This window comes from Chiloscyllium punctatum, chromosome 2 (assembly GCF_047496795.1).
Source record: "Chiloscyllium punctatum isolate Juve2018m chromosome 2, sChiPun1.3, whole genome shotgun sequence".
NCBI classification, from domain to species: domain Eukaryota; kingdom Metazoa; phylum Chordata; class Chondrichthyes; order Orectolobiformes; family Hemiscylliidae; genus Chiloscyllium; species Chiloscyllium punctatum.
In genome coordinates this window covers 12,231,828-12,520,185 of record NC_092740.1, presented here as the reverse complement: position 1 = coordinate 12,520,185, position 288,358 = coordinate 12,231,828, and the positions used below count along the sequence as shown (strand labels likewise).

The 288,358-nt window shown below is 47.1% G+C and overlaps 2 protein-coding genes across 4 annotated transcripts; one reads left to right on the top strand and one right to left on the bottom strand.

Moving 5' to 3' along the window:
- Nucleotides 1–72,260: 72,260 nt before the first annotated feature.
- Nucleotides 72,261–203,248, bottom strand: tmem8b (transmembrane protein 8B). The gene is made up of 13 exons (XM_072593570.1): nt 202,964–203,248; nt 158,593–158,782; nt 154,596–154,803; nt 152,266–152,399; nt 133,070–133,338; nt 97,701–98,098; nt 93,098–93,194; nt 92,065–92,188; nt 87,174–87,316; nt 85,482–85,660; nt 82,976–83,122; nt 76,707–76,823; nt 72,261–72,913 (listed from the first exon to the last, which is right to left on the bottom strand). The coding sequence occupies exons 1-13, from the start codon at nt 203,043–203,045 to the stop codon at nt 72,563–72,565; spliced, it is 2,439 nt and encodes an 812-aa protein (XP_072449671.1). The 5' UTR covers nt 203,046–203,248; the 3' UTR covers nt 72,261–72,562.
- Nucleotides 203,249–240,672: 37,424 nt separating this feature from the next.
- Nucleotides 240,673–283,509, top strand: nim1ka (NIM1 serine/threonine protein kinase a). Of its 3 annotated transcripts, none has more exons than XM_072593565.1 (5): nt 240,673–240,825; nt 254,765–254,914; nt 270,143–271,851; nt 274,595–274,863; nt 282,661–283,509. In XM_072593565.1, the coding sequence occupies exons 3-5, from the start codon at nt 271,563–271,565 to the stop codon at nt 283,402–283,404; spliced, it is 1,302 nt and encodes a 433-aa protein (XP_072449666.1). In that variant the 5' UTR covers nt 240,673–240,825; nt 254,765–254,914; nt 270,143–271,562; the 3' UTR covers nt 283,405–283,509. The 3 variants fall into 3 exon arrangements, with proteins under 3 accessions (XP_072449666.1, XP_072449669.1, XP_072449667.1); XM_072593568.1 differs by lacking the exon at nt 254,765–254,914 and adding an exon at nt 246,389–246,589; XM_072593566.1 differs by lacking the exon at nt 254,765–254,914.
- The last annotated feature ends 4,849 nt before the right edge of the window (nt 283,510–288,358 follow it).

The window sequence follows — 288,358 nt, the reverse complement described above, 5'->3', positions numbered from 1 at the left end:
TCATCAGGAATACCTGGTATTCCTGATGAAGGACTGCTCCTCGGATGCTGCCTGAACTGCTGTGCTTTTCCAGCACCACTAATCCAGAATCCAAGAGCACTAAACATCTTCTTAACCATCCTGCCTACCTGTGACACAACTTTGAAAGAACTATGTACCTGAACCTCTCGGTCTCTCTGTTCAACAACACTGCCCAGGGTACTAGCTTTAACTGTATAAGTCTTGTCCTAGTTTGTTTTACAAAAATGTAATACCTTGCACTTATCCAAACTAGATTCCATCTGCCACTCCTCAGCCCATTGGCCCAATTGATCAAGATCCCTTTGTAATTATAGATAACATTCTTCACACCAAGTTTAGTTTAATCTGCAAAATTCCTACCCATGCCTCCTTCATTCTCATCCAAATCCTCAGAACAACTCTGAAGAAGTGTCACTGGATTCGAAACATTAACTCTGTTTTTCTTTCAATAGATGTTGCCAGATTTGCTGAGTCTCCTCAGCAATTTCTGTTTTTGTGACTTTGCAAATATATTTCAAGAGCCTATTCCCAGTGCCCATTTCAATGTGTACATAAATAGATAAGGAATGGGACACAACTGGAGGAACTGGGTAAGAAGTAACTCATCGATTCATTCTACATTCATTCCTACATTGCAATAGTGACTGCAGTTAAGAAGTTCTTCATTGACTGTAAAGTGTTTTGGGACAATATCAAAGGTGCTATGTAAATGCAATTTCTTTCACGTACTGCAGACACAGTATCAACTGGGATATATGTTTATTAACTCACAATGATTGTTTCAATGTAGTGATGTAAACATAAAAAGTTAATGAATTGTGTTTGATGTAACAAAAACTATCTCTATCCAACTTAAATATTTTAAAATAAATAATCCAACTAATTAACACATTTTCACACTTCAGTCTCAGAATTAATGTGTTCTCTCAACATTGGCTCTAAGTGATTAATGCATGCTACAAATTTGGCCCCAAGGTGATTTATAAATTTTCCCAATCCAATCTGGAAGCGATTAATGAATTCTCTCAATCCATTCACAAAATGATTCAAGAATTCTCTCAAGACAATCACTAAACAGTTAAATAAATCTCCCAATTTAATTAATAAATAACGAATGAATTCCCTGCAAAAAAAAGTGGACTGGATTGGGAAATTCATTAATGATTTATTGATCAGATTGGGAGACGTCATTAGTTCTTCACAGATTAAATTGCGGGAATTCATTGATCAGTCACGTCTTCAATTGTAATCCCAATTCAATATGTGAATGATTAATGAACTCTCCCAAAATAAAATCAGTAAACAGTCGAATAATTTCTGCAATCCAATCACTGAACAATTAATGAATTCTTCCAATTTGTCAATGCTAAATGAATTCCCATATCCATCCTTGAATGTCTGCTGAAATCTCCCAATCTGATCATGAAATGAAAGAATTCCCTCAATTTAATGAATAATCAATCAATTTCATCAATGCAATCCGTAAATAGTTAATTAAATCTCTCAATCTACTCAGTTATTTATTTATGAATTTGTTAATTTCAGTTAGTAATTGATTAAGTAATTCTCCCAATAATATCAGTAAATTATTAATGAATCCTCCTAGTCTAATCCTTAATGATTAATGAATTCTCAGAATCGAATTAGTGAATGATTAATGAATTATTCTAATCTGACTTGAAATGAATTAATGAATTAACTGAATTCAGTCAGTTTGGACAGAATCTTGTGTTCCCAAAGGGACCTGGAGGAAAGGTCACTTAGTTAGATCTTTCCCAAGTCCCTGTATATTTTTGCCTCAGGTGTTATGTTCTGCGTGGAAGCCTGTGTTTGACCACTAACTGAAGTCTCTAAGTGGCCAGTTAAGAAGATGTTAGGGGCTCCAATCCTTTGTCGGTGAGATTAACCCAGCAGTGGGTGGGCCTATCACCTTTGGCCTTCACAACTGGTTAACCTTTTGGGGCAGCAGGTTGCCTGAGAGGAGGTTGGTTAGACAGGCCAGGCCTGTGTCCTCTCGAGTTTAGAAGAGTCAGAGATGACTTAATTGAAACATACAAGATCGTGAGGGAACTTGGCTGAGCGGATCATCATAGATTCCTACAGTGTGGAAACAGGCCATTTCACCCAACAAGTCCACACTGAGCCTCTGAAGAGAAACCCACCCAGACCCATTCCTCTATTGTATTGCTCTACATTTCCCCTGTCAAATGCACTTAACCTACACGTTCCTAACACTATGAGCAATAGCGAGTTTTGAGAAGATTTGTAGCTCAGGTTGAGGTTTTGGATGTAGCTTTGCTCGCTGAGCTGCAAGGTTCATTTCCAGATGTTTCGTTACCCTACTAGGTAACATCTTCAGTGGGCCTCAGGCGAAGCAATGCTGAAAATTCCTGCTTCTATTTATATGTTTGGGTTCTTTGGGTTGGTGATGTCATTTCCTGTGGTGATGTTATTTCCTGTGGTGAAGTCACTTCCTGTCCCTTTTCTCAGGGGGTGATAGATGGGGTCTAACTCGATGTGTTTGTTAATAGAGTTCCGGTTGGAATGCCATGCTTCTAGGAATTCTTGTGCATGTCTCTGTTTGGCTTGTCCTAAGATGGATGTATTGTCCCAGTCAAAGTGGTGTCCTACCTCATCTGTATGTAAGGATACTATTGAGAGAGGGTCATGTCATTTTGTGGCTAGTTGGTGTTCATGTATCCTGGTGGCTAGTTTTCTGCCTGTTTGTCCAATGTAGTGTTTGTTACAGTCCTTGCACAGTATTTTGTAAATGACATTAGTTTTGTTTGTTGTCTGTATAGAGTCTTTCAAGTTCATTAGCTGCTGTTTTAGTGTGTTGGCAGGTTTGTGGGCTACCATGATGCCAAGGGGTCTGAGTAGTCTCACACACATAAACACACACACACACAGACATACTCTAAAATAAAACATGGACAGAACAAAAATTGAAGAAACAGTTCCATAGAATTTGTTCACAAGATCTCTTGGTATTGGATCTTGCTGATCCAAAGGTTTCTCCTTGTCCATATCTTATTCTGGATCCACTGGTTTGCAAAAGGCACAGGGTGGCTGGTTCACTTATGAAAGATCTCTAACTTTCCAATTCAAGGTCACAGTTTGCACTAACTGCTGAAGGAAAGATAAACTGGTGATCCTCTGATTTGAAGTGGCTTACTGCAGAGAACTGAGAGAGAGTTTCTGACTGCTGCAGACCTGCTGGTTTCTTTCCTGAGCTGAACCAGCTTCTCTCTGTCTCACTGACAGTCCAAGCTGTTCAGCTCCCTGACAACCAATCATCTTGCTGTTGTCAAGCAGAGCATCATTGTCATTGATGTTTGGTCCAAAGTCGACAATCCAATCAGCTTCACCTGGAAACAATCAGCTCCAGTTTGTCTGCACAGATACACAGAGTTCACAATGTGTACCAAATTGTTCACTTTCAAAGCATGCAGTCATCCTTGAAAATCCCTGGATTTAATAAAGTTCAAAAGTCCATTGGTTTTAAAAAACACAAAAATAAAAAGACCACTAGTCACCAGATTTACCAATTGAACTTTCACCAGAATTTGAACCCGTACTTCAGATCCTGCCTCTGGATTACAACCCAATGACCACGATGTCCCCATTGGTGTCAGCGTGCCTTGCTCTAAGATTCCCAATCCAGCTCTCCCGCTAGCTGATGAAATACCTACCCCCTCCACAAGGTCCTGACCTCATGATTGCACAAATTAAATTGGATTCCGTACAGTGTGGCAACAGGCCCTTCAGCCCAACAAGTCCACACTGACCCTCCGAAGAGTAACCCACCCAGACCCATTTCCCTCTGACTAATACACACGTAACATTATGGGTAATGTAGCATGGCCAATTCACCTAACCTGCACATCTTTGGAATGTGGGAGGAAACCGGAGCACCCGGAGGAAACCCACGTAGACACAGGGAGAACGTGCAAACTCCACACAGACAGGCACCAGAGGCTGGAATCGAACCTGGGTCCCTGGCGCTGTGAGGCAGCAGTGCTAACCATTGAGCCACCGTGCTGCCCCAGGTTCTCCCACATCCCCTCTAAAAGGTGAGTGAATTCTTTCAATCCAATCTCTAAAACATTTAATGTGTTCTCCCAATCCAGTTAGTAAATAATTGATGAATTCTCCCAATCCAGGCAGTGAATAATTAATGGAGTCAACCAATCTAGCCTCTGAATAATTAATACATTTTCCAAATGCAATCACCAAATGATTTATGAAATTTCCCAGCCTGCTCTTGAAAAGATGAATGGATTCTTAAAACCCGTTCGCTGAAGATTTAATGAATTCATCCAATTCAGTTTCTAAATGCTTGATAAATACTCCCAATCCAGTTGGTAAATAATTAATTAACTCCTTATTTCATACGTGTCGTCTGTAAATTAAACCACGTGACAGTAATCTGTAAATAATAATGATATTGTTGATTTACAAATTCTCCTGAACTTTCTGCAGGAATACTCATTCAACTGGTGTCTATGGCCTTGCCTCTGTTGATAGCACTCTTCATCCTGAAATCCTGAGAAATTCAAGTCCCACAGTTGGCTCCTGACACTAAACAGGGAGGATATGCTTTATTGAAGATACATTGCACTGAGAGCACACTGCCCTGAGGGTATGCTGCACTGAGATAATGCTGCACTGAGAGCACGTTGCACTGAGGATACACTGCATTGAGGATACACTGCACTGAGGGTACCCTGCATTGAGGGTACACTGCACTGAGGGTATGCTGCACAGAGGGTATGCTAGATAAAAACAATGACTGCAGATGCTGGAAACCATATTCTGGATTAGTGGTTCAGGCAGCGTCCGAAGAGCAGTAAAATCAACGTTTCGGGCAGAAGCCTTTCATCAAGAATACAGTATTACTGATGAAGGGCTTTTGCCCAAAACGTCGATTCTACTGCTCCTCGGATGCTGCCTGAACGGAGGGCACGCTGCACTGAGGGTACAATGCACTGAGGGTACACTGCACTGAGGGTACACTGCACTGAGGTTATGCTGCACTGAGGGTACAATGCACTGAGGGTACACTGCACTGAGGGTACACTGCACTGAGGTTATGCTGCACTGAGAGTACACTGCACTGAGGGCACGCTGCACTGAGGGTACACTGCACTGAGGTTATGCTGCACTGAGAGTACACTGCACTGAGGGCACGCTGCACTGAGGGTAAACTGCACTGAGGTTATGCTGCACTGAGAGTACACTGCACTGAGGGCACGCTGCACTGAGGGTACAATGCACTGAGGGTACACTGCACTGAGGGTACGCTGCACTGAGAGTACACTGCACTGAGGTTATACTGCACTGAGGGTACACTGCACTGAGGGTACGCTGCACTGAGGGTACACTGCACTGAGGTTATGCTGCACTGAGGGTACACTGCACTGAGGGTACGCTGAGGGTATGCTGTACTGAAGGTGCGCTGCATTCAGGGTACTCTGAACTGAGGGCATGCTGCACTGAGGGCACACTGCACCAAGGGTACGCTGCACTGAGGGTACGCTGGACTGAGGGTACTGTGCACAGAGGATACGCTGCACTGAGGGTACAGTGCACAGAGGGTATGCTGCTCTGAGGGTGCACTGCACTGTGGGCACGCTGCACTGAGGTGCTGGAAGAGCACAGCAGTTCAGGCAGCATCCAATGAGCAGCGAAATCGACGTTTCGGGCAAAAGCCCTTCATGGGCTTTTGTCCGAAATGTCGATTTCGCTGCTCGTTGGATGCTGCCTGAACTGCTGTGCTCTTCCAGCACCACTAATCCAGTATTTGGTTTTCAGCATCTGCAGTCATTGTTTTTACCCTGCACTGAAAGTATGCTGCACCAAAGGTACATTGCACTGAGGGCAGACTGCACAGTGGGTACACTGCAGAGAGGGGACGCTGAACTGAGGGCACACTTCACTGAGGGTATGCTGCACTGAGGGTACACTGCACTGAGGGTATGCTGCACTGAGGGTACACTGCACTGAGGGTACATTGCACTGTGGGCACACTTCACAGAGGGTACGCTGCACTGAGGGTACACTGCACTGAGGGTACTTGGCACTGAGGGTACACTGCATTGAGGGTATGCTGCACTGAGGGTTCATTACACTGAGAGCATGCTGCACTGAGGGCACACTGCAAAGAGGATAAGCTGCACTGAGGGTACACTGTACTGAGGGTATGCAGTACGGAGAGCACACTGCATTGCAAGTATGCTGCACCAGGGGTACACTGCACTGAGGGTATGCTGCACCAGGGGTACACTGCACTGAGGGCACACTGCACAGCGGGTACACTGCAGCGAGGGGACGTAGAACCGAGGGAACACTTCACAGAGGGTATGCTGCACTGAGGGTACATTGCACTGTGGGCACACTTCACAGAGGGCACGCTGCACTCAGGGTGCACTGCACTGTGGGTACGCTGCACTGAGAGTACGCTGTACTGAGGGCAGACTGCACTGTGTGTACACTGCACTGAGATTATGCTGCACTGAGGGCACACTGCACTAAGAGTACACTGTTCTGAAGGTATGCTGTACTGAGGGCACACTGCACTGAGGGTACACTGCACTGAGATTATGCTGCACTGAGGGTACACTACACTGAGGGTACACTACACTGAGGGTATGCTGCACTGAGGGTATCGTGCACTGAGAGCATGCTGCACTGAGGGTACACTGCACTGAGGGTATGCTACACTGAGGGTACATTGAACTGTGGGTACACTGCACTGAGGATGCGCTGCACAGAGGGCACGCTACACTGAGGGCACACTGCACTGAGGGTACACTGCACTGAGGGTACGCTGCACTGAGGGTTCACTGCACTGAGAGTACACTGTTTTGAGGGTACGCTGCTCTGAGGGCACACTGCACTGAGGGTACACTACACTGAGGGTACACTACACTGAGGGTACACTGCACTGAGGGTTCACTGCACTGAGGGTATGCTGCTCTGAGGGCACACTGCACTGAAGGTACACTACACTGAGGGTACACTGCACTGAGGGTTCACTGCACTGAGGGTATGCTTCACTGAATGCATGCTGCACCAAGGGTACCCTGCACTGAGGGAACACTGCACTGAGAGCATGCTGTGCTGAGAGCACACTGCAAAGAGGATACGCTGCACTGAGGGCACACTGTACTGAGGGTACACTGCACTGAAGGTGCACTGCACTGAGTGTACCCTGCACTGAGGGTACACTGCACTGAGGGTACGCTGCGCTGAGGGTACACTGCACTGAGGGTAAGCTGCACTGAGGGTACGCTGCACTGAGAGCACGCTGCACTGAGAGCAGACTGCACTGTGTGTACACTGCACTGAGGGTACATTGCACTGTGGGCACACCTCACAGAGGGCAGTGTACACTGCAAAGCCCTTTGCCCGAAATGTCGATTTCGCTGCTCGATGGATGCTGCCTGAACTGCTGTGCTCTTCCAGCACCACTAATCCAGTATTTGGTTTTCAGCATCTGCAGTCATTGTTTTTACCCTGCACTGAAAGTATGCTGCACCAAAGTACATTGCGCTGAGGGCAGACTGCACAGTGGGTACACTGCAGAGAGGGGACGCTGAACTGAGGGCACACTTCACTGAGGGTATGCTGCACTGAGGGTACACTGCACTGAGGGTACATTGCACTGTGGGCACACCACAGAGGGTACGCTGCACTGAGGGTACACTGCACTGAGGGTACTTGGCACTGAGGGTATGCTGCACTGAGGGTACACTGCACTGAGGGTACATTGCACTGTGGGCACACTTCACAGAGGGTACGCTGCACTGAGGGTACACTGCACTGAGGGTACTTGGCACTGTGGGTACTTGGCACTGAGGGTATGCTGCACTGAGGGTTCATTACACTGAGAGCATGCTGCACTGAGGGCACACTGCAAAGAGGATAAGCTGCACTGAGGGTACACTGTACTGAGGGTATGCAGTACGGAGAGCACACTGCATTGCAAGTATGCTGCACCAAGGGTACACTGCATTGAGGGTATGCTGCACCAGGGGTACACTGCACTGAGGGCACACTGCACAGCGGGTACACTGCAGCGAGGGGACGTAGAACCGAGGGAACACTTCACAGAGGGTATGCTGCACTGAGGGTACACTGCACTGAGGGTATGCTGCACTGAGGGTACATTGAACTGTGGGTACACTGCACTGAGGATGCGCTGCACAGAGGGCACGCTATACTGAGGGCACACTGCACTGAGGGTACACTGCACTGAGGGTACGCTGCACTGAGGGTTCACTGCACTGAGAGTACACTGTTTTGAGGGTACGCTGCTCTGAGGGCACACTGCACTGAGGGTACACTACACTGAGGGTATGCTGCACTGAGGGTTCACTGCACTGAGAGTACACTGTTTTGAGGGTACGCTGCTCTGAGGGCACACTGCACTGAGGGTACACTGCACTGAGGGTACGCTGCACTGAGGGTTCACTGCACTGAGAGTACACTGTTTTGAGGGTACGCTGCTCTGAGGGCACACTGCACTAAGAGTACACTGTTCTGAAGGTATGCTGTACTGAGGGCATACTGCACTGAGGGTACACTGCACTGAGATTATACTGCACTGAGGGTATACTGCACTGAGGGTATGCTGCACTGGGGGGTACACTGCACTGAGGGTATGGCTGCACCAAAGGTACATTGCGCTGAGGGCACACTGCACAGCGGGTACACTGCAGAGAGGGGATGCCAAACCGAGGGCACACTTCACAGAGGGTATGCTGCACTGAGGGTACATTGCACTGTGGGCACACTTCACAGAGGGTATGCTGCACTGTGGGTACACCGCACTGAGGGTACACTGCACTGAGGGTTCACTGTACTGAGAGTACACTGTTTTAAGGGTACGCTGCATTGAGGGCGCACTGCACTGAGGGTACACTGCACTGAGGGCACGCTGCACTGCGGGCACACTACACTGAGGGTACACTGCACTGAGGGTAAGCTGCACTGAGGGTACGCTGCACTGAGAGCACGCTGCACTGAGGGCAGACTGCACTGTGTGTACATTGCACTGAGGGTACATTGCACTGTGGGCACACTTCACAAAGGGCAGTGTACACTGCAAAGCCCTTTGCCCGAAATGTCGATTTCGCTGCTCGATGGATGCTGCCTGAACTGCTGTGCTCTTCCAGCACCACTAATCCAGTATTTGGTTTTCAGCATCTGCAGTCATTGTTTTTACCCTGCACTGAAAGTATGCTGCACCAAAGGTACATTGCACTGAGGGCAGACTGCACAGTGGGTACACTGCAGAGAGGGGACGCTGAACTGAGGGCACACTTCACTGAGGGTATGCTGCACTGAGGGTACACTGCACTGAGGGTACATTGCACTGTGGGCACACTTCACAGAGGGTATGCTGCACTGAGGGTACACTGCACTGAGGGTACTTGGCACTGAGGGTATGCTGCACTGAGGGTACACTGCACTGAGGGTACACTGCACTGAGGGTACATTGCACTGTGGGCACACTTCACAGAGGGTACGCTGCACTGAGGGTACACTGCACTGAGGGTACTTGGCACTGAGGGTATGCTGCACTGAGGGTACACTGCACTGAGGGTACACTGCACTGAGGGTATGCTGCACTGAGGGTTCATTACACTGAGAGCATGCTGCACTGAGGGCACACTGCAAAGAGGATAAGCTGCACTGAGGGTACACTGTACTGAGGGTATGCTGTACGGAGAGCACACTGCATTGCAAGTATGCTGCACCAAGGGTACACTGCACTGAGGGTATGCTGCACCAGGGGTACACTGCACTGAGGGCACACTGCACAGCGGGTACACTGCAGAGAGGGGACGCCAAACCGAGGGCACACTTCACAGAGGGTATGCTGCACTGAGGGTACATTGCACTGTGGGCACACTTCACAGAGGGTATGCTGCACTGAGGGTACACCACACTGAGGGTACAATGCACTGAGGGTACGCCGCACTCAGGGTACACTGCACTGAGGGTTCACTCTACTGAGAGTACACTGTTTTAAGGGTGCACTGCACTGAGGGCACACTACACTGAGGGCACACTACACTGAGGGCACACTACACTGAGGGTACACTGCACTGTGGGTATGCTGCACTGAGAGTACGCTGCGCTGAGGGCAGACTGCACTGTGTGTACACTGCATGTGATAATGCTGCACTGAGGGTATGCTGCACGAAGAGTACACTGTTCTGAAGGTACGCTGTACTGAGGGCACACTGCACTGAGGGTACACTGCACTGAGATTATGCTGTACTGAGGGCACACTGCACTAAGAGTACACTGTTCTGAAGATATGCTGTACTGAGGGCACACTGCACTGTGGGTACAGTGCACTGAGATTATGCTGCACTGAGGGTATACTGCATTGAGGGTATGCTGCACTGGGGGTACACTGCACTGAGGGTATGGCTGCACCAAAGGTGCATTTGCGCTGAGGGCACACTGCACAGCGGGTACACTGCAGAGAGGGGACGCCAAACCGAGGGCACACTTCACGGAGGGTATGCTGCACTGAGGGTACATTGCACTGTGGGCACACTTCACAGAGGGTATGCTGCACTGAGGGTACACCACACTGAGGGTACACCGCACTGAGGGTACACTGCACTGAGGGTTCACTGTACTGAGAGTACACTGTTTTTAGGGTACGCTGCACTGAGGGCACACTGCACTGAGGGCACACTGCACTGAGGGTACACTGCACTGAGGGTACACTGCACTGAGGGCACACTGCACTGAGGGTACACTGCACTGAGGGCATGCTGCACTGAGGGCACACTGCACTGAGGGTACACTGCACTCAGGGTACACTGCACTGAGAGCACACTGCACTTAGAGTATGCTGCACCACGTGTACACTGCACTGAGGATACGCTTCATTGAGAGGATGCTGCACCAAGGGTACGCTGCACTCAGTGTACGCTGCACTGAGGGTACGCTGCACTGAAGGCACGCTGCACTGAGGGTATGCTGCACAGTGGGTATGCTGCACTGAGGGTGCACTGCACTGAGGGTACGCTGCACTGAGGGTATACTGCACTGATGGCACACTGCACTGAGGGTACGCTGCACTGAAAATAGCAGTTCAGGCAGCATCCAACAAGCAGTGCTCGATGGATGCTGCCTGAACTGCTGTGCTCTTCCAGCACCACTAATCCAGTATTTGCTTTCAAGCATCTGCAGTCATTGTTTTTACCTGCATTGAAAATATGCTGCACTGAGGGTACACTGCACAGTGTGTATGCTGCACTGAGGGTATGCTGCACTGAGGGTATGCTGCACTGAGTGTATGCTGCACTGAGTGTACGCTGCACTGAGGGTACACTGCACTGAGGGCATCCTGCACTGAGGGTACACTGCACTGAGGGTATCCTGCACTGAGGGTACACCGCACTGAGAGCATGCTGCACTGAGGGCACACTGCAAAGAGGATACGCTGCACCGAGGGTACACTGCACTGAGGGTACATTGCGCTGTGGGCACACTTCGCAGAGGGTACGCTGCACTGAGGGTACACTGCACTGAGGGTACTTGGCACTGAGGGTACTTGGCACTGAGGGTATGCTGCACTGAGGGTACACTGCACTGAGGGTACATTGCACTGTGGACACACTTCACAGAAGGTACGCTGCACTGAGGGTACTTAGCACTGAGGGTATGCTGCACTGAGGGTACACTGCACTGAGGGTACACTGCACTGAGGGTATGCTGCACTGAGGGTTCATTACACTGAGAGCATGCTGCACTGAGGGCACACTGCAAAGAGGATAAGCTGCACTGAGGGTACACTGTACTGAGGGTATGCAGTACGGAGAGCACACTGCATTGCAAGTATGCTGCACCAAGGGTACACTGCATTGAGGGTATGCTGCACCAGGGGTACACTGCACCGAGGGCACACTGCACAGCGGGTACACTGCAGCGAGGGGACGCCGAACCGAGGGCGCACTTCACAGAGGGTATGCTGCACTGAGGGTACATTGCACTGTGGGCACACTTCACAGAGGGTATGCTGCACTGAGGGAACACCACACTGAGGGTACAACGCACTGAGGGCACGCCGCACTCAGGGTACACTGCACTGAGGGTTCACTGTACTGAGAGTACACTGTTTTAAGGGTGCACTGCACTGAGGGCACACTACACTGAGGGCACACTACACTGAGGGCACACTACACTGAGGGTACACTGCACTGTGGGTACGCTGCACTGAGGGTACGCTGCGCTGAGGGCAGACTGCACTGTGTGTACACTGCATGTGATAATGCTGCACTGAGGGTATGCTGCACGAAGAGTACACTGTTCTGAAGGTACGCTGTACTGAGGGCACACTGCACTGAGGGTACACTGCACTGAGATTATGCTGTACTGAGGGCACACTGCACTAAGAGTACACTGTTCTGAAGGTATGCTGTACTGAGGGCACACTGCACTGAGGGTACACTGCACTGAGATTATGCTGTACTGAAAGCACACTGCACTGAGGGTACACTGCACTGAGGGTATGCTGCACTGAGGGTTCATTACACTGAGAGCATGCTGCACTGAGGGCACACTGCAAAGAGGATAAGCTGCACTGAGGGTACACTGTACTGAGGGTATGCTGTACGGAGAGCACACTGCATTGCAAGTATGCTGCACCAAGGGTACACTGCACTGAGGGTATGCTGCACCAGGGGTACACTGCACTGAGGGCACACTGCACAGCGGGTACACTGCAGAGAGGGGACGCCAAACCGAGGGCACACTTCACAGAGGGTATGCTGCACTGAGGGTACATTGCACTGTGGGCACACTTCACAGAGGGTATGCTGCACTGAGGGTACACCACACTGAGGGTACACCACACTGAGGGTACAACGCACTGAGGGTACGCCGCACTCAGGGTACACTGCACTGAGGGTTCACTCTACTGAGAGTACACTGTTTTAAGGGTGCACTGCACTGAGGGCACACTACACTGAGGGCACACTACACTGAGGGCACACTACACTGAGGGTACACTGCACTGTGGGTATGCTGCACTGAGAGTACGCTGCGCTGAGGGCAGACTGCACTGTGTGTACACTGCATGTGATAATGCTGCACTGAGGGTATGCTGCACGAAGAGTACACTGTTCTGAAGGTATGCTGTACTGAGGGCACACTGCACTGAGGGTACACTGCACTGAGATTATGCTGTACTGAGGGCACACTGCACTAAGAGTACACTGTTCTGAAGATATGCTGTACTGAGGGCACACTGCACTGTGGGTACACTGCACTGAGATTATGCTGCACTGAGGGTATACTGCATTGAGGGTTTGCTGCACTGGGGGTACACTGCACTGAGGGTATGGCTGCACCAAAGGTGCATTTGCGCTGAGGGCACACTGCACAGCGGGTACACTGCAGAGAGGGGACGCCAAACCGAGGACACACTTCACAGAGGGTATGCTGCACTGAGGGTACATTGCACTGTGGGCACACTTCACAGAGGGTATGCTGCACTGAGGGTACACCACACTGAGGGTACAACGCACTGAGGGCACGCCGCACTCAGGGTACACTGCACTGAGGGTTCATTGTACTGAGAGTACACTGTTTTAAGGGTGCACTGCACTGAGGGCACACTACACTGAGGGCACACTACACTGAGGGTACACTGCACTGTGGGTACGCTGCACTGAGGGTACGCTGCGCTGAGGGCAGACTGCACTGTGTGTACACTGCACTGAGATTATGCTGCACTGAGGGCACACTGCACTAAGAGTACACTGTTCTGAAGGTATGCTGTACTGAGGGCACACTGCACTGTGGGTACATTGCACTGAGGGTATACTGCACTGAGGGTATACTGCACTGAGGGTATGCTGCACTGGGGGTACACTGCACTGAGGGTATGGCTGCACCAAAGGTGCATTGCGCTGAGGGCACACTGCACAGCGGCTACACTGCAGAGAGGGGAGGCCAAACCGAGGGCACACTTCACAGAGGGTATGCTGAACTGAGGGTACAGCACACTGAGGGTACACCACACTGTGGGTACGCTGCACTGAGGGCACACTGCACTGAGGGTACACTGCACTGAGGGTACACTGCACTGAGGGCACACTGCACTGAGGGTACACTGCACTGAGGGCATGCTGCACTGAGGGCACACTGCACTGAGGGTACACTGCACTCAGGGTACACTGCACTGAGAGCACACTGCACTTAGAGTATGCTGCACCACGTGTACACTGCACTGAGGATACGCTTCATTGAGAGGATGCTGCACCAAGGGTATGCTGCACTCAGTGTACGCTGCACTGAGGGTACGCTGCACTGAAGGCACGCTGCACTGAGGGTATGCTGCACAGTGGGTATGCTGCACTGAGGGTGCACTGCACTGAGGGTACGCTGCACTGAGGGTATACTGCACTGATGGCACACTGCACTGAGGGTACGCTGCACTGAAAATAGCAGTTCAGGCAGCATCCAACAAGCAGTGCTCGATGGATGCTGCCTGAACTGCTGTGCTCTTCCAGCACCACTAATCCAGTATTTGCTTTCCAGCATCTGCAGTCATTGTTTTTACCTGCATTGAAAATATGCTGCACTGAGGGTACACTGCACAGTGTGTATGCTGCACCGAGGGTATGCTGCACTGAGGATATGCTGCACTGAGTGTATGCTGCACTGAGTGTACGCTGCACTGAGGGTACACTGCACAGTAGTAATGCTGCACTGAGGGAACGTTGCACTGAGGGTACACTGCACAGTAGGTATGCTGCACTGTGGGTACGCTGCACTGAGGGTATCCTGCACTGAGGGTACACTGCACTGAGGGTATCCTGCACTGAGGGTACACCGCACTGAGGGTATCCTGCACTGAGGGTACACCGCACTGAGAGCATGCTGCACTGAGGGCACACTGCAAAGAGGATACGCTGCACTGAGGGTACACTGCACTGAGGGTACATTGCGCTGTGGGCACACTTCACAGAGGGTACACTGCACTGAGGGTACTTGGCACTGAGGGTATGCTGCACTGAGGGTACACTGCACTGAGGGTACATTGCACTGTGGACACACTTCACAGAGGGTACGCTGCACTGAGGGTAGTTAGCACTGAGGGTATGCTGCACTGAGGGTACACTGCACTGAGGGTACACTGCACTGAGGGTACACTGCACTGAGGGTATGCTGCACTGAGGGTTCATTACACTGAGAGCATGCTGCACTGAGGGCACACCGCAAAGAGGATAAGCTGCACTGAGGGTACACTGTACTGAGGGTACGCTGTACGGAGAGCACACTGCATTGCAAGTATGCTGCACCAAGGGTACACTGCATTGAGGGTATGCTGCACCAGGGGTACACTGCATTGAGGGTATGCTGCACCAGGGGTACACTGCACCGAGGGCACACTGCACAGCGGGTACACTGCAGCGAGGGGACGCCGAACCGAGGGCGCACTTCACAGAGGGTATGCTGCACTGAGGGTACATTGCACTGTGGGCACACTTCACAGAGGGTATGCCGCACTGAGGGTACACCACACTGAGGGTACAACGCACTGAGGGCACGCCGCACTCAGGGTACACTGTACTGAGGGTTCACTGTACTGAGAGTACACTGTTTTAAGGGTGCACTGCACTGAGGGCACACTACACTGAGGGCACACTACACTGAGGGTACACTGCACTGTGGGTACGCTGCACTGAGGGTACGCTGCGCTGAGGGCAGACTGCACTGTGTGTACACTGCATGTGATAATGCTGCACTGAGGGTATGCTGCACTAAGAGTACACTGTTCTGAAGGTATGCTGTACTGAGGGCACACTGCACTGAGGGTACACTGCACTGAGATTATGCTGCACTGAGGGCACACTGCACTAAGAGTACACTGTTCTGAAGGTATGCTGTACTGAGGGCACACTGCACTGTGGGTACACTGCACTGAGATTATGCTGCACTGAGGGTATACTGCACTGAGGGTATGCTGCACTGGGGGTACACTGCACTGAGGGTATAGCTGCACCAAAGGTACATTGCGCTGAGGGCACACTGCACAGCGGGTACACTGCAGAGAGGGGACGCCAAAGCGAGGGCACACTTCACAGAGGGTATGCTGCACTGAGGGTACATTGCACTGTGGGCACACTTCACAGAGGGTATGCTGAACTGAGGGTACACCACACTGAGGGTACACCGCACTGAGGGTACACTGCACTGAGGGTTCACTGTACTGAGAGTACACTGTTTTAACGGTACGCTGCACTGAGGGCACACTGCACTGAGGGTAAACTGCACTGACAGTATTCTGCGCTGAGAGTACACTGCACTGAGGGTACGCCGCACTGAGGGTGCGCTGCACTGAGAGCATGCTGCACTGAGGGCACACTGCACTAAGAGTACACTGTTCTGAAGATATGCTGTACTGAGGGCACACTGCACTGTGGGTACACTGCATTGAGATTATGCTGCACTGAGGGTATACTGCATTGAGGGTTTGCTGCACTGGGGGTACACTGCACTGAGGGTATGGCTGCACCAAAGGTGCATTTGCACTGAGGGCACACTGCACAGCGGGTACACTGCAGAGAGGGGACGCCAAACCGAGGACACACTTCACAGAGGGTATGCTGCACTGAGGGTACATTGCACTGTGGGCACACTTCACAGAGGGTATGCTGCACTGAGGGTACACCACACTGAGGGTACAACGCACTGAGGGCACGCCGCACTCAGGGTACACTGCACTGAGGGTTCATTGTACTGAGAGTACACTGTTTTAAGGGTGCACTGCACTGAGGGCACACTACACTGAGGGCACACTACACTGAGGGTACACTGCACTGTGGGTACGCTGCACTGAGGGTACGCTGCGCTGAGGGCAGACTGCACTGTGTGTACACTGCACTGAGATTATGCTGCACTGAGGGCACACTGCACTAAGAGTACACTGTTCTGAAGGTATGCTGTACTGAGGGCACACTGCACTGTGGGTACATTGCACTGAGGGTATACTGCACTGAGGGTATACTGCACTGAGGGTATGCTGCACTGGGGGTACACTGCACTGAGGGTATGGCTGCACCAAAGGTGCATTGCGCTGAGGGCACACTGCACAGCGGCTACACTGCAGAGAGGGGAGGCCAAACCAAGGGCACACTTCACAGAGGGTATGCTGAACTGAGGGTACAGCACACTGAGGGTACACCACACTGTGGGTACGCTGCACTGAGGGCACACTGCACTGAGGGTACACTGCACTGAGGGTACACTGCACTGAGGGCACACTGCACTGAGGGTACACTGCACTGAGGGCATGCTGCACTGAGGGTATACTGCACTGAGGGTATGCTGCACTGAGGGTACACTGCACAGTGTGTATGCTGCACCGAGGGTATGCTGCACTGAGGATATGCTGCACTGAGTGTATGCTGCACTGAGTGTACGCTGCACTGAGGGTACACTGCACAGTAGTAATGCTGCACTGAGGGAACGTTGCACTGAGGGTACACTGCACAGTAGGTATGCTGCACTGTGGGTACGCTGCACTGAGGGTATCCTGCACTGAGGGTACACTGCACTGAGGGTATCCTGCACTGAGGGTACACCGCACTGAGAGCATGCTGCACTGAGGGCACACTGCAAAGAGGATACGCTGCACTGAGGGTACACTGCACTGAGGGTACATTGCGCTGTGGGCACACTTCACAGAGGGTACACTGCACTGAGGGTACTTGGCACTGAGGGTATGCTGCACTGAGGGTACACTGCACTGAGGGTACATTGCACTGTGGACACACTTCACAGAGGGTACGCTGCACTGAGGGTAGTTAGCACTGAGGGTATGCTGCACTGAGGGTACACTGCACTGAGGGTACACTGCACTGAGGGTACACTGCACTGAGGGTATGCTGCACTGAGGGTTCATTACACTGAGAGCATGCTGCACTGAGGGCACACCGCAAAGAGGATAAGCTGCACTGAGGGTACACTGTACTGAGGGTACGCTGTACGGAGAGCACACTGCATTGCAAGTATGCTGCACCAAGGGTACACTGCATTGAGGGTATGCTGCACCAGGGGTACACTGCATTGAGGGTATGCTGCACCAGGGGTACACTGCACCGAGGGCACACTGCACAGCGGGTACACTGCAGCGAGGGGACGCCGAACCGAGGGCGCACTTCACAGAGGGTATGCTGCACTGAGGGTACATTGCACTGTGGGCACACTTCACAGAGGGTATGCCGCACTGAGGGTACACCACACTGAGGGTACAACGCACTGAGGGCACGCCGCACTCAGGGTACACTGTACTGAGGGTTCACTGTACTGAGAGTACACTGTTTTAAGGGTGCACTGCACTGAGGGCACACTACACTGAGGGCACACTACACTGAGGGTACACTGCACTGTGGGTACGCTGCACTGAGGGTACGCTGCGCTGAGGGCAGACTGCACTGTGTGTACACTGCATGTGATAATGCTGCACTGAGGGTATGCTGCACTAAGAGTACACTGTTCTGAAGGTATGCTGTACTGAGGGCACACTGCACTGAGGGTACACTGCACTGAGATTATGCTGCACTGAGGGCACACTGCACTAAGAGTACACTGTTCTGAAGGTATGCTGTACTGAGGGCACACTGCACTGTGGGTACACTGCACTGAGATTATGCTGCACTGAGGGTATACTGCACTGAGGGTATGCTGCACTGGGGGTACACTGCACTGAGGGTATAGCTGCACCAAAGGTACATTGCGCTGAGGGCACACTGCACAGCGGGTACACTGCAGAGAGGGGACGCCAAAGCGAGGGCACACTTCACAGAGGGTATGCTGCACTGAGGGTACATTGCACTGTGGGCACACTTCACAGAGGGTATGCTGAACTGAGGGTACACCACACTGAGGGTACACCGCACTGAGGGTACACTGCACTGAGGGTTCACTGTACTGAGAGTACACTGTTTTAAGGGTACGCTGCACTGAGGGCACACTGCACTGAGGGTAAACTGCACTGACAGTATTCTGCGCTGAGAGTACACTGCACTGAGGGTACGCCGCACTGAGGGTGCGCTGCACTGAGAGCATGCTGCACTGAGGGCACACTGCACTAAGAGTACACTGTTCTGAAGGTATGCTGTACTGAGGGCACACTGCACTGTGGGTACACTGCACTGAGATTATGCTGCACTGAGGGTATAGTGCACTGAGGGTATGCTGCACTGGGGGTATGCTGCACTGGGGGTACACTGCACTGAGGGTATAGCTGCACCAAAGGTACATTGCGCTGAGGGCACACTGCACAGCGGGTACACTGCAGAGAGGGGACGCCAAAGCGAGGGCACACTTCACAGAGGGTATGCTGAACTGAGGGTACATTGCACTGTGGGCACACTTCACAGAGGGTATGCTGAACTGAGGGTACACCACACTGAGGGTACACCGCACTGAGGGTACACTGCACTGAGGGTTCACTGTACTGAGAGTACACTGTTTTAAGGGTACGCTGCACTGAGGGCACACTGCACTGAGGGTAAACTGCACTGAGGGCACACTGCACTGAGGGTACACTGCACTCAGGGGACACTGCACTTGAGGGTTCACTGTACTGAGAGTACACTGTTTTAAGGGAACGCTGCACTGAGGGCACACTGCACTGAGGGTAAACTGCACTGACAGTATTCTGCGCTGAGAGTACACTGCACTGAGGGTACGCCGCACTGAGGGTGCGCTGCACTGAGAGCATGCTGCGCTGAGGTACGCTGCACTGAGGGAACACTGTACTGAGGGTACCCTGCACTAAGAGCACACTGCACTTAGAGTATGCTGCACCACGTGTACACTGCACTGAGGATACGCTTCATTGAGAGGATGCTGCACCAAGGGTATGCTGCACTCAGTGTACGCTGCACTGAGGGTACGCTGCACTGAAGGCACACTGCACTGAGGGTATGCTGCACAGTGGGTATGCTGCACTGAGGGTGCACTGCACTGAGGGTACGCTGCACTGAGGGTATACTGCACTGATGGCACACTGCACTGAGGGTACGCTGCACTGAAAATAGCAGTTCAGGCAGCATCCAACAAGCAGTGCTCGATGGATGCTGCCTGAACTGCTGTGCTCTTCCAGCACCACTAATCCAGTATTTGCTTTCCAGCATCTGCAGTCATTGTTTTTACCTGCATTGAAAATATGCTGCACTGAGGGTACACTGCACAGTGTGTATGCTGCACCGAGGGTATGCTGCACTGAGGGTATGCTGCACTGAGTGTATGCTGCACTGAGTGTATGCTGCACTGAGTGTACGCTGCACTGAGGGTACACTGCACAGTAGTAATACTGCACTGAGGGAACGTTGCACTGAGGGTATCCTGCACAGTAGGTATGCTGCACTGTGGGTACGCTGCACTGAGGGTATCCTGCACTGAGGGTACACTGCACTGAGGGTATCCTGCACTGAGGGTACACCGCACTGAGAGCATTCTGCACTGAGGGTACACCGCACTGAGAGCATGCTGCGCTGAGGTACGCTGCACTGAGGGAACACTGTACTGAGGGTACCCTGTACTAAGAGCACACTGCACTTAGAGTATGCTGCACCACGTGTACACTGCACTGAGGATACGCTTCATTGAGAGGATGCTGCACCAAGGGTATGCTGCACTCAGTGTACGCTGCACTGAGGGTACGCTGCACTGAAGGCACGCTGCACTGAGGGTATGCTGCACAGTGGGTATGCTGCACTGAGGGTGCACTGCACTGAGGGTACGCTGCACTGAAAATAGCAGTTCAGGCAGAATCCAACAAGCAGTGCTCGATGGATGCTGCCTGAACTGCTGTGCTCTTCCAGCACCACTAATCCAGTATTTGCTTTCCAGCATCTGCAGTCATTGTTTTTACCTGCATTGAAAATATGCTGCACTGAGGGTACACTGCACAGTGTGTATGCTGCACCGAGGGTATGCTGCACTGAGGGTATGCTGCACTGAGTGTATGCTGCACTGAGTGTATGCTGCACTGAGTGTACGCTGCACTGAGGGTACACTGCACAGTAGGTATGCTGCACTGTGGGTACGCTGCACTGAGGGTATCCTGCACTGAGGGTACACTGCACTGAGGGTATCCTGCACTGAGGGTACACCGCACTGAGAGCATGCTGCACTGAGGGCACACTGCAAAGAGGATACGCTGCACCGAGGGTACACTGCACTGAGGGTACATTGCGCTGTGGGCACACTTCACAGAGGGTACGCTGCACTGAGGGTACACTGCACTGAGGGTACTTGGCACTGAGGGTATGCTGCACTGAGGGTACACTGCACTGAGGGTACATTGCACTGTGGACACACTTCACAGAGGGTACGCTGCACTGACAGTACTTAGCACTGAGGGTATGCTGCACTGAGGGTACAGTGCACTGAGGGTACACTGCACTGAGAGTTCATTACACTGAGAGCATGCTGCACTGAGGGCACACTGCAAAGAGGATAAGCTGCACTGAGGGTACACTGTACTGAGGGTATGCAGTATGGAGAGCACACTGCATTGCAAGTATGCTGCACCAAGGGTACACTGCATTGAGGGTATGCTGCACCAAGGGTACACTGCATTGAGGGCACACTGCACAGCGGGTACACTGCAGCGAGGGGACGCCGAACCGAGGGCGCACTTCACAGAGGGTATGCTGCACTGAGGGTACATTGCACTGTGGGCACACTTCACAGAGGGTATGCTGCACTGAGGGTACACCACACTGAGGGTACAACGCACTGAGGGCACGCCGCACTCAGGGTACACTGCACTGAGGGTTCACTGTACTGAGAGTACACTGTTTTAAGTGTGCACTGCACTGAGGGCACACTACACTGAGGGCACACTACACTGAGGGCACACTACACTGAGGGTACACTGCACTGTGGGTACGCTGCACTGAGGGTACGCTGCGCTGAGGGCAGACTGCACTGTGTGTACACTGCATGTGATAATGCTGCACTGAGGGTATGCTGCACTAAGAGTACACTGTTCTGAAGGTATGCTGTACTGAGGGCACACTGCACTGAGGGTACACTGCACTGAGATTATGCTGCACTGAGGGCACACTGCACTAAGAGTACACTGTTCTGAAGGTATGCTGTACTGAGGGCACACTGCACTGAGGGTACACTGCACTGAGATTATGCTGCACTGAGGGCACACTGCACTAAGAGTACACTGTTCTGAAGGTATGCTGCACTGAGGGTACACTGCACTGAGGGTACACTGCACTGAGATTATGCTGCACTGGGGGTACACTGCACTGAGGGTATGGCTGCACCAAAGGTACATTGCGCTGAGGGCACACTGCACAGCGGGTACAATGCAGAGAGGGGACGCCAAACCGAGGGCACACTTCACAGAGGGTATGCTGCACTGAGGGTACATTGCACTGTGGGCACACTTCACAGAGGGTATGCTGAACTGAGGGTACACCACACTGAGGGTACACCGCACTGAGGGTACACTGCACTGAGGGTTCACTGTACTGAGAGTACACTGTTTTAAGGGTACGCTGCACTGAGGGCACACTGCACTGAGGGTACACTGCACTGAGGGCACACTGCACTGATGGTTCACTGTACTGAGAGTACACTGTTTTAAGGGTACGCTGCACTGAGGGCACACTGCACTGAGGGCACACTGCACTGAGGGTACACTGCACTGAGGGCACACTGCACTGAGGGTACACTGTACTAGGAGTACACTGTTTTAAGGGTACGCTGCACTGAGGGTACACTGCACAGTAGTAATGCTGCACTGAGGGAACGTTGCACTGAGGGTACACTGCACAGTAGGTATGCTGCACTGTGGGTACGCTGCACTGAGGGTATCCTGCACTGAGGGTACACTGCACTGAGAGCATGCTGCACTGAGGGCACACTGCAAAGAGGATACGCTGCACCGAGGGTACACTGCACTGAGGGTACATTGCGCTGTGGGCACACTTCACAGAGGGTACGCTGCACTGAGGGTACACTGCACTGAGGGTACTTGGCACTGAGGGTATGCTGCACTGAGGGTACACTGCACTGAGGGTACATTGCACTGTGGACACACCTCACAGAGGGTACGCTGCACTGAGGGTACTTAGCACTGAGGGTATGCTGCACTGAGGGTACACTGCACTGAGGGTACACTGCACTGAGGGTATGCTGCACTGAGGGTTCATTACACTGAGAGCATGCTGCACTGAGGGCACACTGCAAAGAGGATAAGCTGCACTGAGGGTACACTGTACTGAGGGTATGCTGTACGGAGAGCACACTGCATTGCAAGTATGCTGCACCAAGGGTACACTGCATTGAGGGTATGCTGCACCAGGGGTACACTGCACCGAGGGCACACTGCACAGCGGGTACACTGCAGCGAGGGGACGCCGAACCGAGGGCGCACTTCACAGAGGGTATGCTGCACTGAGGGTACATTGCACTGTGGGCACACTTCACAGAGGGTATGCTGCACTGAGGGTACACCACACTGAGGGTACAACGCACTGAGGGCACGCCGCACTCAGGGTACACTGCACTGAGGGTTCACTGTACTGAGAGTACACTGTTTTAAGGGTGCACTGCACTGAGGGCACACTACACTGAGGGCACACTACACTGAGGGCACACTACACTGAGGGTACACTGCACTGTGGGTACGCTGCACTGAGGGTACGCTGCGCTGAGGGCAGACTGCACTGTGTGTACACTGCATGTGATAATGCTGCACTGAGGGTATGCTGCACTAAGAGTACACTGTTCTGAAGGTATGCTGTACTGAGGGCACACTGCACTGAGGGTACACTGCACTGAGATTATGCTGTACTGAGGGCACACTGCACTAAGAGTACACTGTTCTGAAGGTATGCTGTACTGAGGGCACACTGCACTGTGGGTACACTGCACTGAGATTATGCTGCACTGAGGGTATACTGCACTGAGGGTATGCTGTACTGGGGGTACACTGCACTGAGGGTATGGCTGCACCAAAGGTACATTGCGCTGAGGGCACACTGCACAGCGGGTACACTGCAGAGAGGGGACGCCAAAGCGAGGGCACACTTCACAGAGGGTATGCTGCACTGAGGGTACATTGCACTGTGGGCACACTTCACAGAGGGTATGCTGAACTGAGGGTACACCACACTGAGGGTACACCGCACTGAGGGTACACCGCACTGAGGGTTTACTGTACTGAGAGTACACTGATTTAAGGGTACGCTGCACTGAGGGCACACTGCACTGAGGGTACACTGCACTCAGGGTACACTGCACTGAGGGTTCACTGTACTGAGAGTACACTGTTTTAACGGTACGCTGCACTGAGGGCACACTGCACTGAGGGTAAACTGCACTGACAGTATTCTGCGCTGAGAGTACACTGCACTGAGGGTACGCCGCACTGAGGGTGCGCTGCACTGAGAGCATGCTGTGCTGAGGTACGCTGCACTGAGGGAACACTGTACTGAGGGTACCCTGCACTAAGAGCACACTGCACTTAGAGTATGCTGCACCACGTGTACACTGCACTGAGGATACGCTTCATTGAGAGGATGCTGCACCAAGGGTATGCTGCACTCAGTGTACGCTGCACTGAGGGTACGCTGCACTGAAGGCACGCTGCACTGAGGGTATGCTGCACAGTGGGTATGCTGCACTGAGGGTGCACTGCACTGAGGGTACGCTGCACTGAGGGTATACTGCACTGATGGCACACTGCACTGAGGGTACGCTGCACTGAAAATAGCAGTTCAGGCAGCATCCAACAAGCAGTGCTCGATGGATGCTGCCTGAACTGCTGTGCTCTTCCAGCACCACTAATCCAGTATTTGCTTTCCAGCATCTGCAGTCATTGTTTTTACCTGCATTGAAAATATGCTGCACTGAGGGTACACTGCACAGTGTGTATGCTGCACCGAGGGTATGCTGCACTGAGGGTATGCTGCACTGAGTGTATGCTGCACTGAGTGTATGCTGCACTGAGTGTACGCTGCACTGAGGGTACACTGCACAGTAGTAATGCTGCACTGAGGGAACGTTGCACTGAGGGTATCCTGCACAGTAGGTATGCTGCACTGAGGGAACGTTGCACTGAGGGTATCCTGCACAGTAGGTATGCTGCACTGTGGGTACGCTGCACTGAGGGTATCCTGCACTGAGGGTACACTGCACTGAGGGTATCCTGCACTGAGGGTACACCGCACTGAGAGCATCCTGCACTGAGGGTACACCGCACTGAGAGCATGCTGCGCTGAGGTACGCTGCACTGAGGGAACACTGTACTGAGGGTACCCTGCACTAAGAGCACACTGCACTTAAAGTATGCTGCACCACGTGTACACTGCACTGAGGATACGCTTCATTGAGAGGATGCTGCACCAAGGGTATGCTGCACTCAGTGTACGCTGCACTGAGGGTACGCTGCACTGAAGGCACGCTGCACTGAGGGTATGCTGCACAGTGGGTATGCTGCACTGAGGGTGCACTGCACTGAGGGTACGCTGCACTGAGGGTATACTGCACTGATGGCACACTGCACTGATGGCACACTGCACTGAGGGTACGCTGCACTGAAAATAGCAGTTCAGGCAGCATCCAACAAGCAGTGCTCGATGGATGCTGCCTGAACTGCTGTGCTCTTCCAGCACCACTAATCCAGTATTTGCTTTCCAGCATCTGCAGTCATTGTTTTTACCTGCATTGAAAATATGCTGCACTGAGGGTACACTGCACAGTGTGTATGCTGCACCGAGGGTATGCTGCACTGAGGGTATGCTGCACTGAGTGTATGCTGCACTGAGTGTATGCTGCACTGAGTGTACGCTGCACTGAGGGTACACTGCACAGTAGGTATGCTGCACTGTGGGTACGCTGCACTGAGGGTATCCTGCACTGAGGGTACACTGCACTGAGGGTATCCTGCACTGAGGGTACACCGCACTGAGAGCATGCTGCACTGAGGGCACACTGCAAAGAGGATACGCTGCACCGAGGGTACACTGCACTGAGGGTACATTGCGCTGTGGGCACACTTCACAGAGGGTACGCTGCACTGAGGGTACACTGCACTGAGGGTATTTGGCACTGAGGGTATGCTGCACTGAGGGTACACTGCACTGAGGGTACATTGCACTGTGGACACACTTCACAGAGGGTACGCTGCACTGGGGGTACTTAGCACTGAGGGTATACTGCACTGAGGGTACACTGCACTGAGGGTACACTGCACTGAGGGTTCATTACACTGAGAGCATGCTGCACTGAGGGCACACTGCAAAGAGGATAAGCTGCACTGAGGGTACACTGTACTGAGGGTATGCAGTACGGAGAGCACACTGCATTGCAACTATGCTGCACCAAGGGTACACTGCATTGAGGGTATGCTGCACCAAGGGTACACTGCATTGAGGGCACACTGCACAGCGGGTACACTGCAGCGAGGGGACGCCGAACCAAGGGCGCACTTCACAGAGGGTATGCTGCACTGAGGGTACATTGCACTGTGGGCACACTTCACAGAGGGTATGCTGCACTGAGGGTACACCACACTGAGGGTACAACGCACTGAGGGCACGCCGCACTCAGGGTACACTGCACTGAGGGTTCACTGTACTGAGAGTACACTGTTTTAAGGGTGCACTGCACTGAGGGCACACTACACTGAGGGCACACTACACAGAGGGTACACTGCACTGTGGGTACGCTGCACTGAGGGTACGCTGCGCTGAGGGCAGACTGCACTGTGTGTACACTGCATGTGATAATGCTGCACTGAGGGTATGCTGCACTAAGAGTACACTGTTCTGAAGGTATGCTGTACTGAGGGCACACTGCACTGAGGGTACACTGCACTGAGATTATGCTGCACTGAGGGCACACTGCACTAAGAGTACACTGTTCTGAAGGTACGCTGCACTGAGGGTACACTGCACTGAGGGTACACTGCACTGAGATTATGCTGCACTGGGGGTACACTGCACTGAGGGTATGGCTGCACCAAAGGTACATTGCGCTGAGGGCACACTGCACAGCGGGTACACTGCAGAGAGGGGACGCCAAACCGAGGGCACACTTCACAGAGGGTATGCTGCACTGAGGATACATTGCACTGTGGGCACACTTCACAGAGGGTATGCTGCACTGAGGGTACACCACACTGAGGGTACACCGCACTGAGGGTACACTGCACTGAGGGTACACTGCACTGAGGGCACACTTCACAGAGGGTATGCTGCACTGAGGATACATTGCACTGTGGGCACACTTCACAGAGGGTATGCTGCACTGAGAGTACACCACACTGAGGGTACACCACACTGAGGGTACACCGCACTGAGGGTACACTGCACTGAGGGTTCACTGTACTGAGAGTACACTGTTTTAAGGGTACGCTGCACTGAGGGCACACTGCACTGAGGGTACACTGCACTGAGGGCACACTGCACTGAGGGTACACTGTACTGAGAGTACACTGTTTTAAGGGCACACTGCACTGAGGGTAAACTGCACTGACAATATTCTGTGCTGAGAGTACACTGCACTGAGGGTACGCCGCACTGAGGGTGCGCTGCACTGAGGGTGCGCTGCACTGAGAGCATGCTGCGCTGAGGTACGCTGCACTGAGGGAACACTGTACTGAGGGTACCCTGCACTAAGAGCACACTGCACTTAGAGTATGCTGCACCACGTGTACACTGCACTGAGGATACACTTCATTGAGAGGATGCTGCACCAAGGGTATGCTGCACTCAGTGTACGCTGCACTGAGGGTACGCTGCACTGAAGGCACGCTGCACTGAGGGTATGCTGCACAGTGGGTATGCTGCACTGAGGGTGCACTGCACTGAGGGTACGCTGCACTGAGGGTATACTGCACTGATGGCACACTGCACTGAGGGTACGCTGCACTGAAAATAGCAGTTCAGGCAGCATCCAACAAGCAGTGCTCGATGGATGCTGCCTGAACTGCTGTGCTCTTCCAGCACCACTAATCCAGTATTTGCTTTCCAGCATCTGCAGTCATTGTTTTTACCTGCATTGAAAATATGCTGCACTGAGGGCACACTGCACAGTGTGTATGCTGCACCGAGGGTATGCTGCACTGAGGGTATGCTGCACTGAGTGTATGCTGCACTGAGTGTATGCTGCACTGAGTGTACGCTGCACTGAGGGTACACTGCACAGTAGTAATGCTGCACTGAGGGAACGTTGCACTGAGGGTACACTGCACAGTAGGTATGCTGCACTGTGGGTACGCTGCACTGAGGGTATCCTGCACTGAGGGTACACTGCACTGAGGGTATCCTGCACTGAGGGTACACCGCACTGAGAGCATGCTGCACTGAGGGCACACTGCAAAGAGGATACGCTGCACCGAGGGTACACTGCACTGAGGGTACATTGCGCTGTGGGCACACTTCACAGAGGGCACGCTGCACTGAGGGTACACTGCACTGAGGGTACTTGGCACTGAGGGTATGCTGCACTGAGGGTACATTGCACTGTGGGCACACTTCACAGAGGGTATGCTGAACTGAGGGTACACCACACTGAGGGTACACCGCACTGAGGGTACACCGCACTGAGGGTTCACTGTACTGAGAGTACACTGTTTTAAGGGTACGCTGCACTGAGGGCACACTGCACTGAGGGTACACTGCACTGAGGGCACACTGCACTGAGGGTACACTGCACTGAGGGCATGTTGGACTGAGGGCACACTGCACTGAGGGTACGCTGCACTCAGGGTACACTGCACTGAGGGTTCACTGTACTGAGAGTACACTGTTTTAACGGTACGCTGCACTGAGGGCACACTGCACTGAGGGTAAACTGCACTGACAGTATTCTGCGCTGAGAGTACACTGCACTGAGGGTACGCCGCACTGAGGGTGTGCTGCACTGAGAGCATGCTGTGCTGAGGTACGCTGCACTGAGGGAACACTGTACTGAGGGTACCCTGCACTGAGGGCACACTGCACTGAGGGTACACTGCACTCAGGGTACACTGCACTGAGAGCACACTGCACTTAGAGTATGCTGCACCACGTGTACACTGCACTGAGGATACGCTTCATTGAGAGGATGCTGCACCAAGGGTATGCTGCACTCAGTGTACGCTGCACTGAGGGTACGCTGCACTGAAGGCACGCTGCACTGAGGGTATGCTGCACAGTGGGTATGCTGCACTGAGGGTGCACTGCACTGAGGGTACGCTGCACTGAGGGTATACTGCACTGATGGCACACTGCACTGAGGGTACGCTGCACTGAAAATAGCAGTTCAGGCAGCATCCAACAAGCAGTGCTCGATGGATGCTGCCTGAACTGCTGTGCTCTTCCAGCACCACTAATCCAGTATTTGCTTTCCAGCATCTGCAGTCATTGTTTTTACCTGCATTGAAAATATGCTGCACTGAGGGTACACTGCACCGTGTGTATGCTGCACCGAGGGTATGCTGCACTGAGGGTATGCTGCACTGAGTGTATGCTGCACTGAGTGTATGCTGCACTGAGTGTACGCTGCACTGAGGGTACACTGCACAGTAGTAATGCTGCACTGAGGGAACGTTGCACTGAGGGTATCCTGCACAGTAGGTATGCTGCACTGTGGGTACGCTGCACTGAGGGTATCCTGCACTGAGGGTACACTGCACTGAGGGTATCCTGCACTGAGGGTACACCGCACTGAGAGCATCCTGCACTGAGGGTACACCGCACTGAGAGCATGCTGCGCTGAGGTACGCTGCACTGAGGGAACACTGTACTGAGGGTACCCTGCACTAAGAGCACACTGCACTTAAAGTATGCTGCACCACGTGTACACTGCACTGAGGATACGCTTCATTGAGAGGATGCTGCACCAAGGGTATGCTGCACTCAGTGTACGCTGCACTGAGGGTACGCTGCACTGAAGGCACGCTGCACTGAGGGTATGCTGCACAGTGGGTATGCTGCACTGAGGGTGCACTGCTCTGAGGGTACGCTGCACTGAGGGTATACTGCACTGATGGCACACTGCACTGATGGCACACTGCACTGAGGGTACGCTGCACTGAAAATAGCAGTTCAGGCAGCATCCAACAAGCAGTGCTCGATGGATGCTGCCTGAACTGCTGTGCTCTTCCAGCACCACTAATCCAGTATTTGCTTTCCAGCATCTGCAGTCATTGTTTTTACCTGCATTGAAAATATGCTGCACTGAGGGTACACTGCACAGTGTGTATGCTGCACCGAGGGTATGCTGCACTGAGGGTATGCTGCACTGAGTGTATGCTGCACTGAGTGTATGCTGCACTGAGTGTACGCTGCACTGAGGGTACACTGCACAGTAGGTATGCTGCACTGTGGGTACGCTGCACTGAGGGTATCCTGCACTGAGGGTACACTGCACTGAGGGTATCCTGCACTGAGGGTACACCGCACTGAGAGCATGCTGCACTGAGGGCACACTGCAAAGAGGATACGCTGCACCGAGGGTACACTGCACTGAGGGTACATTGCGCTGTGGGCACACTTCACAGAGGGTACGCTGCACTGAGGGTACACTGCACTGAGGGTACTTGGCACTGAGGGTATGCTGCACTGAGGGTACACTGCACTGAGGGTACATTGCACTGTGGACACACTTCACAGAGGGTACGCTGCACTGGGGGTACTTAGCACTGAGGGTATGCTGCACTGAGGGTACACTGCAAAGAGGATAAGCTGCACTGAGGGTACACTGTACTGAGGGTATGCAGTACGGAGAGCACACTGCATTGCAAGTATGCTGCACCAAGGGTACACTGCATTGAGGGTATGCTGCACCAAGGGTACACTGCATTGGGGGCACACTGCACAGCGGGTACACTGCAGCGAGGGGACGCCGAACCAAGGGCGCACTTCACAGAGGGTATGCTGCACTGAGGGTACATTGCACTGTGGGCACACTTCACAGAGGGTATGCTGCACTGAGGGTACACCACACTGAGGGTACAACGCACTGAGGGCACGCCGCACTCAGGGTACACTGCACTGAGGGTTCACTGTACTGAGAGTACACTGTTTTAAGGGTGCACTGCACTGAGGGCACACTACACTGAGGGCACACTACACAGAGGGTACACTGCACTGTGGGTACGCTGCACTGAGGGTACGCTGCGCTGAGGGCAGACTGCACTGTGTGTACACTGCATGTGATAATGCTGCACTGAGGGTATGCTGCACTAAGAGTACACTGTTCTGAAGGTATGCTGTACTGAGGGCACACTGCACTGAGGGTACACTGCACTGAGATTATGCTGCACTGAGGGCACACTGCACTAAGAGTACACTGTTCTGAAGGTACGCTGCACTGAGGGTACACTGCACTGAGGGTACACTGCACTGAGATTATGCTGCACTGGGGGTACACTGCACTGAGGGTATGGCTGCACCAAAGGTACATTGCGCTGAGGGCACACTGCACAGCGGGTACACTGCAGAGAGGGGACGCCAAACCGAGGGCACACTTCACAGAGGGTATGCTGCACTGAGGATACATTGCACTGTGGGCACACTTCACAGAGGGTATGCTGCACTGAGGGTACACCACACTGAGGGTACACCGCACTGAGGGTACACTGCACTGAGGGTACACTGCACTGAGGGCACACTTCACAGAGGGTATGCTGCACTGAGGATACATTGCACTGTGGGCACACTTCACAGAGGGTATGCTGCACTGAGAGTACACCACACTGAGGGTACACCACACTGAGGGTACACCGCACTGAGGGTACACTGCACTGAGGGTTCACTGTACTGAGAGTACACTGTTTTAAGGGTACGCTGCACTGAGGGCATACTGCACTGAGGGTACACTGCACTGAGGGCACACTGCACTGAGGGTACACTGTACTGAGAGTACACTGTTTTAAGGGCACACTGCACTGAGGGTAAACTGCACTGACAGTATTCTGTGCTGAGAGTACACTGCACTGAGGGTACGCCGCACTGAGGGTGCGCTGCACTGAGGGTGCGCTGCACTGAGAGCATGCTGCGCTGAGGTACGCTGCACTGAGGGAACACTGTACTGAGGGTACCCTGCACTAAGAGCACACTGCACTTAGAGTATGCTGCACCACGTGTACACTGCACTGAGGATACACTTCATTGAGAGGATGCTGCACCAAGGGTATGCTGCACTCAGTGTACGCTGCACTGAGGGTACGCTGCACTGAAGGCACGCTGCACTGAGGGTATGCTGCACAGTGGGTATGCTGCACTGAGGGTGCACTGCACTGAGGGTACGCTGCACTGAGGGTATACTGCACTGATGGCACACTGCACTGAGGGTACGCTGCACTGAAAATAGCAGTTCAGGCAGCATCCAACAAGCAGTGCTCGATGGATGCTGCCTGAACTGCTGTGCTCTTCCAGCACCACTAATCCAGTATTTGCTTTCCAGCATCTGCAGTCATTGTTTTTACCTGCATTGAAAATATGCTGCACTGAGGGCACACTGCACAGTGTGTATGCTGAACCGAGGGTATGCTGCACTGAGGGTATGCTGCACTGAGTGTATGCTGCACTGAGTGTATGCTGCACTGAGTGTACGCTGCACTGAGGGTACACTGCACAGTAGTAATGCTGCACTGAGGGAACGTTGCACTGAGGGTACACTGCACAGTAGGTATGCTGCACTGTGGGTACGCTGCACTGAGGGTATCCTGCACTGAGGGTACACTGCACTGAGGGTATCCTGCACTGAGGGTACACCGCACTGAGAGCATGCTGCACTGAGGGCACACTGCAAAGAGGATACGCTGCACCGAGGGTACACTGCACTGAGGGTACATTGCGCTGTGGGCACACTTCACAGAGGGTACGCTGCACTGAGGGTACACTGCACTGAGGGTACTTGGCACTGAGGGTATGCTGCACTGAGGGTACACTGCACTGAGGGTACATTGCACTGTGGACACACTTCACAGAGGGTACGCTGCACTGAGGGTACTTAGCACTGAGGGTATGCTGCACTGAGGGTACACTGCACTGAGGGTACACTGCACTGAGGGTATGCTGCACTGAGGGTTCATTACACTGAGAGCATGCTGCACTGAGGGCACACTGCAAAGAGGATAAGCTGCACTGAGGGTACACTGTCCTGAGGGTATGCTGTACGGAGTGCACACTGCATTGCAAGTATGCTGCACCAGGGGTACACTGCACTGAGGGCAGCGAGGGGACGCCGAACCGAGGGCGCACTTCACAGAGGGTATGCCGCACTGAGGGTACACCACACTGAGGGTACAACGCACTGAGGGCACGCCGCACTCAGGGTACACTGCACTGAGGGTTCACTGTACTGAGAGTACACTGTTTTAAGGGTGCACTGCACTGAGGGCACACTACACTGAGGGCACACTACACTGAGGGCACACTACACTGAGGGTACACTGCACTGTGGGTACGCTGCACTGAGGGTACGCTGCGCTGAGGGCAGACTGCACTGTGTGTACACTGCATGTGATAATGCTGCACTGAGGGTACGTTGCACTGAGGGTACACTGCACAGTAGGTATGCTGCACTGTGGGTACGCTGCACTGAGGGTATCCTGCACTCAGGGTACACTGCACTGAGGGTATCCTGCACTGAGGTTACACCGCACTGAGAGCATGCTGCACTGAGGGCACACTGCACTGAGGGCACACTGCACTGAGGGCACACTGCAAAGAGGATACGCTGCACTGAGGGTACACTATACTGAGGGTACGCTGCACCGAGAACACATTACACTGAGAGTATGCGGCATCACGTGTACAATGCACTGAGGGTATGCTGCACTGAGGGTACACTGCACAGTAGGTATGCTGCACTGTGGGTACGCTGCACTGAGGGTATCCTGCACTCAGGGTACACTGCACTGAGGGTATCCTGCACTGTGGGTACACCGCACTGAGAGCATGCTGCACTGAGGGCACACTGCACTGAGGGCACACTGCAAAAAGGATACTCTGCACTGAGGGTATGCTGCACCGAGAACACATTACACTGAGAGTATGCGGCATCACGTGTACAATGCACTGAGGGTACGCTTCACTGAGAGGATGCTGTACCAAGGTTACACTGCAATGAGTGTATGCTGCACTGAGGGTACGCTGCACTGAAGGTACACTGCACTGAGGGTACGCTGCACTGAAGGTACGCGGCACTGAGGGTACACTGCACAGATGGTGTGCTGCTCCGAGAGTGCACTGCACTGTAGGCACGCTGCACTGAAGGTATACTGCACTGAGGGCATACTGCATCAAGAGTACGCTGCATCAGGAGTACGTTGCACTGAGGGTACACTGCACTGAGGGTACACTGCACAGAGGATATGCGGCACTGTGGTTACGCTGCACTGAGGGTACACTGCACTGAGGGTACAATACACTGAGGGTATGCTGCACTGAGGGTACACTGCACTGAGGGTACACTACACTGAGGGCACACTGCTCTGAGGGTACGTAGCACCAAGGGTACGCGGCAGTGAGGGTAAACTGCACTGAGGGCACACTGCACTGAGGGTACGCTGCACAGAGGGTCCGCTGCACCCAGTTTATGCTGCACTGGGGGAACACTGCACTGAGAGTATACTGCAGTGAGGGTATGCTGCACTGAGGACATGCTGCCCTGAGGGTACACTGCACTGAGGACACACTGCACTCAGGGTACGCTGCACTGAAGGTACGCTGCACTGAGGGCACACTGTACCGAGGGTACACTGCACAGAGAGTACACTGTTTTGAGAGGTATGCTGTACTGAGGGCACACTGCACTGAGGGTTCACTGCACTGAGGGCACGCTGCACTGAGGGCACACTGCATTGAGGATTCACTGCACTGAGGGCACGCTGCACTGAGGGAATAGTGCACTGAGGGTACACTGCACTGAGGGTACATTACACTGAGAGCGCGCTGTACTGAGGGCACACTGCAAAGAGGATATGCTGCACTGAGGGTACACTGTACTGAGCGTACGCTGTACTGAGAGCACGCTGCACTGAGAGTATGCTACACTGCACTGAGGGTATGCTTAAATGAGAGGATGCTGCATCAAGTGTACACTGCACTGAGGGTACATTGCACTGAAGGTATGCTGCACTGAAGGTACACTGCACTAAGGGTACGCTGCACAGTGGGTATGCTGCACTGTGGGTTCTTTGCACTGAGGGTACGTTGCACAGATGGCATGCTTCTCTGATGGTGCACTGCACTGAGGGCACGCTGCACTGAGGGTACGCTGCATCAAGGGAATGTTGCACTGAGGGTACGCTGCACTGAGGGTACACTGCACAAAGGGTATGCTGCACTGAAGGTACATTGCACTGACAGCACGCTGCACTGAGGGCACACTGCAAAGAGGATATGCTGCACTGAGGGTACACTGTACTGAGAGTATGCTGCACCAAGGGTACGCTGCACTGAGGGTTCTCTGCACTGAGTGTACACCGCACTGAGGGTACATTGCACAGACGGTATGCTGCTCTGAGGGTGCACTGCACTGAGGGCACGCTGCACTGAGGGTATACCGCACTCAGGGCACACTGCACTGAGGGTACGTTGCATCAAGGGTATGTTGCACTGAGGGTACGCAGCACGGAGGGTACACTGCATTGAGGGTGTGCTGCACAGAGGGTGTGCTGCATTGTGGGTACTCTGCAATGAGAGCACGCTGCACTGAGGGCACGCTGCGCTGTGGGTACACTGCACTGAGGGTACACTGCACTGTGGGAACACTGCACTGAGGGTACACTGCTCTGAGGGTACACTGCACTGAGGGCACGCTCCCTGAGGGTACGCTGCACTGAGGGTATGCTTCACTGAGTGCATGCTGCAGCAAGGGTACGCTGCACTGAGTATACACTGCACTGAGGGTATGCTTTACTGAGAGTATGCTGCACCGAGTGTGCACTGCACTGAGGGTACCCTGCACTGAGGGCACACTGCACTGGGGGTATGCTGCACTGAGGGTATGCTGCACTGAGGGTGTGGTGCAGTGTGAGTACGCTACACTGAGAGTATGCTGCACTGAAGATATGCTGCACTGAGAGTATGCTGCATGGAGGGTGCACTGCACGGACGCTACACTGCACAGAGGGTGTGCTGCACTGAGGGTACACTGCACTGAAGGTATGCTGCATTGAGGGTGCGCTGCACTGTGGGCACACTGCGCAGCGGGCATGCTGCACTGTGAGCATACTGCACTGAGGGTACACTGCACTGAGGGTACGCTGCACTGAGGGTACGCTGCACTGAGGGTATGCTGCAGTGAGAGTATGCTGCACCAAGGGTACGCTGCACTGAGGGAACACTGCACTGAGGGTATACTGCAGTGAGAGTATGCTGCACTGAGGGCACGCTGCCCTGAGGGTACGATTCACCAAGGGTACGCTGCACTGAATGTACGCTGCACTGACAGCACGCTACACTGAGGGTACACTGCACTGAGGGTATGCTTCACTGAGAGTATGCTGCACCAAGGGTACACTGCACTAAGGGCACACTGCACTAAGAGTACTCTGCACGAATGATACACTGCACTGAGGGTACGCTGCACTGAGCGCATGCTGCACCAAGGATACGCTGCAGTGAGGATACACTGCACTGTGGGTATGCCGCACTGCGGGCACACTGCCCAGTGGGTACGCTGCAGTGAGGGTAAACAGCACCAAGGGCACACTGCACAGAGGGTACACTGCACTGAGGGCATGCTGCACTGAGGGCACACTGCACAGAGGGTACACTGCACTGAGGACACGCTGCACTGAGGGCACACTGCACAGAGGGTACACTGCACTGAGGGCACACTGCACTGAGGGCACGCTGCACTGACGGAATGCTGCACTGAGGGTACACTGCACTGAGTGTATGCTGCACTGATAGAACTCTGCACTGAGGGTACACGACACTGAGGGTATGCTGCACCAATTGTACACTGCACTGAGGGTGCACTGCACAGAGGGCAAGCTGCACTGAGGGTACACTGCACTGAGGGTGCACTGCAAAGAGGGCAAGCTGCACTGGGGGCACACTGCACTGAGGGTACACTGCACTGAGGGCACACTGCACTGAGGGTACACTGCACAGAGGGTACGCTGTACTGTGGGTACACTGTACTGAGGGTGCACTGCACATAGGGCAAGCTGCACTGAGGGCACATTGCACTGAGGGTATGCTGCACTGTGGGTACACTGCACAGAGAGTACACTGCACTGAGGGTACACTTCACTGTGGGTACATTGCACAGAGGGTATGCTACACTGTGGGTACATTGCACTGAGAGTATGCTGCACTGAGGGTACACTGCACTGAGGGTACACTGCACAGAGGGTATGCTGCACTTAGGGTACACTGCACAGAGAGTACACTGCACTGAGGGTACACTGCACTGCGGGCACACTGCACTGTGGAAACATTGCACAGAGGGTATGCTGCACTGTGGGTACATTGCACTGAGAGTATGCTGCACTGAGGGTACACTGCACTGAGGGCACACTGCACTGGGGGTACACTGCACAGAGGGTATGCTGCACTGAGGGTACATTGCACAGAGGGTGTGCTGCAGTGTGGGTACATTGCACTGAGAGTACGCTGCACTGCGGGTACACTGCACTGAGAGTACGCTGCACTGTTGGTACACTGCACTGAGGGTATGCTGCAACAAGGGTATGCTGCGCTGAAGGCACACTGCACAGCGGGTACACTGCAGAGAGGGGGCGCCGCACTGAGGGCACTCCTCACATCGGGTACACTGCACTGAGGGTACATTGCCCTGTGGGCACACTTCACAGAGGGTACGCTGCATTGAGGATAAACAGCACCAAGGCACACTGCACTGAGGGTACGCTGCACCAAGGGCATACAGCGCAGCAAATATACTGCTCTGTGGGCACACTGCACTGAGGGTACATTGCCCTGTGGGCACACTTCACAGAGGGTACGCTGCATTGAGGATAAACAGCACCAAGGCACACTGCACTGAGGGTACGCTGCACCAAGGGCATACAGCGCAGCAAATATACTGCTCTGTGGGCACACTGCACAGAGGGTACGCTGCACTGAGAGTATGCTGCACCAAGGGCACACTGCACTGAGGGTATGCTGTACTCAGCATATGCTGCACTGAGTGTACACTGCACTGAGGGTACAACGCACTGAGGGTACACTGCACTGAGGGCACACTGCACTGAGGGTATGTTGCACTGAGGGTATGCTGCACTGTGGGTACACTGCACTGCGGATATGCTGCACTGAGAGCACACTGCACAGCAGGTACGCTGCACTGTGGGCACACTGCAAAGAGGGTACACTGCACTGAGTGTATAACGCACTGAGGGTACGCTGCACTGAGGGCACACTGCACAGAGGGTACGCTGCACTGAGGGTACAACGCACTGAGGGTACAACGCACTGAGGGCACACTGCACAGAGGGTACGCTGCACTGAGGGCACACTGCACAGAGGGTACGCTGCACCGAGGGCACACTGCACAGAGGGTACGCTGCACCAAGGGCACTCTGCTCTGAGGGTATGTTGCACTGAGGTTACACTGCACTGAGCGTATGCTGCACTGACAGCACACTGCACAGAGGGTACACTGCATTGAGGGTATGTTGCATTGAGGGTACACTGCACTGAGCGTATGCTGCACTGAGAGCACACTGTAGTGCGGGTACACTGCACTGAGGATATACTGCACTGTGGGTACGCTGCACTGAGGGCACACTGCACTGAGGGTACATTGCACAGAGGGTATGCAGCACTCTGGGTATATTTCACTGAGAGTACGCTGCACTGAGGGTACACTGCACTGAGGGTACATTGCACTGAGGGTACATTGCCCTGTGGGCACACTTCATAGAGGGTACGCTGCACTGAGGGTTTACCGCACTGAGGGTACACCGTACTGAGAGCACGCTGCACTGAGGGTACACTTCACTGCGAGGATGCTGCACCAAGGGTATGCTCACTGAGGGTACGCTGCACTGAGGGTACACTGCACTGAGGGTACACTGCACTGCGAGCACACTGCACTGTGGGTACATTGCACAGAGGGTATGCTGCACTGAGGGTACACTGCACTGAGGGCACACTGCACTGGGGGTACACTGCACAGAGGGTATGCTGCACTGAGAGTATGCTGCACTGTGGATACGCTGCACTGAGGGGACACTGCACTGAGGGTACATTTCACAGAGGGTGTGCTGCAGTGTGGGTACATTGCACTGAGAGTACGCTGCACTGCGGGTACACTGCATTGAGGGTATGCTGCACTGTTGGTACACTGCACTGAGGGTATGCTGCAACAAGTGTATGCTGCGCTGAAGGCACACTGCACAGCGGGTACACTGCAGAGAGGGGGCGCCGCACTGAGGGCACTCCTCACATCGGGTATGCTGCACTGAGGGTACACTGCACTGAGGGTACATTGCCCTGTGGGCACACTTCACAGAGGGTACACTGCATTGAGGGTAAACAGCACCAAGGGCACACTTCACTGAGGGTGCGCTGCACCAAAGGCATACAGCGCAGCAAATATACTGCTCTGTGGGCACACTGCACAGTGGGTACGATGCACTGAGAGTATGCTGTACTCAGCATATGCTGCACTGTGGGCACACTTCACAGAGGGTACACTGCACTGAGGGTACAACGCACTGAGGGTACACTGCACTGAGGGTACAACGCACTGAGGGTACGCTGCACTGAGGGCACACTGCACAGAGGGTATGTTGCACTGAGGTTATGCTGCACTGTGGGTACACTGCACTGCGGGTATGCTGCACTGAGAGCACACTGCACAGCAGGTACACTGCACTGTGGGCACACTGCACAGTGGGTACGCTGCATTGAGAGTATGCTGCACCAAGGGCACACTGCACTGAGGGTATGCTGTACTCAGCATATGCTGCACTGTGGGCACACTTCACAGAGGGTACACTGCACTCAGTGTATGCTGCACTGAGGGTACACTGCACTGAGGGTACATTGCACTGTGGGCACACTTCACAGAGGGTATGCTGCACTGAGGGTTTACCGCACTGAGGGTACACTTCACTGAGAGGACGTCGCACCAAGGGTATGCTCACGGAGGATACGCTGCACTGAGGGTACGGTGCACAGTGGGTATATTGCTCTGAGGGTACACTGCACAGAGGGCACGCTTCTCTGAGAGGATGCTGCCCCAAGGGTACGCTGCACTGAGTGTACGCTGCATTGAGGGTATACTGCACTGAGGGTACGCTGCACTGAGGGTACACTGCACGGTGAGTACACTGCACTGATGGCACACTGCACTGGGGGTATGCAGCACCAAGGGTACACGGCAGTGAGGGTAAACTGCACTCAGGGCACTGTGCACTGAGGGTATGCTGCATCAAGGGTACGTTGCACTGAGGGTACACTGCACTGAGGGAACGCTACACAGAGGGTGTGCTGCACTGTGGGTACTCTGCAATGAGAGCACTCTGCACTGAAGGTACACTGCACTGAGGGAACACTGCACTGAGGGTATAGTGCAGTGAGGGTACGCTGCACTGAGGGTGCGCTGCAGTGTGGGGATGCTACACTGAGAGTATGCTGCACTGAAGATATGCTGCACTGATGGTATGCTGCACTGAGGGTACACTGCACGGAGGGTACACTGCACAGAGGGTATATTGCACCGAGAGTATGCTGCACTGAGGGTACACTGCACGGAGGGTACGCTGCACAGAGGGTATGCTGCACCGAGAGTATGCTGCATTGAGGAACCACTGCACTGAGGGTATGCTGCACGAAGGGAACACTGCACTGGGGGTACTCTGCACTGAGGGTACACTGCACTGAAATTATACTGCATTGTGGGTACACTGCGCAGCGGATACACTGCTCTGTGGGCGCACTGCACGGAGGGTACGCTGCACTGAGGGTCAACTGCACCAAGGGCACACTGCACTGAGGGTGCGCTGCACTGAGGATACGCTGCACTGCGGGTACACTGCACTGAGGGTGCACTGCACTGAGGGTATGCTGCACTCAGAGTATGCTGCACCAAGGGTATGCTGCACTGCGTGTACACTGCACTAAAGGTACACTGCACTGACGGTACGCTGCACTGGGGGTACGCTGCGCAGACGGTATGCTGCTCTGAGGGTGAACTGCACTGAGGGCATGCTGCACTGAGGGTATACTGCACTGAGGGCACACTGCATCAAGGGTATATTGCATTGAGAGTACGCTGCACTGCGGGTACACTGCACTGAGGGTATGCTGCACCAAGGGTATGCTGTGCTGAGGGCACACTGCACAGTGGGTACACTGGAGAGAGGGGGCGCCACACTGAGGGCACTCCTCACATCGGGTATGCTGCACTGAGGGTACACTGCACTGAGGGTACATTGCCCTGTGGGCACACTTCACAGAGGGTACACTGCACTGAGGGTACATTGCCCTGTGGGCACACTTCACAGAGGGTACACTGCACTGAGGGTAAACAGCACCAAGGGCACACTGCACTGAGGGTACGCTGCACCAAGGGCACACTGCGCAGCAAATATACTGCTCTGTGGGCACGTTGCACGGAGGGTACGCTGCACTGAGGGTAAACTGAACCAAGGGCACACTGCACTGAGGGTACGTTGCACTGTGGGCACACTTCACAGAGGGTACACTGCACTGTGGGCACACTTCACAGAGGGTACACTGCACTGAGGGTACAGAGCACTGAGGGTACGCAGCACTGAGGGCACACTGTACAGAGGGTATGTTGCACTGAGGGTATGCTGCACTGAGAGCACACTGCACAGCAGGTATGCTGCACTGTGGGCACACAGCACAGAGGGTGCGCTGCACTGAGGATAAACAGCACCAAGGGCACACTGCACTGAGGGTACGCTGCACCAAGGGCACTCTGCTCTGAGGGTATGTTGCACTGAGGTTACACTGCACTGAGCGTATGCTGCACTGAGAGCACACTGTACAGCGGCTACATTGCACTGAGGGTATACCGCACTGAGGGTACACCGCACTGAGGGTACGCTGCACTGAAGGTACACTGCACTGAGGGCATTCTGCAGTGGGGGTACACTGCACTGAGGGTACGCTGCACTGAAGGTACACTGCACTGAGGGCATTCTGCAGTGGGGGTACACTGCACTGAGGGTACGCTGCACTGAAGGTACACTGCACTGAGGGCATTCTGCAGTGGGGGTACACTGCACTGAGGGTATGCTGCACTGTTGGCATGCTGCACTGAGGGCACACTGCACTGAGGGTACATTGCACAGAGGGTATGCGGCACTGTGGGTACATTTCACTAAGAGTACGCTGCACTGAGGGTATACTACACTGAGGGTATTCTGCACTGGGGGTACACTGCACTGAGGGTATGCTGCACTGCGTGTATGCTGCACTGAGGGCACATTGCACAGAGGGTACACTGCACTGAGGGTACGCTGCACTGAGGGTATGCTGCACTGAGGCTACACTGCATTGAGGGTGCTGCACTGAGGGTATGCTGCATTGCGAGTATGCTGCACCAAGGGTACGCTGCACTGAGGGCACACTGCACAGAGTGTATGTTGCACTGATGGTATGCTGCACTGTGGGTACACTGCACTGCGGGTATGCTGCACTGAGAGCACATTGCACAGAGGGTGCGCTGCACCAAGGGCACACTGCACTGATGGTACGCTGCACCAAGGGCACTCTGCTCTGAGGGTATGTTGCACTGAGGGTACACTTCACTGAGCGTATGCTGCACTGAGAGCACACTGTAGTGGGGGTACACTGCACTGAGGATATACTGCACTGAGGGTACGCTGCACTGTTAGTACGCTGCACTGAGGGCACACTGCACTGAGGGTACATTGCACAGAGGGTATGCAGCACTGTGGGTACATTTCACTGAGAGTACGCTGCACTGTGGGTATACTGCACTGCGGGTACGCTGCGCTGAGGGAACACTGCACAGTGGGTACACTGCAGAGAGGGGACGCCACACTGAGGGCACACTTCACAGAGTGTATGCTGCACTGAGGGTACACTGCACTGAGGGTACATTGCAATGTGGGCACACTTCACAGAGGGTACGCTGCACTGAGGGTTTACCGCACTGAGGGTACACCGTACTGAGGGTACACTTCACTGAGAGGATGATGCACCAAGGGTATGCTGCACTGAGGGTACAGTGCACAGTGGGTATGCTGCACTGAGGGTACACTGCACAGAGAGTATACTGCACTGATGGTACACTGCACTGCGGGAACACTGCACTGTGGGTACATTGCACAGAGGGTACACTGCACTGAGGGTACACTGCACTGAGGGTACGCTGCGCTGAGGGAACACTGCACAGAGTGTATGCTGCACTGAGGGTATACTGCACTGAGGGTACACTGCACTGAGGGTACATTGCACTGTGGGCACACTTCACAGAGGGTACGCTGCACTGAGGGTTTACTGCACTGAGGGTACACTTCACTGAGAGGATGCTGCACCAAGGGTATGCTCACGGAGGGTACGCTGCACTGAGGGTACGCTTCTCTGAGAGGATGCTGCCCCAAGGGTACGCTGCACTGAGTGTACGCTGCATTGAGGGTATACTGCACGGTGAGTACACTGCACTGATGGCACACTGCACTGGGGGTATGCAGCACCAAGGGTACACGGCAGTGTGGGTAAACTGCACTCAGGGCACTGTGCACTGAGGGTATGCTGCATCAAGGGTACGTTGCACTGAGGGTACACTGCACTGAGGGAACGCTACACAGAGGGTGTGCTGCACTGTGGGTACTCTGCAATGAGAGCACTCTGCACTGAAGGTACACTGCACTGAGGGTACACTGCACTGAGGGAACACTGCACTGAGGGTATAGTGCAGTGAGGGTACGCTGCACTGAGGGTGCGCTGCAGGTGGGGATACTACACTGAGAGTATGCTGCACTGAGGATATGCTGCACTGATGGTATGCTGCACTGAGGGTACACTGCACAGAGGGTATATTGCACCGAGAGTATGCTGCATTGAGGAACCACTGCACTGAGGATACGCTGCACTGAGGGTACACTGCACTCATGGTATGCTGCACAGAGGGACTGCTGCACTGAGGGTACACTGCACTGAGGGTACAGAGCACTGAGGGTACGCAGCACTGAGGGCACACTGTACAGAGGGTATGTTGCACTGAGGGTATGCTGCACTGAGAGCACACTGCACAGCAGGTATGCTGCACTGTGGGCACACAGCACAGAGGGTACTCTGCACTGAGGGTACGTTGCACCAAGGGCACTCTGCTCTGAGGGTATGTTGCACTGAGGTTACGCTGCACTGAGCGTATGCTGCACTGAGAGCACACTGCACAGAGGGTACACTGCACTGAGGGTATGTTGCACTGAGGGTACGCTGCACTGAGCGTATGTTGCACTGAGAGCACACTGCACAGAGGGTACACTGCACTGAGGGTATGTTGCATTGAGGGTACACCGCACTGAGGGTATGCTGCACTGAGAGCACACTGCACAGAGGGTACACTGCACTGAGCGTATACCGCACTGAGGGTACACCGCACTGAGGGTACGCTGCACTGAGGGTACGCTGCACTGTTGGCATGCTGCACTGAGGGCACACTGCACTGAGGGTACGCTGCACTGTTGGCATGCTGCACTGAGGGCACACTGCACTGAGGGTATGCGGCACAGTGGGTACATTTCACTAAGAGTACGCTGCACTGGGGGTCCACTGCACTGAGGGTATGCTGCACTGAGTGTATGCTGCACTGAGGGCACACTGCACAGAGGGTACACTGCACTGAGGGTACGCTGCACTGAGGGTATGCTGCACTGAGGCTACACTGCATTGAGGGTGCTGCACTGAGGGTATGCTGCATTGCGAGTATGCTGCACCAAGGGTACACTGCACTGAGGGTACGCTTCACTGAGAGGATGCTGCACCAAGGGTACACTGCACTGAGGGTATGCTTCACTGAGAGGATGCTGCACCAAGGGTACGCTGCACTGAGGGTACACTGCACTGAAGGTATGCTGCACTGATGGTATGCTGCTCTGAGGGTGCACTGCACTGAGGGTATACTGCACTGAGGGCACACTGCACTGAGGGTACGCTGCATCAAGGGTATGTTGCACTGAGGGTATGCTGCACTGAGGCTACACTGCATTGAGGGTATGCTGCACTGAGGGCATGCATCACTGAGGTTACGCTGCACTGAGGGTACACTACACTGAGAGCATGCTGCACTGAGGGTACACAGTACTGAAGGTACACTGCACTGTGGGTACACTACACTAAGGGCACACTGCACTAAGGGTACGCAGCACCAAGGGTATGCTGCAGTGAGGGTAAACTGCACTGAGGGTACGCTGCACTGAGGGTATATGCACTGAGGGTACACTGCACTGAGGGTACTATGCATCAAGAATACGTTGCACTGAGGGTATGCTGCACAGAGGGTGTGCTGCACTGTGGGTAATCTGCAATGAGAGCGCGCTGCACTGAGGGTACACTGCACTGAGGGAACACTGCACTGAGGGTATCCTGCAGTGAGGGTACGCTGCACTGAGGGTACGTTGCACTGACAGCACGCTGCATTGAGTGTAAGCAGCACTGAAGGCATGCTGCACTGAGGGTATGCTTCACTGAGTGTATGCTGCACCAAGGGCACATTGCATTGAAGGTATGCCGCAGTGTGGGTACATTACACTGAGAGTACTCTGCACTGAGGGTATGCTGCACTGAGGGCACACTGCAAAGAGGATATGCTGCACTGAGGGTACACTGTACTGAGGGTATGCTGTACTGAGAGCACGCTGCACTGAGAGTATGGTGCACCAAGGGTACACTGCACTGAGGGTACACTGCACTGAAGGTATGCTGCACAGTGGGTATGCTGCACAGATGGTACACTACACTGCACTGAGTGTACCCTGCACTGAGGGCACACTGCATTGAGGGTATGTTGCATTGTGGGTATGCTACACAGAGAGTATGCTGCACTGAAGATATGCTGCACTGAGGGTACACTGCATGGAGGGTACGCTGCGCAGAGGGTATACTGCACCGAGGGTACGCTGCCCTGAGGAACCACTGCATTGAGGGTACACTGCACTGAAGTATGCTGCATTGAGGGTACACTGGACTGAGGGTACACTGGACTGTGGGTATGCTGCACTGTGGGCACACTGCACAGAGGGTACGCTGCACTGAGGGCAAACTGCACTGAGGGCACACTGCACTGAGGGTACACTGCACTGAAGGCACACTGCACTGAAGGCACACTGCACTGAGGGTACACTGCACTGAGGGCACACTGCACTGAGGGTACACTGCACTGAAGGCACACTGCACTGAAGGCACACTGCACTGAAGGCACACTGCACTGAGGGTACACTGCACTGAGGGCACACTGCACTGAGGGTACACTGCACTGAGGGCACACTGCACTGAGGGTACACTGCACTGAAGGCACACTGCACTGAGGGTATGCTGCGCTGAGGGTACACTGCACTGAAGGCACACTGCACTGAAGGCACACTGCACTGAGGGTACACTGCACTGAGGGCACACTGCACTGAGGGTACACTGCACTGAAGGCACACTGCACAGAGGGTACGCTGCACTGAGGGTAAACTGCACTGAGGGCACACTGCACTGAGGGTACGCTGCGCTGAGGGTAAACTGCACTGAGGGCACACTGCACTGAGGGTACGCTGCGCTGAGGGTAAACTGCACTGAAGGCACACTGCACTGAGTACGTTGCAAGTACCATTTCTCAGACGAGAGATTAAATCCGAGACTCAATTAAAAGCCACTGACTGCAGATGAAGGAAGTTTCTGACAGGCATACCTCACCAGCTCTGGCAGTGGAAGGAGTGTCACTGTTAATATTGTGAATAACAATCATCTCTGGAGTAGCAATGAAAAGGGCCTTTTTTCCTGTTGTAGAAATTGTGCTTCTCTTGTGTGAATGGACCCTTCAAAGGGCAATTGCATTAATCAGGCACTTTCACAGTCCAGTGATCCGTAATCATACCATTGAATATGGGACCACAAGATATAGACCATTCAGTCCGTCAAGTCTGTTTCACTATTCAATGAGATCATGGCTGATCTCATAATCCTCAACTCTTATTTCCTGCCTTTTTCCCCATGTACCTATGGTTGTTTATTAATTAAAAATTGACGATACTGAATGACCCAGCCTCAATAACTCTCTGTGATAAAGAATTCCACAGATTCACCACCCTCTACAAGCAAATACTCCTCCTTTTCTCTGCCTTGAATGTGCAGCTCCTTAGTCTGAGATGATGTCCTCTGGTCCTAGATTTTCCAGCACCGAAAAACAACCTTTCTGCATCGATCCTGTCAAATCTCCTACTGAGCTTGTATTTTTCACTGACATCATCTCTCATTTTTCTCTACTCCAATGAGTACAGGCTGAACCTGCTCCTAATAAGCCAGTCCGTTTAAACCTGGGATCACATGGGTGAACCTTCTCTGGACTATCTCCAAAGGCAGTGCATCTTGTGAAATTCATGCAGTGTGGGTGCAAATGATGGTCACGAGCAATCTAACGCTGTGTCATGGACTTTAACATAGGCACTTCGATGAGTCAGATGATCTCATAGTCTGCACAGGGACACACAACCAATTCCTTCTCATCTTGGATTGTTTGGTATTTATCAACATGCTGTTATTGCAATGATGTCTTTTTTTGCGTGATGTGGGGTGGGGAGGAGAAAGGTCTCAGTGCTCATTCGATTCTGCACTGTCTCATTGCGACCTAACTGTTCATAAGGTCACTGTGTCAAATATCCGGTGGGTGAGTGCTCAGTGCAGTGATCATTCATTGATTGTAAACTCCTTGCTGCTCAAATGCTACACAGTCCCTGCCTGTTCCCAAAGGCAAATTCAGTCCCTGTTTGTGTTTTTTGTTTTGCTTTTGCTGCCATTGAATAAAAGTGACTGATTTGAAGGCTTTCCTGTCTGGGATAGTTCCACATTGAGCAGTGATAAAATGCTGGCTTGCACAGGGTGACGAGGAAAGAGTTGCACTGACTTACAGAGGGATGTAAGTTGGGATGAGGCTAAGTCATGTGATAATACAGTTTCTTTAAGAGGATTTTTTTAAAAGAGAGGTTTTAAGACACAGGGGCCCAGCTGTCAATTTGGAAAACCAATAGAGTAAACAGCTTGTGAGGCCTTGGGGTTTATTTTAAAGTTGAAACAATAGAAGCAGCCTGAATGGGTGGGGTCAAGCTTCCACAGAACTAGGATTTTTAGGTTTTTTAAGTTTTCCAGTAGCAGTTGCTGCTGGTGTCTCCAAGAGGTGGAAACTATATTTTTCCCTCCCTCAGTTACAGCAAAAGCTGGGGTCATTTATGGAGTTACATATGAACAATCTGTTTTCTGAATTTGCCTTTGACAAGGGTGTGTTTATGAGATGTTACTATATTGGAACAGTTAAATAGTAATAGTTACTGAGTCTATTATCTTGTTAAGCATTTGAGGGCCTTCCCAATTCTTTAAATTTTTCTTTTGTTATGTTCTAACTATGAATAAATTGTAAATTGCTTTACATCAAGTAGTTCGACCAGTTGGATGGCATCTGGTCATACACTTTACATTTACCTTTAAAATAAGGAAATTGTTTGAGTCTAGGCTACCTTTAATATATTTGGAGGGGGTTTGGTCTGGTCCATAACAGGACAGGTACACTGTGTGGTTTGCATGTGCAAAGAGGTGCCAGCTGTGCCATTTCCGTGCCCTGAGATGCGTTGGTTTATGGTTTCTGTCCTGGTATGCACATGGTGAAGGGCAACTTTTGGATCCAACCTGCTTGACCGGGTGTACAAGGGGAATTCAAAGGTGGTGCCATTGCCAGGGATCCTGGGATTTCCTGGCAGTGTTGGGAATGTTGCTTGAGACGAGTGGGAGAATATGATGACCAAGCTGCCATGGGTGCATAGGGAATGAGGTGAGTTTGGGAAACGAAGTGAAACAAACTGAACAGGCCTTGTGGAGACAAACATTCCCTGAAACTCACCAAAACCCATGGTTAGCTGCTTTTTGGTGAGATTCAGTTACAATTCCAATGTAGAGTCATAGAGATGTACAGCACGGAAACAGACCCTTGGGTCCAACAGCTATTTGACACCAATCATGCGCGAATGATTAGGATTGTTGCTGCGTTTCCCCCAGATCTTGCAACTATTTTAATATTTAAGGTTAAACATTTTTGCAGTCTGGGTACATCTCTTCTGCTTGGGTTGAATTTCAGGTGTGGCTTCCAATCAGGTCGGACCCTCTCTCCTTCCATACTTTGCACCATCTAACGCTGGTATTGGCCATCAACCTAGCCTTTGCAAAAAGTGAGGGGCATCACTCCATGGATATAAGGTTCAACCTGGAGAGAATTTCTAAGACCCACAAGTAGTGGGTGAAGACGGGGGATTCTTGCTGCCTGCAGGTGTTTTATATTGCTGGGCTGCCTCAGCGTACCCTCAGTGCAGAATACCTGCACGCCATTGTTTAAATACAGCAGTGTGCAGTGTTTGATAAGGGCAGCCCACTGACACCGTCTCAAGAGCGATCAGGATGTGTAAAACAAAGCTGGTCTAGCCAACAACACCCATGTCCCATGATGAATAAATTCAAATTCAATTAAATGAATCACTTGGTACTCTTTCAGTGCTGGATGTGGGAAACATCCAGGAGGAAAACAGCTCAGTTAATGGATGGATTTCAGAATCGCACTGTTTTCTATCCTCTGTAGTCTCTGTGGTATCACCCCCACTCCATGGGAAAGGGCAGACTCTGAGAAATGTAATTTCAACAGCTTCAACCAACTCCCTTTTGAAAAAACGAAATCCCTCATGCCTCTTCTGAAATTCAAGTTTGATTCAGCAAATCCTTCCTTATCGAGCCATAAACATTTCACCTTGAGTTCATAAATATGCAACATTTAAATCCAAGCACTTATCTCCACACCTCTGCAATTTGAATTTGCGTCAACTCTGGATTTTGAAAGTCTTTAGGTATTAAGGGAACAGGCAATCTGAAAGCTCAGTTACTCTTCAGAATCCACATAAATGACTTGCATTTGCGTAGCGCCCACCTTGGCCACAGGTCATTCCAAATCACTTTACCATGACCTTTGAAGTTCATCACTGTTGTAATGTAGAGAATACAGCAGCTAATTTCCATACAGCAAGTTCACCCAAACAGCAATGTGACAATAATCAAATAATGTCTGTCGTGATGGCATTGAGGGAGGCAATGGCCTAGTGGAATTATCACTGGGCTGAATCACTACCTGGTATGGCAACTGTACCATTCAAGATCGGAGATGGTTACAGAGAATAGTGAACTTGGCCCGGACAATCACAAAGGGCCAACCTCCCATCTACAGAATCCATCTACCAGGCCCACTGTCAAGGAAAGGCCGCCAGCATTCTCAAAGATCCATCCCACCCTGGCAATGTTTTTCTACAACCTCTACCATCGGGGAGAAGGTACAGAAGCCTGAATACACGCACCAGCCGGTTTCAAAACAGTTTCTACCCTACTGTTGTTAGAATACTGAATGGACTCACAAACTCTTAACATTCGCCTGTACCTGTGTTTTAGTTTTTGCCGCTGTTTACCTATTATTTACTTATCTATGCGACTTAACTCTGTGATCTGCCTGTATTGTTCGCAAGACAAAGCTTTTCACTGTGCCTCGGGACAGGGGGCAATAAATTCAATTCAGTTAATCCAGAGACCAGGTAATGTTCTGGGTTTGAATCCGACCATAGTAGGTGATGGAATTTGAATTGAACGTAAATCTGAAGGCTGCTGATAGCCACGAATCCAATGATGATTGTCATTAAAAATCCATCCTCATTAATATCCTATCGAGAAGGGAAACTGTCATCCTTACCTGCTCGGGCCTACATGTGACTCCAGACCCACAGCATTGTGGCTGAATCTCATCTACCCTCAGGGCAATTAGGGATGCTCTCATCCTATGAACAAATTAAAGAAAAAACATTCTGCTCATCTTCCCTTTGGCCTGCTAATGACCATCAATCTGTATCCTCCCCGTGGAGTCTTCCTGTTTACTCTGGCAAAACCGCCTTTGTAATTTTGATCAGCTCTGTCAAGTCTCTCCATGAGTCTGCCCATCCTTAGTTGCCCCTTGAGAAGGTGGTGGTGAGCTGCCTTCATGAACCGCTGCAGGTAGACCCACAATGCCATCAGAAAGGGAAATTCTAAGATTTTGACCCAGTGATCAGTGAAGGAATGGTGATATATTTCCACGTCAGGATGGGGAGTGACTTGGAGGGGACTTTGTAGGGGGTGGGGTTCCCATGCACCTGCTGTTCTTGTCCTTCTGGATGGTAGAGGCTGTGAGTTTGAAAAGGGCAATGGTTAGATTGTCTAGTGCTGAAGATAATCATAGCCTGACATTTGTGTGGCGTGAACGTTACTTGTCACTTATCAGCCCAAGCCTGGATATTGTCCAGATCTTGATGCATTTGAGCCCGGACTGCTTCAGTGTTTGAGGAGTGGTAAATGATGCTGAACATTATGCAATCATCGGTGAACATCCCCACTTCTGACTTTACGATGGAGGGAAGGCCATTGATGAAGCATTTGAAGATGGTTGGGGTCTAGGACACTACCCTGAGCAACCACTGCAGAGATGTCCTGGAGCTGAGATGAGTGACCTCCAATAACCACAATTATTTTTCTATGACTTCCTGTCCCTGACCATGGAGCAAGTTTGATGTAACTAATGTACAGGGTTTAATACTGTGTCCAATTACCCTTCTCCTCCCTGATGTGTCTCAGAGTCCACAGCTCATCGACTCTGAGCCGCCAATCTTTGAGCCTGCAGTCCTTGCTATAGATGTGCTGACCATGTCTGCCACGCACTCCCACACATGACAGCTGCAACCCAGCAAAATGAACCAACAAGTGGTTACCATCTGTTGGTGTTGAGTCTAAACAGCACAGTGTGTGTGCACAGTCCTTCTTGTCTCTAAAGAATGGGGCCTTCTGTATTAATGCATTTCATTTGCAGTACACACAACAACACAGAGCACCAATCTGACACGCTCTGTAATTGGTCATCAGGGCAATTCTTTGCACAGTCAGCATTTATTTAACAATTGTTTTCCAACTGCAGTCACAATCTAATATTGGACACTGTGTTTAGACATGGCCTGTTTGGTGCAGTCAATATCTTGGCCTGTTGTGAAGAGCCAAAGGAATATTCTGTTTGATACCATCATGGGGAAACACAATCTATATACCTGGCATCACACTAGCACTGAAATTCATATACCACATTACTCATATATGTAATAGGCAGTGCCTCTTTTTGGCTTAACATCAATGCTTTGTTAGTAGTGAACAGCACTTGTGTCGCTATTACACAGTAACAGCGTGGAAAGCTCACTTTCCCAGCAGTTAAAATAATTGACTATCTTAACCTTCCAGGGGTAGGCCTGAAAGAGGTAGACAGGGCCTGAAAGTGAAGACCTCAGGCCTGTTCATGTGTTTGTGTGATTATGCAGTGAGCGAAGATCTGATCGGAATAGTCATTATCCCTCTAGCTGACCTTCTTGTTTCCTATTTCAACTTCCAGTCTGTCGGTTGAATAACTGGCCTGGGGTCTGTTTCCCAGATTGCTGACAAAAGCCCATCATGTAACTCATCGAACTGTGGGACGTACAAATATTCAACAACCCTGCCTCTGCCACCCTCTGGGGAGGAGAGTTCAGAAAACCCATGCCCACTGAGAGAAAATATCCTCTTCCCCGCCATCTTGAATGGGAGCCCCTTTATGTCAAACCCACACATCCTCCTCCTCCCTGTGAATAGAGTCACAGAGTCATACAGCACGGAAACACAGACCCTTCGGTCCAACTGGTCCATGCCAACCATGTTGCCAAACCAAACCAGTCTCATTTGTCTGCATTTGGCTCATATCCCTCCAAACCTTGCCTTCTCATGTGCTTATTCAAATGTCTTTTAAATGTTGCAACTCCGCCCACATCCATCACTTCCTCTGGACGTTCATTTCATACACGAAACAGCCTATCTTAGCACCACATCAAACTCAAACCATTTCCAAATGTATCAAACTTTGCACACAGTTCTCGTAATGCAGTGGTAGTGTCTTTGTCTCTAAACCAGGAGGCCTACATACAAGTCGCACCTGCACCAGAGTCCGTCATGGTGTCTCTGAATACAAACGTTGCCCCTCATGTCCTTATTAAATCTCTCTCCTGTCAACTTAAGAATATGCCCCTCAGGTTTACAATCCCCCACCCTATGGAAAACAGCCTTGCCATTTGCCTTATCCATGTCCCTCAAGATTTCATAGACCTCTGTAGGGTCACCCCTTAACCTCCTACACTTCAGTGAAAAAAGCTCCAGCCTATCGAGTCTCGCCCTATAAATCAAACTCTCCATTCCTGGCAACATCCTGGTAAACCTTTTCTGAACCCTTTCCAATTTAATAATAAATATGGGAGACGATGGCCGAGTGGTATTATCGCTGGACTGTTAATCCAGAGACCCAGGTAAAGTCATGGAGACCCAAGTCTGAATTCCACCACAACACATTCAGTCATTCAGCAGATTTGTTGAATTCAATAAATGTATGGAATTAAGAGTCTAATGATGACAATGAATCCATTGGCGATTGTCAGAAAAACACTAATATCTTTTGATAGAAGGAAACTGCCATCCTTACCTGGTCTGGCCGAGATGTGACTCCAGACCCAAAGCTGACTCTGAACTGCCCTCTGGGCAGCTAGGGATGGGCAATAAATGCTACATCCCCATCGTGTGAATAAATATTTAAAAAACCCTTCCTATAGCAGAGCAATAATTTAAAACAATCTATTCAGAGACACTGTGACGGACTCTGGTGCAGGTAAGACTTGTACGTAGACCTCCTGGTTTAGAGACAAAGACACTATACAAGAACTGTGTGCAAAGTTTTATACATTTGGAAATGGTTTGAGTTTAATGTGGTGCTATAATAGGCTGTATTTGCAGGGATATTTATGCTACTTTATAACTACAGGAAAAACAGCTCTCTGGGAATACTTGAGACTGCTTGAGATTATTGATCATCAAGAGAAACAGTGTTAAGTGGAAATATATTTTATGAGTAATCCCTGGATATTTGAAGGAGGGGTACTATTACTCCAGTCTTTCAGTTGCTCTTTATTGTTACACTTTATATTTTAACATTGCTTATTCCAGACAGGCAGGGAGCAGACAGTTTGCATGGAAGTCCCTGACACAGGAAATCCTACCCAAGCATCTCAGATTTGGTCAGGTGACTAGGGAAGGGCAATTAAATGGATATTAACTTTGTGAAAATAGATGTTAGTGGATGAAATGCAAGTTAGTGTTGCAATGTATATTTGAGGACAGCGTGGAAAGCTGAATTATTGAATATTGAATTGTTTGGACACTTCTGCTATTAAACCGGGTTTGGTCAAGGGTTGAGGTCAACAGTTTACTGTGGGCTCTAAACTATCTGCCATTTGCAGAAAGGTCAAATGATTCTGGATAAAATTTTTAAGGGATTCGAAATGGGTTTTATGGTCCTTCATCACTGGAAAACCTGGTTCTGAAGACTATGGGTGCATCTATGCTAATGATTTCCTAGCAGTTCTTTCTAGACAGTTTTCTGTTCCATAGATCTAAGTAGTCAGATGGGGAACAACCTCTTAGTTCCAGAGAATCTGATAAAATTCCCAAATATCAATATTTCTGGCTGCTGGTAAAGCTGAACTCTGGCCACTTTTGGCATCAGCTTTGTTTCCGTCCATACCAAAGCCTTGTTCGGAAGCCTTCCTGAAGAAGGGCTCATGCCCGAAACGTCGATTCTCCTGTTCCTTGGATGCTGCCTGACCTGCTGTGCTTTTCCAGCAACACATTTTCAGCTCTGATCTCCAGCATCTGCAGTCCTCACTTTCTCCTTGTTTGGAAGACTCTTCATCAGTCTGTGGATGTCAGCATTTCGACTTTGTCAACAGAAAATCTAATGGATCATGAGAAATCATCACATTCTATACTTTGTTTTTGGATTCTTGGTTCATAGGTTTTTTTTACCCTTTGCCCTTTTTAAAAAAAATTTATCTTTGCAGAGATTGTTGTCTTTTTGGATTTTGTGAGTGTTTCCGTGTTTTACATTAAAGGGATATAGTTTACATTCTGGATTTTAGATTAGACGCGAACGAACATTTTACATTTGTTTTAAGAATAAGATTTACATTATAATAAATGGGTTATTTTGAGTTCATCAAACAAGTCTGGTGAAAGTCTCATTTAATCTCTATGGTTTTCCAAAAGAGAAACAATTGGTCATTTGGGTGATTGAATTAGTAATTATGCGAATGGTTGATTGATGGAAAAGTGGGGTTTGATTATCAGAGAATCCTTCCTGTCACAGTCAAAATATTAAGTGAGGACCACGATAGGACTCATCCCTTTATGTAGAAGTATCCAATGGGGAAGAGGTTAGAGCTGAGTGAAAATGAGATTGCATTGCACCTGCTTCGAGGTGCCTTGAGCTTTCCCTGTTTATGTTTCTTCAAGGATAGAGTCAAACACATTTTCTCAATTAAATTAAATTTGCAATTTTTCTTGACTTGGAAATATATTGTTCCTTCAATGTTGCTGGATCCACAATCCAGTAATTCCCTCCCGAAGGCACTGTCGGTTCACCTACAGCACATGGACTACAACGGTTCAAGAAGGCAGCTCACCCCCACCTTCTGAAGGGGCAACTAGGGACAGGTAATAAATGCTGATTTGGTCAGCGACGCCCACATTCCATGATTAAATTAAAATAAACTAAATCAAAGGAATGATTCCTGAAGCAAGGGAATTTTGGAAAACCAACAACAGGGCCATCAGCAGTGTTCTCACATTTCCTTTAAAACTCTGCGATATAAGTGTTGGCATGGTGGTTAGTGGTTAGCACTGCTGCCACACAGCGCCGTGGACCTGAGTTCAGTTCCAGTCTTGGGTGACTGTCTATGTCGAGTTTCTCCCCGTGTCTGCATGGGTTTCCTCTGAGTGCTCCAGTTTCCTCCCACTGTTTAAAAATGTGCAGGTTAGTTGGATTGACCATGCTAAATTGCCTATGGTGATCAGGGATGTGCGGGCTAGGTGGTTAGCCGTGGGAAATGCAGGAAGAGGGGAGGGGTGGGTCTGGGTGAGCTGCACTTCAGAGGGTTGGTGTGGACTTGATGGGCTGAATGGCCTGCTTCCACACTGTAGAGATTCTATGAGTCAAAAAATAAATGTATCTCAATGTATGTTTATACATCAACATGTACGTGTGTGTGTTTGTGTGTGTGTGTGTGTGTGTGTGTGTGTTTATGTTGCTATGTTTCTATGTGTACCTGCAATGGGGGAGGGGTTGGCTGACAGCAAAGGTGGACTGGACTGCATAAAAACCAAATGAACTCCAGAAGCTAGAAAACATAAGTTGCTGGAAAAGCTCAGCAGGTCTGGCAGCATCTGTGGAGAGAAGTCAGAGTTAACATTTCAGGTCGAGAGTTCTGAGGAAGGGTCACTTGACCTGAAACGTTAACTCTGATTTCTCTCCATAGTGCTCCCTGACCTACTGAGCTTTTCCAGCAATCTGTTTTTGACCAGGCTGGCCTTGTATCTGCTGGAGTTTAGAAAATTAAGAGATAACTTAATTGAAGCAGATAAGACCCTGAGGGTGTCTTGACAAGGGGCATGTGGAAGGGATGTTTCCTCTGGTGTGAGAATCTAAAAGGGGGGGCAATGCTTGAGGATGGAAGACATTGGGTACAGAGATAATGTCTCAAAGCTGATCCCTTTTTGTTTCTAAAAGCTGTTCCTAAGCTCAAGGAGACTCTGTCCTTGATTTATTTTCAGAGGGGTAATAAACCTGGCCGGGCTCTGATCAGTTTGGTTTGGTACAGAGATGAAAAGGACATTGAGAGGCCTTTTGTTCATATGTAAACAGATGAGACTTCAGGCCAAAGTGGTCATGTTTTAGAAGTGACCTGTATAATGAAAGGGGAGTGGTCAGCTCTCTAGCTGAGCAGTTTAGTTCAGTCCTGAACTGGTGAGGAGTTCAATAGGGAATTGTGTGCAAACTCTGTCTCTCTCTCTTTCTGCCTTCAACTTCAACCAGTAAGCATGTGTTCCATTTATATTGGGTTTTACAGGGGGTTTGCTTATTGGGACTGCTGTGTATACTCGGAACAGCATAATTAAGTCTAGCTGGATAGGTTGCGTTCTGGAGGGGTTCTTTATTCTGTTGTCTGTGTTCCATTGTGTAATTTTGTGAATAAATCTTTATCTGTTTTAAAATCTGGTAGTCAGCCTAGGTAACTTACTCCAGGTAGTTTTCACTGTACACTTACTGAAACAAATTGCAAAGTTATGGTCTGGCTGCCTGCTTAAGAAGGTTTTGAGTGGTCTGGCCTAGTCCATAACAGATTGTGGGACTTTAAGCAGCGAGTTGTCAGTGCCAGTGTCTTTGACTTGGTTGGGTTGACGAAGCATGGGATAGGAATGGCTCTTTCAGTTGCCAACAGTTTTCTGGAAGTGGATGTGGTGACTTTGGAAGTTTTGCAAAAAGTGAATGATGCCAAGCTGCAGGAATTAGCAGAGAAGCTGGAATTGGACCTGGCTGCTTTCTGTGAGGAAAGGAGAGATAATTACAGCAGGAGCTCAGCATTTAAACTTGCTGGAGACACCATCAGAATCCATAGAGATGGCAAGAATTCAATTACAAATGAAACAGCTCAAGTTAGAGGCGAGAGATAAGGAAAGGTTAGCAGAAATGAAACAGTTTGTGTTACGCTTAAAAGCAGACGAGGGGAAAAAAAGAGAGTGCGGCAGAATAGAGAGAAAAAGAGAGAGCTTTTGAACTTCAATAAAAGGACACTTAAAAAGGAAAGTCAGCTTAAAAGGCTGGAGATAAAGACTGAAGTGAGGAAGCAGTGCTAACTTCTGTGGAAGAGCAGAGAGTTAAAATGGCAAGGTTGGCAGCTGAAGTGGCTGATGATGATGAGCTGGCCCATAAAACAGGATTTGGCTTCCAGAATCCATTTCAGTCCATGAGGGATAGAAACTCGGGCAAAGAGACATCCCCATGTGGAAAGGGAAAGGTAGATCTCAATGAAGCCCATTAGGATAATTTACCACAGGGTAAAAAAAGAAACCCTTGAGGTTAAAACTTCCGGTATTTTCATTGTAATAAAGTGGGCCACATGAAATCAGAGTGTTGGTGGGCTAGGAGAAAGCCAGATGTAGGAAAATCAGACAAGGCTGAAAGTTTTGTTGGGCTAGTAACAAAAAGCACAAGGGAAGTTAGACAACAGCCTCAGAGTGTACAAGATGATCAGAAGTTGGTTACGGAGGAAGTGCCAGATCTGCTTAAAAAAGTACATGCAAAGGTAAAGGTTATTCACATAGGCCAGGAGTAGCAGGTAAAGAGGTTACAATATTAAGGGACACCGGATTCTCTCAGTCTGTAATACTGAAGGATGAGGAGATATGTGCTCCTGAGGGACTATTGCCAGAAAAGATACTTGTAATAGGAATTTATGGTGAAACTAAAAGTGCTCAATTATATAAAATGAGGCTAGAGAGTCCAGAGAAGAGTGGATAATTTGTGATAGGAGTACTGGACAAACTCTCAGCTCCAGGAATACAGTTTGCCCTTGCAAATGATATCACTGATTGTGTGCTGCCTACTCTAGTTGAAAAGCCAGTGGAGACGCAGGAAACTGAAGACTTGGAGAATGGTTATCCAGGAACTTTCTCTGATTGTGTGATCACAGAGGCACAAGCTGAAGCAGGAGGGGTCAAAAAGGCACAGATAAGGAAGCTGACAGAGCTCTATCAGAAGCTTTCTTCAATCAGATAAGTGGAAAAGAAAAGGAACAAATAGATAAACATCTATTGAGCTCTGCTACACATTGAATTACAGCAGAAAGATGAGGAGTTAAAACAGTTATATCAAAAGGCATTTACAGAGAAGGAAAGTGAATGCATTCCTGTGTGTTGCTACTTAACAAATGATGTCTTAATGAGGAAATGGAGACCATCACACATTCAAGCAGATGAGAAATGGGCAGCGATTCATCAAATTGTTTTGCCAGTAGAGTATAGAAAGAAGATGCTGTGACTGACGCTTGAGCTACCACTTGGAGGTCATTTAGGGGTGAGAAAAACACAGGCTAAAATACTATGACATTTTTACTTGTCTGGACTACAAAAAGATGTAGTTGAATTTTGCCAGATGTGTCATACATGTCAGCTAATTGGAAAACTACAAGCAGTAATAAAACCTCCTTTAATACCTATTTCAACATTTGAGGAACCTTTCACAAGAGTCTTGATTGGTTGTGTAGATCCCCTAACTCAAACAAAAAGTGGGAATAGGTATTTATTAAGATAATGGATGTGTCTACTAGATTTCCAGAGTCCATCCCATTACACAACGTCACAGCTAAAAGGGCTGTAGAAGAATTACTTTTTTTTTACTAGATATGTACAACCAATAGAGATCAAGGATCAAACTTCACATCCAAACTATTCAAGGAGGTTATGGATAACTTGGGAATAAAGCAATTCAAATCTACTGCGTACCATCCAGAAATGCAGGGAGTGCTAGAGAGGTGACATCAAACACTAAAGACCGTGTTGAGGGCTTATGGTCAGGATTATCCAGATGATTGGGATAAGGGAGTTCTGTTTGTACTTTTTGCGATAAGAAATGCACTGAATGAATCAACCAAATGCAATCCGTTTGCATTAATTTTTGGGCATGAAGTAAGAGGACCATTAAAATTGATTAAGGAGAAATTAATAAGTCAGAATTCAGAGATTGCCCATTTGGAGTATGTGTCAAATTTTCGAGAACGATTAATTAGAGCTGGAGAGTTGGTGAGGCAGTATTTTAAAGTATCACAACGTACAATGGAGCAAGAAGCGGATAAGAAATTACAAATTCGCAACTGCGGATAAGGTTATTGGTGTTACTTCCAGTAACAGGTGAGTCTTTAAAAGCAAGGTTTAGTGGACCACATCAAATTGAGAAGAAGTTGAGTGAGGTGAAATACTTCATAAGGACTCCAGACAGGAAGAAATCTCACAGCGTGTCATGTGAATATGCTCAAAAGGGAAGGAAAGCAAGAGGAGAAGGTGTTAATGATTACAGCCCAGATGGAAGAACCAAGTTCAGAGGATTCTGAATTGGACATTCCTCAAATCAAATTGGACAATAATGAAGTTGTCAAAGATTGGGATAAATTATTGAGTTACCTTCCACAAGAAAATTAAAATGACCAGAAAGCTTTACTACTATCACATGGGGAGACATGCAGAAATAAACTGGGAAGCACTAACTTAATGGTGCATGTTGTAGAGATAGGAGATGCTGTCCTGATTAAGCAACATCCTTTAGGCAGCACCCTCCGCAGTTGGCACAGGTTCAGATGGAGATAGAGCACATGCTCCAAGATGGCATAATCAGAGTGAGTTACAGTGACTGGAGCTCACCCACAGTCATGGTGCCAAAGCCAGATAGTGCCCAACGGTTATGTGTGGGCTATCGCAAAGTCAATGCCGTTACAAAGACTGATGCATATCCAATTCCATGATTGGAGGACTGTATCGAAAAAGTGGGACAAGTCTCTTACATTTCTAAGTTAGACTTGGCAGAGGCTCCTGGCAGGTACCTCTGTTAGAGACAGCAAAGGCAATTTCAGCTTTCACAATGCCAAATGGTCGATATCAGTTCAAATTGATGCCAATTGGTATGAAAAATGCTCCAGGCACATTTCAGAGGCTGACTAATAAGGTCATTGCTTGATTACCCAACTGTGCGGTGTATATTGATGACCTGGTGATTTTTAGTAACTCATGGAAGGAACATTTACAGCATTCATCGGCCTTGTTCAATCGACTTCGGAAGGCAGGCTTGGTGGTAAACCTAGCTAAACGTGAATTTGCCAAAGCCCAAGTCACCTTCCTAGGCCATGTTATTGGACATGGGCAAATAGCCCCATGGGATGTGAAACCAAAAGTAATTGGGGAATTTCCCACACCATTGATGGAAAAAGCAATACTACGGTTCCTGGGATTGGATGGATTTTACCGAAAGTTTGCGTCGACCTTTAGCAGTGTGGCTGCTCCACTCACCAAATTGTTAAAAAAGGGCAAGACCTTCCAGTGGACAGCATTTGACAGCCTAAAAACAGTGTTAACCATTGGCCTAGTATTAGCCACACCGGATTACACAAAGCCTTTCAAAGTGGCTACCGATGCCAGTGATTTGTGTGTTGGTACAGTGCTCCTGCAGGAGGATTACGAGAGGATAGAAAGACCCATTGAGTATATTTCCAGGAAGTTCAACATTCGTCAACAGAAATATTTAACGGTGGAGGAAGAGACTTTAAGCTTGGTATTGGCATCACAACATTTCAGTGTTTATATTACCAGCGATACATCTGAGACAATCATATACGCTGATTATAACCCATTGACATCTGTGGAAAACTTTAAGGACAAAAATGCCAGAGTGTTTAGATGGAGCTTGTTATTGCAGCCATTCCATTTGACAATTGTGCAGGTGGCAGGTTATGGGAACATGACTGCCGATGTGTTATCGAGATTCGAGTGAGATACAGAGGCATTCGGTGGTGGGTGTACTGCGGCCTGAATTTGCATGTGGTAGTGCATGTTTACATCTGTATGGTTAGTGTAGTGTATATGAGTGTTTAGATTACTAACCAGGTTTTGGAAGAGTTAAAAATGAAGCCATCTTTTGGTATTGATGATTCATTTTTTTTAAAAGGCAGGAGGTGTTACAAAGCAGCACGGTGGCACAGTGGTTAGCACTGCTGCCTCACAGCGCCAGAGACCTGGGTTCAATTCCTGCCTCAGGCAACTGACTGTGTGGAGTTTGCACGTTCTCCCCGTGTCTGCGTGGGTTTCCTCCGGGTGCTTTGGTTTCCTCCTACAGTCCAAAGATGTGCAGGTCAGGTGAATTGGCCATGCTAAAATTGCCTGTAGTGTTAGGTAAGGGGTATGGGTCGGTGTGGACTTGTTGGGTCGAAGGGCCTGTTTCCACACTGTAATGTAAAAAAAAAGCTGGTCTGTTATTTTCCCTAAAAGCTGTTCCTAAGCTCAAGAAGACTCTGTCCTTGATTTTTTTTCAGAGGGGTAATAAACCAGGCCAGGCTCTGATCAGTTTGGTTTGGTACAAAGATGAAAAGGACATTGAGAGGCCTTTTGTTCATATGTAAACAGATGAGACTTCAGGCCAAAGTGGTCATGTTTTAGAAGTGACCTGTATAATGAACGGGGAGTGGTCAGCTCTCTAGCTGAGCAGTTTAGTTCAGTCCTGAACTGGTGAGAAGTTCAATAGGGAGCTGTGTTAAAACTCTCTCTCTCTTTCTGCCCTCCAACTTCAACCTGTAAACATGTGTTCCATTTATACAGGGTTTTAAAGGGAGTTTGCTTATTGGGAGACTGCTGTGTATATTTGGAACAACATACCTAAGTCATAGAGTCATAGAGATGTATAGTATGGAAACAGACCCTTCGGTCCAACCCATCCATGCTGACCAGATATCCCAACCCAATCTAGTCCCACCTGCCAGCACCCAGCCCATATACCTCCAAACCCTTCTTATTCATATACCCATCCAAATGCCTTTTAAAAGTTGCAATTGTACCAGCCTCCACCACATCCTCTGGCAGCTCATTCCATACACGTACCACCCTCTGTATGAAATAAATGCCCCTTAGGTCTCTTTTATATCTTTCCACTCTCACCCTAGACCTATGCCCTCTAGTTCTGAACTCCCCGAACAAAGGGAAAAGACTTTGTCTATTTATCCTATTCATGCGCTTCATGATTTTGTAAACCTCTGTAAGGTCACCCCTCAGCCTCCGACGCTCCAGGGAAAACAGCCCCAGCCTGTTCAGCCTCTCCCTGTAGCTCAGATCGTCCAACCCTGGTAATATCCTTGTAAATCTTTTCTGAACCCTTTCAAGTTTCACAACATTTTTCTGATAGGAAGGAGACCAGTGGCCTAACCAATGTCCTATACAGCCGCACCATGACTTCCCAACTCCTGTACTCAATACTCTGACCAATAAAAGAAAGCATACCAAACACCCACTTCACTGTCCTATCTACCGGCGACTCCACTTTCAAGGAGCAATGAACCTGCACTCCAAGGTCTCTTTGTTCAGCAACACTCCCTAGGACCTCACCATTAAGTGTATAAGTCCTGCTAAGATTTGCTTTCCAAAATTGCAGCACCTCGCATTTATCTGAATTAAACTCCATCTGCCACTTCTCAGCCCATTGACCCACCTGGTCCAGATCCTGTTGTAATCTGAGGTAACCCTCTTTGTTGTCCACTACACCTCCAATTTTGGAGTCATCTGCAAACTTACTAACTGTACCTCTTATACTCACATCCAAATCATTTATGTAAATGACAAAAAGTAGAGGGCCCAGCACTGATCCTTGTGGCACTCCACTGGTCACAGGCCTCCAGTCTGAAAACCAACCCTCCACCACCACCCTCTGTTTTCTACCTTTGAGCCAGTTCTGTATCCAAATGGCTAATTCTCCCTGTATTCCGTGAGATCTAACCTTGCTCACCAGTCTCCCATGGGGAACCTTGTCGAACGCCTTACTGAAGTCCATATAGATCACATCTACCGCTCTGCTCTCATCAATCACCTTTGTTACTTCTTCAAAAAACTCAATCAAGTTTGTGAAACATGATTTCCCACACACAAAGCCATGTTGACTGACCCTAATCAGTCCTTGCCTTTCCAAATGCATGTACATCCTGTCCCTTAGGATTCCCTCCAACAACTTGCCCACCACTGAGGTCAGGCTCACTGGTCTATAGTTCCCTGGCTTGTCTTTACCGCCCTTCTTAAACAGTGGCACCACATTTGCCAACCTCCAGTCTTCCGGCACCTCACCTGTGACTATCGATGATACAAATATCTCAGCAAGAGGCCTAGCAATCACTTCTCTAGCATCCCACAGAGTCCTCGGGTACACCTGATCCGGTCCTGGGGACTTATCCACCTTTAACTGTTTCAAGACATCCAGCACTCCCTCCTCTGTAATCTGGACATTTTGCAAGATCTCCTTACAGTCTATATCTTCCATATCCTTTTCCACAGTAAATACTGATGCAAAATATTCATTTAGTATCTCCCCCATTTTCTGTGGCTCCACAAAAAGGCCACCTTGCTGATCTTTGAGGGGCCCTATTCTCTCCCTAGTTACCCTTTTGTCCTTAATGTATTTGTAAAAACTCTTTGGATTCTCCTTAACTCTATTTGCCAAAGTTATCTCATGTCCCTTTATTGTCCTCCTGATTTCCCTCTTAAGTATACTCCTATTTCCTTTATAGTCTTCTAAAGATTCACTTGATCTATCCTGTCTATACCTGACATATGCTTCCTTCTTTTTCATAACTAAACCCTCAATTTCTTTAGAATCTAGTTAAGATAGACTGAGGTCTGTAGGGGTTCTTTATTCTGTTCTTTATGTTTCATTGTGTAATTTTGTGAATAACTTTTTATCTGTTTTAAAATCTAGTCGTCAACCTGGCTATCTTACTCCAGGTAATTTTCACTGTACACTGACCGAAACAAATTGCAGAGTACTGGTCTGGGCTGCCTGCTTTAGAATGTTTTGAGTGGCCTGGCCTAGTCCATAACAAAAAAGGAGAAAGCTTTTCTCTCAGAATAGTGTGAATCCTTGGAACTCTCTTCATTTTAAAGCAGTGGAAGCAGAGTCTGTATTATTGTTAAGGCAGAGGGAATAAGATTCTTGGTATGCAAGCGGGTGGAAGGTTATTGGGAGTGAGTAGAAATGTGGAGTAATGAGGTCAGCCATGGTCTTATTGAATGCTCAGTGGTTAGCACTGCTGCCCCACTGTGCCAGGAACCCAGGTTCGATTCCACCCTTGGGCGACTGTCTGTGTTGAGTTTGCATGCTCTCCCCGTGTCTGCATGGGTTTCCTCCAGGTGCTCCAGTTTCCTCCCACAGTCCAAAGGTGTGCAGGTTAGGTGGATAGGCCACTGGAAATGCAGGGATAGGGTAGGGGTCTGGGTCTGGGTGGGATGGTCTTCAGAGGGTCAGTGTGGACTTGATGAATGGCCTGCTTCCACACTGTCGGGATTCTAATGGTGGAACAGGACTGAGGGTCATTTGAATTTATATTCTTAAAATGTAAATATGTGCCTGTGAGGGAGAGATAAAAGAGATTATAGTGGATGAGTGACACTTTATTATGTTTCAAAGAGACAGCAGCTAGAGAGTGTGGTTGGAGAGATGATCCGAACGTGTATTTACATATCGAAAACATTACCCAACCAAAGTAATGGAAGTCAGCTAATTACCTCACCTGGGCTTACACTGACAGTTATAAAGAGCCCTTTTCTTGTTAGAGCATAGATTATATATCTCTAATTCCTTTGAGTCAGAGAGAGAGAGAGAGTGTGAGAGAGCTACACAAGGAATTGAGTAAATCAAGAGAAAGATTGGCGCATAATTAATTTCCTCCATTTGATTTTATTTTGAAACATTAGTCAACAGAACAGCCGGTAAGAAAGAGGAAGGTGAAGGATATCCAGAAAGATAACAGAGAAAGGGAAGGATTAGCTTAAAAGAGTTATGTTTTGATCAAAAGGGAAGATGCTGTTTTGATGACAATATGACTGACCCAGTCGGCCACACTAATTCTTTGGAGGATATGGGTTCAAATCTCAATGTGGCATGATGTTTCGCAGCTACTATGCTCCAAACCTTTAGGGGACATGCTCAGGATATCATCACTGCATCAGAGCATGTGATGTGAGGGCGGAAAGGTTTTAGGCTGCATTATAACTGGGGCCAGATGAAGCAGTGAAAAGCTAATGGAAGTATACTGCTGTGTGTAACCAAATAGCTTCTACACACAAATGGAAATCTCCAGGTCAGTTGTTAATTTTAAATCTAAGAGAGATAAATATTTGTTAAGCAAATGTATCCAGTATCCAGTCACTAAGTCAGCCTTCATTTACAGGTGCGCTGTGCACTGTGGCCAGCTAGCTCAGAGTCAGTCCCTGAAGTCAGGAGGCTCTGAATCTCCTGTTTATATATTTTTTTCTTTTCCTTTTTTTTTGTGTGTGCAGGTGTGAGACACAGTGAAAATCTCCTGTTTATGTCTGTCAGCCAGGACTCCCTGACTGGCCCAAGTTAACAACCCCAATCAAGGATCTTGTAGTCACTGAGATCCACCTAGTTGCGATCACTACAAGGATACAGGCCAGAGGTTTATGAAGTTAGTCCACAGATCAGCCATGATTTCACTAAATGGGAGAGCAGCCTCAACAGGCTGAATGGCCTACTCCTGTTCCTGTGTTCATATTAGCTCGGGCACCACAGTATCTGTGAATGTAGTATTTGTACACGTCAAGAGCTATAACAAACGTCTGTTGAATCTTTCAACACCGTATTACCATGTTTAGATCTTCTGTTACAGGACCTAATGTAAACATTATTGTAGCACATCTGGATACCCTGTGGAGGCAAAGCCCACAGATGAGAAGTTAAATGAGTAAATCTGGAATTGGAAACTAGTCCCAGTAAAAGATTGGGATCTTATCATCAATTGTTCTAAAATCTGATTCACTAATATCTTTTAGGGACCGAAATCTGCCATTCTTACCTGACCTAGCTTCAGTCCCAAAACAGTGCGGTTGATTTTTAACTGCCCTTTGATATAGCCTGAGCAAGCCATTCAGTTCAAGGGTAATTTGTGACGGGCAATAAACACTAGAGCCCAAGAAAGTATCAAAATAAATCAAAAGTTAAAGGTGCTTGTGATCATGATCTGGAGGGAAAATGGTTAGATGGGGAGAGTGTAGGATGTTGTTCAAGGGAAAAAATGAGGATTTGACGAAGATGAGGGGATAGGACATGTAGGGCCATTGCTTCCCCATGACCCTCACCCACCACATCTCCCACCTGCAAGGGAAGGGAGAGAGGAGGAACAATAGTTAACAGGAGAAGCTGAAGAAATGAGGCACAGAGCCAAGCAGAAAGAGTTATAATAGTAACTTTGAAGCCAGCAGGGAAGATCTCACCATGCGCAATGCCAGCTCATCACTGAGGAGTAGCTTCTGTCTGTACACTCTGCCAATCTTTTCCACTTATAAAATGCATAAGTCGCCATTTGTAATGGCAGCTGCCACCATAAACCTGTCCAATTCCACCCCCCTCCAGCCTGTTCAATCTTTTCAGAAAGTTCTAACCTCACAGCTCTGGTCTCATTCTTGCGATTCCATTATTCTCCTTCTCCAATACCTTCATACAAAACGGAGACTGGAATTTTGCACAGTATTCTGAGTAAGATTGAATAGAGGTTCCGTACAATCTCTTCACATCAAGGTGGAGCCTTGGGGACGACGTCATTAATTGTTTCATTATTCTGTGAGAGGTTTCCCAGGTGAGTGAAATATCCCCTTACAGCTTCACTATAGATATGTCACTCTGACTGATGTACAGTATTCCCAAGGTCTTCATTACCTGGTCTCCTTCCCCAAATGTCCCATTGCCCGATTTCTCTCTCTGGATGACTCCTGCTATCACCTGAAGGACCTCTTTCCACAGTGTTAAAAACTCTGAATCTATGACTGGGTTACGCAACATGTCTCAACAATTGGTTCATAGACAGTGCACCTAAGTGACCATGTGAACAATAAACAGTCAATGTGTGTGTGGGAGGCGTGTTGCTGGTTATGTCAACTTAGGAATGTGTATTAGCCAGAGACATAGTGGGAACTCTCAGTTCTTCTCCAAACATTGCCAGAGGATCTTTAATTCTCAGTATAACCGTATATCCAAAAGGTAGCGCAACAAGTAGGAATTTTACAACTCTAATTTGTACCTGATCAGATCGCGAGTGTACCTTTCCTATTCATGCGTAGGATGTGGGAAGTCCAACATTTATTGGGTATCTCTAATTGTCCTTGAGAAGGTGAGCTGGCTTCTTGAACACCTGGTGTCTAATTGGTACATCCACAATGTTGTTAAGGAGGGACTTCCAGGATTTTGACCTAGTAACACTGAAGGAACACTGATATATTTCCAAGTCAGGATGGTGAGTAGCTTGGAGGGGAACTTGCAGGTGATGTATTCCCATGGATCTGCTGCTCTTGTCCTTTTGGATGGCGGAGACTGAGGGTTTGGATGGTCCCTTTGAAGGAAGGGTGAGATGCTGCAGTGTATTTTGTAGAGAGTGCAGACAGCTGCTACTGAGCGTTGGTGATGGAGGGAGAGACTATTGAAGATGGCGGATGGTGAATGGGAATGTGCAACACCAGTGTACATGAGAGTCCAAGATCACTACGTACAGCTCCCAGTGTTCAACACCACACAGGAAGCCCTTGCCTGACTCAGGTCCTGTTTTTGTTAGAGTTTACTGAAGGCTATAGCGAGAGGACATTGATCACATCAGACACACAACTCCAGGTGGGAAAGAAAGATGCAGAAACAAGTCAAGGCAGATTCAAAATGACAGGAGATTTCAGAATATGACAAGACTGATCTTCTTGCCAAAACCTGTTTAAAGTTTTTTGGATAAAATTGCTTTGTCAGTTCCCACTTTGCCAAGAAAGTTAATTCAACCAACAGTATCAAAGAAATTTGTCACCAGCAATTCCTGTCTTTCCAGCTGCACGTTCACTCTGTCAGAGGAAGCAAAGGGGATCCCAACCGCCCACACCAATCGACAATGGAAACTTGCTGCAAGTCACCTGCTTATGGTGAAGTGAAGCTGTTCCCAAGTCCAGAGCAGTGACATTTTCTGTGGGATTAGGAAGAAGCAGTGACTGGTAGGGTACTGTAGGGCTCAGTGCTTGGACCCCAGCTATTCACAATATACTGTATATTAACGACCTGATGACGAAACCAAATACAACGTTTCCAAGTTCGCTGATGACAAAAAACTGGGCGGGAGTTGTGAGGAGGTTTCAAGGAGATTTGGAAAAGTTGAGTGAGTGGACAAACAGATGCAGTACAATGTGGTGAAATGTAATGTTGCACACTTCAGTGTCCAAAAGAGAAAGAAAGAGTATTATTTAAATAGTGATGTATTGGGAAGCGTGGATGTCCAAAGGTGTCCTTGTGCACCAAACAATGAGAATAGATGCAGCAATTCAAAAGGCAAATGTTACATGGTCTTCGTTGCAAGGTGGTTTGAGTTCAGAAGTAAGGATGTCTTCCTGCAGTTACACAGGGCCTTGGTGGGATCATGCCTGGAGTACTGTGTGTGGCTTTGGTCTGTCCACTTATGAAAGGTTCACGAGGCTGATGCCAGGGATGGCAGGAGTGTTGTAATGAGGATAGATTAGTTCGACTGGGTCTGTATTCACTACAGAAGGATGAGAGAGGGGGTCTGACTGGAACATAAGATACTAACAAGACTGGGCAGGCGGGATGCTGGGAGAATGTTTTCTCTGGTTGAGGAGGTGCATATAGGAAAGTAGTTGTGAAACTTGAAAGGGTTCAGAAAAGGTTTACAAGGACGTTGCCAGGGTTGGAGGATTTGAGCTACAGGGAGAGGCTGAACAGGTTAGGGCTGTTTTCCCTGGAGCATTGGAGGTTATGGGGTGACCTTATAGAGGTTTACAAAATCATGAGGGGCATGGATAGGATAAATAGACAAAATCTTTTCCCTGGGGTTGGGGAGTCCAGAACTAGCTGGCATAGGTTTAGGGTGAGAGTGGAAAGATATAAAAGAGACCTATGGGGCAACTTTTCATGCAGAGTGTGGTACATGTATGGAATGAGCTGCCAGAGAAAGTGGTGGAGGCTGGTACAATTGCAGCATTTAAGAAGCATTTGGATGGGTATATGAATAGGAAGGATTTGGAGGGATATGGGCTGGGTGCTGGCAGGTGGGACTAGATTGGGTTGGGATATCTGGTCGGCATGGACGGGTTGAACCGAAGGGTCTGTTTCCATGCTGTACATCTCTATGACTCTATGAGGAAAGATTTCTGATTCAACAGGCAGTGTGCCTGTGGAATTCTCTAACATGGAGGGCTGTGAAGGCCAAGTCATTGAATATATTCAAACAAGAAAGAGATACATATCAAGGTTTCAAAAGCATAAAGGAACATGGGAAGAAGCAGGAATATTACATTGAGGTAAAGGAGTTGCTATGATCATATTGAATGGTGGAGCAGGCTGGAAGGGCTGAATGACCACAATGAAACTAGAAGCAGGTGTAGGCCATTCAGCCTCTCAGTCCTGCTCTCCAGTTCAATTAGATCATGGCAATGCTGTACCTCAGCTCCATGCACCCTTCTTTGCCCTATATCCTGCGACACCATTATTGACAAAAATCTGTCAATCGCAGTCCAATTGAAAACTCCTGCCTAGGTATTTTGGGATGAGTGTTCCAGATTTCCAGTATCCTTTAGAGTGAAGAAGTGCTTCCTGGTTTCACTCTGAATGAACTGGCTTGAACTTAAACTGGTGTTGCCTTGTTTGTCTTCCCCTGCTCAGCACAAGCAGATTATCCCCAGTCTTCCCGATCAAACCCCTTTAATATTTTTAGTCAGACCACACCCTCAAGCTCCTAAAGCTCAGAGGAATAAAGCCAGGTTTATACAAATTGTTTGGATCATTTAAACCTTGCAGCCCCAGTACTTTGTCTGTGAATCTGATACACACACATATCACAGGTACACAGGGAAAACCCGAGCTTTTAACAACCCTTCTCTTCGCTGGACAATGCAGAATTTGAATATTGTTGAAAGGATAGAGACAGAAAAAGACAGGCAAAGCTTTTCATCAGGACAAAACACAAGAACACCAAATTTCAAACAATCACAACAATTTATACTGCAGGACTAAATGGTGCTGATTGGTTGCCAAGTTGACTTTCTGATTGGCTGAGAAAGCAGCAGGAAATTACAAGCTACCCTATAGGTTGACTCCGAGGTAAATCCTCTTTGCTGCTGGGAGAGTAACTTCAGCATCGCCGATGTAACCTTGTAACTAAAACACCTCATCCCTGGAACTTCTCCGGCAAATGTCCTCTGTATCTACTCAACGATCCTCACATCCTTCCCAAAGGGTGGTGACCTGGAAACTGGACACAACGCTCTTGGTGAAAAACTTCACTACCTGATCGAACATAAATTGTCAAGACTTCGATCAATTGACTACCTCAGTCTTCTCTTTTCTATCTGGAAGTGCTCCAGCCTGTGATACTATTCCTGATAGTCATGACCTCTCTATCCTGGGATCATTTGACTGTGAGATCTGATGATAGATGACCCCAGACAGTTCGATTCTCTTGCTTCTGAGTTATGCAGCCAGTGAGTCATAGAGATGTACAGCACGGAAACAGACCGTTCAGTCCAAATCGTCCATGCCAATCAAATATCCTAAACTAATCTAGTCATTTGTCAGCATTCGGCCCATAGTCCTTGAAACCCTTCCTCTTCATACAACTATCCAGATGCCTTTGAAATGTTGGCTGAAAATGTGTTGCTGGAAAAGCGCAGCAGGTCAGGCAGCATCCAAGTAGCAGGAGAATCGACGTTTCGGAAGGGCTCATGCCCGAAACGTCGATTCTCCTGCTCCTTGGATGCTGCCTGGCCTGCTGTGCTTTTCCAGCAACACATTTTCAGCTCTGATCTCCAGCATCTGCAGTCCTCACTTTCTCCTGCCTTTGAAATGTTGTAATGATACCAGCCTCCACCACTTCCTCTGACAGCTCATTCCATACACGCATCACCCTCTGCATAATGACATTGCCCCTTAGGTCCTTTTTATATCTGTCCCCTCTCACCCTCAACCCAAGCCCTCTAGTTCTGGATCCCCCTACCTTGAGGACAAGATCTTGGCTATTCACCCTACCCATGCCCCTCATGATTCTATAAACCTCTATAAGGTCACCTGTCAGCCTCTGACGTTCCAGGGAAAACAGCCCCAGCCTATTCAGCCTCTCCCTACAGTTCAAGCCCTCCAACCCTGGCAACATCCTCGTTAACCTTTTAAAGGGAGTCTCACACATTTTTGAAACGAAAAATGTGAATTCAAAAATTTTTTTAATACAATTTTATTGAGACAAATACTGAGGGAGCCCTCCTCTCCCCATTCTTGCATTTCAAATAGTTCTGGAGGGGGTCGAGAGTGGGTAGGTGAGAAGGCATGTGGAGATTCCAATGACTGAATGGAAAGTTCTGGAGCTGCCCAGTCTCAGGTTTGGTTTATGTACAGAGCACCTGTTCATATTTCCCTCTCTCTCTGTTCTCTGTGATGTATCTCCCAGTTTTTTCATCAAGGTTGGGGCATGGTGGGTGTACAAAGAGAGAGAGAGAGAGAGAGAGAGGGAATGCCTGTTGTTTTACTGCAGGTCCAACTCCCAGCAACATCAGCTGCTGCAAATGCTGTTCACAGATACTAGGCTTGGATCGACCAACCCCATCTCCTCGTGCTCATTGACACAGAGACGGTATCCGCAGCCCCTCTTCCTCGGCAGAGGGACCACCCCTTTGGCGTTGGCCGCTCCCTCGGGCCTGGTGGTGGGAGGCAACAGGAAGCCCACACTGCCAGCGATCAGCATGTGCCAGATGCTATGGATGTAGAAGTAGTTCTCCTCAGTCTCCACGAAGGCGTACAGTGCCACGGCGAACGTGGCGATGACTGTGCCAGGGAAAAGGTAGAAGACCCAGCGCTTCCAGGTCGGAGGGTAACAGTGACGTCTGCGGATTGTACGCACAGTCTGTGAGAGAAAGGGAAGCAGAATGTCATGGAGGCAAGCTGTACTTTTACAGGATCTATCACTCAAGCTATTGTGTATTAGATTAAATTCCCTACCGTGTGGAAACAGGCCCTTCAGCCCAAGAAATCCACACCGACCCTGCGAAGAATAACCCACCCAGACCCATTCCCTGACATTTACTCCTGACTAGATAAAAACAATGACTGCAGATGCTGGAAACCAGATTCTGGATTAGTGGTGCTGGAAGAGCACAGCAGTTCAGGCAGCATCCGAGGAGCAGTAAAATCGACGTGTCAGGCAAAAGCCCTGATAAATGTCGATTTTACTGCTCCTCGGATGCTGCCTGAACTGCTGTGCTCTTCCAGCACCACTAATCCAGAATTTACTCCTGACTAATGCACCTAACACTACGGGCAATTTAGCATGGCCAATTCACCTGACCTGCACATCTTTGGATTGTGGGAGGAAACCGGAGCACCTGGAGGAAACCCATGCAGACACGGGGAGAATGTGCAAACTCCACACTGACCTGAGGTCAGAAGCGAACCCGAGTTCCTGGTGCTGTGAGGCAGCAGTGCCAACCACTGGGCTACCGTGCTGCTGGTGAATCTTTTAAGGTGAATCTTTATCACGTATGGTGTGGCATAATTAGGTACAACCGAGTCTTGCCGAAAAGAGAGACATGTACCTGAAACTTTTCACCTTGCCATCCATCAGGACCAATGCAAGAATGTCAATTTTCAAACAATCACAACAATTTATACTGCAGGAGCATAGTGCACTGTTGCATTGGAAAATCAATTCTGATTAGCTGAGGCATTACCATGGAATAAGCAACAGGGAATTGTAGGCTCTCTAAGCTCCCAGGTCATTCAACAGAACAAAAGGCTCCTTTTGTTTGCATTTTTGCTCCTAAAGTCACAGAGTCCTACACACGGAGAAAGACCCTTTGGCCCACACTGGTCCATGTAGAACAAAATGTCCATCCACACTAACTCCATTTCCCTGCACTTGGCCCATATCCTTGTAAACCTTTCCTATTCATGTATTTGTCCAAATGTCTTTTAAATGTTGTTAATGTACCCACCTCAACCACTTCCACTGGCAGCTCATTCCATACGCATAGCACCCTCTGTGTAAAAACATTGCCCTTCAGATTCCCTTTTATTCTTTCCCCTCTAACCTCAAACCTCGATGCCCTCTAGTCCTCGATTCCCCAACCCTGGGAAAAAGACTGAGTGCATTCACCCTCTCCATGCCTCTCATGATGTCTCAAGATCCTCCCTCAGTCTGCTATGCTCTAAAGAAAAAAGATCCTAGTTTGTCCAGCCTCTCACTGTAACTCAAATCACTGAGTCCAGGCAACATCCTTGTAAATTTCTTCTGCACTCTTTCCAGTTTAATAATGTCCTTCCGCTTTCCAGTTTAATAATGTCCTTCCTATAGCAAGGTGACCAAAACTGAACACAGTACTCCATGTGTGGCCTCCTGAGGTAGGAATTGTTGTAACTGTTGAAATTTGATATTCTTGCATTTGTCCTGTTGAGTACTTTTTGAATTCCTTCCAGGCATTACTGGATAGACCAGCATCTATTGTCTCGCCCTAGTGGCTCAGGGAGCAGTTAAGAGTCAAGTACATTGATGTGGGTCTGGAGTCACATATAGGCCAGACCAAGTAAGGGTAGTAGAGTTATTTCCCTAAATGACATTAGTGAACAAGATGGATTGGTACAACAGTTGACAATGGCCACCATTGGACTAATTTTTTTAGTGAATTCAAATTTCCCCAACTGTTGTGGAAGGATAATGACAGTATCCTCCCACTATTTCATCGCCATCACCAGGACAATACGACATTTCAGCCACACCTCCGACTTTGCAGTGACACTCAGGTTCCGTATCACCGAATGGTTGTGTGTGATAAATGATTTTAAGACACAGTGTGTCAGCTGAGGTGTTATGTTGAGTGCCGCACTTTCGAAAGGGTTGCCATGGCTATGCAGATGGTGCGGAGAAGATTTCCTGTCATGGTGCCAGCTCCTCAGTTAAGTGGAGAGACTGGGCAAACGGCAACTATTCCCCTTTCAACAGGAAGGATTCATGGGAGCTTTCATCAAGGTTTCAAAGGCATGAAGCGTTTTGATAAGAGTGGACGGGGAGGAGACTTTTCCCACTGGGAGGAATCAGGAGATTGGCCAGAGAGTCAGAGGGAAGATGGGGAGAATTTCCTTTATGACACCAATTCTGAATCAGACATTGTAAAATTCTTCATGTCAATGATATGCTTTTAAGTGTAGTCTCTCCTGTCGATAAACACGACAGCTAATTTGTACACAGGCAGCTCCCACAAACTCTAATGTGATGATGATCAGAATATTTTGTAACTGAATGATGTTGTTTCTTTGATATCTATTGAATACCCCTCTTCATCTTTGCCTAGCAGGTGGGGCATCAGCTTAATATCTTATACAAGAGAAAGTACCCCCGAGAATGAAGTTCTGTCTCAGTACAGGCAATAAGGGAGGCAGCCCAGCTCCAGGCTCTGCAATGAGGCTACAGATCCACCAGTTCAGATACTTAGACAAGAACACAAGCCTCTGGTTGAACAACATAGAGTCTTTGAGATGTACAGCATGGAAACAGACCCTTCGGCCCAACTGATCCATGCCGATCAGATACCCTAAATTTAACTTGTCCCATTTGCCAGACCTTGGCCCCTATCCCTCTAAACCCTTCTTATTCATACATCCATCCAGATGCCTTTTAAATGTTATAATTGTACCAGCCTCCACCACTTCCTTGGCAGCTCATTCCATACACGCACCACTCCCTGTGTGAAAAAGTTGCCCCTTATGTCCCTATTATATTTCTCCCCTCTCATCTTAAACCAATGCCCTCTAGTTTTGGACTCCCCTAGCCTGAAAAAAAAGACCTTGGTTATTTACCCTGCCCATGCCCCTAATGGTTTTATAAACCTCTATCAGGTCACCCCTCAGCCTCCGATGCTCCAGGGTAAACAGCCCCAGCCTATTCAGCCTCTCCTGAGAGCTCAAACCCTCTAACACCGGGTTGGCTGTAGACACAATCTGGCTGATGAACTACACCAGAGCCACTCAAAAATATTTCTGATGCTTCCCACAGACACAGATTTGTGTTTAATGAAACAAAATCCTGTCAATTGCGGAGATCTGAAATTACAGCATAAATTGCTGGAGATACTCAGCAGGACTGACAGTACCTGCAGAGAATGAGAAAGAGGCATAATTTTGAGTTTAGTTTAACACACTTGAAGCATTAATTCTGTTTCTCTCTCCATTGATGCTGCAAGACCTGCTGAGTTTCTCAAGCAATTTCTGTTTGCATTTCAGACTGAGATTCGACAGAGGTTTACAAAATATGAGTGATCTGGTAGATCTGGTAGATCTGGTAGATCTGGTAGGTCTGGTAGAGCTGTTAAAGGAATGAGGGGATATAGATTGAAAATGATGTGCAAACAAAGCAAGGGTGATGTGATTACAAACTTTTTCACTCAGTGAGTAGTTAGGGGCTGGAACGTGCTGCCTGGAAATGTGGCAGGTTCAAACGAGGGGAGCATTGAATGGTTATTCGGAAAGAAATGGCCTGCAAGGGTATGGAGAAAAGGCAGGGGGTAGGCACTAGGCGATAGAAGCAGTGCAGGGCACAATGGGCCAAATGGTCTCTTCCTGCACCAGAACAACTCTGTTCTTCCTCAGAATGATTACATACAGCCAATGCAGCAGATACAAAAAGGGTAAATATTCCATCTCCCTACCCAAGCGATGGCCATGATGCCGAGAGCAAAGAGGCTTGGTCCCAGAAGATTCCACAGTCCATGCCGATCCAACTGCAAAGCCATCGACAGCAACATGGCTCCCAGCAAGTACAAGATCTGTCAAAGTGCAAAGGGCAAGGGTCATCATGATGATATGCGATATAATAAACCATCAATGACAGATATTTTAATTATCTATGCTGTCTTCGTTTTAACTTAATATTCAACTGCTCTCAGTGAGAATGAGGTTTACTCTTGTTTTGTTGGTCAGAACATGTCACCAATCTGCCTGAAGAATTGTTCAAGGACATCAAGGGCTACAGAATGAAGTGTTCTGTGCAATGTGATCGGGAAGTCAGAGGGTGACACAGTACAGGAGGAGGCTGCTTGGCCCATCCAGTCCGTTCTAGCTCTCTACAAGAACACCTCAGCTTTTTTTTAATATATCTACTTGCAAGATTAACATTGCTGGCTGGGTCTGCAATTGTTACCCATCCCTCGTTGCTCTTGAGAAGGTGATGGTAAATTTATTTCTGGAACCACTGCAGTCCATGTGCTGTAGGTGGACACACACTGCCCTGAGGGAGGGAATTCTAGGATTGTGACCCAGCGAGAGCAACGGAGGGGAGATATATTTCCAAGTCAGGATACTGAGTCACTTGGAGGGGAACTTGCTGGAAGATGGTGTTCCCATGTATCTGCTGCCCTTATCTTTCTAGATGCAAGTGATCGTGGGTTTGGAAGGTGCTGTTTGAGGATATTTGGCAAATTTCTGCAGTGTGTCTTGGAGATGGTACACACTGTTGCTACTGACCGTCAGTGGTGGAGGGAGTGGTGCTTGTGGATGTGGTAACAATCAAGCAGTCTGCATTATTCTGGATGGTGTTGAGCTTTTTTGGGTGTTGTTGGAGTGACATCCATCCAGGCAAGTGGGGAGTATTCCATCACACTCCTGACCCGTGTCTTGTAGATGATGGAGAAGCTTTGGGGAGTTACTCACTGCAGTATTCCTTGCCTCCAACCTGCTGTTATGTGTTTATGTGGTGCGTCCAGTTCTGTTTCTGGTTAATGGTAACCCCCAGGACGTTGATAGTGACAGTCCCCTGCCCATTCCATGCAACCTTGCAAGTTCTCCTCTTTTCAAACAATCAGCCTATTCACTCCCAGTTGAATCTACCTCCAAAACACCTTGTAACATACAGATTCAGATCAGCCATGATCTAGTTAAATCAGGCTCATGGGGATGAAAGACCTAATCCTGTTCCCTTGTTCTTCCCAGAAGGCAATTTCTGTCAACCAGTGAAACAAGGATTTCTTTGAATCAGGGATATCCCACACCCAGAAGCTATATTTATCCTGTTCCGACCTGCTGTACTCACACAGGTCAAGTCCAGTACCATCAACTAATAGCTTGGATTTAACCCACTCTGTTCCAGATAACATCACAGTGAATGGTACAGACTGCAGGGCATCTCGGTTGGGGCACACAGTGGGTGGTGTGCCGATGCCCAGGCCACAAGGCCTGGTCTCTGGCCGATGGCGGTCTCTGCGACTAGGTGAGAAGAAAAGTAACAGCTTACGTTTATGTAGCAGCTTCCATGACCACGAGGGGCAATGTGGGAAAATGTGGCAATCGGAACACAGCAAGATCCCATAATTAGCGTTTTCAATTTATTTTCTCGTCAGATGTGAGAGGGCCAGGTGTTAAAGCCAGCATTTGTTGCCCACCCCTATCTGCCCTTGAACTGAGTGGCTTGTGAGGCCATTTCAGAGGGCAGGTCAGAGACAACCGTATTGCTGTGTGTCTGGAGTCACAAGTAGGCCAGAAGCATTGAAAACAACAGCAGGAATAGGCCATTCTGCCCTTCAAGCCTGGGCTCTACCATTCAATTTGATCATGGCCAATCTTCCAACTCAGTTCCCTTTCCCAAATTCTCCCTATACCCTTTGATCCCTTCATCGCTGGGAAATATAGCTAGCACCTTCTTAAAAACAGATGATGGAAGGATGGCAGATTTCTTTCTCTGAAGGATATTAGTGAACCAGAAGGATTTTTAAGACAACCAATAATAATTTCATGGCCAGCATCACAGACAATAGCTTTCTCAGAACAAATTGTTGTGGATCCAACTGGGGAATCAGGTTATTTTGGACCTAGTAATGTTTAATGAGATAGTTTTGATAAACAATATCAGAGTAAAATATCCCCTTGGAAATAGTGACCATAACATGGTAGAATTTAGCATTTAGTTTAAGAAGGAAGAACTTGAGTTGGAAACAACTGAGCTAAACTTAAATCAGGGTTACTACAAAGGAATAGAATCCCTACAGTGTGGAATCAGTCCCTCCAAAGAGTATCCCACCCAGACCCACCCTGTACAACCCTGCATTCCCTATGGCCAATGGATCTAACTTGCGCATCGTTGGACCGTGGGAGAAAACTAGAAACCCACAGAGACAGAGAGAATGTGCAAACTCCGCACAGTCACCCAATGCTGGAATCGAATCCAGGTCCCTGGCATTGTGAGGCAGCAGTGCTAACCACTGTGCCACCCTGTGAGGGTACAGCTGGCTGGAGTGGACTGGGAAAGGAGTGTAGCAGCAAAGGTGGTTGAGGAACAATGGCAGACTTTTAAGAAAATAGTTCATGGCTCACAGCAAAGATAGATCTCAGTAAGTAAGGAGCATTCAACATCAGAAAACACAAAATTCCTGATGAAGGGATCTTGCCCAAAATGTCGACTCTCCTGCTCCTCGGATACTGCCTGACTGGCTGTGCTTTTCCACACCACACTCTCGACTCAGAAAACACAAGGCCTTGTCTCTGGCCTACGGTGGTCTCTGCAAATAGATGCGAATGAAAACAACACTAAGGGGAGAAACCCAACCACGGTTAACACAAAAGGTAAAGGACAGCATCATATTGAAAGAAAATATATCCAATGTGGCAAAGGTTAGTGGTCAGCCAAAAGGATTGAGAAACTTTTAAAACCAATAAAAGACGACCATTTTAAAAAAGAGGCAGGAGAAAAACTTTGAGGGTAAACTGGCAAGTAATATTAAGATGGACAGTAAGAGCTTCCTGAAATACATGAAAAGGAAGAGGGAGGTCAAAGTGGGCAATGGCTCCTGAGAGAATGAGGCGGGGGAAATAAGAATGGGGTACCAAGAAATGACACAGGAGTTAAAGAAATATTTTGCATCTGTCTTCATAGCAGAAGCTACCAATAGCATTCAAAAATTATTAAATATTCAAATAGCAAAAGAGGGAGAGGACCTGAATCCAAGAATTATCACAAGAGGAAAAGTACCTTGGAAGCTATTGGGGCTAAAGGCTGGCAAGTCTCCGGGACCTGATCCTCGGCATAAAAGATGTAGGTCAGGGTGTGGATACACTGGCAGTATTCTATCACAGGACGATAAGATCTAGGAGGAGAATTAGGCCCATCAGCCCATCGAGTCTGCTCCCCCATTTGATCATAGCTGATGTGTTTCTCAAGCCCATTCTCCTGCGTTCTCCCAGCAACCCTTGGTCCCCTTACTAATCAAGAACCTCTCTATCTCTGTCTCAAATACACTCAATGACATGGCCTCCACAATCCTCTGCGACAATGAGTTCCACAGATTCCTCACCCTCTGGCTGAAGAAATTCCTCCTCATCACAGCTCCAAAGGGCTACCCTTTCACTCCGAGACTGTACCTTCAAGTCTTTATCTCTCTTACTAGTGGAAACATCTTCTCCACATCCATCCTGTTCAGGCCTCTCAGTATTCTAATAATTATCAATCAGATTCCCCCGATCCTTGTAAACTCCATCGAGTACAGAGCCAGAGTTCTCCACCAGTTCTGTGCAGCACCTTGTCACCTTGTTCTGGAAATCCCATTCGGTCATGTTCACTGGTTCTCTTTTGTCCAACTTGCTCATTACCTCCTCAAAGTATTCGAACAGATTTGTCAGACATGACCCCACCTTGTCGAAGCCATGCTGACTCTGCCCTATTTTATCATGCACTTCAGAATCTCGTCCATAATAATGGACTCTGAAACCACTGAGGTCAGGCTAACAGGCCATTAGTTTCCTGTCTTCTGCCTCTCTCCCTTCTTAAATAGGGGACTTATATTTGGCATTTTCCAGACCTCTGGGCCCCTCACATACTCCAGGGATTCCTAAAAGATCACCACCAATGCCTCTATAATCTCTTTAGCACCTCACCTCGGGATGTGTAGGTTAGGTGGATTAACAGTATCACGGGGATAGGGTAGGGGGATGAGTCTGGGTGGGATGCTATTTGGAGGGTAAATAATTAAAGTGTCATACAGCTGATGCGAAGTACTGAACAAACTTAGATTGCTTTTAAATCTTTAATCCCTCTACACTGTCCCCATCAAACATGCCCAGCACAGGAACAGCACAAGGTTCAGTGCAGAATAATGCTTCCTCTACACTGTCCCCCATCACTCCCAGGACAGAGACAGTATGTGGTTAGACTCAGAGTAAAGCTCTCTCCACACTGTCCCCATCAAACACTCCCAGGACAGGGACAGCACAGGGTTAGATACAGAGTAAATCTCCCTCTACACTGTCCCCCCATCAAACACTCCCAGGTCAGGGACAGCACAGGGTTAGATACAGAGTAAATCTCCCTCTACACTGTCCCCCCATCAAACACTCCCAGGACAGGGACAGCATGGGGTTAGATACAATAGACAATAGACAATAGACAATAGATGCAGGAGTAGGCCATTCAGCCCTTCGAGCCTGCACCGCCATTCAATATGATCATGGCTGATAATTCCCAATCAGTATCCTGTTCCAGCCTTATCTCCATAACCCTTGACTCCACTATCTTTAAGAGCTCTATCCAATTCTTTCTTAAATGAATCCAGAGACTGGGCCTCCACTGCCCTCTGGGGCAGAGCATTCCACACAGCCACCACTCTCTGGGTGAAGTAGTTTCTCCTCATCTCTGTCCTAAATGGTCTACCCCGTATTTTTAAGTTGTGTCCTCTGGTTCGGCACTCCCGACAGAGTAAATCTCCCTCTACACTGTCCACGACCAAACACTCCTAGGACAGGGACAGCATGGGGTTAGATACAGAGCAAAGCTGGCTCTACACTGTCCCCATCAAGCCATCCTGATATGAATCTGTTCTGTTTTAATGGGTTTTCAGATCATTCTTTTTCCGATTATGTCCGTATCAGGTGTTTGCTGATAGTTTCACAGACACTGTTACTGTTTTTAACTTTTTATTCTAATTTTTTATTTAATTAGCTGCAAGTTAAATTCCTGTAATGAATTTCGAACTTATATCCAGCGATCCCTCATTCCGATCTGTGAATTACTGGTGCATTTACATAACTAAACAGCTGCCATATCCAGTTATCCTGAGACTGTGCTAACTGGGTCAGTTTTACCTTCATTCTGGGAATATCCTAACTGTGGTCATATGGAAGACATGGAGCCAGGAGGCTGGGGAACCTCGCGATTGGAATCTGGAATCTAGAAAGAGAAGACTCGCTGATGAAACCATTGCTCCATCAGATCTACTGAACAGTAGGAGCTGGATGATGGGCCAACTCCTGGAAGGCCAATGTACGAGAAATGACAGGCCAACAGTATTCATGGTCATCCAGGGATACTTCCAAAGTATCCAAGGAACTAAATTGTTGTCAATATCCTGACTTGGAAATATATAACTGTTCCTTCACTGTCACTCAGTCAAAATCCTGGAGTTTCTTCTCTAAGAGTATTGTGGGTCTATCTACAACACATGGACTGCAGCAGTTCAAGAAGGCAGCTCCCCCCCACCTTCTCAAGGGGGCAACTAGCAATGGGCAACAAGTGCTGGCCCAGCCAGTGATACCCACATCCCATAATGAATCAAAATGAAATTGATGCTAGACTCCTTTGAAACGAAATAAGTAAATGTGAACATGGTGTGTGAGCAATGATCGAGAGAGAGGGGTGACATGTGGCCCTGTTGCCCAGGATTCTCCCCCACCGAGGGATTTCATCACCTCATCTCTGGATCTGTCTCATTGACAGAGATTGATCACGTGGATCAACGAGAATAAACCCCAGCTTTGTAACAACAAACTAAGAAAATCTCGAAAGCGAACATCTGGGAAAGCCGTCAGTGACGTGTGCTTGCTTGTGAGAGGGAGATAGTGAGAGGGAGAGCAGCAGCAGGGAAGGGGGTGAACAGTTGGATGGTCCCGGATTGCTGTGAGACAGGGCCCCACTTGGCCTGTCAAGTTGGAGACTAACCTGCTTGATGATTGGTTGCAGCCTCGCCATGGCAATAACCGTGACCCAGACAGACATCAGTGATCCCAGGAAGTCACAGAACTGCAGCACATCATACTCCATGATACAGAAGACCACGATCCCAGGCTGGTCACACGCGTGGTAAAACTGCAGGGGGCAGGAGGGTGGGAACAACAGCTGGTGTCACCTCACAGACAACAGGAAACCCTCTGAAAGTTACAGGGAGTCACTCCCAGACAGAGGAGGAGCATCAGGCACAGGGGCTGGAATGTGGTTACCTTATGAGGAATTAGGAGATCTGTTTCAAAATAAGGAGATGGGGATGAACAGGAATCCCTGACAGGATCCTTGGTCTTTGTAATTCTCTCCCTCAGCAAGCTGTGGACGCTGGGTCAAGGAATAGGTTTGAGGCTGATTTAGACAGAGCTTTGATCGACAAAACAGTTTAATGTTTTGGGGGAAGGCAGGAAAGCTCATCAAGGGGCCGAATGTTATTTAAATGGTCAAAGATTGGAGAATGATACAGAACAGAGAGATTGGGAGTCCGCATCCATGAAATATAAAGAAACGTAAAGTCTACTGGAAATAGGGAAAGAAAATGTAATGTTGACCTTTAATTCAAAGGGAATAGAGTAGAAGGGGAGTAGAAGTTTTGCTCGAACTGTGCACAATACTAGTTAGATAGACCAAGATACTACTCTGACTGGAGCTGGTACACTGTGAACAGTTTTGGGTTCCTTACCTAAGGAAAGATATATTGGCATTGGAGACAGTCCAGCGAGTGCTCGCTAGGCTAATACCAGATCGATGGATTCTTGATCTTTACTGAAATCAAAGTATTACCAGGAAAGAACAGAAAATTGGACGTGAGGAATGTCAGATCAGCCATGATCCTATTGAATGATGGAACAGGCTCAAGGGACTGAATGGCCTTCTCCTATTCCTATCTCTTATGGTCACATGGTATCAACAGACTGTCTGAAAAGGAAAGGTTGGGCCTGTATTTGTTGGACTATATAAGAATGTGGGGAGACCTTAGATTACAAGGATGTTGCCAGGGTTGGAGGATCTGAGCTACAGGGAGGGGCTGAACAGGCTGGGGCTGTTTTCCCCGGAGCGTCAGAGGCTGAGGGGTGACCTAATAGAGGTTTACAAAATTATGAGGGGCATGGATAGGATAAATAGACAAAGTCTTTTCCCTGGGGTTGGGGAGTCCAGAACTAGAGGGCATAGGTTTAAGGTGAGAGGGGAAAGATATAAAAGAGACCTAAGGGGCATTTATTTCACACAGAGTGTGGTACGTGTATGGAATGAGCTGCCAGAGGATGTGGTGGAGGCTGGTACAATTGCAACATTTGAGAGGCATTTGGATCGGTATATGAATAGGAAAGGTTTGGAGGGATATGGGCCGGGTGCTGGCAGGTGAGACTAGATTGGGTTGGGTTATCTGGTCAGCATGGACGGGTTGGACCGAAGGGTCTGTTTCCATGCTGTACATCTCTATGACTCTATGACTCTATGGAGCATACAAGATCCATTGGGAGATGTGGGGAGATTGTTTCCCCTTGTGGGAGAGTGTAGGACCAAAGGGAATAATCCCAGAATCAGGCATTGCACATTTCAGACAGAGATGAGGAGGAATTTCTTCTCTCAGAGGGGAGTGAATCTATCACAGAGGGCTGTCAAGGCTGGGCCATTGAGTGGATTCAACACTGAGAGAGACAGAAGGGAATCAAGAGTTATGGGAGAAAATGGGAAAGGCAGACAGATATCCCTTCATATACACTGATGGTCAGAAAGCGCTGGAGAATGCTATACACCAGAGGCAGAGATGTGAGTGAGACATTTGATAGGAAATAGGTTTGGGAGGTTTTCTATCATGGTAGCATGATACCGTAGGTACAGATCTTGATCACTGAGGAGTCCAGACAAAGACTCCTTCATCCTGCTGCCATACCAGGAGGCATTTAATTGGCCAATGAGGGCTTCTGGCTAGCAGGGTGGGAGGGGAGGGGTCAGGGAGAGTTAAAATAGGATTGAAAGGGAGGGAGTGGGGGTGAGGCATCAAGAGTTCAGGGGATCAGTGGTTGTGGAGAAATGGAGAGTCAGAGGTTTGAGGTCTAGAAGTGAGAGATTGAGGGTCAGAGCATTGATGGAAGGTGTTGAGGTTCCGCAGACCAGAGGGTGCCTGAAGAATGGTGAATAGAAGGTTGCAAGGTGTTCAGGGTAGGAGGTGAGAGGTCACTTGTGCTGCCTCCTAGTGGAGATGGGGATTGGGAGCTGTACATGGCCTTTCTCCCCACCCCCCACCCCATCACTCCTGCCTCAGTGATCTAGAGGCACTGAGGTCGAATGGTCACCTTCCCAACCAGGAGCTCAGGCCCAACTGTGCTCTCTGAGCAAAGGCCAAAGGTCAAACAACCACTGTCATGTTCAAAGTGACCCTGCGCACAGTCCCCAGCGAAGCCGACCCCTTCCCAGAGATTCGGCACATAATGGCACTGACCGTTGAGAAAAACATGGTGAAAATGTAGACAGAGGCCTCCAGGAGATACTCGCTGCGAATCGCTATGGCGACAGGCGGGACAAACATCAGGTTGCTGAGGCACAGCAGGAGGGTGGAGAGGAGCTGAAAGCTGTACGAATAAGCCTCCAGGTTATCAGTACAACCCCAGCCATTCCAACCTGTAACAGGACACACCAGTCAGAGTGACAGAGACCACTCAGCCTCTCCAGTTAATGCTGGCCCTTTCCAGACAGTATCCAATCAGTCACCCTTCCCGCTCTGAACCCACAGCCCTGCAAATTTATGTTCATTTCGTATTAAGTTGACACAGTTTGTCTTTGAAAAGGTGAGGATTTGTTCTCCTCTCAGCCCCATGGGAGAGACTGGGTTTTCAATCACTGCTCATCTCTGGGTAAAAGAATTTCCACTTGTCTCTGCTCTGCAATCTTTGCCAATGATCAGAATCAAGATGGCCAGCTGCTTGTGGTCTGGGTGTTACCGAACCCCAGGACAGGGCCCTTTCCCCCAGCCCCTTACACCCCAGCTCTGGGACCGGATCAGTGCCCTCTCAGTGACAATGTCATTCAGATTGGAGTTGCTAGCCACGACTGATCAGCAGTGAGCCGTAAATAACCTCCAGGGCCTCTGCCTCCCAGTAAAACCCCACTGCCAGCCTGTCCAGGACTTCAGGGTCTTATCTCCTTCCTGATCATTACTGGATATTGGCATCACTGGCGTCACGAATACGTATTGCCCATCCATAATTGCCCAGAGGGTATTTAAGTATCAACCGCATTACTTTGGGTCTGGAGTCACGTGTAGGCCAGACTGGGTGTCAGATTTCCTTGCCTGAAGGACATTGGTGAACCAGATGTGACTGACAGTGGTTACACAGTCACCATTCGGTCAGATCTTTACTAAATTCAAATGTCACCATCTGCTATTGTGGGAATTGAACTCATGTCCCCAGAACATTCACCTGCAGGTCTGGATTACTAGTCCAGGGACATTACCACTGTGTTGGACAAGGTTCAATGAGAGACAGCATGGGGCTCTCACTAGTTCTCCTGCTAGCAGGCTAAACCATCTCAACCCTCTGCTATGACCTGTGACAGACCCTCACACGGTTCTTGCCCAATCTTACTGCTGTTAAAACTGAATACATCTCAAACATTCCCCAGTTCTGATGAAGGGTGTTAACTCTGTTTTTCTCTCTCTCTCCATATTTGCTACTGGAGTGTTTCATTCTGTAATGTTATTGGAGGTTTCCTGCTGTACAGTGGTTTGTACTGTGACCCTCCTTCCTGGTTGAAGGTCTCTCACACACACACACATACACACAGACAACACAATCTCACACACACAGTCTCTCTCACATACACACACTCACACACTCTTCCACTCACACGCATGCACACACACATACTCAGACTCACACCGACATATACATAAAGACACACACAGACACACACAGACACACAATCTCACTCACACACACTCTCTCACACAAACACACACACACACTCTCTCACACAAACATACTCAGACACACACGCTCTTTCTCTCACACACACATACACACAAATAGGCGCACACACGCACTCACACACGCAAAAACACACACACAAACAGACACACACACACACACAAACATGCACACAAACCCCCGTACTGGAACTGGCTACAGCTTACCTGCTTTACATTCACAGGCAGCATACAGGTAATTGTTGGTGCGTAGCAGTTTGCACTGTCCATACGTGCCACACTCATTTATACACGGAGTCAGATATGTTCTCAGATACACCTCTGCTGTCACATTGGTGCACTCTTCATACCTGCCAAAACCACAGATCATTCCAGTTACAAAGATTCTCGGTTTGGCTGCTTTGGGGCACGACCTGCTCAGTATCCACAGCTCTGTTACAAGCCCACACTGGATGGGCTGAAGAGCCTTCTTGTGTGCTCTAATATTCTATGATTCTACAAGGACCTCAATAAGGGAGATCTGAAGGTGGTGGACACTGACCCTGATGACTGGGGGACAGTCAGTGACGGCTGGGCCTTCTGGAAGGGGACTGGGTGGAAGGTCATTGGAAGTGGTGAGTGAAAGGGGCCCAGAGAAAACTGAGGCCAGAAGATCCTACACCTTCTCAGCCCAGGGTCTGCCTCTGCAGCAACTGAAGCAGGGACTGCCCCCTCAGACTGTAGCTCCTGGGTCACACCAGATGACGGTTAACGCAGTGACGTTCAAATCCCATGAGTGAATCAATTAAACCGAACATCACAGAAACAGATCATCGGACCATCCGCACCTTGATGCTTGTGGGAGCTTCCTGTGCCCAAACTTGGCTAACAGAGGTTACATTTCTGTGGGTGTAATGCTGTCTGAGACACCCTGTGCTCTCAGCTCACTGCTCTCAGCGAATGAGTGAGTGATTACTGCTAAAAGTGCCTCACAGTTTACTGAGCAATCTCACTCTGCGACAGAGTAATTCTGGTTGAGCCTTTCAGTGAGACAGTGAGCTCACATTCTCTCTGCGTCCCTTTTATTTTGTTCCTTGTAAATCAGAGTCTGATCCAGATTAAACTGCTTGGGTTTAGCCAGGATCTCTCCGATAAACAGGTTTCCAATTACTTTCAAATCAAATTGTATTTAATAAAAACCCCAGACGTCAATCTCTGTTTATTCGGTCTTATGTGCTGTCATTAGCGAGATTTGGATGAATACAAATCAAATTCTCATATCTGGGAGACAAATAGTCTCTCTCGGTGATAAACCAGGCCAAGACAATGAGGAGAGAAAAAAAAAACAGGAAGAGCTGAAAATAGCCAGCTGGTCTGAGAGCAATAGAATCATTTTGATTCAAACATTAATTCTTTTCATTTATTCACCAAAGTGGGCATCGCTAGCTAGGTCAGTATTTATTATCCATCCCTAATTGCCCAGAGAGTAATTAAGAGTCAGCCACATTGTTGTAGATTTGGAGTCACATGTAGGCCACACCAGGTAAAGATGGCAGATTTCCTTCCCCGAAGGGCATTACTGAACTAGATGGGTTTTATCAATAAATACAGGGACTTTCCACGGATGCATTTGAGGGGGTCGAGACATGCCTGTAATGGAGACAGGAATAGAGTATTCCAATGTTAGATTCAATGGAAAAGATGGGACAGGAACTTAGAATCATGGAATCCCTACACTGTGGAAGCAGTCAGTTCAGCCCATAAAGTCCACACTGAGCCTCCGAAGACCATTCTACTCAGACATACCCTGCTACCCTATCCCTGTAACCTTGCATTTCCCATGGCAAGTCTGCACATCCCTGTACACTACAGACAATTTAGCATCCAACTGACCTGCACATCTTTGGACTGTGGGAGGAAACCGGAGAACCCGGAGGAAATCCCCACAGATACAGGGAAAATGTGCAAATTCCACACAGACAGACTCCCAAGGCTGGAAGTGAACCCGAGTCACTGGTGCTGTGAGGCAGCAGTGCTAACCACTGAGCCACCGTGCTGCCCCTAAACTTGAGTAGAGCATAGACGTCAGCATGGGCTGGTTGGGCCAAATGGCCTGTTTCCATACTGTATGTCTGATAATCCTATGGATTCCAAAAGTGAGTGGGCTGGTGTGGGGTGAGAAAGGCTTAAAACCTAACTCGTGATGCTAACTTTACTCAGTGAATGGCAAGAGTGTGAAATTCACTGACACAGCGAGTAATCAAGGAGAGTACAGAAGATACGAAAGTATAAAAGCTGGTTAAACACAGGAGGGAGAAAGAAACAGGTGGAGAACAATAGGGTAGTTATGGGAGGGGATTTTAACTTTCCAAACCTCGACTGGGACTGCCATAGTGTTAAAGGTTTAGATGGAGAGGAATTTCTTAAGTGCGTACAAGACAATTTTCTGATTCAGTATGTGGATGTACCTACTGGAGAAGGTGCAAAACTTGACCTACTCTTGGGAAATAAGGCAGGGCAGGTGACTGAGGTGTCAGTGGGGGAGCACTTTGGGGCCAGCAACCATAATTCTATTTGTTTTAAAATAGTGATGGAAAAGGATAGACCAGATCTAAAAGTTGAAGTTCTAAATTGGAGAAAGGCCAATTTTGATGGTATTAGGCAAGAATTTTCAAAAGCTGATTGGAGGCAGATGTTCGCAGGTAAAGGGACGGCTGGAAAATGGGAAGCCTACAGAAATGAGATAACAAGAATCCAGAGAAAGTATATTCCTGTCAGGGTGAAAGGGAAGGCTGGTAGGTATAGGGAATGCTGGATGACTAAAGAAATTGAGGGTTTGGTTAAGAAAAAGAAGGAAGCATATGTCAGGTATAGACAGGATAGATCAAGTGAATCCTTAGAAGAGTATAAAGGAAGTAGGAGTACACTGAAGAGGGAAATCAGGAGGGCAAAACGGGGACATGAGATAGCTTTGGCAAATAGAATTAAGGAGAATCCAAAGGGCTTTTATAAATATATTAAGGACAAAAGGGTAACTAGGGAGAGAATCGGGCCCCTCAAAGATCAGCAAGGCGCCTTTTTGTGGAGCCACAGAAAATGGGGGAGATACTAAATGAATATTTTGCATCAGTATTTACTGTGGAAAAGGATATGGAAGATATAGACTGTAGGGAAATAGATGGTGACATCTTGCAAAATGTCCAGATGACAGAGGAGGAAGTGCTGGATGTCTTGAAACGGTTAAAGGTGGATAAGTCCCCAGGACCTGATCAGGTGTACCCGAGAACTCTGTGGGAAGCTAGAGAAGTGATTGCTGGGCCTCTTGCTGAGATATTTGTATCATCGATAATCACAGGTGAGGTGCCGGAAGACTGGAGGTTGGCTAACGTGGTGCCACTGTTTAAGAAGGGCGGTAAAGACAAGCCAGGGAACTATAGACTGGTGAGCCTGACCTCGGTGGTGGGCAAGTTGTTGGAGGGAATCCTGAGGGACAGGATGTACATATATTTGGAAAGGCAAAGACTGATTCGGGATAGTCGACATGACCTTGTGCGTGGGAAATCATGTCTCACAAACTTGATTGAGTTTTTTGAAGAAGTAACAAAGAAGATTGATGAGGGCAGAACAGTAGATGTGATCTATATGGATTTCAGTAAGGCGTTCGACAAGGTTCCCCATGGGAGACTGATTTAGCAAGGTTAGATCTCATGGAATACAGGGAGAACTAGCCATTTGGATACAGAACTGGCTCAAAGGTAGAAGACTGAGGGTGGTGGTGGAGGGTTGTTTTTCAGACTGGAGGCCTGTGACCAGTGGAGTGCCACAAGGATCGGTGCTGGGTCCTCTACTTTTTGTCATTTACATAAATGATTTGGATGCGAGCATAAGAGGTACAGTTAGTAAGTTTGCAGATGACACCAAAATTGGAGGTGTAGTGGACAGCGAAGAGGGTTACCTCAGATTACAACGGGATCTGGACCAGATGGGCCAATGGGCTGAGAAGTGGCAGATGGAGTTTAATTCAGATAAATGCAAGGTGCTGCATTTTGGGAAAGCAAATCTTAGCAGGACTTATACACTTAATGGTAAGGTGCTAGGGAGTGTTGCTGAACAAAGAGACCTTGGAGTGCAGGTTCATAGCTCCTTGAAAGTGGAGTCACAGGTAGATAGGATAGTGAAGAAGGCGTTTGGTATGCTTTCCTTTATTGGTCAGAGTATTGAGTACAGGAGTTGGGAGGTCATGTTGCGGCTGTACAGGACATTGGTTAAGCCACTGTTGGAATACTGCGTGCAATTCTGGGCTCCTTCCTATCGGAAAGATGTTGTGAAACTTGAAAGGGTTCAGAAAAGATTTGCAAGGATGTTGCCAGGGTTGGAGGATCTGAGCTACAGGGAGAGGCTGAACAGGCTGTGTCTGTTTTCCCTGGAGCGTCAGAGGCTGAGGGGTGACCTTATAGAGGTTTACAAAATTATGAGGAGCATGGATAGGATAAATAGACAAAGTCTTTTCCCTGGGGTTGGGGAGTCCAGAACTAGAGGGCATAGGTTTAGGGTGAGAGGGGAAAGATATAAAAGAGACCTGGGGGGCAACTTTTTCACGCAGAGGGTAGTACGTGTATGGAATGAGCTGCCAGAGGATGTGGTGGAGGCTGGTACAATTGCAACATTTAAGAGGCATTTGGATGGGTATAGGAATAGGAAGGGTTTGGAGGGATCTGGGCTGGGTGCTGGCAGGTGGGACTAGATTGGATTGGGATATCTGGTTGGCATGGACGGGTTGGACCGAAGGGTCTGTTTCCATGCTGTACATCTCTATGACTCTACGAGATGTTGATACGGTGAGAATGAAGAGGAGTTTCATGTGGAACTCAAAGACCAGTATTGTTCGGTTAGACTGAATGAGGAAATGTGGAATGAGGAAATGAGTGAAATAATCCAGAGAGGCCGAATGGCCTACTCCTGCTTCCTATGATCACTTGTGTGTTTCTGTGCTGTAAACTTTAATGTGATTGAGAGAAATCATATCTTGAGTCCTCATGGCCTTGCCCCATGACATCTCTAAATCGAATTATTTACCTGCATTCAGTGAACAATGTCCCATTTAAATGCGGAAGCTTACCCATAGTCAGTTGAGCAGAGGGAACGTAGACTGATGTACCAATTTCCTGTCTGAGGGTAAGGGATACGCAGCCGCGTAATATTTGAGGTAGAGTTGACCAACAAGAGAAACCCCACGGAAGTTTCTGGAACAGGAGATAAGACAGGAATGTCTCAGTTCTGAGTGAGTTGAATAATCGTTTCTTCTCTGTCAGCGGATGCTCAGTATTTGTATCTCCTTGCCCACACTCCAAGAAGTTTCCTCAGGGAAAGGTGGGAGAGGCAGGCGGCTCTTGGGCTTGTGACCCAGGCGGCTAAGGACAATTGCCATTGAGTCATAGGGTATTACAGCGCTGATTGAGATCCTTTGGCCCATTGTGTCTATGCTGGCCATCAAACATCCAATTATTCAAATCCCATTTTCCAGCACTTGACCCGCACATGGACCAGCACATGAAATGGTCTGTCAAATGTCTCACAGAACCTCTACAGTGTGGAAGCAGGCCATCCAGCCCTTCAAGTCAACACCAATCCTCTGGGGAGCATCCCATCCAGACCCACCACCTCTGTCCTGACACTGTAACTCTGCATTTCCCATGGCCAATCCACTAAACCTGCACATCTTTGGATTGTGGGAGGAAACTGGAGCACCCAGAGGAAACCCACTCAGGCACGAGGAGAATGAGCAAACTCTACACCAACAGTCTCCTGGGGTGGAATTGAACCCAGGTGCCAGGAGCTGTGAGGCAGCAGTGCTAATCACTGAGCCACAGTGCCACCCTTGCTTGTTAAATAACTTGAGGATTCCTGCCTCTGCCACTCTTTCAGTCAGCCTGTTCCAGATTCCCACCACCCCCAAGCCTCTCAAATCCCCTTACCTTCAAATAGAAGTGTAGAAACTAGGAGCAGGAGGAGGCCATTCAGCCCATTGAACCTGCTCTGTCATTCAATAGGATCATGGCTGACCCTTTACATCAATGCCATATTCTCAATAGCTCCCCATATCTCTTTAAAATCTATAAACATTTACCTCGCGCAGTTTTGTCCCTGTTTACCTGATTCACAGCGGATTGAGGTGTTGTCTGATGATACTAAAGGCATCCCGTGATTCAAGCAGCCAATCACTGTCACGTTCTCTCCTTTCACTGAGGACTATATTGAAAGGAAAGAGTGAGGGAAAAGGTTAGAGAGTTCATTACTAAAATAAAGATACTTCATTCCCCACTCCAATTTTGATGATGTGCTTGAGCTTGACTGGGTCAAACCATCTTCACCGTAGCTTTCATTGTCCCGAATTTCCCTCTCAATCCATCCCTACCCACGGCCTCCAAACTTCAGCTCTGTGCATCCTACCTCTACCTCCCCCATCAACACACCTCACAATCTTTCTGTCCTTAGACAGGCTCAAAAATATTAGATACAAACAAATAAATCTTTCGGGATTTCTGATGGAACCTGAAACATTAACTCTCTGTTTCTCTCCACAGCTTTTTCCTGACCTATTAAGATTTACCAGCTACTTTTGCACTTATCTCCAGCATCCACAGTAATTTTCTTTTGAGCTAAGGTAGACCACTTTCAATTGCGTTCTCCAAATCATTTACAAATAATGTCACTCATTTAAAGCCTCAGCATAATTCCTTGTGTGGAATCAGGAGGTTCCCTTCCAAGTCAGGAAGCGATAGAGTTTGGTGAGAAGAAAGAGGAGAGTTGATAGTTTTTTTTTTAAAAAGTACATTTCTCGAGAGGGTGTAAGAACAGAAGCCAGTAGATAAAAACGCACAAATTGTTGAGGGTTGAAGGACAGATCGAGAAAGCAGTTAATAAGGCCAAGTGGCCTACACTTTCTGTGTTTCTATATATGTCCGAAGTCACATGGCACCAGGTTATAGTCCAACAGGTATATCTGAAATGATATATACAGACGACCTCGATTATCTGAACATCGATTGTCCAAATTTTGATTATCCAAACAAGATCGCAAGATGCTTGGCTAAACTGTCATTATTTGGAGATACCAGTGTTGGACTGGGGTGGACTAAGTTAAAAATCACACAACACCAGGTTATAGTCCAACAGGTTTATTTGGAAACACTAGCTTTCGGAGCGCTGCTCCTTCATCCAGTGGCTAAACTGTGTTGTCCGGCATTTGACTATCCGAACATTCGATTATCCAAACAAAATACCCGCCCATGTCATTCAGATAATCAAAGTTCCTCTGTATATGAATAGGAAGGGTTTAGAGGGATACGGACGAAGTGCTGGCAAATGGGCTGAAATTAATTTAGGATATCTGGTCGGCATGGGTGTTTTGGACCGAAGGGTCTGTTTCTGTGCTGTACACTATCTATGACTAAGCTTTCAGACCAGTGAACCTCAGAACTGTAGCTGGATCTCTGGATGAACAGCTAATTCCACTTGGCCCTCACAGCTCTGCTGTTTCAACCTGTTCAGGCATGATATAACATCCAGAGCAGGTGGGACTTGAACCTGGACCTCTTGTCCCAGAGATACGGACACTACCACTGCACTACAATAGTCTAAAAGGAACAGTGTCACCTTTCTAAGTTGGAATGGTGTTTGGTTAGGAAGTGAACCCAGAGTCAGGAAGCACAGGAAGGCTGACAAAGAAATCCCAATCTCCCTGACCTGAAAAGCTGTCGAGGCCAGGGGGAGTGGGGGTGTCAATTAAAAAGCATCAGAAATGTGATTAGATTACTTACAGTGTGGAATCAGGCCCTTTGGCCCAACAAGTCCACACTGACCCACTGAAGCACAACCCACCCAGACCCATTCCCCTACACCTAACACTACAGGCAATTTAGCATGCACAGTTTTGGATTGTGGGAGGAAACCCACGCAGAACATGCAAACTCCAAGGTGGGAATTGAACCCAGGTCTCTGGCGCTGTGAGGCAGCAGTGCTAACCACTGTGCCACAGTGCCACCCACGTGATGGCTAGATTTATTGTGAATATGACAATGAAAGGTTATGGAATTAAGGTGGATCAAAAGGGTTAAGATACTGGTCAGCCTTGACCTGATAGAGTGGTGAAACAAATTAGAGGGGCTGAAAGGTCTCTTCTATCCATTATATGCCTAAAGAACTATGCCGGGACACACCAAGAGGTGTGGATCACATACAAAGTCTACAAAGTGTTTTATCAATTGGTACAATTGGATCTCTTTACTGTAACCTCTTCATCAGCGTGTGGTTTGATTAAGGGAGCTAGTTCCATTAACATCCTTGTTTCTTGCAGTTAGATCTTTTGGAGTGTGGCTGAATTGTTGTCACATGTTGTTATTAATCCTGTACAGCTTGCAGCTCAGAGGATGAAGCCAATGGTTCTGGCAGCAGTCCACTTCCTCAAATAAGCACAGCTATCCCTCAGGCTATTTCAGTCCAACATTAATCCACACAACATGTTCACGTAAAGCTACAACGCAGACTTCAAGCTAAACTTATCATCACAGGCCCGAGGTAATAAATTAATTAGAGCCATCCCAGATCAGTCTGTAATGGACTAGCTGAACGTTTAGTCTACTCGCTGTTTATTTTACATGAATTGAACGAGGAACAGTCTGCAGCCTGCATTCCCACCAATAGGAATTCAGCTCAGCAATCCCGACTCCAAAATGTCCCACAAACAGCAGGAGGCCATTCATCCCTACCAGCCTGTACTATCATGCAATTAAATCATGGTCTGCTACAATGACAGCACTGACCTTATAAACATCGAACACATTGAGAGCTAAATATCAAAATTACACCCAGATCCCAAACCACCCAGAAACTATGTTTGGTACAATCCATTTGGGTTCCTAAAATTGTTTCCCACTGTTAATCAGGCTACAGGTGTCACACTTTAAACTAAAAGGCAGTAAAATTGAAAAATGGGTTATTTTCTACTGACTCTGCTGTTCATTTTCCTCAACAAACAGTAATTAACTCTGATTGACCTGATCCACAAGCAATGTTTGACACTCTTTAATTAAAGACAAGGTCAGATTCTGAAACTGGTAACACATTGACGCTCAATTCCAATGTCAGAGAAGCTCAATGAATGGATATACAGACATGAGAGAGATAGAGAGCAATAGTGTGACAGAAAGACAAGAGAACATGAGATTGGGCTAGAGAGAGAAATAGAAAACAGAGAGGGAGAAATGTATTAGAGAGAGAGAAAAAAAAACAAAGGAGAGAGAGAGAGAGACAGGAGGATAAAGAGAGGGATACACATGTGTGCCCAGTGAAGGTGCGTCCTATTCATAATTTCAGACATATGGAGTGAGGGGTGAGGTCAATTAAAAAGTACTGGAGATGAAAGTTGCCAAGTAGACTCACTAACTTTCAGGGCATTTAAATGGTCACTGGGTAGACATATGGATGAAAATGGAATAGTGTAGGTCAGATGGGCTTTAGCTTGGTTCCATAGCTCGGCGCAACATCAACGGCCGAAGGGCTTGTACTGTTATGTTCTATGTTCTATGTTCAATGAGATGGATAGATGTTTTGTGAGTAACAGAATGAAGGGTTATAGAACCGAGATTCTGATCAACCATGACCTGGCAGAATGGTGGAATAGGTTAGAAGGTTGAATAGATAAAAACAATGACTGCAGATGCTGGAAACCAGATTCTGGATTAGTGGATGCTGCCTGAACTGCTGTGCTCTTCCAGCACCACTAATCCAGAATCCTACAAGGTTGAATAGCCTCCTCTAGCCATTGAATGTTTAAAGAATTAACTCGGGATATACCAAGAGATGTTGATATGACACAATATGTACAAAGTGTTTTATCAATTGGTATGGAAGTTTCTGGAACTTTTGCTTATTTCTTCAAACTTTTGGAAACAAGCCAAGGGTCAGGCCACCTCTCATACACATGAAGTTGCTCAAATAGCTCAAACTTCTTGGAGGCTCCTATTTGAATCTCCCTGGGTGTAATCCTTCCTGCACTTGAAGGGACATGTCCAGGTATGACCTCCCTCATGAATGGACATGTCCAAGTGGGACATCCGTCATGAATGGACTTGTCCAGGTAGGACCTCCCTCATGAATAGACATTTCCAAACAGAGCCTCTTGGTGGAACTCATATCTGGCATGGGTCATGGTGGTCTCAAAAACAGAACCATGTCTCCAAGTTTACAATGTAACAATTCAGAGAGCAGTAGAAAGCTAGTTACATGGTGTAAGGGGGCCATCATCTATCTCCACCATAATGGGATGGCTTTGACCTTTAAACCATTCTGGGTGGACTTTGGCCAATCAAGTGGCCAATAACAGGCTACAACAGTGCTGAGGGTCTGGGAGACCTGGGCCTTCTGGAAGTAAAAACACTTCATAATATTGGCTGCAACCCAAGGCAGTAAGAGACTTTATAAACATGGAGGTAGACCCATCAGAAGAAAGCCCGGATCCGGATACACATGACTCCAAACCCACAGGAACGCAGATGGCTACTAACTGCCCTCTGAGAAGATTGAGCAAACCACTCGGTTATATTCATGGTAGGCACAGCACCACCACCACCTTCTCGAGGGAAAATAGCGGTGGGCACTAAATGCAGGTTTTACGAACAAGGACCCATTCCTGCTCCTTTGTCTAATGTTCCTACTTTGGGCTGGTGGCCCGGACTGATTACAAGGAAAACTTACGGTGTTCAGTTTGAGCTCCATGTTCAGGACACCTCCGCTGTCCAGAACTGGAACCAGATTGATCACAAACACAGCCGGCCTGTCTGGAGGCACAGAGATGTTCGGGCCAAAGAAGATGTAGAAATGGACAGAGAAAGTATCCAGCTCATTCCTGAGGGTGGGGCGGATAGGCCAGCATTGGTGTCCCCCAGAAACTGTGTCCCGCTGACCAGGGCCCTCCTGGGATGGCCACTCTGCTGAGCTTCTCTCTGAATCGTTCAGCCCCGGGGGAGCGAGTCCCGTGACAATCAGGGTATCGAGAATGGACGGGCCACCAGGCGAACCGAACGACTGAGGCATGTTGAGCTTTGGGGTGACCAACGCAGACACGCTCCTGGAAATGGCCGGCTTGGAGCAATCTGGAAGGAAAAGAGCAAGTATTTTGTATTATCACAGCATTTACAGGGCCGGGGGTGGGTGAGGAGTGGGGAATGGGGATGGGGATGTCAGTGGGGCAAGGGGAGGTGTTTGGGGGAAGGTTGTGGGATGTGGGTGGGGGGGAGTGTGGGAGAGGGTGTGTGGGTGAAGGTGGGGATGTGGGTGGGGATGTGGGTGGGGGAGGGTGTGTGGGTGAGGGAGGGAATGTGGGTGGGGTGGGTATGTGGGTGTGGGTGGGTGAGAGGGTGTGTGTGTGGGTGGGTATGCGGGTGAGGGTGGGGATGTGGGTGGGGAGGGTGTGTGAGTGAGGGTGGGGATGTGGGATAGTGTGTGAGTGAGGGTGGGTATGTGGGTGTGGGTGGGTGAGAGGGTGAGGGTGAGGATGTGGGTGGTGGAGGGTGTGTGTGAGGGTGGGGATGTGGGTCGGGGGGTGTGGGTGAGGGTGGGGACGTGGATGGGTGTGTGAGTGACAGTGGGGATGTGGGTGGGGGAGAGTGTGGGAGTGAGGGTGTGGATATGGGTGGGGGTGATGTGTGGGTGTGGGTGAGGGTTGGGATGTGGGTGTGGGAGGGTGTGTGGGTGTGGGAGGATGTGTGAGTGAGGGTGGGGATTTGGGTGGTGGAGGGTGAGTAGGTGAGGGTGGGGATGTGGGTGGGGGTGGGGGTGTGGGTGAGGGTGGGGATGTGGGTGGGGGAGGCTGTGTGAGTGAGGGTGGGGATGTGGGTGGGGGTGGGTGTGTGAGTGAGGGTGGGGATGTGAGTGGGGGTGGGTGTGTGGGTGTGGGAGGGTGTGTGTGAGGGTGGGGATTTGGGTTGGGGAGGGTGTGGATGTGAGGGTGTGGATGGGTTTGGAAGGGTGTGTGGATGGGTGTGTGGGTGTGGGAGGATGTGTGAGTGAGGGTGGACTTTTGTGTGGGGGAGGGTATGTGGGTGAGAGTGGGGATGTGGGTGGGTCTGTGAGTGACCATGGGGATGTGGGTAGGGATGGGTGTGTGGATGTGGGAGAGTGTGTGAGTGAGGGTGGGGATGTGGGTGGGGGAGGGAGTGGGGGTGAGGGTGTGGATATGGGTGGGGGTGGGGATGAGTGAGGGTGGAGATGTGAGTGGAGGAGGGTATGTGGGTGAGGGTGGGGATGTGGGTGGGTGAGGGTGTGTGGGTGAGGGTGGGGATGTGGGTGGGTGAGGGTGTGTGGGTGAGGATGGGGATGTGGGATGTGGGAGGGTGTGTGAGTGAGGGTGGGGATGTGGGTGAGGAGGATATGTGGGTGAGGACGGTTTGTGGGTGAGGGTGGGGAGGTGGGTGGGGAGGGTGTGTGAGTGAGGGTGGGGATGTGGGTGTGGGAGGCAGTGTGGGTGAGGAGGGTGTGTGAGTGAGGGTGGGGATGTGGGTGTGGGAGGCAGTGTGAGTGAGGGTGGGGATGTGGGTGAGGGTGGGTGTGTGGATGAGGGTGGGGATGTGGGTGTGGGATGGTGTATGGGTGAGGATGTGGATGTGGGTGGGGAGGATGTGTTGGTGAGGGTGGGGTCATGGGTGGGGACGGGTGTGTGGATGAGGGTGGGGATGTGGGTGTGGGAGGGAGTGTGGGTGAGGATGGGGATGTGGGAGGGTGTATGAGTGAGGATGGGGATGTGGGTGAGGAGGGTGTGTGGGTGAGGGTGGAGAGATGGGTGGGGATGGTGTGTGAGTGAGGGTGGAGATGTGGGTGTGGGAGGGTATGTGGGTGAGGATGGGGATGTGGGAAGTTGTGTGAGTGTGGGTGGGGATGTGGGTCGGGGAGGATGTGTGGGTGAGGGTGGGGAGATGGGTGAGGAGGGTGTGTGGGTGAGGGTGGGGATGTGAGTGGAGAGGTTGTGTGGGTGAGTGTGGGGATGTGGGTAGGGGAGGGTGTGAAGGTGAGTTTGGGGATGTGGGAGGGGGTGGGTGTGTAGGTGTGGGTGGGGACGTGGGTCGTGAAGGGTGTGTGGGTGAGGGTGTGGATGTGGGTGGTGGTGGGTGTGTGGGTGAAGGTGGGGATGTGGGTGGGGGTGGGTGTGTGTGTGAGGGTGGGGTCATGGGTGGGGGAGGGTGTGTGGGTGAGGGTGGGGATGTGGGTGGAGTAGGATATGTGGGTGAGGGTGGGGAGTTGGGTGGGGTGGGTGTGTGGGTGAGAATGAGGATGTGGGTGTGGGAGGGTGTGTGGATGAAGGTGGGGATGTGGGTATGGGAGGGTGTGTGGATAAAGGTGGGGATGTGGGTGGGGGAGGGTGTGTGGGTGAGGGTGGGGATGTAGGTGAAGAGGATGTGTGGGTGAGGGTGGGGATGTGGGTGACGGTGGGGAAGTGGGTTGGAGAAGGGTGGGGGATGGGGAGGTGAGTGGGGAGTGGGGATGTGAGTGACGGGTGGTGTATAGGTGGGGAGCATGGGGAGTGCGTGAGGGATGTTGGGGAGGTGGGGAGCATAGGGAGTGGGTGAGGGATGGTGGGGAGATGGGGAGAGTGGCAGTTGGGTGAGGGATGATGGGGAGATGGGGAGAGTGGGGGGTTGGATGAGGGATGAGGTTGGGATTGGTATCCATGAAGGGGGTTGATGATGGTGTGGGTGAAGACTGGGAGGTCACCATTTCCAAAGCCCCAGTGGCGTTTATCCAAATTAATGACCTGATTGTGTTTCTCCATTCTGCGATGGAGCTCTAGCTACTGCCATTTTGAATTGGTCCTGAGGTCAAAGGTCAAAGACTGCCTGCAATTATACAAACCGGGGTCCTGGGAGAAAGCCCTGCTCCTCCTGCCTGAGCAGTATTTAGTCAGAGTGTGAATGGGAAGGTAGAAAGGGCATTTTGACTTTGGGGATGTTTTTGAAGAAACCCCTATATTATTTTGAACTTTCCCTTTATCTCCTCTGCATCAGACAGAACATCTCCATTTAAAGGAAAGGCCGGAACATTTTCCTTTTGTTTGCAGAGAGCAGGGTTCCTGTGATTTCCAGCTATGTTATGAAGTCATGTGATTCTCTTAATTTCTTTATTAGTGTAGCTATCAGCACACTCAGAAGTATTCAGCAAGGGCTGCTCAGTTGTGCAATCACATCCAGCAAGAGTCAATTTGATTTGAGTTCTGAAGGCACAGGCTGAGTACAGTCTGTGCTCTGTCTGATATGAAGAGCTGGAGGAACACGTTGTTAATTCAATCTGCCAATAATTCGGATATACAGCCTCCGTACCTGGCATCTCACTGGCATCTCAAACTTAACACACAATGTTGCTCACTGTGGGGTAGGGAAGATGTCGTTTTGGACTGGTGTCAATTTACCATGAGTGAAAAATAGCACTGGCATCCCATTGCACAGTCACAGCATGAAGTGGTGTGCTTAACCTTTTGTTACTCGGTCTTCTCAGGGCTGAGAAGTGTGTGTGGTCTACTTCAAAATACCCTGGAAAGGTGACCCATCTCAAACATGTGAACCAAATTCTGCGGTTAGTTCCAAAACAGCACCTCTTACAATCTGAAACAAAAAAAAACAGAAGTTGCTGGAAAAGCTCAGCAGGTCTGGCAGCATCTGTGAAGAGAAATCACATCTCGGGTCCGGTGACCTTTTCTCTTACTACCTGTTTATACGCTGATAGAAGATAATCCCTTTTCACATTAGCCGTCTCTCCAAATACTCTGTGCTTGATTTCCTTTATCACTTTCCCTCTGAACCTTCCTAGCTGCAGCCTGGCTCGTGTTTGTTCGAATCAGCCCACCCCTGTCTCTGTGCTGAAGGCCAGCTGTGAGTTAATTGACGGCGCTTTCACCTTTGGGTCAGCAGATTCCCACCTATGAGTGCCTAGCCCAGGTCTGAGCAGGAAAAGCTGTGTGGAAAGCCCCCCAGTGCACAATTGAGTTGGAGTCCTGGATGGGGTGGATGAGACTATAAACTCACTTGCTTGCTTGGAGAGAATTATTAAAAGCTAAAACACTAGTTTGAAGAAAAGGGAGAAAATTACTCCTGGTGTCCTGACCAATGTTTATCCCGAAACCACGATTACAAACAGATTACCTGGTCATTATCGCGGTCCTGTCTGTGAGTGTTTGATGTGTGAACATTGGCTGCTGTATTTGTTACATTGCAACAGTGACTACACTTCAGAGAATACTTAATTAGCTTTAAGGCAGTGTCAGACATTTAGTGGTTGTGAAAAGCGCTATATAAATACCAATTTTTCGTTTCTCTTTTCTCATCTTATTCTTCATCTGTTTCATCACCCAAGAGGCTCTGGTTCTGTCTGCCTACACAGAGTTCGATTCATAGAGCTTGGAAAAGGCCCTTTGGCCCATCATGTCCATGCTGGGCATCACATCACATTCGCCATTCACTCCCCCCCACCCCATACCCTCACCGCCCACGTGGGATGGTTCTTGACTCTGGTCGAAAGAGCTCCTGTTTAACGGCAGCTCATTGTTCTTTTAGTTTTGTTTTGACAATCTTTGATTCTGACTTACCTGGACCAGAGCCATTCTGCTCAAAATTGTCCTTCTTTGGTCAACTATTTATATTCTGAACTTTCCTGACCTTTTCCTTATCATATTATGATCACTGTTCCCTAAAAGTTGCTGGCTGACTCATGATCCACAGAACTAGGTCCAGCAATGTCTCCTTCCATGTTAGATTTGCAAACCTAGACAACTTTAAAACTCTCCTGAACTCACACAAACTTTCTGCCTTCTGCAATATTACTATCCCAATCTATATTATGATCATTCCAACTGGAGGATGTGACATAGCCATCATGTCACTGGATGAGTAATACAGAGGCACACATGTTCAAACCACCTGGCAGCTGGTGGAATTTGAATATAATTGTTAAATCTGGGATTGAAGGTGAGTCTCAGATAGTACCATTAAAAACTCATTTGGTTCATGAATGTACATCAGGGAAGGAAGTCATACCCAGTGATGCCAAACCCACAATAACGTGGGTACGTTTTTACTGTTCTTTGAAATGGCCTCAGATCAAGGACGATAAATTCTGCACTTGCCATCAATGCCATGCCATCAATGTCCACATCCCACGAAAAGTTCAAGAAAATAAATTGAGGGTAAAAAGAGATTTAAGGGTTGTTTTCCTATATCTGTCTGACCCACCAACACAGGTGATGTGTTGTTTCTGAATGATGTGGGAGTGGGTGGACCCCATTATCATTCCCTGTGACCATGTCGGGAGTAAGTGTTGGTTGCTGGAAGAACTCTGGCTCAGAGTTGATGAGCTGGACTCTGAGCTTCAAACTCTGCGATACACCAGGAAGGGGGAAGAGTTACCTGGACGCTGTGTTTCAGGAGACAGGCACAGCCCTCCACTAACTGAAATTCAGCCAGTGGTCAGGGACAGGAGGGTGTGGCTGCGAATGAGGCAGGTAGAGGGATACAGGAGGTAGAGTTGCAGCGGTCTTAGCCCCTGTCCTTGTCCAACAGGTTTAAGAGTTATGCTCCCTGTGTGGACAGGAATAGGTACGACTTGGAGGATGAAACAACTGACCGCAATACCTTGGTGCAGGGAGCCAGTCAACTGGAGGGAGAGAAGAGAAATGTTGTTATGATTAGGGATAGTATAGTTAGAGGTATAAAAACTGTTCTCAGGACCAGGATCGAGAGTCTCGAAGGTTGTGTTGCCTGCCTGGTGCTCGGGTTCGGGATATCTCCTCTGGGCTGCAGAGGAACTTGGAGTGGGAGGGAAAAGACCCAGTGATCGCGGTCCTTGTAGGTACCGACGACATACAAATAACTAGGTCAGAGGTTCTGCTAAGGGGATATGAACAGCTAGGAGCTAAACAAAAAAGCAGAACCAAAAGGGTAATCACTAGGATCAGGGAGGGCCCCAGAGGACTGGAAAATCATTAATGAGACACTCCTGTTTAAAAAGGGAGTAAGGCAAAAGATGGAAAATTACAGACCGATTCGCCTAACCTCGGTTAGGTGGTGGGTAAGATCCTGGAATCCATTGTGAAGGATGAGATTTCTGAATACTTGGAAATGCATGGTAAAGTAGGGCAAAGTCAGCATGGTCTCATCAAGGGGAGGTCATGCCTGACAAATCTGTCAGAATTCTTTGAGGAAGTAATGAGCAGGTTAGACCGAGGAGAGCCAGTGGATGTTATCTACCTGGACTTCAAGAAGGCCTTTGACGAGGTGCCACACAGGAGGCTGCTGAGTAAGGTAAGGGCCCATGGTGTTAGAGGCAGGGTGCTAGCATGGATAGAAGCCTGGCTGTCTGGAAGAAAGCAGAGAGTGGGGCTAAAAGGGCCCTTCTCAGGATGGCAACCGGTGACAAGTGGTTTTCCACAAGGGTGGGTGTTGGGATCACAACTTTTCACTTTATACATTAACGGTCTAGACGAAGGAACTGAGGCCATTCTGGTTAGGTTTGCAGATGATACAGATAGTATTGAAGTGTTGGAGAGGCTGCAGAAAGATATGGACAGGTGAGGAGAGTGGGCAAATAAGTGGCAGATGGAGTACAACGTGGGAAAGTGTGAGGTCATGCACTTTGGTAGGAAGAATAGAGGCATGGGCTATTTTCTAAATGGGGAGAAAATTCAGAAGTCTGAAGTGCAAAGAGACTTGGGAGTTCTAGTCTAGGATTCTCTCAAGGTAAATTTGCAGGTTGAGTCAGTAATTAGGAAGATAATGCGATGATGGCATTTATTTTGAGAGGACTTGATTATAAAACAGGGATGTTTTTATATTCTGAGGCTCTCTAAGGCTCAGGTCAGACCACATTTGGAGTATTGTGTGCAGTTTCGGGCTCCATTTCTCAGGAAGGATGTACTGGCCCGGGAGCGTGTTCAGAGGAGGTTCACGAGAATGGCCCCAGGAATGAAAAGGTTAACATATGAGGAAAGTTTGAGGATTGCGGGTCTATACTCATTGCCACATGAATTCATTGTCACAGAGTGCTGTGGAGGCCAGGTCATTGAGTATATTTAAGACTGAGATAGATAGGTTCTTGAGTATCAAGGGGAGCAAGGATTCCAGGGAGAAAGCGGGATAATGGGGTTGAGAAACATACCAGCCATGATTGAATGGCAGAGCAGACTCAATGGGCTGAATGGCCTAAATTCTGCTCCTACGTCTTATGGCTTTATGGAATTATGGTTCATGGACAGAAATAGCTAAAACCAGTGCAAAGGCACCCAATTATAATCAGAAATGCTCAAAGAATACAAATGCAGGAAATATAAAATGAGAGCAAAAATTCCAGAAAGACAGAACAGGACAAGCAGCATATCTGGAGAAAGAAACTGAGTGAACGCTTCAAGTTCAATGACCTTTCCCCAGAACTGCCCGTAACTCGAAGTGAAATGAGAATTGTGAGCGATTTTGATTTAATGCATCAGAAAATCAAAAATGAAACTTTGTGACAGGTCAGGAGGGGTTAAATAACAAAGAGTTTCTTTTTATTAAAGATTAGATTAGATTAGATTACTTACAGTGTGGAAACAGGCCCTGCGGCCCAACAAGTCCACACCGCCCCGCCGAAGCGTAACCCACCCATACCCCTACATCTACATCTACCCCTTAACTAACACTACGGGCAATTTAGCATGGCCAATTCACCTGACCCTGCACATCTTTGGACTGTGGGAGGAAACCGGAGCACCCGGAGGAAACCCACGCAGACACGGGGAGAACGTGCAAACTCCACACAGTCAGTCACCTACGGCGGGAATTGAACCCGGGTCTCCGGCGCTGCGAGGCAGCAGTACTAACCACTGTGCCACCGTGCCGCCCACTAATTAATTCATGGGATGTGGCATTGCTGGCTGGACCAGCATTAATCGCCCACTCCCAGTTGTACCCTTGGGAAAGTGGGGGGGTGAGCTGCCTTCTTGACCCACTGCAGTCTGTGTGCTGTGGGTTGACCCACAATGCACTTGGGAAGGGAATTCCAGGATTTTAACCTTGTGACAGTGAAGGAACAGCAAGTCAGGATGGCGAGTAACTTGGAGGGGAACTTTTAGGGGGTAGTGTTTCCATTTTTCCTGCTGTCCTTGTCCTTCTAAATGGACATGGTCTTGGGTTTGGAAGGTACTGTCTGAGGGTCTTTGATGAATATCTGCAGTTCATCTTGTAGATAGTACACGCGGCTGCTACTGAGTGATGGTGGTGGAGGGAGTGCTTGCTTATCGACCTGGTGCCAATCAAGCGGGCTGCTTTGTCCTGGATGGTGTGAAGCTTCTTGAGTGATGTTGGAGCTGCACCCATCCAGGCAAGTGGGGAGTACTCCATCACACTCCTGACTTGTGCCTTGTAGATGATGGACAAGCTTTGGGGAGTCAGGAGGTGAGTTACTCGCTAGAGTATTCCTAGCCTCTGACCTGCTCTTGCAGCCACTGGTCAATGTTGCTACTCCAGGTCAATTTTCTGGTCAATGGTAACTCTCAGAATGTTGATAGGGGATTCAGTGATGGTAACACCAATGAATATGAAGAGGCTTTGGTTAGATTGTCTCTTATTGGAGATGGTTATAGCCTGGCTTTTATGTAGCGCGAATGCTACTTGCCACTTGTCAGCCCAAGCCTGGATATTGTCCAGATCTTGTTGCATTTGAACATGGACTGCTTCAGTATCTGAGGTGCTGCAAAGTCTCAGGATAAAACAGTGAGAAACACATGGTACAATTTCAGGAATGCCTGGTTTGCCCCCATTCCAGATTCTGGATTAGTGGTGCTGGAAGAGCACAGCAGTTCAGGCAGCATCCAAGTAGCATCGAAATCGACGTTTTGGGCAAAAGCCCTTCATCAGGAATAAAGGCAGTGAGCCTGAAGCGTGGAGAGACTCTCCCACTGCAACTCCCAGGTCATTTCCTCTGCCCTGAAGCTCTTCCACTTTCTCCCCACCCCCACCCTCCTCTAGCTTATCTCTCAACACTTCAGGCTCACTGCCTTTACTCCTGATGAAGGGGCTTTTGCCCGAAACGTCGGTTTCGAAGCTCCTTGGATGCTGCCTGAACTGCTGTGCTCTTCCAGCACCACTAATCCAGAATCTGGTTTCCAGCATCTGCAGTCATTGTTTTTGCCCCCATTCCATGTTTACTTCTGGCTTGGGAATACCATATTGGGGAAGGTACAATGCAGATTCCCCCTAAACCATCTGATTTACCTTCAGGGAGGGAAATCTGCCATCCTTACCTGGACTGGCCTTCATGTGACTCCAGACCCACGCCGGCTAAGAGGCAATTAAAGATGAAGAACAAATGCTGGCCTTGCCGATGATGCCAACATCTCATTAGAAAACAAAATGCTGTCAAAAGCTGCGATTGCCAATTCAAGGAATCTCAGAATTGAGACAATGGATTCTTGTTTGGCAAAGATATTAAGTATTCAGAAACCAAGGCAAATAGATGGGGGTGAGATATAATTCTGCCACATTCCTATCGCATTTTGTTTCAGGTTGGAAATGGAACCTCCTGTTGTGATATCCCCTAATACGAGGCAGAGAGAAGCAAAGATCATCTATCAGTGGTTTGCATGATACTGAGAACAAGACAGATGGATTTTGTCAGAATTTGGATAGACTAACATTATTGTAGAGAATAGCTGGAGTGAGAATTAGGTTTAGAATTGAATTTAAATAGCGCAGATCACTGAAATTTAATTGTCTTCCCTTATTTTAACAAAACAATCCTTATTTCCTTTTGCCTTTGGGTCTGACGCAAATTATTCTCGGAATGAAAGGCTCATTATAAACTGCCACAGAGGAAACAGGACTGGAACAACAGGCTTCAAGGCAGCAGACATGACCCAGAATAATCAGAGCACCAGAAGTGAGAGATTAACACAAAATGACTCTTAAACCTACAGTATTTCCCCAGAAACCTTAATTTACACATGCAATGTCACTCAATTAAAACAGTTCTACAAAATAAAAGGTCTTCCTTTCACAGCCACTCACACACTCGTTCTCTTACACACACTCTTTTTCTCTCTCTCTCTCACACACACACACATGCTCACACACACACTCTCACACACACACTCACACACACTACTCTCTCTCACGCACACACATGCTCTCTCTCTCACACACACAAACTCACACACACTCCTCTCTCTCACACACACACATGCTCTCTCTCTCACACACACACATACTCACACACACACTCACACACACTCTCCTCTCTCTCACATACACACACATGGTCTCACACACACTCCTCTCTCTCACACACACACATGCTCTCTCTCTCACACACACACATACTCACACACACACTCACACACACTCTCCTCTCTCTCACATACACACGCTCTCACACACACTCCTCTCTCTCTCACACACACATGCTCTCTCTCACATACACACACATGGTCTCACACACACTCCTCTCTCTCTCACACACACATGCTCTCTCTCTCACACCCACACATGCTCTCACACACATTCCTCTCTCTCACACACACTCCTCTCTCTCACACACACACACACGCTCTCTCTCTCACACACACATGCTCACACACACACTCACACACACTCCTCTCTCTCTCCCACACACACACTCACACACACTCCTCTCTCTCACACACACTCCTCTCTCTCTCACACACACATGCTCTCTCTGACATACACACACATGCTCTCACACACACTCCTCTCTCTCTCCCACACACACGCTCTCACACACACTCCTCTCTCTCACACACGCTCTCTCTCACACAGACATACTTTCTCACACATACACGCTTTCTCTCACACAGATTCACATGCTCTCATACACCCTCTTTCTCTCTCTCACACACACACTCTCTCTCTCACACACATGCTCTCTCTCTCACACAGACATACTTTCTCACGCACACACACTGTTTCTCGCACACATACGCTCTCTCTCTCTTTCACATACACACACGCTGTTACTTTCTCTGTCTTACACACATACACTCTCTTTCACACACACTCACACTGCCACTCTCTCCCACACGCACACTCTCACACTGTCACTCTCTCTCTCACACACACACTCTCATGCTGTCACTCTCTCTCTCTCACTCTCACACACACACACTCTCTCTCTCACACACACACACACTCTCTCTCTCACACACACACACACACTCTCACACACACTCTCTCTCTCACACACACACACACTCTCTCTCTCACACACACACACACACTCTCACACACACACACTCTCTCACACACACACTCTCATGCTGTCTCTCTCTCTCTCACACACACACTCTCTCTCACACAAACACTTGCCAGTTCTTGGCCAATATCCCTCTAACCCCTTCCTATTCAGATGTCTTTTAAATGTTGTAATTGTACCCGCTTGCACCACTTCCTCTGGCAGCTCATTCCATATACGCACTAATGTCTCCACAAAAAAATTGCCCCTTTCAGGTCCTTTTTAAATCTTTCCTCTCTCACCTTAAACCTATGCCCCCTAGCTTTGGACTCCCTCACCTTGGGAAAAGGACCTTGTCTGTTCACCCTATCCATGCCCCTCGTGATTTTATAAATCTCTACAAGATCAGCCCTCAGCCTCCGATGCTCCAGGGAAAACAGCCCCAGCCTGTTCAGCCTCTCCCTATAGCTCAAACCCACCAACCCTGGCAACATCCTGGTAAATGTTTTCTGCACCCTCTCAAGTTTAACAACATCCTTCCTATAGAATGCTTTTGCAATGTTTTCTCAAAAACTAAAATCCCGCAAATAAAGCACATCTGAAACAAATGTAAAATGCTGGAGGAACTCGGAATTGCTCTGAACCCGTTCTGCAGACACATCACACCGGGCCCAGATGCTGCCAGATCTGCTGGGATTCTCCAGCATCCTCTGTGTTTATTTGTGCAGTGTTATGTTTATTTACAAAAATAAACACAGAAATGATCTGCCTTCTAAGTCAAATATAGTGCAGCTTCAGTCTGTTTCTGATTTATGTGCACTCAAGTGAATCCCAAATTAACGCTCACTACCAGCACTCTAATTAAACAGAATGAATTTCCAATTAACTGGTAATGCAGTTTGGGGCTGAAAGTTTGCTCGTCCTGAAACCTTCACCCTATTTCTGCTGCTGCCACTGCCAACTGTATCTCTACCTGTAGGGCATGTGCTATTGGCTGTGTGAGATCTTAAGCAATAGGGGTTGAAGGAGGCAATTCAGCTTCTCAATACAATCTGCCATTCCACAGCCTCATGGCCCTCTCCTGGTTTCCAGCTCCTCATTGCCCTCAACTCCTCAACATTTCAAAGGCCTCCAGAGAAAAGAAATTCCTTCCCATTTCAGTTTTAAATGAGTGTACCCAGCCAACATAATCAAAGATCCCTCTCACCCTGGTTATAATCTCTTCAGAGCTCTTCCGTCAGGCAGAAGATACAAAAGCTTAATAACATATACCAACAGGTTCAAGAACAGCTCCTTCCCTGTTGTTATTAGACTTCTTGAGTGGATCTTGAGTGGAGGAATCTTACAGAAGTATATAATATCATGAGAGGCATGGATAGCGTGAATGCACTCAGTCTTTTTCCCAGGGTTGGGGAATCAAGGACTAATTAAGGTTAGAGGGGAAAGAATAAAAGGGAAACTGAGGGGCAACTGTTTTACACAGAGGGTGGAACACATATGGAATGAGCTGCCAGTGGAAGTGGTTGAGGCGGGTACATTAACAACATTTAAAAGGCATTTGGACGAATACATGGATAGGAAAGGTTTAGAAAGGTATGGGACAAGTGCAGGGAAATGGAGTTAGCGTGGATGGACATTTTGGTCAGCAAGGACCAGTTTGGGCCAAAGGGCCTGCCTCCTTGCTGTAAGACTTTATGACTCTATGCAGTTTCTCAAAAATTACCCTATCAAGCCCCTTCATAATCTTGAATGTTTCAGTGAGATTACCCCTCATTCTTCGAAACTATAATGAGTAAAGGCCAAAGCTGTTTTGTTGTTTTAGGTATCTCAAGCTCATCTGTCTTGTGCCATCCTCACCCAGCTGCTTTAACTTATGTGCCATCTGTCTGTGACAGCATCAACCAAGTACATTGCGATCCACATTTCCCTCTGCTGCCCTCACTTCATCCTCTCTGTAGCTTTTTCTGATCAGGAGCCCAAAATACTAACACTCTGTCTTCCAGGTGTCACTTTTTGCATTCCTTTTACTCTTGTGGTGTCAAGTATCTCGTCTACTCTTACACCTGGAGAATGGGCCAGATTCTGGCCGATGGAGTTTGAGGCAGATAAGTGTGAGGTTGTCCAATTTGGCCACAAAAATAAAAGTACAAACTGTGTTTTTAAAAGGGAATCAGACTCAAAGTGTGTCAGTGCAGAGAGATCTTGGTGTCTTTGCGCAGAAAGTGCGTACGTGGCTGTAGCATATAATCAGAAACGCAAATGGAATCCTGACATTGATTGTAACAGGACTGGAATATAAATGTAAAGAAGTGTTGTTACAAGTGGTGAGACCATGTCTGGAGTATTGTGACCAGTTTTGGTCTCCTGATTTGAGGAAGGATGTGCAGGCAATGAAGACAGTTCAGAGGTTGATCTCAGGGATGAAAGGGCTGTCGTATGAGGAGTGAAGAACAAAGAATAAAGAAATTTTACAGCCCAGGAACAGGCCTTGCCGTCCTCCAAGCCTGAGCCGATCCAAATCTACTGTCTAAACCTGTCGGTCAATTCCTAAGCATCTGTATCCCTCTGCTCCCCACCTACTCATGCATCTGTCCAGATGCATCTTAAATGAATCTACCGGCCTGCCTCAACCACCTCTGCTGGCAACGCATTCCAAACGCCCACCACCCTGAGTGTGAAGTACTTGCCGCGTGTATCCCCCTTAAACTTTCCACCTCTCACCTTGAAAGTGTGACCTCCCGTTATTGAATCCTTCACCCTGGGAAAAAGCTTGTCTCTATCCACCCTGTCTATACCCTTCATGATTTTGTAAACCTCAATCAGGTTCCCCCTCAATCTCCTTTTTTCTAATGAAAATAAACCTAACCTACTCAACCTCTCTTCATAGCTAGCACCTTCCATACCAGGCAACATCCTCGTAAACCTTCTCTGTACCCTCTCCAAAGCGTCCACATCCTTTTGGTAATGTGTCGACCAGAACTGTACACAATATTCTAAATGTGGCCGAACAAATGTCTTGTACAATTTTAACATGACTTGCCAGCTCTTATACTCAATACCCCGTCCAATGAGGCAAGCATACTATATGCCTTCTTGACCACTCTATCCACCTGTGCAGCAACCTTCAGGGTACAATGGACCTGCACTCCCAGATCTCTCTGCCCATCAACTTTTCCCAAGGCTCTTCGTTCATTGTATAATTCACTCTAGAATTAGTCTTGCCTAAATGCATCACCTCACATTTGTCTGGATTGAAATCCATCTGTTACTTTTCCACCCAACTCTCCAGTCTATCTATATCCTCCTGTATTCTCTGACAGTCCCTTATGCTTTCTGCTACTCCACCAATCTTCATGTCATCTGCAAACTTGCTGATCATACCAACAGTGCCCTCTTCCAGATCATTTATGTATATTACAATAACAGTGGCCCCAACACTGACCCCTGTGGAACACCACTGGTCACCTTTCTCCATTTCGAGAAACTCCCTTCAACCACTACTCTGTCTCCTGTTGCTCAACCAGTTCTTTATCCACCTAGCTAGAACACCCTGCACACCATGTGACTTCACTTTCTCCATTAGTCTACCATGGGGAACCTTATCAAACACCTTACTCAAGTCCATCTACATGACATCTACAGCCCTTCCTTCATTTGTCAACTAGGTCACTTCCTCGAAGAACTCTATTACGTTGGTAAGGCACGATCTCCCCCCCGCACAAACCCATGTTGCTTATCACTAATAACCTCATTCTTTTCTAAATATAAATAGATCCTATCCCTCAGTATCTTCTTCAGCAACTTTCCCACTACTGACATCAGGCTCACTGGTGTGTAGTTACCCAGAATATCCCTACTACTCTTCTTGCACAAGGGAACAACATGAGCAACCCTCCAGTCCTCCAGCACCACACCTCTATTTAAGGATGCCACAAAGATATCTGTCAGGGCCCCAGCTATTTCCTCTCTCACCTCCCTCAGCAACCTGGGATAGATCCCATCCGGTCCTGGGGATTTGTCCACCTTAATAACCTCTAGCCTACCCAACACATCTTCCCTACTTATATCAACGTGATCTAGACTAATCAAACTTCTATCTCTAATCTCAAGATTCATCATGTTCTTCTCCTCAGTGAGCACTGATACAAAGTCATCATTCAGAATCTCACCCATTCTCTCAGGTTTGACACACAGCCTTCCTTCGTTATCCTTTAGTGGACCAATCCTTTCTCTAGTTACCCTCTTGCTTCTTATATAAGAATAAAATGCTCTGGGATTCTCCTTAATTCTGTTCACTATTTCATGACCGCTTTTCGCCCGCTTGATTCCTCGTTTAAGACTTGACCTACTCTTCCGATATTCTTCCAGGGCCAGTTCTGTTCTTAGCTGCAGAGACCTGATGTATGCTTCCCTTTTCCTCTTGGTTAGTCTTACAATTTCTCCTGTCATCCACAGTTCATGAATCTTGCCCTTCCTATCCTTTGCCTTCAACGAGACATGCCTATCCTGCACTATCTTTGAAAGCCTCCCACATCTCAAAGGTGGACTTCCCTTCAAATAGCTGTGTCCAGTCCACATTTCTGAGCTCCTGCCTAATTTTGATATAATTGGCCTTGGCCCAGTTTAGTACTCTTCCCTTAGGACCACTATCTTCTTTATCTACGAGTATTCTAAAACTTACAGAATTGTGGTCACTGTTCCCAAAGAAATCCCCCACCGCAACTTCTACCACCTGGCCTGGCTCATTACCCAGTACCAGGTCCAATATGGCCCCTTCCCTCGTCAGACTGTTGACATACTGGTTTAATAGCATGGGCTGGAGTTCCGAAGGATAAGGAGGGATCTGATTGAGGAATATAAAATGCTAAAGGGGATTGATAACGTGTACATTGAACAGATGGTCACCCTTGTGGGACAGTTTGGAACAAGAGGTCACAGATACTCCTTTTTCACAGCAGAGAGTGGCGCGAGCTGGGCAGAAGTGAAGTTGGAGCGCAGAGCTGGTCGGGAAGGTAAGTGATTGATATTTGAGTGGGTGTGTTCTAGACCCCAGGCCCTACAAAGTAGGGCCTCCTTCCCATCGTCCTCCTCTAACCTAACTTTAAAGTCCCCAGGTAAGCTACTCAGTGTTCTTGTTTTGGAGACTAAGTGTAGAGTAATGGCAGCGCAGGCGGTGGAATGTTCCTCCTGCAGGATGTTTGAGGTAGGGGTGACCACTGATGCTCCTGCCAACTTCATCTGCAGGAAATGCAGTCAGCTCCAGCTCCTCACAGACCGCGTGAGGGAACAGGAGCTGGAGTTGGATGAACTGAGGATTATTCGAGAGGCTGAGAGAGTGATCGATAGAAGCTACAGGGACATAGTTACACCAGAGAACAGAGGTAGCTGGGTAACAGTTAGAGGTGGGAAGGGGAGGAAGCAGGCAGTGCAGGGATCCCCTGTGGTCATTCCCCTCAACAATAAGTATACAGCTTTGGATACTGTCGGGGGTGATGGCCTAGCAGGGGTAAGCTGCAGTGACCAGGTCTCTGGCACGAGGTCCGGCTCTGAGGCTCAGAAGGGAAAGGGGGAGAGGAGGAGAGCGCTAGTTATATGAGACTCTATAGTTAGAGGGACAGACAGGCGGTTCTGGTGGACATGAGAGAGACTCTCGGATGGTTTGTTGCCTCCCAGGTGCCAGGGTTCAAGACGTCTCGGACCGTGTCTTCAGAATCCTTAAGGGGGACAGTGTGCAGCCAGAAGTCGTGGTACACATCGGCACCAACAACATAGGTAGGAAGAGGGGTGGGGAGGTCATTCAGGAGCTCAGGGAGTTAGGCTGGAAGCTAAAAGCTAGGACGGACAGAGTCGTCATCTCTGGGTTGTTGCCGGAGCCACGTGACAGTGAGGCAAGGAATAGGGAGAGAGTGCAGTTGAACACATGACTGCAAGGATGGTGTAGGAGGGAGGGCTTCAGGTATTTGGACAATTGGACTGCATTCTGGGGAAGGTGGGACCTGTACAAACAGGACAGGTTGCACCTGAACCAGAAGGACACCAATGTCCTGGGAGGTAGGTTTGCTAGCACTCTTCAGGGGGATTTAAACTAATTTGGCAGGGGGATGGGATCCGGACTTGTAGTCCAGCAAGTAGGCTAGCTGTTTGTCAGGATGTCCAAGAATGTAGGGAGGCTGTGGAGAAGGTAGCACTGACAGGGACTACTTGCGGACACAGAGATGGGCTCAAGTGCATATACTTCAACGCAAGGAGTATCAGAAATAAGGTGGGTGAACTTAAGGCGTGGATCGGTACCTGGGACTACGATGTTGTGGCCATCACGGAAACGTAGATAGAAGAGGGACAGGAATGCCTGTTGGAGGTTCCTGGGTACAGATGTTTCAGTAAGATTAGGGACGGTGGTAAAAAAGGAGGGGGGGAGGGTGGCGTTGTTAATTAGAAATGGTATAACGGCTGCAGAAAGGCAGTTTGAGGGGGATCTGCCTTTGGAGGTAGTATGGGCTGAAGTCAGAAATAGGAAAGGTGCAGTCACCTTGTTGGTTGTTTACTATAGGTCCCCCAATAGCAGCAGAGATGTGGAGAAACAGATTGGGAAACAGATTTTGGAAAGGTGCAAAAGCCACAGGGTAGTAGTCATGGGCGATTTCAACTTCCCAAATCTTGATTGGAAGCTCTTTAGATCAAGTAGATTGGACGGGGCGGTGTTTGTGCAGTGTGTCCAGGAAGCTTTTCTAACTCAGTATGTAGATTGTCCGACCAGAGGGGAGGCCATATTGGATTTGGTACTTGGTAACGAACTGGGACAAGTGATGGGCTTGTTAGTGGGTGAACATTTTGGTGATGGTGACCACAATTCTGTGACTTTCACCTTGGTTATGGAGAGAGATAGGTGCGTGCAACAGGGTAGGTTTTACAATTGGAGGAAGGGTAAATACGACGCTGTAAGACAGGATCTGAGGAGCATAAATTGGGAGCATAGGCTGTCAGGGAAGGATGTTGTGGAAATATGGAACTTTTTCAAGGAACAGATACGACGTGTACTTGATATGTATGTACCTGTCAGACAGGAAAGAGATGGTCGTGTGAGGGAACCTTGGTTGACGAGGGAGGTTGAATGTCTTGTAAAGAGGAAGAAGGAGGCTTACATAAGGTTGAGGAAACAAGGTTCAGACAGAGTGTTAGAGGGATACAGGATAGCCAGAAGGGAGCTGAAGAAAGGGATTAGGAGAGCTAAGAGAGGGCATGAAAAATCTTTGGCGGATAGGATCAAGGATAACCCCAAGGCATTTTATGCGTATGTGAGAAACATGAGAATGACGAGAACGAGGGTAGGTCCGATCAAGGACAGTAGTGGGAGACTGTGTATTGAGTCGGAAGAGATAGGAGGGGTCTTGAATGAGTACTTTTCTTCAGTATTTACAAACAAGAGGGACCGTATTGTTGAAGAGGAGAGTGTGAAACGGACTGGTAAGCTAGAAGAGATACTTGTTAGGAAGGAAGATGTTTTGGGCATTTTGAACAACTTGAGGATAGACAAGTCCCCCTGGCCTGACGGGATATATCCTAGGATTATGTGGGAAACAAGAGAGGAAATTGCAGAACCATTGGCAAAGATCTTTTCATCTTCACTGTCAACGGGGGTGGTACCAGGGGACTGGAGAGTGGCGAATGTTGTGCCCCTGTTCAAAAAAGGGAATATGGATAACCCCGGGAATTACAGGCCAGTTAGTCTTACTTCTGTGGTAGGCAAAGTAATGGAAAGGGTACTGAGGCATAGGATTTATGAGTATCTGGAAAGACACTGCTTGATTAGGGACAGCCAACACGGATTTGTGAAGGGTAGGTCTTGCCTTACAAGTCTTATTGAATTCTTTGAGGAGGTGACCAAGCATGTGGATGAGGGTAGAGCAGTGGATGTAGTGTACATGGATTTTAGTAAGGCATTTGAAAAGGTTCCCCATGGTAGGCTTATGCGGAAAGTCAGGAGGCATGGGATAGAGGGAAATTTGGCCAGTTGGATAGAAAACTGGCTAACTGGTCGAAGTCAGAGAGTGGTGGTAGATGGTAAATATTCAGCCTGGAGCCCAGTTACAAGTGGAGTTCCACAGGGATCAGTTCTGGGTCCTCTGCTGTTTGCAATTTTTATTAATGACTTGGAAGAGGGAGTGAAAGGGTGGGTCAGTAAATTTGCAGACGATACGAAGATTGGTGGAGTTGTGGATAGTGAGGAGGGCTGTTGTCGGCTGCAAAGAGACTTCGATATAATGCAGAGCTGGGCTGAGGAGTGGCAGATGGAGTTCAACCCTGCCAAGTGTGAGGTTGTCCATTTTGGAAGGACAAATAAGAATGCGGAATACAGGGTTAATGGTAGGGTTCTTAGTCAGGTGGAGGAACAGAGGGATCTTGGGGTCTATGTACATAGATCTTTGAAGGTTGCCACTCAGGTGGATGGAGTTTGTAAGAAGGCCTATGGTGTATTATCGTTCATTAGCGGAGGGATTGAATTCAAGAGTCATGAAGTGATATTGCAGCTGTACAGGACCTTGGTTAGGCCACATTTGGAGTACTGTGTGCAGTTCTGGTCACCTCACTTTAGGAAAGATGTGGAAGCTTTGGAGAGGATGCAGAGGAGATTTACCAGGATGTTGCCTGGAATGGAGAATAGCTTGTACGAGGATAGGTTGAGAGTGCTAGGCCTTTTCTCATTGGAACGACGAAGGATGAGGGGTGACTTGATAGAGGTTTATAAGATGATCAGGGGAATAAATAGAGTAGACAGTCAGAAACTTTTTCCCTGGGTACAACAGAGTGTTACAAGGGGACATAACTTTAAGGTGAATGGTGGAAGGTATAGGGGGGATGTCAGAGGTAGGTTCTTTACCCAGAGAGTGGTGGGGGCATGGAATGCGCTGCCTGTGGGAGTGGCAGAGTCAGAATCATTGGCGACCTTTAAGCGGCAATTGGATAGGTATATGGATGGGTATTTAAGCTAGGACAAATGTTCGGCACAACATTGTGGGCCGAAGGGCCTGTTCTGTGCTGTATTGTTCTATGTTCTATGTTCTATGTTCTATACGAGGTAATGGGACGAAGTAGATTCAAACCTGGTGAGGAGAAACTGGTTCTCTCAGGCGGTTGTGAATCTGTGGAACTCACTGCCCCAGAACGCAGTGGAGACAGAATCAATCCACAGATTCAAGAAAGAAATAGAGATGTTTCTGATGGAAAGCAGGATAAAGGGCTATGGGGAGCAGGTAGGAAAGGGGAGTTGAGATAGGATAAGATCAGCCATGATCAGATTAAATGGCTGAGCAGGCTTGAAGAACTGAATTACCAACTCCTGCTCCCAATTCCTATATTCCTGCAGCCAATATATGGATCTTTAGCACAAATCTTGGCCTCTATTATTCTTTATTATTAATACTCTGTCAGTCTTAATCTACTATTATGACTCTACTGACTTGAAGAATTATAAATGTTTGGCCAGGCGAATTGAAATCTCCAAATCCTATTGTACAAATGGAGAGTAATGGCCCAGTGATACTGTCAGTAGATTGATAATCCAGGAATCCAAGTAATGTTCTGGGGACCCAGGTTTGAATCCCACCATGGCAGCTGGTGAAATTTGAATTCAACTAAAAAAAATCTGGAATTAGAAGTCTAAGGATGACCATGAAGCCATTGTCCTTAAGAATTCCAGCTGCTGTCTGGGGAAGGAAATCTGCTGTTGTTAGTTTGGCTGGCCTGCATGTGACTCTAGACCCTTAGAATGTCGAGCAAGCCACTCAGCTCATGAGCAGCTAGGGATGGGCAATAATTGCTGACCCAGCCAACATTAATACACAATAAAACATGTAATCTGCTAAAAACAGAGGGCGGTTGTAAAAAGGAGATTATAAATAAATAAATGGCACTTTCTGAGTCTGTCGAGATGTTAAATAAATGGATACATGGTGTTTAGAAACTGGGTGAATCATGGAAATGGCTGAGTTATCTGGATAGGGTCATCATGGGTTATGTTACTAGACCAGCCATCCACAAGTTTGGGTTGTTAAACCCAATGTGAGTCAAATGTGAGTCTAAATCCGCCCCCAGATGCATTTTGAAAATTGAAGCTTCGATTTTAATTTAAAAACCATAATACTATTCCATTATTGTAAAAAGCCATCCAGTTCACTAAAGGCTTTTAGAGGTGGAAATCTCCCACCCTGACCTGGTCTGGCCTACAACTGTATTAAGTGGCCATCGGAACTGTCATCTCAGACAATATCTGGCCCATTGGGGGCTGCTTAAGGTGATGAGTTGGTCTTGAAGACATTATTCAACTCTGATTGGCTGTACATTGTATGTATATAAGACCTTGAGACAGAGGAGCAGAAATAGGCCATTCAGCCCATCAACCTTCAATGAGATCACGGCTGTTCTGACAATCCTCAATTCCACTTTCCTGCCTTTTCCCCTCAACCCTTGATTCCCTTTTACTGATTAAAAATCTGTCTACCTCAGCCTTGAATATATTGAGTCTGAGAGCAGGAGGAAGGCATTCAGCCTCTCCAAGGCTATTCTGTCACAGTTTGTCTATATCTCACTCTAATCAACCTACCTTAAATGCAATTTCTTGATACAAAAATTGTTGCCCACAAAAATCTAGCCATCACAGTCTGGAAAGCTCTGTTCTCTACCCTTCCTTTTCACATTTTAAATCCTCAGTACTTTCCTTTTTCTCTTTCTTCTTATTCATGACTTCTGTCATTAATTTAGGTGCCGTGGCATGCCAACTTATAAAACTTCAAGGTAAAAACAATGACTGCAGATGCTGGAAACCAGATTCTGGATTAGTGGTGCTGGAAGAGCACAGCAGTTCAGGCAGCATCCAAGGAGCAGTAAAATCAGGACTTCTGTTTGTTTTATAAAAATACACTCGACAATAAGTTGCCATTCTACTCTATTCCAGTTTAATCCTCCATAATCTAAAATGCAAGTGTGAAAATGACACAGGAAGCATCAGCAGTTTCACAGAGCCTACATGACAGATCACTGTCCAGTTACCCCTGTGAGAGAGGAAGTGGGACTCTACAGGAATGTCACTGAGAATCATGTTCAGCTACAATGACTCCCCACATCACAGCATACCCACGCAGCCGGCTTATAGTTAACTTTCCAATTCCCAGAACACTGGCATCCCAGTGGCTTAATGGCAACCATCAGTTTGCAGCCAAGTGCAAGTCAGGAGAGAGAGAGAAGGATATTAGGGATATTGGCACTACAATGCAGCACCTGCTTCCCAAGAGGATGGCACAGTGTCTCAGTGGTTAGCACTGCTTCCTCACAGTGCCAGGGACCCAGGCTCAATTCCAGTCTTGGGTGACTGTCTATGTGGAGTTTCAATGTTCTCCCCACGTCATAGAGTCATAGAGATGTACAGCATGGAAACAGACCCTTCGGTCCAACTCATCCATGCATGGGATTGCTCCGGGTTTCTCCCACAGTCCGAAGATATACTGGTTAGGTGGATAGGCCATGCTAAAATGCCCATAGTTTTCAGGGATGTGTAGGTTAGGTGCATTAGTCAGGGTAAACGTTGAGTAATAGGATAGGGGAATGGGTCCGGGTGGGTTAGTCTTCGGAGGGTTTGTGTAGACTTGTTGGGCTGAAGGGCCTGTTTCCACACCGTAGGGGATTCTGTGATTCACCTGAGTCATTGAGGGAGACTACAAGTGTAATTGTCCTTTCAAGATTCATGGGGAATCAGAAATTAATCTCCCTGTGGAGCCTATTGAGGGTTGGTAACAGGAAATGGCATGCCCAGCTGGAGATAAACTAGGTCCCCCTCCTCTTCCTCAGTTACCTCCTAGCCCAGGTGGTCCTTGTAGGGGGAGCACATGGTGTCCATCAACACTCTTGATGCCTTTAGGGAGAGGTGGGGACCACAGGGGACACAGTGCTTTATCTCCCTCTCCAACTTCATTCGATTTAGCTCCTTCCTGTTCTCCCTACCCTACCCCAATGTCCTCACTGTCAATGGCTCCCACTGCCCATAATGCGTTCTGTATGTAAACTTGGCTGAACCCGTGATTACTACTGCCGCTTAAAAGTTAAAAAAAACTCATGGTGCTGGGAAAGCCGTTCAGTTATGTGTGATAAGACAAAACAGACCCTTAGCCTCCTGTGATGCAGTGGTAGTGTCCCTATCTCTGAACCAGGAGGCCTGGGTTCATGCCCCACCTGCTCCAGAATTGTGTCATCGTGTATCCGAATGGGTTGACTGAAAAAAAAATGAAACAGCCCCTTCATGGGTTCATGTGGTGCAAGGGTAGTGTCCATCTCCCTGAACCAGGAGGCCTGACTTCAGGTGCCACCTACTGCAGAGATGAATAATAATACCTCTGAACAGGTCAATTAAAAATATCTATAAAACCCACCCAAGTAGTATTCCTGGTGCAGTGAGCTCAAAAATAAGATCAGTAAAATGTTTCATGCTTTCCTTCCTGAAGACAAGCCCTTGATAAGTTTGGTTGGCTGAAGAATTCCAGCATGTGTCTTGTTTGCAGTGTCTGGGTGTCCGGGAGAGGGAGCATGTGGAGAACTTTGTCCTGTTTGGCTCGCCCTGTGATAGAAAGGATATTATTAAGCTGAGAGGGTTCAGAAGTGTTTTACGAGGATGTTCCCAGGTGGGCTAGGACTTTTTTTTCACTGGAGCGTTGAAGGTTGCGGGGTGACCTTACATAGATTTACAAAACCACGAGGGCTATGGATAAAGTAATGGTGGGTGTCTTTTCCCTCGAGTAGGAGAGTTCAAAACAGGGGTGTATTTTACGGTGACAGAAGAAAGATTTAAAAAAGACACGAGGGGTGACTTGTTTCTCACAGAGCGGTTTGTGTGTGGAATGAACTGCCAGAGGAAATGGCGGATGTGGGTGCAGTTACAATGTTTAAAAGATATTTGGATACGTTCCTGCATAAGAAATGTTTGGAGGGCTATGGGCTAAGCGCAGGCAGCTGGGACTAGTTTAGTTTGAGATTCTGGTCAGCCTGGACTAGTTGGACCAAAGGGTCTGTTTCTCCAGAAGACTCTCGGTGCCTTTAGAGAGATGTAAACACCATAGTGTATGTTTTGTTTGCATTGCTTGTAATAGGCTTTGCATCTAAATATCTAATTGGCTGCAGAATATGGGTGATTTACTGGTGGCAAGTAATAGCAATTAAAAACGTCGTGATGACTTGTTGATGGGATAAAAAACCTTTCAGTTGCGGGTAAGACCATAAGACCATAAGACATAGGAGTGGAAGTAAGGCCATTCGGCCCATCGAGTCCACTCCGCCATTCAATCATGGCTGATGCGCATTTCAGCTCCACTTGCCAGCGTTCTCCCCGTAGCCCTTAATTCCTCTAGACAACAAGAACCTATCAATCTCGGCCTTGAAGACATTTAGCGTCCCGGCTTCCACTGCACTCCGTGGCAATGAATTCCACAGGCCCACCACTCTCTGGCTGAAGAAATGTCTCCGCATTTCCGTTCTGAAATGACCCCCTCTAATTCTAAGGCTGTGTCCACGGGTCCTAGTCTCCTCGCCTAACAGAAACAATTTTCTAGCATCCACCTTTTCAAAGCCATGTATTATTTTGTACGTCTCTATTAGATCTCCCCTTAATCTTCTAAACTCCAACGAATACAATCCCAGTATCCTCAGCCGTTCCTCATATGCTAGACCTGTCATTCCAGGGATCATCCGTGTGAATCTCCGCTGGACACGTTCCAGTGCCAGTATGTCCTTCCTGAGGTGTGGGGACCAAAACTGGACACAGTACTCCAAATGGGGCCTAACCAGAGCTTTATAAAGTCTTAGTAGTACATCTCTGCTTTTATATTCCAACCCTCTTGAGATAAGAGACAACATTGCATTCGCTTTCTTAATCACAGACTCAACCTGCATGTTTACCTTTAGAGAATCCTCGACTAGCACTCCCAGATCCCTTTGTGCTTTGGCTTTATTAAGTTTCTCACCATTTAGAAAGTAGTCCATTCCTATATTCTTTTTGCCAAAGTGCAAGACCTCGCACTTGCTCACGTTAAATTCCATCAGCCATTTCCTGGACCACTCTCCCAACCTGTCTAGATCCGTCTGTAGCCTCCCCACTTCCTCAGTACTACCTGCCTGTCTACCTAACTTTGTATCATCGGCAAACTTCGCTAGAATGCCCCCGGTTCCCTCATCCAAATCATTAATATATAATGCGAACAGCTGTGGCCCCAGCACCGAACCCTGCGGGACACCACTCGTCACCGGCTGCCATTCTGAAAAAGAACCTTTTATCCCAACTCTCTGCCTTCTGTTAGATAGCCAATCCTCAATCCATCCTAGCAGCTCACCTCGAACACCATGGGCCCTCACCTTGCTCAGCAGTCTCCCGTGTGGCACCTTATCAAAGGCCTTTTGAAAGTCCAGATAGACCACATCCACTGGGTTCCCCTGGTCTAACCTACTTGTTACCTCTTCAAAAAATTCCAACAGGTTTGTCAGGCATGACCTCCCTTTACTAAATCCATGTTGACTTGTTCTAATCAGACTCTGCTCTTCCAAGAATTTAGAAACCTCATCCTTAATGATGGATTCTAGAATTTTACCAACAACCGAGGTTAAGCTGATTGGCCTATAATTTTCCATCTTTTGCCTTGATCCTTTCTTGAACAAGGGGGTTACTACAGCCATCTTCCAATCGTCCGGGACCTTTCCTGACTCCAGTGACTCTTGAAAGATCTCAACCAATGCCTCTGCTATTTCCTCAGCAACCTCTCTCAGAACTCTAGGGTGTATCCCATCGGGGCCAGGAGATTTATCAATTTTAAGACTTTTTAACTTTTCTAGCACTATCTCTTTCGTAATGGCAATCATACTCAACTCAGCCCCGTGACACCCTTTAATTTTTGGGATATTACTCCTGTCTTCCACTGTGAAAACTGATGCAAAGTACTTGTTAAGTTCTCCTGCTATTTCCTTATCTCCCATCACTAGGCTCCCTGCATCAGTTTGAAGTGGCCCAATGTCTACTTTTGCCTGTCGTTTGTTTCTTATGTACTGAAAGAAACTTTTACTATTATTTCTAATATTACTGGCTAGCCTACCTTCATATTTGATCCTCTCATTTCTTATTACACTCTTTGTTATCCTCTGTTTGCTTTTGTATCCTTCCCAATCTTCTGATTTCCCACTGTTCTTAGCCACTTTATAGGATCTCTCTTTTTCTTTAATACATTTCCTGACTTCCTTTGTCAGCCAAGGTTGTCTAATCCCTCCCCGGTTAATCTTTCTTTTCTTGGGAATGAACCTCTGTACAGTGTCCTCAATTATACCTACAAACTCCTGCCATTTTTGCTCTAGTGTCTTCCCGGTTAGCCTCTGCTTCCAGTCTATTTTAGTCAGTTCCTCTCTCATGCCCTCATAATTACCTTTATGAACAATATCCAGAAGGGTAAGAACACTTCTGGATATAAAAACAAAGAGAAGCAGACTCAGGGATCGGGTATATACATTACTACTACTACTAATTAATTGTTCCAATATAGTAACATCACATCAACACATCTTTGACAAATTCAGTGAAATAGATTGTCTCACATGTAACTTTAGCAGCAGGAAGAGAACCCCAGCTTTTAGCTGTAACAGAGAGAGGAATAAAAACTTCCACATCCAGCTTTCAGACACCAGCAACTGCTGAAAGCTAAAACTAAAAAGCCTGGTTCTGTGGGAGCGTGACCCTACCCAGCCAGGCTGCTTCTATTGTTCCAACTTTATAAAAAAAACCAAAAGCCTCACAAGCTGTTTACTTTATAGGGTTTGAACACAACGCTCTCCATCTCTGTCTCAATCTTTCTTCACTAAAGGATAAAATACACCTCTTAAAGACACAATGTTGTCACAGATTGTTGATCCCCAGGGAGATGGCTGATTATTAGGGAAATTCAGGAAGGTAGAGTTATGATTAAAATCAGATCAGCCATGATCTTATTGAATGGCAGAACAAACTGGAAGGGCAGAGTGGCCTACTCTTGTTCCTTGTCTGTATGCTGTAAACTCTGTACCAGATAAATCACCCATAGAACACCTAGAAATACTTAATTAGAATAGAACATGCTAACTCAATGAACTTTGTTCTTATACCTCTTACAGTGTTGGCTCTCCTGTATGTAGTGGGTCAGTTTTGAGGTTGGATATGGTTTCGTATAGGTTGCACTTTTGAGCAGATTACCTCAACATTGGACTCGATACTAACTCAGAGCACTGAGACAAAGACAGAAACTGCTGGAGAAACTCGGCAGATCTGGCAGTATCAGCGAAGAGAAAGCAGAGTTAACATTTTGGGTCCAACGACCCTTCTTCAGAACTGATTGTAGCTGGATAAGTCATTGCCAGTCCTGTTAAGTTCTTTCAGCGATTTTGGGTTTTGTTTCTGATTTCCAGCACCCACAGTTCTTTGGATTTTGTTTGTTTTGTGCCAGAGAGATCTGATGCGGTCTGGGTCAGAGGGTGGCAGAGTGGGATTTGGAGTTGTGATCCCAGCAAGAATCCTGGAACTGAACAGGAACCTCTGCTCCGGGGGTTTGGAATGGTGGGTGAGGCATTTGGATGGAGAGTGGTCCGTTTCTCTCTTCGATCCCAGCATAAAAGTCTCACCCCTTCCCTTGCTAAAAAAAATAATTACCCAACAAATAACACAAAGTTGATGAGGGCCAATTGACTCGAAGCCCTCACACCGCAGGTTCAGCTGTTACATAATTCATTTCCCAGCGATTGCATTTTTCAAAATAAGATTTGCATTCTCTTTTCAATAAGGAACATCCAATCTGTGTGATTGAATATGACCAGTGCATGTTTACTCCTAAGGCAGCTTATCCATTATTTAATGGTCCTGTGGTTTGTGCTGTGACAGCTCCTGTTGCAAAATGAGAACATATTCCATTCTCCACTAACTCATCTCCTCCCTGAACCAGATTCCTGTGGCTGTGGATAAATCAATTGCCAAGACTTTCACCAACCTAAGAGTATGTAAGCACATCCTACCCTCTCGGGAGTGAGCCAAGATTTATACGCAAATTAAAATCGAAGACACAAGTGAAGAGTCGGTCTTCTGAAGAGTTGGTCTTCGAAGTTGGTCTGATCAAAATAAATGCTGTGATGGATTCGGCTTTGCATCTATCACATGACAATATTTTCCCTGAATTTCACGTCTTACTTGGGATGTTCTGAGGATGTGAATGGGTGTTGTACAAATTCCAGCTCTCTCTGTTTCTACACCTCATGACACCTTCACTGACATCGAATCAGAGAATAATATAGTGCAGAAGGAGAAGGAGATCCTTCAGCCCATCATGTCCCCTTGACTAGAGTATTCTCATGATTCCACCTTACTGCCCTATCCATACAGCCCTGGATTGAATTCAGTTGAATTGAATTTATTGTCATGTGTACTGAGGCACAGTGAAAAGCTTTGTCTCGCGAGTAATACAGGCAGATGACAGAGTTAAGTAAAGCATAGATAAGTAAATAATAGGTAAACAGCAGCAAAAAACCAAAACACAGAATGTTAAGAGTTTTTGAATCCATTCAGTATTCTAACAACAGTAGGTATAAACTACTTGATCTGTCAGGGATTTAAGGCAGGAAAGTGGATATGAGGAATACTGGATCAGCCTACTGAATGGTGGAGCTGGTTCCATAGGCCTACTCTTGTTCCCATTCCTTATGGTCTTATAGACCTTGAGAGTGTCCATACTCCCCTCTACAAGTGGAAAATGAACATAGAATATTGAACAGTACAGGCCCTTTGATGTTGTGCCGACCTTTTATCCTACTCTAAGGTCAAACTACATACCCTTCATTTTCCTATCGTCCATGTGCCTATCGAAGAGTCCTTTAAATATCCCTAATGTATCCGACTGTACTACTGCTGCTGGCAATGCATTCCACACACCCACCACTCTCTGAGTAAAGAACCGACCTCTGACATCTCCCCTAAACCTTCTTCCCATCACCATAGCACCATATGAGGATGATGGACACTGACCCTGACAGCTGGGGGACAGTCACCGATGGCCAGGACTTCTGGAGGGTGACTGAAAGGTCATTGGAAACAAAAAGCTCAGCTGCTGAGAAGAGGGACCCAGAGAAAACCAAGACCAGAGCAACCCACATCTTCCCAGCCCAGTGTCTCCCTCTGCAGCAACTAAAGCAGAGACTGCCCTTTCAGATGGGGCTCCACACCAGATGATGTTTAACACAGAGTTAACCACCACAGGGCACTTGATGATCTTATGAAATGGACGCCGGCCACCAATTTAAATCCATGTCCTCGTCTGATCAAAGTTAAAAATCACACAACACCAGGTTATAGTCCAACAGGTTTAATTGGAAGCACTAGCTTTCAGAGTGCCACTCCTTCATCCGAAAGCTAGTGTGCTTCCAATTAAATCTGTTGGACTATAACCTGGTGTTGTGTGATTTTTAACTTTGTACACCCCAGTCCAACACTGGCATCTCCAAATCAATACTCTTCTGATCAAACACCTATGAGTGGAAATAGTTTCTTTCTGTTTAATCTTTCCAGAAACCTTCATGATTCCACTCTCTTCACATGCACGAAGGTCTCTCTTCCCTAGCACCAGGGAAATGAACATTGTCAAAAACCCACTGCCAAACAGACATTGACAAAATATGGACATTGACACTGGCCAGAATGGAACCAAACTCTAGCCGCTTCTTACTCTTGAGTGAGACGTAGTCACCTAACCCCCTTCATGCATTCTCTTATTTGTAACAGCTAGAAAAATTCTCCTTCAATTCACCAGCGTAACCTCAAAATGCAGTCAATTCAAAATCTATAGGTATTTATTTCCAGATTCGGAAGTGGAAGTTACATCACCAGTCAAAGTTAGATTAGATTTCTTACAGTGTGGAAACAGGCCCTTCAGCCCTACTAGTCCACACCAACCCTCCATCCAAAGAGTAATCTGTCCAGAGCCATTCCCCATATTTACCCCTGACTAATCACCTAACTCTATGGGCAATTTAACATGGCCAATTCACCTGACCTGCACATCTTTGGACTGTGGGAGGAAACCAGAACATCTGGATGAAATCCACACAGACACAGGGAGAATGTGCAAACTCCACACAGACAGTCACCCTGAGGCTGGGATCAAACCCAGGTCCCTTGCGCTGTGAGGCAGCAGTGCTAACCACTGAGCCACCGTGCTATCAAGTCTCTCTCACTGCCTCATAGCCAGTCCTCTGGCAAAAGCCACACCGCCTGTTCAAGACTGCACTCTTTCACTGCAGATACCACATGTCCTACTGAGGTATTTCCAGTATTATCTGATTTTATATCACAGCACAAGGTAATACTTGGTTTTGACTGAAAGATATCACTGTTGGCAGTACAGCACTCCGATGGTGTGTATGACAATAGTATGGCTTTAAGAGGTATACTTTGTCCTGGCTTCTTTAATGATAAGACATTGAGACAGAAGTGCCAAGTGGTCAGTTCTAAGCCAATAAAGCAAACAGCTTGTGAGATCTTGGGGTTTTTTTTTAAAAAGGTTGAAACAAAAGAAGCAGCCTGAAGGGTGGGTCAAGCTGCCACAGAACCAGGATTTTAGTTTAGCTTTCAGTAGCTGTTGGGATTTGGAAGCTGCTATATATCTCTCAGTGCTACAACAAAATGCTTGAGTTCTTTCTCTCTGTATCTCAGCGTTTCTCTTGATGTTCTTTCCTTCTGAACTGGAGAATTACATGTGAAAATCTATTTAACTGAATTTGCCTTTGCCAAGGGTGTGTTTATATGATGTTACTATATTGGAACAACTAACCAGTGGTAACTAATTTTTATTAACTTGTTAAATATTTTGATAGTTAGTTAAGCTAATTTTTTAAAATTTCCTATTTTGTCCATTATTTAATTGGAGTGTAAGAATAAAGTGTGTTTTGCTTCACGCCTGGTAGTTTGAACACTCGAACTGCATCCAGAACACAACACACTTACCTTTAAAATAAGGTCAAATTGGGGTCAAGGCTACCTTCTTTGTATATTATGAGGGGTTTTGGTCTGGTCCATAACAAGCATCAGCCCACAGCACGCACACACATTACTGGGAGAAGGGACTTGAACCCAGAAATAATCCAATACAAAGTGGAATGCTATCCATTGGACCAAAGCTGGGCAAACAAGGGGAAATATACCGAGCTAATCTTCCCAGTGATTGCTCTCTGTGAATGGCCCACATATTGATCACTAGCTTTTATTCCAATAATGGAGGTGCAGACAAAACTCTGGGAGAGGTGTAGCTGCAACGTTTTCCCCCAGTATCCCACAACTAAACTACAGGAAAAGGTGAGAACAATCTTTGAACCAAGGTACAGGAGAATCGAAAGAGAAACATTGGAAAGTCCTGGAAATAGAAGAGAACACTGTGTTGAATTCAAGTTGAACCTTGATGTAAAGAAATGGCACAGGTTAGGGAAAGGCAGAGCACATTACAAACCGACGTGGCTGGGGTAGGGATTACTCTCGACTCTCTGTCAGAAGGTTCCAGGTTCAGGTCTCCCTCCAGGATGAGCACAGTAATTAAGGCTGTAGTGCTGAGGGAGTGCTACACTGTTGGATGTTCTGTCTGATCCAAGCTCAGGTAGATGTAAAGTAGCTGAGGCACAGCTACTCCTGGAAGAAGGTGCCCTGGTCAATAGTAAACCCTCAATCAACGACATAAAACATGGTTGTATGTGTTACAATGGCAGTCAATACTAGTCTGTGGTCGGGGTAGTTTGCTGCCTCTTTGTTTGGTGGGGTTCCAGGGCATATTATGACAGCAGTGATAGAGAAAAAAACATGAGCTTTTGACCTCGGTATTATAGTGGTTAATGTCCCGACCTGTCACGTGGGAGACCGGGGATCAGTTCCCTGTGAGGGAAAACCCAAGCATTTAGGGAGTTTTCAGTGAACAGACACTTTTCATTTAGGGTGGCAGGGTGGCATGGTGGCTCAGTGGTTAGCACTGGTGCCTCACAGTGCCAGGGACCCGGGTTTGATTCCAGCCTTGGGCGACTGTCTGTGTGGAGTTAGCACGTTCTCCCCCGTGTCTGCGTGGGTTTCCCTCCAGGTGCTCCGTTTCCACCCACAATCCAAGGATGTGTAGGTTAGGAGAATTAGCCATACTAAATTGCCCACAGAAGATAGGGATGTGTAGGTTAGGTGCATTGGTCAGGGGTAAACGTAGGGGAATGGGTCTGGGTGGCATTCTCTTCGAGTGTCAGTGTGGACCTGTTGGGCTAATGGCCTGTTTCCACACTGTAGGGATTCTATGCTTCTCTGGGCAAATCTTAATAAGAAAAAGCACTGATCTGAAACAAGATGTTTACTGCATGACACTAAGATTGTTACAAAATGTCTGCAGAGACCTAGGTTATAGGTTTTCATTCTGCAAGACTCTTCAGTTGTTTTAGCTTTCCCCATTCTGTCTTCAAATATTGTCTGGAGCTCGATGCAGGCAGTCTCCTTCCTATTGGAAGGATGTCATGAAACATGGAAGAGTTCAGAAAAGATTTACAAGGATGTTGCCAGGGTTGGATGGTCTGAGCTACAGGGAGAGGCTGAACAGGCTGGGGCTGTTTTCCCTGGAGCATCAGAGGCTGAGGGTTGACCTTATAGAGATTTACAAAATTATAAGGGGTATGGATAGGGTAAGTAGGCAAAGTCTTTTCCCTTGGGTGGGGGAGTCCAGAACTAGAGGGTTTAGGGTGAGAGGGGAAAGATATAAACGAGACCTACAGGGAAACTTTTTCACACAGACTTTGATGTGTGTATGGAATGAGCTGCCAGATGAAGTGATGGAGGCTGATACAATTATGACATTTAAAAGGTATCTGGATGTGTGTATGAATAGGAAGGGGTTAGAGGGATATGGGCCAAGTGCTGACAAATGGGACTAGATTAGATTAGATTAGATTAAATTAGATATCTGGTCGGCGTGGGTGAATTGGACCAAAGGGTCTGTTTCTGTGCTGTACATCTCTATGACTCTATGACTTTATTAACCCCTTCAGAACCATTGTTGTGTGCAAATTGTCTGTCTTTCTCACTGTATAACTCTACTTCATTAAACAGAATAGTATTGCCTGGAAAGAGATTTCATATGTTGTAAAAGGTGCAATATAAATGCAAGCCTTTCTTTTTAAGTTTATCTTTTCAAACCCAACCTTAGCATTGAAGCACAGCCCCCCAGCCCCCAGTGCATTGCAGAGAGGGCTCTGTGCTTGGAAGCATGGTGTTTTGAGACTCTACCTATGACCTCAGGTGAATGAATAAGATCTCCTCTTCGCTAACCAAACCAACCAGGGAGTTTTCTCAATATTGTAGACAATACTCAAGGCTATCAGGCATCTACAGCACCTCCACGCCCACAACCACTGCCATCTAGAAGGACAAGGGCAGCATATACAGTATATGGGAACACTGCCACATCCTCCAAGCCATTCACCATCCTGACTTCGTAATATATCGCCGTTTTTTCATTGTCGCTGGGTCAAAATCCTGGAATTCCCTCCCTAAAGGCATTGTGGGTCTATCAGTGCAGTGATTCAAGAAAGCAGCTCACTATCACCTTCTCAAGGGGCAACTAGGGACGGGGCAATAAATGGTGGCCCAGCCAGCAACGCCCACCGTTCCATAAATGAATAAATAAAAGATCAGTACCCATCAACAGCTTCTTCATCTCCCTGACCGATTGCAGGATCTTGCTGTGCACATACTGATTGCCAGGTTTGTGAACAAAGCAGCAATAACACCCAGACACATGCGGGCTCCGAAACGGTTCCACACAGAAATGCCAAGTGATGGACTGCAGGAAGCTACACTTAGGAAAAGGCACACTCAGTAATTAACAGTACATCCCACTCTTTATAGCACTGAATTAATCTTACACATCCATCTCTCAGTGAATGCCGAACACAAAACATGAATCTTTCATTACTACAAGGACACCAGCCTTCACTCCCTGAATTCAGAGTAATTGGAATTGCTTCCTACTTGTGTATTTTAATTAGCTTAGATTTGATATTCATTATTTGCTTCATGTTTTATCAGGTCTGTCACACAATTAGTGATGCCCTCCCTCCCATATGTTTCTCCACACTAGCATCTGTCCTGAGTTTTACAGCGTTCTATTACCCCTCTACTTTCCCACAGGGGTAGGGGGAGGTGCAGTTAACCAACAAAGGATTGTCATTGTTGAACCACTGCCAACACAGAAAGGTGAAATACTACAGAGGTTACGGCTGATCCAATATTGCTCACATCCACTTTGCCACGGTCTCTCTATAACACCCAATTCTCCACTGGATCAAGAATCTATCTCTTTTAGCCTTAAATGTCCACAAGGACTCTGCCCCCAACAGTGGAAGGAGTTCCAGAGACTCACGAGCTTCTGAGACCCTTTAGAGCAGAGGCAGGGAGGGATTTCTTCAGCCAGAGGGTGGTGAATCTGTGGAACTCCTTGCGTATTTAAGACAAAGATAGATATTGGTAAAGGGATTAAGGGTTATGGGGAGAAAGCAGGAGAACGAGGTTGAGCAACATATCAGCCATAATTGAAAGTCAGAGCTGACTCAATGGACTGAAAGGCCTAAATCTGCTCCTATATCTTACTGTGTTATGGTCAAATATTGCTGTTTAATGTCTCTTTAAACCATAACCAGGGGTTCCTCGTGAATCCACATTACATTGTCACTGTGTACTTTCTACCTGGTCCTGTCGACGGCTCCCCAGCCTCCCCTCTGTTTCCTAATCAGGATCTGTGCCAATGACCTTGACCTCTTACCTCTGATGTGAACCCCGACCCGGAAGTTGACATTGACATTGCGAATGGTCTTCTCCACCAGGATGTAGTACCACTGCTGCCAGAATGGAGTGCCGTCATGCAGCTCACAGAGCCACTGGTCCCGGCAGTCAGTCCGGCTGGAGTTGTGGAGTGGCGGGGCCTTCGGCCTGACCTTCAGCACCACTGGGCAGCCCCTCACTGTCCTGTTACTGTTACTGCAGTCTGAGAGCTGCACGGTCACTCGCGAGCTGTAGCTTGGTACAAAAACCCTGAGGGGGAAACACAAGGGGGAAACTCAGAGGAAGGGAGATGAGACAGAGAGCAGATAGCTTCAGATGCACGTCTAAATGAGACCCTGTCAGCTTCCCCCTGCAACATCGGAAGAGGAGCAACCCCCTTTGAACGAGCTCCTCAATTCGATCGGCACATAATTACATCATGACAACACAAGGTGATCCTGAAGGCAGGAAGTGACAAAGATGATTGATGAGGACAGGTCAATAGATGTTGTCTGGATTAGTGGTGCTGGAAGAGCACAGCAGTTCAGGCAGCATCCAAAGGAGCAGCGAAATCGACGTTTTGGGCAAAAGCCCTTCATCAGGAATAAAGGCAGTGAGCCTGAGGCATGGAGAGATAAGTTAGAGGAGGGTGGGGGTGGGGAGAAAGTAGCATAGAGTACAATGAGTGAGTGGGGGAGGGGATGAAGGTGATAGGTCAGGGAGGAGAGGGTGGAGTGGATAGGTGGAAAAGGAGATAGGCAGGTAGGACAAGTCCGGACAAGTCATGGGGACAGTGCTGAGCTGGAAGTTTGGAACTCGGGTGAGGTGGGGGAAGGGGAAATGAGGAAACTGTTGAAGTCCACATTGATGCCCTGGGGTTGAAGTGTTCCGAGGCGGAAGATGAGGCGTTCATCCTCCAGGCGTCTGGTGGTGAGGGAGCAGCGGTGAAGGAGGCCCAGGACCTCCATGTCCTCGGCAGAGTGGGAGGGGGAGTTGAAATGTTGGGCCAAGGGGCAGTGTGGTTGATTGGTGCGGGTGTCCCGGAGATGTTCCCTAAAGCGCTCTGCTAGGAGGTGCCCAGTCTCCCCAATGTAGAGGAGACCACATCGGGAGCAACGGATACAATAAATGATATTAGCGGATGTGCAAGTAAAACTTTGATGGATGTGGAAGGCTCCTTTAGGGCCTTGGATAGAGGTGAGGGAGGAGGTGTGGGCGCAAGTTTTACAGTTCCTGCAGTGGCAGGGGAAAGTGCCAGGATTGGAGGGTGGGTTGTAGGGGGGCGTGGACCTGACCAGGTAGTCATGGAGGGAACGGTCTTTGCGGAAGGCGGAAAGGGGTGGGGAGGGAAATATATCCCTGGTAGCGGGGTCTGTTTGGAGGTGGCGGAAATGTCGGCAGATAATTTGGTTATCAGGACTTTAGCAGGGCCTTTGACAAGGTCCCTCATGACAGGCTGATACACAAGGTGATGTCACATGGGATCCCCGGAGAGCTGGCTTCATTGGAAGGTTGTTTTTTTCTGACTGGAGATCTGTGAGCGGTGGTGTTCTGCAGGGATCAGTGCTAGACCCCTGTTGTTTATAACATATGTAAATGTTTTGGAAGAGAATGTTGGTGGTCTGATTAATAAGTTCACAGACAACACAAAGATTGGGGGAGCTTTGGACAGTGAAGATACAGCAGGATCTAGATAGGCTGGAGACATGTGTGGAGAAATGGCAGATGGAATTTAATCTGGACAATTGTGAGGTTGTCCATTTTCGAAGATCAAATGCAGAAGGGAGGTGTAGAGTAAATGATAGAATCCTTAATAGAATTAAATATAAAGGATCTAGGCGTACAGGTCCACAGGTCAAGCCCACTGACTCCCACAGCTACCTAGACTACACCTCCTCCCACCCTACCTCCTGTAAAAACACCATCCCTTATTTCCAGTTCTTCTGCCTCCACTGTATCGGTTCCCAGGATGACCAATTCAATCTTAGAAAATCCCAGATGGCCTCCTTCTTCCAAGATCGCAATTTCCCTTCCCACACAGTCAACGATGCCCTACAACCTATCTCCTTCACTTCCCATGAAAGACCATTCCCTCCGCGACTCCCTCATTAGGTCCACACTGCCTCCACACCCCCCACCAGCCCGCACCCCACTCCTGGCACCTTTCCCTGCCGCCACAGGAAGTGCAAAACCTGCGCCCACACCTCCCTCCTCACCTCTGTCCAAGGCCCCAAAGGATCTTTCCAGATCCAACAGAAATCTACCTGTACCTCGACCAATGTCATCCATTGTGTCCGTTGCACCCGATGTGGTCTCCTCTACATCGGGGAGACAGGACGCCTCCTTGCAGATTGTTTCAGAGAACATCTCTGGGATGCCTACACTCACCAACCCCACCACCGTGTGGCTGAACACTTCAACTCCCCCTCCCACTCCGACAAGGACATGCAGGTCCTGGGCCTCTTCCATTGCCAAACCCTTACCACCTGACGCCTGGAGGAAGAACACATCATATTCCACCTTGGAACTCTGCAACCACGTGGGATTAACGTGGATTTCACCAGTTTTCTCATTTCCCCTCCCTCTATGTTAACTCAAGCCAAAGCCTCCAACTCAGCACCGCCCTCTTGACCTGTCCATAGCCTTTCCCATCTATCCACTCCACTCTCCTCTCCAACCTCTCACCTTCTCCCCCACCTTCATCCACCTATCACATTCTCAGCTGCCTTCTCCCAGCCCCACCCCCCTCCCATTTATCTCTCAGCCCCCTAGCCGACAAGCCTCATTCCTGATGAAGGACTTAGGCCGGAAATGTCGATTCTCCTGCTCCTCGATGTTGCCTGACCTGCTGTGGTTTTCCAGCACCACACTCTCGACCCTGAAAGTGACAACACCAATTGATAAGATGGTCAAGGAGGAATATGCAATGACTGCCTTCATCAGCTGGGGCACTGAGTATAATAATATTAGATTAGATTAGATTAGATTAGATTACTTACAGTGTGGAAACAGGCCCTTCGGCCCAACAAGTCCACACCGGCCCGCTGAAGCGTAACCCACCCATACCCCTACATCTACATCTACCCCATACCTAACACTATGGGCAATTTAGCATGGCCAATTCACCTGACCTGCACATCTTTGGACTGTGGGAGGAAACCGGAGCACCCGGAGGAAACCCACGCAGACACGGGGAGAATGTGCAAACTCCACACAGTCAGTCGCCTGAGGCAGGAATCGAACCCAGGTCTCTGGTGCTGTGAGGCAGCAGTGCTAACCACTGTGCCACCGTGCCGCTGTATATAATTTTAGTTCAGCCACAGTTGGAATATTGATTCCAGTTCTGCTCACCACACTACCAAAAGGATGTGGAGATTTTAGGGCAGGTACAGAAATGGCTTACCAGGATGTTTGGAGGGTATTAGCTGTGAGGAGAGATTGGACAAACTTGCTTTGTTTTCACTTGAGCATCAAAGAGTGAGGGGCAATCTACTGGAAGTTTACAGAGGTATGGATAGAATGGAAAATCTGAATCTTTTCCCCAGGGCAGACATGTTAATTACTAGGGGACATAGGTTTAAGGTAAAAGGGGGAATATTTAAAGGAGATCTGAGGGAGGTAAACCTTTTCCGCAGAGGATGCACTGCCAGAGGAAGTGATGGAGAAGGATAAAAGAGACATGTTGACAGATACATGAGTAAGTAGGGAACAGAGGGATACAAACAGTGTAGAGGCAAAAGGCTTTTAGTTTAGGAAGGTGTGGTGTGTTGGTGCAGCATTAGTGGGCCGAAGGGCCTGTTCCTGTGCTATACTGTTCTTGGTTCTTTGTTCTAATCCCTAATTTGAGATGTGCAACACATCCCGTGGAAGAATAAGTTGAGGTAACTCCAGATAATCTGCTGTTCGATGGAGCGTAAACACACAGCATTCACAAGACAGGTATCCACAGTGGGACCAGGCAAGCAGGCAGACAGATGCTTATCTGGTTAGTGATCGACTGGGAAAAGGGGAGGTGCAACGAGACCTGGGTATCCTTGTACACCAGTCACTGAAAGTAAGCATGGAGGGGGTGAAGAAAGGAAATGGTACGTTGGCCTTCACCGCAAGAGAATTTGAGTACTGAAGCAGGAATGTCGTGCTACAACTGTACATGGCCTTCTGGCTATGGAGGGAGTGTGACAAAGGATTACCAGACCAATTTTTGGGATGGCTGGTTCAGTTAGGACAGTATTCATAGAGTTTAGGAGAATGAAAGTGGGGTAATTACATAGAAGCCCATAAAATTCTTACAGGGCTCGACAGGGTCAATGCAGGAAGGATGTTCCCAATGACCAGAGAGTCCAGAACCACGGGGATCACAGTCCTAGTATTAGGAGTAGGCCATTTCAGACCGAGATGAGGAGAGATGTCTTCACTCAGAGAGTGGTGAATTGTAGAACTTACTTCTGCAGAAAACTTTCAAGGACAAATTATTGCATAATTTCAAGGAATGAGATCCATCCTTAAGGCGAAAGGATCAAAGGGCATGAGAAGAAATTGGGAACAGAATACTGAGTTGGATGATCAGCCAATGATTGTATTAAATGTTGGAGCAGGTTCAAACGGCCAAATACCCAACTCCTGCTCCTAGTTTCTCTGTTTCGGTATTTCTAGGTAACTCCCTCAGCTCCTTCCAAAATTGCATTAGGACTTTTTAATGATCATCTGAGAATCATAGAGTCACACAACAGGAAACAGACCCTTCAGCCCATCTCATCCATACCAACCATGCTCCTAAACTAATCTAGTCCAATTTGTCTGCATTAGGCCCAGATCCCTCTAAACCTTTGCTATTCATGTACCTGTCCAAATGTCTTTCAAAAGTTGTAACTGTAGCTGGATCCATTACTTCCTCTGGCAGCCTCTCAGGTCCATTTTAATTTTTTTTCTTCTTACCTTAAAATATGCTGCCTAGCTTTGAACTCCCCAACCCAATGGAGAGGACATTTTCTAATCACCTTATCCATGCTCCTCATGGTTTTATAATGCTGTATAAGGTCACCCCTCAACCTCCTATGGTCCAATGAAAAATGTCCCAGTCTGTCCATTCACTCATTAAAACTCAAACCCTCTAGTCACAGCAACACCCTGGTAAATCTTTTCTGAACCCTCTCTAATTTAATAATATTCTTCCTTTAAGATCAGAACTGTACACAGTACTCCAAAAGAAGCCTCACCAACGTCCTGTACACCCCCAATATAACATCCCAACTTCTATACTGAATGACCTGAGCAATGAAGGCAAGTGTGCTAAATACCTTTTTAACCACTCTATCTACCTGTGAGGCAAATTTCAAAGAACTATGTACCTGAACCTCTAGGTCTCTCAGTTCAACTACACTATCTAGGGTCCGACCATTAACTGTATAAGTTCTCCCCTTGTTTGTTTTACCAAAATGCAATACCTCACATTTAGCCAAATTAAATTTCATCTTCCAACCCTTAGCCCATTGGCCCAATTGATCAAGATTCCTTTGTAACCTTCTTTGATGTTGACTATACCACCAATTTTGGTGTCATCTGCAAGTTTACTGACCATCCAAATTCTCATCCAAATTGTTTATATGAATGACAACCAACAGTGGACCCAGCACTGACCCCTGCAGGACATTACAGGCCATAGGCCTCCAGTCCAAAAAACAATTTCCACCGTCTGTCTCCTATCATCAAGCCAATACCGTATCCAACTGGCAAGTCCTCCCCGAATCCTGTGTGATCTAACTTCACTAAACAGTCTACCATTCAGAACCTTGTCAACAGCTTTGTAAAGTCCATATAGACAATTTCTACAACTCTGCCCTCATCAATCTTTTGTTTACATACTCAAAAAACTCAATTAACTTTGTGAGATACGATTTCCTTCACACAAAGCCATGCTGACTATCCCTAATTAGTCTTTACCACTCCAAATGCATGTAAACCCTATCTCTCAGAATCCCCTCGAACAACTCACCCACCACTGATATCAGAATCACCGGTCTATAGTTTCCAGGCTTCTCCTTACAGCCTTTCTTAAACTTCTCAAATTTCAAATCCAGTGTTGATCTTGTGTTTTGTGCACCATCTTTGCAGCTGTCACTCTGTATTCCTCGCTCACCCTGTGACCTTGTATGTTATGATCTGCCTGTCCTGTATGTAAAGCAAAACTTTTCGCTGTACTTAGCAAAGTGACGATAATAAATCAAATCAAACAATGGCACAACATTAGCCACCCTCCAGTCCTATGACATCTCATCTGTGGCTGAGGATCAAAGTACAAAGGGATCTGGGAGCGATAGTCCAGGATTCTCTAAAGGTTGATTTGTAAGTTGAGTCCGTAATGAAGAAAGCAAATGTAATGCTGTCATTTATTTCAAGAGGATTGGAATATAAAAGCAGCAATGTGCTTCTGAGACTTTATAAAGCTCTAATTAGGCCCCATTTAGAATACTGTGCCCAGTCTTGGGCCCCACACATCAGGGAGGACATACTGGCACTGGAGCGTGTCCAGTGGGGATTCACACGGATGATCCCTGGAATGGTAGGTCTAACATATGATGATCGGATGAGGATCCTGGGATTGCAATCATTAGAGTTTAGAAGATTGAGGGGAGATCTAATACAAACTTTTCAGATAATGCATTACTTAGAAAGGGTGGACGCTGGGAATTTGTTTCCGTTAGGCAGGGAGACTAGGACCCATGGGCACAGCCTTAGAATTAGAGGGGGTCAATTTAGAATGGAAATAAGATGACGTTTCTTCAGCCAGAGAGTGGTGGGCCTGTGGAATTCATTGCCACGGAGCACAGTGGAGGCTGGGACATTGGGTGTCTTCAAGGCAGAGATGAATAAATTCTTGATCTCACAAGGAATTAAGGGCTATGGGGAGAATGCGGGTAAGTGGAATTGAAACACCCATCAGCCATGACTAAATAGTGGAGTGGACTCGATGGGCTGAATGGCCTTGCTTCCACTCCTATGTCTTATGGCCTTATAATAGCCTCTCTGCTACGGATGCTGCAATTTCTTCCCTAACTTCCCAGAACATCCTGGGATATACTTGAGCAATTCTTGGAGATTTATCCACTTTTATGTTTTTTACGACTTCTAGTACTTCCTGTTCCACAATGAGGACAGTTTTTAAGACATCAGTATTTATTTCCCTGAGTTCCCTAGCCTCCATTTCTTTCTCCAAGAGGCCCTACTCTCTCCCTAGTTGCTCTTTTGCTCTTCACATCCTTGTAGAATTTCTTTGGATTATCCTTAAACTTATCTGCCAAGTCTATCTCATTTCCCCTTTTTGACCTCCCAAGTTTGCTCTTAAGAATGTCCATATGTCCCTTATAGACTTCCAGAGATCTCAGTTGTCGATACCTAACATATGCCTCCTTCTTATCCTTGACCAGAGCCTCAATATCTTTATGCTTCCATTATTCCCGACTCTGAATAGGCTTTCCCTTCACTCTAACAGGAACATAATGCCTCTGAACTCTCATTACCTCACTTTTGAAAGCCTCCCACTTGCTAAGTCATCCATTTACCTGTGAACAGTCTCCTCCAATCAACTTGTGAAAGTTCAGGTATCATACTGTCAATGCCTTACTCCAATGAAGAACGTTAGCTTTTGTATCCTTTTCCGTAACTATTTTAAAACTAATCGAATTATGGTCACTGGTCCCAAAGTGCTCACCCGTTGACACTTCAGTCACTTGCTGTGCCTTATTTCCCAAGGTAGGCTCAAGTCTTGCTCCTTTTCTAGTGGGTATATCTACAGATTGATCAAGAAACTTTTCTTGAACACATTTAACATACTCCTCCCCATCCAAGCCCTTAACACTACAGCGGTCCCAAATTATGTTTGGAAGTTAAAATCCCCTAGTCAGGCAGACTCTTACTTTCATGTCCTAATGACGATACCTATGACAGTTCAGCACTCCCTTTGCACTGCACAAGAGTGTCAGCTTAGAAAATATGCCCAAATCTCTGGAGTGGGACATGATGCATGACCTTTAACTATCCACTAAGCTACGGCTGACAATGTTGAAAGCTGCATAACGTACATATATATCAATATCCTTTTTGGACAGTCAAGTTCAAAGCAGTGTCATAGAACATAGAACATAGAACATAGAACATAGAACAATACAGCACAGAACAGGCCCTTTGGCCCACGATGTTGTGTCGAACTTCTAACCTAGATTAAGCACCCATCCATGTACCTATCCAAATGCCGCTTAAAGGTCGCCAACGATTCATGTGGATATCAGTTACTTTTATGAAGAATTGTAAAATAAATCTGATCAGAGAGTCCTTCTGGAACAGTGGCCTAATCCAGCATTGCTCAGGAAGCAAATGCTGAAGACCCCTGCGGTGTGTTATTGGAAAATTGTTTATACTATTGTGGTTTAGCACAGGTAGGTAAACATTGAAAGCATTGGCCTGCTTTCAGTTCAGAATAATCAGGGATTGGTTTCAAATTCGAAAACTTCGAGATGACAATTTTTAGGCAGTTTGGAGGAGGCCTGACTAGAGTCTCAAGTTCTTCTGAAAATAGATATTTCAGAGCAGTTCAGGAGACAGGTTAACTTCAGCAGATGTTTAATTTGTGTGGCTTCAAGGCCAGAGGGTTTGGCCAACAATCTGCAGTTATTAGAAGCAAAGAAAGTTTTAGCTCTCTGCTTTAAGGATAATCATGCAAAGAGATTTCACAGTTCACAGGAAAGATACTGGAGAGAATTGGTTAAGTGGAACTTAAAAATGTTTTTGGGCTTGAATTTCTGTGAATCAGTGATGTTGGGAACTTGAAATGGTTGTTTAGCTGTATGTTTTCTGATATTTCTGAACTGTGTTACATCTCTGGATAACTTGCTTTATTTTATTTGAATCATTGAGTCATAGAGCACAGAAAAGACCCTTTAGCCAATCAAGTCTGCACTGAAATTGCTACCAGTAAAGGTGTTCTAATTCCAATGTCCTGCTCTTCTTCCACATTCTTGAATCTTATGATATTTCAAGTGCTCATCCAAATTTGGGTTTATGCCTTTTCTATCATAAACTTCCGTTCTGTTGTTGAAGGAATTCCGCAGTCTTGTGTGACTACGTTTCAGTAACTGACTGTCACATCAACAAAACTAAAAAAAGAAACGATCTATCAATCTGGGTGCGGTCTTACCCAGTAATACCATCAACTGGCATCATAACACTGACCCAATTGGTGAGTTTGGACTACTGGAGTAACAGAGTTGAGGGAATGATGCTGGAAAAGCACAGCAGGTCAGGCAGCATCCAAGGAGCAGGAAAGTCGACGAAAATCGAAGGGCTCTGGCCCGAAACATTGATTATCCTGCTCCTCGGATGCTGCCTGACCTGCTGTGCTTTTCCAGCAACACACTCTCAACTCTGATCTCCAGCATCGTCCAACCCAGACTGTCTCCTCGTGGACTAACAAACTATTGGGGGGGACAGGCGAGATTTGGCAGTTTTCACGTTCCTTGAGAAAAGATCTACTGAGCCTCCCCCATCAGCAACCTTTTGTGGGAGGAATTTCCAGATTTCCATTTTGTGTTACAAAAAATTATGATTCACAAATTTCATTCCTGAACTGCGTGGCTCTATTTTAAGTTTCTTTGAACTTATTTCGTTTCATGCTCTCAAAATGTCCTTAGCTACAAAACTTGTTAGTCAGCCTGCAAAACCTTCTACTACTTTGTATTGCTTTCTAAGGGAGTAGTGTGATGTTGCAACAACAGTTTACATTCATATATCTACTTGAGTGTAGTGAAACAAATCCAAGTGCTCCACTGGAGAATTAATCAAACAGAATTAGACACCAAGTCACAGGTGATGGCTGTGCATCAAATGATCAAAAACTTAGTCAAAGAGGGAGGCTTTAACGGGCATTACAAAGGAGGAGAAAGAAGCAGAGACAGGTAGGAAGGGGACCCTACACTTGAAGTCACAGTCACCAGAGGTGAAGCAATATAAAGCAGACATTCATGAGGCAATTGGAGGAGCTCGGAGGTGTGTGAGGCTGGGGAGATTACAGAGTCAAGAGTACGGTGCTGGAAAAGCACAGCAGGTCAGGCTGCATCCGAGGAGGGAGAAGCAAGGTTAAAGAGGTATTTGGAAATGAGAACGAAGTTTATAAAACCAATACGTTGATGGTTTGGAAACCAGGGTGCAAATGCAAGCTCACTGGGTGATGGACGGGTGAGTAAAGAGACAGTAAGCTGTGATATGGAGAAACGGACATCTTGGCAGAGTAGAATGTGGGAGAGTGGCCAGGAGTGGCCCGGAATAGTCAAGTCTCCGAGGCAATAAGGAAATGGATGAGGCTGTCAGCAACTGATGAGCTGAGGCAGGAGGAGAGAGGGTCATGGTTGTGGTTGACACACAACAGAGGGATTTGGGACTCCTCACCCATCGATCACAAAAAAGCTAGCATCTGAGTTCAGTGGGTAATAGGGAAGGCAAAAGGAATGTTGGCCTTTATTTCAAAGGGGAAGTATGGAAGAAGGGAAATTTTGCTAAAAGTGTACAAGGCACTAATCGCAGCTAGATTAGAAAAGCTTTGGGCCCCTTATTGAAGGTAAAGGTATAATGCCATTGGAGGCAGTCCAGAGAAGGTTCCCTCAGCTGATACCAGATTCGGAGGCTCTGTTTTATGAGGAGGAGTTGAGTTGATCAACCTGTACTTCTTAAAACTCACTCATTGGACTTTGGCATCTCTGGCTGGGCCAGTATTTATTGCCCATCCTAGTTACCCTGAGAAGGTGGTGGTGAGCTGCCTTCTGTCATTAGATTTCTGAACGGACCTCTCAAATTTAATGTTGATCTGCTCTTTGTGCACCTTCTCTGTTGCCGTAACATCGTATTCCTCGCTCAGGGCTATGGCCCTTATACACTTTGTATGGCATGCAAAACAAAACTTTTCACTGTATCTAGGTACGTGTGACAATAATAATTCAAATCAAATCAAAACCAGGTGCTGTTGGTGTTGGAGTTGAAATGTAGAAGAATTAGGGGGTGGCCTTATTGAAACATACAAGATACTTGGAAAGCTTGATAAGATCGATGTGAAATGTTATTTCCCCTTGGGGAAGATTCTAGGACCAGAGGCAATCATCTCAGAGCAAGGGATTGTACATTAAAGACAGAGATGAGAAGGAATTCCATCTCTCAAAGGGTGATCAATGTGTGGAATTCTTTACCACAGAGGGCTATTATGGAAGTTACTCTGGTGTTAACACAATCCCGGGCATGCATTACAACACTAAGTTAACTACATAACTGCCAGAGTAACTTCCATACTATCGAGGCTGGATCATTAAGTATATTTGAGGCTGAGACAGACAGATTTTTAATCAGCCAGGGGGTATCGAGAGCTATGGGGAAAAGGCAGGACAGTGGAGTTGAGGATTATCAGATTGGCCATGATCTCACTGAATGGCAAAGCTGACTAGATGGACTGAACGGCCAAGATCTGCTCCTTGTGGTGTTATGATAGTCCCATCCTGATGAATACAATTCACAATGGGAGGGAATGGGTCCAATTATGCTTAAGGATTAAGGAAAGGATTAATTAAACAGGATTGAGGCTTCCTCATTTTGAGATTTTAAAGCTTTTTAGCTTTTTGAGTGTTTTGCAGTTAGGAGAATGAAAGCGTAACCATAAGATAAGCTACCCTTTTTTGGATAAATGTGAGTTTTAATAGACAATGCCATATTTCATATAAAACTATAGAGTTAGTGTAAGTACCAGGCAGAGACAGTCTTTAGCTGATTGGACATTCAGTGGTCGGAACTAAAGTTCAACCAGTGCCATTAAAGAATATTCAAGCGCTATTAACTTCTTGAAGGAGACAGCTGCAATAGAGATTGTGGTTAAATGATAATATCGTCTTTGTCCATTCATCTCCCTCTAACCGCCTTCAGTTGAATGATTTTATTGGCAGTTCAGTTAAGGTTTGAAAGGATTTATTTTTTAAAACCAATGTTATTGATAAAGGAATGAGGGAAAATGGCTGACTCACACAGAAACTTTGAAAGTAGAAGCAAGAATAGGCCATTCAGCCCATTGAGTCTGCTCTGTGATTCCATCTACCTCAATATTGTTTGACACCGTTACCCTCATGTCCCCATTACTATCTAGATATCTATCAACCTCTTTTGTCAATGATTAAACTTCCACTGACCATTCAGGTACAGAATTCCACACATTCACCCCCTTCAAAGTGAAGAAATTCCTCGTCATCTCAATGCCCTTGTTCTGAAACTGTGTCCCCTGCCAACCAGGGAGCTATTCTTCCTGCATTACCATGTTGAACCCTTTATGAATCATTGTATGTTCCCATGAGACCAGCTCTCATTCTCCGAAACATGAGAAAATAAAGGTCTGATCTCCTCAATCACCCTTCATAAATATGATGCTGCTGCTCTTTGAACAAGGTTATACTGTCCTTGGCTTTTTTTTTCAGAGACATCGTAAAAGCAGAAAATCTGAAAAGTCTGGCTTGGATGGCTTTTTGGGCCAGTTGGATTATAGCTAACAGATACTGCCTCAGACAAAAGGCTTTCAAGTTTCAAGAAAGCACTTGTACAATGAAAGGGGAGCGGCCAGTTCTCCCAGCTCAGTTTTTAGATTAGATTAGATTACCTACAGTATGGAAACAGGTCCTTTGGCCCAAAAAGCCCACACTGACCCTCCGAAGAGTAACCCACCCAGACCCATTCCCCTGCCCTGTACTTACCCCTGATTAATGCACCTAACACTATGGGCAATTTAGCATGACCAATTCACCGAACCTGCACAAGTTTGGACTGTGGAGGGAAACCCACACAGATACTGGGAGAATGTGCAAACTCCACACAGACAGTCGCCCAAGGCGGGAATCAAACCTGGCACCCTGGTGCTGTGAGGCAGCAGTGCTAACCACTGAGCCACTGTGCTGCCCTGGCTTTCTCTAATTTGATTTGGTTTTGGCAGCCTGGCTTTTCACTGAAAGCAGTCAGTAGAGTTTTGAGGCTGCTGATCCAAGAAACAGCTACAAGGAAGAGGGTGTGCTATGCTGAATCTTTCTGCCGTCTCTCTCTCTCTCCTGTAAGACCCTGTGTTTGATTTTACCTTTTGTGCCATGGAGTGTTTATGGGGATTGTTGCAAGTGTTTGGAACAGCTTCGTTAAGTTGGTATAATCTATTGGGTTTTCTGATAGGTTGTAATAGAGTCATGGAGTCCTAGAGATGTACAGCACGGAAATAGACCCTTTGGTCCAACTCATCCATGCCGACCAAATATCCCAACCCAATCTATCCCATTTGCCAGCACTTGGCTCATATCCCCCCAAGCCCTTCCTATTCATATACCCATGTTGTAATTGTACCAGCCTCCACCACTTCCTCTGGCAGCTCATTCCATACACTCACCACCCTCTGTGTGAAAACATTGCCTCTTAGCTCCCTTTTATACCTTTCCCCTCTCACCAGTGTTCTGTTCTCCTTTGTTTGTGTTTTGTTCGGTAATCTTTTAAATAAATTCTGTTTTGTTTAAAACTAAGTGGTTTGACCAGCTGCATCCCTACTAGAATATCCACGTTACACGTGCTTAAAACAACTGGCAAAGTTAGGGTCTGAGCTACTTTCCTGCATTGTTTTGAGGGGGTCTGGCCTGGTCCATAACATAGTGTAATCCCGATATCTCAGAAATCAGTCTGGTGAGCTCCCACTAAGGAAGTATATCCTTACTTACATGTGGAAATGAAAACTGTGCACAGGTGAAGTCCTACAAGGGCTCTATACAGCTATAACAAAACATCTTTATTCCTGGACTCAAATCCCCTTGCAATAAATTATTTGCCTTCCTAACAGCTTGTTGTACCTTATCAAAAGAAAGATGATACTGGCACTGCTGCCACTCCAGAGAAGATTCACTATGCTGATGGAGGGATTTTCTTATGATTAGAGGTTGAGTGGCCCTGGAATATGAAAGAATGAGAGGTGACCCCATTGAATTGTTAGGGGCTTGACAGGGTACATGTGGAAAGGTAGTTTCCACATTGTGGGAAGTCTCGGACCAGAGGGCAGAATAAGGGGTTGCCCATTTCAGTCAAAGATGAGGAGGAATTTCTTCTCTGAGAGGCTGATCGATCTGTGGATATGTTTTACCACAGAGAGCAGTCAAGGTTGGGTCATTAAGTCGATTCTAGGCTGAGAACAACAGATTTTTAATCAGCAAGTGAATCAAGCATTATGGGGGAAAGGTGGGATTCAGGATAATCATGGTATACTTGTTGGTAAGGTTAGATCACATGGGATCCTGGGAGATCTAACTAACTGGATACAAAAATGGCTTGAAAGTAGGGGACAGAGGGTGGTGGTGGAGAGTTGTTGTTCACACTGGAAGCCTGTGACCAGCAGTGTGCCACAAGGATCGGTTCTGCGTCCATTGCTTTTCATCATTTACATAAAAGATCGGTATGTAGGAAGTTTGCAGATGACACTGTAGTGGACAGTAAAAAGGATTATCTCAGACTGCAATGGGACATTGATCAAATGGGCAAATGGATTGAGGAGTAGCAGGTAGAGTTTAATTTAGATAAATGTGAGCCATTGCCTTTTGGTAAGGACTTATACAGTTAATGGTAGAGCTCTGGGGTGTACTGCAGAACAAAGAGACCTAGGGGTGCAGATGCATCATTCCTTGAAAGTGAAGTCACAGGTAGACAGGATGATGAAGAAGGCGTTTGATACACTTATCTTCATTGGGCAGTGCATTAAGTGTTGGAGTTGGGATGTCATGATGCGGCTGTACAGATATACCAATGTTTAGAATACTTTCAGAATACTGCCTACAATTCTGGTCTCCCTTCTACAGGAAGGATGTTGATAAATTTGAAACAGAGCAGTAAAGATTTACAAGGATGCCACCAAGACTGAGGGGTTTGAGCTACGGGGAGGGGCTGAATATGCTGGGGCTTTTTCCCCTGGAGAATTGGAAACTGAGGGATGACCTTATAGAGGTTTATAAAATCATGACAACCATAGATGGGATGATTGGCCAAGGTCTTTTTCCTAAGGTGGAGGAGTCCAAAACTAGAGGGCACAGCTTTAAGGTGAGAGGGGAAAGATTTGGAAAGAAAGTGAGGAGTAACATTTTCACCTAGAAGGTGGTGTGTGTATGGAATGAGCTGCAGGGTGGGACTGTTCAATGGAGTCTGATTGGGTCTGAAAAGACTTCATGATCACTGATCTGCCCGAAAACTCTTTAATGTCCAGTTATTGTGTCTGATAGTTTTTACTGTCACAGTGTGTGTGTTTGTGCATGCGTGTGTGTGTTTGTGTGTGTGTGTCTGTTTGTGCATGTGCGTGTATATGTGTTTGCATGTGTTTCTGTATGTGTACGTGTGTGTGTCTGTCTGTTTTTGTGTGTGTGGGGGTGTGTGTGTGTGAGTGGGTGTGTGTGTGTGTGTATTTGGCTGTATGTAGTTCTGTTGATGGTTAGTGATGCAGAGAGACACCAGCAGTGTGGGTTCAATTTCTGCACTGACTGAGGTGACCATAAAGGTTTCTCCTTTTCAACCTTTCCCCTTGCCTCAGGCAAGGTGACCCTTGGGTTAAACTCACCAGCAGCCTTTGAGAGAGCAGCCCTATGGTATCATATTACCTTTTCATTTTTGTCCATCTCTTGAGTTTGTGTGTGCCTGAAAATGTATGTGTGCTTGTGTGTGTGAGAGAGAGAGAGTGAGACAGAGTGTGTGTGAGTGAATGTGTGTGTCTCTGTGAATGTGTTTATGCTTGTGTATGTCTCTGAGTGCGAGGGTGTGTGCACTGACCTCAGCTTATGAGCACAGCCATTGGCACCAATTCCGCAAAGCAAGGTCCTCTCAGGCCTGTGTGTTAAGCACATACACTCTGCACTCCAGTACCAAACAGTGACCAGGGCAAAGCACCTTGGGGTTTGGAACCAGAGCCAGTGGCTAATAACATCTAGTCACGAGAAAAGCTTTCTCCCCCCAGCAATGACAATATTACCTCAACTCTCTCACCATCTGATGGCTGACTGTCATTTCCACGGCCTGGTTCACAGGGAGCCTAGCATAGCTGACAGTGGAGCAACTGGCCAGACTGAAACATGTCGCCAATATGTGGAATAACCAATAATGACACAGCTGTGGAAGAAGCAAATCTCTGTGCCTGGTCTAAACAACGCCAGACTTCAACAGAGCCATTTACCAGGACAGCACAGATAGCCAAAGAACCAGTCACTGGTGAAAGCAGGAGATCACAGAGACAACACCAGTACAGAGTAGCATCAATACACCGCTCCATCCTCAATGCAATGCAGCCCAAACACCTGTAGCACCAGTAGACAGAGCACAACAGCAGTAACTCCCTGGATCGCACTGATGTGACTCAAGAACTCAGTCTAATCACGCAGGAGGTGATAGCAAAGGATAGTTGGTCCATCGGCTTCTCAACTCCATTTCCCAACCCCTGAGTCGGTACGCAAGAATACCGCCCAGTCACATACGCGTTCGGATTAGGAGCAGGAGGAGATCACTCGACCCTTCCAACATGTTCCTCCATTAAGCAAGATCCCAGCTGATTCAATTACTCCACACTCCCTCCTAATGCTGATGACCTTTCACCCCCTTAACAAGAATCTCTCTGCCTTCAAAACATTTTAATATTCTACCCCCGCTGCCATTTTAGGAGGGGCGCTCCAAAGACTATGAGAGAAAAGAAATTCTCCTCGTCCTTGTTTTAAATGGGTGACTCTGAATTACAAACAATAACCCCATCATTACAGACTCCCCCATTACTGGAAAGATTCTTTGCACATCTACTCTGTTAAGACCCTTCAGGACCGTGTGTTTCAATCAGGACCTCTTCCTCTCTAAACTCCAGTCAATACGAGCCCACACTGTCCAACCTTTCCTGATAAAACAACACAGGTATTATTCTGGTAAGCCTTCTCAGAACTGTTTCCAACACATTTATAACTATTGTTATTGTACCCAGTGCTCCAGACATGGCCACATCAGTGTGCTGTATAACTGAAGAATAACCTCCTTACTTCTGAAATCATTTCCCCCAGCAATAAACTATAACATTCTCTTGTTTTCTCCAGTTACTCATTGTACCTGTGTACCAGCTTGCTGTGATTCAGGACTCCCAGATCTCAAAGCTCTGCAGTCTCTCACCAATTAGACAATATGCCTCATTTTTATTCTTCCTGCCAAAATGGACAATCTCACATAATACTCCACTTGCTATTTTTATTTTTAATTTGCTGACAGGATGCTGCTGGCCAGGACAGGATGGATTACCCGTCCCTAGTTGCCCACACAGAGCAGATAAAGGCCAACCACATTGGCTGTGAGGCAACAAATACTGGAGATTGCAGACAGTCAGCCAGCGTCCATGGAGAGAGAGAGAGAGAGAGAGCAAGCCAATGTTTCCGGTCAGGGTAACTCTTCATCAGAGCTGACGTGTAGTGTGGAAGGGGGTGGTGCAGCATGCATGCTACAGTGGGGAGGTGGGTGGAGTGCTGGGGGAGAGTGGATAATTCAGATTAAGCGATTGGAATAAGAGAATAGCAGAACAATGGTGTGGCTATCTGCCAGATTGGTAAGAACAGACAGTCCCACTAGGGTGAGGGGGAGGGATGATGACAGAGAATGTCACAAGTGGTTAGCACTGCTGCCTCACAGCACCGGGGATCTGGGTTCAATTCCCGCTTCAGGCAACTGTCTGTGTGGAGTTTGCACATTCTCCCCATGTCTGCATGGGTTTCCTCCGGGTGCTCCAGTTTCCTCCCACAGTCCAAAGATATGCAGGTTAGATGAATTGGCCATGCTAAATTGCCCATAGTGTTAGGTGAAGGGGTAAATGTAGGGGAATGGGTCTGGGTGGGTTGCTCTTCGGAGGGTCGGTGTGGACTTGTTGGGCTGAAGGGCCTATTTCCACATTGTAGGGAATCTAATCTAATCAAATCTAATCTAAAGCTAATAGAAAGGGAAGGAATGAGAGTGGGTTCACAAACTGAAGGTGTTGAACTCAATATTAAATCCAGAAGGTTGTAAAGTGTCCAGCCTGAAGATGGGATGTTGTTCTGCTGGTTTGCGCTGTGATTCGCTGGAACACTGCAGTATGCCAAGGGCAGACACATGGGTATGTGAGCAGGACTCTGTATTAGAATGAACGGCTATGGGAAGGTCAGGTTCCTGCTTACACATGGACTGGAGGCGTTCCACAAAGTGATCACCCAGTCTGCGTTTGGTCTCTCCAATGTGAAGTAGGCCACTTTGGGTGCAGCGAATATAATCCACAAGATCGAAGGGGGTCCAGGTGAAATGCTGCTTCACGTGGAAAGACTGCTTAGTCCCTTGGATGGGAAGCTGGGACGAGGTGAAAGGGCAGGTGTTGCACCTTCTGCGGTTACATGGGAAGGTGCCACGGGAAGGCAGGGTGGTGTTGGTGGGTCTGGTGTCACAGATAGGCCAGACCAGGTAAGGTTGGCAGATTTCCTCCCCTAAAGGACATTAGTGAAACAGAGTTTCTGTTTCATTGACAATCAACAGTGGTTGCACTGTCAACATCAGGTCAGTTTTTTGGTCCAACTTCAGGTTTTTGATTGAATTGGTGATTTGTCCCTAAAGCATTAGCCTGGGGTTCTGTGTTACCAGCCCAGTAATGTGACTACCATTTTGCCCGGGGGTTGGATTGGCTCACATGTGGGTGGTGATGAATGGTTACTCACTCTCCTTCTTACCTGCCCCCCCCCCCCCCCCCCCCCACCTTTTTCCCTACAGCTCCAAGCTCTGAACCATGCCCTTGGGTAAGTGAGGTTCATGTCTGGATCAATTACCCCGGGCACAATCTTGAATTAGGTCACCTCAAATTCGTCTCAAATAGGTCTCCTCATCTCCCAGTCAGAGCAAGCCCAACATTCACTGACCTGCCGTGATTGCATTACATTTCCCAGGACATGAGAGTGCTCTTACCAACCACAAGATTGACAGGCTGTTGGAGGAATGAATAGGAAGTTTTATCCATTTCCTATAAATGACTGTCAACACTAACAGGAAGAACGCATTTCACACAGTTACTGTGCTCTCATACTCCATTATGCCATTGACTTGGTAACATGAGCCAAGGAGATTTCAGTTTGACTCACTTACTTGTAGAGTACTGATCTGTTGTGGCCAGGAATCATCTGATCTATCACGTAACCAGGATACAGCACAGGGATGCCAATCAATCTCTGCACAATCAATTGAGGCTGGAAGAGGTATTGACATTCTTCATAGAGACCCTGGCAACACAAGGCAAAACAAAATGAATCAGACAACATGCCCGCTGCTTTCCCTGTCTGATATCCTGCCCTTGGCACAATTATGTGTTTACAATTGAATGCTGAAGCATCAGTTTAACAGCAACAACTAGCTACATTGAAATATTGGGAATGAGCTGGGTCAAGTGGATCGACTATCAGTCAGGCAACATTTCGCAAGCAGTGACTGCTGTATCATAAGATTTAGCAAATAGCTATGCAGAAGGACAAGGATCAATCTAATGCGAAAAAACAGTAATTGGAGAAGGTCTAATTTCAGTGCTTTGGTCACCTTTATTGAAGGAAGGATAGACTTGCTGTGGAGTCAGGTCACGGCAGGTTCACCCAGCTGATGCCTGGCATTTAGAGGAAAACTGAGTGGTTTGCGTCCCGCACCCTTTTGGAGTTTAGTAGATGGAGGGGTGATCTTATTGGAACTTGTGAAACCTGAGGGGGTTTGATCAGGTGGATGGTGAGAGGATGACTCCAGGTGAGTGAGAATTTACAACCAGAAGACACTGTTTCAAGATAGGGAATTTCCCACGAAGAAATAAAGGAATGTGTTTTCCCAGAGAGTCGTTCCTGTAACCTCAATCAATTGTTAAAAAAGTCTACCTGGCTCACTAATGTCCTTTAGAGGGGAAAATCTGACCCAGTCTGGCCTACAAGTGACTCCTGACCCATAGCAATATGGTTGTCTCTTAACTGTCCTCTCAAATGCCCTAACAAGCCACTCAGTTGTATTGAAAACTTCTACAACGTCTGAAGCAAAGAATGAAACTGAACAGATTACTTGAGGTGCCAGAAATGACAATGCCTGTTAGCTTTGCAAAGCCCTCCTTATTAACATCTGAGACAGGATAGACCCAGCAATGGTGGTACAGCAGAGTGAGGTACAGTTGGGAGCGGGTTATTTTGGGAATCCCCAAATTCAGTCTAGACCCCATGAAGTCTTATAAAATAAGGTGCATAGGTCACTTGCTAATTACCTCCCAAAAGCTCCCAGAATGCAAATGAGAAGAACTCACCAAGGCTCCTCAGTCAGCACGACCACAAGGACAAGAGCAGCAGATACATGGGAACACCACCCCCTGCAAGTTTCCCTCCAAGCCACTCATTATCCTGACTTGGAAGTATATCACCGTTCCTTCAGTGTCACTGGGTCAAAATCCTGGAATTCCCTCCTCAATAGCATCGTGAGTCAGTGACAAACATGGAAATTGCTGGAAAAACTCAGCAGGTCTGGCAGCATCTGTGATCAAAAATCAGAGCTAATATTCCGGGTTGAGAGTTCTGAGGAAGGGTCAGCTGACTCGAAACGTTAACTCTGATTTCTCTCCACAAATGCCACCAGACCTGCTGAGCTTTTCCAGCAATTTCTGTCTTTGTTGAGGTTGAGGGGGAACCTGATTGAGTTCTACAAAACCATGAGAGGCATAGAGAGGGTGGATAGCAAGGAACCTTTTTCCAGAGTGGTGGACTCAATTACTGGGGTCACGAGTTCAAAGTGAGAGGGAAAAGCTTTAGGGGTTATATGCATGGAAAGTTCTTTACGCAGAGGGTGGTGGGTGCCTGGAATGCATTGCCAGCAGTGGTAGAGGTGGGTATGATAGTGTCATTCAAGATGTGTGTAGACAGAGACATGACAGAGGGGTAAATGTAGGGGTATGGGTGGGTTGCACTTCGGCGGGTCGGTGTGGACTTGTTGGGCCGAAGGGCCTGTTTCCACACTGTAAGTAATCTAAAAAAAAATGGGCAGGGAGGAGAGGGATACAGATCCTTAGAAAATAGCAACAGGTTTAGATACAGGACCTGGATCAGCATAGTCTTGGAGGGCCGAGGGGCTGTTATTTTCTTTGCTCTTTTGTTCTTTGCTTCTGATTTACAGCATCTCCAATTCTTTCAGTTTGCATTGTGGGTCTACCTACAGCACATGGACTGCAGCGGTTCAAGAAGGCAGCTCCCCATCACCTCATCAAGGGGCAACTAGGGACAGGCAATAAATGTTGGCCAGCAAGCAGCACCCCCATCCCATGAGCGAATAAAAAAAGTGATCCCTCAGATAACCAGTAAAAAAGGTTAGCTTGCTTCTTGTCATTTTGCTGCTCTTGGACAGTGAGCTGTAAGGGAGTGAACCTCCGGAGTACGTAAAGCACTTCAGAACGTCCTGAGACATACCTTAACTGAGATTTTCCCCTTGTCCTTTGGTAGGTGGGCAGCGAGGAACCAATCTCCCAGAAGTGGATTGGTAACATTAAACACCCCGGTGGTACGGTTTGGCAATGTCCACGTCAGAGTGACAGTGAATGATTCAGGCACAATCGTATCTGTCGGAAACCGGGTGTGAAGGGGGTTGATAACTGGTGGAGCCCCAGATCTGAAATACCTGTTGGAAATTGGGGAGAGAGGCAAGAGTTAGATAGAGAAATAACAACTCCCATCTGTGTAGCGCCTTTTATATGATGACACATAATAATGTTAGAAATAGCTTCATACTAACCTCATGATATCCTCAGAAATTTGTTCAATATTATAGAGTTAGTGGAAAGAAAGCCTTTGTAGCAGCTTGTTGGCTGAGAAACACCAGGACAAGACTGTTCTCTCTGTTAATGATAAGTCTTTAGTATAGATATTCTTGATAAGGTTGAACCTCACAGTCCACCTGTGAACCAACCATCTGAGAAAATGTTAAAAACAGGTTTTTGGGAGGGAATATGTCACTTCAGACAGGAAAACGTTTGCAAAATGATCTAAGACTCCAACCGTCTTCCGACTGGAGAAGACTGAGGAAAGATTGGAGAAGATTACAGGACACCTGAAGAAGCCAGGGGGAGGTTTGAGGAAGGGGGGGTGGGGTGAGGGGAAGACTGAAGAAGACCAAGGAACATAGACCAAGACTGGGGGGTAGATGAAAGAAGATCAGAAGAGGATTGAGGAAGATGGGGAAAGGTTGAGGGAGACCAGGGGAAGATGGAGGAGGACAAGAGGGAAGATGGCAGAAGACTCAGGGAAGGTGAGAGAAGATGAAGGAAGGATTGAGGAAGACTGGGGAAAGATTGAGGAAGACTGGGAGAAGATGGAGAAAGACTGGATGGAAGACTTCCCTAAGATTTCAGCTAGGGGGTAGAAGGCTGGTGTCAACAGCTCTTTGTCTGCACCATCATCCATTTGTCCTTTGAGGTGGGTAACCTGGTCTCACCTGTTACAGACTGTGACAGATAACCAAAAACGTGGTCAAAGAGGTTGGCTTTATGGAGTGTCTTAGAGGAGGAATGGTGGCAAGTTGGGAAAGGGAGAAAGCATTATAAAGGGGTGAAAGTTGCAGCGAAAGCAAGGGGAAAAAAAAGAAAAGCGAAAGACATAGAAAGAAAGACAAAGACATTGAGAGTAACAGACCCTCACTTTGAAGGTCGGCTCAGTTTCTGCATGATGACCTCCTTAATAGGCAAGTGCTGGACAATCGACAACGTGGCAAAGTTGTCTTATCTTGTGGTTGGGACCTGGACTGCACTGCCTGTGAGTGTGGTGGAAGCAGGTACAACCAAGGCCTTCAACAGGCAATGGGATTATGATCGAAAGGGGAGTACACATGGGGCACAAGGTGAATTGCTCCTTCAGGGAGCCAGCAGAGACATAATGGGCCGAATGCCCTCCTTCTGTCCTGTAACCATTCTGTGATTCGATGGGAAGAAAGAAGGTGAATCCACAAGAGTAACGAGGAGGAGAGCTGGAGAACAGAATGGAAATGGGAGAGATACAGGGAAGCACTGAACCATTGACACCCTCAGGTCAACAGGAGGCCATTCAGCCCACTGTGTCTTTACCAGCTCTCGTTGGAGAAATCCAACTCCTGGCATCTCTCCTGTATCCAATGTATAATGTTTCCTTAAAAGATTATCTCATCGTGAGCCACACTCTAATGCTTGGTATTGCATGTGCCTGTGTGCAGACATTTCTTGTAATCTCACTCTTTCGTCTTTGCTGAGAAGATTAGAATGAATTGATTGGTTGTTTCAAATCCCCAAAGCCAAACAAGCTCATCCTCATTTGTTGAGATTAAGGTAATTACCTCACCAATTAGTCTGTAGTGGGGGACATTCCTTTGTAATGAGCAGTGTTGTTTGTGACTCTCTGTAGCTGCATTAGAGTTCTGTGCTTGCATTGTTAATATTAAAAGTATTTAAGTTGCATTGGGGCACCACAGAGTGGAACACGTTATATCCAAAAAAGTTTAATTCAAGCGCTCTTTCTGTAATATTCAATTTGATGTGAACTACCCTTGGTTTGTATGTCTGACACAGTGATGTATGTTGTAAACATTAAGAGCATTACAATCACATGAAGGTGGAGAAAGTGAGGACTGCAGATGCTGGAGATCAGAGTCAAAACGTGTGGTGCTGGAAAAGCGCAGCAGATCAGGCAGCAGGAGAGTCGAGGTTTCGAGCATAAGCTCTTCATCAGGAATCTTCATTCTTACACTAGTAACATTGACTCTCCTGCTCCTCAGATGCTGTGCTTTTCCAGCGCCACGCTTTTTGAATCACATGCAGATGCCTAAGATGACAACATGCTGAACGCAAACAAGATGAATTTTATTGAACTTTCTGTAATTTTCAAATCAAAACATTTCAGAATGTACCTCAACAAATCTTGTGAATATTAAAATTTTGGGTAAAATGGGAGTTTGTACTGAGGCTATAGAATTAGATTTTTAGATACAGGTCTGATTGTCACGCGTACTCAAGTATACAGTACAGGAGTCCAGTGAAAACTGTACAATGTTACCACACAAGGCACCATCTTACATACAAAATCTCAGTTATAGAAGGAGAAGAGTAAAGAAAAAGGTTCAGCACTACAGTCTTCTTAATATAAAAGTAAAAATAAAAGGAGATTAAGTTGATAAAGTTAAACATTACAGTCCTTTCTCCAACCATGGGCCTGCAGATGCTCCAAGCTGGTTTGTCCCCAAGAAGGCTCGCTCTTGCCTTTGCTGGGCATGTTTTTACCCATTGGGCAAAGACCCACCTGTGTCTGCCCGCAGCCTTCGCCCGCTGGGTGGTGGGGTGGTTGACGAGAGTTCCTGGCCTGGTTTCTGAAACCACTCTTGCCTTATCACCCAAAGCATGCCATCTGGCAGATGGCATTTGTCACAAGGGATATGTTGGTGCTTTCCCTGTTTCCTACTCCTTGATCCAAAAGAATATCTGCCAGGAATGTTCCCCTAAATCACTGTTTCTCCAGTCAGTGCACACTGGCTTTCCCTGTCCAGTCTAACAAACATTCTCTTAATTTTACAAACTTCAATTAAGTACCCAGCTATTTAGAGGCGGACTTTTCACAACTGTTGAAAGTAGCAAAGAAAATGGAAGCTGGAAACCTGAAATATAAACAGATAACATTGGAAACACATAACAGCAACCTGACCCACTATGTGTTCCCAGCGTTGTCTGTTCATATTAAAAGTAGCAATGCAGGTTTAACAATGCCATGAGGAATGTAAAAGGAAAAGAACTGGGGTACATTTAGAGAAGAACAGAATTGAAAATCAAAAGGCTAATTTGGATTTTAGTTAGTCAACGTGGAGTACGATTGAGAAAAAAACTGCATAGAAAGTCTGCAGAGGGTACAAACATATATTTACAAGGATGGGATCAGAACTAAAACCATTTGAAAAGATTAAATAAGTTAGAGGACCTTTCTCCAGAAAACAGTCAGTGTAAAATTGACTATAGATATATTATGACAGCAGTGGAAGAGTTTTCTAGATTAACAGTGGAGAAGGTTGTGCAGGAGATTGAAAATAAGGATCATTAACAGGCAGATACGATTAAATTCAATTGGGGGACTGTGGAATTCACAGGAGTGGCTGTGGTGCAGTTGTGAGGGAGCTGGATAAACACAAGGGGGCAAGGATAGAACAAGGGGATATGCAAATGGATGTGAGAGAAAAAGAAGAAGGATGAGGTTCCTGTGAGGCATAAATAACATAACCAGATGGGCCAAAGGGCCTGTTTCTGTGCTGTAAGTTCTTAGTGGCACATTCCAATTAATAATCAATGTATTCTGCACTAAATGGCAAACCCCCCCCTCCCCAGGTCATGCCCAGCTCCTGCTCCCCAGCAGTCCCAGCAGGGGGATGGGGGTAGAGTGGCTCTGGCCCAGGAGTACTCACACAGTGATGTCTCGGTCTGGGCAGTGGTCTCCGAAGCTGCCTCCTTGCTCCTTGAAGGTGATAAGGTTCCAAACGGCCACCACGGTGTCTTCAGGCACGTGGAAATGGAAGAGCTCGGCGCTAGCAAATGAGGTGAATGCGTTCAGCTTGCGAGGCGTCCGGGTGAAGTAATCAGTCACAAAGAGACACTCTGGGAAGACAGAAAGAAGCAGAAGGGGAGCAAATGGTCAGTGACCATCAGTCTGATACCAGGGAGAAGCTTCAATGCTCTCCTGGGACCATCTGCCCATCCAGCCAGCTCTTTGTATTCACCCCTTACTCTCCGTCACCCAGAGGTGACTCCTATCACCATTTTAATGGTGTGAAGTGAAGTGTGTGTTAGACAGAGTTCACAATCGAATATACATTCAGTTCAGTTGAATTGACAGGGAGTCCAGGACATTGTTGTAATGTTTCCTCTGACTGACACCTACCTTACAATGATGCAGCCTGTAGAGGTGACAGCCACTCGATGATCGAGCCAAATAATGTTCTGGGGACATGGGTTCAAAACCCATCCATGGCAGATGGTGGGGTTTAAATCATTTTTTTTTAAATTAAGAAATGGGTGTTGATTGTGTCAAAATCCATCTTGTTCAGTAATGTCCTTCAGGGAAGGAAACTGCCATTATTATGACCTGGCGTACATGTGGCTCTTAACTACCCTCTGGGCAATTAGGGATGGATATGAAATGCTGGCCCAGCCTGCAACACCCATTCCTGTGAATGAATTCAAAGAAAACAGAAAGCAGACATTCAGACCATCATACCCGTGACAACTGTTTGAAAGAAATATCAAATAATATCGAAGATAATGCCCGAAAATAGGCCAATCAGCCCGACTAGTCCATGCCTTTGTTTCTGCTGCACAGGACACTCTTCCCTCACCTCTTCATTTACTCTATCTGGGTTTTGATTAGCTCAGTTTGTTGGACAGTTGGTTTGTGATGCAGAGTGATGCCAACAGTGAGGGTTCAATCCCTGAACCGGCTGAGGTCATCAAGAAGACTCTGTCTCCTCCACCTCACCCCTCAGTGAGGGGCAGTGACCCTCAGATTAAACTCACCACCGGCCGTCTCTTTCTCTACCCCTCTTTCTGTGAGTAGCCCTGTGGTACTCTGGCATCCACCAGTCTGTATCTAACCCAATGCTGTCCCTGTCCTGGGAGCATTAGATGGGGACAGTAGAGAGGAAGGAAGCTTTACTCTGTATCTAACCCAATGCTGTCCCTGTCCTGGGAGCATTAGATGGGGACAGTATAGAGAAAGGAAGCTTTACTCTGTGTCTATCCCAATGCTGTCCCTGTCCTGGGAGCATTTGTTGGGGACAGTATAGAGGGAGGGAGCTCTACTCTGTATCTAACCCAATGCTGTCCCTGTTCTGGGAGCGTTTGTTGGGGACAGTATAGAGGGAGGGAGCTCTACTCTGTATCTAACCCAATGCTGTCCCTGTCCTGGGAGTGTTTGTTGGGGACAGTATAGAGGGAGGGAGCTCTACTCTGTATCTAACCCAATGCTGTGCCTGTTCTGGGAGCGTTTGTTGGGGACAGTGTAGAGGGAGGGAGCTCTACTCTGTATCTCACCTCATGCTGTCCCTGTCCTGTGAGTGTTTGATGAAGATTGCTTTCCTAAAGTAGAACCTATTATGTTCCTTGGCACTAACATCTTTAATGTAGAGGAATAAGAAATGTTGAGCTTGAGTCTGGGGCCAGCACGGCGGTTCAGTGATTAACACTGCTACCTCACAGTACCAGGGACTTGAAGGACTGTCTGTGTGGAGTCTGCACATTCTCCCCGTGTCTGTGTGGGTTTCCCCTGGGGGCGCTGGTTACCTCCCAAAACCTAAAGATGTGCAGGTTAGATGGATTGGCCATGTAAATTGTGTGTAGGGTCTAAGGGTGTGCGGGTAGATTAGCCATGGGAAAGGTTGGGGGGATGGATCTGGGTGGGATGCTCTTCAGAGGGTTGGTGTACAGACTCAGTGGTCCGAATGGCTTGCTTCTGCGCTGTAGGGAACCCATGACCTGCTCTGCTTGACTGTTTGGACGCAATGTATTGAAGCAGGACCATGACCTGATTTTTCACACAGTGTCTGCCCTGTACCTACCGCATTACAGGAAGGATGTGGAAGCTTTGGAAAGGGGTCAGAGGAGATTTATTAGGATGTTACCTGGTATTGAGGGAAGGTCTTAGAGAAAAGGCTGAGGGACTTGAGGCTGTTTTCGTTAGAGAGAAGAAGGTTGAGAGATGACTTAATAGAGAGACATAAGGTAATCAGAGGGTTAGATAGGGTGGACAGGGAGAGCCTTTTTCCTTGGATGGTGATGGCTAGCACGAGGGGACATAGCTTCAAACTGAGGGGTGATAGATACAGGACAGATGTCAGAGGTAGTTTCTTTACTCAGAGAGTAGTAGGACTGTGGAACGCAGTACCTGCATCAGTAGTGGACTCGCCAAGTTTAAGGGCATTAAAATGGGCATTGTATAGGCATATGGATGAAAATGGAATAGTGGAGGGGGGGCGGGGGTGTAATGGTGATGTAACTGGGCTAGTAATTCACAGCTTGAGGCTAATCTCCCTGGGATATGAGTTCAAATCCCGCCATGCCAGCTAAAATTTGAATTCAATAAAAATACAGAATTAAAAGCTTGCTTAACGATGACCATGTAACCATAACCAAAGGTTAAAAACCTATTTAGAACACGAATGCGGTTTAGGAAGGGGAATCTGCCGTCATTACCTGGCCTACGTGTGAATCCAGCCCAACAGTAAAGTGGTTGACCCTTAACTATCTTCTGGGCAGTTAGGGATGGGCAAATCTAGACCAGCCTGTGACACCCACATGGAATCCCCACAGTGCAGAAAGAGGCCATTCAGCCCATCAAGTCTGCGCCAACCCTTCAAAGGGCATCCCACCCAAATTCAGGCCCCCTACCCTACTCCCATATCCTTCCATTTACCTTGGCCAATACACCTAACCTGCGCGTCTTTGGACAGTGGGAGGAAATCCACATAGACACTGAGAACAAGCAAACTCCACCTGAGGCTGGAATTGAACCCAGGTCTCTGGCGCTATGAGGCTGCAGTGCTAACCACTGAGCCACTGTGCCAACCACATCCCATGTGGTGAATTATAAGAGATGCTAGATGAAGCAATCCAGAAAAGACAGTGGTGTCAGTGTTGCGTCTGAATGGCAACACATCTGGGGAATGATGCTCCTTCCTGTAGACAGTAGCATCACCATGATTCCCCAGGGTGGGACTCTCACCCATCAGTCTCACCTCTCTAGCACGGGATGAAAGGTCAAAGCCAGGTTCCAGCTGGCTGGATTGCTGAGGGGAAAATGGGCAGTGTACTTTACTGTTTAACAGTGGTCCTTACCCACACTGCTGTAAATGGTGCTCTCCTTTCTGGTCACACACCTGGCACCTTTGGGCACACAGCCAATGATGACTGGGAAGGCACTGGCAGAGACACACACCCTGGACAAGTGGCTCTTACTGCCATCCCATACTTCCATTTCCCATAACTCCACCATTTTATTCCAGAGAGCTGGCATAGACAGGATGGGCCAAATGGCCTCCTTCTGCTTTCCATGATCCAAGACGTGATTGAAGTCAGTAGCCACACAGACTCCCATGTTTTATTAAACACCATTATGCGGCTTGTTAGCAGAAACAGGAGCAGACACTAACAAGGCTGATACCTCCCTCTCTGCAGGCAGACTGAAGCACCGCATTCCTGAGGCGATAACAGAGGATTTGTGCTCCATCAGACAACTCTCAAGCAAACCCTCATGGGAACTGGATGGCGTGAGCAGCCCCTCTGTAAGCAGAGGGTGTAGGATGTCCTGGAGGTTAATAGTGTCCATGGGACGCAAGTAGTGGAGCCATCGCCCTCCTATAAAGAACGGTTTAGGAGATACTTCGTTCCTCCACTTGTTATCTCAGAGGTCCATCACATTGAGAGCCAACGGGAGCAACTTAGGGACGGGAAAGAAATGCTGGCCCTGCCCGAGACGCCCACATCCCATTGGAGAATTAAAGAAAAGACCACCTGGTTAGAAACTTTGCCAATCCTACGAAAGTTGGACTGGTGACTATGGAGTCAGAACTAAACTAAATCAAATCTCTGCAGTGAATCCAACCCAGAGTCTGTGTTAATTAAAAACCTGAAGTTGAACGTCTCACTGCGCGAGTGCGGGATTCAGTTTGATAACGTATTGACATTGCTCAGATAGACCTGGACACTGTCTCCTGGGCTAGGAAGGGACATTCCTACTTTGGATCTTACATAAGAGACCTTTGTGAAAGACAGGCTCAGACTCAGCAAGACTCAAGCCTCTGAACTGAGTCCCCGTCAAACCTCATGATGTGAGTCATGGCCATATGTGGACTGAGCTCTTCCCAGAGTGATTGAATGTGCTGAATCTCACACAGATTACAGACAATGAGAACATGATCCATCTTCAGCACTGCGATGAGCAATTGGCTTTACTGGGACCATGACATCAGAAATAATAACAGTAAGCTATCAACATTAGCAATCTGTCTTTTAATATCTCAGTAATTCTGCCATTTACAATCGATGTTTTAACACATGTTGTGATCAAAACATTGATGGAGACTCCTCTTAAACCATTACTCATACACCAGCTACAAGCTTGGTTCTGAGGGGAATTGTATCATTTCACAGAGACACGAGATGGGAGAAGGAAGAGCTCTTGGGTTCTTTTCAAAAGAGAAAGTTGCAACATATGTGTGAACAGGCGTAAGGCCATTCGTCCCCTCCATCAGAGCAGCTTCTTTCCCACTGCTATTAGATTTCTGAATGGACCTTTCAAATTTCAAATTTAATGCTGACTTCGCTCCTGTGCGTCTTCTCTACAGCTGTAACATTGTATTCCTCGTTCTGTTCTATTATCCTCATGTATTTTGTATGGAATGATCTGCCTGTGCTGCACACAAAACAAAACTTTTCACTGTACCTTGCTACATGTCACAGTAATAAATCAACTCAAAACAAATCAATAAAATCATTGCTGATCTGATTTCTTCACAACCCCAGCTACCTCTGGTGCCCTTTCAATGACCCCCCCCCCCACCTTCCCCACCATCCCCACCTTCCTTGCTTAACAAGAATCTATTTCTGCCTGAAAAACACTCCAGGATTCTGTGTCCACCACCTTCTAGAGAGTTCTTTGTGAGAAAAACAAATTCTCCCTATCCCGGTCTTAAAGGGGCAATTTTTTATTTTTAAACAGTGATCCCCTAGTTGTAGGGCAGGGTGAGTTACCCAATGGGGTGACTGTAATGTGTGGATTATCCAATGGGATGATTGTAGAAGGTGTGTTTTCCAAAGGGATGACTACAGAGGTGGGGAGTTGTTATCTAATGAGATGGATGTTCTACTGCGTAGAATCATAGAATCCACAGAGTGTGGAAGCAGGCCGTTCAGACCATCAACTCCACACTGACACTCAGAAGAGCATCCCACCCAGAGTCAGCCCCTCCCCCTATTCCCATAACCCCATTAATCCATCCTAACCTGCACATCTTTGGATTGTGGGAAGAAACCAGAGGAAACCCACGCAGTCATGGGGCGAACATGCAAACTTCACACAGACAGTCACCCAAAGCTGGAATTCAACCTGGGTCCCTTGTACTGTGAGGCAGCAGTGCTAACTCTTGAGTCACCGTGACATCACACGACAAAACCACATTGGAGTTCATTTTAAACTGTGCGCAAAGTTCTTCTTTGCAACTTCAAATCCTTCCCGTAACTTTCAAACTAAGCTACAGGTTCACAATGCAGCTTTTCCACACTATTAGCAAAGATAAACTTTGACCCTACCTTTCTCATCAGGAGGACCGACAATATCCCAGGGAGTCATTTAGATGGATATTGGGAGAGTTCTCCCTGATGTCCATCTAAATGACTCCCTGGGATATTGTCGGTCCTCCTGATGAGAAAGGTAGGGTCAAAATTTATCTTTGCCAATAGTGTGGAAAAGCTGCATTGTGAACCTGTAGGGAGAAAGTTCTCCCTGATGTCCTGACCAATATTTATCCCTCAGCTAAACATTATTGAAATGGGTTAGGCTCAGAATATTAACCTTGGGTCCTGAATTAAAAGTGAAGTTAGTGTCACCCTAGTCCCATATAAGAGAGATGACTGACAGTGAGTTTAACCTGAAGGTCACCTCACTTCAGGCAAAGGGTGAGGTTGAGGAGGTGAACCCTTCTTTGTGACGTCAGTTGTTATGGTTATTGAACCCATCACACTGCATTGCCAACCAATGAAGCTAACCAACACCCTGAGCTAGCCAGCAGTGGAAGAATGAGAGGTGATCTTACTGAGCCATAAAAGATTCTGAAGGAGCTTGATGGGGTTGGTGCTGAGAGTACCTTTGTCCTCGTCAACGAGTAAAGAATAAGGGGAACCACCGTTTAAAAAGAAGGAGTCTTTGGAATTCTATTCCACGGGGTGGGGGTGCGCTGATTGATTAATATGTTAAGAGTCATACAGTCACAGAGTCCTACAGCATGGAGACAGGCTCTTTTGCCCAACTGATCCATGCCGACCAAAATGTCCATCCACGCTAACCCCATTGGCCCAAATCTTCTAAACCTTTCCTAACCATGTATTTGTCCAAATGTGTTACTGAAACAAAAACTAGATCAGCCATGATCTTATAGATTTATATAGCGCAGAAAAGGTCTTTTGGCCCATTTAGTCTTGTACCAACATAATTACTACTAAAAGTGCGCTAATCCCAATTTCCTGCACTTGCCCCATATCCTATTATTGAAGGCCAGAGCAGGCTTGAGAGGCCAAATGGCCTACTCCTGTTCTGATTAGTTGTGATCTTCCTACCACTGGAGGGCAGCACTGGTTTCAGGTGAGACATTAAATCCACCATCTCAGCTGTCTGTCTCCTGAACCATCCCACCAGCCATGGTGACCTGGCCAATGTCTATCCCTCAAGCAACATCATCAAAACCAATCATCTCAGCATCACATGTGGGATCTCACTGTCTACAAAACGACCACTCCACCTCTTGCATCATGGCTGTGGTTTTAGGGATGAGGAACTTCAGGGATGAGGATGGATTGAAGAAGTTGGGACTGTTCTCCTGGCAGAGAAGACGACTGAGAGGAGATTTGATCGAAGCTTTGAGAATCATTAGCGAGTTGGATAGAGCAGATCGGGAGAAGCTGTTCCCCGCTTTTAAAAGGAACAAGAACGACAGGGGCATAGATTTGAAGTGGTGCGCAGAAGAAGCAGGAATGATATGAGAAAATGTTTTCTCACCCATTGAGTAGTTAGGGTTTGGAATGCACTGCCTGGAAATATGGCAGAGGCTGGTTCAACTGAGGCATTCAAGAGGGCACGGGATAGTTATTGGGGTAGAAATGGGCACAGAGATATGGGGAAAAGACAAGGCAATTGGCACAAGGTGATAGATTTGATGCAGACAAGGTGGGCTGAATGGCCTCTTTCTACAATGTAATAATTCTGTGTTGGGACTGCAAAGGCTTACCACTGGCTGTAAGGACATTGGGATGTCCTTTGAGTTTATTTGTCACTATCGCAATGAGGTCCACCCCTCTATGCCATTCAGAAGGATGGAGTAGCTGAGACAGCTGAGACTGGCTGCTCCAGTCTCGTCAGGACTTAGTGAAGCATTACATCAGGGTGGAGTTGTGGTTCCAGTAAACTGACCTTGGCTCTGAGTCAGTCAGTGAAGAAATGTCACTGTATCCTCCACTACCAGTCAAACTGGAATGATCTTTAGTCTCTCTGTCTCTCTCACTGTCCCACAGATACACCACCACAGAATCAGAAACTACCCACGCGTCATTCAAAGCTCTCTAAACCAAGTGGCTTCTCAACAACAACAACACGCTGTATTTGTATAAAACCTTTCACACGGTGCTTCACAGGAGTAGTACTTAAATGAAACCTTGCACCCAGTTACGGCAGGAGATCCAAGGAGAGGTAACCTGAAAAGGACAGAGGATTTTGGTGAGTGAGAGGGGCGCAGTAGAAGGTGGAAAGGTATTGAGAAGGAATTCCAGACCCTGGGGTCTAGGCACCTGAAGGGGCTGAATATCCTACTCCTGTTCCTAGTTCTGATGTAAGTGATTATCTGGGAGGTAATAAGTCATGAGGACAAATGTAAGTTAATTATGGAAAGTCAACACTTTTCTGATAAGGGCTGTGATGAAGACTTATTTTATTACCCTTTGGGAATTTGAGTTATAAAATAGAGGTAAGCGAGATCTTGGTCTTCAGTTCTGTGAAGGGTCAGGAAAACTATGGGCTTTTTTTAGCAGTACATCAAACAGCAAGAAATTGTGTGACTTAAGCTAAACGATTAGTGAAGCTACCTGGTGAGATAATTGCACAACTTGTTAACCATTTTAAATGTACATCCCCGAGAGACACATAGGGAGGGGTCAGAAGAAGATCCAGTTCAGAGAGAAAAGATCCATTCCAGCAGATGTTTGGTCACTACAAAGTTGTCAAAGTAATTGATTTTCCTTTCCTTACAGTTCACTGAGTAAAGCCATTGAGTCAACTTCTGTCTGTCATTGATGGAGGAAATCACAGCTGGTGAATGTACAGAATAATATTGTCTGGAAACACTTGCAGCCTTGTCAGATGAGGGGTTTGTTTTAACGAGAAAACCATATTTAATGCCATGATTTGGAGATGCCGGTGTTGGACTGGGGTGTACAAAGTTAAAAATCACACAACACCGGGTTATAGTCCAACAGGTTTAATTGGAAGGACACTAGCCTTCGGAGCGACGCTCCTTCACCAGGTGATTGTGAAGGTTGAGCAGAGATCCGACAGGGCTTTTCAAAGTCATGAGGAGTCCGGACAGTGCTGAGTAGGAAATGGCTCCTTTTGGAGGGAAGGTTGGGAATCAGAAGGCAAATGGCAAAAAACCCAATGGCTACATTCAGAGAGATGTTCCACAGGGACCCATTAGGATCGGGAATGAGAAAGTAGTTCAGCGGATATAATCGTGGCTTAGAAAGGGAACCTGTGTCAGCATTGAAAATGGGAAAAGGTGCATGGTGTAGGGGAGAGCGCAGCAAACTGGCACAAGGTGACTTCCTCTTGCTGCACCAGCATGAGCACAAGGGACCGAATGGCCTCCTTTGATGCTTAAACATTCATTAGGATTCCAAATACAAAACCAGGTAACACAGCAATTCAACAGGATTCACAGACTGTGCAAATCAATACATAGGAATATCATTTTCACATTTTCGGTGACAGTCACAGCATCAAACACTCCCACAACAGATACAGCACAAGGTTAGACACAGAGTAAAGCTTCGTCTATACTGTTCCCTATCAAATACAACAGATACAGCACAGAGTTAGACACAGCTAAATCTACACTGTCTCCATAAAAGACTCCCAGGACAAGTAGAACATGGTGTTGGATGAAAAGTAAACCCCCTCTGCGCTGTCCCTATCAAACACACACAGGACAGGGTCAAAATGGGGTTAGATACAGAGTAAAAGCTCCCTCTACACTGTCCCTAACAAATATAGCCAGGACAGGGTCAGAATGGTGTTGATACAGAGTAAAAGCTACCTCTACTCTGTCCCTATCAAATACACCCAGGACAGAAACAGTACAGGCGGCATACAGAGTGAAGGTCTCTCTGCACTGATCTACCAATTCATATGTCTGAATTGTATTCTCTGCCTTCTTTCTGAAGGGGTATGTTTAATGGTACTAAATCAAATTGGTTAAGCTTGTGGTTGGAATCTTTTTCTGCTCCAGGAGAGGCTGTTATATTGTTAATGATACTTCAGTGGTGGTTGAAGGAACACTCTCAGACTCCTTTCAATCTCCCTGTCTCTGAGAGCATCTTTCTGACACACATGAATCTGCTCCAGGAAATCTGCTAATTATTTCCATGGAAGTGAATGGGGTGGGAGGAGGGGGGGAGCGGTTTCCACCCAGTCCACCGTCTCCCAACTCGAACACACCTCAGAAATCTCAGCAATCAGCATATTCCACTGAAGGGTTGCTATGGAAACCTAACCTGGCAGCCATTGTGCCTTTCTGAGCCTGGGAACCCTAACAAACAGGAGTGTCATTTGGTTAACTCGATGTATTGATCTTCAGTTGCAACTTGTATTAAATGATGGGGCAGCCCTGTGCTGTGAACTTTACCCTCCACCTCATCACCCCCGCCCCATTTCCCCTCGGAGAGATGAGCTGAGTTAGGTGAGGAATCTGTGCCTGGGTCTCTCCTGGCCCCACTCCAAACCTCCCGATATAATTGAGGATGAGAATGTGGCTCTTACAGCGACCCCTCTCCCTATGAAGACAAACAGGAACGATAACAATATCCACTAGATCAGGAACTTCTAACCTGCAGCAAGAGTTACAAAACCATTGAAGTTTCACCTTTAGACCTGCATGTTTGTTGAAAGAAAGAAAAAAGCGCATTTGTAGAACAAAAGGACCTTGCTGGGGTATTTTTACAGCCTGTTTCTGAAGAGTGAGCCCCTCCTGTAAAATAGAACCTGCCGGGAAAACCCCAATGTGGTAACAGTGATCACAACGCAGAGACAGCCTGCTTGTTTTGGAGATGTTGCTGAGACCTGAACTCCTCACTCAAATCCTGGTGCACGGGATCTGTTAGACCCAGCCGAGTGGGCAAGCAGGGCCTCAGATTGACATCCCTTCTCAAGGTGGGCATCTTGAGGGTGCAGCACTCTCTCAGTACTGCCCTGCGTCATCAGCCTGGATGAGGCACCCAAGTCTCCAGAGGAGGACTGGGATGCAGGAACATCGGCTGGTCAGACTATTGTAGTCAGATTAGAGTGGTGCAGGAAAAGCACAGCAGGTCAGGCAGCATCTGAGGAAGGGCTCCTGCCCAAAACATGGATTTTCCTGCTCCTCAGATGCTGCCTGACCTCCTGTGCTTTTCCTGCACCACTCTAATTTGACTCTAATCTCCACTATCTGCAGCCCTAATTTTCGCCCGGACTATTGTAGTGCTGACTGGGCCCACAGCTGACACCAACCATCTCTGGAAAGGTCACATTCTTTGGGTGTCTCTCCTGGTCAACCTCCTTCAATCTGTCTCTGCAGTGGAATGTCACAGTGGCTCAGTGGTTAGCACTGTGGCCTCACAGCACCAGGGACCCGGGTTTGATTCCAGCCTCGGGTGACTGTCTGTGTGGAGTTTGACAATTCTCCCCGCGTCTGTGTGGGTTTCCCCTGGGTGCTCCGGTTCCCTCTCACAATCCAAAGATGTGCAGGTTAGGTGAATTGACCATGCTAAATTGCCTAGGAGAAAGTGAGGACTGCAGATGCTGGAGATCAGAGCTGAAAATGTGTTGCTGGAACAGGTCAGGCAGCATCCAAGGAGCAGGAGATAATTTAGCAGCATGCTAAATTGCCCGTAGTGTTCAGGGATGTGTAGGTAGGTGTATTGGTCAGGTAAATATAGGATAATAGGGTAGGGGAATGGGTCTGGGTGGGTTATTGTTCGCAGGGTCAGTATGGACTTGTTGGTCCAAACGGCCTGTTTCCACACTGTAGGGATTCTATAAGTGCAGTCATACCTCCTGTCCTCGCTGTCTGGTTTGTCTTTAACATTGAGCTCTGGAACGTCTCCTCACTTAACTTGTTGGGTGTGTCTTCTCTGACCCAGACCCTTAGCTCAGGAATTCTCTTCCTCAACCTCTCCAGCCTTTGATCTGCTTTCCCCTTCTCAAGCAACTGTGGTTAGATTTTGGGGAGTTGGTGGGGGGGGGGGGGGGGGGGGAAGAGGAGGCTTGACAGGGTAGAGATTGAAAGGTTGTTTGTCCTAGTGGGAGAGTCTGGAATCAGAGGGAATCATTGCAAAATCAGGGATTGCACAGAGATGAGGAGGACTTTCTTCTCTCAGAGGGTAATACATCTGTGGAATCCTTTCCTGCAGAGGGCTGTCATAGCTGGGTCATGAAGTATATTCAAGGCTGAGATAGAATAGCTTCTTAATCAGAAATCAAATTGACAGTTATGTGGAAAAGGCAAGAAAGTAGAGTTAAGGATTATTAGATTCACTAAGATCTCCTTGAATGGTGGAGCAGACTCGATGGGCTGAATGGCCTACCATTGCCCTTCCAGCTTACTGTCTTATGAACACCCTGAGCTGATCAAATCCAGTAAAGGCAATGAGATGGTCTGAGTGTTATTGATAAAGCCAAACTATGATGTGCTCTCCGTCCCAGCACCATTTTGAAGTTCAATGGTGGGAATCTATTAGAACAGCTGTCAGGAGATCCTGGAGACCTATAATTCTTAGGAAAAGGGGAAGAGCCCAAATTCCAGTATATTCCCATCCTCAGATAGATTGACCAAAGTTTCATATGTGACCTTGAGGATGGAATATTCCCAAGGGCTATGGGGAAGAGGCAGGAAAGCGAGGTTGAGGATGATCAGAGCAGCAGCGATCTCATCCAATGGCAGAGCAGACTTTATGGGCTGAATGGCCTTCACCGCCGCAGTGTTTGATGGCTTTGTGGCTTCAGGTGCAGTCTGTTTAAGCACGATTTCCTTGAGAAGCTTTGCTCCAAGGTGAATCCTCGGTCTCCTGTGCCCCTCTGGATGTCCCGGGGGGGAGACTGGGGGGGAGAGCCAGTGATAAATCAAACAGCTTCACTCTGGCCAACATCCCTACCCACCACCCCCTGGGAGGGAGTCACATAGTCCCTTCTTCTCTCCAAGACATGCGCAAGAGGCATTGTGAGGATTTGACAACACAAGGATAATGTGTGGGATGATAGATTAAATGGCATCGCTGAGTCAGGATGCCTTCCCTTGAGAGAAAGCTGATGGCTGCTCCTGAAGAATGATAAATGGATTTAATATTTTGTGCTGGGCTTACTGCCAACAAGGATCAGGAAAGGACTGAAGCCTTCAATTTGGCAGTTTGGTGTTGGTGCTTTGGTAAATCTGAGGGCGTGTGGGAAGATAGTGGAAGGGTTTGAGTGAGGGGGGCACCTTGTGGTCTGGCAGTGAGGTGAAAAATGTTAGTAAGGTGGACACCTCTCCCCTCTTGGTGATCAGCACCATTCCAGCTGCCATGGGTCACACCGCTCACTGAGCTGACAGAGAATGGTGGCAGTTCGCCAAGAATGAAGAGCAGAAACAGTGTGAGCTCCATGAGCGCTCCGAAATTTTCCCTGATTACCCATGGGAATGGGCAATTTGACAAAGAGGGCTCCGAACGTAAGACGGTGAGCTGAAGTAGGCCGTTCAGCCCATCGAGTGCCTGCTGTGCCATTCGATAAGAGCGCAGCCGATCCAATAATCAGTCTGCTTGGAAATTCAGAGGGTCGGATTAACGCAAAATGGAGATGGGAGGAAAAGAGGATCTGCTGGTTGGGTGAGACAAAGAGGGCAGGGGACAGGATTCGTGTGGAGCATAAACGTAGCAGAGGGGCTGAATGGCCTGGTTATGTGTTTCAAAGTTCAAAGTAAGTCGATAAATACAGAGTTCTCCTGAGAGCAGACTTTCAGCTATCTTGCTACTAAGCTCTTAAACATAGTCTCCTCTCCAGTCCGCTCATTCCCCCACCACACCCCCATTCTCTACTGCTCAGAACTTGCCTCTTTGATCAAAAGGTTGGTCAACTTTTGTTTATTCATTCACGAGAGGAGCACTAGCTAGGTCAGAGTTCATTGTCCATTCCGAATTGCCCAACGGACAGGTGAGAGTCAACACATCGCTGGCCTAGAGTCTGGAGTCACATGTAGGCCAGACCGGGTAAGGATGGCAGATTTCCTTCCCTAAAGGACATTAGTGAACCAGATGGGCTTTTCCTCACAACCAACAGTGGTTTCATGGTCATCATTAGACTCTTATTTCCAGATATTTATTGAATTCAAATTCCACAATCTGCCATGGTGGGATTCAAGCCCATTTCCACAGAATATTGTCTGCTGATGAAGGACTTATGCCGGAAACGTCGATTCTCCTGCCTCTCAGATGCTTCCTGACCTGCTATGCTTTTCCAGCACCACACTCTTTGACTGTGATCTCCAGCATCTGCACTCCTCACTTTCTCCTTCTGGATTAGCAGTCTAACGATAACACCCCGAGGTCTACTATCTTCGTGTCTCCTGTTGTGATTGGATGGTTGATTTTGCTTGTGTGAGGCACCTGAAGTCACATGAGAGGCACTATAGAAATGCACGTTGTGGGGCTGAATTCCTCCATTTTCTTTCACTTTTCTTTTCCGAGTGAGGTGCATGGCTCCTGGTCCATCATGGTCCATGTTTACTTTTCCCTAAAAGTTTCTGCTCTACACTTCATTACATGTGCAGGCAGTCTGGTCGGTGCTTGCTTGTGGATTCATGCAGAAGGAGAGACAAAAAGGAATCAGTGGATGTCATCTTTTTGGATTTCCAAAAGGCGTTTGATCAGGAACTGCATGTAAAGCTACTTAATAAGAATTCATGGTGTCAGGAGTAGCGTTTTAGCATATATAAAATGTTGGCTAATGTAGACAATAGACAATAGACAATAGACAATAGGTGCAGGAGTAGGCCATTCTGCCCTTCGAGCCTGCACCGCCATTCAATATGATCATGGCTGATCATTCCCAATCAGTATCCTGTTCCAGCCTTATCTCCATAACCCTTGACTCCACTATCTTTAAGAGCTCTATCCAATTCTTTCTTAAATGAATCCAGAGACTGGGCCTCCACTGCCCTCTGGGGCAGAGCATTCCACACAGCCACCACTCTCTGTGTGAAGTAGTTTCTCCTCATCTCTGTCCTAAATGATCTACCCCGTATTTTTAAGTTGTGTCCTCTGGTTCGGCATTCCCCCATCAGCAGAAATATGTTTCCTCCTGCCAGAGTGTCCAATCCTTTCATAATCCTATACGTTTCAATCAGATCCCCTCTCAGTCTTCTAAACTCAAGGGTATACAAGCCCAGTCGCTTCAGTCTTTCCGTGTAAGGCAATCCTGCCATTCCAGGAATTGACCTCGTGAACCTACGCTGCACTCCCTCAATAGCCAGAATGTCTTTCCTCAAATTTGGAGACCAGAACTGCAAACAGTACTCCAGGTGTGGTCTCACCAGGGCCCTGTACAGCTGCAGAAGAACCTCTTTGCTTCTATACTCAATTCCTCTTGTTATGAAGGAGAGCATGCTATTAGCCTTCTTCACGACCTGCTGTACCTGCATGCTTACCTTCATTGACTGGTGGACAAGAACACCCAGATCTCTCTGAACAGCCCCTTTACCTAATTTGATACCATTGAGGTAGTAATCTGCCTTCCTGTTCTTGCCACCAAAGTGGATAACCAGACATTTATCCACATTAAACTGCATCTGCCATGCATCTGCCCACTCACCTAACTTGTCCAGGTCACCCTGTAATCTCCTAACATCCTCATCACATTTCACCCTACCACCCAGCTTTGTATCATCAGCAAATTTGCTAATGTTATTGCTGATACCATCTTCTATATCATTTACATATATTGTAAAAAGCTGCGGTCCCAGCACGGATCCCTGCAGTACCCTACTGGTCACTGCCTGCCATTCCGAAATGGAGCCGTTAATCACTACCCTTTGTTTCCTATTAGCCAACCAATTCTCTATCCAATCTAGTACTTTGCCCCCAATCCCGTGCGCCCTAATTTTACTCACTAACCTCTTGTGTGGGACTTTATCAAAAGCTTTCTGAAAGTCCAGGTACACTACATCCACTGGATCTCCCTCGTCCATCTTCCGAGTTACATCCTCAAAAAATTCAAGAAGATTAGTCAAGCATGATTTCCCCTTCATAAATCCATGCTGACTCTGACCTATCCTGTTACTATTATCCAGATGTGCCGTAATTTCATCCTTTATAATAGACTCCAGCATCTTTCCCACCACTGAGGTCAGACTAACTGGTCTATAATTTCCTGCTTTCTCCTGCCCACCCTTCTTAAAAAGTGGCACAACATTAGCCGCCCTCCAATCCTCAGGAACCGACCCCGATTCTATTGAACTCTGGAAAATAATCACCAGCGCATCCACGATTTCCCGAGCCACCTCCTTCACTACCCTGGGATGCAGGCCATCAGGCCCTGGAGACTTATCAACCTTCAGACCTAACAGTCTCTCCAACACCAAATCCTGGCAAATATAAATTCCCTTAAGTTCAGGTCCTTCAGCCACTGTTACCTCAGGGAGATTGCTTGTGTCTTCCCCAGTGAACACAGATCTGAAGTACCCATTTAATTCCTCTGCCATTTCTTTGTTCCCAGTAATATATTCCCCTGCTTCTGTCTTCAAGGGCCCAATTTTTGTCCTAACCATTTTTTGCCTTGGACATACCTAAAAAAGCTTTTACTATCCTCCTTTATATTCTTGGCCAGTTTACCTTCGTACCTCATTTTTTCTCTGCGTATTTCCTTCTTAATAATCCTCTGTTGTTCTTTAAAAGCTTCCCAGTCCTCAGTTTTCCCACTTATCTTCGCTAAGTTATACTTTTTCTCTTTTAACTTTATATGTTTCTTTACTTCCCTCGTCAGCCACATGTACATGGAAAAGAACATTCTATTTTTCTATCTTTTAGATTGTGGACTGAAATGTGAAAAGGATTAGGAAAGGACGACTGTACTTTTTAAATGTGGGTTACGAATATTCATTATAAGTGTTGTTTACACTGCTGTTTATTCAAGGTTGAGTTGTAGATGAGCTCAAGCCAGGGAGTACATGATGAGATTCAGTTGGCAACAAGTCGCTGATTGGTCAATGGAATGATGACCAGTTGTCAATGACAAAGGCCTTCTGCCTGCCAACAACAATGTCATTGGCTCCTGAATACCTCAGGGGAGAAGCCATTGGTCATTTAGAAAGGTTGTTCACTGTCTCTTCACAGTGAAAAAAAGCCACCTCAAGCATGTCTCTCATCAGTTGCTGTAAACTGTGACTGTTCACCCATAAGTCAGAGACTGTACATATATGAACCAGCCATCCTGGGCCTCCTGCAAACAAAGTGAAAGAAACCTGGAGAAGGGAGAGTGAGGAGTGAGGAGTGAGACAAAAGGATCATCTCCAGAATCCCCTGTGGACAGGGACCATTCAACTGCCTTCCCCATCTTTCCTACACCCATAACAGCAATGTCTTTGTGTTTGTCTATGTCTGTGCATGTATGGGGGAATCTTATAAGGGATTAGAGTATAAACAAGCAGAGTTACATGTCAACTGTATACAATTATTTACCTGTAGCTAGTGTCTATTAATTTTTAATCAATATTAATCCTTGATAGGTATAGAAACCCAGTCTGTACTTTCTATTAACTTTTTAAAAACTGGAAAATTGGTGAATTTTGCATACTTCTATAAAATCTTTGACTTTTATGACAACTCCAGAACTAGTGAGATTTGATGTCCCAAGCACTCCCCCAAAGCCACTTGGCTAAAACATGCAAGACAGAAGCATCGCTGAATTCTAGAATCAAGTGTTGAAGGGCTGAGTGGTGTGCAGGTTAATCTGAAAGCAGTCCCGATGATGTCCCAATGTTCAGGGCGGGGGGTGCAGGGGAAGAGGATGGTGTCTGTGGAGAATGCACAAGGACTGATGGGCGAATAGGAAAGTTCAGGAAAGCAAGCTGCAGCCACTGGGACCCTCTGACTATCACGTTGGGAATTGGCATCTTCCAGCTCCTCAAGGAAGGTGGGGAAGACTCAGGAGCTGCTTCAAAGAATACCTACTAACGAGACACAATGTGGTAGTTGCCATTCATTAGTGAGATTCCGAACTTCCCATTTTGAAACCACTGGGGGTGGGGACGGCCCTTGCAGTGCAATGGTAGTGTCCCCTCCTCCAAGCCAGGAGAGTCAGGGTCCAAGATCCACCTACATCAGAGGTATGTAATAACATCGCTGAACAGACTGATTGGGAATGTCTAACCCATTTAGGGAGAAGTCAGGATGTTTTCTTGACGTGAGAATCCCAAATTTTCGAAGTTTGTCATATCTTCCCGACATTCCCACATTATCTACACCACTCAATAGGATTGAAAATTTGGAGTTGAGGAGAAGCACATTCTACAGCCCAATACTTCGTCTTCTATTGTTAATAATATTGAGAGAGATCGAGTACTTTCCCTGCACTCTACACTCAAAGCAGATCATGATGTGCAGGTGCTGGTGTTTGACTGGGTGGTCAAAAGTTAGAAGTCACATGGAACCAGGTTATAGTCCAGCAGGTCACCTGATGAAGGAGCAGTGCTCCCAAAATTTATGATTTCAAATTAACCTGTTGGACTACCGCCTGGTGTCACGTGACTTCTGGCTCAAAGCAGGTCACACAGGAATACAATCCATTAATAAAACAAACGTTAGTTCCCCTTTACTCGGTCTTTACCAGATTTAAATGTGAACAGATAATTCAGAGCTGAAAAATGTGTTGCTGGAAAAGCGCAGCAGGTCAGGCAGCATCCAAGGAGCAGGAGAATCAACATTTCGGGCATAAGCCCTTCTTCAGGAATGAGGAGGGTGTGCCAAGCAGGCTAAGATAAAAGGTAGGGAGGAGGGACTTGGGGGAGGGGTGTTGGGAATGCGATAGGTGGAAGGAGGTTAAGGTGAGGGTGATAGGCCGGAGAGGGGCTGGGGGCGGAGAGGTCAGGAAGAAGATTGCAGGTCAAGAAGGTGGTGCTGAGTCCGAGGGTTGGGACTGAGATAAGGTGGGGGGAGGGGAAATGAGGAAGCTGGAGAAATCCACGTTCATCCCGTGTGGTTTGAGGGTTCCCAGACGGAAGATGAGGTGCTCTTCCTCCAGCCGTCGTGTTGCCATGGTCTGGCGATGGAGGAGGCCAAGGACCTGCATGTCCTTGGTGGAGTGGGAAGGGGAGTTGAAGTGTTGAGCCACGCGGGTAGTTGGGTTGGTTGGTCCGGGTGTCCCAGAGGTGTTCTCTGAAACGTTCCACAAGTAGGCGGCCTGTCTCCCCAATATAGAGGAGGCCACATTGGGTACAGCGGATGCAGTAAATGATGCGTGTGGAGGTGCAGGTGAATTTGTGACGAATATGGAAGGATCCCTTGGGGCCTTGGAGGGAAGTGAGGGGGGAGGTGTGGGTGCAAGTTTTGTATTTCTTGCGGTTGTAGGGGAAGGTGCCGGGAGTGGAGGTTGTGGACCTGACGAGGGAGTCACGGAGGGAGTGGTCTTTTCGGAACGCTGATAGGGGAGGGGAGGGAAATATATCCCTGGTGGTGGGGTCTGTTTGGAGGTGGCGGAAATGACGAAGGATGATACGATGTATCTGGAGGTTGGTGGGGTGGTAGGTGAGGACCAGTGGGGTTCTGTCCTGGTGGCGATTGGAGGGGCGGGGCTCAAGGGCGGAGGAGCGGGAAGTGGAGGAGATGTGGTGGAGGGCATCGTCAACCACGTCTGAGGGGAAATTGCGGTCTTTGAAGAAGGAGGCCATCTGGGTTGTTCGATATTGGAATTGGAATTGGAATCCCTGCAACTGCAAGAAATGCAAAACCTGTGCCCACACCTCCCCCCTCACTTCCCTCCAAGGCCCCAAGGAATCCTTTCATATCTGTCACAAATTCACCTGCACCTCCACACACATCATTTACTGCATCCGCTACACCCGATGTGGCCTCCTCTACATTGGGGAGAGACCGCCTACTTGCGGAACGTTTCAGAGAACACCTCTGGGACACCCGGACCAACCAACCCAACCACCCCGTGGCTCAACACTTCAACTCCCCCTCCCACTCCACCAAGGACATGCAGGTCCTTGGCCTCCTCCATCGCCAGACCATGGCAACACAACGCCTGGAGGAAGAGCGCCTCATCTTCCGCCTAGGAACCCTCCAACCACAAGGGATGAATGCAGATTTCTCCAGCTTCCTCATTTCCCCTCCTCCCACCTTATCTCAGTCCCAACCCTCGGACTCAGCACCACCTTCTTGACCTGCAATCTTCTTCCTGACCTCTCTGCACCCACCCCCTCTCCGGCCTATCACCCTCAGCTTAACCTCCTTCCACCTATCGTATTTCCAACGCCCCTCCCCCAAGTCCCTCCTCCCTACCTTTTATCTTAGCCTGCTTGGCACACCTTCCTCATTCCTGAAGAAGGGCTTATGCCCGAAACGTCGATTCTCCTGCTCCTTGGATGCTGCCTGACCTGCTGCGCTTTTCCAGCAACACATCTTTCAGCTCTGATCTCCAGCATCTGCAGTCCTCACGTTCTCCACAGATAATTCAGAGTCCAGTATGATTTTGCTTCATTGAGTAAGTAAGCCGTATGTTTGTTGAGAATAAATACTATCCAATACTCTCTGTATTGATTGTATATTGAATTAGAGTTCATTCATTGAGTTTTTTGTCGAACACAGCAAATTTATCCCATGGGATAATTCAGGGCATGTTTTTTCATAGCTCAGAATTACTCCAGCTGTCAAGGGATAAGAAAGACAAGCTCCCAATAATGATGCTGAACCATCCCTAATGTTAGATTATGGAGTTAAGCACCGAGATGCTCAGAGCATTATGTTCACAGTGTTGCAGATTATTTGGAGCAGTGAAGGAAGGAATGACAGGCTGACACTGTCTGGTGGATGCTGCACAGGCAGAGGTGCCACCTTTTAGAGAAAACTTTCAAATGAGGACTCTAGATCTGCCAAAGGTGACTGTCCAAACAAATACAACAGGAGCAGAAAGAGACCATTCAGCCCCTCGAGTTCGCTCTGCCATTCAATAAGATCACGGCTGTTTATGCTTCAAATTCTACATTCCATCTGCCTGCCAACACTCCCCCCCCCCACCTCCCCACCACCGAAAACCCTTGATTCCCTGCCTAACATGGGTCTTTCCATCTCTGTGCAGAGACCCCACTCCCAATGCCTTCTGAGGCAGAGACTTCCAAAGCCACACAATCCTCTGACAGAACAAACTTCTTCTCATTTCTGATCTCTCACTTTAAAACAGTGCCCCCTTGCTCTAGACTCACCCACAAGAGGAAACATCCTTCCTATGGCCACCTTGTCTTGACCCTGTTATACATATCAATCGAGTCACTCCTCACTTTCCTGAACTCCAGTGGAAGTGTGCCCAGTCTGTCCAACCTTTCCTCCTGAGGCAACCCCTGTTCCTTCCAGGGATCAATCCATAAACTTCCTTGAACATATTTACATCGTTCCTTTGTTTCGAAGAACCAAAGGGGAGTTTGTCCCAATGTCTGGCCGATGTTCATGTTTCCAATCAACATCAGTAATTAACCTGATCAACATCTCATTGCTGTTTGTGGGACTGTATTGTGCACTGGTGCATATATTACAGCATTGACCACAATTCTAAAATACTTCATTGACTGTAAGTGGTTGTGAAAAGCACTGAATTTTAAAAAAAAGTCTCTATTTCCTTAAAACCTCCCTTTATTGATGGAGTTCTCTAGTTACTCTGAGTATTGAGTGTGAGTTTAGATTCCAGCACAGGGGTTAGAAAACTTGAATTCAGCTCAATACCCTCCAGAAATGAAGCCTCCACTAATTGTTGGTAAAACTCAACTGGGGATTTGCTCACCTCCCTCAGGAACAGGAAAGTTCTCTCCTTGTCCACTCTGAACCTACATGTGACTCCAGTCCCAAAGCAATGTGGTTGACTCTTACCCTCCCTACAATGTGTCCCAAGGAGTTTTTAGCCGGTCAAACAGGAATTAAATCAAACCAGTCCCTGTATGTGCAAGATGCAACACAGGTAAGGACAGGGAGAGTACTGCTGGCCAGGTCAGCTTTCATTCATCAACCCTTGTTGCCCTCAAGGAGGTGATGATGAGGCAGCTACATCTGAGTGTCTCATTTGGCCACTTCAGAGGGCAGTGTGGAGTCAATCACATTACTGCGGGTCTGGACTCACATGTAGGCCAGACCAGGTAAGGATGGTAGATTTCCTTCCCTGAAGGGCATTTATGTATCAGATGGGTTTTTACAATAATCTAGCTGTTTTACAATTAATGTATTTCATTCCTGATTTATTAATTAAACATAAAATCCACCCCCCAAAAACAGCAGCACAGTACCAGCTTCGAAAGCTAGTACTTTCAAATAAACCTGTTGGACTATATCCTGATGTTGTGTGATTCTAAACATGGAGCAGGGGAGTTAGGGGTTAGATACTGCTCTCTGCAGCTGACAGCAAGAGTCCCAGAGGCTGAGTTGTTGGCACAGGCCAGAACATCTGCTCTGGGTTGGAGAGACACTTTCAGTGGGAGGGGAACAATCCAGTCGTCATTGTACAACTAATTACCAATAAGATGGGAAAGGAACAGGAAAGAGGTTCTGCTTAAAGGAAAGGAGCAGTTGGGGCTGAATTAAAAATCGAAACCTCGAGGTAATAATCTCTGGGACGTCACTGTCTGGACCTGTCATTCTCTCAGTGTCACTGGGTCAAAATCCTGATGGTAACTGGGGGTGTCCCTGCAGCACATGGACTGCAGTGGTTCAAGAAGACAGCTCTCCACCACCCTCTCAAGGGGCAACTAGGGACGGGCAATAAATGCTGGTTCCAGCCCCTGATGCCCACATCAAATGAATAGACAAAAACATACTGATCCACAAAGCAAATTGGAATAGTGTAAGCAAGATTAGAGAGATTACTGAGCAGCTGGGAAGGATGGATTCTGATTGGTGGGGCACTAGTAACTGTACTGGGGTATCTGGGGTGTACCATTGGGACAATCTCCTTCTGAACTGTGCTGGGCCTTGTGTTCTGGTGAGGCATATAAACAGGACAGCTGAGCATTTTAAACTGAATAGTGGGGAGAAGGGATCAAGTAGGGAAACCACAATGAATTATAGAAAGGAACAAGGCAACAGGGCAAATTAGCAATAAAAGAAATTATAATCTGAGTCAAGCAGGAAGGGAAACAGCATAAAAGACATTGCAGTGTGTGAGCAGGTAAGGCTGGAGGTTAATCAGATGAGGGGAACAGGCAAGTGAATGTGTTGAGGAGGAAGGCTTTGAGGGATTTGGTGAGATATGGGTTTTGTTTTTAAATTGCGTTCCCAAATCCAGTTTTCTCACATCAATGCAATAATAATATTGTATAATACCTACAACATTTATGAGCTCAGTGTCATGACATCAATTGTGCAATAATGCAGAGGCTAAAATGTCTAAATTGTGAAGACAGGGTTCAATAAACAAGGCTTGTATTCCCTTGAGTGTAGAAGGTTTTGGTCCTGGTCAAACTGAGGTGTCAGTGATGATTACAGGAGTTGATGAGGTGAATAGAAAACAACTGAGGCTGAGTCCAGAACAAAGAGGTGTATTCTTAACCTTACAGCCTGGCTGCTCAGAGCAGATATAAAGAAACTCTCCTTCACTAAAGGTAATGGAAATCAGGAAATCCATCCCTTGGAGATATTGTGGAGGTTGAGGGTTAATTGAACATTTCAAAACTGAGCTCTGTAGATCATTTTGTTGGGAGCCAAGGTGGGCAAATGGGGTTTTAATACAGATCAGCTGAGATCTCATTAAATGGTGAACCTTGCTGGAGGGATGTGCAGCCTCTTGCTGTCCTTGTGTTCTGCTAAAGCCGGCTTGTTCAGTATGCAGCGCTCATTCTGGAATCCCTCTGTGAAGAAAGCCTTGTGTTGATACAGAGTGAGCAGGGGTGTGTATCAATCCGATCTGAATGCTCCCGGTGTGATTGCTGTCTTTCAACCATCAGGGTTAGTCGTTTGGGAATCTCTCAAGCTTGACAGAATCAGAATCAGACAATAATACAGTGCAAGTCTGGTCAGCACTGGCTCTTTGGTAGAGTTACCTGGTTAGTGCCAGGCCCCGCTCTTTCCGAGTCCCCCCACAACTTTTCTTTCTCCTTTACATAATTTACCACTTTCAAATCAATGATCAAATCTGAATCCATTGTTCTATCAAGCAGAATCCTAAATACATTGACTGAAAACTTATTCCCTTATGATGACTCTGTTACATTTGCCTATTACCTTGGATCTGTATAGTCTAGATGATTAATCTTTCAGTAACTGGAAGCCATTTTCCTTTATTTAATCTTTCAAAACCCTTCATACAATCAAGTAACAACAGTAGGCCACTTGGCCCTTCAAGCCTGCTCCACGGCTGATCTGATTTTAACGTCAATACTACATTCCTGCATATCCCTGATAACATTCAATGTTCTTGGGAAACAAGAATCTGTCTACCTCTTGTCTTAAGAATACTTAAAGGTGCTGCATCCACTGTCTTTTGAGGAAGAGGATTCCAAATATTCACATCTGTCTGAGAGAAAGACTGCTTCCTCATCTCTGGGCACTTTTTATTTTTAAACTTATGCCCCTAGTTCTAGATGGCCGCACAGAGAAAACATCCTTTCAATATCCAACTGGTGAAGTCCCCCAGGACTGTACGTTTCAATTAAATCACCCCCCACTCTAAGCTCCAGAGGATACAGGTCTAGACTGTCTAGCCTTTCCTCATTTGGGGAACCACTCATTCCAGGTATTAATCTACAAAACCTCTCATGATTGTAAACACCTCCATTGCATCCCTTCGTGGTTTTGCCTGATCTCAGCAGAACAATCTCAAAGCCTCTCCCAACCTTCCCAAGTGACCATTGTGCCTCAACACTAGAACCATTCTCATCATTCTCTTCTGTACACTCTCCAAATCCTTCCTGAAGTCCAGTGCCCAGAATTGGACACAACACACCATATAGGGCCAAAACTAGCATTTGATAAAGATTCAGTACAATATCCTGGTTCTCTAACAAACAGAGAATGCTGGAGAAACTCAGCATTGGAGAGAGAAACAGAGTTAACGGTACAATTCCAGAATGAGTTTTCTTCAGAAGACTCTTGTTCTGAAGAAAGGTCACTAGACCTGAAACATTAACTGTTTCTCTCGACACAGATGCTGAGATTCTCCAGTATTCTCTGTGCTTGTTTCAGATCTCCAGCATCTTCAGTATTTTGCCTTTAATGCTGGCATTCTACAGCTTTACTTATAAAGCTCAGGATCCTGTAGGCTCTATTAACTGCCCTTTCATTTGTCTTATTCCTTCATCTGCCACTGTGGGGTAGCACAGTGGCTCGCACTGCTACTGCACAACACCAGGGACCCAGGTTCAATCCCTGCTTCGGACGGCTGTCTGTGTGGAGTTTGCACATTCTCCCCGTGTCTGTGCGGCGGGTTTCCTCCCACAGTCCAAAGATGTGCGGGTCAGGTAAATTGGCCAGGCTAAATTGCCCGTAGCGTTAGGTGTATTAGTCAGGGGTAAATGCAGGAGACTGGGTTTGGGTGGGTTGCTCTTCATGGATCAGTGTGGACTTGTTGGGCCGAAGGGCCTGTTTCTACACTGTAGGGACTCTAATCTGTTTTATCATCTTCAGAAATTTATGCACAAATATCACCAAGGGTTCTTGTAATCCCTTTAAGTTTGTACAATCTAACACCTATTGTCTCTTATTCTTGCTGCTAAAATCAATCGTTTCACACTTTAGATGTGAGGTCTCACCTCATCCAGTGTGGAAAATACATCAGTTCACACATTGCTATTGGAATCACATTATCAATCTCAGAAACTTTAGTTTTCTTCCTTAAAATGATTTAGAAATTTGTAGGAAAAAGAGAAGATGGCTCTTGAGAAATGATTAGGCAACTCTTCACCATCTTACAATGTCTGACACCGATATATCTATCAGCCACTGACTTACTGTCTCTCTCATCGGTTCTGAATTATCATCTCTTTTATTGATCTGTCAACCATTAGCAAGCTACCAAGAGAACCATTAAAAATTACAATCCGAAATGAGGGCATTCAGCCCATTGAGTCTGGGACAGCTCTTTGGTGGAGCAATTTAAAACAACCCATAGGCAATAATTCAGCTGCTATTGCAATCCCCTTTTTCTTAAATTAATGATCAGGACCTGGGTATCACTGGGAAGGCAAATATTAATTACCCACACCATGTCCAACTGACTATATTTAAAACAGTATATTGAGTACATTTAAAACAGAGGGAGATAAATTCTTGATTGCCGAGGAGATCAAAGGTTACGGGGAGAAAGTGGGAAAATGGGGTTGAGAAACCTAACAGCCATGATCAGAGCAGACTTGATGGGCTGAATGGCCTACTTTCTGCTCCTATGGTCTTATGAACTTAGGAAAAGGTGGTGGAGAGCTGCCTTCCTGCATATTGGGGCAAGGCCCCTTCAGGGGCCAGTGAAGAGTCAAACTCAATAGGACTCGCATGTTTTGAGACAAGATGAGTGCTTCAGATTTCCTTCCTTGAAGGACCTTAGTGAACCCACTGGGTTTTTCACTGCAATCCAACAAACATGGTCACTTTTCCCAATGTTTCCTTTCTGTGTTATTGCAATGTCTCTGCTTTTTCCGATTATATTCTTGTCGAATCGAATCTTTTTTTTTATGACCTCAACAAACTGCATCACTGTTTTTTATAATGATCTTTTAATGATCCCACAGATCTTGCTATTTCTTCAGTCCATTTAACATCTAATTTCCACGTTTCGCATCAAATTTTGTTTCCCCCCTCCAAAATATGAGAACTCATACGTTTCTACACTGAAGTTCTCTCGCTAATGAGACAGCCATTCTGTTAGTTATTAATGGCTTTTTCAGTATTTTGCTGCAGTCCTCCTCAATTTTAACTGTAGCCCTCAATTTGATGCTGTCCACAAGTTTTCTAAGTTGTGTCCAGTCTGGATTTAGCAGAGAGTAATTGCCAGTACAGCGTGAAAACCTTCATCCCCACAATCTGTGCTGGATTTAAAGACAGGTCCCATAGGACAGACTATTGTGCTTTAACCCACAAGTCTGACTTTCATCCGTGGAGCAGTCAGCAACGCATTCCCAGCTCCTGTCAGTTTAGTTGATCACTGAATAGGCAGAGGCTTGGAACCTTGGCCCTAATTAGTGGGAAACAGGGCAAACTGTGCTACAGGGCAAACTGTGCTACAGGGCAAACTCCAGTCCACATGCTGGAATTGACAGGTCTGGAACTGACACCCCAACTATCGAAGCACACAGACATTTAAAAAAAAAACATTGAGCTGATAAAGAAAATTGACATTCAGAGGTATTTGATAAAGTCCCCCGCGGGAGGCTGGTTAAAAAAAAATTAAAGCACATGGGATAGAAGATACTAGCAATGGATTAATGATTGGCTAACAGAGAGAGAACAGAGAGTAGGAATAAATGGGTCGTTCTCACATTGGCAGGCTGTGACTACTGGGGTATAACAAAGGTCCTCAACTATTCATAACTGACATCAATGACTTGGAGGTGGAGACCATATGTAAGATTTCCAAATCTGCAGATGATCCAAAAGCTAAGTGGGAATAAGTGTTGTGAGGAAGATGTAAAAGCAGTTTCTGGAGGACTTTGACATGACTAACATATGGGCAAGAACAGGGCAGATGGAATATAATGTGGAAAAATGTGAGGTTATCCACTTTGGTCAGAGAAACAGATGTGCAGGGTATTTCTGAAGCATTAAGATGTTGGAAAGTATGGATGTATAAACGCATCTGTGTCAATAAATCTCTGAAAACTAACATGCAGGTGCAGGAAACAATTCCAAAGGCAAATGGAATGTTAGCCTTTATCACAAGGGGATCTGAGTACACGAGTAGTGACGTTTTGCTTAAATTGTATAGGAGTTTGTGTGGACTGCACTCTGGAGTGCTGTGTACAGCTTTGCTCTCCTTATCTCAGGAAAGGTATTATTGCCATAGAGAGAATGCAATGAAAGTTTACCAGGCGTGTTCCTGGAATGGTGGGACTGTGTGGTAAAGAGAGATTGGGCAAACTGGCCCTCAAATAATGAGAAGCAAACTGATTGAGACTTACAAAATCCTTAAAGGGATGGACAGGGTAGGTGCCGGTAAGATGTTTCCCTGGTTGGGGAGTCTCAAACCAGGGGCTCAATTGAAAATTAACAAGGTCCAATGCTCATTTAGATCTGAGGTGAAGGAATTTTCTTTTTTAGTCAGAGGGTTGTGGACCTTTGGAAATCACTACCACAGGTGGCTGTAGATACTCTGTCTTTGAGTACTGTATGTTCAAGGTAGAGATTTTTGATAACCAATGGCACACAGGAGTTTTGGTCTGGGGGTGACTAAAAGGATTGATGTATTCAAGCAGGCATAACCACATTGAATGGTGGGACAGGTTCCAATGGGCTGAATGTCCTATTCCTTCCAATGGCTTCAATGAATACTTTCCTTTGGTCTTCACAATGGAACAGCATAATATAAGGATAGATGGAAGGTGGAGGGTGGAAGACTGAAATATTAGAAGAAATTAACATAGAGAAAGGATGTACTGGCGTGTTTCTCAGTCTTAGAAATGATACATCGAAAGGCCTAGATGAGATGTATCCAAGGCTGCCGAGGGTGACAAAGAAGGACATATCTGGGGCCCGAGCAATAATTCTCAAATCCTCTCTGGCCACAGGGGAAGTGCAGAGGACTGCTAACATTGTCCCATTATTAAAAAAAAGGAAGAAAGATTATATACCAGGAAATTTCAGGCCAGGAGGTCTCACCTCAATAGTGGGGAAGTTATAAGAAAGAATTCTGAGGGACAGAATAAAATTGCACTTGGAGAAACTTGAATTAATCAGGGATCATCGGCATGGACTTTTTAAAATGGAAATTCATGTTTTACAAATTTGATGGAATATTGTGAGAAGGTGACCAGGAATGTTGATGAGGACAGTATGTTTGATGTAGTTTTCAGCAAGCCTTTTGATCAGCTTCTCCAGGCAAGAAACTAAGAGCCCTGAGAATCAAAGGTAAATTGGGATGTGGGTCCAAAATTAGCTTTAATGAGTAGGAGGCAGAGGGTGGCATCACAGGAATGTTCCTGCTGCTGGAAGTCTGCTTGCAGTGGGGTTCCACAAGGCTTGGTGCTGTGACCTTTGCTGTTTTTGGTGCACATCAAAAAGTTGGACTTAAATGTAGGGCTATGATGGAGAATTCATGGATGACACAAATGTTGGTAGGATGGTGAACAGTGAGGAGGATAGCTGTAAACTGCGGGAGGATGGCAATGGGCTGGTCCACTGGGCAGAGCAGGGACAAATGGAAAAGTGTGAGGGAATGCACTTTGGGGAGGGTTAACAAGGGAAGGGATAACACTGTGATTGGTGGGACCCTGGAGTGGGCTGAAGGTCATAGGGAGCTTGGTCTTCACATCCACAGATCCCCGAAGGGAGCAGGGCAGATCGATACTGTGGTTAAGAAAGCATATGGGATACTTGTCTTTGTTAGCTGAGGTACAGAATACAAGAGCAGGAGATTATGCTAAAACTGTACGAAACACTATGTTGCTCACAGCTGGAGTACTGTGTGCATTCTGGTCACCACGTTATAGGAGGGATGTGACTGCATTAGAGAGGGTGCAGAGGAGATGTACCAGGATGTTGCCTGAGCTGGAGGGGCTGAACAATGAGGAAGGATTGATAGGCTGTGAATATTTCCATTGAAGCAGTGAAGGTTGAGAGGGGGGAGGAACCTAACAGAGATGGATGAGATTATGAGGGGCACAGATAGGAAGGCACTTTTTCCAACATTAGAGGGGTCAATAACAAGAATTTATATTTAACAGTAAGAGGTAGATTTGAGGGAGAAATGTTTTCATTCACATTCCTTCCTATGGCATGGTGTCCATGACTGTACTCAATACCCCAGCTGAGGTCTAACTAGTCACCGACTTAACCAAATCATCTAGATGGCTGAGTGAACCAATGCCCCCACACCTCCCAACCGCAAACATATGGAAGAGGAATGAAAAGACATGCTGAGAGACTGAGATGAAAATGGATGGGTGAGGCTCAAAAGGGATTTGTATGCAGCAGAGGTGAGCTGTGCTGAATCTCATCTTTATCTGAGCAAACCCACAAACAGGATCCAGAATAGGCCACTCTGCCCATCAAGCCTGTTCTCCGATTCAATAAGATCATGGCTGATCCGAGTTTATCCACAACTCTGCATATCCCCAATAATCATTCATCCCCTTGGGAATCAAGAATCTATCTCCCTGTGTCTTAAAAAGATTTAAAGATTCTACATCCAATGCCTCTTGAGGAAGGGAATTTTGAAGAAGCTCAATCGTCTTGAGAGAAAATGTGTTTCCTCATCTCTATCTTAAATGGGCATACCTTATTTTTAAACTATGACTCCAGTTCTAGATTCTGCCATAAGTGAAAACATCCTTTGAACATCTGCCTGGTCAAATCCCCTCTTCCATGTTTCAATGAAGTCACCTCAAACTCTAAGCTCCAGAAGATACAGGCCTAGCCTCAGAGGTGAAGGTTTACTGGAGGGTCCCAGATCCCACGTATTTGCTGATCAGAAGTTTAAACATTGTAAATAATTTGATTTGATTTGTTATTGTCACATGTACTGGGATACAGTGAAAAATATTGTTTTGCATGCTAACCAGACAAATCATACTTTATACAACTATATCAGGGTAATAGAACAGAATGCAGAATATCATGTTAAAGCTATAGAGAAGGTGCAGAGAAAGATCATCTTCTGCCTGTTGGAAGAGGATTGAAGAGTGTATAACCAGATTGGGAGGGGTCTTTGATAATGCCTCAAAGGACATAAAAGATCATGCAGTAATCTTTCAAAGAACAGGAAGGATTTCCTGGGAAATTGGAACTTCCAACTGGCAAATACCTGAGTTAGGGTCAAGACTCTGGAGGGTGTCAATAGATTTATTTGAATAGTTACTGAAGATACATGACAAGAATGAAAGTCTGTTCTAACTCCTTGGCTAACCGTGAAATTAACTCCTTCTAGTCACTGAGGTAAAAACAATGACTGCAGATGCTGAAAATCAAATACTGGATTAGTGGTGCTGGAAGAGCACAGCAGTTCAGGCAGCATCCAACGAGCAGCGAAATCAACGTTTCGGGCAAAAGCCCTTCATCAGGAATAAAGGCAGTGAGCCTGAAGCATGGAGAGATAAACTAGAGGATGGTGGGGGTGGGGAGAGAGTAGCATAGAGTACAATGGGTGAGTGGGGGAGGAGATGAAGGTGATAGGTCAAGGAGGAGAGGGTGGAGTGAATAGGTGAAAAAGAAGATAGGCAGGTCGGACAAGTCTGGACAAGTCAAGGAGACAGTAACTGAGCTGCAAGTTTGAAACTAGGATGAGGTGGGGGAAGGGGAAATGAGGAAGCTGTTGAAGTCCACATTGACTCCCTGGGGTTGAAGTGTTCTGAGGCGGAAGATGAGGCGTTCTTCCTCCAGGCGTCGGGTGGTGAGGGAGCGGCGGTGAAGGAGGCCCAGGACCTCCATGTCCTCGGCAGAGTGGGAGGGGGAGTTGAAATGTTGGGCCACGGGGCGGTTTGGTTGATTGGTGCGGGTGTCTCGGAGATGTTCCCTAAAGCGCTCTGCTAGGAGGCGCCCAGTCTCCCCAATGTAGAGGAGACCACATCGGGAGCAACGGATACAATAAATGATATTGGTGGATGTGCAGGTGAAACTTTGATGGATGTGGAAGGCTCCTTTAGAACCTTGGATAGAGGTGAGGGAGGAGGTGTGGGCACAGGTTTTACAGTTCCTGCAGTGGCAGGGGAAAGTGCCAGAATGGGAGGGTGGGTCGTAGGGGGGTGTGGACCTGACCAGGTAGTCACGGAGGGAACGGTCTTTGCGGAAGGCGGAAAGGGGTGGGGAGGGAAATATATCCCTGGTGGTGGGGTCTTTTTGGAGGTGGGTAAACAGGATACAGCAGTGTTCTACATGTCACTCCGAATCCCCCTCCCTGGCCTTTATCCTCATGACTCTCTTGGTTGGAACAGCAAACATTGAGAGGTCAGCCAAGCTTCCTTCAATACTCTGACACAAACTCTACCAGCAATATTAACAGCCACATTGGCTGCAGTCTTGTTCCATCCCTTGTCATGTGCTGGGGTACAGGGCCATTTCATCAGGGTCATGTGTGGGGACCTTGCCAACGTATCACCTCCACCAGATTGTAGTATAAAGGCCCCTGGTCAATTATCCTGTTCTGACACCAAGTGAGGCCCTTCGATGGGCAGTTAATATGCCTGGGAATGTTTGATGGGGACAGTGTAGAGGGAGCTATTCTCTGTATCTAACTCCATATGTCCCTATCCTGGAAGTGTTTGAAAGGGACACTGTAGAAGGAGCTTTATTCTGTGCCTAATGCCATGCTGTCCATGTCTTGGGAGTGTTTGATGTGGGCAGTGCAGATGAATCTTTATTTTATAGCCAACGCACACCGTCCCTGCGCTGGGAGTGTTGGATGGGAGAACAGTGCAGAGACAACTGTATTCTATATCTAATCTCATGCTGTCCCTGTCATGAGAATGTTTAATGGGGACAGTGTAAAGGAAGCTTTATTCTTTATATAACCCTACGCTGTCCCTGTCCCTAAGACCATAGGACAGAGGAGCAGAAATTAGGCTATTCAGTCCATCGTATCTGCTCCACCATTCAATCAGGGCTGATAGGCGTTTCAACTCCAATTTTCTGTTTTTCCCTTGACAATCAAGAGCCCATCAATCTCTGTTTTAAATATACTCAATGATCTGGCCCCCACAGCCTTCCGTGGCAATGAATTCCACAGATTCACCACTCTCTGGCTGAAGAAGTTTCTCCTTATTTCTATTCTAACTGGTCTTCCCTTTACTCTAAGGCTGTGCCCTCATGTCCGAGTCTCTCCTACCAATGGAAACATCTTCCCAACATCCGCTCTGTCCAGACCTTTCAGTATTCTGTATGTTTCAATTAGACCAGCTCCCCCATCCTTCTAAACTCCATCGAGTATAGACCCAGAGTCCTCAAATGCTCCTCATATGTTAAGCCTTTCACTCTTGGGATCAATCTTGTGGATCTCCCCTGGATCTGCTCCAGAGCCAGTACAACCTTCCTGAGATATGAGGCCCAAAATTTTTCACAATACTCGAAATGTGGTCTGACCAGAGCCTTATACAACCTCAGAAGTACATGCCTGCATTTATATTCTAATCCTTTCAAAATAAGTGCCAACATTGTGTTTGCCTTTTTCACTACTGACTCAACCTACAAGCTAACCTGAAGAAAACCTTGGACTAGGATTCCCAAGTCTCTTTGCACTGCAGATTTCTGAATTTTCTCCCATTTAGAAAAAATGTCCATACCTCTGTTCTTCCGACCAAAGTGCACGACATCACATTTTCCCACGTTGTACTCCATCTGCCACTTCTTTGCCCACTCTCCTAACCTGTTGAAATCTTCCTGCAGCCTCCACAATACTACCTGATCCTCCACAAATCTTTGTATCATCTGCAAACTTAGCCAGAATGCCCTCAGTTCCTTCGTCTAGATTGTTAATGTATAAAGTGAAAAGTTGTGGTCCCAACGCTGTCCTTATGGAACACCACTTGTCACCGGTTGCCATCCTGAGGAGGACCCTTTTAGCCCCACTCTCTGCTTTCTGCCAGACAGCCAGGCTTCTATCCATGCTAGCACCTGGCCTCTAACACCATGAGCCCTTACCTTACTCAGCAGCCTCCTGTGCTGCACCTTATCAAAGGCCTTCTGGAAGTCCAAGTAGATAACATCCTTCGGTTCTCCTTGGTCTAACCTGCTTGTTATGTCCTCAAAGAACTTTTAACAGATTTGTCAGACATGACCTCCCCTTGATGAAACCATACTGACTTTGCCCTATTTTATCATGCACTTCCAAGTATTCACAATGGGCTCCAGTATCTTACCAACAGTCCTGGGAGTGTTTGATGGGAACAGTGTAAAAGGAGCTTTCCCCTGTATCTAACCCCAGACTGCCCCTGCCCTGCAAGTGTTTCATGTGAACAGTGGGGAGACACAGAATGCACCGTTTACAAATCACAAGAATTACACTCAGAACTCTCAAAGGCCTGTTCCTAAATCATTGAGAATTTACTTAGAATCAAGCTCGTTCCATTGTAAAACCCTGGTTCCCGTCTCTCCACTCAGAAATTAGCTCTCCTCCAGTTTTAATATTCTCTAGTCCCAGAAGTCAGGATACAGTCATTTAATATTAATTTCTTCACAGTTCACCTGCATGTATCACGGAGCACGGAGGAATTCCCACCCCTGCTCATTTATCATGACAAGCCAGGTTTGCAAAGAAAATTACTTTTGTAGATTTTCACTTTCATTAATAATGCTCTTTGGGAAGTGGGCTGTTGGCTCTGTGAAGGAAAGCTGCTGTTCTGTGAGAGCGTGGACAGAGGAATGAGGTTTTATTTAATTCTTACTTATTTCCCCAAACCGTGGGGGATTTCCAGGCACAAAGGACTGAGTTCAGAAGCTCGTGCTCAGAATACAACAGAGTAAATTCAGTGATTATTGATGTCAAGAACTGAGCACCTTTTGGAATACTGCATTTGATTCTGGTCTCCCTGCTATAGGAAAGATATTGTTAAACTTGAAAGGTTTACAAGGATGTTGCCAGGGTTGGAGGGTTTGAACCATAGGGAGATGCTGAAGAGGCTGGGCTGTATTCCCTGGAGCTGAGGGATGACTTTACAGATGTTTATAAAATCATGGGAGACATGGATAGGGTAAAAGCGAAGTATTTTTCCTTGGAGTTGGGGAGGCTGAAACAAGAGAGCATAGGTTTAAGGTGAGACGGGAAAGATTTCAAAGGGACCTGAGGGGCAACTTTTTCATGCGGAGGGTGGTATGTGTATGGAATGAGCTGCCAGAGGAAGTGGTGGAGGCTGGTACAATTACCACATTTAAAAGGTATCTGGGTGCATGAATAGGAAAGGTTAAGAGGGATGTGGGCCTAATGATGGCAAATGGGACTAGATTAAGTTAACATATCTGGTTGGCATGAACAAGTTGGACTGAAGGTTGTGTTTCCATGCTGTACAATTCAATGACACAATGGCTCTATAACACAAGCCCCACTCCCAATACAAACTACACAAGTTGGAGCATACTGAACATAGTCCACAGAGGATGGAGACGTAACAATTGAGAAAACAAGACTTATCAACAACAAATTATCCTGGACAGATGTCAATGCCTATCTAAGGAGGAACTGGGTTCCTCTGTCATATCTGGGTGAACTGTGCCACATGCAACACAAGATCTAGAAAACCAGCCATACCAACTTCCCAACCGGAAACTTCAGCTGTCTAAAAACAAGGCCGTGCATTTGTATCTCACTTTTAGCGCACCAAAATATTTCAAAGCACTTCACAGGAATGGTTATCAAACAACAGACTAGCACAGAACCAGGAGTCAGTGATTTCATTCACATGAATAGACTGGAAAAATTCGGGTCATTCACAGGGAGGGGAAGGCTAAGAGGGGACTTACCAGGAGTGTTGAAAGTGATGACAGGTCTGAACAGAGTGGACAGAGCGAAACTAGTCCCCATGGTGGATTACAGGATGCTGATTGAACAAGACTGGCAGAAGAACCAAAGCCGACATGAGGAAATCTTTGTTTTAGACACTAAGTGGTGAGGATATGGATTGCACTGAGCGAGTGCTGGAGATATTCAAACACAGCTTTCAAAGGAGATTTGATAACTATTTAGGAGGAGGTTGTGTCCTGGCAGTAATATCACTAGACTAGCTATCAAGAAATCCTGGGTGGGTTTGAATCCCACCATAGCAGATGGTGACATTTGAATTTGCTAAAAAAAATTAAGAAAACAGTCTGTGGGCTATAAGCATTGTTAACTGATGTAAAAAAAACTATCTGTATACTCACGTCCTTTAGGGAAGGAAATCTGCTCTACTTACCTGGCCTGCCCTACTTATGACTCCAGACCCACAACAATGGGGTTGACTCTTAACTGCCCTCTGAAATGGCCAAGAAAACTATTGAAATCAAGGGGCAATAGGAAATAAATGCTGGCCTTAATAACAACATCTCAGGAAAGAATAATTTTAAAAAACTTGTAGGGCGACAGAGAACGGGACTTAGGAATGAATGAATGATGAATGATTTATTTATTGTCACATATATCTTGAAGATCCAGTGAAAAGTGTTTCGTTGACTCAGTCTGAAACCATTGTGCAGGTACAATAAAGATAAAAAGAAACGCCTTAAATAAGAGTTCATCTAGTCAAATTGGGCTTCAGGGCTCCTGCAAGGTGTTCCAGTCATAAATTATTAAATCCCTACAGTGCGGAAACAGGCCCTTCGACCCAACAAGTTCACACTGACCCTCCAAAGAGTAACCCACCCAGACCCATACCCTATATTTACCCCTGACTAACACACCTAACCAACACATCCATGGATACTATGGGCAAGTTAGCATGGCCAATTCACCTGACCTGCACATCTTTGGATTGTGGGAGGAAACCAGAGTACCCAGAGGAAACCCACATAGACCATGGGGAGAATGTGCAAACTCCACATAGACAGTTGCCCAAGGTTGGAATTGAACCTGGGGCCCCGGCACTGTGAGGCAGCAGTGCTAACTGCTCAGCCACCAAGCTGCCCACAAGAAAGAGCATAAAGGAATTGAGAGAGGTAGGAAAGTGGAGAGTTTCGGGGGCAGAATCTCCGTATGGAGTGCCTACACAGACAGCTGCCAATGATGGGATCAAGGAATGTGGGAGCGTGTACAAAGCCAGAATTAGAGGAGTACAGGGCTGTGGGGCTGAGGGAGATGACAGGGAAAGAAAGTAAGTGGTGAGGATGGCACAAAGGGTCCGCAGAAGGTGATAGACAGGTTAAGCAAGTGGACAAAAACTGGGCAGATTGAATGTAACGCGGGAAAATGGGAGGTTCTGCATTTGTAAGGAACAGAGAATCTGCATATTATTTAAATGGACAAAGACTACAGACAGCTACAGATCAGAGAGATTGGGAGTCTTTGTGCATAAATCACAGGACGCTAACATCCACATTCAGAGGGTAATAGGGAAGGCCAATGGAATGTTGGCCTTCACCTCAAGAGGAATGGAGTATAAAAGTAGTGCGCTCTTGCTGACACTATACAAGGCACTAGTCAGATCACAACGAGAATACTGAGAACAGTCTTGGGTCACTCATTTGAGGAACAGTGTACAGGTACTGAAGGCAGTCCCGAGAAGGTTCACTCAGCTGGTACGAGATATGGAGGGACTGTCTTATGAGGTGGGGTTGTGTAGACTGGGCCTGCACTTACTGAAGTTTAGAAGTATGAGAGGTGACGATTGAAACATACAAGATTCTTCGGAGAATTTACAAGGAGGATGTGGAAAGATTGTTCCATATTTGATGGGGGGGGACGACTCCAGAACCAGAGGGTATAATCTCAGAATCAGGGGTCACCCATTTAAACAGAGATGAGGAAAATGAAGGGAAGTAAATCTGTGGAATTCTTTACCGGAGAGGGCAGTATAATTAAGTATATTCAAGATTGAGGTTGACATATTTTAATCTGTGAGGGAATAAAGGATTACAGGAAAAAGGCAGGAAAGTGCAGTCAAAGATTATCAGATCAACTGCAATCTCATAGAGCAGACTCAATGGGCTGAATGGCCTGCTCTATTTTCTATGTTGCTAGGTGTCTGTGTCGCACTGAAGCATCAGTCTAAATTATGTGTTCGAGTCCCTGGAATGAAGCCAAAACTCATAACGCCTGGTTCAGTGGTGAAAGGGCTACCACTGAGCTGAGTCTGACAGTCACTGCTCTGAGGTGTTTCCTCCTGTACTTCAGTGTCTAACCAGGATAGTCAACGAGGTTAACAATAGACTGTCTGGGCCCACACCAAACTATGAAGGCTGGTTAATCTGGGAAACTGCTATCCATGTGTGAGCCTGCTCACTGAGAAAACCCAAGAGAGGAAAAGCAGCAACATCTCTGAAAACCTCCTGTTTCTTTCTGCACATGGATAGGGCACATCTTATTGGGGAAATTCCCACTTAAGTGCATAAATTGCTCTTGTTTGATGAGCAAATGCTGGAAGAGATGGGTTGAATGGTCTCCTTTACTTTTCTCTTCCTTGTCTCACACACCTAACTTCACACAATTTACTTTGGCAACATCTGCGTATGAAACAGATCAAAGCTGGGTTAGCCGCATGGAAATGACGAGAGAAGGAAAAGCACTCAGAAGGAATGTGTCAGAAGGAGAAATTATTAAATTCAGCACAGAAACAGAGAGAGAAAAACAGATAAAGCCTAGTGGACAGACAGATACAGGCAGAGTTAGCACTAGACTGACAGAGAGAGACTCTCAGCTACAGCACAGAAACAGAGAGGGAGAGAGACAGGAATAGAGACAGCAGAGGAGAGATGGAAAGCGAGAAAAACAAACCTGGAAAGTACAGCACAGAAACAAAGAGAGAAAAGCATAACGAAACTGGCAGCCCCAGAGAGAACAGGCAGGATCAGACTGGCAGACGCAGAGAGATTTGCATATACAATGGGACTGGCAGACACAGAAGGCAAAAGTGAGGACTGAAAGATGCTGGAGATTAGAGTCAAGAGTGTGGTGCTGGAAAAAAAACAGCAGGTCAGACAGCATCCGAGGAGCAGGAAAATCAACATTTTGGGCAAAAGCCCTTTTTTTCCTGATGAAGGGTTTTTGCCTGAAACGTCGATTTCCCTGCTCTTCGGATGCTGCCTGACCTGCTGTGCTTTTCTAGCACCACACTCTCAATTGGCAGACACAGAGACTGGCGGATGTAGAGATACTTGTAGACACAAAGAGATTGGCAGCCACACACAGCAGCTTACATTTTTACAACACTTTGATATAATCAAACATCCCCAGTTTGACACCAAACCACATAAGGTAGAAGACCCAAAACTTGTCAAAAGATACAAGTTTTAAGGAACATCTAAAGGGAGGAAAGAAAGATGGAGCGGTGGAGAGATGGAATCATTTACAATCCATGAAGACATGGCCACCAATTAAAACCAGTGATTCTCAAGAGTTTGGAATTAGACAGAGAGAGAAAGAGCTTGGATGAACTGGGAGATTCACTCCTTACTTAAGAGTAGGTCTAAAGCATAAAGGTCAGGTGACCCACATAAGAAATCCTGATACAACCTTCGTGGGGGAGGCTATTAGAGACACCAAGAGGCAATATCAAACTAAGCTTGAGACCCAGACTTACCACAGGGATATTGCTGTTTGTTGCAAGGCTTATAAAACATCATGGGATGGAAAGTCAAACAGAATTGTAGGCACCAATACATCCCAACCCAATGAGCTCAATGCATTCTACACTCGCTTTGCACAGAAGGTCAGTGAAACAATATCACCTATCCGAACAGCCTTGGGTGTATCTGTGCACATGGTCACTGCCACAGACATTAGCTTGGCATTCTTGAGAGTGAACCCATGGACAGTGACTGACCTGGATGGAATCCACGGCCATGTACTCACATCCTGTATGGACCAGCTAGCAGGAGCATTTGCAGACATCTTTAACCTCTCCTTACTATGGTCTGAAGTCCCCACTTGCTTCAAGAAGATCACCGACATCCCGGTACCAAAGAAAGATCATGCAGAATGCCTCAATGCCTTCTGCCCAGTGGCTCTGACCTCCATAATTGTGAAGTGTTTTGAGAGGTTAGTCATTGCTCACATCAACTCCAGCCTACCAAATCACCTTGATCCTTTGCAATTCGTCTATCAGAGCAACAGGTCCACAGCAGGTGCTATCTCCTGGAACATCTGGATAACATGTATACGTATGTTAGGCTCCTACTTATTGACTAGATTAGAGTGGTGACATCTCCGGGACACCCACACCAATCAACCACACCACCCCGTGGCCCAACATTTCAACTCTCCCTCCCACTCTGCCGAGGACATGGAGGTCCTGGGCCTCCTTCACCGCCGCTCCCTCACCACCAGACGCCTGGAGGAAGAACGCCTCATCTTCCACCTCAGAACACTTCAACCCCCGGGCATCAAATGTGGACTTCAACAGTTTCCTCATTTCCCCTTCCCCCACCACACCCCAGTTCCAAACTTCCAGCTCAGCACTGTCCCCATGACTTGTCCTACCTGCCTATCTACTTTTCCATCTAACCACTCCACCCTCCCCCCGCCCCCGACCTATCATCGTCATCCCCTCCCCCACTCACCCATTGTACTCTATGCTACTTTCTCCCCACCCCCAACCTCCTCTAGCTTATCTCTCCAAGCTTCAGGCTCTCTGCCTGTATTCCCGATGAAGAGCTTTTGCCCAAAACATCGATTTTCCTGCTCCTTGGATGCTGCCTGAACTGCTGTGCTCTTCCACCACCATTCTAATCTAGACTCTGGTTTCCAGCATCTGCAGTCATTGTTTTTACCTATTTTTTCCTACTTACTCACTACCGTTCCACCTTTGACACCATAATTCCAAACAAATTTGTCCCACTGTAACTGGATCCGCGACTTCCTGACCCATAGACCGCAATCAACAAGTCTAGGTGTTGACACCTCCTCCACCATAATCTATAACACCAGTATCTCATACTGAGCCCCTTACGATACTCCTTATACTCTCATGACTGAGTGGTCAAGGTCAGCCCCAAATACATTTACAAGTTTGGTGACAATGCCACCATTGTAAGTCAGATCTCAAACAATGCTGAGAGAGAAAACAGGAAAGAGATTGAATGCTTAGTGGCATTGTGCAAAAACACCAATCGCTCCATCAACGTCAGCAGAACCAAGAAGCTTACTGGTCATTGACTTCCCTGGCTGTATCCCTGCTGAGGTAGGGATGGTGGCCAGCATCAAGCTCCTGGGAGTGATAGATTAGATTAGATTACTTACAGTGTGGAAACAGGCCCTTCGGCCCAACAAGTCCACACCGCCCCGCCGAAGTGCAACCCACCCATACCCCTACATCTACACCTTACCTAACACTACGGGCAATTTAGCATGGCCAATTCACCTGACTTGCACATCTTTGGACTGTGGGAGGAAACCGGAGCACCCGGAGGAAACCCACGCAGACACGGGGAGAACAGTCCACACAGTCAGTCGCCTGAGTCGGGAATTGAACCCGGGTCTCTGGCGCTGTGAGGCAGCAGTGCTAACCACTGTGCCACCGTGCCGCCCTTGTTGATGATCACCAACAATCTGTCATGGTCCACCCGCATCGACATGATGGCCAACAATGTCTCTACTCCCTCAGGAGTCGAAAGAAATTCAGCATATCCACAAGGACTCTTGTCAATTTTTCATAGATGCACCATAGAAAGCATCCTATCTGGATGCATCACAAATTGGTATGGCAACTGTTTTTCCCAAGACTGCAAGGAAATACAGAGGGTCATCAACACAGCTTAGTCCATCACATAAACCAGCCTTCCATGCACTGACTCCATCTACACATCTCACTGCTTCAGGAAAACAACCAACAGAGTTAAAGACTCCCTCCATCCCTGTTACACTCTATTTTACCCTCTTTTGTCAGGTAGAAGATATAAAAGTTTGAATACATTAATGAGCAGGTTCAAGAACAGCTTCTTCCCCTTTGAATGGAACGTTCAAATGTTAGTGCTGATCTCTCTTTCGCTAAACCTTTTCTGTAGCTGTATTCTGCCACCCTGATGCACTTTGTATGGTATGATCTGCCTGCAGAGCATGCAAAACAATATTTTTCACTGTATGTTGGTACATGTGACCACAATAAATCAATCAATCAGACAGACAGCCCAGAGGGAGAAAAAGTGATAGATACAGAGACTTGCAACACACAAAGAGAAAAAGATGGGTAAAGCAAATTAAGAAGTCTGGTTAGCACGGACGACTTGGACCGAAGGGTCTGTTTCTGTGCTGTATATCTCAATGACTCTAAGGCAAATCAAAGTATTAAATTAGCAACAGGAGAAGGGAACTATCAAAGAGAATTGACTAATTTTTCAGAATTGGAGAGATCGTTAAGAACAATAAACTTAACCGTCTTTGAAGTCAAAAGCAGAGACAGGAAAGATGCACTGTTTGGGTGAGGGATTTTGAAGGGTCAAAAAAATGAATAACATGAGTCAGAATAAAAAAGAGAATGTACCTTGGAGAGAGAGAGACTTCAAATAAGACATTGATTCAAACAATGAGACAGACAGGATGGAGAGATCAGCAAAACACAAAGAGAGGAAATCTCCACATAGCAATAGCAATAACAGAACAGATATGTTGGTTAGGCAAAAAGAGACAGAAGAAAAGTGTTGTATCCGACAGGGGAATATCCAGACTGAGGAAAAAAAAGGCTAGAAATTGAAAAGATGATTGGCAGTTCGAAGCAGGAGAACCTGAAATCAAATAAACAAACCCTGGCATGGAAATTCTATTCTTGCCTCAGCTACATTGTGACAGGAATGTACATACCTGCACAATTCAAGAGAGGCTGTGCAAAGGCTGTGAACATCATAAGGTGCAGCTATTAAACACTTAGCTGGTTGTGAATGGGGATAAAGAAGAGAGGGAGAATTGTACATCTCATGAAACCATTAGCATGTTGGAAGGTGAACACTTCTGGCCCTGTGATCTTTGATTATATATCACTGACAATCCAACATGCTCCTCCTCAATTATCATGCCATCAGCTCAGATGTGCTGCACACTGCAGGAAGCCAGCCTGGGAAAGATGGAGGGAAACAAACAATAGACACTGACAGCAAAAGAACACCTGGGCAAGTGGAGACAGGGATGAGGAGTATAGAGACTGAAGCAATGGGAAAATCTGCTGACTTAATTCATAATGTCATTAGCAAACTAGGAAAGGAAGAGATAGCAAAGGTGACAGAGATGGGATAGTGAAACATTGAGGACAGAAACATAGAGACAGATTGAAACATACACTGAGTGATAATAATGTAGGAACAGAGATTGACAGAATTTGAGATGGAGAGGTCAGATAGGCAGAAGGACAGACTCTAAATGACAGTATTGAAAAGTGCAAAATACAAGATAAATGAATGTAATCAAACAAGGAAGTGAAGTTGAAAAAAGAAGACAGACAGGTAAATAGTGAGAAAAATATTTTAGTAATGTATTTTTTTAAAAAGGGAAGAGAGACCAAAAATGAGGAGCAAATGAATGAATTGACAGACAGTAGTTCATTGTCAGGGTGAGGAGTCAGTGATAGAATTCTGTGAACTGATAGTAATTTAAAAACATTCCAAATATGTCAACAACCTGCTAGGTTTGGGGCATTTCCAGTACATATTCAGAACTGATGCTTTGTTAGGGGGAGAGGAAGTAGCCTACAGGGCTATCAGTAAAAACTCATAAATTAAAGGAATTAAATATCCTTGTCCATGTAACTAGCATCACTCACAGTGACACACAGCGACATTGGCCATGAAGGTTACATCCCAAATATACAGTGAAAAACCAACATAAAGGCAAACACTACACTATAAAGACAATCCAACACTATAATGACAGCTTCACTCACTCAAACTCAGGTGCTTGTAGAGTTAAAGTAAGGGATTAACCTGGACTTTGACTTTGAGGTGAGTGAGACTGTGGGAGTCAAAACAGACTGAGTTATGGGAGAGTGTGAAGGTGACAAGGGGGAGATAGAGGGGAAAAGAAAGAGTGTGGGGTTTGACAGAGAAAGTGTTGGGGAGAGGAGAGAAAGAATGCGTGCATGCATGGTACAGGGAGAAGTGAAAGCTTGGGAAAGAGGAGAGAATGTGGAAGAGAGAGTGAACAGAATATAGGAATGGAGAGAAAGAGTAAGGGACAGAGCATGGGAGAGAGGGGAGAGAGGAGAGAGAGAATGGGAGAGAGGAGAGAGAGAATGGGAGAGAGGAGAGAGAGAATGGGAGAGAAAGTAAGTCAGAGAGGTAAGACTGTTGGAGAGTGGAGAGAAAGATTGGGGAAGACAGCGTGAGAGCGAGGGAAAGACAGCACATAAGAGAAAGTGGAGAGTATGTAGGAGAGGAGAGGGATGATAAATGTGAGAAATACTAGAGAGAGTGGGAGAGAGAGTAGGGAAGATAGATGGAGCACAGGAGAGGAGAAACTGTGTGTGAGAGAAAGGTAGTGTAGGCGAGGAGTGGGAAAAGCGAGGACGTGTGGGTAGGGATGGACTGAGCGGAGAGAGAGAGAGAGAGAGAGTGGCTGACAGAATACACTGGACAAAGAAATGGTTCGGGAAAAAAAGGCATCGGACGGGGGGGAGGGAAGGAGTCCGCAGTGCATCTCGCAGACTGAATGAAGTCTTTCTGGGCACAGTCAAAAGGGACATAAAAGACTAAATTCCCGAGCAGATACCGCCAGGAGCTGGGCGAGGAGCAAGTGGGGTTTCAGCACCTGGGAGGAGGTGGACAGCTCCCTGCGGTGAGCGGCGGACTGAGACTGAGGGCACTCACCGCTCAAAGGGTGCAGGCAGCAGGCGAGGAGCAGCAGCAGCGGCGGCGGAGGCGGAGGGAAGCCTCGCATCCCGGGTGACATCTCTCAGGAGCGGGCAGCCGCGCAGTCCAGCCCCAGCCTCTGGAGGAGAAATCAACCCCTAGAAATTGTCCCGAGGTGGAGAGAAACACAAACACAGACACAGAGCAGTCAAAGGCGCTGCTCCCGGTCTCCAGCTCCCTCTGTTATTCCTGTGCCATTCTGCAGCGCTCCCCGGCTCTGCCCAAATCATGCACACAGTCTTCATGCCAGCGGCTCGACTATATAAGGGAGGCTTGGCTGGAACAACTACAAGGGCATTGGTGCAGAGTAGACGCCAGTCAGGGGAAAGGGCGGGCGCTTGACTGACTGGACACCCGTTTCACAGCCTGACGCTGTGTTGCACTGTGGCCGCTCCTGAGTCAGGAGATTGGGCGATGGTTTGAAATTCACCCCCCCCCCCCCCCTCCACCCCCATCCCCACAACAGAGACTTTGAGTGTACAACTCAGGCTGAGGGAGACAGGCACAGAGACAGACACAGAGAGTCCTGGAGAAACTCAAGTCAGGACTGTCAACGTCTGCACACAGAGAGAGAGTTAGCATTTTGAATCAGATAGTGACTTCTTCAAGATCCGGTATATCAGGCTGGCTCCCATCAAAGTCCTGCCAATCACCTGATGAAGGAGCAGCGCTCCGAAAGCTAGTGCTTCCAATTAAACCTGTTGGACTATAACCTGGTGTTGAGTGACTTTTAACTTTGTACACCCCAGTCCAACACCTGCGCCTCCAAAGTCAGACCCAACAGACTTCAGAAACAGTGACTTGGCTGGACAGTCTAGGGGAGCCCTCAGCACCCTTTAACAACCTGCTTGCCCAGCCAGTCCACTTGGGTCTTCCTGCGTGTCAGAGGTTTTTTTTGGGCGGGGGGGCGGGGAAGGCAGTAAGTTAGGGAGTGGAGATTCAACGCCCAAGCAAATCCCTTCAATGCCTTCCCCCTCCCCATCTCTGCAGGCCCCTCCAACACCACGGTCTCCAACTCCAGCCTGAGTATTCCACACCCCTCCCCTCGCCCCCACCCCCAACCCATTCCCCTCCTATTTTAGTGGCTCTTCCTTTGCCCACCATGTGCCCAACTGTCTGTGCCCAGGAGTTTATGGGGACTGAGGTATAAAAGACTGTGCACTCCCTCAACCTCACACACCAGGACAAATCAGACTTTGCAGTCACCACCCCCTTCCCATGACATTCTGTGAAGATTAGATTACTTCCAGTGTGGAAACAGGCCCTTCGCCCCAACAAGTCCACACCGACCCACAGCCCACCCAGACCCATTCCCCTGCATTTACCCCTTCACCTAACACTATGGGACAATTTAGCATGGCCAATTCACCTGACCTGCACATTTTTGGACAGTGGGAGGAAACCGGAGCACCCAGAGGAAACCCACGCAGACAGGGGGAGAATGTGCAAACTCCACACAGTCAGTCGCCTGAGGCGGGAATTGAACCCAGGTCTCTAGCGCTGAGAGGCAGCAGTGCTAACCACTGTGCCACCCATGATTGTTTATGATAATGAGGCCTTGCCTCTCTAAACTGAACCAGGAACAAAACAAAAGCTCATACAATGCCACTCTCACCTATTCAAAGCATTCCCCCCATGTCAGCTTCCGGTTCCTTCCAGGCTGTAATGACCCACTTGCTGATGTGCCCAAAGCCCAGGGCCCAGGGAGGTCACCCTGATTTACCTGGCATAGCCTAGTGACAGAGTTCCTCCCCAGAGTTCATTGAAACTTCACTTTACTCTCCTCCCGCGAGACACTGCTTAAAATCCATCTCTAATCAAGTTTCTTGGCCATCTGCCTTTGTATCACATTATGTGGCAGAGTTTCAAATCTTTCTCTGGAATACTCCTGTGAAATGCCCTGGGATGTTTTACAACATTTGCTGTACAAAAGTGCAAGTAGCTGTTGTTCTTGTAAAGGTTGGCTCAACTTGGCTTGGTTTGGGAGAAAACAAATAAGTTGTCATTACACAGTATCTTTCACAACTTCAGAACATTCCAAATCACTTTGCAGCCAGTGCCCTGCTTACAACGTGAAGTTACTGTTGAAAATGCAACGGACAACACGTGTACAGCAAACGTAACCAAGCTGCTATCAGATTGTCTGTTTGGACTATGTTTGTTAAGGTGTAAATTTTGATCAGGATAACAAAGAGAGCTACAGGGGAGATGCCAGAGCCAAGGATATGGATGATTAATCCAGATGTAAGGATATGGATAAGTAATCCAGATCCAAGGATATGGATAAGTAATCCGGAATACCAGGATAATGATCTGAGCTATCATCTGAGTGTTGGTGGAATTTAAACTCAATTCATAAATCTGAGATTAAAAAACTAGCCTCAGTGATGGTGATAATGGAAAAGACTCATTGATGGTTGTGAAGTCCCACCTAATGTCCTTCAGGAAACAAAATCAGCCATCCTTATCCAATCTGGCCTTTATGTGATTCCAGACCCATAGCAATGTCGCTGACTCTTAACTACCCTCTGAAATGACCATAGTGAGTCAATCAGTTCAAATGTCATTACAGATGGGCAAGAAATGCTGGCTTTCCAACAATGCCTACATCCCAGGAATCAAAAAATCCATAGCATCATAGAACCCCTACAGTGAGGAAGCAGGCCATTCAGCCCATCGGGTCCACACCAAACCTACAAGGACATCCTACTTAGACCCAAACCCATACCCTATCCTACCCCTGCAACCCTGCATTTCCCGTTGCTAATCCAACCAGCCTGAACCTCCCTGGACACTATGGGCAATTTAGCATGACCAATCCACCTAACCTGCACATCTTTTGACCATGGGAGAAAATAGGAGCACCTGGAGGAAGCCCACATGGACACGGGGAGAATGTACAAACTTGACACAGACTGAGGATGGAATCGAACCTGTGTCTCTAGAGCTGTGAGGCACCATGCTGAAAGAAGAGAGAAACTGCCCTGCTTCTCTTTGAATGGAGCCATGAGATCTCTTACATCTCCTCTGAATGATGGTATTACTGACAGTGCAGCATTTTGCTCCATGCTCCATTATCCACTTGGGGAGCAAAAGCAGGATAATTATCTGAATGGTGATAAATTCCGAAAGGGGGAGGCGTAACAAGATCTTGGTGTCCTGGTACACCAGCCACTGAAGTAAATATGTAGAGGTTTTTTCGTACTCATTCACAGGATGAGGTTGTTACTGGCTAGACTATCATTTATTGCCCATCCCTGATTGAGGTTGAGAATCAATCACATTGCTGTGGGTTTGGAGTCACATAGAGGCCAGACCAGGTAAGGATGGCAGTTTCCTTCCCTAAAGAACATCAGTCAACCACGTGGGGCTTTCCTGACATTCAGTAATGAATTTATGGCCACCATTAGATTTGATTGAATTTAAATTTCAACAGGTGGGTGGCACGGTGCCACAGTGGTTAGCACTGCTGCCTCACAGCGCCAGGGTCCCAGGTTCAATTCCCGCCTCAGGCGACTCTCTGTGTGGAGTTTGCACATTCTCCCCGTGTCTGCGTGGGTTTCCTCCGGGTGTTCCGGTTTCCTCCCACAGTCCAAAAATGTGCAGGTTAGGTGAATTGGTGAGGCTAAAGTGCCCTTAGAATTAGGTGAAGGGGTGAATGTGGGGGAATGGGTCGCGCTTCGGCAGGTCGGTGTGGACTTGTTGGGCCGAAGGGCCTGTCCCCACACTGTAAGTAATCTAAAGTATGCCATGGCAGGATTCAAACCTGGGTCCCCAGAACACTACCTGGGTCTCTGAATTAACAGACTAGTGATATATACCACTAGGCCATTGCATCCCTGTGTGCAGCAGTTGGTGAAGAAGATAAATGGTATGTTGGTCTTCATAGTGAGAGGATTTGAGTACAGGAGCAGGGATGTCTTGCTGCAATTGTACAAGATTCTGGTGAGACCACACCTGGAATATTTGTTCTGGTCAGTTTTGGTCTTTCCTTTTCTGAGGAAGGGTGCTCTGGCAATGGAGGGAGTGCAACAAAGATTCACCAAACTGATTCCTGGGATGGCAAGACTAACATATGAAGAGAGACTGGATCAGTTAGGACTATATTCGCTGGACTTCAGAAGAATGAGGGGAGATCTGAAAGAAAGCAATAAAAATCTGATAGGAATGTAAAGAGTAAACACAGGAAGGATATTCTCAATGTCTAGGAAGTTCAGAACGAGTGGTAACGGTTTAAGGATATGGATTAGGCCATTTAGAAGCAAGTTGACGAGAGATTTCATCACTCGATTTGATTTGATTGACTTATTGTAGGGAGCTTGCAAGGAATCGCGCTGTGTGAACACCATCAGCACTCAGAGAGTGGGGACCCCGTGGAACTCTCTGCCTCAGACAGCAGCAGACCACCAAAACATTGAATGGTTTCAATATGGAGTTAGGTATAGTTCTGAGGGCTAAAGGGATCAAAAGGCATGGGGAGAAGGTGGGAACAGGGTACTGAGTTGGATGATCAGCCATGATCATACTGCAACTTATAAGTAATATCAAGACAGACAGCAAGAGCTTCTTTAAGTAAATAACTAGAAGCCAAAGTGAACATCGGTTCATCCAGAGAATGATCCTCCAGAAAAAATGACCACGAAAAGTTTGAGCAATCCAATAAATACTTTGCATCGATTTTCATAGTAAAAGACATTAATAGCATTCCAAAATTACAAAATATTCGAAGGGCTATTGAAAGAGAGGAATTAAATACCATAGCTATTATTGGAGAAAAAGTCTGAAAGCAACTAATGGGTCTACCTGGACCTGATGAACTATATCCTTGGATATTAAAGTAAGTATCTGCAGAGGTAGTGGAGGCCAGGTCATTGAGTACATTTAAGACAGAGATAGACAGGCTTTTGATTGCAAACGGGGTCAAGGGTTATGGGGAGAATGGAGTGAAGAAACTTATCAGCCATGGTTGAATGGTGGACCAGACTCGATGAGCTGAATAGCCTAAGCTCTGCTCCTACGTTTTGTAGTCTTATGGTCCAGCGTGATGCAGTTGCTCAGATTTTGAATTGTTTCTTGAGGATCGGCTAGCAGCTAATGTGACACCTTTTATCATAAAGGAATTAAGGGTCACAGTGAGGGGGGTGGGTAAGTGGAGTTGAGTCCATGAACAGATCAGCCATGATCTTAGTGAATGGTGGAGCAGGCCCGAGGGGCCAGATGGCCTACTCCTGCTCCTAGTTCTTGTGTTCTTCCGTTCTCTACTTAAAAAGGGAAGGAGACAAATAAAGAAAATAGAGTCTATAATAAAGAATGTGGTAGCAGAGCATTTATAAAAATATAATACGTTCAAGCAGAGTCAGCATGAAGGGAAAATCATACCTGACAGGTTCACTCAAATTCATTGAGGAGTTAAGAAGCAGGATAGATAAAGGGGAAGCAGTGGATATCATATATTTTGATTTTCAGGTGTTTGGTAAGATACCATACATTAGGCTACTTAATAAGGTGAATCCCCAGGGCGTTGGAGGTGGTACATTAGCTGATTGGCTAACTAATAGAATACAGTATTGCGATAAGGGGTAGGGGTTACAGTTTCAGGTTGAAAATATACAGGTAGTGGAATGCCACAGGGATCAGAGCTGGGGTTACAATTATTTGGAATAAAGATTCATGACTTGAATGAGGAAAGTCAATGCACAAGTACCAAGTTTGTGAATGGCACAAAATAAGTGGGAAGGCAAATGTGAGGATGCCACAAAGACTCTGCAAAGGGGTAGGGACTGTTTTAGTGAGTGTGCAAAATCTTGGCAGAGGGATTAGAATATGGGAAAATATGAGGCTATGTACTTTGTCAAGAAGAATAAAGGAGCTGAATATTAGTTAAATGGACACAGACTACAAGAAACTAAAGAACAGAGAGATTTGGGGATCCTTGTCCATCAATCATAAACAGCTGGTTTCCATGTTCAACTGGTAACAGGGAAGGCAACTGAAATGTTTGTCTTTATTTTAATGGGAATGAAGTATAAAAGTCAGGAGGTTTGCTAAAACTAAAAAGGCACTGGTTAGATCACAGTAAGAATAATGTCAATAGTTCTGGTCTCCTTATCTAAGGAATTAAATTTTTACTTTGGAGGCAGTCTAGAGAAGGTTCACCAGACTGATAGCTGGTATGGAGGAACTGTCTTATGAGGAGAGGTGGAGTAGGTTGGCCCTGTGCTATTGGAGTTTAGAAGAATGAGAGGCAATCCTAATAAAACATACAAGATTCTTTGGGGGATGTGACAGGGTAGATGTGGAAAGGTTGTATTCCCTGGTGGGAAGTTTAGGACTGAGGGCCGTTTAGGGGGTCATCCATTTAAAATAGAGATGAGGAGGAATTTCTTCTCTCAGAGGGGAGTGAATCTGTGGAATTCTTTACAGCAGAGGGCTGTCATGGCTGGGTCATCACTTATATTCATGTCTGAGATGGACATATTTCAATCAGTGAGTGAATGAAGGCTTCTTGGGAAAAGGCAGAAGGGGCAGTTGAGAATTTCAAGTCAGCCATTATTCATTGAATGGTGGAGTAGACTCAATGGGCTGAATGGCCTGCTCCTGCTATTATTTTCCATGTTGCTATGTGTCTGTGCTGCACTGACACATCAGTCTAAATTACGTGCTCAAGTCTCTGGAATGAAGCAAAATTCACAATGCCTGGTTCAGAGGTGGAAGGGCTGCCACTGAGCTGGGTCTGACAGTCACTGCTCTGAGGTGTTTCCTCCTGTACTTCAGTGTCTCGGTAGGATAGTCAACGAGGTTAACAATAGACTGTCTGGGCCCACACCAAATTATGAAGGGGAAGTTAATCTGGGAAACTGGTGAGCATGCTCACTCAGAAAACCCAGGACACGGTGGCACAGTGGTTAGCACTGCTGCCTCACAGCGCCAGAGACCCGGGTTCAATTCCCGCCTCAGGCGACTGACTGTGTGGAGTTTGCACATTCTCCTCGTGTCTGCGTGGGTTTCCTCCGGGTGCTCCAGTTTCCTCCCACAGTCCAAAGATGTGCAGGCCAGGTGAATTGACCATGCTAAGTTGCCCGTAGTGTTAGGTGTAGGGGAATGGGTCTGGGTGGTTGCTCTTCGGAGGGTCGGTGTTGACTTGTTGGGCCGAAGGGCCTATCTCCACACTGTAAGTAATCTAATAACTGAGGAGAAGCAGCAAAATCTCTGAAAGCCTCCTGTTTGTATCTGCACGTGGATAGGGCACATCTTATTGGGGAGAGTCCCATTTTAATACCCAAACTGCTCTTGTCTGATGAGCTTTTACTTAGATGTGCTGTAGCTTTAAATAGTATTGATTCTGTTTGAGTGCTTAGTTACAAAGAAGTCCTTTTACAAACAGTTCCCATCATGGGATTTGCTCATTGTTTTGACCTAGAGAATGATGTGCTTGTTGATGCTTTCAGATTAGGTGCTCAACTTTTGATGACTCACAATGAATATGTCTACCAGAATAGTTCAGCCTTGAACTGGCAATCTAGAACACAAAGTCACAATATCAGACTGAGGTGAGGAGAAATTAAAGGGTGTGGATCCTTGGAATTGTTTCCCACAAGGTGTAGGGGATATTGAGCATATTCAAGACTGAGATCGATACGAAGGGAACATTAGAGGGTCAGTTGGCTCAGTTGGAGGGCTCACTGCCATTCACCAATTGTACCCTTTGCTACCTTCTCCCCAGCCCACCCTCCCCAGCACCCCCCCCCCCCCCCATTTATCTCTCCACCCTGGAGACTTCCTGCCTCCATTCCTGATGAAGGGCTTTTGCCCGAAATGTCGATTCTCCTGCTCCTCGGATGCTGCCTGACCTGCTGTACCTTTCCAGCACCTCTCTAATCTAAACTCTGGTTTCCAGTATCTGCAGTCCTCACTTCTGCTCAGCTGAAGGGCTGGCTTGTGACAGTAAGACTATGGTGACTTCATTTTGGGTATTGGACAATGGACAATAGATGCAGGAGTAGGCCATTCTGCCCTTCGAGCCTGCACCGCCATTCAATATGATCATGGCTGATCATTCCTAATCAGTATCCTGTTCCAGCCTTATCTCCATACCCCTTGACTCCACTATCTTTAAGAGCTCTATCCAATTCTTTCTTAAATGAATCCAGAGACTGGGCCTCCACTGCCCTCTGGGGCAGAGCATTCCACACAGCCACCACTCTCTGGGTGAAGTAGTTTCTCCTCATCTCTGTCCTAAATGGTCTACCCCGTATTTTTAAGTTGTGTCCTCTGGTTCAGCATTCCCCCATCAACGGAAATATGTTCCCTCCTGCCAGAGTGTCCAGTCCTTTCATAATCCTATACGTTTCAATCAGATCCCCTCTCAGTCTTCTAAACTCAAGGGTATACAAGCCCAGTCGCTTCAGTCTTTCCGTGTAAGGCAATCCTGCCATTCCAGGAATTGACCTCGTGAACCTACGCTGCACTCCCTCAATAGCCAGAATGTCTTTCCTCAAATTTGGAGACCAGAACTGTACACAGTACTCCAGGTGTGGTCTCACCAGGGCCCTGTACAGCTGCAGAAGCACCTCTTTGCTTCTATACTCAATCCCTCTTGTTATGAAGGCCAGCATGCTATTAGCCTTCTTCACGACCTGCTGTACCTGCGTGCTTGCCTTCATTGACTGGTGGACAAGAACACCCAGATCTCTCTGAACAGCCCCTTTACCTAATTTGATACCATTGAGGTAGTAATCTGCCTTCCTGTTCTTGCCACCAAAGTGGATAACCAGACATTTATCCACATTAAACTGCATCTGCCATGCATCTGCCCACTCACCTAACTTGTCCAGGTCACCCTGTAATCCCCTAACATCCTCATCACATTTCACCCTACCACCTACCTTTGCGTCATCAGCAAATTTGCTAATGTTATTGCTGATACCATCTTCTATATCATTTACATATATTGTAAAAAGCTGCGGTCCCAGCACGGATCCCTGCGGTACCCCACTGGTCACTGCCTGCCATTCCGAAATGGAGCCGTTAATCACTACCCTTTGTTTCCTATTAACCAACCAATTCTCTATCCAATCTAGTACTTTGCCCCCAATCCCGTGCGCCCTAATTTTACTCACTAACCTCTTGTGTGGGACTTTATCAAAAGCTTTCTGAAAGTCCAGGTACACTACATCCACTGGATCTCCCTCGTCCATCTTCCGAGTTACATCCTCAAAAAATTCAAGAAGATTAGTCAAGCATGATTTCCCCTTCATAAATCCATGCTGACTCTGTCCTATCCTGTTACTATTATCCAGATGTGCCGTAATTTCATCCTTTATAATAGACTCCAGCATCTTTCCCACCACTGAGGTCAGACTAACTGGTCTATAATTTCCTGCTTTCTCCCGCCCACCCTTCTTAAAAAGTGGCACAACATTAGCCGCCCTCCAATCCTCAGGAATCGACCCCGATTCTATTGAACTCTGGAAAATAATCACCAGCGCATCCACGATTTCCCGAGCCACCTCCTTCACTACCCTGGGATGCAGGCCATCAGGTCCTGGAGACTTATCAACCTTCAGACCTAACAGTCTCTCCAACACCAAATCCTGGCAAATAGAAATTCCCTTAAGTTCAGGTCCTTCAGCCACTGTTACCTCAGGGAGATTGCTTGTGTCTTCCCCAGTGAACACAGATCTGAAGTACCCATTTAATTCCTCTGCCATTTCTTCGTTCCCAGTAATATATTCCCCTGCTTCTGTCTTCAAGGGCCCAATTTTTGTCCTAACCATTTTTTTGCCTTGGACATACCTAAAAAAGCTTTTACTATCCTCCTTTATATTCTTGGCCAGTTTACCTTCGTACCTCATTATTAAGGAAACTAAGGGAAATGAGAATACTGCAGGAAGAGAGACTTGAGATGGATCATTTGTTTTATGGTGGAGCAGACTTAAAGATTTTAAAAAAGATATGAGGGATGATTTATTTACACAGAGAGTGTCCCATGTTTGGAATAAACTTCCAGAGGAAGTGGTGGATGCAGGTACAGTTACGCCATTTAAAAGACATTTCGTTAAGTTCATGAATAGGAAAGGTCTGGAGAGATTTGGAGAGAGGTGGCACTGGCTCAGTTTGGGAATGTGGGTCAGCACAGATTGGTTAGATGGAAGGATCTGTTTGTATGCTGTGTGACTCAGTGATTGTATTTACCCATGTTTCTGTTCTTAGTACAAGGGATTGTGGGAAATGTCTGGAGCAAGGGGGTATGAACATGCAGACATATGGATTAGGAGCAGAAGTGGCCCCTCAGGCTTGCTCTGCCAGTTAGTTAGCTCAGTTGGCTGGATGACTGGCTTGCACTGTATAGTAATGCTAGCAGTATAGGTTCAAATCCCACACCAGCTAAGGTTCAAGGAATCTCCTTCTCAATCTCTCTCTCCTTGCCTGAGCTGTGGTGACCCTTCAGGTTAAACTCACCAGTTGTCTCTCTCTCTCTCTAAGGACAGAGTAGTCTCTGGGACAATTGTGACTTTACCTACCACTCAAGAAGATCATAGCTGCTTTGCTTCTGTTCTGAATTCCAAATTCCCACCTATCCCTGATAACTTTTCATTTCCCACCTAACAATAAATTGTCCATCATTGTCTTAAAAAATCCACCTTCTGAGGCACAGAGTTCCCAAGTCACACAACACTCTTAAGAGAAGGAAAGCTCCTTATCTCTGTACTAAGGGCAATACTTAATTATAAAACAGTACCCGTTAGATCTGGACAAACCCCTAAGAGGAAATATCCTTCCCACATCCACCTTGTCAAGATCTTATCCACTTCAATCAAGTCACCCCTCCCACGTTGAAGTACAGAGAAACAACCTGCCCAATCTGTCTAATCTTTCCTTATAAGACAGCCTGCTCATTTCAGATATCAATCTCCTCTGAACTACCTCCCATACATTAAAATCCTCCCTTAAACAAGGAGACCAAAACTGCCCACAGTATTCAAGATCTGGTTTCACCAATGCACTGTATAACTGAAATAGAAAGTCCTTAATTTTATGTTCAATTCCTTTCATAATAAAGGAGTACAAGCCTTGAAGCTTTATCTAACGCTATCACCACACTGAGAGAGATCACTGGAGAGATCATACTAGGGAGATAAGGAAGTTGAGATCAAAATGAAAGTACTTTCACTGGTTTTATTTGTATAACAACTATCTATTGGCTAAACATTTTTTCTTTCATTCACTGACGGGACGGAGGCATTATTGGCTGCACCAATATTTATTGCCTGTCCCTAGTTGTCCTTAAGAAAGTGGTGGTGAGTTACCTCCTTGAACTGCTGAGGGTGGACCAACCATGTTGTTAGGGAGGACATCCTGGATTTTGACAATGAAGGAATTTTGGCACAATGGTTAGCACTGCTGCCTTACAGCATCAGAAGCCCAGGTTCAATTCTAGCATCAGGTGACTGTCTGTGTGGACTTTACACTTTTTCCCTGTTTCTATACGGATTCCCTCCGGATGCTCCAGTTTCTGCCCACAATCCAAAGATGTGGAAGTTAGGTGGATTGGCCGTGCTAAGTTGTCCATAATATCCAGGGATGTGAAGGTTAGATGAATTAGCCATTGGAAATGCCGGGATGGGACCATTCACCGTTGCCAATTAGCCACTGCCCTTTCACCGCCGAGGACGCTTAGCCACTGCCCATTGGCCACTGAGGATGATTCGACACCGCAAGTGTTTGGAACTCATTTTTATGTATAAACCAATAAAATGATATTTGTTTTTTTATCTTTTTTTTAACCAATATGTACTATGTTGTGGCATAAATAAAGGGAAAAGTGAGGACTACAGATGCTGGAGATCAGAGCTGAAAAATAGGTTGCTGGAAAAGTGCAGCAGGTCAGGCAGCATCCAAGGAGCAGGAGAATCGAAGTTTTGGGCTTATGCTCCTGCTCCTTGGATGCTGCCTGACCTGCCGCACTTTTCCAGCAACACATTTTTCAGCTATAAATAAAGGGGACTGAGAAATATGACAGAACAGGCAGGAGGGAAAACAAACACTACATATATATCTTTCCGGTGGTGAATAGTCTCCAGAGGTCAAACGACCCCAGTGGAGAAATGCTAATGGCGAACCGGCAGTGGCTAATCGGCGGTGGCGAATGTGCCGTGGCGAATCGTCACCAACCCTGGAAATGCAAGGTGTTGGGTAACAGGGGTGTGGGTCTGGGTGGATGCTCTTCGGAGGGTCCATGTGGACTCAATGGGCCAACTGGCCTGCTGCCATGCATGAGGGCTTTTATGATGCATTTCCAAGTCAGGATGGTGAGTGACATGGAGGTGAACTTGCAAGGAGCAGTGTTCCTGTGGTTCTGCCGCCTTAGTCCTTTTAGGTACAAGTGGTCGTGGGTTTGGATGGTGCTGTCTGAGGAACTTTGGTGAATTTCTTCAGTACATTCTGTAGGCGTTACACAACACCCACACATTGTCATTGATGTTGCTACTGACAGCATTCTGTTCCTGTGCTGTGCTGCTTTACTGTTTGTGCTGGATCAGTCAGTCTCTTTTCTATCTTGGCACTGGCAGGAGTGAACACAATGTTGTTCAGCTCCCACTGGAACTCTACACCTACGCCGCCAGCTCTGTTCCTTGCTCCCACCTGTTTATTCAGTCTGATCCCAGCAATTTGGATACTTGGATTAACTATCAACTGCACTTTCTATCCATCAGTATGATTGCCGACTTCTGCCTCTATATTATTGCCCATTGTTACCTCAGCCTCACAGCTATTGGAGCTCAAGTACATGTCAAATGCAAGTCGTCACACCCTCTGCTGGTCCTAGCAGCCCTCTGAGCAAGGTCACCAATCTGTGGCATTAAATGTCAACCTCTTTGGAATCTCGATCAGAAGTGTAGTTGCGATGCTCCTAAGTGGGTCCTCCATACCACCTCAGAGAGCCCAGTACCCTGTCAGCCACTCACTGAGGCCAGCACCTTGAAAATGGGAGTTGGGAGGTCATGTTGCGGCTGTACAGGACATTGGTTAGGCCACCTTTGGAATATTACGTGCAATCCTGGTCTCCTTCCTATCGGAAGAATGTTGCAAAACTTGAAAGGGTTCAGAAGTGACTTACAAGGATGCCAGGGTAGGAGGATTTGAGGTACAGAGGGTCCTCAATTATCCAAGGGACAAGGGCAGGGTGTATTTTGTTCATTTAATCAAATGCTGGATGATCGATGCTGGATAACATAGTTAGCCATGCATCGGCACCCTGCGATCTTGTCCGAATAATCCGAAATTCAGTTAACCAAACACTGGATAATCAAGGTTCCTCTGTATTGGGAGAGGTTGAATAGGCTGAGGCTGTTTTCCCTGGGGTGTCAGAGGATGAGGGGTGACCTTATAGAGGTATATACAATCACGAGGGGAATGGAGAGGATAAGTATAGAAAGTCTTTTCCCTAGGATGGGGGAGTCCAGAACTTACAGGTATTGGCTTAGGGTAAGAGGGTAATGATATAAAAGGGACTTAAGGGTCAATTTTTTCACACAGAGAGTGGTGCGTGTATGGAATGAGCTGCCAGAGGAAGTGGTGGAGGCTGGTACAATTGCAGCATTTAAAAGGCATCTGGATGGGTATATGAATAGGAAGGGTTTGGAGGGATATGGGCCAAGTGCTGGCAAATGGGACTAGATTGGGTTGAGATATCTGGTTGGCATGGACGGGTTGGGCCATAGGGTCTGTTTCCGTGCTGTACATCTCTATGATCCTAAGTGCCATAGGAACCAAAGGAGATGCAGTTCCCAGCTTAAATCAAAATCAGTACATCTTGGAAAAGATGGAACTGATCCAATCTCACCCGTTCTGACCAGTATCGTCAGTTCTATGTCTTGCTATATTTTACTGGTTCCCCCCACCAGACCAGGGCCAGGACTTCACCTGGATTCCATTCCCGCACCTGCCCCACCACTGAGGACTGTCCCCCCACAACCCCACCCCTCTCCCAGACACAGACCATCACCAACATTGCAATGGGATTGATGCAACCTGTAGATTTAACAAGACACTGAGAATGGTACAGAATGTTGTAGACCATCAGAAAGACCTCAGGGAGTTTCAGGACTTTGTTTCCCATTCCACATCTCAACCCCTTTCGCTCAAGTTGTCTTTCAATTTCCCACTCCCCTCTCAATCCCATTCTTTACATTTCACATTCAATTCCTGTCAATTCCTCATTCCACCTCATTACATTTCCTTTAATTCCTATTTGCTGTCACTGACCATTCCTTCCTCAGGATTCATTGTGACAGTGCTGAGACAATCTCTACATGTATCATTGAAATACGATCAAATGAAATTTGATCTTGTTATGATTCATTGGGACAGTGCAATGAAATAAAAACCTTCCTGTTCCCAGAATCATCACAAATGTGAAAATCTGAATAAACCACCAACTTTTCCAATTTTAATTCAATGTCTAAATCAGAGTAAATTAATTTGGGCAGCAAGTTCTTGCCAATAACAAGTTAATAACTACTCATTGCAAATCAGTTATTTTGAACAACAGCAAAAACAAAACATGAACTTGTAACGCTGTAACTTAAACTCTATCCATTCCCACTTGCCCAATCAGACAGACACACAGAGGCAGACAAGACAGGAATACTGTGGGTGGACCAAGACAAAACTCAAGGAAACACAGTTCTGGCACCAGTGCTGTTTACAAATATCAATGAGTTGCTTTTTTTTGGTTCCAACTCCCTCTGATTCTTTGGTAATGACATGAGGTTGGGCGTACACAAATCCTCAGTCTTTCACCGACTGGTTGAGTGAAGGTCAGTTTCCCTTCCCCCTCTCATGAAGGAGCTTGGACAGAGAGACAGCAGCTCACAGAGGAAAGGTGGGAGCAAGCAACAACTAGTGATTTTGTGTTACTTCTCCATACATAGAAGGGGGAGCAAAAGAGTGATAGATTCTTTCTTCGGTGCTTTCTCTGGATATTTCTGCTGCATTGTCTACACAACACAGATAGTCATCTGCTCAGGAACCAATCAAAAGGCTGTTGCTATGCTGAGTGTCCGAGCCTACAACATCAAACACTAATTAAATAGTCAATTAAAAGATTGTCTCTGTGCAGACTGACCTAGGACAGCCACAGGCGGTGCAGTTTTGACTAGATTTCTCTGTAACTCCTCGAAGAAGGCAATATCGTAGATACGATTCACAATGTGTTGCTGTAATTTGTTTTTAAAACAGCAAACACCTTCTTACACAACTTCAGAGAATGCTGGAGAAACTCAACAGATCTCGCAGCATCTGTGGGGAGAGAAACAGTTCCTGTTTGGAGTCTGATATGACTTTTCCTCTGAGTCACATTGGACTTGAAACATTAACTGTTTCTCTCACCACAAATGCTGCAGGACAGATGAGTTTCTCCAGCAATCTCTGTGTTTGTTTCAGATTTCCAGCTTCCACAGTATTTTGCATTCAGTCTTACTGAGCTTCCTTGGCTTAAAGCCTTATCTTTTCCCATTTTTTAACTCCACAGTTTAAAAAAAAAGTAAAAATAGCCTTTACAAGCTGTACACTTGAATGCTTGCTGAAGATCCATAGGGTGGAAAGTTTGGATCGGGCCAGAGTCTTTAAAGATCAATTGGGAAAACGCATCTCTGAAATCATACAATGATACAAATCGGCAATCAGCAAGCGTGGTATTTAGAACTTTTTTTTACTATAAATTCATCTTATAGCATTGCCAATTAAGGAGGATTATTCCAGCAGTCTGGAGAACATTTACCTACTCGGCTATATCCTCTGCCTGAAGACGACATGTCAATTCCATTTGTGAAGATTTGATCTGTCAGATGGATTTAAAATCCTTCCATCACCGGGTTGAAAGAATGCTAAAAGACTCAGTAACACACTGCTGCCCAGTCGGGGAATTGACCGCAGGGCACAATTTCAGATAAAAGTGCAGGAAATCCTTTGCTGAACTGACAGATTTATAGGTTGGTGACACTTTCTGACTAAACTCTGTTGCCATTAAAGAAGCTGCATTTGAACGTGTGCAAAGGACAAGGGATAGCATTCGGCTAAAGGAACGCATTCGAGAGACCCGAGGGACAGGTTGGAATTCACACAGATGAGGAAAGAGAGAAAGAAAGCAAAGAATAGGATAGAATAGCCTTTACTGGCTTGAATGAGTGCAGTGAAAAGTTTGTCATGTCATCACTTTGGCACCATCTGAGGTACTGGGTACCTCAGCACAGATACTTTAAGTGTTTGTTGTAGAACTGAAAGAGTAAAAAAAGTCCAGCTTTGAAATAAAAAGTTTTAAAAAGTACTCAGATTACTCAAAGTTCAGAATGAAAATGATAAGTATTTTTTAAAATACTCAAGTTATAGTCCTTTTTGCTGAGTCCATGTCCACCAGGCTTCAGACCTCGAAGGCCTCACTGCCTTCTCATAGGCCTCTGGCCTCAGACTCCCCTCTAGGTCACCTCTCCCAGCGCTGGCCTGGGCTCGGACTGCCCCCTGCACTGGCCTCCAGGCCTGGGCTCAGACTGTTCCCTGCACCGGACTGTCCCCTACACCAAGCTCCAGGCCTGGGCTCAGACTGTTCCCTGCACCGGGCTCCAGGCCTGGGGTCAGACTGTCCCCTGCACCAAGCTCCAGGCCTGGGCTCGGCCTGCCCCCTGCACTAGGCTCCAGGCCTGGGCTCGGCCTGCCCCCTGCACCAGGCTCCAGACATGGGCTCGGCCTGCCCCTTGCACTGGACTGTTCCCTGCACCGGGCTCCAGGCCTGGGCTCGGCCTGCCCCCTGCACCGGACTGTTCCCTGCACTGGACTGTCCCCTGCACCAGGCTCCAGGCCTGGGCTCGGCCTGCCCCCTGCACCAGGCTCCAGACATGGGCTCGGCCTGCCCCTTGCACTGGACTGTTCCCTGCACCGGGCTCCAGGCCTGGGCTCGGCCTGCCCCCTGCACCGGACTGTTCCCTGCACCGGACTGTCCCCTGCACCAGGCTCCAGGCCTGGGCGCAGACTATTCCCTGCACCAGGCTCCAGCCTGCAGCTTCATCTCCAGGTCTCCCTTCCCAGGCTGGCCAAGACTTGGACTGCCCCCTGCACTGGGCTCCGGTCCATGACTCACCTCCCCCACTGGTCTCTGACCTATCTCCCACACCAGGCTGGACTCGAACCTGGCTCCATTCCCCCTTCCCTTCGGGAATGTTGAAGAGGTTAGAAGTTGTAGGGGAGGGGGTGAAGAAAAACTGCAGAAAAGAGGAGACAAAAAGAAAGAAAAACGGAAAGGAACTGGTGAAGCAGAGGTGTTCTAGCTGGAGCGTCCTACTCGGACGCCATCTTTATCCAAAGGTAGCTCTTACAGGAGGCCCAACAAGATTGGGGCCCAAGGAGGAGACAGGGTAAGATCAAAGAGGCACTGGGGAAGGAAGTGTTCACAAAGATGATACCAGAACTGAGAGGTTTACTTTGCTCTTTCATGAAGTGAGAGCATTTCTGACAAGATCAGTATTTATTGACCTGACTGAATTGTCTGACAATGAACTGCTGCCTGGCACCGCTGCAGTCCATGTGCTGTAGGTAGACCCACAATGCCTTTAGGGTAGGTGTTCCATGGTTTTGACCCAGCAACACTGGGCAATACATTTCCCAGTCAGGCTTGGAGGGTAGCCTGCAGGGGTGGTGTTCCCATGTATCTGCTGCCATTGTTCTTCTTGATGAGGGACGTTACATGTTTGGAAGGTACTGTATAAGAAGCCTTGGTGAATTTCTGCAGTTCATCTTGTAGATGGTACACACTGCTGCTACTGAGCATCAGTAGTGGAGGGAGTGGATGCTTGTGGATGTGATGCAAATCAAATGAGATGCTTTATCTTGCATGGTGTCAAGCTTCTTGAGTTTTGTTGGAGCTGCATTCCTCCAGGCAAGTGGAACGTGTTCTCTCACACCCCTGACTTCTGCCCTGTAGATGGTGGTTAAGTAGGGAGGGTAGAAATAACGTGCCTGACAAACAGCTTTTGCCTGAAACATTGATTTCCCTGCTCCTTGGATGCTGCCTGACCTGCTGTGCTTTTCCAGCACCACACGTTTTGACTCAGGTTCTCCAGTATCTGCAATCCTCACTTTCTCTATGGTAGAAATAACGGTCCAGCCAAACTGAACAAACTGAGGCTCATCTCTATGTAAATAACAAAGCCAAGCAGTGACCTAATAATGGTGTTCTGATCCCGGCTGGTGCTATTACTGAACAAGTCAGACCCCAGGCTGAAATCTGGCTTGATAGATCATTTTTAAAAATATTAATGAGTTGGTCTTTCACTGAAACACAAACATGCAATGTTGCAGATTCAGGTTGAGCAATAAAATATAAGCTCAGTATGCAAAGGACAAGCATACAAAATAGAATAAGTCAAAAAATTAGATTAAACTCAAATTTGAAAATTAAAGGTATCAGAGAAAGTGGAAACAGGGCACTGAGTTGGATGGTCAGCCATGGTCATATTGAATGGTGGAGCAGGCTCGAAGATTGCAAGGTACAATCCCATTGATCCCTAAAAAAGCACCCCTTACATCGAGAAACTAGAAGCAGGAGTAGGCCACTCAGCCCTTCGAGCCTGCTCCATCATTCAATATGACCATGGCTGATCATCCAACTCAGTGCCCTGTTTCGACTTGCTATGATACCCTTTAATTCCTTTAGCCCTGAGAACTATATCTAACCGTTTTTCTGTGGCAAAGAGTTCCACAGGCTCCCCAATCTCTGGGCGAAGACATTTGGATTAGATTGGATTCCCTACAGTGTGAAAACAGGCCCTTCAGCCCAACAGGTCCACTCCAACCCTCTGAAGAGTAACCCACCCAGACCCATTCCCCTACCCTGTATTTACCCCTGACTAATGCACCTAACACTATAGGCAATTTTGAATGGCCAATTCACCTGACCTGCACATCTTTGGATTGTAGGAGGAAACCAGAGCATCCAGAGGAAACCCACACAGACACAAGGGGAGAATGCGCAAACTCTACACAGACAGTCACCCAAGGCAGGAATTGAACCCAGATCCCCAGTGCTGTGAGGCAGCATTGCTAACCACTGAGCATCTGTGCCACCCCCTGGTTAATATTCTTCATGTGACTCCAGTCTCTCATCATGTGGTTGGCTCTTAATGGGGTTCTGGAATGGCTGCCCCAAGCACTGGGTTGTCAGGACAACAGGAAATGGCCAACGAATTTGGCCTTGTGCACACCGTCAGAACCACATAGACCACGAGTCACATGATGAGGCAGGATTCCACCTTTGTCACTCCCCAGGCAGTCACACAGTGGATTCGCAGTCTAGCTGGTCAATAGTAAGTTTGATGTGTGTGACTTGGTGGGTGATGTAAGATCTTATGTTCTATTCTCAACTGCTTGAGTCTTGTTGCTGTTGTCCAAGGCCGCAGTTTCTAGCTTCAGGTGACAGGGAGTCTGTAGAGTATTGACGTGGTACCTTTGCTATTTATGCATTCACATTTGTTGGCTGGGCCAGGATTTCTTGTTACAATTCAACCACGTTGCTGTGGGTCTGAAGACACATGTAGGCCAGATCAGGTAAGGATGGCAGATTTCCTCTTTCCTGAATGAGATGGGGTTTTTCTTGACAATTGACTCATCATTAGACTTCTAATTATAGATTTTTAATGAATTCAGATTCTACCATGCTATGGCAGGACTTGAACCCAGGTCTCTAGGACATCACCTGAGTCTCTGGATTAGTGAAGTACCACTAAGCCGTCACCTCCCCACCCGAGCAGCCATACGCTTGTGAAGAGCAGGAAGGAACAGAGGAAGGGAAGGGGAGTGGGGAGAGAGGGGGAGACAGGCCGAAAGATGGAGAAAGCAAGGGCTTCCATTTCAACCACAGCGCTCAGTTCCACAGGGTAAACAGAGAATGTTCAAGCAATGAACTGCATCCTCAATTTTGGAATGCAGCCAATTTGTGAACAGCAAGCTCCCACAGATGCAGTAAAGACTAGATAATTCGCTTTACTGGAATAATCACTGCACAAGATGTGGCTGAAGACCTCATCTGCTCTTTGTTGAACATGTCCACGCTGTTCCACTAATTTCTCATTGGAATGGTGACACCATGGAGAGAGTGGCACTCCCACAATGATACACCAAACTTTCAATCAGCTTCTGCAGTGAGGCTTCGACCCCAAACCTCCCAAATTAGGCAGGTGTGCGGCTGTTGAGCTGAGGCTGGCCACAGTTTGAAACCAGAATCAGCCCAAGCTGCAGTTCTGGTGGGTTCGTGAAGAAGCTGTTGGTGCAGTCGCTCATTGGTTATTGCACCTTCCTCTACTTTTGTGATTGTCATTGTAGTAATTATAGACTTCGCTGCGATTGTTGTTGACATTAGCATCTGTTGCAGCTGTTGTTGACTTGTCATTGGCCATTCTTCAATCCAGAGTCCAACAATGACTCAGGGTTGCTTGTGTTTTACTATCACTTTAAGAGTGATATCCCTTTAAGAAACTCAACATAAAGCAAATGCAATGTCTTGCACTTCGGCAAAAAGAATACAGAGACGGACTATTTTCTAAACGGTGAGAAAATTCATAAAGCCAAAGTGCAAAGGGATCTGGGAGAGCTAGTCCAGGATTCTCTAAAGGTTGACTTGCAGGTTGAGTCCTTGGTTAAGAAAGGAAATGCAATGTTGTCACTTATCTCAAGAGGGTTGGAATGTAAAAGCACCGTTGTGCTACTGAGACTTTATAAAGCTCTGGTTAGGCCCCATTTGGAGTACTGTGCCCAGTTTTGGGCCCCACACCTCAGGAAGAAAATGCTGGCACTGGAACGTGTCCAGCGGAGATTCACACGGATGATCCCTGGCATAACATACAATGATCGGCTGAGGATCCTGAGATTGTATTCATTAGAGTTTAGAAGGTTGAGGGGAGATCTAATCGAAACTTACAAGATAATGCAAGGCTTAGAAAGGGCGTATGCTGGAAATTTGCTTCCGTCAGGCAGGGAGACTAGGACCTGTGGGCACAGCCTTAGAATTAGAGAGGATCAATTTAGAAAGGAAATGCGGAGACATTTCTTCAGCCAGAGAGTGGTGGGCCTGTGGAATTCGTTGCCACAGAGTGCAGTGAGGCCAGGATGTTAAATGTCTTCAAGGCAGAGATTGATAAATTCTTGATCTCACAAGGAATTAAGGGGTACAGGGAAAGTGCGGGTAAGTGGAGTTGAAATGCCCATCAGCCGTGATTAAATGGCGGAGTGGACTCGATGGGCCGAATGGCCTTACTTTCACTCCTATGTCTTATCATCTTATGGTCTTAACACACTATACCTGGTGTGACCAGAGTCTACAGTCATACTGTATTGTGACACCATAGATACAGACTGTGTCTGGATTGTATATATTAGATTGGCTATAAATAAACCCTCCAGGGGATCCACAAGTAAATTAAACCCATACGCATCAGTTGTGCCACATTTAGATAGAACAGGAATATCATTACACAGTGACAGCAGTGGGATTTTCTCCTTAAAAATAGTTGATTGTGGTTTCTGATTGCATGGTAACATACTTTTGCATGTTGGGTTTCTTAGAAGGACATTACGCTTAAAATAGTAAGACAACACACACACAAGCCCAAGTGGATGTCATCCTCAAGTTGAAAACACAACAGTCTATGGGTCTTCCCGGAACTGACCAGGCTGATTCCTGACCCATAGATCATTGCAGACATTGGCATTGTTTCCCATCAGGCAATGGGAGCTGGAGAACAGGGTATACTTTATTTTGTTTCCCTCTGTGTCTCTGCTCAGTGTCAGCAGTAAGTTGTTTGATTACCATCTTGATTGATTGATAACGAACTCTTCCACGTTATTAACGTCAATGTTGCTGTGTTTGAAGGATAGCTTCTGAGTGTCATTGCAACATATTATTTATTGTCCTCATAATGATGGCCATTTGAGAGTTGAGGTAACAGCACCTGATGAGGGAGACACTTATTGTCCACTGTATCCAATCCATTATTGTGTCTTTTGCAAGAGTTTTATCTGAATGTTTGTGGGAGCCAACTTTAAGAAAGATACCAGCATTATTTTGTTGGTCTGCTATCAAATCAGGAGGATGCTGATTATTTGCGTAGAAATAATATACAAAGATTTGGGGGAAAGGTAGGAGATTGGCGTGAGGTAATTTCTAGAAATGTTGGGGTCTTGAAAAGGTGGAAGCTATTTTTTGTCCTTCGCACGGTAACAGCCAAAATTTGGGGTTCTCTCTCCCAGCCACATATGAGACAATCTTAGCGAGTTTTGAAAAGATTTGTAGCTCAGGCTGAGGTTTTGGATGCAGGTTTGCTCGCCTGGACTAAGGCCAACCTCCCAGCTATAGAATCCATTCACCAGGCCCACTGTCAAGGAAAGGCCACCAGCATTCTCAAAGATCCATCAAACCCTGGCAATGTTTTTCTACAACCTCTACCATCGGGGAGAAGGTACAGAAGCCTGAACACATGCACCAGCCGGTTTCGCAACAGTTTCTACCCAACTGTTGTTAGAATACTGAATGGACTCACAAACCCTGAGCATTTCCCTGTCCCTGTGTTTTTGTTTTTGCCACTGTTCACCTATTATTTACTTATCTATGCTACTTAACTCTGTGATCTGCCTGTACTGCTCACAAGACAAAGCTTCTCACTGTGCCTCGGTACATGGGACAATAAATTCAATTCAATTCAATTCCTGCTTCTCTCTTAAAGATGTGTGTGGAGCAGTTGTATAGAATCTGTGGTCTCTGTCTGTAGGAGTGAGGAAATGCAACACAGAATTGTGAGAATCAAAGAGAAAGAGTGAGATTGAGAGAGAGAGAGAGAAGATGGGAGCAGGGAGTTGTGTGTGTGGGGAATGCAGATATAAATGTGTTTGTCTGGTTGTATCATTTGGTGTAGATTGGATAGTGTTCAGGTGACCAGCTGAAGTGAGCAGGGTTCTGGGCACTGAATACAGACCAGATCTGAGAGCTGTTAATGAGAAAGAATATCAAACAGAAGAGGTGGACTTGCATTCATTCAGAATCTTAGACCATAATAAATAGTCACGGGAGTAGGCATTTCAGCCTCTCGAGTCTGCGCAGCCATTCAATCGGAGCATGGCTGATCCAACATTCCATCTTATACCATCTCTCTCCCTTAATATTCATTGGAAACCCAGTGAATTCCCTCAGAGTGCCATTTCTGAATGGAATCACAGCATTGTTACAGTGCAGAGAAAGCCGTTCAGTCCATCGTGCCTGCACCCATTCTATTATCTTTGAGCCAATCTCATTTTGGGGCTCCACACTGTCGTCCTCGCAGTCTACAATTCCTCCAATTGTCAAGGGTGTCAGCCATTGCGTCGTACACAGCAAGATCCCACATTTTAGCACCATGATCGGTTAGGCTGCACAGGCAATGGGAGAGAGTGGAATCACTGAATCAATCTCATTAGCCTGGCTCTGCAGTTTCAGAGACCATCTTCCAAACATGGATCTGGAAATTCTCACTGGAACTTGTCCCTGTATCAACACCTGAAGTATTGTGGGCAGTTCTGGTCCCCTTACCTGAAGAGGGATGTAGTTATATTGGAGACAGTTCAGAGAAGGTTCACTCGATTAATACCAGAGGTGAAAGGCTTGTCTTATGAAGAGAGGTTGAGCAGTTTAAGTCGATACTCTCTAGAGTTTAGAAGAATGAGAATTTAATTGAAGTCTATAAGATGTTAAAGTACGGATTGACAAAGTCGACATGGAGAGGATGCTTCCTCATGTGGGCAATCGAGAACAAGAGGTCACAGTTTTAGGATAATTGGAAACAGATTTCAAACAGAGATGAGGAGAACTTGCTTCTCCCAAAGGGTCATGAATCTGTGGAACTCACTCCCACAGGGTACAGTGGATCAGTGGATACTTGGAACTGAATACATTTAAAAAGAAGAGAGACAGATTTTTTATTAGTAATGGGTTGAAGGGTTGTGGGCAATGGGCAGGATGGTGGAGTGGAGGCTGAGATGAGATCAGCTGTGATTGTATCGAATGACAAAGTAGGCCGGGGGTGGTTGATTTTCCTACTCCTCCTCCTATTTCTTATGTTCTCATGTAACTATAACCGAAAATTATTTAATTGATGAATTTGTTCAGACCAAATAGTGTGGCACTCCTTCTGCAGACTAGTTAGTGACCATATAGAGGATTTTAAAATGACAAAAGTGGTTCGACAGAGATGGGGTGGGGGCTATCAATATAAGTCAACCACTAATGAATCTGATTCGGAATTTAAGACAACACTGCTTTATCTAGTGAATGGTGGGGATAAGACCATAAGATGTAATAGGCCATTCAGCCCATCGAGCCTGCTCCACCATTCATTGAGATTATGCCTGAACTGATAATCCTCAACTCCACTTTCCTGCTCTTTCCCCATAACCCTTGATCCCTGACTCATTAAAAATCTGTTTATCTTAGCTTTGAATATTCTTAATAACCCAGCCTCAATATCCAGCATCAGACTAAGTACCAGATACGACAACTCAAACACAGTCCTGCAGAGTCCTCCTTATCGACATCTGATGGCTTCTGTCAAAATTGGGAGCACTGTCTCACAGATTATTTCTGTGGATTCACACTTTCCAACCTCCCAGACACCATGCTCACCATCCGTGGTTATGCCTTCCTGCACTGGCAGGGCAGATGCAGCAGAAGTGGCAGCACAGTGGTATATAGCAGGAGGGAGTTGCTCTGGGAGGCTTCTTCAATATTGATTCCTGCCCCCATGAGGTGTCATGGCTTCAGGTTAAACATGGGTAAGGAAACCTATTGTTCCCCACATACCATCCTCCCTCAGCTAACGAAGCAGGACTCCTCCATGTTGGACAACATTTAGGGGAAGCACTGAGGGTGGGAAAGGCACAGAATGGACTCTGGGTGGGGAATTTCAAGGTCATAAGAGTGGTACTGGAAAAGCACAGCAGGTCAGGCAGATTCCAAGGAGCAGGAGAATCGACGTTTTGGACATAAGCCCTTCATCAGGAATGACATTCCTGATAAAGGCCTTATGCTTGAAATGTCGATTCTCCTGCACCTCGGGATGCTGCCTGACCTGCTGCGCTTTTCCAGCACCACATTCTCGACTCTGATCTCCAGCATCTGCAGTCCTCACTTTCTCCTGTGGGATTTCAATGTCCACTCACCAAGAGTGGTCTGGCAGCAGCTTTACTGATCGAACTGGTCGGGTCCTAAAGGTTTGTGTGTACATTAATGTTTCAATTTAACTATAAAGGATCAACAAAATCATAAATGATATGGAAGTTGGTAAATAATGAGGAGAATAACTGTAAACTGTGGCAGGGTACCAGCGGGCTGGTCGGCTGGTTGGAGCAGGGACAAATAGAATTCAAACCAAAAGACAGTGAGGGAATGCACTTGGGGAGGGCTACAAGGGAAGGAAGGAAGGACACCGTGATTGGTGGGATCCTGGAAAGTGCTGTAGGTCAGAAGGACCATGTCTTCACAAATCCCTGAAGGGAGTGAGGTCGGTAGACGAGGTGATTTAGAAAGCACATGGAATACTTGTCTTTGTTCACTCAGGTATAGAATCCAAGAGCAGGTTATACAAGTTACAGGGTATGCTGGAACTGTGTTGCTTTGACCACAACTGGAGTACTGCATGCAGTTCTGGTCACTAGTTTATAAGAAGGATGTGGCTGCACTGGAGAGGGTGCAGGGGAGATTTACCAGGATGCTGCCTGGACTGAAAGGTCTGAACAATGAGGAAAGATTGGATAGGCTGGGAATGTTTTTCTTGGAGAGTGGACCTGATAGAGATAAGAAGGTTCTGAGGGTCATTGATAGGGTTGTGAGGAAGGCACGTTTCCCAGTGGTTGAGGGCATAATAAACAGGGGACTTAGTTTTAAGGTGCAAAGTCGAAAGCTAAAGGGGGAAGTGTTTTCACCCAGAGGGTGGTGGGAGTCAGGAACTCACTGCCTGAAAGGGGGATAGTCAGAAACTCATGTAACATTTAAGCTGCATTTAGATATTCACTTATGTTGCTATTGTCTCCATGGTTATGGGGCAAGAGATAGAAAACAAGATTAGTGAGATCAGATCTTTGTTGACCAGCATAAGCTCAATAGGCCAAATGGCCTCATTCTGTGCTGTAAACATCTTTGAGTCTGTGTTGATAAAGCCACTAGATTGGGTCCGCAACAGATAGTGAGGGAACCACCAAGAGGGAAAACATACCTGACCTCGCTCTCACCAATCTGCTTGGCACAGCTCTGTCTGTCCATGGAAGTATCGGCAGGGACTGCTACATAGTCCCGCTGGAACTGAACAGTAACTCAGCTCCTGAGTCCCCAAAGCCTGTCCACAAGAAACAAGTCAGGAGTGTGATGGAATACTCCCCACTTGCCTGGATGAGTGCAGCTCCAACAACACTCAAGAAGCTTGACACCATCCAGCACAAAGCAGCCGCTTGATTGGCACCACATCCATAAACATTCACTCCCTCCCCCACCCCCGCTCAGTAGCAGCGGTGAGTACCATCTATAAGATTCACTGCAGAAATTTACCTGGGCTCCTCAACAACATCTTCCAAACCCACGACAACTTCTACCTGGTAGGATGAGAGCAGAAGACACATGGGAGAACCACCAACTCCAATTCCCCACCTCCTGACTTGAAACTAGATTGTCATCCCTTTAGTATCACTGGGTCAAAATCCCTGAACCCCCTCCAACAAAAAAACTGTGCATGTCCTGGGGACATAGAGACACCAACCATTTTGTTTGGGAGGGAGTCCTCGGTTTTTGATCCTAAGAACTGCAACAGTACAACATTTGCTGCTCCCTTCTCTGGGGCAACTAGGGATGGGAAATGAATGTTGGACTAGCCAGCGACACCCACACCCCGTCAAAGAACTTGTGAAATCTATCTAGTTGTTTTAAGTACCAGATGTGGTGAGCACAGTGGATGTTATGAAGACATTTGATCAAGTAGCAGTGTATTTAGATAAGGAGGAGGGTTCCACATGGTGGACTAATTAATCAAGTTAGATCACATGGGATTCAGAATGAGCCTGCCAATTGGAAACATGATTGGTTTAACGGCAGGAGACAGCGAGTAATGGTGGAGGTTGCTTTTCGGATTGGAGGCCTACGACCAGTAGTGTTCCACAGGGATCAGTTCTGGTTCCTCTTTTGTTTGTCATTTATATAAATGATTTGGGTGAGAACATAGGAGGCCTGGTTAGTAAATTTGTAGATGACACCAAAATTGGTGCCATAGTCGTCAGTGAAAAAGGTTTTCTAAGATTACAAAGGGACCTTGATCAAATGGGTTCATGGGCTGGAAATGGCCAATGGAGTTCAATCTGGATCAATGTGAGGTACTACATTTTGGTAAAACAAACCAGGGCAGGGCTTATACAATTAATGGTAGGGCCCTGGTAGTGTTATAGAACAGAGGGACCTACGGGTGCAAATACATAATTCTTTGAGGTTTGTGTCCCATTTAGAAAGGGTGATTAAAAAGGCGTTTGGCACGCTAACCTTCATCGCTCAGTCCTTTGTGTAGAGGAGTTGTGAAGTCATGTTGAGGTTGTACAGGACATTGGTGAGGTCTCTTCTAGAATAATGTGCCTAATTCTGCTCACTCAGTTAGATTAAGCTGGAGAGGGTTCAGAAGAGATTTGCCAGGAATGGAATCTTTGAGTTATAAAGAAAGGCCAGATAGGCTGGGACTTCTTCTCCAAGAGGGTGGGAGGTTGAGAGGTGATCTGGTAGAAGTTTATAAAATAATGAGAGGTATAGATAGAGTTAATGGTAGTGGGTCTTTTTTGGAGGATGTGGGATATCAAGACTAGGGAGCACATTTTTAAGGTGAGAGAGATTTTAAAAAGACATGAGGGACAAATCTTTTACATAGAGAGTGGTCCATGTGTAGAAAGAAACTTCCAGAGGAAGTGGTAGATGTGGGTACAATTACAACATTTCAAAGACATTTGGGTGAGTACATGAACAGGAAAGGTTTGGAGGGATATGAGCCAGGAGCAGGCAGGTGGGGCTAGTTTAGTTTGAGATTGTGGACTGATTAGGCCGAAGGGTCTGTTTCCATGCTGTGTGACTTTATGACTCTAGACTCAGAATTTGCTTCATATCAGAAGATAGTGGGTGCTGATTATTTTTAAGACTAGGCAGTGGGTTACAGCAGCTCTTTGCCAGAGGATCAGTTTTGAGTCCATTCCCGTTTTCCGAAGGTGTAAATGGTCCTGTCTCCAGTGTACAGAGGATACCCAGTCTGGCAAGACAGCAGTCAGTAACGGGTGAGTTCTAGCCTTGCCAGAGGATGACTGGATAGTGAAATGGGCAGAAACATGACAGATGGAGTTCTATGTGCAGAAGTGTGAAATGATGCACGAAGGGAGGAAAGGCAGTGTTCTATAAATGGAAGAAGAAAACAAATACAGCGGATGCTGGGAATCCGAAATGAGAAGAGAAAATGCTGGAAGCACTCAGCAGGAAACCAGTTTAAGAAGAAGAGGTCTCCCTTTGAAGACAGATTTCTCTGCGTTAATCTGTGGAATTCTCTTCCTCAGACAGCAGTAGAAGCTGGCTCATTGAATTTGCTTGAGACAGTCACAACCAGATCAGCCATGATCTTATTCAATGGTGTATCAGTCTCGAAGGGCTGAATGGCAGAAATAGAAATGTTCTATTTCTACTTGAGAAATGAACCCCAGACAACACAGAGCAGGTGAGGGAGTAGGCTAGAGGCTAAGCACAGGTCATAAATGTAGAAGTTGCGATCTATTACATTCCTTGATGTTAGTTCGAAGCTCAATGGTTAGAGGCCTCAGTTCGATGTCTGAAAATCCAAGGGTTCTTGCCTCACACTGGAGCCAGGCAGACTCTCCTGGTCACTGACTCATGGAAGTGCTGCATTGTTGGAGGTGCCATCTTTCAGATAAGACATTTAACCCAAACCACGTCTTACGCCTGAGGTGAGGGCAAAAGGATGCCAGGGCACCATCCCGAAGAAAAGCCTGCCAATCTTCTCCCGGACCTTGATGCTTGCCCTGCACCGCTGTCACTGAAATAGAAGTTTGGATCATTATCACACTTCTGTTTGTGGGAGTTTGCTGTGTGCAAATTAGCTGTGATGTCACAACAGGGATTAGATATCCTCGGCTGCCTGCAATATTCTGGGTGTACGGAAGGGGTCAATCGAAAGGACGAGTCCTCTCTCCGTGACATCTCATCTGAGTGTATTGTCCATGTTCCATGTGAGGCAGCACTGCCCTCTTGTGGGTAAGTTGCTGAACAGACGCTTGATTACGGTACAAAGCCACTCCAATTTAAAATTACAAATCACACAAACACCAGGTTATAGTCCAACAGGTTTAATTAGAAGCACTAGCTTTCGGAGCGCTGCTCCTTCACTCCAAAAGCTAGTGCTTCCATTTAAACCTGTTGGACTATAACCTGGTGTCGTATGATTTGTAACTTTGTAAACTCCAGTCCCAACACCAGCATCTCCAAACCAATTTAAAATAATTGCATTGACACAGGGAAGGGTGTAAAATTGTTTTAAACACAAACCCTTAAGCATGATCTACTACTGGCATTGTTTATTCACCCAGTGCTGTTTTTCAAAACCTCTACTTATTAGAGTTTCTGGAGTTGACAAACTCTTCTCTAACGAAACACAATCTTTGTTAAGACACTGCCTTCCCCTACATTCTGCTGAAGTCCCTGTACTTCTACTTTAGACTAGCTCCAAGTTCAAGTTTAATATTACTTGTGCCGTCAACTAACTCCCAACCCTGCCTGGATCCTGCTTAAATCTGAGTTTGAAAATAAAATAATGCAGCTGTTGCAAATCTAAGCTAAAGACCAACAATGGCTGGAGAAACTCAGCTGATCTCGAAACATCTGTGAGGAGATAAGCAGAGTTAATGTTGCAGGTCAAGCTTAAAACATAAATCTTTTATTATTCAGGCGCAGGAAAATGTGTATCGCTGCCTGGGCCAGCATTTATTGCCCATGCCCTGGAGAAGGTGATGGGGAGCTGCCTCTTGAACCACTGCAGCCCATGTGTTGAAAGTAGACCCACAACATCCTTAGGGAGGGAATTCCAGGATTTTGACCCAGCAACACTGAAGGAACGGTGATATATTTTCAAGTCAGGATGGTGAATGGCCTTGGAGGGATCTTGCTGGGGGTGGTGTTCCTATGTACCTGCTGTCCTTTCCCTTCTAGATGCAAGTTGTTGTGGGTTAGAGGGGTGCTGTCCTGTAGATGATCTATGCAGTTGCTCCTGAGTGTTGATGGTGGAATGGGTTGATGACCATAAGATATGGGAGCAGAATTAGGCCATTTGGCCCCTCGAGTTTGCTCCACCATACTATCATGGCTGATAGGTTTCTCAACCGCATTACATAGAATCACAGAATCCCTACAGTGTGGAAGCAGGCTCTTCAGCCCATCAAGTTCACATCAACCCTCCGAAGAGCATCCCACCAGATCCACCCCTACGACCCTACCCTGTAACCCCTGCATTTCCCATGGCCAATTCCACCTAGACTGCACATCTTTGGACTGAGGGAAGAAATTGGAGCACCCGGAGGAAACCCGAGCAGACGCTGGGAGAATGTGCAAACTTTACATGGACAGTGACCTACAATCGAACCTGAGTCTCTGGTACTGTGAGGGACTAATCAAGAACCTACCCACCCCTGCCTTAAATACACTCAATGGCTTGGTCTCCACAACCTTCTGCAGTAATGAGTTCCACAGAGTCACCACCCTCTGGCCGAAGAAATTTCTCCTCATCTCAGTTCTAAAGGGCTATTCCTTCCCTCCAAGGCTGTGCAATTGGGTCCTAGTCTCTCCTACAAGTGAAAACATCTCTCTATGTCCAGGCCTCTCAGTATTATGTCAATTTCAGTCAGATCGCCCCTCACCTTTCTAAATTCCATCGAGTACAGACCGAGAATCCTGAACCGCTCCTCATGTGACAAGCTCTTTATTCCTGGGATCATTCTTATCAACCTCCTGGGAACTTCCTCCAAGGCCAGCACATCCTTCTTTGGATAAGAAGCCTAAAATTCCTCACAATATTCCAAATACGGTCTGACTGGAGTCTTATACAGCCTCTGCAGTACATACCCTGCTCTTGTATTCTAGCTCTCTCGAAACGTTGTTTTTGTCTTCAAAAACTGCCAACTGAATCTGCTCGGTGAAAGTGAGGGCTGCAGGTGCTGGAGATCAGAGTCAAGAATGTGGCGCTGGAAAAGCACAGCAGGTCAGGCAGCATCCGAGGAGCAGGAGAATCGACGTTTCAGGCAGGAGTCCTTCATCGGGAACTGAAGCCGCGTGTTCACCGGGAGAGAATCCTGAACCAGGACTCCCAAGTTCCTTCATGCTTCAGATTTTCGAAGCTTGTCCCTACTTAGAAAATTGTCGAGGCCGACATATTCTTCCTAACCAAATGTCTAACCTCACACTCTCCCACACTGGACTCCATCTGCCACCTGTTTGCCCATTATTCGAGCCAGCCAAAGAAAAAGCTCCTCGCGTCCCTCTGTACCGAGTTCCCACATTGTGTCCAGATTCTCGGAACGACATACTCACTCGGGCTATGGCTCACTGTTGGTGTGATCACTCCTTCCTGACTGTGTGAAGCTTACTGATCATGTACTGCCAGGCCTTTCCTTTTATACAACAGGCTATTTTGTTTTGCTTCTGTTTTAAATATACCCCAAAGTGCTATTGCACACAACAGAGGAACTTTCACCAAATTCACCATGACTTTTTTTTTCCCACGTGTTTTTAACTATGATCCAGCACCCATGAAAAACGCCCGTGTTTTTACAAGCAAAGTCCATGAAGGAGGCAATGCAAACCATCAGAAGTGAAAAGGGAGGTCGGGAGAGAGAAAAGGGGCTATATCAAAGTGGGAGAAAGCGAGGACTGCAGATGCTGGAGATCAGAGTTGAGAGTGTGGTGCTGGAAAAGCACAGCAGGTCAGGCAGCATCTGTGGAGCAGGAGAACCGATGTTTCGTGTATAAGCCCTTCATCAGGAATGAGGCTTGTGGGCCAGGGCTGAGAGATAAATGGGAGGGGGAGTGGGGTTGGGGGGAAGGTAGCTGGGAAAACGTTAGGTGGATGAAGGTGAGGGAGAGAGTGATAGGTGGGGGGTGGAGCGGATAGATGGGTAAGGTGATGGACAGGTCAGGAGGGCGCTGCCAAGTTGGAGGCTTGGGACTGGGATAATGTGGAAGGGAGGGGAAATGAGGAAGCTGTTGAAATCCGCAGTCATCCCGTGTGGTTGCAGGGTCCCACTTTGGAGGAGGCCCAGGACCTGCAATGAGGGAGGTAGGGTGGGAGGAGGTGTAATCTAGGTAGCTGTGGGAGTCAGTGGGCTTGTAGTATGTGTCTGTGGTTAGTCTGTCGCCGGAGACAGTGATGGAGAGGTCCAGGAAGGGGAGGGAGGTTGCCGAGATGGTCCAGGTGAACTTGAGGTCGGGGTGGAAGGTGTTGGTATAGTTGATGAACTGTTCAATCTTCTTGTGGGAGCACGAGGTGGCGCCGACACAGTCATCGATGTAGCGGAGGAACAGGTGGGAGGGTGGAGCTGGTGTAACTATGGAAGATGGACTATTCCACGTAGCCGACGAAGAGGCAGGCATAGCTGGGTTCCATACGGGTGCCCATGGCTACCCCTTTGTTTTGTAGGAAGTGGGAGGATTGGAAGGTGAAGTTGTTGAAGGCGAGGACCAGTTCAGCCAGGCAGATGAGGGTGTCAGTGGAAGGGTACTAGTTGGGACGGTGTGAGAGGAAGAAATGGAGGGCTTAGAGACCTTCGTCGTGGCAGATCAATGTGTACAGGGACTGGATGTCGATGGTGAAGATGAGATGTTGGGGGTCGGGGAAACGAAAGTCTTGGGGGAGGTGAAGGGAATGGGTGGTGTCACGAACATTGATGGGGAGTTCCTGGACTAAGGGGGCAGGACGCTGTTGAGGTAGGAAGAGAGGAGTTCAGTGGGACAGGTGCAGGCTGAGACAATGGGTTGACCGGGGGGACAGTCAGGTTTGTGAATCTTGGGAAGGAGGTGGAATTGGGCAGTGTGGGGTTCATGGACAATGAGTTTAGAAGCTGTGGATGGGAGATCCCCAGAGCTGATGAGGTTGGGGGGGTGATGGTTTGGTGATGGGAGGTGAGGTCGTGATCAAGGAGGCAGTAAGAGGAGGTGTCTCTGAGTTGGTGCCTGGCTTCAGAGATGTAGAGGTCGTGACACCACCCATTCCCTTCACCTCCCCCAAGACTTTCGTTTCCCCGACCCCCAACATCTCATCTTCACCATCGACATCCAGTCCCTGTACACATTGATCTGCCACGACGAAGGTCTCTAAGCCCTCCATTTCTTCCTCTCACACCGTCCCAACTAGTACCCTTCCACTGACACCCTCATCCGCCTGGCTGAACTGCACCCCCTCCCCCCCCAAACAACTTCACCAATCCAGGTAAGTGGGGCGTATTCCATCGTACTCCTGACTTGTACCTTGTTGATGGTCAAAAGGCTTTGGGGAGTCAGGAGGTGAGTTACCCACGACAAGATTCATGGCTTGTGACCTGCTCTTATAGTCCTGTGTTTATGTGGTGAGTCAAATTGAATTTCTGGTCAGTGGTGTTGATATTGGGGGGATTCAGTGATGGGTAACACTATTGAATGTAAAGGTGTGATGGTTCGATTGTCTCTTATCGGAGATGGTCATAGCCTGGCATTTGTGTGGCATGAAAGTTACTTGCCATTTGTCAGCCCAAACCTGGGTATTGTCCAGATCTTGTTGCATTTGAACACGGACTGTTTCAGTACCTGAGGAGTTGCGAATGCTGCTGAACATTGTGCAATCATTAGCGAACAGCCCACTTCTGACCTTCTGATAGAGGGAAGGTCATTGTCGAAAGCAGCTGAAGGACACTCCCTGATAATATTAATAGCAGTGTTACACAGTTGGGGAAGTGGTACAGGTGTTTCATTTCACAGTCTCCTCAAAACAAGAGATGCAACTTGAATCACATGATACATTTGTGTTGCTGGAAAAGCGCAGCAGGTCAGGCAGCATCCAAGGAGCAGGAGAATCGACGTTTCGGGCATAAGCCCTTCTTCAGGAATGAGGCTGGTGTGCCAAATGGGCTGAGATAAAAGGTGGTGGGGGGGGGGATGAATTTGGGGGAGGGGCACTGGGAATACGATTGGTGGAAGGAGGTGAGGGTGAGGGGGCAGAGAGGTCGGGAAGAAGATTGCAGGTCAAGAGGGCAGTGCTGAATTCAGGGGTTGGACTGAGAAAAGGTGGGGGGGAGGAGGGGAAATGAGGAAGCTGGAGAAATCTACATTCATCCCGTGTGGTTGGAGGGTTCCTAGGCGGAAGATGAGGCGCTCTTCCTCCAGGCGTCGTGTGGTCAGGGTCTGGCGATGGAGGAGGCCAAGGACCTGTATGTCCTTGGTGGAGTGGGAGGGGGAGTTGAAGTGTTGAGCCACGGGGTGGTTGGGTTGGTTGGTCCGGGTGTCCCGGAGGTGTTCTCTGAAATGTTCCGCAAGTAGGCGGCCTGTCTCCCCAATATAGAGGAGGCCACATCGGGTGCAGCGGATACAGTAAATGATGTGTATGGAGGTGCAGGTGAATTTGCGACAGATATGGAAGGATCCATTGGGGCCTTTGAGGTGAGGGGGAAGGTGTGGGCGCAAGTTTTGCATTTCTTGCGGTTGCAGAGGAAGGTGCCGGGAGTGGAGGTTGGGTTGGTGGGGAGTGTGGACCTGACGAGAGAGTTGCAGAGGGAGTGGTCTCTCTGGAACACTGATAGGGGCGGAGAGGGAAATATATCCCTGGTGGTGGGGTCTGTTTGGAGGTGGCGGAAATGACGGAGGATGATACGATGTACCCGGAGGTTGGTGGGGTGGTAGGTGAGGACCAGTGGGGTTCTGTCCTGGTAGCGATTGGAGGGGCGGGGCTCAAGGGCGGAGGAGCGGGAAGTGGAGGAGATGCGGTGGAGAACATCGTCAACCACGTCGGAGGGGAAATTGCGGTCTTTGAAGAAGGAGGCCATTTGGCAGTGGAATTGGTCCTTCTGGGAACAGATGTGGCAGAGGCGAAGGAATTGGGAATATGGGATGGCGTTTTTACAGGGGGCAGGGTGGGAGGAGGTGTAATCTAGGTAGCTGTGGGAGTCGGTCGGTTTGTAGTCGGTTGCCCGAAATAGAAATGGAGAGGTCTAGGAAGGGGAGGGAGGAGTCTGAGACGGTCCAGGTAAATTTGAGGTTGGGGTGGAAGGTGTTAGTAAAGTGGATGAACTGTTCAACCTCCTCGTGGGAGCACGAGGCAGTGCCGATACAATGATTGATGTAGCAGAGGAAAAGGCGGAGGTTGGTGCCAGTGTAGCTGTGGAAGATGGACTATTCCACACATCCAATGAAGAGGCAGCCATAGCTAGGGCCCATGCGGGTGCCCATGGCTACTCCTTTGGTTTGGAAGAAGTGGGAGGATTGGAAGGAGAAGTTGTTAAGAATGAGGACCAGTTCAGTCAGTTGAAGGAGGGTGCCAATGGAAAGGTACTGGGTGGGTCGGCGGGAGAGGAAGAAGCAGTACGCACCAATCTTTACACCGCGGAAGGTAGACACCAACTCGCGGACACCTCCTCCTACTGCCCCCTTGACCATGACCCCACCTCCCACCACCAAACCATCATCTCCCAGACCATCCATAACCTCATCACCTCAGGGGATCTCCCATCCACCGCCTCCAACCTTATAGTCCCACAACTCCGCACCGCCCGTTTCTCCCTCCTGCCCAAAATCCACAAACCTGACTGCCCCGGCCGACCCATTGTCTCAGCCTGCTCCTGCCACACCAAACATGTCTCTGCATACCTCGACACGGTCCTGTCCCCCTTAGTCCAAGAACTCCCTACCTACGTTTGGGACACCACCCACGCCCTCCACCTCCTCCATGGTTTTCGCTTCCCCGGCGCCCGATGCCTTATCTTCATGATGGACATCCAGTCCCTGTACACCTCCATCCCCCATCACGAAGGCCTCCAAGCCCTTCGCTTTTTCCTCTCCCGTCGACCCAACCAGTACCCTTCCACTGACACCCTCCTTCAACTGACTGAACTGGTCCTCACTCTTAACAACTTCTCCTTCCAATCCTCCCACTTCCCGCATGGGCCCCAGCTATGCCTGCCTCTTCATTGGATATATGGAACAGTCCATCTTCCGCAGCTACACTGGCACCACCCCCCCACCTCAATAATTTTCAGGTCTTGCTGCTTGGTATCTGAGGTTAGACTGGGAGGCTCAATGTCTCCCTCTAGTGGGCAGCCTGTGTTTATCCAGAGAGTTACAGAGGCCAGCTCTACTGGCTGTCCAATATGGCTCCTCACCCAGTGCTTCCTTCAACCACAGAAATGCTCAAATATAATTTGGAGTATTATTCCAATTCTCCCTGAGCCAGTTACAATTGAATCTACAGCAGTTGCCTGTTCATGCAGTGCATTCTCCAAACTAACACAGGACAGAGGCAGGGGGTGTGAGGTGGTGCAGGGAACGGGGGGCAGTGCAGAAGGAAGGGGGTTTGGTGAAGGGGATGAGGGGGTGGCGCAGGGGGTGGGGGGGTGATGGTGCAGGGAGTTGGGGGGGATAGTGCAGGGGGTGGGGGATGGTGCGGGGGGTGGGGGTGGTGGTGCAGAGGGGTGGGGGGATGGGGGTGATGGTGCAGGGGTGGGGGAGATGGTGGGGGGATGGTGCGGGGGGGAAGGGGGATGGTGCAGGGGGTAGGGTAGATGGTGTCGGGGGGTGGGGGATGGTGCAGGCGGTGGGTGTGGATGGTGCGGGGGTGGGTGGGATGGTGAAGGGGTGGGGGAGATGGCACAATGGGTGGGGGGAAAGTGCAGGGGTTGGGGGATGGTGCAAGGGGTGGGGTGGATGGTGCGGGGGTGGGGGGGATGATGCAGGGGGTAGGGGAATGGTGCAGGGGGTGGGGGTGGATGGTGTGGGGGGGGATGGTGCAGGAAGTGGGGTTGCAGGGGGTGGGGAAGATGGTGTAGGGAGTGGGGGGATGGTGCAGGGGGGTAGGGGATGGTACAGGGGGTGTGGAAGATGGTGCAGGGGTGTGGTGGATGGTGCAGGGGGTGGAGATGTTGGGGGTTGGTGCAGGAGGTGGGGGGATGCAGGGGGTGGGTGAATGGTGCAGGGGGTGGGGGGATGGTGCAGAGGGTGGGGGGATGGTTCCGGGAGAGGGGGGGGGGGGAGGGGGATGGTGCAGGGGGTAAGGGGGATGGTGCAGGGAGTAAGGGGGATGGTGCAGGGGGTAAGGGGGATGGTGCAGGGAGTGGGTGGGGGGATGGTGCAGGGAGTGGGTGGGGGGATGGTGCAGGGGGTGGGGTGGCGCCTCCTGTCAATCACTGCCGGCAGTTTCCATAGCAACCGATAAACAATCTCCCGGCTCCTGTCAATCACCGGGGCGTTGTCAGGGAGACCGCCGTGCGGGCGCGCGCGCGCGCTTCTACTGTTCCCGCGGATCTCACCGGCGCCGTGCACGCGCTTTGCAGCAGCCTCTGTCGGGGGCGCGCTCGGCGGGAGCAGCGGAGATTGAGCGGTCTCGGTGTCGGGGCCGTGTCCGTGTCCGCGGGGGATGCGGGAGTGAGGATCCCGGGAGGACAGCGCTACCCTCCCCCGGGACCAGGGGCACAGGCACCGGCCGCTGGTGGTGCAGGAGGTGAGGCTGCAGCTCACTTACACCCCCAACCCCCCCCCCCCCCCCCCCCATCATCATCACCCCCACCCTGCAAACAGGGACAGCAGTGTTCACCTGGGGGGCAACAGGCAGGGTGCAGTGTGTCTGACACTGTCACTGGGTGGGGGGGTGTCAGGGAGGGTGGGTCACAGGGTGGGGTGTGTAGTAGAGGGGTGTGTCAGAGTGTAACTCTGGGTGGGGGTGTGTCAGAGTGAGTCAGGAGGGGTGTGTCAGAGAGTGTTGGAGGGGTGTGTCAGAGTGTAACAGGGAGGATTGTGTCAGAGTGTGTAACAGGGAGGGGTGTGTCAAAGTGTAACACTGGGAGGGGTGTGTCAGTGTGTGTGACAGGGAGGGGTATGTTAGAGTGTGACACTGGGAGGGGTGTGTTAGAGTGTAACACTGGAAGGGTTGTGTCAGAGTGTGTCAGAGGGAGGGGTGTGTCAGAGTGTGTCAGGGAGGGGTATGTCAGAGTGTGTTACAGGGTGGGGGGTGTGTCAGAGTGTCACTGGGAGGGGTGTGTCACAGGGTGGAGTGTGTCAGAGTGTGTCACTGGGAGGGGTGTGTCAGAGTGTGTCACTGGGAGGGGTGTGTCAGAGTGTGTCAGGGAGGGGTATGTCAGAGTGTGTTACAGGGTGGGGGGTGTGTCAGAGTGTGTCAGGGAGGGGTATGTCAGAGTGTGTTACAGGGTGGGGGGTGTGTCAGAGTGTCACTGGGAGGGGTGTGTCACAGGGTGGAGTGTGTCAGAGTGTGTCACTGGGAGGGGTGTGTCAGAGTGTGTCACTGGGAGGGGTGTGTCAGAGTGTGTCAGGGAGGGGTGTGTCAGAGTGTAACACAGGGAGGGGTGTGTCAGAGTGAGACAGGGAGGAGTGTGTCAGAGTGTAACACTGGGAGGGGTGTGTCAGAGTATAACACTGGGAGGGGTGTGTCAGAGTGTTTTCACAGGGAAAGGTGTGTCAGAGTGTGTCAGGGAGGGGTGTGTCAGAGTGTAACACGGGGAGGGGTATGTCAGAGTGTGACAGGGAGGGGTGTGTCATAGTGTAACACTGGAAGGGGTGTGTCAGAGTGTGTCAGAGGGAGGGGTGTGTTAGAGTGTGTCAGGGAGGGGTATGTCAGAGTGTGTTACAGGGTGGAGGGTGTGTCAGAGTGTCACTGGGAGGTATGTGTCAGAGAGTGTCACAGGGTGGAGTGTGTCAGAGTGTGTCAGGGAGGGGTGTGTCAGAGTGTAACACTGGGAGAGGTGTGTCAGAGTGAGTCAGGAGGGGTGTGTCAGAGAGTGTTAGAGGGACGGGTGTGTCAGAGTGTAACACTGGGAGGGGTGTGTCAGAGTGGATAACAGGTTGGGCGTGTGTCAGAGTGTGTCAGGGAGGGGTGTGTCAGAGTGTGTCACAGGGAGGTGTGTGTCAGAGTATGTGACAGGGAGGGGTGTGTCAAAGTGTAACACTGGGAGGGGTGTGTCAGTGTGTGTGACAGGGAAGGATGTGTTAGAGTGTGACACTGGGAAGGGTGTGTCAGAGTGTGTGTCAGGGAGGGGTGTGTCAGAGTGTGTCACAGGGAGAAGTGTGTCAGAGTGTAACACTGGGAGGGGAGTGTCAGAGTGTGTGAGAGGGAGGGGTGTGTCAGAGTGTAATACTGGGAGGGGTGTGTCAGACTGTGTCATAGGGAGGGGTGTGTGACAGGTAGGGATTTGTCAGAGTGTGTCACAGGGAGAAGTGTGTCAGTGTGTAACACTGGGAGGGGTGTGTCAGAGTGTGTGTCAGGGAGGGGTGTGTCAGAGTGTGTCACAGGGAGAAGTGTGTCAGAGTGTAACACTGGGAGGGGTGTGTCAGAGTGTGTCACAGGGAGAAGTGTGTCAGAGTGTGTCAGGGATGGGTGTGTCAGAGTGTGTCACAGGGAGAAGTGTGTCAGAGTGTAACACTGGGAGGGGTGCGTCAGAGTGTGTGTCAGGGAGGGGTGTGTCAGAGTGTGTCACAGGGAGAAGTGTGTCAGAGTGTAACACTGGGAGGGGTGTGTCAGAGTGTGTCACAGGGAGGGGTGTGTCAGTGTGTGTCACAGGGTCTGGGTGTGTCAGAGTGTGTCAGGGATGGGTGTGTCAGAGTGTGTCACAGGGAGAGAAGTGTCAGAGTGTAACACTGGGAGGGGTGTGTCAGAGTGTGTCACAGGGAGGGGTGTGTCAGAGTGTGTCACAGGGAGAAGTGTGTCAGAGTGTAACACTAGGAGGGGTGTGTCACAGGGAGGGGTGTGTCAGAGTGTGTCAGGGATGGGTGTGTCAGAGTGTGTCACAGGGAGAAGAGTGTCAGTGTGTAACACTGGGAGCAGTGTGTCAGAGTGTGTCACAGGGAGAAGTGTGTCAGAGTGTAACACTGGGAGGGGTGCGTCAGAGTGTGTGTCAGGGAGGGGTGTGTCAGAGTGTGTCACAGGGAGAAGTGTGTCAGAGTGTAACACTGGGAGCGGTGTGTCAGAGTGTGTGACAGGGAGGGGTGTGTCAGAGTGTGTGACAGGGAGGGGTGTGTCAAAGTGTAACACTGGGAGGGGTGTGTCAGAGTGTGTGACAGGGAGGGGTGTGTTAGAGTGTGACACTGAGAGGGGTGTGTTAGAGTGTGTGACAGGGAGGGGTGTGTCAGAGTGTGTCACAGGGAGAAGTGTGTCAGAGTGTAACGCTGGGAGGGGTGCGTCAGAGTGTGTGTCAGGGAGGGGTGTGTCAGAGTGTGTCACAGGGAGGGGTGTGTCAGAGTGTGTGACAGGGAGGGGTGTGTCAAAGTGTAACACTGGGAGGGGTGTGTCAGAGTGTGTGAGAGGGAGGGGTGTGTCAGAGTGTAATACTGGGAGGGGTGTGTCAGAGTGTGTCATAGGGAGGGGTGTGTGACAGGTAGGTATGTGTCAGAGTGTGTCACAGGGAGAAGTGTGTCAGTGTGTAACACTGGGAGGGGTGCGTCAGAGTGTGTGTCAGGGAGGGGTGTGTCAGAGTGTGTCACAGGGAGAAGTGTGTCAGAGTGTAACACTGGGAGGGGTGTGTCAGAGTGTGTCACAGGGAGGGGTGTGTCAGTGTGTGTCACAGGGTCTGGGTGTGTCAGAGTGTGTCAGGGATGGGTGTGTCAGAGTGTGTCACAGGGAGAGAAGTGTCAGAGTGTAACACTGGGAGGGGTGTGTCAGAGTGTGTCACAGGGAGAAGTGTGTCAGAGTGTAACACTGGGAGGGGTGTGTCAGAGTGTGTCACAGGGAGGGGTGTGTCAAAGTATAACACTGGGAGGGGTGTGTCAGAGTGTGTGACAGGGAAGGATGTGTTAGAGTGTGACACAGGGAGGGGTGTGTCAGAGTCTAACACAGGGAGGGGTGTGTTAGAGTGTGTCACAGGGAGGGGTGTGTTAGAGTGTGTCACAGGGAGGGGTGTGTTAGAGGGGTGTGTAGACACGGGGAGGGTGTAATTTGTCCCATGTTGTTAGTTTTATTTTTGTACTCAGTGATTGAGTTTGGATCATACCGTTTAAGATTTTGTTCCATGTTGTTCAGAGTTGCTGCTGTCACATGTTGTGTATGATATAATGATGTTTCCTGAGTTGGGTGAAAGAACCTGCTGATTCTAATTGGCAGGGTATCTCATGATGAAGGGCTTATGCTCAAAGCGTCGACTTTCCTGTTCCTCAGATGCTGTCTGACTTGCTGTGCTTTTCCAGCACAACACCTTTCGAATCTGACTCTCCAGCATCTGCAGTCCTCACTTTCTCTCAGGGTGTCACATGGATTTTCTGTATGTGAGTGGTGTGCTGGTTTAATCAATTTGGTTAGCAGGATTACTAACACTCCCTGTAAAGTATCCCATGGAACTGTGAAAGCAGGTACAGTGTGTGTTAGGCACAGAGTAAAACTGATAAGATCCTACTCTCTGAACAGGATGAGATGTTGGAGCAGGAGTAGGCCTTTGACCCTTCAAGCCAGGCCATCGTTGTGTAAGATCGTGACTGAACTGATTATGGACTCCAGTTCACTTTATTCCATCTATCCCCTCCACAAGCCCCGACTACCTCATCAGTCAAAAATGTGTCTAACTTAGTCTTGAATACATTCAAAGCCCCGTCCTGTGCTATTCTGTATGGAAGACAACTCTGAAAACGAACAACCCTCTGAGAGATAACAGTGGTTAGCACTGCTGCCTCACAGCTCCAGGGTCCCAGGTTCAATTCCAGCCTCGAGGAACTGTCTGTGTGGAGTTTGCACATTCTCCCCGTGTCTGCGTGGGTCTCCTCCGGTTTCCTCCCGCAGTCCAAAGATGTGCAGGTCAGGTGGATTGGCCACGCTAAATTGCCCGTAGTGTTAGGTGCATTAGTCAGAAGGAAATGGATCTGGGTGGGTTACTCTTCGGAGGGTCGGTGTGGACTGGTTAGGCCGAAGGGCCTGTTTCCGCACTGTCGGGAATTTAATCTAAATGGGAGCCCCCTTTGATTTTAAACCATGCTCCCTAGTTCTCGTCTCCTCCTCGAGGTGAAACATTGTCATAACCTCTGCTCTGTTGAGCCTCCTGAGGAGCTTATTGGTTTCAGTAAGGTCACCTCTCATTCTCCAGACCTCCAGTGGTAAAGTCCAATCTGCTCACCCTAGCCCCAGAAGACAACTGTTTTATCCCAAGACTCAAGTCGAGTGAACCTTGCCTGAAATATATCTCACGCAGATTCCAAAATGTTATGGCTCTGAAGGAGAGGAAAGTGAGGACCACGCTCATTCCTGATGAAGGGCTTATGCCTGAAACATCGGTTCTCCTGCTCCTCGGATGCTGCCTGACCTGCTGTGCTTTTCCGGCATCACACTCTCTGGCCCTGAAGGAGGCCATTTGGCCTATCAACTAGAAGTTAAACGAAAAGCTGAATACATTAATGCCATTTTCCAGCTTTATGTTTGTTTATTGCTTCATGGGATATGGGCACCTCTGGCATTTATTGCCATCCCTAGTTGCCCCCTTGAGCAGGTGACGGTGAGCTGCCTACTTGAACCACTGCAGTCCATGTGCTGTAGGTAGAACCACAAGGAGACCAGTTAGAGAGGGAATTCCAAGATTTTGATGTTGAAGGAATGATGACATATTTCGAAGTCAGGATGGTGAATGGCTTGGAGGCGAACTGGCAGGGTGTGATGTTCCCATGTATCTGCTGCCCTTGTCCTTCTAGATGTAAGTGTTGTGGGTTTGAAAGGTGCAGTCATAGAGTCATAGAGTTGTACAACATGGAAACAGACCTTTCGGTTCAACATGTCAATGCCAACCAGATGTCCCAACCCAATCTAGTCCCACCTGCCAGCACTCAGCCCATATCCCTCCAAACCCTTCCTATTCAGATACCCATGAATGTTTGAATGTTGCAATTGTACCAGCCTCCACCACTTCCTCTGGCAACTCATTCCATACACGTACCACTCTCTGCATGAAAAAGTTGTCCCTTAGGTTCCTTTTATATCATTCCCCTTGCACCCTAAACCTATGCCCTCTAGTTCTGGACTCCACCCCCCCCCCCCCGCCAGTAAAAGGATCTTTGGTGAACTGTTGCAGTGCATCTTATAGATAATACAGACTGCTGCTACTGAACATCGGTGGTGGAGGGAATGGATGCTTGTGGATGTGGTGCCAATCAAGCAGTCTGCTTTATCCTGGACGGTGTCAAACCTCTTGAATGTCGCTGGATCTGCACCCAAGTGGGAAGTATTCCGTCAGACCCCTGACCTGTACCTTGCAGATGGTGGACAGGCTCTGGGGAGTCAGGAGGTGAGTTACTTGCTGCAGTGTTCCTAGCCTCTGATCTGCTCTTGTCACCACTGAATTTATGTGGTGAATCCAGTTCAGTTTCTGGTCACTGATAACCTCCAGGATATGATACTGGGGGATTCAGTGATGGTGATGCCATTGAATGTCCAGGAGTGGTGATTAGATTATCTCATATTAGTGATAGACATTGTCTGGCATTTGTGTGGCACACAATCTAGATATTATCCAGATCTTGTTGCATTTGACCATGGACTGTTCCAGTGTCTGAGTGCCATCAGTGGTGCTGAACATTGTGCAATCATCGGTGAACATCCCCACTTCAGACCTTATGATGGAGGGAAGGTCACTGATTGAAGCAGCTGAAGATACTTGGACATAGGACACCACCCTGAGGAACTCCTGCAGTAATGTCCTGGAGCTGAGATTACTGACCTAAAGCATCTTCCTATGCCTCCTTGATACCAATTGATTCCAGTTTTGCCAGGGCTCCTTGATTCTACACTCGGCTAAATGTGGCCTCGATGTCAAAGGCTGTCCCTCTTCCCTTCCCTCTAGAATTCAGCTCTTCTGTCCAGGTTTGAACCAAGGCTGTAATGAGGTCAGGAGCTGAGTGGCCCTGGTGGAACCCAAACTGGGCATCACTGAGCAGGTTATTGCTGAGCAGGTGCTGCTTGACAGCACTGTTGGTGACACCTTCCATCACTTTACTAATGATTGAGAGTAGACTGATGGGGCAGGAATTGGCTGGGCTGGATTTGTCTTGCATTTTGTGTATAGGACGTACCTGGGTAATTTTTCACATTGTTGGATAGATGTCAGTGTTGTCGCTGCACTGGAACAGCATCAAGATCCCTCATAATCTTATCCATGCCTATCAGGTCCCCTCTAAACGTTCACTGCTCCAAGGAAAGCGTTCTCAGCCTATCCAAGCCTTGCTCCGAGGTCAGACAGTCAGCCCAGGCAGCATCCTGGTAACTTACCCTGCAACCTCCCTAACCTGAACTCTATCTCAGCCAGGACCCTCCAGCACTGCACACAATACTTCAGTTGTGGCCTAACCAGCATTTTGTACAGTTCCAGGAGAACCTGTCTCTTGGATAACCTGCTCTTGTATTCCATAGCAGTTTAGCTTAGCTCAGTTGGCTGGATTGTTGGTTTACAGAGCAGTGCGATACCAATAGCGTGGGTTCAATTCCCATCACTGGTTTGAGGTTACCATGAAGGACTCTCCTTCTCAACCTCTTCCTTCACCCGAGGTCGTGTGGCCCCCAGGTTAAATCACCACTAGTCCCTTCTCTCTAATGAGAGAGCAGCCCCTGTGGTCTGGTGAGACTATGGCGATACAAAAACAACCTCAAGCTAACAAAGACAAGTATCCCATATGCTTTCTTAAGCACAGTATTGAACTGCCCTGCTCCCTTCAGGGATTAGATTAGATTTGATTCCCTCCAGTATGGAAACAGGCCCTTTGGCCCAACAAGTCCACACCGACCCTCTGAACAGTGACCCATTCCCTTACATTTATCCCTGACTAATGCACCTAACACTATGGGCAATTTAGCATGGTCAATTCACCTAACCTGCACATCTTTGGACTGTGGGGAGGCAATCAGAGTACCCGGAGGAAACCCACGCAGACACGGGGAGAATGTGCAAACTCCCCACAGATATTCATCTGAGGCAGGAATTGAACACGGGTCCCTTTTGCTGTGAGGCAGCAGTGCTAACCACTGAGCCACCGTGCTGCCCCATCTGTGGATGTGAAGACCAAGGTCCCTATGACCTTCAGCCCACTCCAGGGTCCCACCAATCACAGTGTTATCCCTTCCCTTGTTAACCCTCCCCAAGTGCATTCCCTCACACTTTTCCATTTGTCCCTGCTCTGCCCAGTGGACCAGCCCATTGCCATCCTCCCGCAGTTTACAGCTATCCTCCTCACTGTTCACCATCCTACCAAGTTTCACACCATCCGTGTATTCTTGATTGTACCCCCTACATTTAAATCCGAATCATTAACCACCGCAAGCAGCAAGGGCCCCAGCACTGAGCCCTGTGGACCCCGCCCCCACCTCGCAAACAGACTTCCAGCAGCAGCTGCCCCTGAGGAGAGGCAGTGGCCAGGTTGGTATTATCACTGAGCTGTTCATCCAGAGGGTGGTGCTGGAAAAGCTAAGCAGGCCGAGGATCAGGAGAATCGACGTTCCAGTCATGATCCCTTCATCAGGAATCCAGAGACCCTGGTAATGTTCGGGGGACCCGGATTCACATCTTGCCATGGCAGATGGTGCAATTTGAATTCAATAGAAAAACAAATTCTGGAGTTAAGGTTCTAATAATGACCATCAATCCTCCTGGTTCACTAATGTCCTTTTGGGAAGGAAGCTGCCATCCTTACCTGTTCTGGCCTACATGTGACTCCAGGCCCACAGCAATGTGGTTGACTAGTAACTTAAAGATGGGTAATAAATGCTGCCTTGCCAGCAACACGCATCCAGCCCACATCCTATGAATGAATTTTTTAAAAATTCCTGTTTTCATAGAATATGGAAGACTATATTCCTATTCCGTACAGTGTGGAAATAGGCCCTTCAGCCCAACAAGTCCACACCAACCCTCCGAAGAGTATCCCACCCACACCCATTCCCTATTATTCTACATCTACCCCTGACTAATGCATCTAACCTACACATCCCTGAACACTATGGGCAAGTTAGCATGGCCACTTCACCTAACCTGCATCTTTGGATTGTGGGAGGAAACTGGAGCATCCAGATGAAACCCATGCAGATAACGGGGGAAGGTGCAAACTCCACACAGGCTGGAATTGATCCAGGGGTCCCTGACGCTGTGTGGCAGCAGTGCTAACCACTGAGCCACCGTGGACCATCACTCTCTGCATTTCAGACAATTTTGGATGCAAAATGTCTATTTACCCTGGATCTCATGAGCTCATCCTATCGTGGTTAGTCTGCCACGGGGGATCTTATCAAAATAATCCCAGTGCCCTTCCTCACCCCCACCCCACTGCACTGGGGGCTTGAATGTGCTCCGTCTCCCCTGGTACCAATCACTTGTTGTTTCCTGTCTCTGGGTTTGTAGAGTTTGTGTTGTTCTATTTTCAGCTGATCAGCAGCTGTCATCAATCGTTTTTGCATTTGTGACCTCTCATTTGAAGGCACTCCAGAGATGACGTCTTCGGTGAACACAGTGAGGTTACTCTGAAGAGGGATTGTGTGTGCAGTTGAGCTGCTGCTCCAGACAATACATTACTAACAGCTGGCTGTCCAGTTTAAATTAATCAATCTAATCAGGAAAGCATCTTCGATCAGGTCTTTGAATGCTTGTCTCTGATGTTTAACTAGGTTTCCATGTAAAAAAAGAAAGGCTGTTGGCTTTCTCAGTAACGTTGGACTCCATTATTAGGATTCATGAGGTCCCTCCTTTGATCTTATTCAACTGGCACATCTCTTTTCAAAGGAATTAACAAGAAGAGGGAGAATTTGCATTTGTTTAGTTGTCCCCTTTCACAACCTCAGCACTTCTCAAAGTGATTTTCACTCTGGAGCAAATGGCTACTTGATGCTGGAAATTGTACAGAAAACAAAAAGTGCTGGAGATCACAGCTGTTAGAGACAACAAAATTGCAGATGCTGGAATCCAAAATAGACAGGCCGGATGCTCAGGCACGGTGACTCAGTGGTTAGCACTGCTTCCTCACAGCGCCAGGGACCCAGGTTCAATTCCAGCCTCGGGCGACTGTCTGTGGGGAGTTTGCACATTCTCCCCGTGTCTGCGTGGGTTTCTTCCAGGTTCTGGTTCCCCCCCACAATCCAAAGATGTGCAGCTTAGGTAAATTGGCCATGTTAAATTGCCTGTAGTGTTCAGGGATGTGTAGATTAGGTGCAGTAGTCAGAGGTAAATATAGGATAATAGGATAGGGGAATGGGTCCAGGTGGGTTACCCTTCAGAGGGTTGGTTTGGACTTGTTGGGTTGAAGGGCCTATTTCCACACTGTAGGGATTCTGTGGTTTAAGCCAGGTAGCATCAGGAGGTGATGCTGACATTTCGGGTGTAACCGTCCTTCAGGACAGGTCAGGCAGCATCCATGGTGATAGAGCAAGCTAACATTTTGTGCATCTAGACTGGAAATGTTAGCTTACTGTCTCTCCATAGATGCTGCCTGACCTGCTGTGACCTTGAGCAATTTTTTTGATTGATGATCAGTATTTTTTACAGTCGAGTCTGAGCAGCCAATTTGCACACAGCAACGTAGTACAAGCACTCAATGTGTATTTCGACTGAGGGGTAAACATCTTCTTCAAAATGTGCCGTGTAATCTTCAGTCGCTGTTTGAGACAATCTGACACTGCTGCACTCCCTCAGGACTGCACTGAGGTCAGATGATAGACTTTAGTTTGTGACCATTCAATTCAGATGTGAATCTCTGGACCAAGCTCACACATTCAGTTACAATTAGGAATGACAAGCTAGTTGCATTTACATAGTGCCTACAATGCAATAATACAAGGTGCTTCACAGGACCATGGTCATCCAAAAGCAGATGTAAAGTTAAAGAAGAGGAAGTTAGAGTGGGAGGTTAAAAGTTGGTCAAAAATTGAATTTTGAACAGTGCCTAAAAGGAGGCGAGTGAGGTGGAGAGTTTTAAGGAGGGAATTATGGAGTCTGGGGCCTAGGAAACGTGACCACCAACAACAGAGTGATTAAAGTTGGGGACAGTTAAGAGGCCAGAATTGGAGGGGTACAGAGATCTGAGAAGGTTATTAGGTTGAATGAGGCAAAGAAGGGCAAAAAACAAGGATGAGAATTTAAAATCCGAGGAGCTGATGGACCAGGAGGCAGTGTAGCTCAGTGAGCTCAGGATTGGTGGGTATCATTTCAAAAATCATTGCCTAACCATTTCCTCTGCCACTGTGACCAAGAATTGTTTAGATGTTTAGTAATTTAAGCTCCAGTGTGAAGGATCCCCAGGAACAGAAGGAACCTCAGGCCTGTAGGGAAGCGTGGAGTGGAACTTGAACAGTGTTTCTGGCTCTAGAACAGTGATATTATCCACCACATCACATGACCATCCCCAAGAGGAATCAGAGATTGTCCAATAAGGACAAAAACCTTGCTAGTGAAGGAGCCAGATGTTTTGGAAATCAGGAGAAACACCGATGTGTCCAAAGGTCATTACTGAAGCATTTGGGAACGATTAATTGTGAACTCCACTCTCTTTTCATTCACTGAGGAGATGTAGGTGTCACTGGCTGGTTGCAAAGTTGAGTAACTTGCTGATCCAGCTCAGAGGGAAAGTCAACTACATTTCTGTGGTCTGGAGTCACATGTATCATAGAATCCTGACATTGTGGAAGCTGGCTCAGGGACCCTCCGGAGAGCATTGCACCCAGACCCAGTCCCTCAACCTATCCCTGTAACCCTGCATCCCTCATGGCCAATCTACCTGACCTGCACATCTTTGGTCTGTGGGAGAAAACTGGAGCACCCGGAGGAAACCCACGCAGACACGGGGAGAATGTGCAAACTCCACACAGTCACAGTTGCCTGAGGGTGGAATCGAACATGGGGCCCTTGCACTATGAGGCAGAAGTGCTAACCACTGAACCATAGGCCAGATCAATATAAAATTCATATTTTTAAACATTTTTCTGTGCATTTGATTGGGAACTGAAATGGGGAAAGTACTGTTTTATAAACAAGGCTTGTTTAGATTAGATTCCCTACAGTGTGGAAACAGGCCCTTCAGCCCAACAGTCCACACCGACCCTCCAAAGAGTAACCCACCCCAGCCCATTTCCCTCTAACTAATGCACCTAACACTATGGGCAATTCAGCATGGCCAATTCACCTGACCTGCACATCTTTTGGACTGTGGGAGGAAACCCACGCAGACACGGGGAGAATGTGCAAACTCCACACAGACAGTTGCTTGAGGCTGGAATTGAACCTGGGTCCCTAGCGCTGTGATGCAGCAGTGAGCCACCATGCCACCCCAAACCTTTTGAAATTAAGTTATCTGAGCCTGATTATAGGTACTGTTTACGTTGCTGCTCATTTAAGCAGTGGAGGAGGTTACTGGAGACAAGCTGGGCCAATGGGAGTTGGTAAATGAAGGGAGAATTGACGAGCGACAAGTAGCTGATTGACCTGTGAAATGGTGACCAGTTGTCAGTGACAGAGACCTTCTGCTTGTCAATAATGAAGTGATTGGCTCGCAGGGAGCTGAACTGTTTGTGGATGTGCATGTTTGGTGAGAAAAGCCTTCCCAAGCCCTGGAAAGGAATGTGCTGTCCTTTCTTCTGCAGGAAAAGAAACACATGCCTCGAGCCTGAAGAATGCCCCCATTCATCAATGTAAGCTTATGGCTTTCATCCAATAAGTCGGAGGCTTGATAAGTTGTGAAGAAGTTGTCCCGCGCTTCCTGTAAGTGAGAGGTACCTGGGATTTGAAGGAAGATGGAGGAGCAGCAAGTCCTGACAAGCTAAAAGGATCATCAACAGAGTACCCTGTGGACAGAGTCTAATCCCCATCTTTCCCTCTGCCCATAACACCAATTCTTTTTTTCTGTGTCTGTCTTCAGACATGCTTAATGTGTGGCAACACTCTTTGGGAAATCCTGAGATCAAGAAAGCACCAAAGAAACGTTCACTCATGTTGGCACCCCAAATCTAGTACCTTCATTCCAACGCCTTCACCTCCTTCTCTTCTTCCCAACTCCCTTCCTCCCAAAAAAAAACAAACCTGAGAAATATAAAGGAATATGAAGATAGGCAACCGAGAGCTTAATCACAAAGCATGTCTTAAAGGTAGAGAGCGAGAGGTGGAGAGGTTTAGGGAGGGAATTCCAGAGCTTGGGGCCCAGCAACTGAACGTGCAGCCAGCAATGAAACTTGACGGAGGCCAAATTTGACAGAGATCTCAGAGGGTGGTGGGGCTGGAATAAGTTACAGAGGTAGAAAGCGTTGGTTGAGTATATGAAGGGATTTGAAAATGAAGATGAAATTTTTAAATTAGCCCTGACTTTTCTGGGAGTCAGTGTGGGTTAGTGAGCATGGGTTGGTGAATGGGACTTGCTCTGATTTAGGATGAGGGGACCAGTTGTTCAGATTAGCCTAGGCTTTGTTTCCCTTTGAGGCCCAGCAGCTGCTAAAACAGTCTCAGTTCAGTTTATTTGACCAACCCACTAAATCCTTCTGCCTCATTATATCTCTCTCGTTTTCTTGGCTCTCTCACCGTATCTCATTCACCTTCGCGCTGTCTCTCTGTCCCTTGCTCTCGGTCAATCTCACTCTTTCATTTTCTCTTTCTAGGTATCTCTTTCTCATTCTCTATCAAGGGCATGGATAGGGTAAATAGACAAGGTCTTTTGCCAGGCTGGGGGAGTGCAAAACTACTGGGCATAGGTTTAGGGTGAGAGGGGAAAGATTCAAAAGGAACCTAAGCAGCAACTTTTTCACGCAGAGGGTGGTACATGTATGGAATGAGCTGCCAGAGGAGCTGGTGGAGGCTGGTACAATTACAACATTTAAAAAGAATCTGAATGGTTTATGAATAGGAAGGGTTTAAGAGGGATATGGGCCAAGTGCTAACAAATGGGACTAGATTTCTCTAGGATATCTGGTCAGCACGGATGATTTGGACCAAAGTTTCTGTTTTTATGCTGTACATTTGTATGACCGTATCTCTCATTCTCTCTCTCGCCATCTCCTTTGCTTGTGGTCTCTCTTGTCTCTCTCTCTCACTCTCTTTCTCTCTCTAGCTATTGCTGTCCTGTTCCTGCTCATTTTCTCTTGTCTCGTTCTCTCTCTTTCTCTCTCTCTCTCTCTCCCTCTCTCTCATTTTCTCTCTCTGTCTCGTTTTCTATGTCTCATTTTTCTCTCTCGTATTCTCTATCTTTCATTCTCTCTCTAGTGCTCTCTCTCTCTCATTTTCTCTCTCATTCTATCTGTCTGTCTCTCTCTGTCTCACGCATTCTCTACCTATATACCTCTTGCTCTCTCTTGTTCTGTCCCTGACTCAGTCTTATTTTGTCTCTTTCTTATCTCTATCACTCTGATATTTCTTTCTCACACACTTATTCTTTCTCTGTCTCATTCTGTTGTGCTCTTTCTCTCTCTCTGCTCGTTTTTATTGTGTGCTGTGTTTTGGTGTCAGGCACAACATGGTTGGAGCGGATTAATAGCTACACTTCCTGATGGTTGTCTAGGTGATGATGATTCTTGTGCTGTGTGCAGTGTGCGCATTAATCCACTGCAGTTTAATCTGTGTGGAGAGCAGATTAGTAAGAGGAATCGGCCAACAAAGGTAAATATTAAGCTTAATTTCTTAAACAAAATCTTTCTAATCCTTTCAATCTCCTAATTCGGTGTGTAAAATGTGAGGGTATTGAGAGTGTTATGTGTTTGTTGACCGAATTTTGGAGCAGAGTGGGAGAATGCATTTCTGTTCATGGTAACCATGTCCCCATCAAACACTCCCAGGACAGGGACAGCACGGGGTTAGATACAGAGTAAAGCTGCTTCTACACTGTTCCCCATCAAACACTCCCAGGACAGGGAGAGCACGGGGTTAGATACAGAGTAAAGCTGCTTCTACACTGTTCCCCATCAAACACTCCCAGGACAGGGAGAGCACGGGGTTAGATACAGAGTAAAGATCCCTCTACACTATCCCCATCAAACACTCATAGGGACAGGGGAGGAAAGGGGTTAGATACAGAGTAAAGCTCCCTCTGCACTGTCCCCATTAAACACTCATAGAGACAGGGATAGAATAGGGTTAGATACAGAGTAAAGCTCCCTCTGCACTGTCCCCATTAAACACTCATAGAGACAGGGATAGAATAGGGTTAGATACAGAGTAAAGCTCCCTCTGCACTGTCCCCATTAAACACTCATAGAGACAGGGATAGAATAGGGTTAGATACAGAGTAAAGCACCCTACACACTGTCCCCATCAAACATTTAACCATTTTCCTGAGGAAGTAATGATGTAGCAGCAGTGTCACTGAACCCATATTCCAAAGGCTGGAGATTATATTCTGGGAACACTGATTCAAACCTCACCAGAGCTGCTGGTGGTATTTCTGTCCAGTTATTACTACATCAGGAATTGGCGCTCATCTCCATAATGGTGCGATGAAACTTAGAACCTAGGAGCAGAATCAGCCATTTAGCCCTTCAAATCTGTCCTGTTTTCATGGCTGATCCTCGATCTCAATAACATATTCCCACTTTCCCTTAATGCCTTTAAAATCTAACAAAGTATCTATCTCTTTCTTGAATATATTCAGTGTCTTGGCCTCCACAGTCTTCTGTGGTAAATAATTCCACAGATTCACCAATCCTTTCAGTGAAGAAATCTTTACTAATCTCTGTCCAAAATGGTCTGTCCCATAACATGAGACTATATTCTCTACATCTAGTCTGTTCAACCCTGTTTGGATTTTGTATGCTTCAATCAGATTCCCCTTCATCCTTCTAAACTCTAATGAATGCAGACCCAGGTGAACTATCTCTCCTCACACAACAATCCTGCCATCCCTGGTAATTAGCTGAGCAAACATCCCCTACACTCCCTCAATGGTAAGTATATCCTTTCTTAGGTAGAAAGAGCAAAACTATATACAATAGTCCAGCTGTGGTCTCACCCATTCCCTGTGTTCATGATGAAGGGCTTATGCCCGAAACGTCGATTCTCCTGCTCCTCGGATGCTGCCTGACCTGCTGTGCTTTTCCAGCACCACACTCTCGACTCTGATCTCCAGCATCTGCAGTCCTCACTTTCTCCTCCCTGTATAAATGCAGTAAGACATCCCTGTTTTTGAACTCAAACCCTCTTGCAATAAAGACCAACGTACTATTTGCCTTCCTAATTGCTTGTTGCACCTGCCTGTTTGCTTTCATTGACTGGTGTACAACGACACCCAAATCCCTTAATATGAAGTGTATAACTTCACATTTAGTCATGTACTGTATCTCTTGGGAGTTGGTTAGCTCAACTAGCTAGATGGCCAGTGTGTGATGCAGAGTGATACTAACAGCATGGGTTCAATTCCTGCATAGAGGTTACCATAGAGGATTCTCCTTCTCAAAGTGGTGACTCTCAAGTTAACCCACCACCAGATCATCTCCTTCCAATGAAAGCATCCCCATGGTATGATAAGAATATGGTGACTTTACCTTTACTTCTACTGCATCTGTCATATGTTTGCTCACACACTCAATTTGTCTAGTTTACCTTGAAGCCTTCTTGCATCCACCTTACAATACACAATCCCACCCCAGTTTAGCCTCATCAGTAAACTTAGAAATATTACATTTGGTTCCCTTATCCATTTGGTCATTCATTATATATTATGAATAGCTGGGGTCCAAGCACTGATTCCTGTAGTACCCTACTTGGAAAAAGATCAATTTATTCTTTCTGTCAACCAGTTCTCAATCCATGCTTCAATTCCACACTCTCACTAGACCCTCAGTTCCTTAATTTCTGCAAGTTTACTGGTGCTCACTTTTATGAAGACACAACCAAAATATGTGTTCAATTCTTCTGCCATTTCTTTGTTCCTCATTATAATTTCTGACTGGAAGAGACTTACATTTGTCGTAACTAATCTTTCTGTCTTCGCACATTTATAGAAACTACCATTAAAAATTATTACTGGAAACAAAATCCATCTGGTTCACTAATGCCCTTCAGGAAGGGAATTCTGCCATCCTTACCTGGTCTGGCCTACACATGACTCCAGACCTAAACCATAGTGGTTGACTTTTAACTGTCCTGTAAATGGCCCAGCAGGGATGTTGGCTTTGCGAGTGAAGTCTATGTTTCATGAAAGAACTATTTTCAACCAGTGACAGTGAAGGACTGGCAATGTATTTCTGAGTCAGGATGGTGAGTGACTTGGAGGGGAACTTGCAGGGGGTGATGTTCCCATGTATCTGCTGCCCTTGTCCTTCCAGATGGAAATGTTCATGGATTTGGAATTTATTTGTGGCTGTCTCTCATTCTGGTTTCTCTGATAACAATTCTCAACTTTGTGCCCTATTGAACCTCTCCATAACCTTTGAGTTGTCTCTGACTTCATGCCGTGGCTTCCTGTTCTTTAGAATGAAATGATTTAGGTTTTTTAGTATTTCCTGGGAGAGTTGAAGCTCCAGTCTGAAGTCTGCTGTCCCTCCTAATGTCAAAATATGGAGAGACACTGGGGAGAGTCCATTATTACACTCACTGGTTCTTTAGTCAGCCTGAACAGTGATGCAGCAAGCACAGACTGAACAGTTGGTGACTCAACCCCAACATTGTGATGGCAAAAAGAAATCAACCATAGCCTTGACTATGCCTGGAAACAGACTGTAACTGGCTCTTTGTGAGAGGCATGTACACCTGAAACTGCAGCATGCTAATAATTAATAACTCATCCTGCATTATTTAAAAGGTTTGAGGAATGATCCATAAGCTCTGCTCTCACATGGTTTTATCAAAGTTAAAAACCACACAACACCAGGGTACAGTCCAACAGGTTTATTTGGATGCACTAGCTTTCGGAGCACTGCTCCTTCATCAGGTAGCTGTGGAGTAGGATCATAAGACACAGAATTTACAGCAAAAGATCACAGTGTCATGCAACTGAAACAATATATTGAACACAGCAATATAGATTGCTGTTGAGTCTTTCATCTTGTAGAATGAGTTGCAGATTTCGGTTCATGAACCTGCAACCGAAACCTGCAACCCATTCTAAAAAATGTAATCTTTTGCTATAAATTCTGTGTCTTATGGTCCTGCTTCACAACCACCTGATGAAGGAGCAGCACTCTGAAAGCTAGTGCTTCCAAATAAACCTGCTGGACCATAACCTGGTGTTGTTTGATTTTTAACTTTGTCCTCCCCAGTCCAACAGCGGCCCCTCCATATTGTGTTTTATCAAACCATACCACACACAATACCATTTGGCTCATGGGCTCACTGCTGACTTCTTGAAAACTTGCCAATTGACCCTGGTAGCTTTTTTGTTTATAAAGGGGACCCAGTTTTAAGTCCCACCTACTCCAGAACTGCGTAATAACATCTCTGAGCAGAGTGATTTGAAATTATCTGTGAAAGGTTGTTTTCATGGCCGATGGGGAAAGAGCTTTTTCCAAGCGTGCACAGAAGCATAATGGACCGAAGCAAAACATTTTCAAATCAACCTGTTCTGGCACACAGCCAGGGCGGCTGAGACTTGAACCCAGCTCCTCTGCTTTACAAAACAACAAACAGCCCTTTTTCAAAGATCTGTAGCATATACTTAAATTCCTTTTGAAAGTTACTCATGGATTTGCTTCCATTTATAGTTCAACCTGCAAAGTAAAAGGAGCTAATTAGCTTGCTACTTGACTGTGAATGAGAGTAGCGATCTGGTGAAGATATTTAAGATGATCAAAGGATTTCAGTAATAACTATGTGTCAGTCTTCATGGTTGAAGTAATGGATCATTATCCTGATATTCCTGGGAATAAGTCCCTGGGAAATAATAGTGGTCTTAATGACTGGTAAATTCCCAGGATTGGATGGATCCCATCTCGAGGTTTGAAAGGAAGTAAGTTTGAGAACTATATACGATTTAGCCATTATTCTGGATCATGAACTCATCATTGAGTGGTGCAAAAAATCCTGTTGGGTCCACTAATACCCTTATTTGGGCTGTTATGGTGCAGTGGTAGTGTCCCTGCCTCTGAGCCAGAAAACCCAGATTCAAGTCCCACCTGCTCCAAGATCTCTGAACAGGTTGATTTGAAAATATCTTTACTAAAGCCCCACGGGGAAGGAAATCTGCTGTGCTTACCTGGTCTGATTGCAGATGACTTGAAAGCCACGTTCATGAAATAAGGCCATAAGAATTTGGAACAGGAGTCGGCCATTTGGCGCCCTAAGCCTGTTCTATCATTTAATAGGATCATGGCTGCTTGAATTTTTAAAAGATTTGACCTATTTTTTTTCTAATCAACCAGTTCTGAGGTGATATTACACACTCCTGAAGCAGGTTGGACTTGGACCAAGGCCTTTTGGTTTAGGGGTTAGGGATTCTACCTTTACACCACAAGAGGGTCCCTGATTGACTGTGAACTGCCCTCTGAAAGTGGCCCAGCAATAAAGGGTAGTTAGGGAGTGGGACACATCCCATGAATGACTAAAGATCAATAAACACTTATTGTGCAGTTCAATGAAGCTGAGAGATAGAATTAAAGCAGGAGTTGAGACCGTGGTGCTGGAAAAGCACAGCAGGTCAGGCAGCATCCGAGGAGCAGGAAAACTGATGTTTCAGGCAAAAGCCCTTCATCAGGAATGAGGCTGGGAGCCTCAGGGGTGGAGAGATAAATGAGCCGGGGGTGGGCCTGGGGGGAAGGTAGCTGAGTGCGCAGTAGGTGGATGGAGGTGGGGGTAATTGTGATAGGTCAGAGGGGAGGGTGAAGCTGATAGGTGGGAAGGAAAACTGACAGGTGGGACAGGTCATGAGGATGGTGCTGAGCTGGAACTGGGAAAAGGTGGGGGGGGAGGGGAAATGAGGAAACTGGTGAAATCCACATTGATGCCATGGGATTGGAGGGTCCCCATGGTGGAAGGTGAGGCATACGTCTAGAGTTTTGCCTCGAGTTAAAGCAGGAACAGATAGACCTGTTAGCGTGATGCCTGCAGCTCGAACCTGTGATTAAGCTCCAGCTGACTGAACACTTGAGAAATTTGAGCTCATTATTGAGAACAACACGGATTTGTAAAGGGTTGGGACAATACTTACTTCCTCTGACGGTAAATCAGATTAGTTAGCTGAGGCACCAGACACAGAAAACGGCTTTAATTGATTGATTACTGATTGAAATAATTTAATTGATGCTGGCTTTTGAAGGGAATTCAGTAAAGTCTCACATGTAGAATGTAGACCTTGTGGAAAAGGAGTGGTGTGGATTGTAGGTTTGCCAGGCCTTGTAATTATAGGTAAATGATGTGGAGGAGCTGGTTTTGGACAGCGATGGACAAAGTTATTGGGAAAGGTGGTGATGAGGATATCCTTGATAGCCCACAAGGGGCTGTGAGAGGCTGTCAACTGTCCATCACCTAGATAGAGGACTGCATAACAAAATGTACTGAAAGCACCAAGGTTGTGCGGTTGAAAGAGCATTGTTGTAGATTGGACCATAAAATGACAAAGAGACATAGATAGATTAAACTGGAGGGGAAAACTTTGGCTGTTTCATTCTAATGTGTGTGTGTGTGTGTGTGAGGTCACAAAAAGTTAAACGGCAGGGTTTGGAGAGACTCAGCCTGTCAATGTAAACTGATCATTAAAATGTGAGTGCCAGGTACGAAAAGAATCACCAAGGCTAACAGAATGTGAAGCTTCATATTGCTGGAAGACGAAGGGGAGGGGAATTGACAGCAACTTGACCAGGCTCTGGTTAAAACGCTATGAACAGTCTCCTCCGAGATGATAGATCGGTCTCGAACAGGGTGTCATTCAATTAACAGCATATTCCAGGGCCGTCAATGTTAGATTCTGAGAATAGATTATATAGACCAGTCTAGTTCTTGACCTAGAATTGTCTCATCATGCGCTGTCAACATTCAGCCTGGCATGGCTGTACTGACCCTGAATTGCATTCCCTTAGTGTCATTCTCCAGCCTAATTCCTGGAGCCCAGTGCGTTCTTACTAGCAAACTAATACCAATTAGAAAGATTGTGTGCATCTGCCTCCCTCACACTCTCAGACAGTACATTCCAGACCCTAACTACTCGAGTGAACCTGTCTCCTCCACACTCTCAGACAGTACATTCCAGACCCTAACTACTCCCTGCTTGAAAAGGTTTCCCCTTATGTTTATGTTGCCTCCTTTACCAACAGTACCTTTTGGTTCTCAATCCATCCACAATGGGAACAATCTCTCTTTATCGACAACAAAAGCAGAAATTGCTGGAGAAACTTAGCAAGTCAACTTACTACAATGTGAAATCCTGTCTGCTTCAAGAAGACCACCATCATCCCGCTGCCAAAGAAAAATCATGCAATAAGCCTCAATGACTCCTGCCCGGTGGCTCTGACCTTCCCGAATTACGGAGTGATTACTCACCCATGCAACAGCCCATGAATGGAAAGACACAGTACAACAAGCCATAGATATTACACAGCGACAAACACAGAAAATGAAAAAACCAGACCTGCAGAAAAAACTAGACAAACTTACACAAAATAACAACACTGACAGCACAGAAGCATGGATAAAAAACTTATCAGACCGACCCTTAACACACACTGAAAAGTTCGTCTTAGTAAGAGGATTAAATTACAACTTCCAGGATGCAGACAAGAAAGATATTTTAGCAACCTTAGAAACAACACTGAAAGACAACCAACTCACAGAAGAAACCCAACAAGCCATCAGACAGGTAGTTGCACTAACGTTAAACAGGAAAAAGGAAGGAAATTCAATACACAAGAAAGGAAAGCACTAGAAAGACCAAAAAAAACATTTTTATCTTACCTGCAGACAAAGGATGCTTGACAGTCATTTTAAATCAAAGAGACACCATTGAAAAAGCGAACGCACTACTTACAGATACCGACACTTACCAACAGGTGGCGATAGACCCGACTCCACAACTAGAGAACCGAATCACAGCTCTACTCAAAACACTTCAGAAGTCTGAAGAAATAAATAAGACCGACTTCCAAAAGATGAAACCAGACAGATCCAACACACCACGTTTCTATGGATTACCCAAAATTTACAAACCAGGAGCCCCCCTCAGACCCATAGTCTCGCTACCTGACAGATTAGCCAAGGAGTTACACCAAAGACTAAAATACTTAGTAGAAGACTCACACCACTCCATCCACTTCACCCAAGAATTCCTGAAGACCATCAAAGACACCAAGATAGAAGAGGACAAAATAATGGTCTCCTTTGATGTAATAGGAGAAAGTGAGGACTGTAGATGTTGGAGACATCAGATGCTGAATGCCTGAAACGTCGATTCTCCTGCTCCTCGGATGCTGCCTGGCCTGCTGAGTTTTTCCAGCACAACACTTCTCAACATGTTTGATGTAATAGCCCTGTTCACATCAATCAACATCAACCTAGCCAAGAAACACTGACTACACTATTAGAAGACCCAAAGACATATACACCAAACACCACTACCTTCATCACTAAGGACAGTATTGTAAAGCTAGTGGACTTATGCCTTACCACCCACTTCCCCTTCAACAACAAAACCTACCGACGAACCAACAGAACACCCATGGGATCTCCGATATCAGGATTCTTAACAGAGGCAGTAATGCAGAGACTCAAACAAACTCTAGGTCTGCTACCTTTATCATCAATGAAACAAATTAGAGGAAGCCTTCAAGACCATCAATAATACCCTTATTGGCATAAAATTCACTAAAGAGGAGGAAAACAACAACAAACTGCCATTCCTAGATGTCACAGTAGAGTGAACAGCCAATGGAGAACTTCAAACCAGTGTCCACAGGGAAACAACACATACGGACCAAATATTGAACTACAGAAGCAATCAGCCCAACACCCACAAATGAAGCTGCATCAGAACATCATTGCCACCACACACTGCAGCACAGAGGAACTATGCAGACAGAGGAAAATCATCCATACAGTGCATTCAAAAAGAATGGGTACCCAATGAATCGAGTCCGCTGACCTCTCAGCAACAAATCCAAACAGGCAGACAAAACACGTCCAGAAACCCTAGCCACTCTCCCCTACATCAAAGGCATCTCAGAAATGACTGCCAGACTACTCAGACCCCTTGGCATCATGGTAGCCCACAAACCAACCAACACACTAAAACAGCAACTAATGAACTTGAAAGACTCTATACAGACAACAAGCAAAACTAATGTCATTTACAAAATACCATGCAAGGACTGTAACAAACACTACATTGGACAAACAGGCAGAAAACTAGCCCCCAGGATATATGAACACCAACTAGCCACAAAAAGACATGACCCTCTCTCACTAGTATCCTTACATATGGATGAGGAAGGACACCACTTTGACTGGGACAACACAACCATCCTAGGACAACCCAAACAGAGACACACATGAGAATTCCAAGAAGCATGGCATTCCAACCAGAACTCTTATCAACAAACACATTGACCGGGACCCCATTTACTACCTCCTGAGAAAAAGAACAGGAAATCACATCTCTATAGGAAATGACATCACCACAGGAAATTACATCACCAATCCAAGGAATCCCAAACATATAAATAGAAAGCAGGAATCATCAGTAATGCTTCATCTGGAGACTCACTGAAGATGTTACCGTGATGAAACATCTGAAAATGAATCTTCCAGATCAGCGAGCAAACCTACATCCAGAAGCGAGGTTACTCATGGCTCACATCAACTCCAGCTTACCATGTTGCCTTGATCCTTTGCAATTTGCCTACAGGTCTACAGCAGGTGCCATCTCGTTGGCCCTACACTCATCCCTGGAACATCTGGATAAAAAGGATACCTACATCAGGCTCCTACATATTGATTACAGTTCAACCTTTAATACCATAATTGCAAACAACCCCATCTCGAAAAGATCACGGGCGAGGTCTTGCCTCCCCTCGAACTTTGTACCTAGATCCTCGACATCCTGACCCATAGACCACAATCAGTAAGAATAGGCAACAGAACCTCCCCCATGATAACCCTCAACACCGGTGCCCTATAAGGCTATGAACTCAGCCCCTTGCTGTACTTCTTATACACGCATGACTTTGTGGCCAAATTCTGTCCCCACTCCATTTACAAATTTTGCTGATGACACCACTGTTGTAGATCAGCTCTCAAACAATGATGAGACAGAATACAGGAAAAAGATTGCGTGCTTAGTAGCATGGTGTAAAGACAATAATCTCTCCATCAGCGTCAACAAATGAAGGAGCTGGTCAGCCAAGATCAAATCAGCAGATTCACTTCGAATGTGAACTTCAATACCTCAGCCAGGAGCTGTGGAATCCTACTGACAACTGAAAGGGGCAGCAAGTTGTGTCAGGCAGTGGATAAATGGTGATGTCATTGGTGTCAATGGTGATGCGAGTAATGTAGAACGCCAGGTTAAGGTTCTGGTGATGTGTGTTTAAATCCCACTATGGCAGAGGGTGAATTTGAGTTTAGCAACATCTGAAATAAAACTAATGGTGACTTTATAACCACATCAGTTCATTATTTTCCTTTAGGGAAGGACATTTGCCATCGTCACCTATACCTACTGTACATGTGACTCCAGACCCACAGCAGGAGTTGCTGAACCAGATGGGATCTTTTAATATCAAAATTAAAACTAAAGTGCTGCAGATGCTAGAAATCTGAAATAAAAATAGGAAGTGCCAAAGAAACAAGCAGCTTTGGCAGAATGTGTCAAGAAAGGAACAAAGTCAATGTTGCATGTCCAGTATAACTCTTCTTTGGAATTGAAAAGAACTGGAAGAATGTTAGGTTTTATGCTGTAGAAATATTAAGAGTGGTGGAGCAAGTGGAACAGATGGGAAAGGTACCCCAGAGCAAAAAACAAAGGGAACGCTAATGGTGTTGGAGAAGGTATTAATGGTAAGTGTTAATTGCAGTTTTAATTGCAGTTTGCTCTACTGGCAAAAACAAAACCCATGCAAACAAGATATGTCAGCAAGGGGACTGCCAAGGAGGATATTAACCATTTCATAGTCATCATTCGTGACTTATTTATTAAATTCACATCCTTTGCTCAGATTTAAGATCCTAATTTGTCAATGTCATGTTCAAACTTCATATCATTTATTTTTGTTTGTTGATGGGATGGGGGGCATCACAGGCAAGGCCAGGATTAATTGCCCAGAGGACAGTTAGGAGTTAACCATGTTGCCGTGGATCTGGAGTCACATACAGACCAGACCAGACGAGGATGACAGATTTCCTTCTCTAAAGGGCATTAGTGAACCAGATGGGTTTTTACACAACAATCCAGCGATGGTCACTACTCTGGCAACTTTTATTCCAGATTTTTGTTTTAATTTAACTCCAATTTCACTCTCTTCTGGGGTGCGATTTGAACTCACATCACTGGAACAATAACCCAGGGTTCAGATTTATAAGCCCAGTGACAATACCACTGCACCACAAGCTCCCTGATGGTCAGTAGTACTTTGGTGATCGAGGAGAGAGTGGAGGTGGCAGTTTTTAATCATAACTTTAAAAAGGAACGCACACTTGATAAAACAATTTATGAAAAAAGGAGCACAGGGCCACAGCAGAAGTAGTGGGACCAATCAGGTATCTCTTCCAACGGAACGGAGGCACAGTGGTTAGCACTGCTGCCTCACAGGGCCAGAGACCTGGGTTCAATTCCCGCCTCAAGCGACTGACTGTGTGGAGTTTGCACATTCTCCCCGTGTCTGCGTGGGTTTCCTCCGGGTGCTCCGGTTTCCTCCCACAGTCCAAAAATGTGCATGTTAGATGAATTGACCATGCTAAATTACCCGTAGTGTTAGGTGAAGGGGTAAATGTAGGGGAATGGGTCTGGGTGGGTTGCACTTTGGCGAGTTGGTGTGGACTTGTTGGGCCGAAGGGCCTGTTTCCACACTAAGTAATCTAAGAACCAGTAGAAGAACAATGGGCCTCTCCTAGGCTGTAGCTTTCCAGCATCGTGTGTGCTTACCATGTGTTTAACAGCTGATAACTATCAAAAAGAGTGGGATCTGAACCCATGTCACCACAGTTTGAATCTCAAGTTGACCAGTGCAGTGATGATACCCTTGGCTTCCATCTCTGCAAGTTTATTGAAGGGCAGGTGTTCTGAGACTGAAGAGTGTCACAGTAACAACATATAGGGGAGCTACAATTTCATAGCCAAGTCAGAAAAACACTGAAAGGCAATGATGTTAGCTCTACATTCTCCTTCACTGAAACTATCCTGTGGTTGACCGGTTGTGATAGCTGAGGATTGATTCGACGAAATGTGAGATTAAGATGACAATAAAAGTGAACAATAAGAGAACAGGATTACTAATTTATGCACCTGAAATTTTTCCTCCCCCAACCCCACACATACACACACACAGGCACAGACACAAACAAACACAGATACGCAAAAATAAAACCCAAATTTTGAGCAGAGAGAAAAGATAAACAGCAATACAGCTCTGTCGAAAATGCCAAAATTGGAAGGATTCCCCTTGCCCATTCTTTGATACCTCGATGCTATTCACACAACGATGATCAGTCCTCAGAACTTCTGACTCAAAACGTTAACTCTGATTTTTCTCCACAGATGCTGCCAGACCTGCTGAGCTGTTCCAGCAATTTCTGTTTTAGTTTCTGATTTATAGCACCCGCAGTTCATAGAGTCATAGAGAAGTACAGCACGGAAACAGACCCTTCGGTCCAACCTATCCATGTTGACCAGATATCCCAACCCAATCTAGATCCACCTGCCAGCACCTGGCCCATATCCCTCCAAACCCTTCCTATTCATATACCCATCCATATGTGGCATGGCGGCTCAGTGGTCAGCACTGCCGTCTCACAGCACCAAGGTCACAGGTTTGATCCCAGTCTCGAGGTGGGTGGAGTTTGCACATTCTCCCCACGTCTGCGTGGGTTTTGTCTGGTGACTCCGGTTTCCTCCCACAATCCAAAGATGTGCAGGTCAGGTGAATTGGCTGTGCTAAATTGTCATAGTTGTTAGGTGCATTAGTCAGGGGAGGGGTGGGTTAGTCTTTGGAGGGTTGGTGTGAACTTGTTGGGTTGAAGGGCCTGTTTCCACACTGTAGGGAATCTAATCTATGCCTTTTAAATGTTGCAATTGTACCAGCCTCCACCACTTCCTCTGGCAGCTCATTCATTCCACGCACCACCCTCTGCATGAAAACGTTGCCCCTTAGGTCTCTTTTATATCTTTCACCTCTCACCCTAAACCTATGCCTCTAGTTCTGGGCTCCCTCCCCCACCCCCCCAAAGAAAAGACTTTGTCTATTTATCCTATCCATGTCCCTCATAATTTTGTAAACCTCTATAAGGTCACCCCTCAGCCTCCGATGCTCCAGGGAAAACAGCCCCAGTCTGTTCAGCCTCTCTCTACAACTAAAATCCTCCAACCTTGGCAACATCCTTGTAGATCTTTTCTGAACCCTTTCAAGTTTCACAACATCTTTCCAATAGGAAGGAGACCAGAACTGCACACAATATTCCAATCAGTCTTTAGTTCATTGGTTGCTTGGTTGGACCCCCAGGGTCTTCCTTTCCTGATGAAATCCATTCATGAAGGCAATGGCCTAGTTAGCATTATTATTAGACTCTTGATCCAGAGACTTAGGTAATGGACTGTGATGGAATCTGAGCAATTATAATGGGCAATAAATGCTGGCCTAGCCAGTGACACCCTCGTCCTCTAAATGAATTTTTAAAATCACATTGTTTCAGGTGCAGCGACTTGTTTCACTTCTGCCAAATCATCAAACAGTGTTTTCTGTTCTTTTTAAAGCATTTCTCACATTTTCAGTCTGTAGATCAAAATAAGATGATGTGGTGCCATACACTCTACTGTATATGTGCTGGTGCGCTCTGTCAGGGACTCGCAGAAGTGAACTTTTCAATAGGGCAGCCCCTGATAATCTGAAGCTGCATTTGAGCGGGAGGTAAAAGACGTATGAAAATAGAGTCGTTGCTTCCCTTTCATTCTGAGCCAGAACCTTGTAGTCAGTGCCTGTGACGTGCTGCTCATTAAATAAGTGTTTGTATGGCCTACTTCATTCACCACTTCTTATTGATGAATTCTAAACTTTTGGTGCCCTCATTTCCTAGCTCATTATAATTTCCTCTCACCTCCCCCCCCACCCCCCCTCCCCCCAACCCTCCAAAACCTTGCATTCCGCTAATTCTGGTCTATTGAGCTTCATTGGTTTAAATCCCTTTGCCACTCTCTCGCACGCACACACACACAGAGTTCACAATGCTCCTAAAATCAACTCCTCAATGCAACACTCTGCTTCTCCGTCCAATCCCTCTAAACCTGATGTGGTTCAGTGTTAAATAATCTCTGATAACACTCCTGTGAGGGACACCTTTACCACATTAAAGATGCTGAGCACAAGGATGGTTATTTTCTTAGAAACAGATTAGGAGCAGGGTAGGCCATTCAGCCCTTGATCATGGAATGCTCTGCCTGGAAATGTGGTGGAGGCAGGTTCATTTGGGGATTCAAGAGGGACATTGGATGGTTATTTGGATAGAAATGGTGTGCAGGGATATGGGGAAAAGGAAAGAGATTGGAACTAGGGGCTAGAACTGGTGCAAGCACGGTGGGCTGAATGACCTCCTTCTGTCCTGTAACCATTCTGTGATCTGAGCATGCTCCAACATTCAATAAAGTCACATCTGATCTGATTGTAACTTCGCCTCCACCACTTCCTCTGGTAGCCCTATTGAGTCCAAAACCAGAGGACAGAGGTTTACAGTGAGAGGGGAAAGATTCTAAAAGGACCTAAGGGGTAACTTTTTCATGCAGAGTGTGGTGTGTGTATGGAATGAGCTGCCAGAGGAAGTGATGGAGGTTGGTACAATTGAAACATTTAAAAGGCACCTGGATGGGTATATGAACAGAAAGGGTTTCGAGGGATATGGGCAAAGTGCTGGCAAATGGGACGAGGTCAGATTTAGATGTCTGGTCGGCACATATAAGTTGGACTGAAGGGTGTGTGTCCATGCTGAATGACTTTATAAAAGGTTATTGTGATGCACTAGTCATGTCCTTACCTCTTTTGGAAGTATTGTCACTGCCATTAGGGAGGAAATGTGACAGACAATTTTTCCAGCACAAGATTCCACAAAAAAACAAACATCTTTCTGTCTTTATGCAAAGGATTGTCCACATTCCATGTACCTTTCTGTGAAAGTGGTTCCTGATTTCAGCCCCTGAATGACCTCACCCTGATTTTGATTAGCTTAGATTACTTACAGTGTGGAAGCAGGCCCTTCGGCCCAACAAGTCCACACTGACCCTCTGAAGAACAACCCACCCAGACCCATTCCCCTACATTTACCCTTTCACCTAACACTACGGGCAATTTAGCATGGCCGATTCACCTAACCTGCACATTTTTGGACTGTGGGAGGAATCCCACGCAGACACGGGGAGAATGTGCAAACTCTACACAGACAGTTGCCCGAGGCGGGAATTGAACCATGTCTCTGGCGCTGTGAGGCAGCAGTGCTAACCACTGTGCCACGGTGCTGCCCACAGAGCAATTAGTGAGAGTCCACAGTGAGATTGCACCTGACCTGTCACCAAAGGAAATTCCAATGTCATTTTAAACAGGCCAATTAAATCGCCACCAACCTTCCAAGCTCACGGAAATACTAGGTTTATGCAGCCGGTGCTCAGAGTTTGAGCCTTGCCACATCTGCTATCATTCTTTCAAATCGTTTATTCTGAAAGTCATAGTCCTGTGAAAAACTTTGGTAACTCAAGATTTGTCTGATTTATTCCTGCAGGGTGAATTGTCACGATCAAACCCTCTCAGATTGGAGCAGCTACTGAGGCAATGTCTGTACAAAGATGATGGAGACAGAGCGAGACAGCTGACAGAGAATTAGAGGTTTGACCTCCTGGGACATTTTACCTTTGACCTGGCTACTCCCGCCACTGTCAGCACGGAAAAGGCCAGTGAAAAGAAATTGATTTGCAAAACAGATATCAAATCGAGCGAGGAAAGGCACACTTTCCTTTTCCACATTCCTCCAGTTTCTCTACCAGCTCAGATACTACCAATCGTTATCCAGCAAAGAGGCAGTAAGTCGCCTGTCAATGCCCCTGGGGTTTGCGAGGCAGCTTCTAAACAACACCAGAAAAATGAAGCTGAGCTGACAGTGCAAAAAGAGGTGTGCACAGCGGCTCAGACAGACGGAAAGATTATAATCAGCTGACACTTGAAGCTCAGAGAGTGAGAGAGGCTTTCCTCCACTGGACCGAATGCCAATAATGAAGGTGTGCTAAGCCAAGACGTACCTCCACCATCTCTGCACCTGACCTGCTATATCTCCTTCCCATGAGTGAAGTCTCCTGGGTACATTAGTTCCTGCTCACCTGTTTCCTGAGGGATGTTGGAACATGAGGCAGCTTTCAGTAAATATAAAGGAAGGGCTGAAGGATGTATGTTTTGAGTGACAGGCTTGCCCCCTTGCTGGTGAATCTCCAATGAAGTCTCCACCAACAGACAAGAAGAAGCTGCGCCCAGTCTATGCTCAGAGAAGAATAACTACTCTGTCAAACTATCCGTAGGCCTTCCTTCCCATTCTGTGGTTTGTCCATTCTAGCCCGTTTAACACTCCTACCTGGAAGGCAGTGAAGGGCCTCATGGGAAACAGGAGGTCCGTGAAGGCCAAGTTATTCCATGGCCTGGACCTTAAACTCCAGCTGAGAAAGAGTTGCATTTATATAGTGACTTGCACGACTTCAGGACATCCTGGACCACTTGATTAGCCAATGAATTACTTTTGAAGTATCATCACTGTTGTAATATTTGGAAACCTGGCAGCTGATTTGCATACAGCAAGATTCCACAAACAGCAATACAATATTAACCAGATCACCTGTTTTTTTCTAAGTGGTATCAGTTGAGGGCCCTGCTCCACAAAGTCGTGACCATGGATCTTCTCACACCCATGTGAGAGAGTCTGATTTGTGGATCCCTCATTTACAAAATCTGCGCCTCCCTTTGACAGTGTGCTAGGATTGTCAACTTTGATTTTTCTCTGTTGTATCCAAGACCGGGAGTGGGATTTGAACCCAAAACCTTTCATTCATCTCCGCAGCCAGAGTATTACCCACCAGGGCACGGGCCAAGATCCAGGTGGGATGTAGGCTTAGAAAGGAGAGCCCATTCTGAACGCGGAGAAGTGCCCCTTCCAGACTATGACCACAGTCTATGCCAATGGTGGCACCATGGTGAACCAGCACTATCCCCAGTGGAGTCGGGACAACAGCTCGGAGGACAGCACTCGGCCGGAGATCTTTGAGGAGGAGGCTGGGCAGCCACGTAGACTGACCCCTCTGGAGAAACTGTCACAGGAGATGGCGCACGATGAGCGGGCGGTCAAGGAGCTGACGCTGGGGAAGCGGATCGGGTTCTACCGCGTGCGAGGCGAGATCGGCAGTGGAAACTTCTCACAGGTCAAACTCGGCGTCCACTTGCTCACCAGAGGTAACGAGAGCCCCCAAGACCAGGGGCTGCTCTGTAGTGACGGTGTGCCCGGCCACTCACTGCTGACTGATGCTCAGCAAAGTAACGACAGCAGCGTGTGTCCAGCCTCTTCAATACGGTCACAATCATCCTGAGGCATTTCAGCCCAACACTATCAAATAGCAAAACCAAATGCACAACAGCCAGAAATCCGAGACAAAACAGCAAGTGCTGGAGAAACTCAGCAGATCTGGCAGCATCTGTGGAGAGGGAAACAGCGTTAATGTTTCGAGTCTATTGACCCTTCTTCAGAACTGATCTGGGGTTCTGGTTCACTGCTGAAACATTAACACTGTTTCTCTCTCCACAATGCAGCCATACCTGCTGAGTTTCTCCAGCATTTTCTGTTTGTTGTCTCAAACAGCAATTTTACAGTGAGACCATCAGGGCAATGTTAACACAGAAGGAAGGTCAAAGTGGAAAGATGTGAAGGGCATCGTAAAGCAGGAGAGAGAGACCGAGAGAGAGAGGGATGGAGAGCTTAGGAAGCAAATTCCAGGGTTTCAGGCCCAGGCAGGTGGTGGAGCAATTAAAATCGGGAATGGTCAAGAGTTATAGAGTCATAGAGATGTACTGCACGAAAACAGACCCTTCGGTCCAACTCATCCACGCCGACCAGCTATCCTAACCTAATCTAGTCCCACTTGCCAACACTTGGCCCATATCCCTCTAAACCCTTCCTATTCAGTTACCCATCCAGATGCCTTTTAAATGCTGTAAATGTACCAGCCTCCACCCCTTCCTCTGGCAGCTGGAGTTAGTGAAGGGCAGAGATCTCAGAGAGGCTGACACAGACACAGAGGGAAAAAAACCATGGACCTGGCATCAAGGGTGAAGTTTGAAAATCCCCGTGGGTGAACGGAAGTGAAATTAGATGTGGAGTAGAGATGTGAAGGAGCTGAGATGTACAGAGGGTAGAACCTGGGAGGTTCACTCAGCCAGGAGAGGGCTGCAATTTTGATAACTGAGTCTAGCAGAAGCACAGACAGGTATTTGATTATCCCTCAAACAGGTCAAAAGGAGCAGGATACAATACTGGGAGTCCAGAATAGGATTTGAGACCACACTGCTAAATGAGCCCACAAGCTGTGTATAGTTAGTGAAGAGGCGAGACCCATCAATAAGGAGCAATGGTTCAATACAGCTGAGGGAAGAGAAAGAATACCACCCACCCCCAGGTTCATGGTGGGGTTGTCACCATTGCTTCCTGATTGTACCACACACACAGAACAGAAAATATGTTATTGAAATTCTTTCATCAAACACTCCCAAGATAGAGACAGCATGGGGTTAGATACAAAGCATTGCAGTGTATCCCTCTGTACTGCAGCTCTTTGCTGTTCTTAAGAAATGAACTGATTGGACCTACCTGCTGTTTTCTATAAGTCCTGAGAGAGAGAGAGAGAGAGAGAGAGAGAGAGAGAGAGAGAGAGAGAGAGGAATGCAGGAGCAAACTGGTGCAGATGCTGGAATCTGTATTTAAAACTGAGCAGCTCTGATCAAGAGCCCTCATGACCGGAAACGTTAGCCTGCTCTCTCTCCATGGATGCGGCCTGACCTGCTGTCAGCTCCAGCATTTGCTGTTTTCAGTTCGAGAGAGAGAGAGAGCAGTCCTTGCACCTAATCAGTCTAGTCAGGATTTAAACCTGTGGAAAGTGAGTGTAAAGAGCCCTTTCTCCCGTATTGTTCATGAGCATTTGGGTAGATCCAGTTCCATGTTAATGAACAGGATCGAACACTCAGTTGCTGGGTGTTAATTGGTCATTGCATCTCAGGCTGGAATTTACATTAGTCTGTATTCACTGACAGGAGTGCCAGAGAGGGAGGAGGTGGATGGCCAAGCAGGGTTGGGGGAATATGACTTGGTAATTGGGGGGCTGGAAGAGGGAGAGCCTTTGTCTCCCTAATATAACTTGTTGACAATCCTTCATCCTCACTGCCCTGCCCCCGTTCCATGTCCTCACTCCCTTCCATCTCTCATTCTTACTGACTATGTCCTCACCAGTCCTCACTCCCCTCCATCCTCATACTCCCCATCTTCACTCCCACATTCTCATTCTTCCCCATCATCACACTCCCATCCTCACCCATAGCCATTCTCACTTCCCTCCATCCACAACTCCCCGACATCCTCACATCCCCCTTCCTCCATCCCCATCCTTCGCCCTTCCCCACTCCACCCCCTATCCTCTAGCCCCACATCCTCTCCCACCTCTCCCCACCCCCCCCAATCTTTGCTGCCTCAATCCTCACTCCCACCACGCATGTGGGCATGCACACTATATCATTGAACTTTGACGTGGTGTCACTGCTGGAATCGTACATGTGTGAAGTCTGAGGGTATTGGCAGACACTGCTTTTCATTCAGCGCTTGGGTTGGGGAGTGATAATGCTCCTGCACCACTCTCTCACTAAATTATTTTGTGTTACCAAGAAGTAACCCTTTAAAGAGGATCTGTAACAAAAGAAAACCCGAAAAATGACATTTACACAAAATTGGGATAGAAATGTAGTTTTGGGGAGTTGCTCGAACCCCGTGCAGCAGTCTCTCTTAAGAAGTACTTGAGGTATTTCATTAAACAAGCCCATGGCCCTTTGTATCTCAACAATATCATTAACATGCCATTGGTATCAATCTGTGTTTGTACCTGAGTCTCCTTGCAGAGGGAGAGGTGGTGTGACCTGGTTTCTTTCTCACATTTAGAGAAAGTCGCCATCAAGATATTGGACAAGGCAAAACTGGGACAGAAGACCCAGCAGCTGCTGTCTCGGGAGATCTCCAGCATGGAGCGCCTACACCACCCCAACATCATCAGGCTCTACGAAGTCATCGAGACTTTGTCCAAACTTCACTTGGTCATGGAGTATGCTGGTGGGGGCGAACTGTTCACCAAAATCAGCACCGAGGGCAGGCTCTCCGAGGAGGACAGCAAGGTGGTCTTTGCACAGATTGTCTCAGCTGTTAAACACATGGTAAGCACACACAATGCTGGAAAGCTACAGCCTAGGAGAGGCCCATTGTTCTTCTACTGGTTCTTAGATTACTTAGTGTGGAAACAGGCCCTTCGGCCCAACAAGTCCACACCAACTCGCCAAAGTGCAACCCACCCAGACCCATTCCCCTACATTTACCCCTTCACCTAACACTACATACAATTTAGCAAGGCCACTTCACCTAACCTGCACATTTATTGGACTGTGGGAGGAAACCGGAGCACCCAGAGGAAACCCACGCAGACACGGGGAGAATGTGCAAACTCCACACAGTCAGTCGCCTGAGGCGGGAATTGAACCCGGGTCTCTGGCGCTGTGAGGCAGCAGTGCTAACCACTGTGCCTCCGTTCCGTTGGAAGAGATACCTGATTGGTCCTAATACTTCTGCTGTGGCCCTGTGCTCCTTTTTTCATAAATTGTTTTATCAAGTGTGCGTTCCTTTTTAAAGTTATGATTAAAAACTGCCACCTCCACTCTTTCCTCGATCACCAAAGTCCTACTGACCATCAGGGAGCTTGTGGTGCAGTGGTATTGTCACTGGGCTTATCAATCTGAACCCTGGGTTATTATTCCAGTGATGTGAGTTCAAATCGCACCCCAGAAGAGAGTGAAATTGGAGTTGAATTAAAACAAAAATCTGGAATAAAAGTTGCCAGAGTAGTGACCATCGCTGGATTGTTGTGTAAAAACCCATCTGGTTCACTAATGCCCTTTAGGGAAGGAAATCTGCCGTCCTCGTCTGGTCTGGTCTATTTGTGACTCCAGATCCACGGCAACATGGTTAACTCCTAACTGCCCTCTGGGTAATTAATCCTGGCCTTGCCTGTGATGCCCCCCATCCCATCAACAAGCAAAAATAAATGATATGAAGTTTGAACATGACATTGACAAATTAGGATCTTAAATCTGAGCAAAGGAAGCTAAGGGGGTATGAGCAGCAAGGTGGGTTGGGAGATTATGCTAAAATATTGGTCAGTTGACAAACATTGGCTGATATTAAGAAATACTACAAGGTCTACAACAGACATACATTCCTTTAGGGCACAGACACCCAAATTAACATAAAAATATTAAAGATCGCATTAGATGAAGCAAAGTGGCTGGTAAGATTGTGGAATATAGCCTGAGGATTGGGAACAAGTTAAGCCCCAGCAAAGGAAGTCCAAGAAACTGATGAGGAAGAAAGAGGAGAATATAAATGTAAGCAAGCGCGCAATATAAGAGTGGACTGTGAAAGCTTCTATTGATGTGTCAAAGAGAAAGGTTTAATAAAGGTGAATGTAGGCCTGTTTTAGAGGGGGAGCCAGAAAATTTACTGTGGAAAGAAGAGATATGCAGGAGAAACTAAACAAATACTTTGCATGTGTCTTCCAGTAAGAGGACAAAAAAAAACTGCAGATGCTGGAATCCAAAGTAGCCTGGCGGCTGGAAGGACACAGCAAGCAAACAGCATCAGGAGGTGAAGGGGTCAATATTTTGGGTTTAACCCTTCAGAAGGGTTACACCCAGTACGTCGACTCCTTCACCTCCTGATGCTGCCTGGCCTGCTGTGTTTTTCCAGCTCTCCTGCTTGTTTAGTTCCAGTAAGAGAAAGCAGACAATCTGCCAGAAATTCTAGCTCACCAACAGACGGTGAAACTGAAGATCTAAAAGATGTCAGTATTAGTAAAGAGATAGTACTCAGGTTGATATATCTCCTGAACAAGCTGAGCTTCATCCTTAAGTGTTGGGAGAAGTCGGAATTGGGAAAGTGGATGCATTAGTGGTTATTTTTTGTAATTCTACAGAATTTAGAAAGGATCCTACAGACTGGAAGGTGGGAAACATAACTCCATGATTCAAGAAGGGAGAGTAGAGAATTACAAACCTATTAACTTGATGTCAGTGTTAGCCAGTATTAGGAAAAAGTATTAGAATCCATTATAAATGCTAGTCAGGCCTCAACTGTGTGCAGTTCTGGTCACCACATTAAGGGAAGGATATGATTTGAGTAGAGAAATTGGAGAGGAGATTTACCAGGGTGTTGGAGGGGCTGGAGGGGCTGAGCTATGAGGAAAGATTGAATAGACTGAGTTGGCTTTCCTTGCAGCAGTAAAGGCTGAGAGAGACCCGAATAGTGGTGGAAAAGGATAGGTGGGGCATAGATAGGTTGGGTGGGAAAGGCTTTTCCCATTTGTGGCGGAATCAATAGCTGTGGGCTGTAAATTTAAGGTAAGAGGTAGAAGTTTAAGAGGAGAGTTGAGGGTGATGAGAGTCTGGAGCTCACTGCCTGAAAAGGTGGTTGGGTCAGAAATTTAAGCAGCTTTTTGATATTCACTTGCATCACCAGTGCCTCCAATGCTTTGGGCCAAATGCTGGAAAATGGGATTAGTGTAATCAGACCAACACGAACACAATGGGTGGAGTGGTCTTCTTCTGTGCTGTACATGTCCGTCAATCTAATGACATGATAATTGGGCATTCAGACATGAATGGCAACATTGTGCAGAGTCATTGTGGGCTTATGAAAAGGAAATCCTGTTTGATAAACTTGGAGTTTTTTGAGGATGTTACTTGTAACATAGATGAATGTTTATTTCATTTTCACTCGGCTTTTGATAAAGCCCTCCATAAGAGGTTAGTAAATAAAATTAAAGCTGTTTGGATGTGATGGAGAATAGGGCTTTTGCCCAAAACATCGATTTTCCTGCTCCTCGGATGCTGCCTGACCTGCTGTGGTTTTTCAGCACCACTCGAATCTAAACCCTGGTTTCCAGCATCTGCAGTCCTAGACCCAACCATCTTCAGCCGCTTCATCAGTGACCTCCCCTCCATCAGAAGGTCAGAAGTGGGGATGTTTGCCAATGATTGCACAAGGTTTAACATCGTTCGTAGCTCCTCAGACACTGAAATAGTCCATGTCCAAATGCAGCAAGAACTGGACAATATCTAGGCTTGGGCTGTAGAGTGGCAGGTAACATTTAGGCCACACTGATGCTTTGCAATAACCTTTTCCAATAAGAGACAATGCAACCAATACTTCTTGACATTCACTGGTGTTACCATCATGGAATCCCCCACTATCAGCATCCTGGGGGTCACCATTGACCAGAAACACTTTATGTAAAATAATCATCATCCAATATGAGGCTTGTGGGCAGAACCTGACCCTCTAGAGATAGCAGGGCAGATAAGGGGTTGGCAATAGAGGGATGCCCACCTTTTCCTTGCCACCTCGAAAACTGAGTTCTGGGTGGGATGACCCATGGATGGCCTTCCCATGCCATCACCAGTATCTGGTCTGTATGGGTGCTCTTCCTGTACACACTGGTCTGGAGTTCACCGGTAGGTGTGTGTTCCACTAATATGTCCAGGAAGGGAGTCTGCTGTGAACTTTATTCCGGTGAGGATCTTATCAATGTGGTGGTGGATTTCTTCCAGATGTGTACGTTTAATGATGGCAAAGTCATCTACATACCAGAACCAGAGTTTGGGCTGGATGGTGGGGACAACATTACTGCTTCTGCTATCAGCCCTGATATCGGGGACCCCATTGGTGTGCCGTTAGCTTGTCTGTACACTTGTCCATTGACTGTAAAGTGAGTTTTGAGGCATAGGTATAGTAGTATTAGCATGCTGTTCTGTTTGATGCTGCTGGTGTCTTTGGTGTCCCAGTAACCACTTTGTCCAATAATGGTATCCTTGGCTAGGCCACTGTCTACAGATGTCAAGAGCGCTGTTACATCAGATGAAATCATTATTTCATCCTCCTCTATTGTGGTATTTCTGAAGATGTTGAGGAACACTTGGGAGGAGTGAGTGGAGTGGTTGGAAAATTCTGTTAGGTGTTTTAGTCTTGTTTGCAACTCCTTGGCTTGCCCGGAGGTAGGTGTCCCTGGGAGTGAGAGAATAGCTCTGAGAGGAGCTCCTGCTTTGTGGACCTTGGGTAGTCTGTAGAATCAGGTTGGGTTGGAATCGTTGGGTTTCTTCTTTTGCAGGTTTGTTTTGCTGATGTCTCCTGCGCTGTGTACAGAAGTTGCTTTGGTTTCATGGTAATCCTATTCTTGAGTTATTGGGTTGTGTCTATCGCCATCTGTTGGTAAGTAGCAGTATCACGGAGTGGTTTGTTTGCTTTCTCCATGTACTGGTCCCTGTTTTGTATTACTGTCATCTTTCCTTTGTCCGCTGATAGTATTACTATGTTCTCATCCCTTTTGAGTTTCCCCAGTGCTTTCCTTTTTTCTGTGGTGAGTGTGATCCAGTTTCCTGTTCTGCTTAGAATGGGAGCTATCATCTGTCTGATAGTCTATTGTGTTTCTTCATCCAGTCCGTGGATTTTCAGTGTGGCCTATCATGCTGAAGGAAGTTGGTTTTTCTGGCACTTTTGTCGTTAAGGTTTAGTCCACGTACCAGGATAGATTTTCCTGAGTCTTTGAGTGGTCTGTCTGAGAGGTTCTTTATCCATGTCTCTGTGTTGTCTGTATCGTTGTGGGTGAGTTTTGATCATTTTTCCTGTAGTGCTTGTCTTTTGCTAGGTCTGGTCCTGTGTTGTTGTATGGCCTTGGCTTGTTCTAATGGGTTGTCCATTCTGGGTCGGTGGTATTGGAGGACAGAGTGTTTTGGCGCGCAATTTCTCGTTTATATTTGTGGAGACGGTTGTGGGCATCTGTGATCATAACCCTTAGCATTTTGCAGCCATTCTGTCCTGCTGTTTTTCTTGCCTGCTGGCTGTTGACAGGCGGTTTGTATTTTAAATTTGTTGGAAGTACCTGTTTCCCAAGACATTCATGTAGGAAGTACAGTTCTTCATACATAGCTTTCAGGCAGGTGGTGTTGCTCTCCCATCGTTGGGTTAGTTTGAGGGTGTCACGCCCATAGGTATTTCGAGTTTTTGAAAAGATTTGTAACTCGGGTTGTGGATGAGTAGATTTGTTAGCCGAGTCGGTGTGTTTTTCTACAGACATTTTGTTGCCTTGCTAGGTGACATCATCAGTGCATCTTCGATAAAGTGTTGGTGGTCTGTCCCACCTGGTATTTACGTGGCTTTTTTTGGTACTTCTGGTCCTGTGTCTGAGTGATTTGTATATGCGGTCCAGTTCAATGTGTTTATTGATTGATTTCCGGTTGAAGTGCCAGGCTTGAAGGAATCCTCTGGCGTGTCTCTGTTTCACCTGTTCACGATGGTTATATCGTCCCAGTTGAATTTGTATCCTTTGTTGTCTGTGTGGTTTCAAATGAGACAGTACTGCTGCATCTGGCAGTGGCGAGCTAATGTTTGAGCACTCGTACAATCAGTTTTCTTCCTGTTTGTCCTATGTAGTGTTTTTCACAGTCATAGAGTCATAGAGATGTACAGCATGGAAACAGACCCTTTGGTCCAACCCGTCCATGCCGACCAGATATCCCAACCCAATCTAGTCCCACCTGACAGCACCCGGCCCATATCCCTCCAAACCCTTCCTATTCATATACCCATCCAAATGCATCTTAAATGTTGCAATTGTACCAGTCTCCACCACTTATTCTGGCAGCTCATTCCATACACGTACCACCCTCTGCGTGAAAAAGTTGCCCCGTAGTCTCTTTTATATATTTCCCCTCTCACCCTAAACCTATGCCCTCTAGTTTTGGACTCCCACACCACAGGGATAAGACTTTGTTTATCCTATCCATGCCCCTCATAATTTTGTAAACCTCTATAAGGTCACCCCTCAGCCTCCGACGCTCCAGGGAAAACAGCCCCAGCCTGTTCAGCCTCTCCCTATAGCTCAAATCCTCCAACCCTGGAAACATCCTTGCAAATCTTTTCTGAACCCTTTCAAGTTTCACAACATCTTTCCGATAGGAAGGAGACCAGAATTGCACGCAATATTCCAACAGTGGCCTAACCAATGATCTATATAGCCGCAACACGACCTCCCAACTCCTGTAGGAGAAAGTGAGGACTGCAGATGCTGGAGATCAGAGCTGAAAATGTGTTGCTGGAAAAGTGCAGCAGGTCAGGCAGCATCAAAGGAGCAGGAGAATCGACATTTCGCTTCTTCCCAACTCCTGTACTCAATACTCTGACCAATAAAGGAAAGCATACCAAACACCACCTTCACTATCCTATCTACCTGCGACTCCACTTTCAAGGAACTATGAACCTGCAAGCCAAGGTCTCTTTGTTCAGCAACACTCCCTCGGACCTTACCATTAAGATTTGCTTTCCCAAAATACAGCACCTCACATTCATCTGAATTAAACTCCACCTGCCACTTCTCAGCCCATTGGCCCATCTGATCAAGATCCTGTTGTAATCTGAAGTAACTTACTTCGCTGTCCACCAAACTTCCAATTTTGGTGTCATCTGCAAACTTACCAATTGTACCTCTTATGCTCGCATCCAAATTATTTATATAAATGACAAAAAGTAGAGGACCCAGCACCGATCCTTGTGGCACTCCACTGGTCACAGGCCTCTGGTCTGAAAAACAACCTTCCACCACCACCCTCTGTCTTCTACCTTTGAGCCAGTTCTATATCCAAATGGCTAGTTCTCCCTGTATTCAGTGAGATCTAACCTTGCTAACCAGTCTCCCATGGGGAATTTGTCGAATGCCTTACTGAAGTCCATATAGATCACGTCTACTGCTCTGCCCTCATCAATCCTCTTTGTTACTTCTTCAAAAAACAGAATCAAGTTTGTGAGACATGACTTCCCACACACAAAGCCATGTTGACTATCCCTAATCAGTCCTTGCCTTTCCAAATACATGTACATCCTGTCCCTCAGGATTCCCTCCAGCAACTTGCCCAGCACTGACATCAGGCTCACTGGTCTATAGTTCCCTGGCTTGTCCTTACCACCCTTCTTAAACAGTGGCACCATATTTGCCAACCTCCAGTCTTCCGGCACCTCACCTGTGACTATCAATGAGACAAATATCTCAGCAAGAGGCCCAGCAATCACTTCTCTAGCTTCTCACAGAGTTCTGGGCCATACCTGATCAGGTCCTGGAGATTTACCCACCTTTATGCGTTTCAAGACATCCAGCACTTCCTCCTCTCTAATATGGACTTGTTTCAAGGTGTCACCATCTATTTCCCTACATTCTATATCCTCCAAATCCTTTTCCACAGTAAGTACTGATGCAAAATACTAATTTAGTATCTCCCCCATTTTCTGTGGCTCCACACAAAGGCCACCTTGCTGATCTTTGAGGTGCCCTATTTTCTCCCAAGTTGCCCTTTTGTCCTTACAGGGTATCTTATAGATAACGCTCATTCTATCAGATGTAGGTTTCCGGTGGTTAACCTTTGTGTAGAGCTGGTGAAAGGTGTTCACTGGTTTGTGGGCCACTAAGTTTCCCTGCGTTCTGAGTAGTTAGGTAGTCATTTCCAATATGTCTTTGATATATAATGTAGTCACTATTTTGTCTGGTCATGTAGTGCTTTCTTCTTTTAGATTTGTTAAGTAAGTATTGGAGGACAGTGCTCTTGGGGCACCTATTTTGTTTCAATGCCTTGAACAGGTGTTCCTGTTCTGTCTTCTGGAGATCTGGGTTGCTGTAGTATGTCATTGCTTATCTGAATAATGTTCTAACACAGCTCCGTTTGAGAGTGCTGGGGTGGTTGCTGTTCTAGTTCACTAGCTGGTCCTGTTCCCCACACCTCAGCTGCTGCCAGGGCTGCTGACACTTCTCCAGCAGTTTCCATGTCAGATTTCCAGTGCCCGCGGTGGTTTGATTTTATTTGACCGGTTGTGATTCCTGTCTCCTTCCCCCCCTCCCCCACCCTCACTCCTTGCTCTCGCAGCACGAGAACAACACGATTCACCGGGACCTGAAGGCAGAGAACGTTTTCTACGTGACTAACAGCTGTGTGAAGGTGGGCGACTTTGGTTTCAGCACCACGTGCCGCAGGGACCAGCTGCTCAGCACCTTCTGCGGCTCACCCCCCTACGCCGCGCCCGAGCTTTTCCGCGACGAGAATTACGTGGGGATCTTCGTGGACATCTGGGCTTTGGGGGTGCTACTGTACTTTATGGTGGTGGGCACCATGCCCTTCCGGGCAGACACTGTGGCCAAGCTGAAGAAGTGCATCCTGGAGGGCAGCTACCAATTGCCACAGCATCTGACTGAGCCGTGCCAGAGGCTGATCCGCGGTATCCTGAGACCAGCACCTACCGAGCGGCACACCGTGGCTCAGATCGCCCGCAGTGAGTGGATGGGGGGCGTCCGGCTCCCAAAGGGCCACGAGCCCTTCCGGCTGGACCCCTCACACCTGGCAGGCTCTGCCGAGGCTCTGAGGGGGGACCAGGCCGAGGTGAAGCGGGCGCTGACCCGCCTGGGGGTGACGGACACCCACATCCTGGGCAACAGCGGCAAGGACTCACGCAGCCCCATCACGGGCATGTACCGCATCGTGCTGCACCGGGTGCAGAGGAGGAGAGCCCCTGACACCGTCCCGGCACTCTCCCGGCAACTGGTTGGAGCCAAGGAGCCGAGGAAAGAGCGCGGGGTGGCGCGGCAGACCTCCAAGCTGTGTTTGATTTTGTAAGATGAACCAAAGGGGCTGGTCTCACCAGCTTCCCGAGAAGGAAGAACGATTTTCTATTTTGTAACAAGCTGTAACTGTCGCTTGCCAATAGATTGGTGCCCAGTGGGTATGTGTTTTTGTGTTAAATATACCAGAGGTGCCCAGAGGGAAACCAATAGCTTGGACTGCAAGGTTGGATTTGGATCTAAGCACCTCAATACCACAACAAACCACCAGCGAAATTGTCCTCCTTGTTGTTTGACCAAAGCTTCCATTTTTAAAATTCTTATCCTCTGATTCAGATTCCTCCATGACCATTCTGTGTTTCCACCCTCAGTCTGACAACCCTTCAAAATCTCAGGGTTCCCTTTGCGCCATTCCTTGTGTATCTTCTAATCCTTCCTCCCCAGAGCTCAGGCAATGGTCAGTCACACCCTCACTGAACGACCAAATAGCTTTGCAAGCATTGTTTGGCCTCCTGGTCCTGGTCCTGTGATCTTTGTGGGTGGATGTGCTATTCTGGCACTGAGCTCAACAATTCCCCCTCCAAACGTCTCTCTCTCTCCCTTTTGGCTCCCTCACTTCCCCTTTGAGCATCTGCTTAAGAAAGAATAGACCTCCCATAGAGGGAGTGCAGCAAAGGTACACTGGACTAATACTGCCAGTATTGTCCCATCCTTCACCTGGGCCTGTATTCATTATAGTTTAGAAGGGTGACAGGGGATTGGATTGAAACTTATAAAATTCTAACAGGGCAGGGAGGATGTTTCCCCAGATGGGGAATCTAGATCCAGGGGATAGAGTCCCAGGACACAGGGTAGACCACTGCAGACGATGATGATGAAATATGTTTCCATTCAAAGTGATCTGGTGGAATTGTCTATCACAAAAGGCTGTGGAGGCCAAATCACTAGATATATTCAAGAAAGAGACAGATATACTTTTAGATTTTGAGGGACCAAAGAGTATTGGAAGAAAGCGAGATTATAGCATTGAGTTAGAGGATCAACCATGATCATATTGAATTTTGGAGCAGGCCTGAAGGGCCAAATGGTCTACTCCTGCTCCTAGTTTCTATGTATGTTTCAATAACTAAACTCATCTCTACGCCAGTTGTCCTAAGATTTCCCCTTGTGTTCTGTTTGTCGGGGCCAGCACAACATCAAGGACTGAAGGGCCTATTCTGTGCTGTACTGTTCTACGTTCTCAGTTTGGACGTGGGGGAAGTCCCATAGGTTGTTTTTCTCTTTGGAAGCTCATGTATTGAGGATGGGGAGGGGGTTAGTTAACGTTAAATGTCAAACAAACACAGTATTGGTTTATACTCTGAACCTTTGTCTCTGGGGTCTGGTTTGACAATTCAGGGACAGCTCAATCGGAGGAAAACCTCAATGATAGTGCAGCATAAGTTGAGTTTGTTGTGGGGTTGGGCTGGGGCGGAATTGAATTCCTCGATGTCAGGGAGCCACAACACAAAACTCGGAAGGTCAAAGTGGTGTAGCAGAATGTGAATGGGGCTAAGGCTCAAGATGGGAGCTGTGGAAATGAAGCTAACTTGTTCCACCACAAGAGGTAGATCATGACCAATCTGCAATCAACTCCGTTATCCCTTCATACTCTCACCCAGCAAAAACCTTTCAGTCTTTAATCTCCAATTGGTCCATAGCACCAAAGCTCTGGGAGCAGAGACAGAGTTCCAGGTTTCCACTGGACCTGGTGCAAGTACTTCCAAGTCCATTAACTAACCCCCCTCCCCATCCTCAATACATGAGCTTCCAAAGAGAAAAACAACCTATGGGACTTCCCCCAAGTCCAAACTGAGAATGGAGAACAGTACAGCACAGAATAGGCCCTTCAGCCCTTGATGTTGTGCTGGCCCCGACAAACAGAACACAAGGGGAAATGTTAGGATAACTGGCGTAGGGATGAGTTTAGTTATTGAAACATACATAGAAACTAGGAGCAGGAGTAGACCATGATGGCCTAGTGCTCTACTGTTAAACCAGGTAATATTCTGGGATCCAGCTTCAGATCTCATCATGGCAGATGGTGGAATCTGAATTCAATAAAAAAATCTGGAATTAAGAGTCTAATGATGACCATGAAACCATTGTCAGTTGTTGGAAAATAATCCCATCTGGTTCACTGATGTTCTTTAGGGAAGGAAACTGACGTCCATATCTGGTCTGGCCAACATGTGATTCCAAACTGGCTGAATCAAATAAATGTTGATTCAGCCAGTAACACCACATCCTATGAGTGAATGATGATACAAAAATGCAGAGATGCTATTACATACCTCTGAACTTCCTTTTTAAACTAGCACCAAATCAAACATACTACGAAGGTATTATCGAGTATTACCCACCAGGAGCAGTAAATGAACCAACTTTAGTTTTAAGATTATGCCCCATTGTCTTCGACTCTGCCACAAGAATAAAGTGATCCTAACTACGCCATCACTCCCTTTAAGGATCTTCCAAGATTGGGGCAGAGACACATTGCAGCCTCTCTCAGGTGGCAGAAATGGACTGTGTCTCCCGTCTGTTGCGTTATGTAGACACACGGTGTCTGAATGAGAAACTTGTGCCATTCCCTGGCAATAACATTCCTCACTTTGACATGCACAGAATTCACAGGTTGGAATGAGTTAACAAACAGTGACATTGCCCTCAATACCCTGCCCAGAACTTTGTAACATTTATCTGTTGATAAGCTGAGCAAAGTTCATATCAACAGAACAGGCTGCACAAAACTATTTACTTTGACTGTGACCCACTTACTCAAAGCTCTCAGCCTGATGAAATGTAGGTGAAAGGGCTAGCTAGATAGCTTTTTTTAAAAAAAATATTCATTCTCAGGACAGGAATGTTACTGACAAGACCAACATTTATTGCACATCACCTGTCTTGAGAATGGTTGATACAACTGTGTTGTTCATAGAGCTATTTCAGATGACAGGCATTTCAGGACAGTTATGGGATATAGGACAAGGGTCCCAGGTCAGCCCAATGGTGACAAGTTTCCTCCTCTGGAGGGCTGTTAAAAATTCATTTACAGGGTATGGGTGACACTGGCTGGGCCAGCATTTATTACCCCTTCCTAGTTGCCTTTGAGAAGGTAGTGTTGAGCTCCATTCCTGAACTGCTCCAGTCCATGTGTTTCAGGTTGACCCACAATGTTGCTCGGGAGGGAATTCCAGGATTTTGACCCAGCCACAGTGAAGGAATGGCAATACATTTCCAAGTCAGGATGGTCAGTGAGTTGGAGAGTAACTTGCAGCTGGTGGTGTTCCCATGTATGTGCTGTCCTTGTCCTTCTAGATAGGAGTGGTCGCGCTGTAGAATGCACCTGAGACTTTAATCATAGGAAAAATTAACAATCTTCAGCTTTCAACGGTTTTTACGGTATTTTAATTGAAAAATGTTGCTCAAAATGAACTCTCCAGACGTGGGAGTCTCTGGGCAAGACAGGCATCTATTTCCCACATCCTTGTTGCTCTTGGCTGTCTTACAGTCACAATCTGACTGCACTGAAGGAGGACATTCAGCCTGCTCTGAGAGAGCTCTCCAATTTTTATCTCAACCCTGCAGATCAATCCTCAAGAACCGACTCAATTGCCTTCTGAAGGTGCCAATGGAATCTAATTTTGTCGTTCTGTCAGGTAACATTTTGCAGACCTTACCCACTCTTGACGTGAAAAGTCTTCTCATTTCTTCTCCTGTGAAATGATGTAAACCTGTGGTTCTTTGTTACCACCTTGTGTTTCTGCCTTTTCTATCAAAACTTCATATTTTGGAACACCTCGAGTAACCCAAATCTTAATTTTACAACTTAAAAAGAGATGAATATAGCCTCTCCCGTCTCTTCACAATATTTGAGCCTCTCATCCCTGGTATTACTCACCAAGGCCCTAGCATTCCTCTTAAAATGCGGAGCCCAGAATTCTCCAGCTGAGACTGTATTCGTCCTGGTTTACAAAACCGTGTGCCCCACAGAATGGTCACAATGCACAAGGCCGTTTGGCCCATTGTGTCTATGTTGATCGAGTATTTCACCTTGTGCCACACTCTTACCTTCTCTCCATAACCCTGCACATTCTGGAGTCAGACATCCAGTTCAGATAATGATCCTATTCCCACTTGAAGGCATTGATTGAACCAGCCTCCGTTACACTGTCAGACAATGCACTCCAAACCCTAAACACTCGCTACATGAAAATATTCAGCCTTATGCTCCATTGCTTCTTTTTCCAAATACCTTAAATCTGATCCCACTTGCTCGCAATCCTTGTCCCAAAGGAAACAGTCTCTCCCTCCATGCCCATTTCCTTCATGGTTTTGAACATCTTGATCAAATCTACTCAGCCTTCATCAAGGAAACAGTCCCAAAATCTCCAATCCATTTTCATAAAATTAAATTTCTTAATGCTGAAACCATTCTTGTAAATCCTTTCTGCACTCTCCTCAATGTCTTCTCAGTCTTCCCAAGGTACAGGGCCTGAACCTAGACACAATATACCAGCTGAGGATGAATTAGTGCTTCACAAAAATACAGCACACCCTCCTTCTCTCGTACTCTATATCCCCTAACCATTATAATAACAAGACCTGTGACCTCGAGGCTTGTGAATTGGTTGGGTTCCTCTGCTCTGATACCAGTTTGAAATATTACCTCTAGATTAGACTGTCTCTCCTTGTCATCTCTCGCAAACTGCAGCATATCTCACATACCCCTATTATACTTCACCTGCTAGGTTTCTCTATGTCTTTCGGAAGTTGGCTGTTGTCAGAGTCACATTTTTGTTGCCAGGTTTTTTAATCACCCGCAAATTTCAAATTGTGCTCTGAGCACCTGAGTCATTTTGAGGTGGTGGTTGTATTACGGAGCTCAAGAGGAACCCACAATACTTTTCATTCCAATCAGAGAAACATTATTCACCACAGCTCCGGCTGCCTTTGCTGGGAAGGACGCT

Excerpts from the sequence above, each read along its gene's own strand:
- tmem8b (XM_072593570.1), bottom strand. The coding sequence starts at position 203,045 with ATGTCACCCGGGATGCGAGGCTTCCCTCCGCCTCCGCCGCCGCTGCTG. Across the intron at positions 133,339-152,265 it reads AACAGATCAGTACTCTACAA|GGTTTTTGTACCAAGCTACA; the intron begins GTAAGTGAGTCA and ends TTTCCCCCTCAG. Across the intron at positions 83,123-85,481 it reads TCACCATGTTTTTCTCAACG|TTTTACCACGCGTGTGACCA; the intron begins GTCAGTGCCATT and ends TGCCCCCTGCAG.
- nim1ka (XM_072593566.1), top strand. The coding sequence starts at position 271,563 with ATGACCACAGTCTATGCCAATGGTGGCACCATGGTGAACCAGCACTAT. Across the intron at positions 271,852-274,594 it reads CGTCCACTTGCTCACCAGAG|AGAAAGTCGCCATCAAGATA; the intron begins GTAACGAGAGCC and ends TCTCACATTTAG. Across the intron at positions 274,864-282,660 it reads TCTCAGCTGTTAAACACATG|CACGAGAACAACACGATTCA; the intron begins GTAAGCACACAC and ends TTGCTCTCGCAG.